The sequence below is a fragment of the Tauraco erythrolophus genome, chromosome 1 (assembly GCF_009769465.1).
Source record: "Tauraco erythrolophus isolate bTauEry1 chromosome 1, bTauEry1.pri, whole genome shotgun sequence".
Classification (NCBI taxonomy): Eukaryota; Metazoa; Chordata; class Aves; order Musophagiformes; family Musophagidae; genus Tauraco; species Tauraco erythrolophus.
In genome coordinates, this window is record NC_141465.1 from 117,911,308 (window position 1) to 118,199,665 (window position 288,358).

The 288,358-nt window shown below is 44.0% G+C and overlaps 1 protein-coding gene across 1 annotated transcript; it reads right to left on the reverse strand.

Moving 5' to 3' along the window:
• Nucleotides 1-221,451: 221,451 nt before the first annotated feature.
• Nucleotides 221,452-221,928, reverse strand: C1H11orf87 (chromosome 1 C11orf87 homolog). The gene has a single exon (XM_009981819.2). The coding sequence runs from the start codon at nucleotides 221,926-221,928 to the stop codon at nucleotides 221,452-221,454; it is 477 nt and encodes a 158-aa protein (XP_009980121.2).
• Nucleotides 221,929-288,358: the final 66,430 nt, after the last annotated feature.

Below are 288,358 nucleotides of genomic sequence, written 5' to 3' on the forward strand. Positions count from 1 at the left end.
TCCGTGGCAATTGTGCAATTTACTCACCGGGTTACTCCATTTCGCTTGCATTTGGCACTCGGTAAGAAAGCGCGAACCCAGCCGCAGCCGTGCGCTATTGCCGGGGAGCGGCATTGCTGCTGGGGGTCCCGGGCGGGAGCAGGGCCCCTTCTGCAGCGGTGCTTGCAGCAGGGCAGGTCTCACGGCTGGGTGCTGGGGTGGGGTGGGGGTCTCTGGCCAAAGGGGCGGCAGGGCGGGTCCTCCTGCGGCCCCGAACGGTGTCCTCAGCGGCGGGTCTGAGGGCAGGAGGGCGCCTCGCAGAAAATGCAGGTTTGGCGTCTAACAGGGTTTTGGTTTTTTTTTTCAGCTTTTAGGACGGCACCGTCTAGTGGGCTCTGTCGGTATTACCGACCGCCCGAGGAGCGCCCGGCCCAGCGCTTCCTTCCTCACAGCCGGTGGGGAGGCGGTCGGCAGCGCTGCGGCCCCGCTGGTAACCCGCCGCCGGCCCCGGGGTGCTGCCGTCCGGCCCCGGGGGCTTCGTGGCCTCAAACCCAGCTAATGGGCTCGGTGCAAGCTCTGTTCTCCACCCTGCTGCAGGGCTTGCTGCTCCCTGTGTGCTATATCCTCAGGGAAAGGGTGGGAATTTTAGTCCATCATTCAAACTGGCATGGAGCAATATTAATAATTCTCCAGCAATATTAGTAATTCTCCCCAGTCGTGTGGTTTGTTTGTTTTTTTTTTTTTTTCCCCACTTTGTTGCAGAGAAGAGGAGAGGGGAGGGGAGGGGAAGGGAGAGGGGAAACCGGAATTGCTGAGATATACCAACGTGGATGTTGCCGATGGAGGGAGGGAGAGTGATGATATCCAGAGGCCCATGCAGTGCCCCTGTGCCTGCAGAGGTGTTAGGTGAGATGTGGAATCGTAATTTCAGGGTCAGAGGACAGAAGAGACAAGATTACTCACTGGAAAAATCAAAGTCTGGAAGCCCTGAGCCACCTGATGTTATTTTGAGGTTGTCTCTGCTCTGAGTGGACACTGGAACTACATGACCAGCAGAAGTCTATTGCAGTCTAAATTATTCTGTGATTCTACAATTTTGCTCTATGTCTGCATTTTAAAACAACAAAATTCTTCGCTGATGTATGTGTTTTGCTAATCATATTACTGGCATTAAACTTGTAAAACTGACCAGTTACTTGTCTAAAGTACTGACACATCTGTCTGCAGGACTCGCACTTTTCAAATGTTACTGGGGTCATCTTACCTCATTGGAATTGCCGGATGTTTTCTGACAACTTTGGAAAAGAAAAGGCTACACTGCAGGATCTGGCTGTCACGTTAAGGCTTCGCTCATTGATTATATTCTTGAAACTGTATTTGAAGAAGTAAAGAAGCCTATTTGCTGATCACAAAACTGACCCTACACAGGGGAGAAATAAAATGTTTCAGATTTGAGGGAGAAGGACACAATGGACGTTTCCCGACTGCAGAGTTCATAGCAGCAGTGCTATTCCACACAAGCAGGGAGAAGATCTACAGCTCTCCAGAAAGGCAGCAAGTTCATGTTCCGGGAACACTTAAAATGAGTAACAGTCGAATTTCCAAATAAAAACTTCAAGGTCAGTTAGTGCCTTCTGTTAGCACCGCAGCATGTAGAGGAAAGTCTTAGTTAACTTATTAAATTGGTTGGACTTGAGAGCACAAAGTGCGGGTGACATTGTTTGTCTCTCCTCCCCTCTGGAGAGGTGATCCTGCCAATGATTTTGTCCCCTAGCAGGGGTTCAGGGTCACACATGTTTTTCTGAGGGTGCAGTGGCCAAACAGCTGTCAGTGCAAGCAGATTTGAGCAAATGGCAATAGAGCTGGACTGTGTTGTTGCACAGGTCAGGATGCCCGGCTCAGACCTGCTATTCTCCCCTGTGCCCACAGTGGATATGGGGTTTACTGCTTCCCCCTCGTTTCACAGGCATGATTTGGAATAGCTGTATACGCTTACGTTTATAGAGAGATCAGAAAAAGGCACTGTTGTGCTTATTCTGCATAATCGAGATGTACGAGGCGGGGAGAGGGAAAAGAAAGCCCGAGAGGCAGACCACGTCTGCAGCTGTCTGCAGCACTACACAGCCATGGCCCTCCCTGCTCCCTGAAAGCACCTTTGCCCTTCACTAGTTTCCGCATTATAAATGCTTAGGAAGAAAAGGATGAGCTTTGTGGAGATTGATGTGATGTGGGGCACGGCAGAGGCCCAGACATGAGACCACACTATAAGCATCAAGGTAGGACCACATCAGACCCCTCAGCCCTGCCGGCTCTGTGCCATCACTGACAGCCAGCTTTTCCTTGGGGTGACATGTCTCCTCCCCTGCGTGCCCCCCAGGGCAGAGCAGCCCCTCAAGAAGGGTGTTGGGGAAGGAGCTGGTGCAAGATGGCAGCCAGTACCCGGTTCCCGGTGCCAGCGGCAGTGACGGCCCCACTGCTGCACAGGCCACAGTCCCACATCCTCTGTGTGCTGCTGAACTGAAAGCTTGAGAAGAAACAACATTACTGAATGAAAAAAAAAGAAAACCCCTCAGAAGCAATATAAAGAAAAGGATTTGCACTCCCACATGCCTTCTAATATAACCATGAAGCTGAGCAATTTTGCATATTTATACCCTTATTCTCCAGGCACCTGCTGAATATTCATTACTGTAACGTCTCTTGTGCCTTTCTGTCTGTTCATAAGCGGCTCAATGCGAGTGATTTGAGCGTTCGCTGCTGTAAACTGAAGCCAATAGTTACTGAAAGAAAGTGCTTATTCCATGCAAGTCCCCCCCATCTTCCGCAGGAAAGGTGATTAAGGGACAACTGTAACTCAGCGGCTCTAGAATATGATAATGGTGCCCTGCCTTTGGGAATGAGCCATAATTAATTACCTGCCTTGGAGCGATTCGATTGTTGCTGGTGAGTTTCAGACAGGCCAGCTCGCAGGTGCAGCTCTCCGTTTCCTTGTGAGAGGGGAAGCATCTGCCCAGTCGAACGCGGCATTTCACAGCGGGGAGTCCTGGGCCTCGGCTGGCCCATAAGGTGTCAGCGAGTGCTCTGCAAGTTAAGAGCAAGGACTTCACATATTTGCATGTAGGCAAGGAAAGAAATCAAATAAGTGAATATAAAAAATAGTAAATACTCAAAGCTGAAGGTGGTGAGTTTTTTTCATTTTTCATTGAAAGTGAGAACTGCACAGAATAGTCAGTGTTTTTTCCCCAAAAGTTGGCCTTGATGGAAAAATAAGTTTGTGCTCACTCCTTTGCTCGGGCTTCACAGTTTTGTGAGCATGCACCATTAAGTCCCTCTCAGATCATAGAATCATAGAATGGTTTGTGTTGGAAGGGACCTTAAAGATCATCTAGTTCCAACTCCCCTGCCGTAGACAGGGACACCTTCCACTAGGCAGGGTTGCTCAAAGCCTCATCCAGCCTGTCCTTGAACACCTCCAGGGATGGAGCATCCACAGCTTCTCTGGGCAACCCGTTCCAGTGCTTTGCCACCCTCAGAGTAAAAAATTTCTTCCTTATATCTAATCGAAATCTGCCCTCTTTCAGTTTAAAGCCATTGCCCCTGGTCCTATCACTACATGCACTTTAAAAAGTCCCTCTCTAGCTTTCTTGTAGGCCCCCTTTAGGTACTGGAAGGCTGCTAGAAGGTCTCCCTGGAATCTTGTCCCTGAGATCTGTGGGATGAGGGATGCTGATGAAGACACCCAGACTGTGGAAAGTGTGCTTTGACTGAAAACTGAGGTGGGTACCTGCCCTGAGTTCCCACTGATTCCCAGGGAGACAGCACCTGAATCCTAGAGCTGAGCTGGCCATGGGCGCACCTCCCTGCTCTGGTTCCTGCCAGCATAGCTCTCACGGCACGCTTATCCTGATCACTCCTTCAGAGCTGTGACCTGCATTAGAGTGGGCTCTATAATCAGAAAAATTCTTCTCCATCCATCTTGGCCAAACTTCTGTCTTCTCAGAATGTGTTTGGCTTTTCTTTTGGGGTCATTGTACTGGGGTTGCTTGTGCTCTGTTTTTGCACAGGATGATGAGAGGAGCAGATGATTGGTGCAGGAGACAAGGCCAATGGATGCACACCGCGACTGTGACTGTTCTTGGCTGTCTATTCAGACAGACTGTTCACAGTTTCTTGGCTTAATTTCCTCAGGCAGTGAGGTTTATGGGATCATGTCATTGCTCTCTCACTCTGTTCTTCTGCCCCTAGTAACTTTTGGAACAAGTTTCAATTACTCTGGACACAAAGGTAGAGTATCAAATAATGAAATAATTAAAAATGTCAGCATGTGTTCAGTGAAAATAGCTGGAGAAGCGTCTTTTCTTCCGGAGGGAAAAAACAAGGAGGTCCTGCCTTATCAGTCACTGGAGAACCCAGCCTGGGTGGCTGGGATTGAGAGGGAAATGCTGAATACTGGGACACACTGGTTCTGCCGCTCACATAGACATTGAGTCAGTTCAGTAATGGGGAGAAATGACCCAGAGCACCTGCGGTCACTCACCAGTGGGGCCCTGATCTGAGCACTGAGCCCTGGTCTCTGCTGCAGGTTGCGGACAGGTGCTTTGGGCAGGAGGAAGGTCTGGTCCCACTGCTTGAATAGAGATGGTCAATGCCTGGGCCAGCAGTGCCTTCAGACTTTGTGGGGGAGACCGCTGGGCCCTCACATGGTGGCCAGATGGTGCAGTCTTGGCCCAGTCATCCCACAGCAGATGTGGTTTGTGGTGGTGTCACAGTGCACGGGTTGGCTGTACCCATTTTTCTTAGAAGGGGGACGGAGGCAAGTGGTGGTAGAGTGTCTTTCTGTGCTCCAGAGGGGATCGTGCAGTGGGATGTGCTGTTGCAGAAAGAGAAACAACGCACCAAGCTGGTAGTACTGCCACTGTATTCGGAAAAATAGGATAGGCTTTAAATATGATGTTCACCTTCTTTTTCCCCAAGCCGGGCGCAGAACTGAGCCAGATGGGTGCAGTCGGTATTGACAAGGGCACTCGCTTTCTAAGAAGGAGTTTTGTTCATCTATCCGTCTGCTTAGTATCCACGCAACAGTGAAATGGAGCAGCTTTTGCATATTTATACCCTTGTTCAGCCTGCAGCACTATGAGAACCAAATGACACGATCACAGGGAAATTTGCCTGCTTAGAAACACGCCAGCAACCGTAGTGGAATAAGTATGAAACGAATGTTATCATTTAATTATTTTTAATCAGTAGTAGAGCTTGGCGAATTCCGCAAAGAAGTATTCATCAGTGTTAGCTCAAACAAAAATTGTGCTTTTGCTTTGGTATTCACTCGCCTTTTTAATGGTGTTCTGAGAATGTGCACACAAAGGATTTGTGCTCAGCTGAGTGCAAGAGCGGGGCAGAGAGGCCATTCAGAAGGGAGAGTGGCCTTGTGATTAAAGTGCCATCACTCAGGAGATCAGGGACAGGTACCTAGCGCTGTTGCAAACTTTCTTTGTGACCTTGAGCAAGTCATTTCAGGGAAGAATTTTGGAGCATGTACTGGATCAGGCTCTCGGTCATCAGTTGGAATTTGGGTGCTGGATCCTACATTGTGCCTTTGAAAAATTTTGCCCTATATATATCTAAATAGCTTCAATTCCCGTTGTGTATAATTTGGATAATTACATTTCCTTCTTGTCATCTGTAATTTGTCTTGTCTACTTACACCGTAGACTGTTGCAGGCAGGGGTTGTCTCTACCTGTGTGCTTCTGGGGCTCACAGAGCAACTCTGAGACCTCTGGAGCCACCGTTGCGGAAATCTATTTGCACAGAGTGAAAAACCTTACCAAGGTTCCTGAAATGGCCATTTTCAAACTGCTTTGATTTTCTTCCAGCCATGTGTCGTTCTGGGCAGGGAGCAGAGAGCACGGGAGTGTGTCCTGCCAGGTCCTTGTGATCCCTGTTGACTTCTCCCAGGCTGCGATGTCTCGAGTACCACCCCCAGGGTCTGCATCCACCAAGGCTAGAAGGTCTGAAATCCTGGAGGACAAGAAGATCAAAGCACCCAGCACTGGATTTTTTTACCCCACTTAGATACAAGCAGCGGCTCATACACCATATTGAAGAGGAAAATACAAGACCAGCTCTAAGACAGGATGGCCTTTGGCAGGGTGAGAGTGACTGTGCGCAGCTCACCGACAGCGCAGAGATGGCCGGGGATAGTTTGGGGCTTTTTAGCCATTCCCAGGAAGCAAGAGATAAAATTACTTCTGTGGATAGTTCCCAGACACAGGAAAGGGCTGTTGTAACCTGCCGAAATACTGGCTACTGGCCACTGTTGTGTAAATGAACATCATGGCTAACTGGATAGTGTCTTGCTTTCATGCTGCAGCAGGGTACGTATAGCACACCTTTGTATATGCCCAAGACATATACCCATATACATATTCAAAAGAGGTTATGTCGGACAGACATTGTGTTAGAGGCAGAAATGACACATTTTTTTGAAACTTCTGTATTCTCAAAAAAAGTTCCCGAATTACTCCCAATTCAAACAAAATCTGTAATCTCTCCTTTTCTCTGCAGGTTCAAAGGCCAGCGCAAGTCAAGGCTGAATTGAGGTGTAAGGGTTTCCCCCAGCAACACACTCTCAAGACCAGATCTACTGTGCCATGAAGGACAGGGGACCTGGGCTTCAACGAGAATGACCTCAGCCCAACTGTCTCTCCCGCCAGCTGCTGTTACCATCCCTCCGTCTCACCCTGTTTGGGCAGTGTTTGGCAGACGTGAAGAGGGGCTGCAAGCAGGACATACACAGCTCCACACCTTTCCACGTTGGGGTTTTGCCCCTAACCTTTGAGCTGGTAGTGATGACGTGTCAACACCCTACATCTGCATGCAGTGTCACCTGTGTCCTTGCCTGGCTCTGCTCTGCAGATGCCTCACAGCTTCTTCTGATGAGTGCACAATGGCCCCAGCAGCTGGAGTGGCAGTTCTGCAACCACAAAGACTGCGTCAGAACTGAGGATCGGGGCCTCAGGTGCAGATGGTTGGCCCTGGCCAGGGATGAGGAGGTGACAGGTGGGGTTGTGAACAAAAGTTGCAGCTCCCATCAGCGTGGCCTGATACCATTTGATTGTGGATACCATCACCACCTGGTATCATTTGATCGTGGATACCATCTCCACGTGTGGTATCAGGGTTTGGTACCAGGCCGAACCTCCCCTCGCACTTCTGCCTAATGGGCTGCAGCCGCTGGCAGGGATAAAGGTCTCCGCAGGAGACAGCCTTGCTCCACTCCCTTGTCCGTGCAAGGTGTGATGCTGCTCTGTACCCATCCCTGGAGCTGTGCTGTTGGGTTGTGCTCTCCGCAGGCAGCCGGTGGTACGAGCGGGTGCTGCGATGTTTGAGGAGCTGCAACACAGTGGACAACAGTGCTGAAAGTTGCATCAGCTGTTTGGCGGGTGTTTACAAAACCTGACAGTGTTTCTCCACCTGACAGTGCAACCTTAGTGCCAGCAGTGCGAAGACATCGGCTGTGAATCTTCCTCTCTGGTTTGAACATACACAAACCAAAGTGTACATATCGCAAAGCATTATACCACGTAACAACTTCAGGCATATAAAAGCAGGTTTCACTGATGTTTAATACTTGCTCTTCAGTGACAGCAGTGTTCACAGTTGTGTATTTTCTAGCAGATATATCAAATATATTTGTCTCACCTTGTTATAATCTGTGCAAATATCAGTAATCTATACAAACTCCAGTAGCTTGTAATGACAGGGGATGGCACCAGAACTGATCATCCATAGAGTGTTATTCTACTGTAAGTTAATTCATGTAGCAAAGCAAACATCTTATTCTAATTTATTAGCTAATATTCCAGCCAACAGGCACTATTTCTCTGTGATCTTCTGATTGCTTTTGTTCTTTATTTGCTTGATATCCATCAGTTCTGTCTTTTTTCACTAATAAGCAAATTTTCTTTATATTTGGCATAAATAAGCAACCAGTAACACCAGGGTGACATTCTAGTGCAACAGAACAACAGCTACTGAAATCCTTGTGTTTTCTAGGAATAGTCAGTCTTACTGCAGAGATCTTTTAACATTGCTCCTTAATGCTTTGTTGCAGCTTGGATGGAAAAAGACTTTTAATGGCTAGGGTGTGCAATACTATTAAAAATTAGTGTCCTTACCTTTCTTTCTTTCCCTGTAAAAGAGATGTTAATTTAAAACTGATTAAAGATCAAGTTTATCAGTTACCAATTAAGTTTTTCAGTCAGCCATCTGCATTTGAACCATTATGTAAATTGCCTTGGCCAAACCCCTGTTACTAGACAGGTATAAATTTCCTCCAATAGTTATCTGCACAATCTGAGATTGTTCCTTCTGTCCCAATTCAATCATGGTCTTTTATTATTTATTGCTCACCTGTCCTACACTCTTTCCATACTCACACGCTTGCTCGACAGGACTTACTGGACTCAACAGTAATATCAGTAAGTTGAGCTGCTTCCCTTTGTGTTCTCATCCTATGGTGGGCCACCCTGTAACACAACCCAACAAAACCCATTGAGATGGTTACTATGTTTTTGAGCACATTTTCCGAAAGCTTGAGCTAAGATTGATGAAATCTCTTCTTCCAAGGTGGATTTACTCTTTGTTATGGTATTTCTGTGTGCTGCACTCTAGGGCTGACAATTCCCATGATTACAACCGGATCTTGACCTTTCCTGGAAAGCCCCAGTGAGGTTTCACTGAAGCACTGGCACACAGCCTGCTCTCCTGCATTGCACTCTTTGTAGTTTTGGGGCTTTCCAAGTCCCCTGCCTTCGTTTTCTTTTTTCTTATTTCGTTTTTCTTTTTTCTTTTTTTTTTTTTAACTTGCAACATAGCTGGATGTCTATCTTTTGATTTATTTTTTTTCTTTTTATAATTCATTCTATTTGAATATGTAGCTATTAATACTTAATATTTTTAGTTGATACTCACAGGGTACTTAATTATCAATGCACTATGTCTGAAGTGTATTATTTCTTGGACAGTCATTGCCATGTGAGAAGATCAATGTACGGCAGGGACACAACATACACCATTAGAGTGACTGGAATTTTTTCATCCCACTCTTTTCCTGTGCTGCTGGCCATCTTTCCTAAGGTTTCCTTTAATGTTCAGTTTGCACTGTCCACTGAATCAGAGCTTTGGGAATGTCCTTCTATGTGAAATCATTGCTTGACTCCTAAAACCTTGTTCCATTTTGGAGCAGCTGCTCTATCTCTGTGTCTGTGTACTCCACGGCTCTCAGGGCTGCAGCCTTTGCTAGTGCATCCTCTTGTTACCTCAGTCCCCTCTTTCTGTCTGATTTTTTGTGTGCTTTCACATGCATTACCTGTTTATCACCATTTCTTTTCCTTAGGGTTTGTGCCACTTGTTCCCAGAGGGCAACATGTAGCTTGCCATCTCCTGAATATTACCCTTTGTTTTCCCATGTTGGTGGCCAGGCAGCAATAGCTTGGCAAATCTATGAAAATAGCAAGTAGTTTGTCTCAGTCCTCAGTTTATAGTATTTTTTTAGCAGCCCAAGTTTCAGCTACTTGAGCTGAATGGAGGAGTACTTTCATTATTGTGTATGTTTTTGTGCTTATCCAGATACCTGCAAATCCTCTTTCAGGTTCCCCACATTTACAGTAACTGGGTCCATCAGTAAACATTATTAGCCATTTGTCTTCCCTCCGTTTTTTTTATGTCTGAGTCTGGAAATTTGCTTCCTGATATTTTTGTGTTCAGATCCTCATATTTGGTAGAGCTGCAAAAACCTTTCCTCTTCCCAGTTTTTGCCTCCAACTTGTTAAGGCTGTGTACGCAGCACTAGCTGTGGTTTGTACCCACCATTCTGAGCTTTTCCAGAGCTGTGTGTTTGCCAGGTCTGTGCCAGGGTGACTTCCCCATGTGCCCCATCCCGTGTTCCTGGTGCGTGACATAATGGATAATGGTTTAGCAACTTCATCCACCAGTTCCCTCAGGACCTGCGAATGCACCTCATCAGGTCCCATGGACTTGTCCACGTTCAGTTTCCTTAGATGGTCTCGAACCTGATCTTCTCCTACAGTGGGCAGTTCTTCATTCTTCCAGTCCCTGCCTTTGCCTTCTGTGTCTTGGGCTGTGCAGCTGGAGCTCTTGCCAGTGAAAACTGAGGCCAAAAAGTTATTGAGTACCTCAAACTTCTCCATATCCTGGGTAACCAGGTCTCCTGTTTCCTTCCAGAGAGGGCCCACATTTTCCCTAGTTCTCTTTTTATCACTGACATACCTATAGAAGTTTTTCTGGTTGCCCTTGATGTCCCTGGCCAGATTTAACTCTACCAGGGCTTTAGCTTTCCTAACATGATCTCTGGTTGCTCGGACAATCTGTATTCTTCCCAGGCTACCTGTCCTTGCTTCCACCCTCTCTAGGCTTCCTTTTTGTGTTTGACTTGGTCCAGGAGCTCCTTGTTCATCCATGCAGGCCTCCTGGTGCTCCTACCTGACTTTCTCTTTGTTGGGATGCACCACTCCTGAGCTTGGAGGAGGTGATCCTTGAATATTAACCAGCTTTCTTGAGCCCCTCTTCTCTCCAGGGCTTCATCCCATCATATTCTACCAAGCAGATCCCTGAGGAGGTCGAAGTCTGCTCTCCTGGAATCCAACGTAGTGAGCTTGCTGTGCACCCTCCTTGCCTCCCTAAGAGTCTTGAACTCCACCATTTCATGGTCACTACAGCCAAGGCTGCCCTTGAGCATCACGTTCCCCACCAGCCCTTCTTTGTTGGTGAGAGCAAGGTCCAGCATAGCACCTCTCCTGGTTGGTTCCTCTACCACTTGGAGAAGGAAGTTATCATCCATGCATTCCACGAACCTTCTGGATTGCTTCTGCCCTGCTGTGTTGTCCTTCCAACAGATATCGGGATGGTTAAATTCCCACATGAGTGGGAATGTGGGCTTGTGAACTATGAAATCATGCCTAGCTCTAGTTGCTGGTTGCCCCTGTAAAGTATGGATGGGTCTGGGAAGCAGCAGTTGGAGGTTTTGCAGAGGTGGGTATCCCTACTGTGCAGAATCAGATCTGTGTGGGTCAGGCTTTACTGCTTGTTCCTTGTCCAGCTCTTGTGGATGAGTTAATTTGGGTTGTTGTTCCAAAAAGACACTAACAGCTGCCCCTCTGCCAGCATTTATGTTTTCTCCTTCAGTCTTCAGCCCCCTGACCTGCTGAAATTCCTTCTTCCATCTCTGTCTCCGATACTCCAGCAAATTCACTGGCCTTTGCCTCAACTTAGAAATACTGGCTTTTCTCCATTAACCTTGTTTCCTATGGAGCAAACAATTAGTGGCAAATGTTACTGGTTGGACTGTTTCACAGACCCTCTTCTTTCTCTTTATATTTTCTATCTATCTGTGCCTGCTAAAATTGTTCTGCCTGAATGACTTTCCTCTTAAGCTAGCGCTGAGTCAAATGCTGTTGATTTACAGGTTCAGTAATTGCCCTAGTAGCTGGTACCAATCCATCCATCACTGCAGGTTTAATTTTGAACATCAGCATTAGGCTGCTGTCTTTGTCCTTCCTACATGAAATCTGATCTTGTATTCAGCACCTGCTTTCTTGATTTAAAAAACCCCTCTGGTACTTCCTCAGCTTTCTCTTCTTCCAAACCAAGCAGCCGCACCACGGTTAGGGAGAGGAGCAGTGTCTTAGCAGTCCTCTCCAGTGGGCCATGGCATTCTCCCCCAGCTTCTTCTTCTGGTGCTGCTGACACTGGGATGAGGTTGGACAGGGCAGCAGTGGGGTTATGGTCACTCACAGCTGTTCCTGGGGTTCCTGCGAGTCCCACCACTTCTGCATAGCAGTATCCATGCAGGGTCCTAGCAGCTGTCATACAGCTCTGCCTTGTTCCAGGCTCCGATTCAGGTCTGGCTCACGTCCGCTCCCGCATCCCTTGATCAGCAGCTGTGTGGTAGCCATGACCGCGGGTGTGAGGAAGGTCAGGGATCCAGCGCTTTGCCAAGGAGAGGTCAGAGGAGAGTGGAGTAACCTCCGGCTCCACATGAGCGGGCCTGGGATCAGACCACCTAGCTCCTCCCAGCCCAGGGGTCAATATCTGCCCCCCAGGAATCCCTCTCGGAGGGCTGCAGCCACAGCCTGCTGCTGCACGGCTCTTCTGAAGACTCAGTGGTCCTCTGGCAAACCAAAGCATCAGATCCACAATGCTGAGTCTCTTTTACTGTTGTCCTCGTGGGTGCTCATTGCCGATCTGGATCCTGATCCCAAGTTTCTGCTGTATTAGCTCTTGCAAGGTGTCGTCGTGTCCTGCCTAGGCTCGTTCCCCATGATGCAGACCGCAGGCTCTGCTGCAGAGGCACACGCGTTTCTGCCTCAGTTCCTTCTATCTCTTCTGTTAAATCCATCTTTCCCTTTTCTAGTTGTGCAATTTTCTCTCCAAGCCTTCCCTTTACCACTTTTAGCAGACTAGTAAACGTAGCTGCAACTTTCCACAAAACCCGTAGCCAGCAACTTCAGGAAGTGTTGACTCCAGTGCTCTCCTGGCAGGCTGTCAATGCTCTTCCTGCCTCCCCCGAGTCACTTTTGCCCATGTGGTTCACCAGCTGCCACGGCTGGGCTCATGCTGCATGACTCAGATCCTAAACTTTGCTGTGGATGGGGGAGTCTGTCTTTCCCCCTGTGAGTGGTCTTGTTTCTGTCTGGGTTGTGCTGCTCAGTACAGGAGACCCAGTGACATCTGAGCCTCCGCCTGGGCTCACGCTGTTTGGGCACCCTTCAGCATGTGCAAGGAGGTGCTGCAAGCAGGACGCACACAGCTCTGAAGAACAAAGCTAGCATTTGCTAGGTAATGCAGGATAGCTGTGGTTAAGGAGCTCCCCAGCTGAGCACAGGGAGCTCACCACCCTGGTACAGCAGCCCAGCCTTTGCTGGCCGCGCAGGCACCACCTCCGAGGGAGAAGAGCTGGTCTCTGCAGCCCCAGGGCACATCCCCAACGGTGCTGAGTCGCCCTATTTGACCTCCCTGTTTGCATCTTGAGGGTTTGTTTTTTCTCATGAACCTGTGAGCTGGTAGTGATGCCATCTCAATCACCCTACCTCTGCCTCTGGTGTCCCCTCATGTCCTTGCCTGGCTCTGCTCAACAGGTGTCTCATGGCTCCTCCTGACGACTGTGTAATGTTCACAGCAGCCTAGGCCACAGCCATGAGGGTTGTATCAGAGCTGGGCTTTAGGGCCTCAGGTGCAGGAGGTTGGCCCTGGAGGGATGAGGACATGACAACTGGGATTGCAGATGGAGGTTTACATCCCCAGCTGCTGCTGGAGACAGTGCAGCAGCTGCAGGTCAGGGACCACTGGTGATCCCCTGCTCAGCTCATGTGACCAAATGGGCACTGGTGGTACCAGGTCTCCCGGAACACAATGTCTCCTTCCTGATTCCAGCAACTGTAGTTTTGGATGAGTGCTGTGATCCACCGTACAAGCTGTAACACACCAAGCAGAGACCTGCAATGATGAGCACTAGGAATGTCATTAAGATTTTTCATTCCTGCACAGAACAAAAAGGTTTCTTCTGAGCAGAGGAACTGGCAGTAATTGGGGTGTATCAGCAGGATGTTCGAGCAGCAGTGATGATGGGAGTGCAGTAAGTAACAGGGCTGAGTTGCAGTGGTGCAGAGAGAACTGTAAGTTGTGTGTTTTGTCTGTATATATAGGCTGGCACATTGCTTTTGTAGCCACTAATCAAGCCCATCTATATGATTTACTTTCTCCTCCTACTGTCTCTCTTTATTAAGTTAAATCAATCATCCCACTACTCTGTGATTTATGGCTTTATGTTTTGCTGGGTATTTGTCACAAAGCGATAAGCGGAAGTTTTGATGTATTAGTTAAACCAAACTTGTCTGCCTAGGGTGAGACTGGAAGAATTTAGTTTCCTCTTGGGTAAATTTGGACAGATGATATAAATTTCCATCCTTCCCTCTTCTTTGTCCTCCTCCTCAACCCGCACCTGGCTGCAAAGAAAGGCCTTGAAATAGATGGCGGCCAAGGCTCAGCCATTTCCCAATCTGAAGCCCGTCCTTTCACAGCTTGACCTGCTCCCTTCAATACCTGTGGCACTTCAGGGCTCTGTGGCAGCTCTGCATGAAGCCATGAATGGATGGATGGATGAAGGTGAAGAACTCAGCACCCTCCCAAGTTGCCCTGGTGGCCTCCAAAAGCTGAGTGTGGCTCGCATCGGCTATGACCAACTGAGCGTTCAATGACCCCGAGGATGGAGGTTCCATCAGCTAGCTGTCTGGGCAACATTACGTGTTATGGTCAGTCTTTGTCTTCACCAAGATTCATCCAAGGAAAATCTGACCAATAAGGGAGACCTTGTGCTGGGAGAGAATGGAAAAGGAGTTTCACATTCAAGTTGAGGGGGAAAATGTCTGGTCAAATAACCAGGCTGGGGAGCACTGCAATCCAAGCATGCTGGCCTACCCACTACCTCATGGGCTCTCCACTCCAAACTTGGACATAGAGTTTTATTTTTGTGTTGGAAGAAAAGGCAGAGGGGCAGGTGTGTCCCTACCATGGCACTGTTCCCTCTTTCAGAAACAGAGACATCATCTGTCCCCATCACATCCCTTTAACTGTGCTGAGCAGCTCTTCTCACCTCTGATCTCTCCGCTATGCCATGAGGTATGTGTGGCCACAGGCCCTTAGAAGCCCCATGTGAAGGGTTTACACCTCCCTAGAGCTATTGAAAGCCCTTTTTTTCCTGAGGGAAGGTCCACCGTGCGCCTGAATTGCTGCCTCTCTTTGTCTCCTGTTCTTCCCAAGAGAGGAAAGCAGCTACTTTCCAAGTCTCCTCCTTTGGATTGGAGGCTTGAGAGATAGCAGACTGAGATGGTAACGAGGTTTATTAATTAAGCAAAACACACCTCTAAAAACCTCATAATACCTTAACTACCTTATAAACGCACCACTTTCTAGTAGCATAATTCACAATTATGTCACTGTGAGTTATATGGAGTGACAGTTGTATTGCTTATTACTAGTATTAGTACTGATACAAAATCATATTACTACAAAGCAATCTTATAAATCAAGCAGTTATTAAGCTGCGATTCTGCTGCCTTTCTTCCTGCATTTAGTATTAAGGTACCAAGTCTATCCTTCCTTACAAGTTTACACATCTTTCCTGCACCCTCTCATACCAAGTCTTGTGGGCCAACCTGTGGAAGGATACCTGAGAATCAACAGACATGTGAACAATCCAACCTTTCCTGGGAGCACGTGCCTGGATGCAGAAAGGGAATTCGACACCATGATGATGTTGCTTCCGGGATGCAACCAATCATACTCAGGGGTGGGCTATTGTTTGTATTGTAACCAATCATAGATTGCCAAGTCTCATTTAGAAAGCTATAAAGCACGCTGAGTGTATGCAAATAAAGGTTCACTTGTTTGATCACATTGATCGTGTCAGGTGTCCTCACTCATCTCCCGCAATTGGCGCCCGAACAGGGACCCTCAGAATCCTCACAGCAAAGTTGTAAGACTTGGTGAGGAAGAGGGTGGAAGGCCGACCGAATGATCCGCTGCCCCGGCGGAATGAGCAGTGACCTGCCCAGTCACTGAGTGGAAAAAGGTGCACCTGTTTAGTCGCTGGATCGACGCTGGAATCTCGCCTAGAAGAGGTGAGCGGTCGGGGAGACAGATGGGGTTGGATAAGCAACAAGAGGCTGTCCTAAATCTGCTCCAACACATGCTCTCTGTGAGAGGACTTAAATATGAATCCTCGTCTCTTAAAGGGCTGTTAATGTGGGCATGGAACAAAGAATTAATCCCCTCAGTAGGAGTCGTTTTTGAACTCGCTACGTGGGAAGCCATAGGCAGAGAGCTATGGGATGATATCAGTTCGGGGGGAGCGAGCGCGAAGGAGGCGAATAAGTATGCTACCCTGTGGAAGTTAATTAAAGAAACGTTGCATACCATGGAAGTCGAACGAACTGTCGCTGCTGCTGCTTTTGCTCCCTTTACCCCCTCTCCTATTGATTCTTTACCAAACACTTCCTCTATCTTTTCTACGCGAATTTCTGTACCTGTAACACCACCATTACCTTCTGCTATCAAAGTAGAAACTGCGAATTCAGGGACCACGTGCTTAGAACTGCGCCGAAATGGCGGCAGCCAAAATGGCGACAGCATGCGCCAAGATGGCGGCAGCACGTGGGCAGACAAAGGGGACTCGGAAGAGAAGGCGGAAGAACTACAAAGGGGCGGGGGAACAGGCGGACGGTCCTGCCGGCCTAAGTCCCGCCTCTACCCTGACCTCCCACCACCCCGCCGAGAGCTCCACCCAGTGGAGGAACCTTTGTCCGCACCGATTTCTTTCGGAGAACAACAGAAAAAGGAACTATCTGAAGAAGTCTTGCAGCAAGTTATGGACAAATTATCGGAATTAAAAACGACAGATGCCAACGAGAAGAAAAATCTCCATAATACACCTAATCCTTTGGCTACGTCGTTATCACCGCCAGTGCCGACTGCTCCACCACCCTTTGCGCCACCGGATGAAGAAGAAAGAAGCAGAAGATGGAAGGGAGTTATTCGTGAAGCCTTAATCGAAGGAAATTTTCTACCATCTGCCTTTCCCATTATCACAGACCATGGGGGAAATAGAAAATGGGAACCTTTTGACTGGAAAATTTTAGAAAAGGCGCGTTCTGCGGTATCGCAATATGGGCTTCAATCCAGTTATACTCAACAACTGTTGCAATTTATTTTCACAGCAGATGTGCTGATACCACATGATTCTCAACAAGTTGCCAATATTCTTTTGTCCCCTTCTCAGCAGCTTTTGTTTTCCAGGGCCTGGCAACAACTATGTGAACGTGAAGCTGCACGACCTCGGCAGCAGGGAGATCCTCTATATGGCGTTCAAGCACAAATGCTGATGGGTCAAGGTCCTTTTTCAAATACGGCATTACAGCAAGGGTTTCTGGGAGAAGTATTGCAGTTGTCACAACAATTAGCTTATCAAGCAATGATTTCAATTAGAGAACCGGGAAAAGTATATTCTTTTGCAAATACTAAACAAGGCCCCCAGGAAAGTTTTCCTTCCTTTATTGATCGTTTACATCAGGCTGTTCGAAGTCATCCCGATTTGGATGAGACAATGAAGGAACAAGTCTTTAAAATGTTTGCCTTTGAGAATGCTAATGATAAAGCAAAAAGGGTTTTGAGCACATTGCCTAGAGATGCCGAAGTGGCAGATATGTTAGAAGTTATGGAACGCACCACCGGTCCTGCATCTTTAGTTGCTGCTGTGGTATATAGTGCTGTTCGTCCTCTATTAGAACAAAAAGGGGGAGGAGCTAAGCAAAAGAAATGCTTTAATTGTGGGAAATCAGGCCATTACAGAACTCAATGTAAACAGCCACAACAACAGCAGCAATATAGTAGCAAGAAATGGTGCAAAAATTGCAAAAGGGATAATCATAATACCAATGAGTGCCGGAAGCAGGGAAACTGGAAACCGAGCGCGCCAGCCCCGCGCGCGATGATAGTAAAGGTTCACTTGTTTGATCACATTGATCGTGTCAGGTGTCCTCACTCATCTCCCGCACCAACCTGGTGGAGACAACAGTGTGTTCTCGGAGGGAGGTTCCCTCTAGCATCCCTGGTAGTGTTGGGTCCACAGCTCAGCTTTGGAATCTGCACTCCGTCTGTCAGAAGCTTCCCACCCTTCTTTGTTCTCCACCTGATTTTATACTTTATTGCTCATTTTTTTCCTTTTCATGAATTGACATTTTTGCCTCCCTTGCACCTTTTTTTTGCCTTTCGAACTCCTCCCAAGTAAACAAACCCTAATTATTCATTGGTCTCAACTCTGAGGGATGGAAATGTTCAGCTGATTTCCCATTCAGAACAAGCAAAGCGCTTTGCTTACTAGCATATCTCTGAACTGCTCTACACTTGCATTCATCTTCAGCTCATTTTTTACATACTCAGACAACTGGCGCTCTGGGTCCTCACCAGTCATGGCCAGGAACTTGGCAGCCGCTTTCAAGGTGATATGCATTTGGGAAATAGCATTCACTGGTCACGCTTCTTTTATCGTCCATTTCAGCTGGTCCACACTTAGTAATTCCTATCAGCAGGAGAAATATAGCCAGGCTGCGACTCTGACACGTGAGGTTGAGTCTTGCAAGTGTGTCTGTACGGCAAAGCGACTGTATAACCTTTGGCATCAGGTCTGCACTCTTATCAGAGGGAGAGTTAGAGATACCTGGGCAACATCCAGGGTTTACGTGGGAAAGATGCAGACTCTACAAGGATATGGGTTCCCCAGCCTAGTGGCAAGCAGGAACGTTATAGTTGATCCACCATGCCAGTGCATGGCATGCTGTGGTCACTGTATCTCCTTGGTTTAGACACTTATACAGATGAGTCCATCTGAGTGAGTTGTCTAGATTCCCTTTAGAGCCAGAAAAGAAATTGGCTCCTTGTGAGGCTCCAACAATCTGACTGATTTTACACATCCCGTAGGTGCCATATTCTCTGTTGAGCTCTCTGTCCCCCAAAGTGGCTTATTAATAAGCATTACAAAGCAGAAGAAATCTTGGATGAAACCAAAGGAAGGTAAGCTCTTTTTGTACCATTGAGGTCGAGGGAGGTGATTCTGCCCCTCTACTCTGCTCTCGTGAGACCCCACCTGCAGTACTGTGTTCAGCTCTGGAGTCCCCAGCACAAGAAGGACATGGAGCTGCTGGAACGGGTCCAGAGGAGGGCCACGAAGATGATCTGAGGGCTGGAGCACCTCTCCTATGAAGACAGGTTGAGAGATTTGGGACTGTTCAGCCTGGAGACCTGATGGGACCTGATGAGGAGACCTGAAGCTGGGACCTGATGAGGTACATCCACGGATCCTGAGGAAACTGGCAGATGAAGTTGCTAAGCCGCTCTCCATTATATTTCAGAAGTCATGGCAGTCTGGTGAAGTTCCCACTGACTGGAAAAGGGGAAATATAGCCCCCATCTTTAAAAAGGGGAGAAAAGGCTGAAAGCCAACGTTGAAAGCCAACGGAATCCTGGCATGTATCAAAAACAGTGTGGCCAGCAGAGGCAGGGAAGTGATTGTCCCCCTATACTCAGCACTGGTGAGGCCACACCTTGAGTACTGTGTCCAGTTTTGGGCCCCTCACTTCAAGAAGGACGTTGAGGTGCTGGAGCGGGTTCAGAGAAGGGCAACAAAACTAGTGAAGGGTTTAGAGAACTTGTCCTATGAGGAGTGGCTGAGGGAGCTGGGACTGTTTAGTCTGGAGAAGAGGAGGCTCAGGGGGGACCTTATTGCTCTCTACAATTACCTGAAAGGAAATTGTAGGGAGATGGGGATCAGTCTCTTCTCCCATGTTATGAATGACAGGACGAGAGGGAATGGCCTCAAGTTGTGCTGGAGGAAATTTAGGTTAGATATCAGGAAAAAATTCTTTACAGAGAGGGTTGCGAAGTATTGGAACAGGCTGCCCAGGGGGGTGGTGGAGTCCCCATCCCTGGAGGTGTTTAAAAACTGTGTAGATTTGGTGTTGAGCAATATGGGTTAGGGACCCTGACAGTGCAGGGTGAACGGTTGGACTTGATGATCTTGAAGGTCTCTTCCAACCAGACGATTCTATGATTCTATGATTCTATGATTCTATGATTCTATGATTCTATGAAAAGAAGACCCAGGGAACTACAGGCCAGTCAGTCTCACCTCTGTTCCTGGCAAGATCATGGAGCAGATCCTCCTGGTGACTATGCTAAGGCACATGGAAAATAAGGAGGTGATTGATGACAGCCAACATGGCTTCACTAAGGGCAAATCCTGCCTGACTAATTTGGTGGCCTTCTATGATGGGGTTACAGCATTGATGGATACTGGAAGAGCAACTGACATCATCTACCTGGACTTGTCCAAAGCATTTGATACTGTCCCACACAACATCCTTGTCTCTAAACTGGAGAGACATGATTTTGATGGATGGACCACTTGGAGGATAAGGACTTGGCTGGATGGTTAAACTCAAAGAGTTGTGGTCAACAGTTCAATGTCCAAGTGGAGGCCAGTGACGAGTGGTGTTCCTCAGGGGTCAGTACTGGGACCAGTGCTATTTAACATCTTTGTTGGTGACATGGACAGTGGGATTGAGCGCACCCTCAGCAAGTTTGCTGATGACACCAAGCTGTGTGGTGTTGTGGACATGCTGGAGGGAAGGGATGCCATCCAGAGGGACCTTGACAGGCTGTAGAGGTGGGATGCGAGAACCTCATGAAGTTCAACAAGGCCAAGTGCAAGATCCTGCACGTGGGTTGGGGCAATCTCCAGCACAAGTACAGACTGGGCAGAGAATGGATTGAGAGCAGCCCTGAGGAAAAGGACTTGGGAGTGCTGGTTAATGAGAAGCTCAACATGAGCCGGCAATGTGCACTGGCAGCCCAGAAAGCCAACCGTATCCTGGGCTGCATCCAAAGAAGCATGGCCAGCAAGTCAAGGGAAGTGATTCTGCCCCTCTACTCTGCTCTCGTGAGACCCCGCCTAGAATACTGTGTTCAGCTCTGGAGTCCCCAACACAAGAAGGACACGGAGCTACTGGAACGAGTCCAGAGGAGGGCCACAAAGATGATCCGAGGGCTGAAGCAGCTGTGCTATGAAGACAGGCTGAGAGAGTTGGGGCTGTTCAGCCTGGAGAAGAGAAGGCTCCAGGGTCATCTCATTGCAGCCTTCCAGTACTTAAAAGGGGCCTACAGGAAAGCTGGAGAGGGACTTTTTACAATAGTATATAGTGATAGGACAAGGGGCAATTGCTTTAAACTGAAAGAGGGGAGATTTAAATTAGACATAAGGAAGAAATTCTTCACTCTGAGAGTGGCGAGGCACTGGAACAGGTTGCCTAGAGAAGTTGTGACTGCCCCATCCCTGGAAGTGTTCAAGGCCAGATTGGATGAGGCTTTGAGCAACCTGGTGTAGTGGAGGGTGTTCCTGCCCATGGCATGGGGTTTGGAACTAGATGATCTTTGAGGTCCCTTCCAACCCAAACCATTCTATGATTCCATGATTCCAGTACCTAAAGGGAGCCTACAAGAAAGCTGGAGAGAGACTGCCAGAAACTTCCCATGGAGGTTGGAAAGGTTATACTTCCCTGTCTACTCCAAATCAGTTGATGCAGAATTTGGTTGCTGACACACACAGATGCCTGCATCGATTGGCCTCACACAGTTGCCTCCGGTGCCCTTAGGCATCTTTAATGGCACTGGGAGCTCATTTTTGGACAACCAGGTGTCTGATTAAGGGTGAGCTGAATCATGTTCCTGACTCCACTTACTCCACTATAAAGGTGCCAGGCTAAAAGAGAGACTGATACAACAGTGAAATTTATATTCCAGAAGAAAAATTCCATCCACTGTGTCCAGCATGATTTAGTTAAAACTTCAGAGACGCAAAAGCAGAGATTCCCTATTCATACCTGCCAACACAGAAGCCAGAAGAGCACTCACTATAAACCAGATATCCATGTGTGTCCTACACACATATTTTGTTAGGTCGTTGAGACTCTGAAAATTTACATTAAGCTCAAGTTTCTTCTGCAGCTCATCAATCATCTTGGCAGCGTTTACCGATGTAGACAGGGTCAGGTAGTTTTTAATCTTCTCCACTGCAGCATCTACCCAGGCAGCTTTTCCATTCCCTTTCCCTTCGCTTATCTCCGTAATTTTAAACTCCTTTGTGACTTGACTCTCATTTGCTAACTGCTTCTCAGAATGGCTCTGCACAGTCCCAAGGGTGATGGAAAAGTCTTTGAGGGTTGGACAGGTACTCTGAAAGTCAGCAATAGCTGGCTTATAAATGTTTTCTTGCACATCTTCTATCAAGAGAATTTTGTCCTCAGGGATTATGGCCTTGATTTGCCCTGCTTCTTGCTTCCACGGTCTCAAAAAATAATTGCTTTCCTCTGAGATATGATTTTTTTTTCATCATGTCACTGTATTTAGCAAGAGGGTGCAATTTAGGAATTCTCTTCTCCATTCACAGAAAATGTGGTTACAGACATCTGATCCTCAAAACTTCCTCTTTTTCTGAAACTTTTCTGCACTTCTATCTGCTAAGCAAGATGGAAACAAAAAAATTAGTGCATTTCACCAGCTGGAAAGACACTTACCCTCTAAGCATGGAAATATTCTGAACCTGACTGCAACACCAAAGAGGGGTGTGGGGGTGTGTGTATGAGTCTGTGTGTGTAGGGGGGGTTGTTTGTGACAAAGTTCTTGAGGAAAAACTGAATCCAAGATCAACATCAAAACAAATGGTGGACAAAATCAATTGCTCCATGATGAGGAAGGGAACCTTTAAACCATGGCCTTGAAACTCTAGTAGCATCTGTACTGTTAGAAAACAACTTGGCACTAAAGTAGAGGTTGAGGAGACTTATCCCACCATTTGGCCCACCCCAGCTGGAGAATCACTTCTGTTGATTCTTGCACCTAATCCAAGAATGTCAATGCTGGGACGTGTATATTCCACTGCCCAGCAGGAAGAGCTCACTGCATGAGTGTTCCCAACCAATACACATTTCTGCTCCCTTTTGCTAACTCCGTCCTTCTCTGTTAGGTCCCAGATCTTGCCTGAAATTTTGTCCTGTCTGAAATGCACTTTCCCCCTAAGAACATTTGTCAAAGTAGGTAATCCAACTTTATGTGTCTCTTAGAAAAATAAAATACCTGGAATTGTTTAATCTTCCCTCATGAGTCAGATTTTCCCACTGTTCTGAACTCCTTCCATATATAAACCCCTACCAGAATTTCCCATTCCTTTTTTCCTTAAAGAGCTCCCTGCTTACTCTCTCCTCCCAGATACTGCTTGCCACTAACTAGACAGTCATGCAGCACCATTTCCTGGAGGATTTGCTACCAGCTTTTTATTTTAGGAGACAGCTCCCCATTCAATAAGCACACAGGCAATCTCATCCTCTCAAATAGAATGGGATGGTATCTCTTATCACATCTGCTATGCTTCTGCATAGACGTAGAAATGAACATCTCTACTTCTGCTCTTCCAATTGCTCTTATTCCTCCCTTCTGACTTTTGGCACTGTTGCTATGCAGCTGGAGACAGAGGAGTCCGAGGAAAGAAACAAACAACAAAAAAAAACATGCCCAGACCTCAGGTATAAAGGATTTTTGAGAAAATCACTTGGCGAGAGATAGAAGAGCTACTGGAAACATAACCACTGGCATTAAAAAAAGCATGCTTGAATTTGCACAAAGACTGTGTCACTTGATCTACAAGCAGCAGTACCAACACAAAGCCATTCCGAGGTGATCACCGCCAAAGTCTAAAACGCTCTGAGACACATGGATGAAGTTTGTTATTGCAGAAGAGTTTGAAAGAAATGCCTTCCAGATTTTTGTGAAATACAGGCGGATTTTGAAACTGGCGTGTGACCTTGAAGGTTATTCTGTAACCAGTGTAAATAGCAACAGGAAAACAAAAACTAAAAACACTAAGCTGTGGTGTGGTTGACATGCCTAACAGATGGCATGCCGTTCAGAGACACCTGGACAAGCTTGAGAAGTGGGCCCATGTGAATCTCGTGATGTTCAACAAGGCCAAGTGTGAATTCCTGCACCTGACTTTGGGCAACCCCTGGTATCGATACAGGCTGGGGGATGAAGGATTGAGAGCAGCCCTGTGGAGAAGGACTTGAGGGTACTGGTGGAGAAAAAGCTGGACATGAGCCAGCAATGTGCACTTGCAGCCCAGAAAGACAGTTGCATCCTAGGCCTCATCAAAAGAAGCATGGCCAGCAGGTCGAGGGAGGTGATTCTCCACCTCTTTTTGCTCTGGAGTACCACATCCAGCTCTAGAGTCCTCAGAACAAGAAAGAGCTGTTGGAGCAGGTCCAGAGGAGGACCACAAAGATGATTCAAGGGCTGGAGCACCTCTCTTATGAAGACAGGCTGAGAGAGTTGGGGCTGTTCAGCCTGGAGAAGAGAAAGCTCTGGGGGGACCTTCTAGCAGCCTTCCAGTACCTAAAGGGGGCCTACAAGAAAGCTGGAGGGGGACTTTTTACAAGGGCATGTAGTGCTAGGACAAGGGGCAATGGCTTTAAAATGAAAGAGGGGAGATTTTGTTTAGATTTAATGAAACATATTCTTCCCTGTGAGGGTGGTGAGACACTGGAATAGGTTGCCCAGAGAAACTGTGGCTGCCCCATCCCAGGAAACATTCAAGATCAGGTTGGATGGGGCTCTGAGCAACCTGATATAGTGGAAGATGTCCCTGCTGATTGCAGGGGCTTGGACTAGATGACCTTTAAAGGTCTCTTCTGACACAAACCATTCTATGATTCTAACAACACAAATACAATTCTACAAATAAATCACAATAACACTGCAATATTTTAATTGCTATACATTGTACAGAAGAAGAATATTGTTTTCTGTCCTTCATGGTGCTAACAGGGCTTAAAAATATTGCCTGTATTTAAATTTTACATTTTCTGCTGTTGCGTTTTTTTCTCTTGCAGAGAATTTTTGGTTTACTTTGTATTTTAGATACTTTTCCAACAGATATGTATTTTATTTGCCCTATTGCATAGGAAAACACACCACATGGAACTACTGTTTTGAGAAATGAATTTGGAAACTGTGAACTTACTGCAGATGCACTATCTATTCTTAAACTGCACTTCATGTTGCAAGATGACAGACAGTATGTTGCAGGAGATGTCTCCTGAGAAAACTCGATGCCTCAAAAAGCAGAAGAAATTGGAAAATTGGGAAAGCAGGATTTTTGCTTTTTCATTGATCTTATTTTGAAGCTTGTGCTCTGATTTTTCTGTAAAATAGATGAAAACTAGTGATAGAGCAGTGCTTTCAAAAGAAGCAGTTTCCCCACTGCATTTCTTTTCAACATACATCCTGAAGAGGAGTTAGCATCTTCACAGCACCCTGCCTTCAAGCCATGAATAGCAAGGGGACATGTTACAGCCACCTTTGAGGACAGCACAGATTTGGCTGTTTTCCAGTTAAGTGGCCAACACCAGCATATGAGAAAAACGTTGCTTTTTTCCCAGTTGATGTAAACCAGCACTTTTCAATTGTTTCAGGTACATGAAAAAACAAATTTATCTTTAGAGAACCCTGGCCTAGCTTTGGTTATAATCCTCCTTCACACAGGAGACAAACTTCAATTGCTTCACAATTAGCAATTCTGTTATTTATTTATTTATTTTTCATTTTCAGAGTGTAATTTTTTTTAATATCCTTCGTTTAAAAAATGAAATACTTCCCATGAATGTTCAACAAAACACCATTTCAATTGGAAAAAGAAACTGAGATCATAGAATCATAGAACAGTTTGGGTTAGAAGGGACCTTAAATATCGTCAAGTTCCAGCCCCCCCGTCATGGGCAGGGAAACCTTCCATTACACCAGATTGCTCAAAGCCTCATCCAGCCTGGCCTTAAACACTTCCAGGGATGGGGCATCCACAACTTCTCTGGGCAATCTGTTCCAGTGCCTCACCACCCTCAGGGTGAATAATTTCTTCCTTCGATCTAATTTATATCTCCCCTCTTTCAGTTTAAAGCCATTGCCCCTTGTCCTATTACTACACGCCCTTGTAAAAGTCCCTCATACCCTTGCTGTGTCTTAGTCCCATAGATCCCTTCATGGCCCAGGGTCCTCAGCCACTCCCTTGCTCAATGGATGCTCTAGATCCCAGCCATGACCTACTGTCCTTGCACATTGAGTTGAAATCCAGAGCTCCATGCCTCAGCACAGTGGAGCAGCACAGGTGCCACATGCCCGAGGCCACCAGCAAAGCTGCCACCAAGACAGCAGTAGGCTCTGGGGTCTCTCAGGGGCAGTTCTCAGGCTGCTGTGGGGAGCCCTGATCTTCAGCCTCCCCTACACATCCCTTGAGGTCCTGACTGACAGCCCTGGACAGGCTCAGCAAGTGACTCGGCTCATCCTCACCCACGGTGGGTGGTACTGATACAAAATGTTATGTAATATATGATGAGCACGGAAAGTACTTAAAGCTTATGTGACCTGAGACGTTGAATAGAGAATAGCTTGGCTTAATGATTTCTTACCTGTTTTCTTACCAGCCAGAGACTGTGACTGGATGTGAGACCACAGAACAAAAGAGAGGTGAAATTGATTAATTTGGGGCCTGTTGAAGCCAATCTCGTGGATAGAAACAAGGCCAATTGAGCAAATGTGAAAACTGCACGGTGAAGAAGACTACGAGCCTTCCTCCTAAAGATCCCAATAGACGACCACCAGATGGCAGTGTGCATGAGATGAAAGGAGGGTCGGATGGTAATGAGTTCTTGGAATTAATCTCCATAAGCAACACCTATTCTTAGAATTAATTGTAATAATCCAGCCTGTACTAATGATTATGTATGATTATGCGTAATAAATAATTGCCTGTTTCACGGCACAGTGTGTAAGCTTGTGGTGGAGAGATCCCCCTTGCACCCGGCGCCGCAGTAAATATACCTGCTTTATAACTCTCCAGGAGTTGTAGAGTTTGTTTCTGTGCATCAACACGGTGCCTGGGATGCTCCACAGGGGACCCAGGTGTCTGTTGAAATTAGACCTTTATGGCATTGTGTTTGGTCATGTGAAGCTACAACTCTGAATTCAGAAAATTCAACTTTACCTCCTGCTGAAAAGACAAAAGATGCAATGTTTGTCCAGACCTTGCCTCCCTACCCACAGTGCATGTCCCAGTCATTGCAGTACAAGGTTTACTTCATTCCCTCTTCCACAACTCAGAAAGAAATAAAAGAAACTACGTGAATACCTGAAAGGGAATAACCGGCAAAGAAAACATGAGGCATTCGTAAATTCAGCGGAGCGTAACAGCAGCTGGACCTCGTCTGTGCAGGAGGAGCACCCTACCCGTAGAAAGCATGTTCAGAGCACGAGGAAGAACAGTGGGATAAAAGCTCAGCATGGCAATGAGGCTGCCGTCCCTTGTGACTAGAGAGAGGCTGGCACACCAATGAACCAAGGAGCGATGCGCAAACAGCACCAGGACAACCGCGGTCTGTGGGAAAGCATTGACCATCCAACGCTTGCTCCCCGTCACACAATAACAGAGATGTTGAACTGTCGAACAGTCGCTGGTGAACATTTTCCCTCTTGCAGCCTTATCCATCCCCTCTGCACAGGCAATCTGCCACAGTGCCCGGCTCGGCTTGTACTTCGCCCCAGAGCGCTGACAGCTCGGATGGGGTGGTCTCTGTGCCGTGCTCCTCAGGCTTCGCCCCCAGCCTGGGGGGCTCCTCTGCACTTCTGAGCTTTGTGCCTGTGTGTGGGGTGGCTGGTGCCCAGCCCTGAGCCCATAGGTGGTGAAAGGCACATGCAGAGCTGGATGGTGAGACCCACGCCTGGTCCCGGGACTCCCAGGTGCCTTCTGGCACAACAACCACCACTTCTCATATCTTCTGCCAGATGGGACCTGCTGTACCTGCCAGCCAAACTCAGAGAAAAGGCATTTCTAGGCTCTTTGGGAAAAGCACACAGGAGCTGCCAGTCTGTCACTGAAAATAGCTTATACAAAACAGAGTTGAAAAACTGCCAGTATTGGCTGTTTTTCCATATTTGCTACTTTATACAGCTGCAAGGGTGAGAAGGGAAAAGCACTGAGCTTGAAGCAAAACCAGAGTATTATAATGTTCTCTTTGAACCTATGTCTGCATTACTCTTTTGAAGCTCTTGCTTGGTTTACGTTTTAGCGTTTACATTCTTCTGAAGTTGATATTTTAAGTTTCATTCTTTTCCTTTTCCTTTTTTTTCTTTTTTTTTGTTTTTTTTAAGTCAACCAGCCAGCTCATCAAAAGAAGACACTGGAAAAATAAAATTCCCCTGTAGAGTTTTCAGTGTTCGAAGCCCAAAATCCTGCTGAGAACCACAGAAATCAGCATTACGATACATCATTTTAAACAAGCTCTTTGCATCAAGGGATTCTGCAAACAGAGTAGCAGATATTACAAGGATATATTTTGCCTGTTTCCTTATCAAAAAGCAAAGATAAAGCCTGGTTCTGTAACATAAACTACACTGCTTAGGAGATCATTGTCTCTGTTAACTTTAAATTGACATTTCCTTTGTCACATTAGTGTTATTTGGTCATTGTACCAAATTGTAAGAATAGGAAAATGTTCCAAGTTATCATGTTAAAATCCGTATCGCTGTTCCAAGCAGCATGTATGGTAGCCTATGAGCATATCAGCTGAATGACCTATCATTTTTATGTCATTTTTATTTACTCAAATCATTTTTGCCTAAGTAATCCTTTTGCGTGCATGTATGTGGCAAGGGTCAGGTAGGAGTAGCTCTTCTGCTGAGGTTTTCAAGTAGCAAAGTTATTTAGTCCTGGTGATGGGCTAAAGTAAGTACTTATTAAAAGTCTGAGCCCCTTGAGCTAAAAGAGATTATGTGACTTGATACCTTATCTCCCAATCTTGTTAGGAGCTGCCACTTTATCTCACCACCAAAAGCAATACCGTGGGGAATGATTTATGTGGCAATGGATACAGATTAGCTGACTGAAATAGCACAGTTTCTTGAAATGGGGTCTCGGTAGGTGTCAGCCCTTAAAACGTTTTCAGCTCTGCAGAAGTACAAGTAGAAGAAACCAAGCGCTTGAGAGGCCCATATCATTCCATGTAAGTGAATGAACTGTAGATAGGATGATATATGCAGCAGCTAGTTCTTTACCAAGAAAAGATTAAAGTGATTTTGCTTGTTAGAAAAATATCCCTCCTGAAGACACAGCATTTCTGTAAAGTTATAATGCTTGAGCTTGCTTAGGAGGATTGGTTTTGGGTAGTCCCCAAGTGCAAGCTTTAAGCTGTAAAGTAATACTACTATAATGTCGAAAAGTGCTGAAGCCGGTGTGGTGTATGTGAGAGACATGGTTAACCTGTGAAATTCAGATACTGTGGTGCAGAAGGAAAAACTAGATCAGGAAAAGCTTGAAAAAAATGAATGTGTAAAGGCGAAAATGTATGTGTAGAAAGTATATATATGTTTTGATGTTTCCAAATCTTAGCTTGCCACTGCAATTAGCATCTTACTTTGCTATGCCATGTCAGAAAGCTACAGAGTACTGGCATGCCATGACAGGTCAAGAGCTAAAGTTAGTCTTGTGGCTATGTTTCATCCCTTGACGGAGGGCAGCGGCTTTGACTTAGTAATGAAGAGTTGTTAACTCATGTCTGTGTTCACTTTCTGGAGTGTGAACATAGGACCTCCCAAAGGAAAATTTGAGAGAGTATGGCAGGACAGAAAGAACACAAAGTATCTTGTTTAATCTTCCTGTAAAGTTTACTCTCTGCTCTCTTGAATATCCCAGCTCTTGCCCCATGCACTGCAGGCGTCTTAAATATTCCCTATTCTCACCAGTTGGGCACTTGGTCTAGAAAACACAATTCTCAGGCTTCTCTTACTCCCACCAGTCTTTTGAGAGGGTTGAGGAGTCACTACAGCCAACTGCTCGGCTTCCTTCCCTTTCCCTTCACTGTTGGTGATTTCAGTCAAAGTTTCACACTTAAATATCATTGAGGATCTGGTACCAAATCCCCATATGCATCTTGAAAATGAGTACAAGACACTGGAATGTGAAGCAGGATAAACCTTCATTTTCCTCATAAAAAATCAAATCCATCTTTATTCGATGTAAGTGTAGACTTCAAAACCACCATGCTTTAAATCATGACTTTGCATTTCCAGAAAATCTGATGTTTCTGTTTTTCTTCCTGAAGCAGTTGATTTTGTTCCTCCTTGCCCTCATTCTCCACCCCCCCCCCGCCTTTTTTTTTTGTTTTTCTTATTTTATCTAATCTCACCTTATTTCAGAGAGCCTCAGTCCTGTTACGTTTTCTGGGGAGGCAGTGTTCTGGTGTAGTGATGCTGCCTAAAGTCTATATCAAAGTGTAAGCAAACCCAAACATTTGCATCTGAGATGTACGAGGCTCCTGATTTGGGACTATTTTAATCACAGTGCTGCTTTCACAATTATTTTACTAAACCGTTAAGAGACAGAAAGAATCGTTAGGAATGATCCTCAGGAATCTGGAAAAAAATCCACCCTAAAACATTTTGCAAGGCACAACATTTGTTTTAAATAAAAGAAAATCCTGCCATGGCAATACTGTGATTAAAATGCCATGAAAACGCTTTAATAAACATGAGAAACGTCGTAGGTATCTCTTGCTTTAATGACTGCTGATTAATTACCGTATGGAGCTTATGCTGAATGTTATTTGGACAAATTAGGAGTTCTGCCTCGGGCCATCACACAGTACTCCTGGTGCTGCACAAAACGGATGTGTTGGAAACAATGACAGAATCCGATTCAAAGCGCTGACAGCAGCCAAAGCAACTGCAGTCGCTTGCTCTGAAAATTGTCCCAGGGGCTTCATCTGCAGGAGGAAATTACAGTTTTGCAATTGCCCCCCAGCACAGCTGTACCAGCGGCTGGTGTGCGAGTTACGTGGTAGGACACGTTTTAATTCCAGAGCTTCTGGCCTCCTCTGGGTAAGGTTAGAGGATGGAGCTAAACACCCCTGTATCTGATTCGTGGCACCTTGCTTTTGAGAGACTGGCAGCAGGTGCAGGTAACGCAGCAGTGCGTACAGCCATGGGCACTAAGGCACCTCCCAAGCAGCGCAGGAGCTCAGAGACACGTAGGCACTGCTTCTGAAAGATCTTACTCTGTTTTTATAGCTTGTTCTGAAGCTTATTTAACTGTCCGTATTTTCTCTCCTATTTCTTCACTGACATCACGCTTTACAACATTACCTAGAGTCTTGCAAAGTATTCAGAATGGAATCAACAAAATTTGTATGCCAAATTTCGGGATTCATCTGATAAATTGTGTGTGGAACTTCTTTGCGCTTACAGAGACCCATGAGCTATGCTTGGTCTATAGCCATGCAGATTTTTTCTCAATGCCATAAAACTTACAGGAGTCTCAGGTTCCAAATCCGTAAACCATTTTTTAGCCCTGTGAATGCCAACACAAGCTCTTCTGTTTTTTACCAGGCAGTTATAATGAGCAATAACCTTTAATCTTATTTCCAACGGGTGGAGTTCAAACTGTATTTCTGTTCTCCCAAGTGTTTCAGCAAAGGTTATTGCCTTAGTGTCGCATGCTCCCCTGGCTGCATCTCGTCAGCAATCTTTCTTGAGAAACAAGCTCTTAACTCCTTCGTGTGACTAAAGTATCTATTAAATCATTTTTGCTTATTAAGAATAGATCAGGAGAACAGTGAAACTCTTTTTCCCCTCTGTTACGATCTGAATTATTTTGTCTCTGCATGTACCACTGACCAATGTGCCTTTTCCTTCCCTTAGGCTGTTTTTGATGTAGTCTCTGTGATGATCTTTTTCTGATGGCAAAAGGCAATACCTTTTCAAAGAGCAGGTCACTCTGAGGGCACACAAGCTATGTTTATGTTGTTATACTTGGGCACATTTTCCTTTTGTCATTGGGATTTACAGCACAGTTAATATTTCTCCATGTCTAATCTTCAGTGACTGCCCAAATCTACTTTCCTTACACTGCTTTTCTCTGAAGAAGAGAGTGAATGGTTACTGCTTGTGCTGCCCAGCTCAGGTCCTTCCAGATGGTGTGAATCAGAGCAACGCAGCTGGTCCATGGGTAGTTCAAGACCTGCTCACATTGTTTTTAGTCATGCTCACATACCAATAACGAATCTGACTGTTGTTAGATACTGCACTTTCTATATGCTAACAGAGACTCCTCCACCCAGCAAATTGCTCACTCTCCAGATAGTATCACTTCTACCACAACTGGACAGGTGACATGACTTACCCTGCTATGGCAACCTCCCAGCCCATGGTGACTTTCTCCTGCGAGGCATGAAATGCTCCTGACTCTGACCCATCCAGGGTTCACTAAACCCCTAGTGCCATTGAGTAGACAATGGTGCATCCCCTTTAGTGATTTCACCCAATGGTTTCAGATTGGGCAAGCAGAACATTTTGTTAGCCCAAAGGCTTAGTGAGTTTTTCTGCAGGGAGGCAGTAGGCTGCACAGGTACAGATAGCACCGTCTCCTTCCTGTAGGTTGCTGGGAACAAGCGAGCACTTGCTGACAAAGGATGGCGAGCAACTTCTCAGTTGTTCAATAAGGACCAAGGCTTTCCTCATGAAGATTTCAGAAGTTTCATACAGGCATCTTGTTCAAATGTCATCAACACTTCAGTAAGCATTGCTGAAAGCACCTCTTCTGTCTGTGCCTCAATCTGATATACTGTCACAGGACAGCAGGATAAGAACCTCTTTCTGACAAGAAACCACTACAGGCCAGCCCACGTCTCTTGTGCCTGTGACACCTGATCACTCGATTAATTTAATTTGTCTTTGTGAAGGCTATTTATCACTTAGACAAAGTTGTCCTCAGATTACAGGTGTACTCCTGTAACTTGCTGTTAACTACTTGTTTGGGAGTGTTTACCCTCACTAATGCCTGTTTTCACAGCTATAGAGTCATTAAAGGCTTTGACTGTTGCTACCATAAGCTTTATACTAAAACCCAGACGTTTAACAAGTTAACAAATAAAAAAGTACTGAGCAATCCAGGTGTGTTGGTTTTAGCTGAGACAGAGTTGAATTTCTTCATAGAAGCTTGTATGGTGCTATGTTTTGGATTTGTGACAAAAACAGTGTCGATAACCGTGGTGGGTTGAAACTGGCTGGATGCCAGATACCCACCAAAGCTGCTCTATCACTCCTCTCCTCAGCAGGGCAAGGGAGAAAGAACAATGAAAGGCTTGTGGGTCAAGATAAGGGCAAGGGGAGATCACTCACTAATTACTGTCACAGGCAAAATAGACTTGACTTAGGTAAATTAGTTTAATTTAATACCAATCAAATCAGAGTAGGATAATGACAGATAAAACCAAATCTTAAAAACACCTTCCTCCACCCCTCCCTTCTTCCCAGGCTCAACTTCACTCCTGAGTTCGCTGCCTCCTCCCCAACAGCAGTGCAGGGGAACAGGGAATGGGGTTGGGGTCAGTTTATCACATGTTGTTGCTGCCTTCCTTCCTCCTCAGCGCAAGGACTCTTCATACTATTCCCCTGCTCCAGCATGGGGTCCTCCTATGAGAGACAGTCTTCATGAGCTTCTTCAACACGAGTCCTTCCCATGGGCTACAGTTCTTCATAAACTGCTCCAGCCTGGGTCCCTCACAGGTCCACAAGTCCTGCCAGGAGCCTGCTCCAGCGTGGGCTTCCCATGGGGTCACAGCCTCCTTCAGGCATCCAGCTGCTCCAGCTGTTCCATGGGCTGCAAGTGGATCTCTGCTCCACTGTTATCCTTCATGGGCTGCAGGGACACAGCCTGCCTCACTGTGGTCTTCACCATGGGCTGCAGGGGAATTTCTGCTCTGACGCCTGGAGTACCTCCTCCCCCTCCTTCTTCACTGACCTTGGTATCTGCAGAGTTGTTCCTCTCACATATTCTCACTCCTCTCTTCTGACTGCTGCTGCTGTTGTGTCAGTTTTTTTTATCCCTGTCTTTATTATGTTATCCCAGAGGCGCTACCACCGTCGCTGATGGGCCAGCGGCACGTTCGTCTTGGAGTGGGCTGGCATTGGCTCTGTCAGACATGGGGGAAACTTCTAGCAGCCTCTTACAGCTGTAGGCCCTTCACTACCAAAACCTTGCCACGCAAACCCAATACATAAATTAAACTAATTTCCCCAAATCGAGTCTGTTTTGCCTGTGACAGGAATTGGTGAGTGATCTCCCTGTCCTTATCTCAAACCATGAGCCTTTCGTTATATTTTCTCTTTTCTGTCCAGCTGAGGAGGGGAGTGATAAAGCAGCTTTGGTGGGCACCTGGTGTCCAGCCAGGGTCAACCCACCACACTCCTTTTTGGTGCCCAACACAGGGCATGTGGAATTCAAGACAAGGATAATAATTGGAAAGGTAACAGGTAAAACATTGGCTGAATGAGAGCAGAATGATTGTGGGGAATTTTTCTGTTGTAATTGTGGTGAAGGGAAGAGGGGTGAATTGTGTGTAAATTGTCTACTTTCGTTTGGTGTTGTGATAACATTTTGATTTTGGTGAGGAATTCTTCCTTGTTGACGTGAGTGAAGTTTGTGAAGTTTGTGAAGATTGTGTAATGAATGTGGATTTTAGTGATAATTCTTAAATATGTGATTCACAGAGACGAGAGATGAGATATATTTGGTTTGCATGGCAAGATTTTGGTAGCAGGGGGCTACAGGGGTGGCTTCTGTGAAAAGCTGCTAGAAGCTTCCCCTACATCAGACAGAGCCAATGCCAGCCAGCTCCAAGATGGACCTGCCGCTGGCCAATGCCAAGCAAATCAGTGATGATGGTAGCACCTCTGTGACAACATAGTTAAGAAGGGGGAAAAAAACAACCCAGCAATTGCAGTCAGAAGAGAGAAGTGAGAATATGTGAGAGGAACGGCTCTGCATACACCAAAGTCAGTGAAGAAGGAGATGGAGGAGGCGGTCCTGGTGCCAAAGCAGAGATTCCCCTGCAGCCTGTGGTGAAGACCATGGTGAGGCAAACTGTGTCCCTGCAGACCATGGAAGTTAACCGTGGAGGAGATGTCTACCTGCAGCCCGTGCAGGACTCCATGTCGGAGCAACTGCAAGCCTGAAGGAGGCTGTGACCCTGTTGGAAGCCCATACTGGAGCAGGCTCCTGGCAGGACTTGCGGACCCATGGAGAGAGGAGCCCACGCTGGAACAGGTTTGCTGGCAGGACTTGTGACCCTATGGGGTACTCAGGCTGGAGCAGTTCATGAAGAACTGTAGCCCATGGGAAGGACTCACGTTGGAGAAGTTCATGGAGGACTGTCTCCCATGGGAAGGACCCCACGCTGGAGCAGAGGAAGAGTGTCAAGAGTCCTCCCCTTGAGGAGGAAGGAGCAGTAGAGACAGCATGTGATAAACTGACTACAACCCCCATACCCCTTCCCCCTGTGCCACTGTTGGGGAAGAGGTAGAGCGTTGAAGAAGGGAGGGGTGGGTGAAGGTTTCTTTAATATTTGATTTTATTTGTCATTATCCTACTCTGATTTGATTGGTAATAAATCAAACTAGTTTCCCCAAGTCAAGTCTGTTTGCCTGTGACAGTAATTAGTGAGTGATGTCTCCCCGTCCTTATCTCAACGTACGAGTCTTTCATTACATTTTCTCTCCTCTTCCCTGCTGAGGAGGGGAGTGATAGAGCGGCTTTGGTGGGCACCTGGCGTCCAGCCAGAGTCAACTCACCACAATTTGTTACCAATCGAATTGGTACTACAGAAAGATGAAGCAGCCATGACAATTGTTTTATTCCAAGTACTCAGAGATACCAATGTACTGTTGGCTCAGCACACTGAATGGGCAGGGCTGATTGCTGATCTGGCCTCTGCACGTTTATGAACATAAAGAAACTGGAATCTCTGTCTGTAGCTGTCAACAACCCTCTGAGTCTAATGTACAATCACTTTAGCTTTTTGCAGCACAGATGGACGTAGACCTGGTGGCTACTGCCAAAGAGAATTTCTGACTCTGCTGGAGGATGCTTGGAAGACGTAAATGATCATACAGCAACATCTGCTGCCATGTTGCAGGCCCTTGTGTGGCCCATCCAGAGCCACAGTGACACAGAGCTTTCCATAAAGCTGTAGATTTTCTGGACTGTGGTTGTACCGTAGCACACAGCAGGGAAATAAATGTTCTGTGCTTTGGATTGGCATGGAACAGCAGACGACAACTGTTCCAGACAGTAGGTTAAGATTAGCAATGAATGGCTCACAGCTGAAGTTTGTACCTTTTCAACCAACACAGGCTGGCAAGTAGTAGCTTCCTCAGCATTATTATTGGTGTGAGCCTTCCCAAGGGCATCCACCATGGTGTGTGGCTGTGTGGCCAGCATCACCATCTCTGGGTGGGGGATAAACATTCAGCCAAACTTTTCTTAAGCACTGGGAAGGAGGCTGACTTCAGCAGTACTTGATTCCTGAGAGATATGCTTCAGTGAAGGTGACTTTGGTGACTTCAGAATCTGTCCTGAAATGGCTTAAAACCAGCACTTGACCTACATAAAAATATGCTAATCTGGGCAATATCTTTAGGGTTCTAATTGTATTCAGATTTTATTTGTTTTTTTTAACTATAAAGCTCTCCAAAACATTAAAATATATGTAAATCTCTTGCTTTACATGTGCATCCGCCAGTTTAGGTCAGCAAATGTTTTCCTCCAAAACTCCTCTTCCATGTGTCACAAGGGAATAGAGACCTCTATAGCTGTGAGGAACCGCGAAAAAAGATCAATGTTTTCAATATCCTACTTTTCTACAACATTTCCATAGTCTATAGTGTTTATGCTTTAATATTTGTTCATTGCCACTTTGTAATCTTGTGTTTATCCCGTTAAAGGCCATGCCTTTCACTTCTCAGAGGGAGCTACTACTGTTTAGTGTTGTTTTTTGGTGAGATTTATTCAGGTAGTCAGTGACCTCTCCTGTACCCCCTATTGATTGTCTGGAATGGCTCAGCCTGACAAGGTGAAAATAGCGACGGTGTTTTATTGTTTCTAGCACTTGTTTATTTCCCCGGTTATGCAATGCACTTACAGATTGTCTGGCTGATTGATTTATTGCTGCTTTGTCCTGCTGCCGGCATCCTTCTGGGCAGCAGGACTGGAAAATGACTTTCTGCAACTGAGAGCTTCTGCCAGTGTCTGCACATTAACAAACTGTAAGGCGTTTTGTTTTAGTCAAAACCATCCCTTGTAAGCCACGGCTGTCCATTTGCCCAGGGTTTGTGATCGCAAAGCTAGGCTTATACATGCCATCAGACTGCCAGCTGGCAGCGCGGTGGGTCACTGCTGAGACAGGCTGGTGTCAAAAGCAAGATAAATGGAACAGGGAAAATGCATTGTAAAACATAGTAAAAGAGACGCTCTAGCTTCTGTCACCGCTATGTAACAACCTCTCAAAGAGCAAAGTGAACAGAGGACAAAAACATGTCTTCCTCCAGCAACGCTTGTTTCTGGGATTATTCTGCAGAGGCCCAGGAGAAAGATCTCACCTCGCTGGACAGAGTGGGAATCTATGGCCAGAGTGTGACTGCAAAGTGTGAATGAACGAGTGAGGCCTTATGTTGCCCTGGAGATCCAAGGATAAACCAGTTACGATGATCCATACGCCACAGTATGGTTTTTCACCTCTGCAGATAACTTGGGACAGCTGTCCCACATGAGCAGCATGAATCCTTCGACAAGAGGTGAGTGAAGGTGAGGTCTGAGCTGTCACGGGGCAATGGGCCCGTCAAACACTGCTGTACGGCATGGTCTTCTGCAGTGCCTGGAGCTCAGGAGAAATTGATGGCCACTGGAAGAGCAGAGACCCCTATGGAACAAAGGAAAAGGAAAGTGAGGAATAGTTAGATTTGGGATCTGAGGAGTGGGCAGTACTAAGCTTAGAGATGCTCATGTTCCTCTCTTAGTTCAGATGTCTTTTCTCATGCTTTTAGGCAAGAAGTTATCAACTAATCACTCAAGAAAGAATTAACTTTCTTCTAGTGATTCAGTCACCGTGATACTCTGAAACATATGTTCATGCACTGACTCACATCTCTTATCTGTCTCATATCAATAAACAGTAATGATGCAAAGCTCTGGATAGCGTGCATGGAGGTACCATGTTATTCCTCTTGGCTGAAACTATATATGAAGGCAATTAACCACAGTGGGGTAACATTGCATCTGGGATGACTGATCCCCAAAATCATTCTTAAAGAGATATATGATACCATCCCCTTAACGGTTTGGACCAGGAGCCTTGAAACACTCCAGGGAAAAGTTTCCTCTGCCTCTTAGCTCTAATCAGGAAAAGAGAAGAACGCCTCAGAGGAAGAATTGTATTCTACTGGAGGTGCCTGGTTCCATCAGAGAAAGTTGAAGTCATGGTGTCTGTGGAAGAAGCTGGTTTATGATCACAGTTCAACCAGTGAAATCCAAGAAAGGACAATCCAAGTACAGGAGTTCTGAAAAATGAAGAAGAAACCTACTGGTATGATTTTGTGGGTCACAGGAATGTTATAGCTTCTTGATCAAAAGGAAGAGGCCCAAGAAGGAGCTAGAGGTGCAAATTATTTAGCAAAATTAGTGACAAACGGACAATCTGTATCTAGAAGACCTGGAAGCACAGCAGAATGTTCAAGTGGAGGAAAGGGAGCTTCTGTCTGGACAGGTGAACACAGTGGATGGCTCAATCTGTCAGAACCGAGGAAGTAATATGAAAGAACTAAGAAAAAGGGGATGAGGAGATCTTCAGAAGGTGGAAATGGTATTACAAACCACCCTAGTTTGGAGCTGCAGTTCCACTGAATTTCAGGTGGATCTCTACCTTTGCCACTGCTCAGGTATTTTCTCATGCTCTCCTATATACATCACTTCTTAGCAGGGATGTATAATAGATTTCCTCTGTGGTTCTATTTCAGCAGCTTTGGTTTCCAGTGCTGGTGACAGTGTTCTTGTCTCCTTTCTCTGATGGATGAAATGCAAAGCGATTGCACCAAAATCAGACAAAGTACCCCTGGGAAAGGACGCAGTCCTTCAATGCTGTCTTTGACACTTCTTCCCTAAGACATCAGTGTACTCATCCCTGTGAGAGTGGCTTTACAGTTGTCTTTCAAGGTCAAAACTACGCTGAGGCAGGAAACGCCTCCCTGGATAGAAATCTGAAGCCCAACTAACTTCCGAGGCTCAACACGATCTGAGGAACACGTCCCACGGGGGCAGCTCGGTTCTACTCAGAGACAAGTGAATAGCAACCTGCACAATGCTCCCAACATCAGAAAGGAGACAGACTTCTTGAGTAGCTACCAAAACTAGATATAATCCATCTAAGATAGGAATATGTGCTGTGCTGGGGCAGGTTCATGTGTTGGAGGACTGGACCGTTTTGGACCATTGTCGATATCATCCACACCTGATTTGGTGGCAAGCTGGTTATCACTAGACCATCTTTCTCTTCCCTTTCTAATATAGATGCTCTTTTTATTTCACAGCCTGACTTAGACTCTACCCACTAACAGTTTTTGTATAAAGAGGTCATAACATGTTTTTCGCATCAATTTTTTTGCAACCGGTATTTGTACTGTTACACTTTGTATCTGCAGCCTCACAGTCCCTCTGCTCAGGGAACTGAAAGCTCCCAGAAGAGTGAAATATGCTGCTTGCACTTCTAACAGAATGAAGCTAGGACTCTCACGCTGCGTCGCCAAGGTGATGCTCTCCATTTTCCTTCAACCTTAATCCGTAACAGTGCATGCGCTGCAGGTTATGAAAGTGTTCACAGAGCTGGATTTAAGGATAAAGTCATCAAAATGGACATAACTTTTATATCAGAAGTCCTGAATGTATTTCCTGTGGGCTTCTGAACTTTTAACCTTTCCTGTCAATATGAGTCCTAAAATCCATTCTGCACACATGGGAACACCAGCTGATGTCCTCCACAGTCACTTTCCTTACACCTAGGAAAGCATCAGAGAAACGATGAGCCTAATCTAGTTGGATTAGATGACCTCTAAGGTCCCTTCCAGCCTATGCCATTCTATGATTCTATGATTTTGATGAAGAAATGTGGGTGAAAGTAGGCTGGAAAAGACTCCTGTTTAAAGCACATCACTGGCTGATACATGGGAAAAGTGGTCACTGAAGTGTATGTAGAGGACACTATGTTCTTTTGAAAGATTTTAGCCCATCTGAAAGACACATCAGTTTCTTGGAATGGGACCTAACGATTCATTTTTTGGCCATGTACAGACTCTTAACGCCTCACAGGTTCTGCCTGAGATGCCCAGTTGCTTCCTTCCTCACCGTGTTGTCTGCATCTCTCACACTGGCAGCATCACTGGATGGCCTCTTCCTCATTGCTGGGCACCGAAGGTCACAATGTGATGAGTCCATCAGCTATTTGGAAATGGGAAGACCTAGGGAGAGAGGCTACAGTGTTCGGCCAAGGACTGTGCCTGGTGGCAGGGACCTGCATACAGAGGACCCCTGAGACAAGACATAGAATCATAGAATCATAGAATCCTCAACATGGAGACTTTTACATGGGACCAGGAACATGTGTGGATTCATCACATGTCACCATGTTTCTGTGCGTAGTGGACGTTCTCCAGCCAGGCATCCCAATGCATAAAGTTTCACACTGAGAGGAGAATAACTTGAGAAATCTCCAGTTACTATAGATGCTAAATACCCACATGCTCACCCATACGCATTTTCATGCCAAATGGTCTCACTCACAGTCTGAAATTCAAAAACACCCTCATCTCCTGGTTCTTCCCTGCACCTCGGTCTTCAGACAGTACATGGTCACGGCAGGTCTGGCGGTGCAGCCGCGGCTGCAGAATATGCACCAGAGGCGAGTCGCCTGTGACTCTCCAAGCGTGCTCCTTTGCAGTGCCACTTCCAGGCTGTCAACACTGGGTGGCACCAACAATATAAAGAATCAGCGCGACGTCTCTAGCTTTTCCTCGTTCAAAGGGCGCTGTGATCCTGGGAGAGGTGAGGTGCTATCAGTTCACTTGTTTGTAGTCCTGATGCAGTGAATGTAAGAAAAACATTCTTCTAGCAAGAGACCTCAGGTAATGGTAGGATTAGGAGCAGGTGAGGATATAAGATAGGAAGAACTGTCTGTAAAGTTTGATTACTTCCACTATGGAACTATTTCAGCTTAAAAAACCACCACCTGTGATTAAAGATTTTTTTATCTTGTTGTCAGCAATAAACCTCTCCTCAGGCACGGAAAAAAAAGAGACAGAAAAGCAGTGGAGAGGTAGGGCCAGTCCCAGGCTCTGTGCCAGTCTTGTCCATGTCTCGGAGATCACTGGAGCCAGGAGTGGCCCTTGCAGCTCTCCTGCGCTCTCCATCTTCAGTAACATCGCCCTGTGCATTGGCCAGCAGAGCAGGACCTGAGCTGGAGGCAGAGCCCCTCTACCAGTAAGCTGTTCTTTCTCACCTCTCATCCAACGTGGGATGCTGATGGCATCCCTTTAGCAGATAAGGCCAAGTTCTTCAGGAATAATACTCTGCATGCAATTTTTTGGGGGGAGAGCTTAGAGACAGAAGTTTCTAGATGCCGAACTGGAGGAATGCCATGTCCTCGTTATCCCCTTTTTGTTACTGGCTATGATAAATTCCAAGAGTGCAGCAACACAGAGCAGAAAGTTGTAGAGGAGCCGCCATCTTATGGAGTACTTGGTATGCCTTACTTAACATCTGCCATTTGTGACTGATGCCACTGAATGCAGTTATCCAATAAGATGCCAAACTGTCAGCATTCCATTAAAATATGCTGCAGGGAGTAGTTCAGTAAACTACTTAGCATGCCAAATGCGTAGTATGTGCCAACATATTTATCGTATAATGTTCTTAAGAGCTGCAAGCCTCTGTTCATTGGGAGTAATCAATTCCATTTTCATACGCAGTGGACCTTGAACCCTGCTCTGCACTCACATTGCAACAATTTAATTTTTTCAAGGGACCATCAGAATAAGTAGAGGCAGTACTTCTACCAGGAGCTTTGGCAGTAAGCTTTATTGATATTCTGGGCTAAAAAAGCCCCACAGATCTCGGCACACTGTGGGAAGGATCTGAAAATACATAATAAAAGCACGATTAGTACAGCATGCAACAAGGTGAGGATTATATGCTGCTGAACAGAAATAAAGTCTTGACAATGTAAAAGCAACAAAGTCAAATAAAGTAATTCAGCAACAAGAGTATTAAGCTCAGCCTTATTGCAATATGAACTAAAAGGCAGTTGCGGTTTTAGTGGAGCTGAAAGAATCTATCTCGCTGACTAGTAATTAACAGTTCAAGGAGACCTTCAGTCCCCTGTTCAACTTTTGGATTGCCTCATTAGACACTGTCAGGCTCTGGGACATGCAAATCCCGTGTGTCAAAAGCACTGGTTTTCATGCAGTGAAAGGTTTTGGTGACCTTTCTCATCTCTTGTATCTCTTCTTCCCTTTCTGACTACCCCAAGGTGCTTACAGAGACTCTGTTCCCAGTCGATAACTGGGAGATTCCCAGCAGCAATCTCACAGCTGAAACAGGGTCTCTCCTCTGATATTGAAAGCTGGAGAGCACTTCTTAAGGCAGGACTCATGTATGCGTTCAGAAACCCTCCGCAAACTCTCCCCCGGGAAGCCTGGCTCCTGAACCTTGGGGTTTTCATTTTTACTTGGTATAAGGTGCTGCCAAACCGTTGTAGTCAAACCCCAAGGCCAGCAAAGGGGCATCAGCATGTTCCCGAGCCTTGTGCCCCCAACTCTTCCTATCCCTGGCAGTGGGCTCTGGTGCCTTGTTGCCCACATCTCTTGCTAGGGCAGATAGGAAATATCTGTGATATCACATGTCTCTTTAAATCCTAAAATGCCACTCTGGCTCTATAGCAACACTAACAGGCATCATCTGGTTTGTTTTTTTTTTATAGCTGGGAGGCTCACGGAGGCCCTACTGCAGTGTTTTGCAGCTACGGTTAAACAATTCAAACCTAGAAATGAGTCTGAGGTGAAATCTCATCTGTTACACCTCTGCTCCCAGACCATGCTCCTGGGAGCTTTATTTCAGATCTCAGTGAGATCCATAGAGAGCTTTACAACCTTGAATTTCAGACCGCATATTAGGATCCCAAAAGAGGATGCGGAAACCCAGCTCTATGCTTCAAAAATCAATAAAACAGGACATGCAGAACACAGCGACGCACCAAGACTTGCAGAGACTGTGTATACATGCAAACATCCTCATAAAATCAGGCAAGGGTTTTTCCCCAAAATGGGTGTCTCCTCAGGATGAGCTTGCTGAAGGGGAAGGTGTGGGAGGAGTAGAAGGAAAGAAGGGAGAAAGCACAGGAATAAATTCAATTTAAGTGTGCACAGAAGGAGCAAGGAAGCCCATAAACATATCCAGAGTGATAAAAGGCGACTGAAACAAGGGGCTTTTAAAGATGTGAAACCCACCTGCTCTGTCAAGCAGAGCTGCAGATGAATAAAGACTTACGATCCGGGTGAAGCAGTTTGCTGCGTGCTTGTCCCCGCCGGCACTGCTGGCTGTTCCCCTGAGGCAGATGGGCTTGTTTGCTGCTGTAGAAAAACATCGTGGCCTGGAGAGCTACCTGGAAAGCAGCTGCTGTGCTGCTGCACAGCCCTGGTGTATACGGAATGAAAGGTGCTCTTTAATTACGGACAGGGCTCAGAACGACCAGGCTGCCCGCACCAGGCCAGGTGCTCACAGACGTTACTGCTTTGCCCGTGTTTACAACATCCAAGCCCAAATCGCAGGTGTTTATTGTGGCCTTTCTCCCTCTCCTGACCCTGTGTTTGGGATGCGCCGGCCTGGCCCTGCAGCTGGAGGATGCGGGTCGGTGGAACCTTGCAGGGCAGCAAGGACCACGGCCCCTTCCCCAGCCGAAGGTGCAAGCTCAGACCTCCATAGTTCGAGGGAGAATATTTGAGCGGTCAGCTCATATTACAGTGTTAATCACAGCAGAAACATAATGAATAAATATTTCTCCTTCTGCATTATGTAAATCATTTTCTGGGGCTGTGTCAGCTCTTCTGCAAGCGAGAGCTTGTTCTAATCACTCAGGAGAGGATCTGACTGACACAGAGGCAGATCTGCTGAATATAGGAGTGCGTAGTCTGATAGAGTTGCTTTGCAGAGCAAAGTTTTCAGGCTTTTTCTTTTATTTCCACTTGCTATTTTGTTTCATACTTTCAATACAGCAACATGACAAAGAGTCAATGCCTGGAGAAGGAAAGGCTGCATTAGACTAATAATATATTTGAAGGGCTGTGCTTACATCACACATATTACAGGACCACAGCAAGACTTTGGTCATACACTTCCCAGACAGTTTTTAACAGGGGAATTGATGCTTGGCAGTTACATTTAACTGGTAAATTTTTGCTGTTAATCATAGAGCCTATTAGGGCAATAGCTTGCTTATAATCATGCTGCTTACTGGTGTACCTAGGACACTGTGTAAGACACAGCTCCCATGTCTTTAGTACAGTACTACATTCCTCCTCTCCTCTCCTCTCCTCTCCTCTCCTCTCCTCTCCTCTCCTCTCCTCTCCTCTCCTCTCCTCTCCTCTCCTCTCCTCTCCTCTCCTCTCCTCTCCTCTCCTCTCCTCTCCTCTCCTCTCCTCTCCTCTCCTCTCCTCTCCTCTCCTCTCCTCTCCTCGAAAGGCATCCAAAGACTGCTGATACACTCTCCTCTCTTTTTAAACTGCTTTCCCCATTAGCAATGGCTCCAGTTGCCAATGAGCTTTAGTGCAGTAAGAAGGGAAGAGCAATCATGGTGCAGCAGGGAATGTCTCCACTTTTTGGTTCACACTTGCAGAAGCATTGGTCCCACAAGAGAAAACAGGGTCTAGCAACTTATTTGAGCTTGTCACCTACAGCTTCTGATGGGCAGAACTTGAAAATGTATAAACATTCTGGCAAAAAAAGAAGAAAGGGGCCAAGTTTTTGCAGTGAGGTTTTGTGGCATGCCCCTCTCCCGCTGCTTTTTTAATTAGTTTTGCTTCTACTCAGCAAGGAAAGTAATGAGAGCCCCTTTCTTTCTGTTTGGTTTTCTGTTTTGTTTTTGTTTGCGTGTTTTGTTTTGTTTTTTTTTTTTTTTTTTCCCCCCAGATTGTGCCTATTGTCAGTGCAGAATACAATTTGTTATGCTCTTTTCTTCTTCTTCTTCTTCTTCTTCTTCTTCTTCTTCTTCTTCTTCTTCTTCTTCTTCTTCTTCTTCTTCTTCTTCTTCTTCTTCTTCTTCTTCTTCTTCTTCTTTTTTGTAGCTCTTACCAGTTTCACAGGCTCTGATTTTTTTTTTTCCAGTGGGTCAGCTACACTTTTCATGGCCTGAGGAAGACAGACATGAGAGAAAAACACAACTGGCCCCAGTGGGGCTGGCAGTGGCATGTAGTGGGAAACAGTTTCTGAAACTTTGTGGCTCCTCTGCTCCAGCCAGCCAGCCCTGCATGATATTTGTTCACAACCTAGCAATGTTTCAATGGCTTGCACTGAATTTATTTACTGGCAGGTGTACTAGGGAGGCAGATATGGCATTTATCAGGTGCCAGCTAGCAAACTCTGCTACCCTTGCCAGTAAATTGAAGAGCCACTGCTGTATTGGGAAAAATATATTATATACAGAGCACCTATTAATAGTCTTATCTCTGTCTACAGTGAATCGGTGTGAAATGCTCAGGCTTCTACCCAAACTGCAAATTCAAAATGCTGTTCAGGTTGAGCAGACTACAGGGCAGAAAACCAGTTTCATGCAAGCTCCTAATGCAATGTAACTCTGCAACTATCCATGCTGAAGCTCCAGGTGATAAAGATTGCTCCTGAACACATCTATCAGGCTCTGCGCTATCCGACATTGCCGTCCTTGTCTGAGCAATAGCTGTTCCCTTTTCATTGGTTTTCTCCCCTGTATCACAGGTTGGAGGATATGGCTATTCCCCAGGAGGTGGGTTTTGCCATCCTACACACAGACGCTGCCTGTGCCCTTCTCTGACCCAAACCTCCTTCCTACTTGCTTTGTATTCCAGTTCAATCACCAGTGTCAGTGGCACCAAATGCTGTCTAGCCATCCATCACCAGACTTTCAGGGCGTCTATTCTGATATGATTCATTTGAGCCATCTATGTTTACTACTGATCTTCTCTTACTGCAGGCTAAAGTAACCCTAGCTTGTAAGGTCTCTGTTCTTTTCGAAGCTGGCTTTACTATCCTTGCATTTTCTGCTGTAGCTGCTTGCTTGCTTGCTTCTTAGCACTTCACAGGGTGTTGTCCCTCTCCATGTCTTCTGAAAAAAGCCATTCATCCTGGAAAATGTTTATTGAGGATTCATATGCAGTCAATCACTCTTGTGCTCTCAGCTTCTGAAAGTCTACTTTGGAATATAGCTCATCTCTTAACCAGGCTGAAGAGGTTCTTCTCCCCTAAGTTCTTGCTCTCCTGCCACCAAAAAAAGGGAATTTGCATCTTTAGAAGAACAGGGACAGGATGTGCTTTTTCAGCCCTGTGCTTTTTAGTATTAAGCTAAACAAATTCCACCTGGTTTCCTCACAGACCATCCAGACACTGCCAGGTGCACAACGTTCTCGAATGGGTTTGTGCACCCTTGCAGGATACCCATTCTTCAAGGTTGGTTCCTTTTTTCCCCTCAGATACAGTAGGAGATTTCCGGTACAAAACAGCTCTAATTCATGCTCCTAAACAGTTACAGCAAGGGATGGACAAGCATACATCATCTTCGATTTGTTAGGAAAAACTTTTGATTATTTTTTTTCTTAAAACAGGACAGAATAGCCAAAGGCCAGTACATTCTGTTGTATTCAGGGTTAAATCACTCAAACACTGGTTTGATTTAGCTACTGACAACTGACTTACAAATGTGGCCGAATGTCAACAAGCAGGAATTTTTTTATGGGGCATTTATATTCTGTATGGAGAGAGTTTGGGAAAAAAAATCTTGTTAACCAGTGATCCCAAATATTTCAATAACTATGTGATTTGTTTTGGTTATTGATGGCTAGGTTGTCCCCTCTCTGCAAAGCAGAATCACTGCTGTGGCATTTTTATCCACCCAGAAGCAGAGGGAACATGAGCTTCCTTTGTCTCCAACGCACTGAAAGCAGCTGCATTTTACCTTTTAGAGAAGAGGTGCGAACTGCAACAAGAGAACTGAAAGGGAAGGAGCTGGGAATAAAAGGCAAGTACCTCTTGGGAGAAAAGGCAGAGGGAATACACAAAAAACTTCTGCTTGGATGCTCTGATGCTCCTCTCCGCAGCAGTGTCCTTCCCAATCCCAGCACACCACATGTGCTCACACTGCTTTCCTCACTGACAATTTCATTCAGGCCCTCAAATGAGCCAGAAGAGGCAGCGTGGGTTGAACAGCAACCAGACTGCTTGGTAAGTCTTGGTTCTGCCATTAACTCACTGCTCATCTCTTACCTGCTTCCTTTCCCACTTTTGTCATCTTTGTTTCTAGGATAGTGCCTAGGGTCCAGATGCTTGTGTAGGCATCTGTAATTCACATCCTTAAGATTGTCACTGCAAGGTACAGTTTTTCGCACAATACAGCCATGCACCTGGACGCTCGACCTTTCATGTCAGCACTGTGCCCAGCCACCACCCTTGCACACTAAGTCTTCACAGGGAACTTGAGAGGCCATGTTGTCCATCCTCCCACCCCAGCCAAATTGTTCTTCAACATCTTGGACTACGTATGTGCAGACCATAACGTAGGGGTAAGTTGATCTGGATCGGATCCAACGGATGCTGCCTCCTGAAAGTGGTAAACAATAATAACGACAGTACGGTCCACGTGCCAGGGTTAAATGAACAGAAGAGAATATTTGATTTATGTTACAGTCGTAGGTCAAGTTGTGGATTTAGGTATATAGACTTTGGCACTCTTTGAATGCCTTGGTTGTGGAAACCAAGAGCACAGCAGCTACCCCTAATTCAGCTACTGCAACTTCAATCTCTTAAAAAGGAAAAAAAATATTAAAAAAAAAAAAAAGGAAAAATTGTAGCTTGAATATGACACAGCATTTAGAGGTTTTCTTTCCCATTTCAGTTGATTAAGTGGCCTCTGTTAAAAACCTCTTGATAAGACAATGATAGCTATTAGCAACTCATGAGAATCTGTGGTTGGTAAATAGAATTACAACTCTGAGAAGAAATACCGCAGATACGATACAGCCTGTAAGTGGCATGGCAGTAGAAGTAGGTTAAAATACTGTGTTATTTTAGCTGGTGAATTCCTAGAAGATGATCAGGGAAGCTGTCACAGCCTGATTGAGGTCATCACTGAGTGATACCTGCAGAAAGACAGTAATATATGTAAAGCCTTAAAGTCTGTAAGCAACTTTCTTGCATTTAATATGCTCTGACCTGAGCTCCAGCCATGCCCCGTTCAGGGTAGGCAGAGCGTGCCCTCTGTGTAAGACCAGAGTCCCAGCTTGGAAGGATTCCCCTTGTCTTCCACGGATGATGACCTTCATTCAAAAGGCGCTAAGCAAACATCAATCTCCCCTTACTCTAATGCCTGCTCCCTCGCATGCTAAAATTCTCTTTTGGCTGGTTCAGTTGGCGATGAGAGCACGTCCTCCAGGTGACAGTATCTGTAGCACACACACAGCCCCCTCCATCTCGAGAATGCTCAAATCAACCCAAGTGCCAGAGCTGCTCTTTAAAATATTAAATACACAAATTTTTTACAAATAGTATTTTAGCTGTGAATAATAACCTGGTAGTGCCTGGGAGAGGCAGCCAATTTACATCCTTCCTTTCCATATGAGCTGTTTTGCTGTGACTTCCAGATGCCAAATAAATTATTAATCAAGTCTGGAAAATACACTGGAGCCTTCCTTCCTGGGAGGAAGGGTGATGCTAATCACCAGATGGATTTGGCATGTAAGTCACATTGCCACTAAATAACTGATCGACATCTTTCATGACCATTTTATTGTGCTCAGAGTTCACCTGTCTAACTTGGAATATGTTGCAAGTGTGCACTATTTCCTCCTTTTTCAGTGCCGCTGCTGGTGATGCACATTTGCCCTGGCCTGGGCGCAGTGACATGTGTGGACACAATCTATAGGCAGGGGGCAGAACTGCACAGTGGGCTGGTGGGGCGTTAGAAAGCACAGGAGAAAAATCCTGTGGATATTTTTGGGTTGGATTTTTTTCCATTTGAGTGATCAATGACTGTGTTTGACATCTCAAACCAAAGGATGCAGTTTGTGAACACCCCTGCATTGACTTCAGGACAAGGTTGTAGGGAAAATGAGCATTTTCTGGTGTTTTCATTACTTTTTCCCTGCTTACTTTTGTAGTGTTGCATGCACTTGATCAATGTATTTCCTTCTTAGCACAGGGCAGAGAACTCAGAATAGGAGACAACACAGGATAGACACATCAGTTGGACTGTTAACGTATGCCCTGAGTTAGCTGAGGGGTCTTGTTTTCAAAAGTGAACTCCTAGAGCCTCATCTTATAAGCAAATCTACCAGGAAAGGCTGAAAACAGTAGTCAACCACTGCCAGTCACTGACTGTTACCACTGACAGTGGTCAACCACTAGTCAACTAACTGATCTTGTAAAAGTCTCTCCCAGCACAATGACCATTTGCACGCCTTGCTTTCCAGCTAGATCATAATACAAAAAAAACCCCACCATTGTTGTGTCTCAGCCACTTTCGGATTTTGGGCCATATCTTGTGCCTAAACATATCCACTCAAAACCTGATTGACCCATAGCTGTGGTGCAGAGTGCTCACATCTCCATGATCCTGGTCTCCACCCAGAAAGCACAGGCCTTTAGAGCACAGCTGAGGGAACTGATGGTAAGTACTGCTAAACACAAACTGGCTTTTAGTGGTCTCCAGAAACATGAACCTGGCATTCCTCTGCTGCTAGTCCATTGGCCAAGGAGGCAAAGGCTATGACAGCTGTGCGCACATGACTCTTCTGTTGTACAGATCCAGAGAGAGGAAGAAACCAAATGTTTTCCCTGCTGATTCTGCTGCTGCTTTCTTCTAAAACACATTTAATCCTTTGAGTGTCTGATTCTACCCTGAGTGTTTTATATCAATAGGAACACATTACTGCAACCAGAATGTACGTCAGACAACCCACAAATACATTCACACACAACATGCCCTGAGATGCATAATACTATTTCTTCACTCTTCTGTACGTCCCCAGCTCCCAATGTGTCAGAATCACCTCTTGGCACCCTGCTTAGTGATAATAAATCAGGCTCAGCTGCTATGATCCAGAGCCAGTGAGCATTCTTGGTACGTACCTTGCTGCCAACTCATCCTTTATTAATCCAAGGGTTCACATGCGTGTATGTGTTCGTAGTGCCTCATTTCCTAATAAAATGAGCTATTAGGAAGTCAGACAGATTAAATCCCAGCAAAACAATGCCGATTAATTTTCCTGCCCCTTTTTGCAATTGGAGCATGGTATCCATCCAGAGAGACCTTGACAGACTTGAGGGTTAGGACTGTACGAACCTCATGAAGTTCAACAAGGCCAAGTGCATCTGAGTCTGGGCAATTCCAAACACAAGCACAGGCTGGGCAGAGAATGGGTTGAGAGCAGCTCTGAGCAGAAAGGTTTGAGGGTTTTGGTTGATGAGAAGCTCAACATGAGCTGGCAATGTGCGCGTGCAGCCCAGAAAGCAAACCGTATCCTGGGCTGCATCCAAAGAAGCGTGGCCAGCAGGTCGAGGGATGTGATTCTGCCCCTCTACTCTGCTCTCGTGAGACCGCATCTGGAATGCTGCATTCAGCTCTGGAGTCCCCAACATAAGAAGGACATGGAGTTGTTGGAGTGAGTCCAGAGGAGGGCCACGGAGATGATCCAAGGGCTGGAGCACCTCTTCTCTGAAGACAGGCTGAGAGAGTTGGGGCTGTTCAGCCTGGAGAAGAGAAGGCTCCAGGGAGACCTTCTAGCAGTCTTCCAATACCTAAAGGGGGCCTACAAGACTGGAGAGGGACTTTTTACAAGGGTGTAATGGCTTAAGCTCAAAGAGGGTAGATTTCAATTAGATCTAAGGAAGAAATTCTTCACTCTGAAGGTGATGAGGCACTGGAACAGGTTACCCAGAGAAATTGTAGATGCCCCATCACTGGGGATGTTCAAGGCCAGATTGGATGAGGCTTTGAGCAACCTGAGGTAGTGGAAGGTGTCCCTGCCCATGGCAGGGGGTTGGAACTAGATGATCTTTGAGGTCTCTTCCAACCCAAACCATTCTGTAATTCTACGATTCTATGATTCTATAGTGCATCTTTCTTCAGTGTGACCATTACCTCATTGTATTAGATAGTGTTTAAAAGCAAGTAGGAAAAGCCTCTGTCCCAAATAACAACCTATGCATAAATTAAGAGACAACACATGGTAGAGTGAAACGCAGTATCAAACTGTTAGGAAGGGGTCTTGGTGCACAGCTGCCTGCTCGTTTCTGTGGTGTAACAGCAAAAGAGACATTTGTACGATTTATTGCTTACAGCATAAATGTAAATAGTTAGTGATGATGAAAGAACCCCAGAGATCTTGTAAAATAAATCACACTGAAAAAGACCCTCCATGAAGACCATAAGTTGGCAAAAGCTTATGCCATGTATTCTGATCCCTTTCTTTAAACAGAAAAATGTCTTCCTAATTAATGACTGATGGTATTAATATAATGAAAGACCTTTATATCTTCAAATTCAATTCTGCCAAGAAAGCTTTGATACATAGGAGCATATATCCAGACCAACACATACTTTTACAGTGAGTGAAGACACCAAATCTCTCTCTCGTGCAAGAGTGTCTGTGGGTTTAATCATTGCTGTCAGGAGGTTGCCAAGCAGTCAGAGTCAGTTCCTAGTGATGGAAGAAATATTAGAAACAAGGCAACATAAGTTACTAGACGACAAATGTGAATCGAAAGTTTAGGTTTTCCCTTTATCTTTCTCTTCGTTTTTTTCTTTCACACACTTTATTTCAGGGAAGTGAGAAAGAGAAGATTTCATCAGCCAAACAGAAGACATCTCTGGTGCTCGCAAAGACACTATGGGTCACAGCAGCTGGTGGGCCATTCCTTCTGGATGTGCAAGGGGAGATGGACACGGGGAAGGCTCATCATCCTGTATTTGTGTCTGCTGTGCACTGTGTTCACTATGGGCATGTTATCATGTTCTATATAATCCTCAATGATCTTTCAAGAGATACTGTCCTTTATCATAGAAGACATAAAGGACATCCATTGTTCATGTGATCAGAAACACAAAAACATAATTCAAAATGGATGATGAGATCTATTTGTGAAATTAATTTTAGCATGTAATTCCAATTTTTATTTTGTATAGGTGATTAATTTGCCTATGTTACGTGGTATACAGGTATGATAAACAATGGGTTCTCTCTCTTGCAATATTATTTTCTGATCATGATATTTTCTAAGAAGTTTAGAGATTGGCATATATGACTTATAAGAATGTTTCCAGAGATAGACAGAGGGAGACACTTCCTGAACAGAAACTTCTTGGTCATTTCTATTTCATGGAATATGATACCTCAAAAAACCTGATTTTTAAAAAAATAATAAAAAAGAAAGAGACAAATTGAAGATTTTAGGCATCTCAAAGGCCTTGGAAGTGAGTCTAAAGAACAGGACTTGATGTGAGCTTGAAGAGGCTCTGGTTGCGTGCTGACCTTGCAGACAAACAAGCAAGGTAAAAGTTGCAAGGTGCAAGACTGACATTTTGTTATGACAACTTTTATTTAGTTTGGTATAAAACAATTCTAGGAAATATTCTGATAAATAGCAGCATAATAGTGAGCAAATACTTTCTGTAATTCCTCATACAAACAAAGAATAGCAGTCTTGTAGAAGCTGGAAAGAAAATACATGACAGCATTTTTCAGAACTGCTGATTTTGGAAGACTTTAACTACAAATGCAGCATGTAGGGATGAATTTAGTAGGATGACTATAGGGGTCTTAAACCTCACCTACTACCTTCCTCTTCCTCTCTCCACTAGCACCATGTGCCTGCTTGAGTTTGCTCCAGACCAGGGCACATGGGCAGCCCTCCTGCCTTTTGATGGCTCTCAGTGCATGTGATAAATGGGCTTTGGCCCTTTGAAGTAGATGGAAAAACTCATTTCAAGGTGATTTGGACTGAATCCCTTGTCTATCTTTGCAATAGAGTTCTCCTTGAAGAGGCTCACAAGGAAATGGTATCTGTCATTGCCTCTCAGCTCTTACCTGCCTGTTGAACCAAATTCCAATAATGCATAGATGTGCACGCTTGGAAGCCTCCATATGCAAGTTTTACAAGGAAACGCAGTCCTGTCTCCTCCACAAACTTGCCTACTTGCCTACTTGCCTACAGGTTTTGAGCAGAATTGATTCAAATCTAAGCTGAAGGCTCTCCCTGTGCCTGTTAATCACCTTTCCTCACGCAGTGTTTTTGCAGCTGCCACCACATACCCTCCTTGGGCACCAAGCCACCATTTCGCACCTCCCAAAGTTGTGCTGTAATCACTAGCGCTGATTTTTTATCCTAGCTAGTAGGACAAATCTTCTAGGGCAGCTCTAAATGATAACTAACTTACATAATTATCCTGATATTTCACTGCACTCTCAGTCAGTTGAATACTGATTTACATTATAATGATACTTTAGTAATATTCAGATAAATCAACTTTCTGCCCAAGATATAATTTATATCATTTCATAGACAATAAAATCAGAAGGAGCTGTTGTGATCATTTATTCTGACCCCTGCAAAAGGTTCTGGGTCAAGACCTGAGCCCTGAACGAACTACAGCGTATTTTGTACAAAACCATCCTGTGTTTGCCATGATGGATAACTTATGCAAACCTTGGGAAGCTGCTCCAATGTTACTCAGGAGAGTGGTTAAGATCAGATGGTTTTGTGTGAAAAAAATCTTTTTGAATTTGTAATTATGATGTAATTTGAAACATCTGTAAAAGGAAAGATAAAAGGGAAGCATTCACATGCATGGGGAGTAGTGTATAAAGAATGCAGGTTTCCTTTTATATCCCTGTTACTGTGTTTGATCCTCTCCAGCTTCTATAATTGCCCTCCATGTGATTATCTTCATCACAATACAATGCTTTTCAAGCCAGTGCAGACTCAAATGGTATTGTAATACAGTGGCCGCTTTGTCTCCGGTAGATCTGTGGTAAATTTGTGGTCAGCAGCAGTGCTGTTTGGTAAATAATATAAACCCACAACAGGTTTGCTCAAAGCAGGAGAAGCCTCAGGGTGACTGAGGAGTAAGAAACAGCTCTAAACGAGCAATTCAAATGGAGGATGCGCTTAAATAATTAACTTCCTTTGGATAGGATTTTCCTCATGTAGTGGCAGAAAGGAGAAACAATTAGCAACAGAAACGCTCTTTCTTGCCTGAGCTGTCCCTGACTGTATGAAGTAATGGGCTTTATTCCAGGAGGGGAACAGCACACGGACTATCCTCACTGCTGAAGAAGACTTTCCTTTACAAAGGAGGAGGAAAGAGGAGGTAAAGGAGCCATTGGCTCCTTGCGCGGGAGGGTGTGGGGTGAGTTGGGCTGTCTCCCTAAGGCTTACTATTTCTCCTTGGTGCAGAGGTCAAAGCGGCAGTGAAGTGTGAGGCTGTGCCCAGCGGGACCACTGCAGACAGGAGGAACCCATGCAAAGAGGTATTGCCACCGAGGACACGGTACCACCATGGCACCTTCACCACCTGTGAGGTGATGCCTGCCTGTGCCAGCCATGGTGCTCAGCCTCGGCTGCACCATTTCCAGACCATCCAGGGGTGATTGATGTCTTCCAGGAGCTGGGCTGGGGTAGAGGCCAGGGGTCTTTCAGACAGAGCAATAAAATAAATGGAAATGAAAAGGCAGGGAGAAGTAGGTGGATGTCTCAGCTGCAATGTGAAAAAGCTTCACAAAACTTACCCAGAGCAACCAACAACAGCAGGCAGCAGTGGCAGCCTCCAGTGCCGACCTGTCTACCTCATCGGTCGCGATGCACATGGGAGTTAGTCACGCGTCTGCTGCGGGAGGCCACGTACATTAGACAGTGTTCACTTATGCAAATAGGAGATATCCATCCCCATTAAATACAAATTCTGTGAAACCATAGGATGTCATCCAAAAACAGGATAAGCCCAAATACTGTCTTTTGAATTGTCTTCTGCTTGATTTGAAACTGGGGGAGGGGCAGCAGGCTGTGCAGCAAATGCCTTTTGCTGCAGAGACCTACAGAAAAACCATTGCATGACCCATTTATACAAATCCAAGCACATGGCAATACCCAGCATTTTCTCTTAACACTGTTAAACAAGAAACTGTTTTGACCATTTACCAGGTTCCACTTCAAAAAATAATCCTCATTCTTATAAATGCCAAGCTGAGGACTATTAATATCTTCAGTTTACTCTTACTATCTAACTCGATTTCATCCTTATCATTTGCTTTTGGGGATTTGCTCAAAAAAAAAATCAGGAAAAGAACAAAATATATTAAGGCACATGGCTGGGAATAAGGCTAAGAAAACATAATAAAAAGTATTGATGAGAAATGCAGACCACAGATACGAGTTTGCAGCCAAATGCCTAGCAGTATATAACGGAATGGTAGCCCTGGCTGCTTTAACTCCGCGTTTACAGCCGTCATTACAGAACAGCAAACACACGTGCAGACACACACAACACACACACACTCACATACACACACACGCGCGCCACAAAATCACGCTCTGACAATCAGCCCAGTCTGAACGAACTGGAGCTAAAGGGAGGTGGGAAATCCAAGAGAACAGAAACCGTAGGAACCGACTGAGCTTGCCAGATCTTGATGGTGCCTTTCTGGTCATAACTTACATGGTTATGACTGAATCCTTCCCCATTGAGGAAGAGGAGAAGCAGGACCAGGGTCTAAAGACCCAGAAAGGCTGGCACATGTCGCTGTGGGCAAGGAAGGGATGATGAGTGGCTCAGATCTGGGGAGGAGGAAGGCAGCAGGGAGAGAAGGTAGGTCTCTATGCCAAGGAGGAGAGATAGAGGAAATGGAGGAGACAGAGGTGTCTGGTGTGACCCCAGGAAGTCATTCACTCCTTTTTGCCCAGCAAAGAAAAGCAGAGGTCAGCAGTCAGCAAACAGGCAAAACACAGAGTTTTGTGGCACAGGGACTAGTGACCCATGGACACGGTAGGATGGGGTAGGACAGGCTGCAGGATTTCACTGCAACGGGTGGTGCAGGCGAGCCACACAGCTCCTCCCTTGACAGAATTGTGGGAATGCTCACAAAGCCCAGTCTTGGCAGAGAGGCTCAGTTAAAAACAGCTGTTAAGACTGAAATGTGAGGGCATACAGCATGTGGGAGCAGAATACCCAAAACTGCCTTCACTTGACCAAAACTGAGCATGTTGAAGAAGACAGCAGCAACTAGCTGAACTGAACGGTGACTAGAGAATTAGAGAAAGACTTCTAAACAATGAAGGAGTCAGCTTAAGAAGGCTTATGAGTGAAGTGTAACAATTTCTAACAACACGGAGAACCCTTGGAGTGGGAACTGAAGCAGTTAGAAGTTGGCGTGGCACTGCCAGAAGTACCACTGGCATCCCCACTTCTGCTGAGGTTGGGCAGAGCAGCCAGCCCGTTGGACACCATGAGGAGTCGGCATTCAGCTAGTGTTGTGGGGTCACAAAGGGGGAGTCCTGTTCAACTAATTTGATATCCTTCTATGACAAGGTCACCTGCCTAGTGGATGAAGGGAAGGTGGTGGATGTAGTTTTTCTGGATTTTAGTAAGACTTTTGATACTGTTCCTCACAGCACCCTTCTGGGCAAGCTGTCCAACTCTGGGATGAGCGGGTTTACAGTGCGCTGTGTGAAGAACTGGCTGAAGGGTAGAGCTCAAAGGATTGTAGAGAATGGGGCTACGTCTGGCTGGCGACTAGTCACTAATCGTGTTCCTCAGGCTTCAATTCTAGGGCCAGTTCTATTCAATGTATTTATCAACCATCTAGATGCACAAGTTGAATGCATCATTAGCAACTCCGCTGATGATACCGAACTGGGAGGTGCTCTTGACTCTCTTCAGTGACAGAAGGCCTTGCGATAGATTGGAGCATTGGGCTACGATTAATGGGACAAAAATTAACAAGTCAAAATGCGGGATTATTCACCTAGGATGGAGTAATGCTGGGTGCAAATAAAAATTGGGAGAGGAGTGGCTGGAGAGCAGCCCTGCAGAGAGGGATCCGGGGGTGCTGGGCAGCAGCAGGCTCGATATGGGTCAGCAGTGTGTCCTGGCTGCCAAGGGGTCAAACCCCATGCTGGGTGCATCAAACACAGCATAACCAGCCGGTCAAAAGAAGAGATTATCCCGCTGTATTCAGCCTTGGTGGGGCCTCACCTTGAATACTGTGAGCAGTTCTGGGCCCCACAATTTAAGAATGATGTGAAGGTCCTCGGATGTGTCCAGAGGAGGGCAACAAAGCCAGTGAAAAGGATGGAAGGAATGTCCTGTAAGGAGCAGCTAAGGACTTTGGGCTTGTCTAGTTTGGAGGAAAGGAGGCTGAGGGGTGACCTCATGGCTTTCAACAGCTTCCTGAGGAGGGGGAGTGGAGAAGGAGGTGCTGAGCTCTTCTCCCTGGTACCCAGTGATAGGATATGTGGGAATGGTTCAAAGCTGTGCAAGGGGAAGTTTAGACTGGGCATCAGAAAACATTTCTCTACCAAGAGAGTGGTCAAACACTGAAACAGGCTTCCTAGAGAGGTGATCGATGCCCCAAGCCTATCAGTGTTTAAGAGACATTTGGACAATGACCTTAACAACATTCTTTAACGTTTGGTCAGCCCTGAATTGGGCAGGCAGTTGGACCAGATGATTGCTGTAGCTCTCTTCCAGCTGAAACAGCCTATTCTATTCTGCTCTAGTGGGGTGACAGCATGGGGTGCCACAGTGGAGACGGACACCTGGAGTGCCCGTGTGTGAGCCGGGGGGCCCTTTGTCACTGGCGTGTGCCCGGGGAACACCCATACCTGGGAGGAGGGGTGCAGACTTGGGGACCCCCTGCTGCCAGAGGAGGGGCGAGTGCCAGTGGCCCCCGTGGCCCCTGAGGAGGCGGTGTGGGATTAGGGCTTTGGGGGATGAGTTATGAAGGCTATTTTGAAATTTGTAGGTGTTTATTAACATTTCATAGGCATCTAGTGTTGTGGTTTGTCTGTCATATTACCGATATCGATCCTGCATGTACAGTTCACTGATTGCCAGTTAATTATATGGCATTAAAAAAATCTAAAAAGTGCTTTGATCCTGATTGGATTTAAACCACTTGAGCTGAGCAGTTTTCTCCCTGTGACAGAGGATCGAGGAGCTCTTATGGAAGAAAGAAGGCGCTGAGCACGGGCAGCAAAGCTGGGCTCCTCAAGCCACAGGCAACCCATGGGCAGTGTGAGGGCAGATCCCAGGCTGCGAGAGAGACAGAGCCATCATAGCTCACCGGGGCTGGATGGGACAAGCCACAGGCCTGCAACTCCCTCCCAGGGACCACTCTGGGAGTCCCCAAGGAGGAGCGTGGGGTGGACCTCTCAGCTCTTGCACACATGCAGATATTTGTGTCTCAAATCCACAGCTTGCAACACACACTCAATCTGTGCCACAGCAGGACGGACAGCCATGCTGGGGGAAATATTTCTTTCACTGTGTGTGCTGTGTTGTGGCCTCGCGAAGAGAAATATTGACCATTGCAACTCCCCTCATCCAGGTGAGCTCTGCTCCTTGTCCTGTGATGGGTAGATGTGGGTGAGAAGACATTTGCTTTGCATGATCTAGATGGTGGTCCGTTCAGGTCAGCCAGGGAGTTTTATCTCCTCCTTGGGCCCATATGTAGCCCTCTAATCCAGATTGCAACCCTAGTAAGGCTAATTCCCTTCCCATGAAGGAAGAGGTACCTGTAATATGCTCAAACTGGCTTCATGGTAGGTTTTAGTCAGAGCATGAAGGAAGCTTGCAGACATGCACTGAAGTATGCAGAATTTCAATGAAATAAAAAGAGGGATGCCCTGCCAGGGGTTGTGCTTGCAGCCTCCTTTGCAGACGTTTACCACCAAAGGCATCGCTAGACAAGTTGTCTCCTTTCTTTGGCCAAAATGAGTGAATGTGATGAGCAATTCTGCCCACACTGTGTCTGAGAGGAGCGTTTCAGTAAACTCTGCCTTGTGCTGGCAGGACATGACCTGAGGGCCCACTGGGGAGATGACATTGCTCGTTCTGTGCATCTTCTGCAAGCATCTGCAGAGATTGCTCTGAAGTGAGCAGTCCTTTAGAAAGGAGGTAAGAAACACATTTCCCCCTGTTTCTGCAGGTTCCCTGAGCCCTCGGGCTGGGAGCATGGTGCAGCGGGCAAACAAGGTGCTGCTGGCTGTAGAGTCCTCGTGCACTGTGCTGACGGCAAGGGCACGGACAGTGAAACAGCAGAGCAGCCACCAACAGCTCTTTGAAAACTTGCTGTGTCTGTGAGGAAAAACTCAAAGGAATTTGTGTCCTTCGAGTGTTTTCTGCTTGTTTTATTTTAGTCTATCACAGCTTGAAAGGCAAAGTCCGTGCTCTGGTTTGCAACTGATGAAGGACTGGCTTCGCTTTTCCCTTGGGACAAATCTCTTGTCGGGGCAGAACAGCTAAGCTACGCCCCGTTACAGAGGACCTGGCTGGCTGCACTGTCTCCACAGCCTCATAACTCACACTTCACCTTGCTTTTGTCCTACAGCTTTATTTCTGCAGAGCACTTACATGCAGATTACAAACTGACATTTTTAAGACTACATGTCAAACCCATGCCTGTGCGTCTCTGAATGAGAACACTGCTTCTCCCCACCCCCACTGACCTGAACCAGTGCTCGGCATTAGAAACGATGGGAGTATCCCAAGCAGCCCGTGCAAACCAGGAGTTGAGGAAGGGAGAGTGACAGACAAAAGCCTAAGAGCAGCCACATGCAGAAGGGCATAATGGAAATGTTTGTGACAGTTGGATAATGAATAACAAAGCCTTTGGAAAAAACATTTTTACAAGTCGGATGGTGAAAATGGCCTCAGCAATATTTTCCCGTCAGATAAATCACTCTGTGCCCTGGGGTGAGTAGCAGTTACGCTCACTTCTCACCACGCCAAGGAAGATGGCGTAAGGAGGATGCCCTGCTCACTGGGCGAGGAGCAGGGGAGCCGAACGAGCTACAGATTGCTGAGATGAGGTCAATATCACTTGTTACAGACAGACTTTGAAAAGTAAATTGTAAATGATCAGGGGGAGCAATAAAAACCACATGTAACTCCTGCAGGTTGGTGTTCCTGTCCACAAACATGGCTTAGCTTCTGCAAGCCTGACGCCTGTGGTGTTGAACAGACGCTTTCACCTAGGGATGATTACATGGAGATAGAGAAGGCTTTTGGGCAGTTGTTGTCTATCACACACTTCAGAGAGAGCAGGGGAAACACAGAAACTGTTAGCTGCGCATTAAGGACTTTTTCTGCTACGACAGTTCCATCTCAGTTGTAAGGATTGTGGGAAATATATAAAAAGGTTCGTTAGCAAACAGAAAACCCTGCAGGATAGATCACCAGTAGCCCTGACTAAATGCAGTCAGTCCCTCATGAGAGATGCTATGGACTCTCCTGTAGCTCCCTGGTCTCCTGCAGTGTGGGAGGACTCCCATGGACACGCAGGGCTCAGTGTGGTGTTGGGACCACTGAGGCCATATACCCATGGGTTTTATGGGATCAACAGTTGATATCCACAAAGCAGGAGTGAATGTCTGTGTCTGATCTGGTCTCCATACAGCAAATAGAAAGAAACACAGCCCACAGGGCTTCAATTTGTCCTATCCGTACCTTTCAGAAAGGGTAAAATGAGGCCCCATGCTCTCCGATTTCTCTCATCAGATAAGAACCCCACTGAGCTCCAAAGAGAGCTCCTGGGGTGCAGTCGCCTGCCCTGTAGACATACAGGCTTAGGGAAAATGAATCTTTTCCTCCTGACTTGCCTTCCTTTAGCTGTGAGAGGAAGCAGGACTCAGTGTAACTGTCAGTATGTCACCTTGTACAAGATACTGTGAAGAAGCATCTACCCAAAGCTCCTGATGCCTGGACAGGCAAGACGAAGAGGAGAAGCAGTGCCAGGACTTGTCCACAGAGCCGGCCTGTGGTCGGCTGGCACTAGGAGTTTCAGGTCAGTGCCCTCTTGATCAGGTCCTGTACTCTACCCCATAAGGTACATGTGACTCTCAGGCCTTTTCTCACACTTCAGTAGGTATGGACAGGGCATGCAATGTTGCACGTACCTTCCTGGATGCAAGCGTGTGAAGCCCACAACTCCCAGATACTTCCACCTGGGACTGCAGAGTGCAGCCCTGTCCTAAAGCTTCCTTCATTGTGGGGGATGGGCAATGAAGAATTCAGCTTTAATACCAATAACTGCAAATGGTCTAAAATTAAGCCCTGAGCTTATAAAATTATCTGAATAAATACAATTTATCAGAGACCACAAGCTTCCAGTACTTCCACAACAGATTTGGAAGAGGACTGCCCCTCTCCTGCCTGATGCCTTCCCAGAAGCAAGAAAAGCACAGCTCAGCTGCAGACACCAAGCAGAAGCTGCTGCTCCCCATCCGTCCCTGTGGAGTGACAAGCTGAGCCACCTCAGACACGATCTGCCTCTGAAGAAAGTATATTTATTTAAATATTATTCAGGATTTGATTCAGTTGTCTATGCCCAGGCATCTGATACCGTTTTGGGGGTTTGTACAGAAAAATCTTTGGGTCCCATACACTAAATGAAATGGAGGAGCCATGCACACTGTGTGTTGCACGTCAATGTCCACTCACCTGGATCATACAAGACAGCTGCAGCATCTCCACCTTGGGCCAACACCTGCATCTGTGCCTGTTCTTCCTTATGGGTAGTCCTCTAGAAATCCCTGGGGACAGGGAGGAGGAGTGAGGGGGAAGAGGGAGATAATAATAGTTGAATAATTTGTTCAATGAGATTCATGGAATTTTGGGACTAATACATTCTATGAATAATGTTTTCATTATTTTCCCTACTCCAGTGCTAACAGAAGATATGAATAATGATTGAAGGAAACACTTGAATTACATGACAATGCTATGAACTTTGGAAGCATATATTACATGAAGCGAGGGAACTGTAGTTCTGCCCCTCATCAGTTAGATGTAGACATTCTAAAAAATGGTGAAATATGTATTTGACACTTTGGCCTTTCCTCACAGGAAGTTTGCACTCAGATTACCTGGCAATAAGAATCAATCAATAACTCCCATGCTGTTTTTCTCCCAGAAAATTGCTAACAATTGCTTTCTCTCAGTACTTCAGAAATTACATCCCTAGAGATGGCAGATCTCTCATCTTTATGGTCCCTTCTCACCATGGAGTGGCACGTCCTTGTGTCTGGGGATAAAATCATTCCTTGAGACACTGCAACCTACCGCTGCCTTGTAGCAGCACGTGCTGACAGCCTCGATGTTGCGGCAGCTCTCTCTGCAGCAGTTGCAGATGGATCACAGGGGGGTGCCAGCAAGGCTTTTCCTCTATCTCATCCCCCTCAACATCTCTTCATCATTGGAGGTGCCTGATGGATGTGGTCTCTTGACACAAGGGCAAAGGGAGGATTAACTGGTCCCTGTGAAGTTTGGCCATGAAATCCAAGCTGCAGTCAGATGAGCTTCTACAGGGTTTCTACCCTTGACAGGTAGAGCCACTGACTTGAGCTCATGGTAGATAAGGGTCTGTTTCGAGTCTGCTTGCAGAAGTGCTTCCTAATAAAATCAGAACAATCTAAGACTCTATTACTTGGGTAGATTTTAGTCCTAAATGAATCATCATGTCCACTTATCTTTGGCTTAACAGAGGAGCTGGAGAGTCAATGGAGGCTTCTCATACAGCCTAAGAAGTTGTGGTTGAACAATAACATGTCTATTGTATCACCAGTCAGAGCACACTTAATGACTCCAAACATGAAACCAACTGCATCTCCTGCTATACCATGAATAAGATTAATTTCTGAAACTAAAAGATGACATGAACTCCTGGTATCAGTTCACTGACATCAACACCCAACACTCTTTGACATCTGTGGTGAAGGATCACACTAAACTAAAAGAAAAACAGCCAGTAATTTCCACCCTCCAAAATTCATAATCTAACTGATAACTGAGCTTGCTGCAAGGGACTGACTGTCATTTATCAGCTAAATGTTGAATTCATCAGTTCCTGGAGGGCCTCCACTCAGTCAGAAATGAACATGGTTCATACACAAATTTAATTCTAACTTTGAAAGTAGAGAGAATTTAACAGAATATTAGAAAGTGATGAATAAATTATAATGGCATTAATGAGACTGATGCTTATATCTAAAGGGAAAAGTCCCAGAGGGTTCCAAAGTTACTAATAACTTATTAATTTTGGGGTTGATAGTAGATAACAAATTAAACACGCTAAATATGAGTATGCACTGTGATTTCTGCTGCAGAAGACAAAGTCTTTTGGCATATTACACTATGAAGTATCATTTCTAAAGCCACAGAAGTAATTATTCTTTTTTAAATGCCTTTAGGAAAGACTGCAGGTGGATAGCTGTATGCACTCCGAAGCACTTGACTACAGGAGGATATTGATAAACCAGAATAAATTTGAGAGATTCCAACTATGAGTAAAGAAAATGATAAAAAGGCTCTGATAAAAAGAGTAGGGGACAAATCCTCTTCAGGAAGATGGAAAGTACTAGATACGAACAGAAAAGAAAGCTGATGGGAAATTATATGACACTCAGAAGAAAAAGAAGTGCAGAAACAAGTTGAATAAAAGTCACTGGAAAAAAAGACTTCTTTACCAAATAAATGTGCAAAATTATCATCATCGTCACTTCTTACATGAAGTACAAAACACAAGGTGACAAATCAGAACGAAGCTCCCAAAGAGCCAGAACATTTTAAGAATCTGTATGTCTTAAATGTATTAAGTAAGTCGTGTCCTGAGGTTTCCTGCCTTTGCTTCTTGACTTAAGACTGTAACTGGCAAATATTTACCTAAGCAAGTATCTTCATGTCCGTGAGGTTTCCAACTCAGTTCAGCAGCTTTGGTGCACATGAATGACCCGATTGATCTGCTCAGGTGTGACACAGTCACTTTGCACTTCACTGCCAGTGTACTGACAAAGTCAGCCCTGTTTCAGCATCACTCCGGCATGACCATCCTAATGTCAACATGATCACACAGAGCAACAGAACTGGGATAAATTCACATGTATCGTGTATTTTCTGAGAGGCTGTTGCTGCAGAAAGACATATGTGTACAAAAGAGACAATAGTGAAGGAAACGGAGCACAGATGGTCACCGACCTCCTGCCTAACTGAAACAAGAGGTAGTAAATAAAGTTAGAGGACGTGGAGGCCAGGCTAGGCAGCACACCGTGAGCTGCCTTGTGCAGCACACCATGACAATACAGGGGTTAAAACCAAAACCACAGCTGTAACCTGCCTTTATCCTTCTAAACCCCTGAGTGTGCTGCGGGCCTTTTGAGTTTGGCAAGGGTTTGAGCCATCATAATAAAAAAAGGTCCTTGGAAAAAGAGTATGTCATATTTTACGTTCACAGAAAGAATGAAAACATTAAATAACAGCTGAATGACAGGAGTTGTTCCTTCCAGAGCTCTTGACATGGTACTGGGAACTCTGTCCTCAATTGACGGAGGTGATGAGATCTTTTTTAGTTAATATCTAATGGATGTACTGAAAAAAAGGAAAGCCTCAAAGTAGCTAAATGAGATGAATTTCTGGGAAGCTCTCTAATATTTGCCTTAAGTGACGATTTGCTGTCACTTGAATGTGGCAGTATAGCTTGAAAGAAAGTGTTGGGGAGCATTGTGAAAGATTCATAGTGACCTGAGTCCAAGCCATGTCCTCAGGAACATTTCCCATGAATATCCAGCTCCTGGGTGGGGACAGGGGGAATCTGGCTTTGTGGAACCTGCTTGACGCAGACAGCACATGCACAGGGGACATTTGCATGGCCACGAGGGACAGGTATTCCCCTTACCTGTTCCCAGCAGCCCACCCGAGTGTCTTTGGGGTTGTTCATTTTCCCCAACAGCCCTTCTGCCCTTTGTCAGACAATGTTTCTGTTTGGGCTTTGTCCTTAAATAGTGTGAAAAAAGTGGAGCTACGGAAAAGAAACAGTCAAAGTTTATCCACATCCCAAGATCACGGTCATGGCAATGGCAGGATGGTCTGCCTGAAAAAACTGACAGATTGGTTCAGAGGCTACACTGGGCAATGTTCTGTCTCATAAGAAGACCAGTATAAAGTCACAAGATCACAGGACAGCACAGACTGGAAGGGACCTCAGGAGGTCTCTGCTCCAACCTCCTGCTCACAGCAGGCTGAGGTCTGAGGTCAGACCAGGCTGCTCAGGGCTTCATCCAGCGGGGGCTTGGAAACCTTCAGAGACAACACAACCTGCACATCTGTCTGTCTGTCCTCATGGGGAAAAAATTTGTCCTTATATCCAGGCTGAACCTCTTCTGTTTCAGCTTCTCCTTTTTGTTTCTCGCCCTCCCTCCCTGCCTGACTGTGAAAAGCTGTCGTGGTTCAGCCCAGCCGGCAGCTGAGGCAACACGAGGGCACTTGCTCACTCCTCCCCATCAGTCAGGGGGAGAGGAGAGAAATGTAACAAAAGGGCTGAGGGTCGAGATAAGAACAAGGAGAGATCACCTACCAACCATGGCCCTGGGCAAAATGGACTCGGTTTGAGAAAAAATCAATTTAATTCATAGATTTCATTTCATAGATTTCATAGATTTCTAGGTTGGAAAAGACCTTAGAGATCATCGAGTCCAACCATCCCTAATCCCCATTAAACCATATCCTCAAGTAGCTCATCCACCCTATTCTTAAACACATCCAGGGATGGGGACTCAACCACCTCCCTGGGCAGCCTATTCCAGTGGCTGACAACCCTTTCAGAGAAGAAATACTTCCTAACATCCAACCTGAATCTCCCCTGACTAAGCTTATGCCCATTTCCTCTTGTTCTATCACCCGTCACTAATGTAAAGAGCCCTTCCCCTACCTCCCCACCATCTTTTCTCAAGTATTTATAGGCCGTAATCAGGTCTCCCCTCAGCCTCCTCTTTTCCAGGCTAAACAGCCCCAACTCCCTCAGCCGCTCCTCATAAGTTTTATTTTCCAGCCCCTTGACCAGTTTGGTCGCCCTTCTTTGGACTCGCTCCAGGAGCTCAATATCTCTCTTAAAGCGAGGGGCCCAAAACTGGACACAATATTCCAGGTGCGGCCTCACCAGTGCCGAGTACAGGGGCAGGATCACTTCCCTGCTCCTGCTGGTCACACTATTCTTGATACACAATTCATTATCAGTTACTCGAGAGGCTTCTTCCCCAGAGTCACGGCTTCTTAGGGAGCTGCCACCCGCTCCAGCGTGGGGTTCTCCATGGGATTCAGATGCCTCTCAGCCTCATCATCAGTCTCCAGCAGCCTACGGAGACCATTCTCTATGACCTCCTTCAGGCACAGGCATCTCTGCTCCAGCGTGAGGTCCTCTCCCATGGGCTGCAGGTGGATTTCTGCTCCACCGTTTCTCTCATGGGCATCTCACCACAGGCTGCAGGGGAATCTCCGCTCTGGCACACCTCCTCCCACTCCATCTTCACTGACCTTGGTGTCTGTGTGGCCATTTCTTTCAGATCTCAGTCCTCTCTTCGCTGCAGCTGTGCCAGGCCCGACTGGCCTGACGAACCTCAGCAGTCCCGGCAGGATGAGCTCCTCCCAGCAGGTGCCCCAGGAGTGGGATGCTTTGGAGCTCTCCAAGCTGCACCACTGCGGCCATCTCCAGTGGGTAGTCACCAGCCTGGCAGGCCAGGTGCCAGCCCCTCACCTGCTCCCTCTCTCCAGTGTAGGTCTAGACCCTGATTCAGTCTCCTTCGTCCCCGTCTTAAGTAGGGAATTTGCAGAGGTGCTGGTTGGCTCAGCCCGGGCCAGAGGGGATGAGGGATCTGACCTGGACAGAGGCAGTCTGATCAGTTTTGGAGCCCGGGAAGCTTCTTGCATCTGCTTACAGGGGCCATTTACACAGCCCCTCCCGTGCTACCAAAACCCCACCACATAAATTCAGCACAAAAGCCCATCTCTGTCTTTTCAGCGACCTCTCCATAAGCACTGGGGGCTGCTGTTACGTGTCCTTGAAGATGTCTCCACTCCAGGCTGAACAAGCCCAGGTTCCCCATCATCTCGGGGGCCTCATTTTATCAATGTCTGTTTTTCTACTGGGGAAACAAAACTGGATGCAGTATCTAAATGTGGTCTAATGAGTGCTGAATAGAGGGAAATAATGACTTCTCCATTTATGTCCCTGTTCATACTGCCCAGGCTGTCGTTGGCCATCATTGCTGCTGGGACTTGCTGCTGGCCCATGTCTGCTTGCTGCCCACCAGGACCTCCAGGGCCTTTCCCACAGAGCTGCTCCTTGTACGGTCTCAAGCCTGTGTTGCTGCAAAGAGTCCTTCCATCCAGGTGAAGGACTTTGCATTAGTCATTGCTGAATTTCATGACGTTCCTGTCAGCCCATTCCTCCAGATCCCTTGGGATGGCAGCCCTATCCTTGAATGTATCTAGTGGCGGCTCAATTTAATGTCATTGTGAACCTGATGACCAAGCACTCTCTTGCCTCCTCCCACTCACTGGTAAAGATTTTGAACAGGTCTCTGGAACAGGTCCTAGGACAGACTGCTATGGTGTTCCTCTTGTTACCAATCTCCAGGTAAAGATGAGTTATTACCCATTACCCTCTAAACTCAACCAGCCATCCAGATTATAAACCACCTGACTCTTTCCCATCCATACCATAGCATCCTACCTTAGATACAAGAATATGATGGAAAAGAACCTTGAATGCCTTGCTAGACTCAATTAAAATGACATTTACTGCTCTCCCCACGTCCTGAAACGCAGTCATTTTATCATAGGAGGCAATCAAGTTGACGAGGCATGACTGACCCTTAGTAAATCCATGTTAACTTTTACCAGTCACTTTCTTCTCATTCCTGCAGCCAGAAACATGCTCTAAGAGGACTCACTCCATGACCTTTCCAGGGATCAAAGAGAACCTCACCTGCTTGTAGCTTCCTGAGTTGTCCTCTGACCTTTATTGAAGGTGTGGTTTTGAAGTTGTTTCAGAAGCAGATAAAAAGGAAGACCTTATTTAGGCCTCTCAAGCTAGACATGAGGTTAAAAATAATTGCCCAAATTATCATTAGTCATCATTACACCCAGATATGTCTGATGCCCATTCAACAGTGCTTGAAAGTTTACTCAGTTTTGACCACAATATTACGATACAGCAGTTAATTCCAGCTTATGTGAAAGAGCGTTTTCTCTTCCATCTCTATCGGATGTTGTGAGAGAAGATGAGAGTGTTTGATATACCACCATGTAGAACTCCCTGTGTAAAATCTGATAATCTGGGAAATCAGAGCAAAGAAATGTTTGTCTGTTTGATGCAAGCCCCTATTTTTAAAGTGATGATTAGGCAGTTCTTAAGCAGCAATTGCAGCCTCAGCTTTCTAACATCTTCTTTGTGGGTAGATTTATTATAGTCTTTTAATCACACACAGAGAACATCAAAAGGTTTACAGAAGTTCATGAGTCTCCATGCCCAAACTGCAAGGCAGCTGGGACTAATTTAAAACTTCACACTGAAAAAACAAAATGCAAATGTCAAGTGCAGCTCCTCATACGCTTCGAGGGAAAAAAAAATCAAATAAAATCATGCAATTTCTCCTGGAATGAATTATTTTGGAATTCCTGGAGAACATATGGAATTATAAATAGGTCCATGCACAAACCCAAATGACAGAAATTTGATTGACATTACAGGACTGGTCAGGATGCTATAAGCACTGCAAGTGAAATACCATCCCTTTTACAGATCAATCAGCCACATAATGGAACATCTATACGTTCTGCAGAAGCCAAAGAGAGATGAAGGCCTTCACCATATCTCAGGATGCAGACTCTGAATGACAGCTGGCAGCTGCACACTAATGACTGCTTTATTAAATGGCCATTGTTAGACGCAAAATGCATGCCTCTCAACTGAGACCACTGGTGGGTGTAGATAAAAGATTGGAATGAAGATGATTAAACTTAGAAAAGGTGCTATATTGGTGTCACTGTAAAAATTACAATAGCAGTTATCTTATCTGAAGCTAATAATAACTTATTAGCCTCCTGAACAAATCTAAGCTAGAGGTTAATACTACAGTATATTTCTTGTAATCATTTTTGTATTAATTAGTTCCAGCCTGCAAATTGCTTGGAAAAAATGACTATCAGTTTCATCTCTTTGCTCCCATCTAACTGAACATGAGTTCAGAGAGTTGTTTTATAGTCTATTTTAGCTACTTTAGGTAAGATCTGAGTGATAAAATCAGGCTTTACCTACATCTTCACCAAACAGCAATAAGATTTTTGTACTCAAAAGCCTCTGTGGTTAATTTAAGAAATAGCCTTTTGGAAATTATCAAATACTGCTTCTAGTCACGCTATAAGCTATTCTATGGCTCTACTATGCTGCTACTTATTCATATTTATCTCTATTCTATCCCATACTTTTATAAGTATTACTTTTCAGTGGAATGCATAAAAATCAGTTTGAGATAATTTTTCTTTTTTTAAGTGAATAAGAATTTCTGGGTTAAAATTGAAAAAGCATTATGATCCTATCCTCATCCAGTCAGTTTTTTCCAGTGCTCTGGGAACCAAAAATACACTCATGTCAGATGAAAAAAAAAATCTACCGAAGAGTTAGTTTGTCCTATAAAAATGAAACAAGCCCTCTACCATGTTATTATTTTGTCTTGTGTAGCAGGCTGTTATTTTCTGAAATAATATTCACCTGTGAGACAGGAGGGAATTCCTTCCACTTGCTTTCTCCCTTAAAATGCTAGCTGCCTAGACTAAGCCATATAGCAGTCCCAGAAGGAACTTTTGCTCCAAACTCCAGAACATTTTGCCGTTTAGACAGGTTTCTCTCTCTTCTCTGACTGCTGGAAACCCTATTCAACTCACTTGAACTGACTGCTTTACTTTTAGACAACTTGAATTGCATTTGTGAGGATGTAAGATGTTCTGCTTACACCCAGGCAGCTTAGTTCATAAAAGGAGTAAAGCGTCATTAATAGAATGTGAAAATGACACAGCAATGATTTTCTATGGCTGACATCTTACGAATGCTTCTGAAGGTGCATCACTTAACCCCTGGGAACAGTTCTACTTGTGTCAGGAGAACTAATCCCGTGAGCAGAGGTACAAGTGTAAGTGCATGCAGGGTTATATGGGCTATGCCTAGTAAACAGTGGGCAATTTTATTTGCATTTGCCTTTTCTATAAGAAGAGACCTTAGCATGAGAATATTGCTTTAAACTCTAAAACTCAATTTTATTGTATAAAGACCAAGCAATTCAAGTTGGAGAAGACGAACAGAAGGTTGTGCTTTATACACAAGGTATTCTCTTCCACTTAACCAAATGAAACAGAGTATGTCACCATATGATTAATAGCTAAACGTAATACGGTGCTGAATAAATAGCCACTGTAAATATAGCTATCTTCACAGCAGAGGAAGCCTTAGCACAAATAACAGCAGGCCAGCTGACAGCCAGAGAGATTACAGTATATCATTTTCAGACACGTCTCAGTCGGAGCGGCTGTGGTCAGCAAGAAACCATTTCTAAAATGTTTATCTGGACCTCGAATTTAATTTGTTGACTGCTGCCAGATTTACTGGTCAGGCTTTAATGGTCCATCTATTTTAATGGCCTCTTAATGAACACCACAGATTGTAATTCGGAAGGCCACTAGGAACAGAGAAGCAGGTCAGTATAGGCAGCAATGGTTTGATGTAGACAGCAGTGGTGGGAAAGGGGTATCTCAGTTACATGTAAAACATCACTATTCTCTTTCCATATTGTCTGAGGATACAACAAGTATAAAACCAAAATACCTCTTTATAGCTGCCTGCAGCGGCAATATTTAGCCCCTCCATGCCTAGATCCAAAATAAAACTTCCTCCATAGTTATAGGTTGGCCAGGAAAATACATACTGAAAAAATGAGTTACATACCACTGTCTTAAAACTATAGATCACAGAAGTGAGCAAATTCAAGCTTGTCTGTTCAGACTGCTCTATTTCCCATCCCTGCAGGTGGGATACCTCTGGCCAGCTCCTCTGAAGTTAAGCACATCATTTACACCAGTCTCCAGGCTTTGTCCTGATCCAGTTCCTTCCTCAGAAGAAATCTTACTGCCTATCTTCAACACTTCTCTTCAGGTTTTCCCCAATGGCCTGGTAGGTAAGACTCCCAGATGCTTGAACCTCTTTGGCTTTTGAAGACAATTTAGAAAACGTGGACGTGTAAACCTGGTGCACAGCTTCTCTACGCTAGTCTGACAGCAAAGAAGTAAAGGTAAAACCAAGTGTATGGCAGTTTTAGACTTCTCACCATGTAGACAACTATGTCGATGTAACAGATGTTATTCCTGTACGAGAAGATCACCTTTATAGCACTAAAATTTGTCCACAGGGGCAATAGAGTATAATTACAAATGACAAATAGTTACAGCATTGTAAAAGCCATACGCCTTTTTTTCCTATGTGCGTATTGGTTTTCATGTTCAAGAAAGATAAACTCAGCCTGGCCCAAGTCCAGGTTATACACCTAGGAGAAGTGGGGAATGGAGAAACGATCATAGAAGAGATGACAGGAAAGATTTGGCTTGTTTAACCCAGGAAAGGCTGAGAAGAAAAAGTTTCGATTTCTGTGTAACATCAGGGGGTAGACGTCTACCAAGAGAAAAGCTGCAGGGCAGTGCTAGCAGAAGAACAAATGGGGATAGCCATGAATAGATTTCAGCAGAAAATTAAACCTTCTACACCTGTGAGAATGATGTCCTGGCAACAGCTTTTCAACAGGAACAATGTGAGCAAAAAGAATTTACTTTTAAGATGTAATTCAGTACTTCTAAGAAGAGAATTCTATAATGTGGTGGCCTGTGATATCAAGGGACAGAGCCTGATGAGTCCAAAAGTCCCTTCCCTTCCCATGTTTTCCATAGTGAACATGTCGTGATGCTGGTTTGACCATGCATAAAGGCTACAGGCTCTGCTTTTCATGCATCTCTTGTGCTTCTTAGACAGAGCCTGGTTACGTGACACAGAGAACAGGGATGGTGAGTCCTCCAGAAGCAAGATGTCTCTTGGAAAGCTGGAGAAACTGCTAAGTTATTTTTTAATTAAAAACATGTTTCCCAAGCATCCCTGATTTTGAAAGCTGATACATGCTGAAATTAAATTGAGCAGTTCTACACTTATGTGAATAATGTTCAGGTGGAGACAGAAGCGAAGACAGAGTCCTTTCGGGGAGTTGGTGAATCAGAAACACCACACAGACTTAGAACAAGCAAGCCATTTTTGAGGACACCAATAGAAAAAACTAAAAGGTTCATAAAACTCCTTAATATTCTCATCTCAGTTTGCAAAATTCTGGGGTTCACCACATTAGAAAGCTCATGAGAACAAGCTCTCCTTGGGATCCTACCTCCCTTGGATTGCCACTGTTAGATGGGGTAGAAACAGTAGACAAAAACTGCTATTGTTATTAGTTTTTTTGGCACTTCATTTTCTAATGGTGACCAGAACTCAAAAACCTAGAGGTGGATAAAGCTGGGAAAGATTTTGAAAACAGGGAAAACGTTCTAATTACTAATTAAATTACTAATTTAATTACTAAAAATTACTAATTAAAACTAAGAGAATTCTTATTTTCTCTGAAAGGCTTCACACCTTCCTAACGCAATCCTCTCTTCCATAGGAATTTCAAGGAAGTCTGCAAATACAAATGAATGAGCCAATAACCAGGATAAAACGTTGAGACTTGACAGTAGCTACTCAGAAGTTTACTCCCGTCAGTGTTTCCCGTGGCGGTGTGTGGCAGGCTCCCACGCTGCCGATGTGGCCCTGGGAGCTGGGTTTGAGGCACCACCTCCAAAAGCTACTCCGATCCAGCCCTTGGGGCTGCTCTCACAGCTGAATCGAACCCTGAAGCTTTTGAAGCTCTCAGTTTACAAAACAAACTCGAGTAAACGTTTAATCCATCCAAAAACATAGCAGCTGCTTAACAAACCTAAGAGGAACTGGAGCTCCTCTTCCTGCAGCTCTGCAGCTTGGCGCTCGCTAGCCCAAAGCCCTTCTCCCGTGGCTTGTAAGTGGAAGTGACAGTCCCTCATGACCTAGAGGACAGCCAGCTGCTCCTCCCAGTCACAGAGGAGGTGAAGAGTGTCCTTCTGAATATAAGGGCTTCAGAAACGTCAAAGCTGTTGAGACTCAGGGTTTTATTTATGAGACACCAGTGAATTGGAGACCTGGAGGCTTCAGCTGGAGGTGGGAATTGGGGGTGAGATGGGAATGCTGCTCCTCTCCAAACAGCTGCTGCTAGCCTGAGAGTGGACCAAGAGCTGGGCTCAGCATGGGGCTGCAGACTTTCCACGTTGTTTCCGACCGGGGTTAGGGTCACCATCTGATACAGCCAGGGGAAATCTTTAAGCTCTCAGCAGGGCAGATGTAGTCCTGTTTGGTTGGATCCTGCGCTCTGTGCTTTGCTTACTTCCTTCCAGGTGTCCCAATCCCTTTGCAGCTGCACCACTGGGCCAGCTTGGTCTGATGAGGTAGCCTGAGGTCCTTCCAAGAGAGTCTCAGGGCTATGAAACTCTGACAAAGAGGTTTTTCACAGGGCCACAGCTCTGACACATACTGAAGTTCACGACACCTCTATTCAGAAGGCAGAATATAAACATAGTGTGTTTTCACATACATGACCTCTGTTTACTTTCTCTCTCTTACATGTACGCTTTCATTTAAACTGTTGCTGATTTCTGCTAGATCTGATCTCAGAGATGTGCTTCTTTAGTGCTTCTCTGTGATCCCTGGGCTTGTTGTTGGTGCTTTTTATTTTTATAGATCTTCATCATCAGTGAAGGAAGTGGTTTTTAAGAATATATATATATATATTTACTTTCTCAGATGCTTTACAGTCTGCAGGCATACTGTAATCTACTGCCTCCGTGGTTTGCAGGACCTGTTCCTCCTGCAATGTTCACAGACATCTGGTCATAGACCCAACCATTTGAAACACAAACTGCATCTGCTATCATGTCCCACATAAACTCTAGCATCAAGTCTTATAATACTTTTGATGGCATTTATAAGCATTTAATGCAGTGTACAGGTTGAATTTTTTTGGGTTTCTTTTAACCTTGGACAACTTGGAGGGTGGGCTTACCCACAACTATTTCTTCACTTCAAAGTGGTCTTAGAAAATTGAATAAAGCTTTAAAAAAGTTAATTTTGTCTCTGCAATGTAATAAAGTACATCTATAAAAAGGACATTATAACAATATAAATAAAGAAAGCTATGACCAGGTGTAAAGGATGACAAACAGAAATAACAGACTGCATATTGCAGAGCATCAGTCAAATTACGTACGATTGTACATAACGGGCCCATCTCTAACATGAGAAATAACAATGGTTCAAAGATAGCAGGTAGCTTCATTCATAGAATCATAGAATCATAGAATGGTTAGGGCTGGAAGGGACCTTCAAAGGTCATCTAGTCCAACCCCCCCTGCAAGGAACAGGGATATCTCCAACTAGATCAGGTTGCTCAGGGCCTTGTCCAACCTGGCCTTGAACGTCTCCAGGGATGGAGCATCCACCACCTCTCTGGGCAACCTGCTCCAGTGTTCTACCACTCTCATGGTAAAAAATTTTTTCCTAATATCCAACCTGAACCTACCTCCCTATATTTTAAAACCGTTACCCCTTGTCCTATCATAACTGGCCCTCCTGAACAGCCTCTCCCCATCTTTCCTGTAGGCCCCCTTGAGGTACTGGAAGACCGCTATAAGGTCACCCCGGAGCCTCCTCTTCTCCAGGCTGAACAGCCCCAACTCTTTCAGCCTGTCCTCATAGGAAAGGTGCTCCAGCCCTCTTATCATCTTCGTGGCCCTCCTCTGGACCCTCTCCAACTGGTCCATGTCCTTCTTATGTTGGGGACTCCAGAACTGGACGCAGTACTCCAAGTGAGGTCTCACAAGGGCAGAGTAGAGGGGGAGAATCACCTCCCTCGACCTGCTGGCCACGCTCCTCTTGATGCAGCCCAGGACGCGGTTGGCCTTCTGGGCCGCAAGAGCACATTGCCGGCTCATATTGAGCTTCTCGTCCACCAGTACTCCCAAGTCCTTCTCCTCAGGGCTGCTCTCGATCCATTCACCACCCAGTCTGTATTTATGCCTGGGATTGCCACGACCCAGATGTAGGACCTTGCATTTGGCCTGGTTAAACTTCATGAGGTTGGTACGGGCCCACCTCTCCAGCCTGTCGAGGTCCCTCTGGATGGCATCCCTCCCTTCCAGCGTGTCGATGGCACCACACAGCTTGGTGTCATCGGCGAACTTGCTGAGGGTGCACTCCATGCCACTGTCCACGTCACCGACAAAGATGTTGAAGAGGGCCGGGCCCAACACGGACCCCTGAGGGACGCCACTCGTGACCGGTCTCCACTTGGACATTGAGCCGTTGACCACTACTCTCTGAGTGCGGCCATTGAGCCAATTCCTTATCCACCGAGTGGTCCATCCATCAAACCCATGCCTCTCTAGTTTAGAGAGAAGAATGTCGTGCGGGACAGTGTCAAAAGCTTTGCACAAGTCCAGGTAGATGACATCCGTTGGTCGACCCTTGTCCACCGATGTTGTCACCCCATCGTAAAAGGCCACCAAGTTGGTCAGGCACGATCTGCCTTTGGTGAAGCCATGTTGGCTGTCACCCACCACCTCCTTGCTCTCCATGTGCCTTAGCATGGTTCCCAGGAGAATCTGCTCCATGACCTTGCCAGGCACAGAGGTGAGGCTGACCGGTCTGTAGTTGTATCATTCCCTAGAATGATAACATAATTTTAAGAAAGGTTCAATTTTCCCTTTAAATTCAACACAAATCTGCTACAGTAATCCTTCCATTTATCCAGGGTCTACTCCCCACTGATAAGAAACTCAGATAACTTTTCCTGTAAAGTGCAGCTCTCTTAAGAAACATGAGAGAGACATAGCTGAAGCTTTGATTCTGTCTGTAACTCTGCATGACATTTATCTGAAAGAACAGCTCTCATCAGGTACCCTATTCATTTGGGGTCTCTAAATTTTGAATCCTGGGAGACCAGAAAGAAATAGATTTTCCGGTTTGTTTACTTTGAATCTTTGGTGGCATTTTTTTTAATGACTGTCACTGTTCCACAGTAGCTTGGTTCGCTTTTGCAGCTTTTGTATGTGAGGAAGAAAAAACATTTTAAAAAGAGCTGTACATAACTCCAAAGTCATAACCAGCAGAAAGGGAAGAGCAATAGCTTTTAATTTATTTTTTGAAAAAGCTTGGATTTCAAGTTGACAGCATCTCTTTAAAATAATAAGACCAAATAAGAGGAGGAAAAAAAGCAAATACACCAGGAGAAAGTTAGGATGGCACTGATAACAATTAACTCACAATTATTAATTCCCCTGATACACATTGTCATAATGATAATTATGATTAACTCATTTTGTTTTATTGTGGAGGCTGTTAACATTTGATTTCCTGGGCTTTTCCTTGGAATTTACATTAATTACTGTCCACCTCCTGTCTAGTTTTCCTACTGAAACTTTAGAAAAATTATCAGTCTTTAATGCGCTCGACAAGTCTTTTCCAATTGACATTCAACCTAATCGACATTGAGATACTTTCACCGCCTGTCTGCCCCATCATCACACCTCTCAAAATATGAGTTTTACTGGAAGAAGCTTATTCCTCCCTTTTTTTAGCTTGACTTGCAGACATATGTTTTTCATTTGCAAACTCCAGTAACTGACTTATTTTCCAGCCCAGATGCTTACCATTGCATATAGCTCCACTCACTCTTATATTTCATGGAGTCTAGCATCCGAGCTACTGATTCCTATTTGTTTCCTGGTCCTTTCTGCTGAGAGTCATTTGCTGCCACCTCGTCCACCCGTATCTGCTAGATCCCCTAGTCCCTTACACAAGTAACCTTCCTCATCAAGTTTTCCTAATAAAGCAAATTAAGACTGCTCAGATGGACATCTAGACCATTGTTGCAAATTACGGGTAATCTGCATAATCGAGATATAGGAAGAAGAGGTCTAAACTTGTCATTATTAATTTCATACAATAGGTAAACCAGTTTTCTTCTCAAGGTCTAGAAAAGGCTACCTCTTATGAAGCTCGTACCCATCCCAGCCTACACTTGTTCTTGACAACCAATAGCATGTGGGAATTTCCATATTTATCTAGAAATGTTACAGGAGAAATCCCCTTGGAGCCCTCATATTGCTAAATCGGACAGAGCCTAGGAAAGCTTCAGTGATCCCTGTTACGCTGACCTGAGACTTTTGAAGCGTGTTGAATCTATTTCAGGGAATTTTTATACCGTAGTTTTAAAAAACCCATGTATATCTTCCAGAGGCTGAAGGAAACCCACAATTCATGTGGTGTCCCACTGGATCCATGATTTTGCCAAAATCTAGCTCAAATTTTGGAAGGATCTGTGATCGGAAGGAACACCTCTTGTTCTCAGTGAATGCTGTGTATATGCTGTACTCAATCCAGCTATTCTACACATTCTGAGACCTGTGTTCATACCCATAACTAATACAACTACCTCTTCTGTAGGCTGTACATCTGCACGGTTGAATGCTCCTGGGAAATTCTGTTCCTGACTCCCATGGCACCGTAGCATTCCTAACACAGCAGGCTGTGTGCATGCACTGCTGGGGGCACAGAAGCAGCTGCTGATAAAGTTGCCAAATATCTTCCATTACAAGAATTGTTCTTCAGTTGCTTATAAAATTTAGACTTTACTGCATGTTCATATAGGGCTACGAGGAGAAGGCCTCCACTTCTCAGGAGAACAAACAGCATCATTAGCGAAAGCTGCTTGCGTAGGGAGTCCAAATGCTTCCGATGAAGCCTTTGTCCTCCTCCAGCAAGTGCTGGATTAAGCTGTCTCAGCCTTTGGGCTGTGGCGTGGCTGATGTGAGGGCTCCACTGCAGCTTGGCTCCACTGCAGCTTAGCTCCACAAGAACCCTGGTGATGGCAGTGCTGGGCACCATGCTGCCCTGACCCCTGGGAGGCAAAGGCAAATTACTCCATGGAATTCCTCTTAGGAAGGCTGGCTTGACCTGAAGGCCTTCCCATCAGTGTAGCTGTGGCTTGAGAGCCTGTCCTGTGTGATGAAGTAACAGAGCAGATAGTAGCTGAGCAGACAGCAGCTGAGCTGCAAACTGCATTGGGTCTGCCGATTTTGGGAGCTGTAGAACCTCAAGTTTGCAGAGTAGAAGAGAGCGGAGTTGTGGGCCAGGTACCATGTACCCATTTGGCCCCACTGTTGGACAGTCAAACCGAGTCAGCCTGGGAGCTGCCAAAGGGTTCTTCAGAGCCAATGTGCCAGCAGAGCTCTTTTGCAGGCACAATGCATTTATTTTACTTGCTTAATTAGATTTTCCTTGTTCTCTACTGGCAGATCAACTGCCCGTGTCTTCAGTGTCCTTCTACAAACAGGCCCATCAGTCACTCCAGGATTAAATCTAGGAAGCCAGTGATAATACAAGCACAGCACATAAATACATTTGCATACCACATAGTGATTTTAGCAGAAAGCAAGTTCCTCCAGGCCTCATGTAGATGGAAAGGGTAACTATTGGTGCAATAATAATGCAGCAGTATTTGCAGAAGCTTTAGCATCTCATTGCTACTTCAACATTGGACACAGATCCACAAACCACTTTGCAACTATTTGTAATCACAGAGTCCCTTTCATCTGCTTGTACCCAGAAGAAAAAAAGTGGAAAAAAAGACCTTTTTTTGCCAGTATCATATCTCCGAGATTTCAGGTTTCCTCCCTCACAGTGTCCCTGAAGTGCTTTGGGATGCTGTAGTGTTCCTGAGCTTTCAGAAGGGAAGCAAAGGTCCAAGCCAGCCATTTCCAGGCTTTGATTCATTCAGTTCATTTTATTTGGCTTGACATAAGCCTGTGCCTATATTTAGGGACTCTCTCATTCAGGGTTCCCAAAGCATTCTGCAAATATTCAGACATTCTCAGGAGGCACTGCCTTCTGCTGCATAACAGCGGAGGGAGACGGAGAGGCAGGGACACAGCAGAGAGAGACAGGAGTATGAGGCATATTCCTGGACATCCATTTGACTGCTTTAACCATTCAAACCCCACTTCTGAAATGCAGCTGTAGATCTGCGCTGTTGGGGAGCGACTTGGGAGCTGGAATAGCTGAGAACAAGATGGAGGCCAACGAGATTGTAGTGAGTCTGTCCCTGTTCTGGTACAGGATGGGACATTGTGGAAATGCGGGTCTGATACAAACAAGGATATTTCTTCAGCCCCTTCTTCTAGATTTTCCCTGACATAGTTCCAGTTCCAGGAAATCTGAACTTTCAGGAAGCACAACTCATAGAGGAAACTCAGCAGGACTGAGACTAAATCCTCATCTCCAAAAAGGGTGGTGTCATCAGGACAAATGTCCCCTTTTCTGAAGACTTTCATTGCACTGAGACCCTCATCTGGGATACCAAAGACAAACCAAAGTGCTGACTTTGTCTTTGCGGCACAAGCAAGCAACAAGCAGGTCAGATGTCCATTCTCCAGAGCTGTTGAACCCCTGGTTCGCTACTCAGGGAAGTGAGAGAAGCACTGGGATGCCGAGATGCTGCTGAAGGAGTTGTGCTGGAAGGCACTCTGACCTTTCTCAAAATAATTAAAAGAAATTGTGAGAAATATTCCTCTAAGGTATGGGGATAATAACTGCCTATAGGATGCCAAGAAGGGGCTGAAAATACAGGTCAGGTGGGGTGTTGCTGGCAACGGGGGATTCTCAGGTTGGTTTGAAAGAGAGAAACTGAGATTATTCATCAAACATTAAGAACTTTGGGGAACGGGAGCGGAGATAACTAAATTGTGTTATCTGGAGAAATTCAGAAAAGAAGGGGAAAAGGGGAGGTGAAATGTAAATATAAGATGAATGTGCAGAAAAGGCTTTCTCTCTGGCGAATTGGAGCGAAGAAATTTGCTAATACCTTCCTGTGTGCAGTTTATCTGTTTTTCTTGTTATTTTTCCTGATAATAAAAATGTTCCAGATGGATGTGGTTAACCAAATCCCTTGAGGAGAAAAGTTTTCATTTCCTTCCTTTGCTTCTCTTCACCTTTATCAGCACTGAGGAAGAGATGGGACCAAACTGAATTCACAGAATCATTCATCATCAGCCCAGGAGAAGTCAAACCCCTGTGCAAAGGTTTTCACTGGTAGAAAGATAAATATGTGCTATATACCAATGGGAACCCATTGCCAGGATTTCCTGCATATCAGTTTCCCTGCCTGACATTTTATGTTGCAAATGTGGCGATAGGTAGAATGGTGTCCTCATGGTGCAGTATGATATCAACGTGCCATAAATAGCAGCAAGGCAATGTCTGAAGGTAGTAGGAGATATTGGATATCACCCAGTCAGTGCATATAAGAAGAACTGAAATAGGCTGGTTCTGCTCCCACAGATATGAATATGGATTGGTCAACTTAAATTCCCAGGAAAGTTCACCTGAATTTACTTCTGAATGGAGCAGCATAAACCCCTGCATGCAGAACTATACCTGCCTTTGGTGCTACAATTTAGTTCACTCCCAAAGGAGCAGTGGATCAAAAGCTCTCATTGAAGACAGATTGTCAACTCCATTTAAGACTAACATAGATCTTCATTTCCTGCTCCTGGAGCTGTTGCACCCGGGAGTGGCTGGGCAGAAGGTGGCCTTTTGCATCCCATGCTTGTCGTTTCCTCTGGTCCTGGGGTGAAAGGACAGATCTTGGGTTTGGACAATTTTGCCCATGTGCTGTGTTTCCTGTAGAGCAGCTTGAGTTACACAAAGAATAGGTTTTAGGGAAACTCAAATGTGTTCCCTGGTGATCATGTATCCAGAGCTTGCTTTGATGCTGGCAAGGACAGGATGCTCCCCCAACTTGGGCATCTGGAAGCAGAGATGGGTCCCCTGGTTCCAACATTTAGCACTGAAAAGCTACTATGGGGCTGTTCTGCCTGTTGCTGTCCAGGTTGAAAAGTCCCAAGCACATGATGAGGCTGGAAGGAGGGAGATCAGTGTGAAATGTGAAGATTTCTCAATTTTTTGTAGTCATTTTTATGAACATAAATATAATTGTTTAGCTGCCTAGATGACTGAGGCATTGATATTTGTTGGAGTATTCATTCATACTGCATTAAATTTAGCACCTGTTTATTGATTTTTGTTAGTATGTGTTTTGTTTGCAGGAAATCATGACAGCCACTGAATCAATCTGATCTTTACCAGTGGCAGTATGTTCATGCAGCTCTTCATACTGGGATGAGCTTCAGCAACATCATGGATTTTGCTCTCTGAAATGACACTCCACTTGCTCTCTGAGACCGAACACCGGCCCACTAATGTGAAATCACTTGTGCCTCAGCTGCTTCATTAATCACATGGATGTTCTGATATTTTGTATTTCTGATCAACCCCCTACCTGCCATATCAATACCTGATTAATTGATTCTGTTTATAGACCCAATGAATGCTTTGTAAGAATACTGATAAACTTTGCACTTATAAAGTAAAATTACATCATCTATACCTAATAAAAAGATAAAATCTAGAGCCTCAGCACTAGAAACAGCCAGAACACTGATCACTTCATTTCACCCTGTTATCTTTGTGCTGAATCTGATAATTTGTGTTTTACTTAGGGAAACTTCGGAAGGGCATTTGGACGCATCAGGAGATGCAGAACCAATAAATTTCTTCAGTAGTTAGCTTCAATAGTTTATAACCTCCCTAAAACATATTTGTGCCTTATTTCTCATTTAAATTTGTCTAGCCTTGCTTTGAATCATCATTTCTTGTTATGCCTTTGTCCAGAATTATAAAGTAAATTAAACACTTCCATTCCTAGTTAATTTTCCTTTCGAGGTCACCTTGAACTTTCCTTTGCTGAGCTAAAGTGATGGTGCTCTTTATATCTCCCAAGGAATTCTACTTCCTCCAATCTCTGCATTTTTAGGGTATTTTTGCACTCTCAGCAACTTTTTATGATTCTTTTAATATAAGTATACCAGATCTGCACATTACCCTAGGCCTAGTCTAGCCAATTATGTGCATAAAGGTAAAAGCCACCTTTTCACCCTTAATCATTACTTCCCTCTTTACACTGCCAAGAATTTCATTGACCCTTTCTATCACAAAATGCTGAGCAGTTCATGCATTCTGTCTTCCCTGAATGTTTTCTGCAGTTACTTTCCAGGACCTGCAAACCTATCTGGATGTTAAAACAAATACTTTTTTGGCCAATGCAAATATTGCGGATTATGCACATATACACATGCCACACATGCCACCTGCGCACATATTAGGTCTTTGAATTCTTCCAGGTAAACATACGTTTAGGCATGTCAGTCCACAGCCAGCATAGGAATGGACAGATATGACCAACGCAATGACTATTTTGTGGCTACAGAGATAACAGGTCGTCTTGGTTTCAAAAAAGCCTAAGGAATTTGTATGGACTCAACCATTCGGAAACCCGAGCCATAGAATCATAGAATCATAGAATGGTTAGGGTTGGAAGGGACCTCAAAGATCATCTAGTTCCAACCCCCCTGCCATGGGCAGGGAAACCCTCCACTACACCAGCTTGCCCAAAGCCTCATCCAACTTGGCCATGAACACTTCCAGGGATGGGGCATCTACAACTTCTCTGGGCAATCTGTTCCAGTACCTCACCACCCTCACAGTGAAAAATTTCTTCCTTACATCTAATCTAAATCTGCCCTCTTTCAGTTTAAAGCCATTGCCTGTTGTCCTATCACTACTTGCCCTTGTAAAAAGTCCCTCTCCAGCTTTCCTGTAGGCCCCCTTTAAGTACTGGAAAGCTGCTATAAGATCACCCCGGAGCCTTCTCTTTTCCAGGCTGAACAGCCACAACTCTTTCAGCCTGTCTTCATAGAAGAGGTGCTCCAGCCCTTGGATCATCTTCGTGGCCCTTCTCTGGACCCACTCCAGTAGCTCCATGTCCTTCTTGTGCTGGGGACTCCAGAGCTTCGAAAGTTCTGCTGCATTTATGCAGAAAACATACCTGGATACATTCAGGTTTTCATATAATCATCTGAGGAAGAAAGAACAGCCACTGCTGCATAACAAAGGGCTTATGTTGCAGACTCTGCAGCCTGCCCCATCCTCTGCATGGGTAGCTCCCAAGCTGCTGCGGTACAGGCTAGCTGGGGGAAGGCGACCCTCCAGTCCTTCAGCTAAGCTTCCTGCACTTCAGAGAGGAATGAGGGATTTGCTAATCCAAAATCTAATGTTTTGTCCTGGGAATTTGGTACTTGCTTGTACAGGGAGAGACCTGAGGTCCAGTCTGTGCTCTGAGAGCAATACACACAGTAGAAGACTGGAGGAGATTCGTTAAAATGCTAAACTGCTTCTTGGAGCAGGACCAGGAATCCTAACACAAAGCAAAGAGCTTACCCCAAACTGATCCCTGGACTGTGCTTAGATTAATTTATGACAACAAAGTTCCTGCTCTGTGCAGTAACCACTTCAATTTAAATGAGTAACAATAAAAAATTGATGAAATGTAGCTTTGTCTAGGGTGGAATTATTTACCATAAACTTTGATTAAATTTTCATAAGGTCCTAATTGATTTTGGCACATACATTTCATTCTGTCTACAGGACTTTGTCTAGTAAGCTATTACATGAACTCTAGAACATTTCTTCTGGTAACATTTCAGTTACACACCTCTTCTCCACTGTAGTCCTACCTTTCCCAAACAAATGATTTATCTCCAATCTAGCAGTAGCCTCACAAACTTTTTCGTCTGTGCGCTGGGTGGTAGTTAATTACAACCTGTAGCAAGGGCCTGCTGAATTACACCAACCAAGAAATACGTTTGCTGGGACTTTCCACTAGTGCAGCTACATTGGTGTACTGAAGATATACACTCAAAAAACCCCACAGGCCTCCTAACTGCTCTGTGCTAGTGATTAGACAAGATTAACGTTCTGCTGGAGCTGTGTCAGCACAAACTTGAATGTGGAAAAATTGAGCAGAGAGATGATACTTTGTGGTGAACAAGTTTTCAATCAATGATTCAAAATTATAGCACGTTATCTTCCCTCAGCTAAAATTGCAGAGGGCTGCAGATAAAACGTTGACTGTATTTTCCATATTTGACTGGAGAGTACATATTTTTCTGCACTGAAAGCTCAGAATTATCAGTAAAGAATAGCCTTATTCATATCACTTTCGTATCACACACTGAAAAGTTTAAAAAAAGTAAATTCCAAGTAATTTTTTTATCTCCAGCAATGGGCAAGGGACACAGTTTGCCTCTTTGTTCATTGCTACTGTTCCTGGGTGGTGAGAGGGATGAGCAGTGCAGAGAGGAGTGGTTGTGATTATCAGCAGGCAACACGCCTGCCTGTGCCTGGGTGTGGAATGGATGGAATCAGAGTCAGGTCCCCAGACTTTCCCCCCATAATCCATCACATCTACATCTCTTCTCTCAAAGCCTGGTCTCAATGCCATCATGTTCCTAAACTGTCCTGGCTTCTTGCCATCCTTTCTCCAGACAACGAAGCCCTCAGCTACTGTAGGGCAGAGGACACGATGGAACAGGCTGCCCCATTTTCAGGGAAGATCATATGGAGGCAGTGATGAGGCCCCTGCAACCCTGCCCCATGTCCAGGGGATCCCTCACCAGGCAGCAGGGTGAAGGCGTGGGTAACATGGCAAACAAGGGTACTCAGAATAATTATTTTCTAAGACAAGAGATCAAACTTTGCCAAACTGTGTGGATAAGCATCATCTCATGATATTCTAGGACAGAACGGTGGCTTGTTGCAAACCTCTGGAGAGTAGCGGGGATACCCCCAATCTTTACAATGGTTTGTTGAGTCCTCTCCTACATCATCTCTCCTACATCACAGCAAAGGCTGCCATTTTGCTGCAACTAGACACTCCGTACAATAAGGTAATGAGCTGCTATTAATGACAGCTGCTTGCACAAACGTTGAAATCAGGTGCACAAAAACAACTAACAGCGTAGCCTTTGCACTCCCCAGAGCACAGCAAACAGGAGGAGCCAACAGCAGCAAGAGTCTGTGCAGCTGCTTCTGGGCTTTGCTTCGAGATCCTCCCAGTCTTATGGGCTCCTTGGAAACTCCTGAGAACTCTTCGAGTGAGTGTGGGGTTTCTCAGCTGCTGCTGTTGGGTAAGGGTGGCCAGGCAGACTTTTGCACATAGCAAACTCTAGCTATTCCTCATATTCAGGTGCTCTGGTCTCCAGCTGACTGCCATGAGGGAGTATAAACCCCCTGTTCAACAAGTGCAAGAGACCTAGATAGCTGCCAGGTCCAGTGCATGCTGAAGTGAAGCAGCTCAAAGATGAAGTAATTTTTCATAGAATCATAGAATCGTTTAGGTTGGAAGAAACCTTGAAGATTATCTAGCCCAACCATTAACATAACACAGCCAGCTCCACCACTAAGCCATGTTCCTAAGCCCCACATCTACATGTCTTTTAAATATCCCAGGGATGGTTGTCGGGGAAGTTTCCTGGCTGCTATATGGGAAGCACCTGTGCCTTGTTGAGACAGGTGCTGTGAGTCACGGTGGTCAGCTGGAGACCACGTGACCTATGGGAGGTTTAAAGGTGGGGCACTCCCAAGAGGGAGTGGGGCATTTCCCTCCTAGAGTGTGGAGTGGTAGCAGCCCCCGGAGAGTGGTGTTTTGTAGCTCTCTGCTAGAAGTCTTTGATTGTGGTATAGACCTTTGGAGTGAAACAAACCTTCTGATATACGAGGGGAATCACAACGGCCTTCTGGGTTGTGATTCCCAAAGACGAGATACCAGCGGTCCATGACAGATGGTGACTTAACCACTTCCCTGGGCAGCCTGTTCCAATGCTTGACAACACTTTTAGTGATTTAGTTATTCTTCCTAACACTCAATTTAAACCTCTACTGGTGCAACTTAAGGCCATTTCCTCTTGTTCTATCACTTGTTACTTAGGAGAAGAGACTGACACTCACCTCGTTACAACTTCCTTTCAAGTAGTTGTAGAGAGTGATAAGGTCTCCCCTGTGCCTCGTTTTCTCCAGGCTAGACAACCCCAGTTCCCTCAGCCACTCCTCGTAAGACTTGTGCTCCAGACCTTTCACCAGTTTCGTTGCCCTTCTCTGGACACCTTGATAGGGGGATAGGTATAGATAGGCATAAGACCATATAAAACTATATTAGCTATTATTTGTATGGATAGGTATAAGAATAGGCATAAGACTACATTAGACTCCGTGAAATACATAGCTCTGTGAAATAGCTCTGTGAAATGTTAGAAGTTATCAAATACTAATCCCTGCTTTGAAATACTAACTACCCAAAAAGAAGGCCGGTAAGAGAGACAAAATAAATGCTAGTAAGGTTGTAACTCATGACCCATAGGGAGAAAGAAAAGACAAAGGGGAGAGATAAGGACTAACAAGAACTAACATTTGTCTTCAAACAATAACAAGTAGGAGACAACCAGATGTCCGCTCAAGGACAGGCCAGGCTGGGAACCGGTTTGGCTCTGCAAGCTCAGCCAAAACAGGAATTCTAGGGAAGAAGTGAAAAACACACAGTGAGGAAGACCTGTGGCCTTCATCCCAAAGACCCCTGCCCACGACCATCAGGAGGCGTGTCAAGGAGGAACCTGAGGCGGGGGCTATGGAAATGATCTCCTGGGAGAGACTGCCCTTTTGGGGAGGGGGTTATGAGTATGTCTGTATAAATACAAGAAAAACTGCTACGGCGGGTGTGCACATTTGTGGTGGAGCTATCCCCCGTGCACCCAGTGCTGCAATAAACATACCTACTTTACAACTTTCCCAGTTGTGGAGTCTGTTTCCGCATGTCAACCTCAAGGTCTTTCTTGCAATGAGGAGTCCAAAACTGAACACAGTACTCGAGGTGCAGCCTCACCAGTGCTGAGTACAGGGGCACAATCACTTCCCTGGTCCTGCTGGCCACACTGTTGCTGATAAAAGCCAGAATGCTATTGGACTTCTGGGCCACCCAGGCACACTGACAGCTCGTATTCATCCAGCTGTCAACCAACACCCCCAGGTCCTTTTCTGCCAGGTGGCTTTCCAGCCACTCTTCCCCAAGCCTGTAGTGTTGCATGGGGTTGTTCTGACCCAAGTGCAGAACCTGGCACTTGGCCTTGTTGAACCTCATACCTCAGGCTATCAATCCAGCCTGTCCAGATCCTTTTGAAGAGCCTTTCTACCCTCAAGCAGATCAATGCTCCTACCCACCTTGGTGTTGCCTGTAAACTTACTGAGGTTGCACTCGATCCCCTCATCCAGATCATTGATAAAGATATTAAACACAACTGGCCCCAGTACTGAGCCCTGGGGAATACCACTTGTGACCGTCTCACCAACTGGATTTAACTCCATTCACCACAACTCTTTGGGCCCGGCTGTCCAGCCAGTTTTTTACCCAGAGAAGAGCATGCCTGTCCAAGCCATGAGCTGCCAGTTTCTCCAGGAGAATGCTGTGGGAAATGGTGTCAAAAGCTTTACTAAAGTCTAGGCAGACAACATCCACGGCCTTTCCCTCATCCACTAAGTGGGTCACCTTGTCATAGGAGGAGATCAGGTCAGTCAAGCGGGACCTGCTTTTCACAAAGCGGTGTTGACTGGGCCTAATCACCTGGTTGTCCTGTGTGTGCCACATGATGGCACTGAGGATGATCTGCTCCATAACCTCTCCCAGCACCGAGCTCAGACTGATAGGCGTGTAGATCCCCAGATCCTCCTTCCGGCCCTTCTTGAAGATTTGCGTCACATTCGCTGACTTCTAGTTTTTGTAGAAAGGTGCATGGGAAGAGGCTGGAAACTCTGCTGAGGGCTTAATACACATGCTCAGCAGCAGTAGTGACACATCACAAAACATAATTCCCAATATCAACTGGAGCAGCACAGCTGGATCCTTGTCTCAGGCTGAGCTCCAGAGCACTACACAGGTCTGTCCTGGGACTAGTTCTGTCTCATACCTTTACCAGTGCTCTGGAGGAGGTGACAGAGGGCTTACTCATCAGTTTTCCAGATGACATCCAATTGGGGAAATCTATTGTTATGTTCAAGGACAGGGCTGCCATTCAGGTAGACCTAGACTGGCTGGAGGAACAGGCCAACAGGGACCTCATGAAACTTGACCAGGACAAATACAGAGTCCTGCACCTGGAATGGAAAGACCCTTTGCAACAACATGAGCTGTTCTGGTGGGCAGTAAACAGGACATGGGCCAGCAGTGAGTCCTGACAGTAACAACGGCCAACGACTGAACAAACATGGTCAGAGATAGAGATCAAGGGGAGTTTTTATCTCCCTCTACTCAGAACTCATTAAAACACAGCTAAATACTGCGAACAGTTTTGTCCCCACCTGGTAGAAAAAGGACATTGATAAACTGAAGTGAGTTCAGAGGAGACGATGGAGCTGGAGCACCTGCTCTGTGAGGAGAAGCTAGGGGAGCTGGGCTTGTTCAGCCTGGAGCAAAGATGGCTTCAAGGACCTAGCAGCAGCCCCCAGTGCCTATGGGAAGGTCATTGAGGAGACCAAGATGGGCTCTCCAAAGTGGGGCTAGACAGGAAGGAAGACGCAAAGGACATAAGTTGAAACACAAGAGTCTCAGCCTGGATATACGGAGATTCTTTTTCTTCAGGAGGACAATCAGACAGAGGTGAAGGCGTCCCAGAGAGGTTATGCAGTCTCTGGCTTTGGAGGTTTCCAAGGCTGGACTGGATGAAGCTCTGACCAGCCTTGTCTGACCTCAGAGCTGACCTGCTTTGAGAAGGAGGTTGGAGCAGAGACCTCTGAGGTCCCTCTCAGTCTGTGTTATTCTGTGATTCTCTTAGCAGCCTACCGCATCCACATCTTTGGATAACACTGGCCTACTCTTACTAGCTATGGCCAGCAGTGATGACAATTTAACCAATACAGCTTACAAGTAGTCCCACATAGACATAAAGGGATAAGAAAGGTGAAGCAGATGAGAATCCCAGGTAAAGTATGTTATCCTCGCTACCTTGAACCTGTAGATGCGAAAGGAGAGGGGCAACAAGAAGCTCAATGTATATATCGAGCTGTGGTAGTGTAACACCACTAACACTGGATATTAGGGAGAAAAATTCTCAGGCAGGCTGGTCAAACGCTGGACCAGGTTGTCCAGAGAAGTTGTGGAGCCTCCACCATTGAAGATACTCATAATGTGGCTGTATATGCTCCAATCTAACTTTGAAGATGCCTAACTTAATCTGGCATTACTCTGTAAAAAAAGCTCTGTAAAAGCTGCCTTTACTCTGACGAGGTGTTAGGCTAGAAGGCCTCCTGAAACCCTGGACAACAAAAAACACAAGAACAGAAACCTCCCAAGGGAGCTGAGATCCAGTCAGGAGAGGTGATGCCAGGAGAGCACTGAGGAGGTTCAACTGCAGGCTGATGAGCATGGAAAGTTTTTACAAGTCCCCTGACAGTCTTTTGCATCTTCTCTGTTGGTTCTTCTCCCCTATAGAGAGCAGTGCTTCACCTCATCAAGGGAAGAGAAGGAGCCTGGGGCTGAGCACATTAACAACCTCTTTACTCACGAGTCCAGCATGTGAAAATGAGGTCTTAGGATGAGAAAAATAGGTCTTTGGACATATTCACACAAGGTGAAAACATGGAGTTTCTTCCTTAAGAATTGTCCTTTCTGGACACGTTTGATACTATTCATTTTGTCTCCAGTGGCCAGGCATCAGCTGAAGACATGATTTCCATGACACGTATCAGACAGGAGAGTCTCATCTAGCTCAGCTGTGACTCAACTTTTCCAGCTGATGTGGCTGAATGCAATGCACAGGAGTTCAGCAGTACATCCATCTTCCATCTGCCTGGAAAAAGGCCTGATAACCATGGGATCTCCCCGCTTGATGTTGACCCTTGCTCAAATGATTTTAGAGCACTGCAAGAGACTGCAGCTAAAAAATGCTTGCTGCATATTTTGTGTGGATACAGAGACGACTGAAATATTATCAAGATTAGCAGAGGCCGATGTTCCTGAAGGGAGAACTGATGATAGCCCAGGTCACCTAAGGGAAAGGATGGTGCTGGAGGGTATGAGGATGGAGATGTCACACACTCCCCCACTCCCTCTTTGCAAGCAGCCTTGCTGGAAAGGCTGGAAGCAGCTACAAAATCTTAAAGCCTTTTCACAATTTGGCTTTGTGGGAAATAGCCCCTGACACTCGTCTCAGCTGTCTCCAGCTGACGCCAAGCAGAGGGAGGCACTGCTCTCCAGCTTTGTGGTCAGGGAACGGAAGCTGTCGTCCTCAGCGTCTCCACCACCCTCAGGTACGTTTTTGACCAGGCAGCTTCAGGGAGCAGGTCATGACCACTACCTGGAGCCTTGTTGTGCCTTCACTAATGTCAAAAAGGCTTTTGATACAGCCATAAATTATAAATAAAACCCATAAATAAACAGCCTGTGACAGAAATGAAGCATTTTAACTGATGTGTGGGCATCTAATTTTTGTTTCTGAAGATTATCTGCCTTTGAACATTTGCTACAGTTCCACTTTTCATCCCACTTGGGCAGGAATGTTTACAAACATTAAAAAATATCTCACGGGTTTTTTTTGGAGTCTAGCCATCATAAGTTCAGATAAACATCCCTGCTACAGGACACAATGCCTTGTGTCCCTGCAGAGAACTGCTCTGAAAAAGCAAAGTGAAACCTAACCTCTGAGGATGCCATGCCTTGGACCCCCAAGTTCACTGACTGCCATTAGAGACAAATGAAGGTTTTGCCATGTGAGAGGGGTTGAGTTCTTGTCTCTGAGGCTCAGGATGTTTCCTCCTCATAGGGACAGACCCCATTTCTCTGTGATGCTTGTACTGCAATATGCTGATGGCAGTGGCCTTCTTTGGGATTTATTACAGCTCTGGATGGCGCAAGGGAAGCTAAATAATAATGACAGATCTGTGCCCCCAGGGAGCATCCAGAGTAAGAAAAGCACACTAAAAGAGATGGCAAGACACAGAAGTCGTCGGAAGAAGAATGAGACATCCAGAGAAGAAGATACTTCTGTACAGCTTTACACTCACTGTCTCTGCCCCTTGTCGCTGTCAGAATAGGAGACAGCGTCTCTGATGACAAGTGGGTAGGAGCCAAAGTGACATAGCCCTAAGCCAGAGGTCTGAGCTCCTGCTACTGGGGCACGTTGCAACATGCAGACGTGTCAGTATTCCTGATGGAGGAGCAGGCAGAGCGGTGTCACGGGTGGCCGAGTGTCTGTTGCCACAGCGCTTCGGTGTGACAGATGAGCAATGGATCTAATTATATCACTGGAAGAAGAGAGCCATCTTGCACTCTCCCGTGATCTACGCTACTCGTTGCAGAGCTGCTGTGTAGTACAAGGTGCAGTGGAGCATTAGCTGCTCTACAGCGCTGCAATACATCATGCACCTGCTCGTTCCATGGCCACCCTAATGTATGGCACTGCCTTTGCTTGCCGGTCCATCACTTGAAACAGGGACAGGGGGTGTAAAAAGCCTCAGTCAGATAACTGCATTGAGAGTATAAGTTTCACACATCTCATACAGAAAGAAATGAACTGTATCAAGGGCTTATATTCACTTCCCCTTGACCGCTCAGCAGCTACTCATAAAAGAGCATGAAAGAGCAATTCCAGCTGACCGCATGTCCTAATGAACTTACGTTCCCATAATCATTCTGTTTCATCTCGATTATAACCAGACCAGAGCACGTGGTGCAACCAGAGAGGGAGAACAGCAGCAGGAAAAAAGAGGTATAGCTGTACAGTTGGTACCTATTGATGTATGGGCCTGATGCTATAACATATAAGTGCCTGAGTTGAAAGGGTGCTGCAGACCATCACCCTGACTGCCTGGACCTGCATTAAGGAGGTGGTGTATCAGGGCCCACACGTGGTTGTGCATCTCCGAGAGGTACGCTCCACGTTCCTTCTCTGTGGTGCACCTCACCCCTTTCCTGCAGGTACCAGAGCTGCTATGCACAATTTTACAAATTGTCCATTTGTAGGCTTTTTGATGTAAAGAAGTGACAAAAGTGAGAAAAGGGGGCCCTTCTGAAGCTTTAAGTGCTTGCAAGAACTAAAGAGAGAGCAACTAAGATAGCAACAGTTGACAGTACTCAACTCCTATGGAAATCCTCTACTGCTACTATCGCATCATCCCCCAGATCAGTCCTCTTCCAAAGGCTGAATTAATACCATGGTCTAGCATATTAGCATATAAGAGGTTGCAGTAAAAACCTAAATCTACCACTTTAATTTTGTTTGTATAAATCTGATGCTGGCAATTCATAAAACACAATACACAGTCGAGTGATGGGCATGCAGAAGTATGCACTCTTCTAGTTTTCGTTGTGGATGAAAAATCTGCAAATGAAATTGAATTATCCAACATAGTCTGCTAACCACACTACCCTTGGGCTGCAAAGGCATTTCAGTTTTTGCAAATTTACAGTCTTTTCTTTTTAAAGAATAACTATATAGAATAGACAGAAAAACAAGTTATATTGGTGATTCTCATTAAAAAGTGGGTTTAAGTACTATGTTTTAAGGAAACTATCTAAAGAAATTAAAATACAGATTTTTACTGATGACTTCTCTAGCTTAGCTGACAGATTCCCTGCAACTTCAGTAGTGTATCTGCATACTCTAGAGCTTATGGTACTGCATTGTCAGCCAACGTATAATGACCTTCTGACCTGAATGACTTCTATTTTTCCATCTGAGTTCCCCAAGAGTAACCCTGCCATTTGGTGCTGGCTGTAGTCATATCATACCAGAGGTGTGAGAAGGAGCAACTGTGTAAAGAGATGGATGCAGCTGCAAATATAAATGCCAGCCTCTGGTATGGAGGAGTGCCTAGGGTGCTGGGAAGGAGTCTGACATCCCTAGATGTGGTAGGCACTGCAAGGTTATACAACATTCAAAGCAAATCAATATAGTCACCCATTATCATGTTGCTGGGTCCAAGACAGCAAGCAACTCATCACTGCAGACTTCTCAAGGGTACTGGCTATTCTGCTGTTTGGGCTCCCTATATAAGTATATTTTCATATGTCAGCTGTCTCACCAAGGCAGAATAAAGATGTAAATAGCCTACTTATGGAGTGGAGAAGATATCTGTCATAGGTCACATTTTCTTGTTTCCCTGATTTCACACTGATGCTACTCTGTTCCTCTTCAGCTGCTGGTAACTGTTTTTAGAAGGCTGAAGCCCTTAGGCTGTTGGTGTAATCAGGAAGGAATGATGTCTCACTAGTGATTTTTATTGCTGTGGTGGATAATTACTACCTGCAGCATCTCCTGAAGTCTGCTGGCTTTTTGTGCCTTGCAGAATTTCCGAAGAAATGGCTTGGGAAAAGTTTTAGAGATGGGACTCCAGGCGAAGTTGAATGTACAAATAGGATTCAAAAGTCTTCAACTTCTTCCGGTACCTAAAGGGGCCTACAAGAAAGCTGGAGAAGGACTTTTTACAAGGGCGTGTAGTGATAGGACAAGGGGCAACGGCTTTAAACTGAAAGAGGGTAGATTTTGATTAGATATAAGGAAGAATTATTTTACAATGAGGGTGGTGAAACACTGGATCAGGTTGCCTAGAGGAGTTGTGGATGCCCCATCCCTGGAAGTGTTCAAGGCCAGGTTGGATGAGGCTTTGAGCAACGTGATCTAGTGGAAGGTGTTCCTGCCCCTGGTAGGAGGGGTTGGAACTAAATGATCTTTGAGGTTCCTTGCAACCCAAACCATTCTATGATTCTATGATTATATATTTTATGTATTGTGACAATCCTCAAATTCTTAATCTTAGGCTAATAGAGCTCCTTATGTGCCAGGTATCTCACAAATGCAGAACAAACCCAGATGCTCTTCCTTGATAGATATGCCACCCAGGCATGTAGATTTTGCTTCTTCATTCTTGCATCACTTTAATTAAGAGTTTTAAGGAACAAGTAAAGGATACATCTTTCAAATTGTTGCACAGACTGGAATTGTGCTCAAGTAACCAGTGCAAATGCAGTGGTACTTATATACCTCAGTGGACAACTGCCTTAGTTTAAAGCTATTAACTTCTAACAGACTTTCTCTGAGTTACACCTGCTACAGATCTTGCCCCATCTCTTGAAATGTATCTAGTTTGTGCACGATGGTTGGGATTTAAAAGAAGCCCATGCATATTAGTTTCCAAAATCTCATTACATTTTAATAAGATTTCTACTTCTAACAGACTAAGGTCTCTCAAAAAACTCAGCTTGAATTCCCAGTTTGCACGCTGCTACCACTAAATTAACTCTGTGGCAATTCCTTCCAGAAAGTTCAGTGTTAATTTTTATTTTTTTTCAGCGGCTCCTCTCCTGCATTTCAGTGGTTTAGGACTTTCTTCTTACCTGGCTTGTTTTTGTGCTTTATGTTTTTTTTTATCATCCTTGTTAAGGATATCTCCGAATATAGAGTGACACTCATACCTGACACCATGAACAGGAAAATTGATGAGTCACAGCAGCTCCAATTTCCCACCTGCATCAGCGATGAAGAAATAACCTGCTAGGAATAACCGTGCACTTTATACTCATCTTCCCCCACTCCCATCTCTCTGAGTTACAGAATTTTTTCTAAACTGTACACTTACAAAGCAAACCAAAAAAAAAGCTTCAAATTTTAAATAATAAAAAGACAATCAAGGCATGCTGTCCATCACCGATTGCCAGAGCTGTCCCTCCATCTGGTCTTTTCCAGTCAGCCTGAATCCTATTTCCCTTTGATCGCCAACACGTTTCCTTGGTGGGATGCAGTCATGAGATGGAGGAGGATGCTGCAAAGTCCTGCGGGGTTGTCGCATCTCACAAGTCCTACATGGAACGGTACTACCTATACCTCCTTTACATTCCCCTTACATCCCTGCCTGGCTGCCAGGGAAGCTGTTGCCAAATGTTCTGAGCTGACAAACTGTGGTCAGCCTGTAATGTATTTCTCATGGGCTCTCCAGCACTTCTAAAAGCCCAATGCAGGTGTGGGCAGCTGCTGTTCCTGGGGAGCACCAGGGTTTCTGGTGGCCTCTCAACACTGGGTTCATTGGTACTTTTCAGACATTAATCCCTGGGAGATACAGGGGGGGAAATTTCAGTTGGAGTGGCTCCCATTGCTCAAGGGGATCAAGGTCGGACTTCACAGCGCATACGATGGCAGATCTGCCCATGAAGCAAATTGTACCTGTGAGGATTTATCTGGTGTAAAAATCCTCTCTAAGTGCACAGCCAACACCAGTCTCTTCCAGGGAATCTCTCTTCCCCGTAAAAGAAAGTTGTCTTTAGCAGTTATTTGTGTCTAATGATGAGAGCACCTTTGCATGTATTCCTGCTTTTTAATAATACCAGAAAATATGTTGGCAGCCCAGGTGCTGTACTGCTTGCAGCACCTTTGACGCACAGATGTATGCTTCCTGTGCTCATTCTGAAATATTTCGGAGACCTTATCACCGCAGGAGAAGCTGGTTTCCTCAGAAACACTCTGCTAAGCATTTCTCGCCGGGATCTTGTCAATGCTTCAAGTTATGACCCTTGGCTCGGGGCTCTGCTCAGCATCAGGGACAACAGCTCTCTTGTTATTTCACTTCTTTTGCACTAAGTGCCTTGCAAGGTGGAGGGGAGCAATCCAGAGCACTTGTCCTTGCATGGACTGCAAGGGACAGCTTTGGAGGGCCTTGCAACCTGGTCCCAGGGGGTGTCTCCCATGCACATTAACTTTCACACCCCGCGCTGGGGCTGGGCACTGTTCCAGCTGTGTACACGAGGTCATCTGGGTGAGCTTCACCATCAGAGGCACATGGTTTGTGTCATTTCAGTCACTTTCTTCGTTTATTGCCACAAGTATATTGCCAAGATATCGAATCCATGGTGTTACAGAGGGCTCCGTGTGTCCAGAACACCTTCTAGGCTCATGGACAGACCCTGAGCCCTGCTAAAGCCTAAGGGCTGGCATGGCAGTAGTGTCCTTCTTTTGCTTCTTGAGCCCATATACACAGGGCATGAAGGCACTGGTCCAGGCTGGGGCTGTCCCATGGGGGCTGACTGGTGAGGGCTGAGGTGGCCTTCTGCACCCCCAGGCGAGCAGGGTGGTGGGGTCAGCCACCATCCTCTGGGCAGTCAGCCACAAACCCTCCTGCTTTGCCCACTCAATCCAGGGAAATGCAGATGTTGGCTCCAGGCCACACTCTGTCCCGCCACTGAACCAATTATTGCACAGCTCTATGCAAGCAGATTAAATTAATATTTTCCCCATCTAGGAAATGGCAGTCCTTGAAGGTGCGGAGGTGGACCAAGAGGGTAAGTGACTTGCTCACAAGGACTCAGCCATCCTGTCCCCCCATCCCACCTTGTCCCTACAAGGCTGGTGGAAAGCCTGCAGTCCCAGGCTGGGAGGCACGGGACAATCAGCTCCAGGGAAGCCACCAGCCATCTTATAATGACACAAAAAAGAACCAAGCTCTCAATAATCTTCAGATTAAGGACAGAAGTAGGGCCTCACACTTCCAGCTGACTGCTTTTGAACAGTTGGCAGCCTGACCAGCTCTCACGGCCGAGAAGAGACTCAGAATGACAAATTCTGCTTAAAGTCATCTTCAGCACGTACTAAACAGAGTCAAAATGGTCATGGATGACCATCCTCATATTTGAAGCAAGGAGAGCTCTAAGTGTCACTTCGGTGCAGAGCTGTTAGAAACCACAATAGTTTCTGTGCCTGTGAGTGTGTTGAGCTGCAGTGTGTTCTCAGCAGTGTTCCTGCTCTTTTGCACTTACTGTGGCATCTCCATCCGGGGAGCAACCAAGAGAAGACTCTCCAGTTACATGTGTTAAAATGCTCTTTGCGTTTCTGCACATGTGTTCAGGCCTGCAGTGGGGATAATAAAAAATGAATAGAAAATTAAGATGGTTGTGTGTGTTTCATTAAAAACAAACAGCAGGCCGTAACGACCAGCTCTCACATGCAGATTTAGCTTGGATATATGGAGTTGAAAGGCTAACCTAGGAGTAACAAGTAAAATCTACTACACTTTGCTTGATTTTTCATCCTAGCTGGATATGCTTCTGAAAATGATGACTTTAAAAAAACCCACAAATTTAATATGCTTCATCTGTCCAGATAATGTTCTCTGCATTCATTAGGCTAATAATCCTAAACCCCTGAGATTGTGCATAGAACTTGCTAGAAACTCTGAGTTATTTTGTTTATGTGAAATTTGGGGGGGGGGGGGGGGGGAGCGAAACAATACGTAAGATATAAAAAAGAAAAATAATATGGTGCTGACTTCTAATTTTAAAATGTTAAAGGATAATATTTAGGAGAAAATATAGGGTTTTTTTTTTCCTCTGCAGATAATCTCTCTGAGCCAGAAGCTGTTGATCAGCTCCTGCAAACCTTCATGGCTGTGGTCATGAGAGAACTGTATTACAGCCAGGCTTTTTTGAGCGTGATCTGTAACTCTGCCATCATCTCTAGCTCTCTGCTTTCCTCTTTGTGGTTTTCCTGTCACCTTGCTTTAAAGCATAAGCTCTAGTTTGGAGTTGTTTGAGTACTGTCAGACATTGTGCCCAAAGGAAAATGTCTTACTTTTTTAGCTTTTATTTCAAGAAGCTGTATTCTTTTAAGTTCATCCTTTTTACCATCAGCCTTGGTTGCAGCCAGCTGATTGTCAACAGTTTCCTACTGCACTGATTCATCTCTCAGTGTCTTTTCGTTTTTCCATCAAAAAGTGTTTATAAGTAAAAAATGTTGACCAGCTCTATCATGCTCTCTGAAACATTAAAAGAACAATGGATATGAAGTCTTATAACGAGCTGTCACGTCTTCCCCTTTTTCAGTGGGTTTCTTTGACCATAGCCAAGCTCACTGATTAGAATGCAGGATTTTTACTGTTAGATAAATATAGAAAAAATCCGTATGCCTGCTGTGACAAGCAATTACAGTGAGAAAAAGACTGAAAGAAAGAATGAGAAGAAATATTAAGGATATTAAATGTAGCTGTCTTTGGAAGAAACCAAAGGAGTGCTCTTTTAAGCTGAGTCAATACTCCCTCTTCACTGTGTTTGGCTCACCTTACAGAAAGGCCTTGGGGTGCACAAACAGGATTCCTTCTGGATGAAACAGAACCAGGAGATATTCCCCATGAATTCACCTGTGTCTCTGATGGGTGTTCATCCTTGGGGCCAGACTGGATCTAGTCTGAGGGAAACTGCCTTGAAATGTGGGCAACATGGGTGCTGCTGCTCAGCACCAACCCTTCTTCTGCACAGACTCACTTCAAGGCATTGCACTGCTTCCTAATGCAGGCATAGCCTGTCACTAAAGAAAGGTCACAGAGTACTCCCTGAATCCAGTCAACACTGAAATGTTCATAACTTAGACACCTTCAGAAACCACACCAGTGAAGTTTTCCTTTCTATTCTATTCTATTCTATTCTATTCTATTCTATTCTATTCTATTCTATTCTATTCTATTCTATTCTAATGTCTCTCCTCTCCTCTCCTCTCCTCTCCTCTCCTCTCCTCTCCTCTCCTCCCCTCTCCTCTCCTCTTCCCTCCTATTCTATTCCATTCTGTCCTGTCCTGTTCTGTCCTGTTCTATTATACAGTGGTCCATCATCATCACCACCAAATTGGTGTCTTCCAGTAGCGTGTTAAACAATATAGGTAACATTTCTCAACATTTACACAAAGGATAATCAAGACCTTATTGTTTCCAGTCTCTCTAAAACTGAACAAGAGGCTGTAATAATGAAATTCTCTTATTGATTCAACTGATCAAAATGTATTTGCATTAGTAGCACAGGAAAATTGGGGCACATTATAACAAAACAACTGATTGGTAATGTAACGTTCAGAATATGAATACATTATCCTTTCATGCATTTAATATTTCCATTAATCACTAACTTGGTGCCATCTTCGATTTTACTGAATAGCCTTCGAGCTAGGAAGCTTCAAGCTCTTTAAATCTACTCTTATATTTACAGACCCTCTTAGACTGCCTGACAATATGAACCTTTAATTTTAAATCAGACTGAAAATCAGTGTGAGATAATGCTTACACTGGTATTTTTCTTCCCTTCTTCTCTTAGGGCATTGCTTATTATTTGATTCCTTAGCAGAGGAATCAGAAGGGACTTGGCAAATGTAGAACTGCAGCCTTTTCTCTCTGCAATGTATGTGGCTGCTATTATCCTAAGTCACTAATATGTCATTGTTTCAAGGCTTGGCTCGGTTGCCTCATAAAGATTTCTCATACAGGGAGCTTTATACTTCTCCAGACAGCAAACCCTGAAGACGAAGTGGAACCAGCTGCTTCTCTGTCCCCCACTTTCCCAGACTTCAGCTGCTATGTACTACTGAAAGGAGACAATTTATTTTCTTTCCACAGTACCTGATCTCCAAGGAGACATACTTCTAACAAACAAGATAAAAATAATATGAGGCAATGTGATACTCTTAGTCCCACATTTTGAAATTAGGCATATTTGTGCTGTTGGAAGAACAGCTGTTGACATCAGGTCAGCCAGACATACGCAGCATATAAAATGTGGTGTGCAATCAACAGGTATCAATAGGGTTAATAGGGCTGCAAATGCAAATATGTAGCCCTCTAAGAACCAGAGTGTTATGATTGTGCAAATCATGCTGAAGGTGATTAGAGTTGAAGGTCCTCTGCATTTTTCAAAGGACCTTCATTTAGCTTAGGATCATATCTTTTTTGCTAAGGTAAATCATCCCTCTTTTCTTTTCTTGGGAACGTCTTTGGTTTTGTCACAGGTTTCCTTCATCCTCACCTTAATCCCTTGAAGACAGATTTGCACATTCCCCTAAATCAATGAGGAGGATTAGGAAAAAGAATGACAGATCAGATCACGTGTCAAAAATCTGTTTAATAGTCACTACTATAAAATGCACCTATAGCTTTTTGGCTGATGCTTCATAACCATTTTTTTTCAAGATTGCAATCTATTTTGTGAAAGCAGCAATGACATATTATATCTTGAAATCCCGCTTACGTATTCACAGACACAGTGAGATGCCAAATTATATCAGCCCATTGAGTTAATAACTAACATAAGGGCCTGCTGACATTGTGGAAATGCATTGTAAATTCCTTCAATATCAGAAAGATCAAGAGTAAACACAGCTCTAACCCTAGGAAATTGCTGAAAACTCTGTGAAAACAAATTGATTTTGTCTCTGCTCTGGAAATGGGTCCCCAGTGCATCCATTAGAGCAGAAGCAAGCCCCATCAAAGAAGCACTAAATGCCACAAAGAGCAATCCGTGATGTCCAGTCCAGCTTCCTCTGGTACCTGTCACCACAGGCAATTATGATCAAAGTAGCAAATTTCTCTCAGATTATACACAGCATGGGATAAGATCCTGTATTTGTACAGCTTTACTTGTTTGGAGATGTGTCCCTGGGGCATAACAGAAGCCTATGCATTAGATTATTTTCCTTTGTTTCTATGTTTACATAATAATCGTCATATGTAAGGAACCCAGATTAAGAATATTTTTACACTTTCTGGAAAATTACCAATGTTATCAAATAAACATGAGATGCTTGGCTTTGGTAATAGCAGAGACCAATTTTCTGCTTCTATAAATGCCCCAAGTGGAAAACGTGGGAAATAGCTGCACTATTTTGTGAAATAAATGACCCCCTGTGGCTTCCTGTTTAATGCCATGCTTTCTGTTTGACCACAGGAATTAATTTCTTTCTAGAGACGCAAGAAACAGGGAAAGACAGGTCAGTAGTTTAGACTGATACAGGCACACTGAGGAAAAGGGGCTGTGGTGGGTTGATCCTGGCTGGACCTTGGGTGCCCACCAAAGCTGTTCTATCACTACTCTCCTCAGCTGGACAGGGGAGAGAAAATATAATGAAAAGCTCGTGGGTCAAGATGAGGACAGGGAAAGATCATTCACTAATTACTGTCACGGGCAAAACAGACTTGACGGGGAAAAAATAATTTACTTTATTAACAATCAAATCAGAGTAGGATAATGACAAATAAAACTACCTTCCCCCCACCTTCCCTTCTTCCCAGGCTCAACTTTACTCCCCATTTCTCTACCTCCTCCCCTAGTGGTGCAGGGGGACAGGAAATGGGGGTTGCAGGTCAGTTCATCACACATCATCTCTGCCACTCCTTTCTCCTCAGAGGGAGGACTCCTGACACTTCCTCTGCTCCAGCATGGAGTTCCTCCCACAGGAGACAGTCCTCCATGAACTTCTCTGACATGAGTCCTTCCCATGGGCTGTAATTCTTCACAAACTGCTGCAGAGCATCCCTGGAAAAACCACACAGCTCAGGGAAAGTTCATCCAATGGGTTCTGCGGTCATCAATGTGGAGATGTTGTTGTTCTTACAGAGGCTGCTTTGTTACATGGAAAGTCCATGGAAAGTCACCAGGATTTCAGACAGACACAGCCAGGAGCATGACTGGCTCCTCTCAAACGCCTCTGCAAGTGTCTCAGATTGTGCATTGCTGAATATTGCTGACCCTTCTCATGCACACCATCAGCAACTCTCCCCACACCCATGAAATACACAGTTTACATTGTCTCTTTGCATCCATGAACCGATCTAGTGTCCAGCTTCAGTGGGTTGAGGCAAATGTCAGAGAGAAAAATCTTACCTAATCTCCACAGAAATCTGTGTTGTCGCCAGCGTCTTATTAGTCATGGAGCTGTGGTCTACAAAGGTGAATTACGCCACCCAAAGGGTGCAGCTGCTTGAACAGGTCGTGAATAGGGAAATATCCATATGGGACATTGGAGAGCACTGTGTTACGATATTCTGTTTCTCTGATACGAAAAGCTTTATTTTTGCTTTCTGCAGGGATCACTGAGCTCCTGCCAGTCTTCTCGTGTCTGTGCTCAAAATTCTTAACTGTTTTCACTACGCTCAGGCAGAATTTGCTACCAATTGTCAAAGCAAAAAGTGCATGTAGAGGTCAAGGCAACCCCCAACGTTATCTTGTCTTCTGGTGGGAAGCACCATAGCTTCTACCCATGAGAAATTCAATGTACCTCTCTATTCTCCTCAGTATGTGACAATAATGCAAATTGAGACTTAATGGTCAAAAACAGAGAAGAAAACTTTTTTGCTGTTGTAGACAGTCCGTTTCTTTTATATCACCTACAAATGGGCAAAAATATGTCATTTGTGCTCCCTTATGTCGTTCAGACAAGACCTAGAAGAACATCTTTTTTTCTCCTGTTGCTTGTTTTTATCTTAGTAATATGAAAAATGTCAAGCTGAGAATGCCCTTGCTTGTTTGAAAACATTGAAGTTCTCAGGGGTAAACCAGCACTGCTTGCCTGACTTGCATTTCTCACAGTTTGTCTTTCTCATGTTCAATCAGACTGTGATCCCAACCCCACAATGAGCTGCTGTGCTGGGTTTATGTGGTGGGGTTTTGGTAGTGGGGGAGGGGATGCAGGAATAGCCCCTGTAAGGAGCTGCAAGAAGTTTCTCCCGGCTCCAAAACTGCTCGGACTGATCTCTGACCAGGGCTGAGTCAATGAGCACCTCTGTGAATGTCATATTTAAGAAGGGGAAAAAGGAATCCGAGCCAGGAGGGACCTGTGGTGAAGACAGGGGGAAGTCAGGGACTGGCTGTACCTCCCCTGACCTCCCACTCAGGCAACTGTCTGTGCTGGGACACCGCCACTCAACTGGAGATGGCTGAGGCAGCGTGGCTTGGAGAGTTCTGAAGCACCTCTGGGGCATCCACTGGGCAAAGTTCATCCTACCAGGACTGTCAGGTTCGTCGGGCTGGTTGGGCCCAGTGCAGCTGCAGTGGACAGAGGACTGAGATCGGAGAGAAACAGCAATGCAGACACCAGGTCAGTGAAGATGGGGCATGAGGAGGTGTGCTGGAGCTGAGGATCCCCTGCAGCCTGTAGTGAGATGGCAGCAGCCCCCCTGAAGCCATGAGAGAAACGGTGGAGCAGAGACCCACCTGCAGCCTGTGGGAGAGGACCCCACGCTGCAGCAGAGATGCCTGTACCTGAAGGAGTTTGTAGAGGACTGTCTTCCATGGGAAAGACCCCTACGTTGCTGGAGACTGACAATGGAGCAGAGATGCATCTGCAGTCCATCGGAAGGGACTCCACACCAGAGCGCGTGACTGCATCCAAGAAGCCGTGACTTTGTGGGAAAAGCCTGCGCTGGAGCAGTCTGATGGGTAAGGATTGCATCCTGTGGGAAGGACTTATGCTGAAGAAGTTTGTGGACTATTTTTCCTGTGAGGAGGGGCCCCATGAAGCAGGAGAAGAGTGTGTGGAGTCCTCCCCCTTTAAGGAAGAAGCGGCAGAAACAATGTGTGACAAACTGACCTGCAACCCCCCCATTCCCCGTCCCAGTGTGATGCTGGATGAGGAGGTAGGGCTGGGAAGAAGGAAGGGGCAGGGGAAGGTGTTTTTAAGATCGGGCATTGTTATCCTCTCGGAATGAATCATTAATGAATTAAATTGATTTGTCCCCAAGCTGAGTCCATTTTGCCCGGGGCCATGTTTGGTGGGTGATCCCTCCCTGTTCTTATCTCGACCTTCAGGCCTTTTGTTACATTTTTCCCCACCCCACTGGCGAGGGGGAGAGGAGTGAGTGACCTCATGATAGCTTAGCTACCGGGTGGCTAAACCATGACAGCTGCCCATGAGCAGATGTCTGCTCCCATATGCAATTCAGGTGGGGAAAGAGCCCAGGCGTTGTCTGCATCCTAGCATTTCCCAGCAGATTTGGTGGATTCCTGTTTCCTGGACTAGAAGAAAGCAATGACACAGTGACTGGCAATACATTTGGTGTATCTTATCTACAAATATTCACCAGTTCTGTAACAGAGCATTCAAACAAGTAGCTTTTCCAGGAATTAATCCCAGAGCCTACACTCATCTTTGGAGTGTATCAGCTTCCAGGAGTGGCTCTGGTCAGAGCAAATAAAAGACCTCCAAGAGTGTAATATTGGCATCTAATGATTTCAGTCTTGACAATATACATGTAATTTTGCGTTGCCTGTCAGAGAAGATATTGAAGGTGCAACAACTCTGAATGCATCCAAAAATGAAGCAATCTATTGTATGATGCCAACCCATCACCACCTGGCATTTCAAACTTGAGTGAGAGGAAATGCTGAGTCATTAACAAAGACTTCTTCCCTCAGTATAGTTAATGATTCCAATTAAAATGGATGTCAAAAAAGGTAAAACAAAAGACTGTCTCAAATAGAAGTAATAAAAATTAATTTCTGTCTGAATCAGGTTTAAGTTCATGGAATATTGTTTGTGATAAATTCTGTTTTGTTTCCAGCCATCTATGGAGTCATTCAAAAAGTGTAGGGCAAACAAATTTCAATTTGTCACTTGAGCAGAAAATAAAAAGTTTTAAACAAAGAAAAAAATCTCTTTAGCTTCCCACACATGAGAGATAAACAAAACAGGGTGCAATATCTACTTTTATCTAACACCTCTTTGGCTATGTCAACGCTGATGGGCACAGGCTTCCATGTCCTGGATTCCCTCAAGCACCACATCAGCAAATGCAGACCCACAGCTGCAGTGGGGTGGGCAGGCAGCTGGACCAACAAGGTGTCAATCTCAGCCCACTCTTTTCTGTTACTAGCTCTAGGTGAGCAGTTACGAAGCTATGCTACACAACTGGTAATAACGACTTTTCAGTCTGCATCAGGTGCTCACCATCTGGTCTCTTGCCTTTGTGAGGTCCATAATTCAGAAGAAGATATTAAAAACAACAGCTTTGTGGAGAAGGGAACTGTGGCCAAAATTTAGTGAAACAGTTCTGAGCATGCCTAAATTGAAATGCACAGCTTATCTCACCACACTTCAGGAAAGCATGAGCTTACTCCCTTGACTGAGTTATACTTTTGTGCTCAGCAGGCAAAATCGGAGTGTGTTGTGCTCCAGAAGCTTATGCTGAAGAAGGACAATAATGTGGCTTAAAGAAACATAATTTTGATACAATTAAAAGAAGTGGCAAGACAGTCTTCTTGCTGTGTGCACTTCAATCTGTTAAGGTTTAAGGAAAAGAAGACCACCTGTTTCCAGGGTGAAGTTTTACTGAAATTCTCCTCCAATATTTTGACACCTTGTTTTTTTCATTTCTCTTGTCCTTTAAAAAAACCCACATCTCTGTGTGCTGAAGCAAGTTAGCAGCAAACTTCTTATGGCTTTTGGCAGCTTGTATTCCAGATGGTCTGGACAAAACCATACGATATTATATAAAAGATCCAATTCCACAAGTCAATGCATGGAGAACATTTCAGGTGATGACATTAAGTTGTTTACCAGGGCATGTGTAGTGTCTCCCCAGGCTGATGTCATCAAACGCTAAACTCTTGGTGGTTTTAATCTGCATTCATCAACTTTACTGTTATACTTAAAGTAGCTGTCTTGCTCTCTGAATACATGCTGCTAACCAGATGGCCTCAGAAAACACAACCATGTGAAGTCTGATCCCACTTAATTCTTAATCTCTTCATGCGTTGCACTTTCCTGATTTTGCATCAAAAAAGAGGCATAATCTAGTAGTGGGAGAGTGGGTGTTGATTCAGTCCACAATTCTATCCTTGATGTATATGATGGAGACAAGACAATGGCGTATCTCTAATACATGGCTTAAAAAACTTGTTTGAAAGGGAATTCAACTGTAGCAAATGATATTGCAAAGTATAACAACGTTTTCTGTGTCATCACCTCTCCTATGAAGACAGGCTGAGAGAGTTGGGGCTGTTCAGCCTGGAGAAGAGAAGGCTCCGGGGTGATCTTATTGCAGCCTTCCAGTACCTAAAGGGCCCTACGAGAAAGCTGGAGAGGGACTTTTACAAGGGTATGTAGTGATAAGACAAGGGGTAATGGCTTTAAACTGAAAGAGGGCAGATTTAAACTAGATATAAGGAAGAAATTTTTTATGTTGAGGGTGGTGAGGCACTGGAACAGGTTGCCCAGAGAAGTTGTGGATGCCCCATCCCTGGAGGTGTTCAAGGCCAGGTTGGATGAGGCTTTGAGCAACCTGATCTAGTGGAAGGTGTTCCTGCCCCTGGCAGGGGAGTTGGACCTAGATAATATTGAAGGTGCCTTCCAACCCAAACCATTCTATGATTCTATGATTATATAGTGTGAGAATCCATGATGGAGGCTTCTGAGGATCAGAGGACATAAAAGCATTGTTTGGCTTTTAATATAGAAGGCTGCAATATGATCCTTTTAAAAGGACATCTACATTGTTAAAGCCACCAAGTTGTCATGTCCTTGGCAGAAGAAAACAATTACTTTTCTTATCTTCCTTTTCTGAGCAATGTCCCATAGCTGGGTAGGGAGGAATTATGAAAATGATCCTGTGTGGCTTTCCTCCCTTCAGTGCCCACGCACCTCTTTATACTAAGAACTAATTTTAAAAGACACAATTTTATTAAATACTTAGAGCACAAACCCAATGTCAGGCCAGGGTACTGCCTGGTCTCAGGACTGAGAGCATCCCTTCGTTGGTAGGAACCATGAGATTCATCATTCTGCAGTGAGACGGGCCACACACTTGCCTGTAATTTGTCAAAAAGCCTTGACAGATAAATGCATAGTTAGAGGTGATGGCAAGCAGTAATTAGAAATTCTGCCCTACCTCCCTTCATCATTGTGTAGCATCTAAATCAAGGAGGCACCTTCTGGAGGTTTGCAGGTGGATGATGTCACCTACAGAGATGAAGCCAATCAAGCTTAGAAAATACTTCTAGGGTTTGGGTTTTTTCCCACCTTGGAGATCCTGGGAAATATTTAAAAATGAAAATGTGACTTGACAACTTGCAGAGGGAATAGGACCTGTTTAGTTTTTTAATCCTGCTGATCTGTGGTGTGCGCAGTGATTCATGCTCAGGCTTAGAAGTGTCAAGAGCTCTTCCACAGATTTCTTTGCTCCTGCAGTGAACAAACTTGCAATGCAATGAGCACCCAGCACACCATTTTCCTGTCCTACTTTAAAAAACTGGAATCAGGGACAATGTTGATCATGTCCCTACAAGATTTGTTGTGGAGTAACATCATTTGCACCAGTGAAGTTACTCCTGATTTATGCCAGAAAATGTGATTATAGAATGAGGTCCTTTTGCATTAACTTAGTATCCTTCCCATTTGGGCACCAGTTCTGCCAGTGATGTTTTACCCATTCTGGGTTAGATGTGCAATCATCAACTGTCCCATCAGTGCCATAGCAAGCAGCTTGGGTGGAAATCCAATCTCTCCCACATGGGCTGTGCTGGAAACTGCTGATATGAACTCTTGGAGTTCAGCTCACCACCTATTTGTAAGGGAATGCTGTGATGCAGGATCATATCATGCAGCCACTGGAAACGGCTGTCCCCAAGGAACCTGCGCTCCTACAGTTTGTCATCAGAGCATGGCATTTAGAAGGAGCGACTCACACATGTATTTCCTTTAGTCTCATCCATGTATTCAGTCATTCTTTAGGATTTCTTTGTGAAGGGCCATGTTTGTCTTGGGAGACAAGGTTGACTTTTGGACGTGCTGTAATCATGGAGCATCTGCACCTCACAACCACTTTGTCAAACATCTTCCTGCTTTTATAGCACAAACATCAGAACGCGAGGGCTGCCCGCTTCCCCAGTGGGGAAGGCGAGGACACTTGTGAGCGTTTGACATCTCAGTCTAATCCGATCTACATAAGGACACCTCATCGCCTGTCATGGGGCAGTGAATTCACCAGAGATCCTCCTGCAGGAGTACAGGGCTGTGCCTTTTATGGTGGGAACTGTGGGTGAGCAACCTCAGAGAAGGAACATCCAGCATGAGTCTCAAGTGCAGAGCTGAAGGATGGTCCTTTCTCAGACTTGTGTGGGTTGCACCAGAGTAGCTCTGTAGGGAATTAGGAAAGGTGATTGCAAAGTGAGTCCACTGGAAATCCTTTCTACCTCATTGCCACCCACTAAAAATGACTGAGCCATATGTACAGAGGCCAGTGAAAGGACAGCCACAGCCCTTAGCAACTTTCTACCCAGCCCTTTCCTTCTCTTACTGGCTCTGACCCTCTCCTTGACCTTATCAAATGTGTCTGGCTTTAGGCAGCTCTCCCTCTACTAATAAATTAGATGAGTCAGGGACCAAGCTCTGGCCCAGAGGCCAGCTGGCACAGCATGGCTCATGTCCCTGCAGCTGACCTCTCCTACCACCACCTGTGGTGACCACATCCGAACTGTTTACCCAGAGCCCTTACTGGTCCATGCTAACCCTAGGCTATGCCCACGATCAGACCACCCCAGGGAACATGAGACAGCTCAGCAGTACGGTTGGCTGTGAGCTGGGGCTGAGATCCATCTCCTGGCCCTGCTAGCCTGTAAGGAGCACCGAAGGAGGAAAGAAATGGAGCCCTGGAGACAAGGTGCTGCCCTGCTGCTGTTCCCCCACCAGGTCTTGTTCTAGCTGCCTGGGACTAGTTTTGGTGGAGCACCAAGGATGTGGGAGAACAGTGAGGAGCCCCTTGCTCCTTCCCCACCAGCCAGTGGGGTGGTGGTAGAGGGCTGGCTGAGGGTAGTTAAGTCTGTACACGGATGGACCCACGGAGGACTCTGCCTCTATCCTGAGCCAGGCTGGCTGGTGCCAGGGGTGCAGGAGTGAGTTGTGTCACACATCATGGGAGAAGAAAGGGAGAGGGAAGTGGGGAGGGAGACCAGGGAGCATCATGCTCTGCTGACACTCAGGCAGGGAGAAGGCAGCTGCAGAAGACACTCACAGCCATATGCCCAGCCCTACCTTACACCTCTGCTGCTAACCCTCCCAGTCTCAGCTTGTTCCCACAGAGTCCCCATTAATAGCCCGAGGGAAGCAGAAAGAGAGGAGTCACTATGGCTGCACAGCACAGGACCACAGATCAGCCTAGCCACTACACATGAAACACCCTCTTTGCTATAGCTCAGTCTCAACTCTTACTCTTCTAACAGCCAGTGAGGACCTGGACTTACACAGTCAAAATATACAGTGGTGCCCATCCACACCATCATTTCTGGCATGCTTGTTGTAATGGAAGTGTTTCATCTACCACCACTCTGCTGTTTATTGATTGCCCATGACCATGGAAGACTGAGCAATTGCAGTTGTCTTTGGAAATAGTGATTCAACTATCTGGTTGGGTTTTTTTCAACAGAGCAAGGAAAAGTGTAGGTCGCAAGGACACTGGTTACCTGAGATGTGTCAGTCAATCACCGCAGCCAGCAGCAAACTGCGGAGTGACTTCCACTGCCTCGATGGATTGCACATAAAAACACAGTGTACAGGGAAACACTTTGGATTCCAGGTGGTTTTCATTGTCTGTGTTTTTGTAAATATAAATGATGTTCAGTACTGAATCAAAGTAGATTTTCAGGGGGTTTAGCCAAAATGGAAATGCTCTGCTAACACTACCAACCTACATTTATTCAGCTAACAAACACTGTTCCTGAAAAAACTGTCAGATATGACTGTCATCTGAATCAAAGTAAATAAAGAGGCTGCCAAATTTGCCTTGAAAATCCCAATAATTGCCCATGTATCCTTTATTTATGTCAGGTGATGGGCAAAGTAGGGAAAATGAGAAACAGCAACGGAGAGACACTAAGATAAGAAAAATTATAATTAATGTCAGTGCTGAATTATAGGAGATTTGAAGGAAAATAACATATTTTAATTTACAGGATGATTTGATCTTCATACTGTTACAAAGAAGCTCTCACCTGCTACTAATATTCTTCTACATTTCAAAGATTATTAGTTATATGAAAGGATAAAAGAAAATGTATGAATCAGATGACTTAAATGCAGTTCCACAACAAATAGGAGGGAACAGAGGGATTTTAATGAGCAAGGGAGCTTTGATCAGTGTGTGGTGAGGATTTCTGAAACACAGCAGCATGTCTGCTGACAGCACACGCCAGCAGATGCAAGGCTGCCAGGAGCAAGTGCCAGACCACCATGGTCTTCAGCTCCACTTGGGGAGCTTATTTTTCCCAGCACATGGCATTTCTTACACATCCTTGCCCAGGGACACATTGAAAAAGTCAAGCCCAGGCTATTTCTCGTAGGACAATACAAACAACAGAGATGGATGGCACAATAACAACAACAAATGCGTGGGACTTCTGAGTTCTCTGCACTTTTTAGTGATAACTGCTCTTGGAACCTGGGAGAGTGTGGTTTGTAAGAGGCAACTTGGTGCTTCTGCAGTGATTCTGTCTTGTGGGGATTGGCTGAGGGAGGTAGAGGTCCTGAGGAGTTGATGGGGATGAGCGCATAAGGCTGGTAACCTCCTCAGCTGATGCTGTCACCTCTGGAAAAAGAATACATATAGAAAATGAATAAATGATGAATCTGCAAATCACTCCCAGTGGTGGACTCGAGAAAATGGGCATTTTCTAGCTGGTGCCATATAGTTATTCCTAGTACTTCTGATATCAGTTGTGGTGTCTCAGGTACCACAGGGCAACTCCAAGTGTTGGCTTTCTGGCACAACTCTTGTCTCTGCTTACTCCAAACTGAGTATAGCAGAACCCAGATAATTTCTACAGCTGTTTGGTTTTTTGTTGTTAATCAAATATCTGCCTGATAATCCTGCCCTGGTGTCTTGACCTAGAAAACAAAGCATTTGGTCTTCAGTAGGGGTGGGAAAGGGGACTGCTGGCAAACAGATCCAAGCAGGCTCTGGGAACACTCCTCCAGCTCTGGGCTCCTGCGGCGTTCACTGCTGTTAAACTCTACTCTCAGGGTCGCTCAGGTGACTCAGGCCTGGGCTTCCTAAGGCTTGTCTAATAACGAGAGTTACTTTATTTGTCGCTGATTAAAAAAAAAAAAAACACCAAGCAAAAAAAAAGACTATGTTTCTAAAAGGAGGGAAATCCTGGTTCTTCAGCCACCAGCAACCAGAGGACAAGTCACTGCACAGTTATACAGTGCTTTGCTTATAATGGCTTTCTGTCAACTCCTCAAAGTGTTTGAATGAATTTCTTAACATCCTCCTTCTTTCCAACATATTCCAAATTTCTCTTTGTGGAGAGAAATAATAGCACTGAAGTGGAGGAGCTTCTTGTGAAGCACTGAGATGCCTGAATCAACAAAAGATTGGAGAAAAGTACCTGAAGGACTGCAAGAAGGAGCCATTGCAGCATACAATTGATTATCCAGAGTCTGAGGAAACCACAGCTCTGAAGAACAAAGCAATGTCTGGATCTGGTAAAACAACGCACAGAGCTCATAAAGATTTTCCTCACTTCAGTCCAAGTACATTGTGCTATTCAAGGAGGTTCCCATTAGCTGCTTTTTGCCTGCTCTGATGTCTTAGAAATGTTATTGTTAATACAAATGCCCTCACTGGCTGAGGAGCAAGGTATTTGTCGTTCTCTTCTCAACAAGGGCTGCTCCTGTTACTTTTCAAAGAAGTGTCTTCAGTGCAAGACTAGAATCCCTGCTGAGTTAAGTGTGCCTGGTCATCAGCTGCACATCAGAGCTGTCAGTGGGCACTATTTCAGCTAACAATTCTGCAGATACTTACTGAGAGGAAGGGCGATTGTCCAGGCTGCTCCATTGATAGCATGAACCCTTCACAGCATTGATCCACAAACCAGAACAGACTACTTTCATTATGCAGTGATGATCTGCACTGGTAACTGCCTTCCTTAATATGAAGGACTGACTTACCCTCTAGAGGTGTCCACCTTTCTCCACTGACTGCAGAAGAGTTCAGCAAGACTAGCTTTGACCCAATGTTTAGATAGCTGAAGTTCAGTGAAATGAATTTTCACCCTCAGTGACTGTTGGGTAATTCCACTCAAAAACTTTCCACCATACTTCACCAAAGCATTTCATTCAGAAGACGTTTATGAGCTAAAAAACTGGTTTTACTTGTTCACATTGTGCTGGTAGACAATTAACTCTATTGCTTTTCTGCATTACTTCAGTCACTATTGTCCCACTTCAAGTTTACCTCTGTTATCACATTAATGTCATAGCTGGATGACATAGAGTCATTTCAATAAGCTTGGAGGTTTAGCAAACACAAGCAATGACTGTCCCCAGCTTTGCCAGGAAGCTGGTGAGCACTTGGTGAGTTGGAGCTGGGCTAGCAGAAATACTGAGACTTGCTTTAGTATGCAAGGAAATGTCAGAAGGTCAGAGATCAGCTAATGGACATTAGATACAATAGAAGCTTGTTTGGGGCTGTATATTCTCCTCTGGGCGTTTGACATTTGCTGATACTGCATCCTTCACTAAACTGACCTGGAGCAGGTAGGAGAAGGAGTAGCACCTTCTTGCTCAGATCTGTTTAATACTGTTCTTGAGGGAAAGGAAGATTTGCTATGCCTCCTTCAACCCTTACCAATTATTTTCTTGTGTCAAAACTTCCTCAAATCACTTTAGCCTGTAAAAGTGGCAAGAATGGGCTTGATGATAAGTGTGATAAGTGTGGCCAGCAGGTCAAGGGAAGTGATTCTGCCCCTCTACTCAGCTCTCATGAGACCCCACCTAGAATACTGTATTCCGCTCTGGAGTCCCCAACACAAGAAGGACATGGAGCTGCTGGAGCGAGTCCAGAGAAGGGCCACAAAGATGATCCAAGGGCTGGAGCACCTCTGCTATGAAGACAGGCTGAGAGAGTTGGGGCTGTTCAGCCTGGAGAAGAGAAGGCTCCGGGGTGATCTTATAGCAGCTTTCCAGTACCTAAAGGGGGCCTACAGGAAAGCTGGAGAGGGACTTTTTACAAGGGCGTGTAGTGATAGGACAAGGGGCAATGGATTTAAACTGAAAGAGGGCAGATTTCAATTAGATATAAGGAAGAAATTTTTTACATTGAGGGTGGTGAGGCACTGGAACAGGTTGCCCAGAGAAGTTGTGGATGCCCCGTTCCTGGAAGTGTTCAAGGCCAGGTTGGATGAGGCTTTGGGCAACCTGGTGTAGTGGAGGATTTCTCTGCCCATGGCAGGGGGGTTGGAACTAGGTGATCTTTAAGGTCCCTTCCAACCCTAACCATTCTATGATTCTATGAGTAAATTCAACCTCTGCAGCACAGAGACAGAAGGAGGTTCCTGGTGATTCACCGAGAGCAACTTGCCACCCAGCTCCACAGAATATTTGGGCAATTTCTTTCTCCCTGGAACAGTTGTGCTTCTTGTCCACCTGAAATAAATTATACAAATAGCTCCACAGAGCAACTCCATTGCTTTTGGAATAGACAAGACTGCACTAAGTAATAACAGATACTGTTACAGAAATGTCCTGGGCTGAGAAAATGTTCTTTCCGTGCTTTGCTAAGCTTCCTTGCCAACAATCTCCTTCAAAATGTAAAGCCAAGCATTGAGCTGTTCTATCCACAGACTGAGCTGGCCAAATCCCCCATGGGTGTAAATCATCTGAGCTCAGCTCTGCTGGAATAATTGGAACTCTACTGATTTACATCTGCCGAGGACCATTGGCAGTATACACGTGGGGAAGGAAGCTGAACACATTTACAGCTGTACAAATACATACGTAAATACAAACCTTCCTTCCCTGATTCTTCATGGGTACGAGTCTGACTGTTTAAATGACAGAAGAGTAAATAGATTTTATGTATAACAAAATAAACAACATATGAAGTAACATGAGTCAACAGCTAGCTTAACTGATTTGAGAGGTTAGATGTCATTAGGGAGGGGTTTAGTCAGAAGAGTCTTCTGTTTAAATGGATGTTAAATGAATTTCTGCTTCCAGGTTGTGAGGCTTTTGAGTAACACTAGTGTCAGGCTCTTCTAGAATGTATTTTAAAATAATAGGCATTAAACCTAATAAATAATTTCTGGATCAGCAGATGATTGCTAAATACTCATCGTGGTCAACCCATGCTACTATCAGGACTGGAACCCAAAAGTTCAAGCACTTGCCCATACTGCAATGATGGGAACATCATGGGACCACGGGCTTCACGGTAGGGGACCCAGTAGGGGAGGTTTAAGAAGTTACTAACCTCCAAACTCCTACTATTCCCTCCATCCTTGCCTTCTTTCTCCCCCATAGCTGGACACAACTGCTTTCCCATATCAGGTGTGCGACCTTCCCGTCTGTTCAAGCAGAGTTAGCTCTTAAAGCTTAAATCACTGAGGGATCATCTCAAGACCCACTAACTGGGTCACAGATGGTAGGATGAAAGAGATAAGAGAAATTTTTAAATGACTACACTTACAAAAGCCTGTCAGACTGTGGCTGTGTATATTAGCATCGCAGAGTACAGTATAATTGAATTTTTAGACAGCAAGATTCATTTGTACCCCCTGTGTCCATCAAGCAAACTCATTTAAATACTTCTCGCTCTCCTTACCCAAAACATTTCCTTGCAATGGAAAGCTTCAACTGAAGACACTTCATCTTGCCTGTTCACATTGTCCCTGTACACTGAAGAAATACAAATTTCCATAGATTCAAAGGTGACACTTTAACTAATAAAAGATCTTTTTCAGCCTCACAGAAATGAAGTGCGTGCTTTGAAACCGTGCTGATTTTCTCACTCTCCTGGAAAAGTGCCCCCTTTGGAAATGCCGTATTATACCAATAACATGATGTATATCAGAGCAATTTCTTGAACTTTCTGATGATTTCAGTATGTCTGGCAATTTAATATAATCAGGGTAGACATAGCGAGCACTGGATCTTCTACATAACAAATGTCTGGTTGAAGTCTGAGCTGGAAACTTGCACAGGTTTGCACGAACCTCAGATTCATCTGAGTCTGAGCAGCCTCTTAATGACACCTGGCACTCTGCGAGGGTTCTCGTGGCACTCCAGACTTACGTCTCTGCTGCTAAACACAGAGCGAGGGCCCAATCCTGGGACTGGAAGACAGGTGACATGAGGCATCCTGCACCCAGCTGCTGGCCTGTCTACAGCAGAGTTGTCTTAACAAGAGCTGCTGAGAACATGTGCTCTGGTTTTATGTGGTGGGGTTTTTGTAGTGAGGGAGAAGTGGCTTCCCCAGCTCCAAAACTGGTCGGGCTCACCTCTGGCCAGGGCCGAGCCCATCAGCACCTCTGCAAATGCCATATTTAAGAAGGGGACAAAGGAACTCAGGACAGGTGGAACCTGCAGTGATGAGAGGGGGAAGGTGGAGCAGGGCTGCCCACCCCTCCCCCAGCCTCCCAGGCAGGCAGTTGCCTGTGCTGGGCTGCCACCACTCAACTAGAGATGGCTGTGGTGGCACAGCTTGGAGAGCTCCGAAGTACTCCACTCCTGGGGCACCTGCTGGGCAGAGTTCATCCTACCAGGACTGACGAGGTTTGTTGGGCCAGTTGGGCCAACACAGCTGCAGCAGAGAGAGGACTGAGATCTGAGAGAAATGGCCATGTAGACACCAGGTCAGCGAAGATGGAGCGGGAGGAGGTGTGCCGGAGCTGAGGTTCCTCTGCAGCCCATGGTGAGACGGCAGCAGCCCCCCTGCAGCCATGAGAGACACGGTGGAGCAGAGACCCACCTGCAGCCTGTGGGAGAGGGCCCCGCGCTGGAGCAGAGATGCCTGTGCCCAGAGGAGTTTGTAGAGGACTGTCTCCCGTAGGAAAGGACTCCCCACGCAACCGGAGACTGACTGTGGAACAGAGATGTATCTACAGTCCGCGGGAAGGGTTCCCACGCTGGAGCAAGTAACTGCACCCTAAGAAGCTGTGACTCTGCGAAAAGCCTGCACTGGAGCAGTCTGATGGGTAAGGATTTCAACCTGTGGGAAGGACTTACGTTGGAGAAGTTCATAGAGAACTCTTTCCTGTGGGAAGGGGCCCCACGTTGCAGCACGGGAAGACTGTGAGGAGTCCTCCCTCTTTAAGGAAGGAGCAGCAGAAACAACGTGTGACAAACTGACCTGCAACCTCCATTCCCCGTCTCCATGTGCCACTGAGGGTGAGGAAGCAGATCTGGGAAGAAGGGAGGAGTGAAGGGGAAGGTGTTTTTAAGATCTGGCTTTGTTTCTAGTTACCCTCTCTGAATGAAGTGTTAATTAATTAAATTGATTTGTCCCCAAGAGGAGTCTGTTTTGCCCAGGGACATGGTTGGTGGGTGATCCCTCCCTATTCTACTCTTGATCCTCAAGCCTTTTGTTATATCTTTCTCCTCTCCATCTTACTGGCAGTGGGGAGGAGTGAGTGAGTGGCCATGTGGTACCTTAACTGCCAGTTGGGCTAAAACATGACAGCATGGAGGACAGAGCCAGGGAAAGAATTACCAGCTAAGCAGTGTGGTCGGTGCCTAGGGCTCAAGCTGACCTCCTGGATTCCCTTTGCTTGTCAATTCAGCATTGATAGGACCAGTCTGAAGTCAGGCTGGGCTGTGAAGGATTGGGTCCCCCAGTCCACCTGCACAAGTCTGGTGGCCTCATGTGGAAACTGGTCCCTGCACTCTCCCCTAGAGCTCCCAATGCTCTTGTCCTCCCATTAGAGTGGCAGTAACCCATCCATAAACCGTGCATGGGAAACAGGATCTCAACAGCCAGCACAAGTGGCAGCCCCACATGGGGCTGGTGGAGAGCCATGAGAGGCAGCAGGCACTGCTCCGGAGAGAAAGAGAGAAAAATACTGCTGTTATGATAATGCTCTGGGAATTAGTTACTGTTGACTTATTTATCAGTCTAATTAATTTATTGTCTTTAAAAAACCTGTTGCCTATTAGCCATTTAATTGATGTTTGTGAGTAAGAAGAGTTGCTCCTCAGTGCAATAAAGCTTTCCCAGGTTTCTGGCTTGGGTTTTGAGAGCGGGTTTTGTAGTAATCTGCTTGAATTTGAACCTGCCCTTTGTCTCTACCTCTTGAAAGCAGACAGGAGACTGGACTTCTCAGTGAGTTGTTACCCTTTCACCATCCATTCTAACCCTGTGAGCAAAATCTGATCTCAGCCAAAAGCCACGGGGCTAATGTCACGCATCCCAGAGCTAGGTCATTCCACCAGGTCCCACCTGGTCCCATCTTACCTCCCAGTATCTTCCTCAGGGAGATAAGGAGCAGCTCAGAGCTGATAGGTGGCAGTGAACTACCATCATTCCTCCCTCGACAGATAATTGCTCTGCTTGGAGGAATCTCTTATGGCTCAGTCACCCAGGGCTCTTCTCACCTCCTCAGTCGCTTCACTTCTGATCCCCATAAACACAACTTCTTCAGACAATGCCCCAGTCCTGCATTTCCACTCAATCTCTTCAATTCTTCCCATATACCCTGCCATACTGGTTCCTGCCTTGAGCGGGAACTTACTCTTTTAGCTTTGGCTCACAAGGGAATATCAACTGGTCCTTCACTTTGAATCAGTGCAAGGAGGAAGTTTAGCCCATCAGCCCTTCAACAAGACCTTCAAATAACTGTTGCCAATGTCTGGCGATCCAGATCCATGAGAAATTTGGATGTGTGCCAGTGCTTCAAAGCTAATTAAAATCTCTCAGGTACGTGACCAGCATGTCCTGCTCACATAATCAAAGACTCAGTGATGGCTGGATGGGGGATTGATGAGGGATATACTTGCAGGGACCTGGAAATTTAATGGTGAATTCAGCCTTTCCCTCTCTGTTGTAACACACTGGGAGAGTCCTGTGGCCAGAGATCAGAGATACTGGATGACCACAAACTCATGACAGTCCTATGCTCATCACCAGCTCATCACCAATTTCCTGCCATTCTTGGATCTCCCAGCACACCTGTATATGTGGTCACTCCATGCATACATTTTTTCCCAAATATAATTCAGGTTAAGGAAAAGCTCAACTGGGGTTTTCTATGGTTACTCACCTATGTAAGGTGATTTTGACAAAATCTCCCAGGTTCCCACTGACTTTCTTCCAGTAGGGTTCGTTTTGAATGTGGAAGAGAAAAATATAGCCTTCATCAACCAGTTGAGAGTCTGTCCCTATTGCAGTAGGTCTCTGCCCATGGCTCTGCCATTCACTACATATCTGTGCTGCTTCACGCCAGTGCTATTCAGCAGTCCATACCTTCATTGTTTTCTAACTCTACAGATGCTTTGTAGCACTGCATACTGCCTTGCTAAAGATAAATTGTGTTTCCATTTTGTTTTTGTTTCACCAAAAGGTTTTCGTGCACATAGCACATAAATTAAACATTATTAATGCTATTACTAAGATTGCATGTTCCAGTTCTCAGGCTTATTTTAATGATGCACATTATGAAAAAGCCATGTTGGCATAACAATGAAAAATACGCTGCTCTCCATGGCGTTTCATTTTATAGATCAGCAAGAGAAGTTTATGATGATGATTAATTTCATGATAAGATCATGTCACTTATTGCCTGCCATAAATGAAATGTCATATGCAGTCACCTATTCTACATTCTTGTATTCATTCTTATTACTGTCCTTAAACAAATGACTATGACCGAGATACCCTGCAGACAACAGGACTGTCTTTGCTTTTGTCCTTTAACACCTGCCAAATCTAGGCAGCCCAGGCTAAGACTTGACCTTAAACGAATATAAATTCTTGTTTGTCTGTCCATTATACTCATTCTTTTAATGTATGAAACTGTACGTATCTGGGGGCTTTGTGCACACAGCCTATTCCTTCTTATCAGCTTCATTTCATAATGCCTCCTAGTTGCACAGCTCTCAATTTAATCTAGACATTTTCTTTCCAGTTGATTTACTAAGGTTTCAATTCTGCACACAGATGATTGAATAAAGTAACATAAATCTCCCAATGATTAGAAAATGTGATCATTTATTACATGGACAATCAGTTTATTTAAAAACATAATTAGTTCGTACCTCAGGAAACCTCTCCCCAGTTGTGATAAACTATAAATAATTACTGGCTCTCCTTCGGTGAAATTAAAAGCCACACAATGTTGCTACGAGGAATGTGTGATTTGTTGGAGAAAAGGGGTTCTGTTTTCACTCTGTATTTTCAGCAGATCGATTTTTCTTTCTTCTCATCCCTTGAGAGGGAGAGAGAAATAGAACAGATAGATTTTAGGGGAGATTGACAAAGATAGCATAATACAGCCAGAATTACCCGTGATTGTGGGAATCTATTTCACAGTCCTCCTGCTAATCAAATGAAAGACAAAATCTTCAGTGATGATAGGAGGTGTTAATGGGTCTGCCAGAAGCAGATTGGCCAGATTTCCTGATCCTGCAAGCTGCATCCTAAAAGCTTTCCTGGCCAAGAGCCACAAGACATATCACACACTTCGAAAAGCTGGTGCAGGAGGAACAGTTTGCAGGTGGGAGCTGACAATGTCTCCTTAGAAGGAGAAGAGTTTTTTGGGTGTTGATAGATACGTGCTCCTGGGTTGCAGGGGGACTCAGCAATGTAGGACTCAGGACTCTCTGATGGCTCACACCTCCCAGCATACTCTAAAAGCCAGGGATCTGCATAGAATCCTAGAACAGTTTGGGTTGGAAGGGACATTTAAAGGTCATCTAGTCCAACCTCCCTGCAATAACCAGGGACATCTTCAACTAGATCAGATTGCTCAAAGCCCCATTCATCCTGACCTTGAATATTCCCAGGGATGGGGCATCTACCACCTCTCTGGGCAACCTGTTGTTGTTAAAGATGCATGGCAGCATCTTATAGACAGGCGCACCTCTGCTATCAGCCATGCAATGCAGCCCTGGCATACAGGTTGCACTTGAATGGCATGATGCCCAAATATAGGTCAAGAACACAGGCTGGCAACTGCGTTGTACGGGCTACTGTCTGAACTGAATATCATTGCCCCTTTTCTCACAGGTCTGCATGGCTAATAGAGGTGTATGAATGGATTTGTGTAGTCTGATCTCTTTTGGGATAAATTCAATATCAGTTAGCTGGAACAACAGTTACAGATGCTTGTTCTGTCACCTGCCTTGTCCACATCCTTCCCTATGTGAGAACTTGCTGCTCTGGAAGGGTGTTCTCACAGTCTGTCACAAAGATGCCATCTCCTTAGCTTTCTACTGCGGTTCACTCGGTTGTAAAATAGGAGTAACAATTAACTTACTTGACAAGGACTTCTGGGGCATTCACGCATTCAAGCTTTCCAGGATCCTTACCAAACATTAATGTCAGGCATCATTTTTCACACAAATTGTTTTGAGTCATATCTCTAATTCTCGGGGAGTCCATGCTTTGTCTTGCTGCAGTGCCAATGACAATGAAATTCACTTTCCAGTCACATAATAAATATGCAGGTTCTGAATTTAATAACCAATTTATCTATACACAAATAATAAGCTTCTCTTGATGGTCACCCACTTGTTGGAAGTTACCGTTAGAGCTAGACTATATGTGGCAGATGAACAGCACAGGCAGTATATTTACACTGGTGAAGACACTATTTGTTTGTATTTGTTTCTGGCATCTCCATTCAGCTCTGAAATACTGTGGATTCTCTTACCAGCAGAGTAATTTCCCTATCAAAAATAATCAGTCATTCACTGCAATCTGCTCTCACCCTTAGCATTTATTCTATTCTTAATTACCATGCTGTCAGCTTTGTCCTTCTAGGATAAATTGCGTTGTCTGACAATATACTTATAAAACATTGAGATGTTAAACTCCTGATAAACAAAGTCATGTGTGCAGCAAGAAGAAAGTGATGAGTAAGAGAGGGGAGGGAAGAGCCCAGACTAGTAAGCTCTCAAACCTTCCAGCTGTCTCTAGGATCTAATGGTCAGTGCTTGCCCAGCAGGGAGTGAGGAGGAGGAAGGGAGAAGAGTGAGATGAGGCACAGTAAAGAACACTTGTTCAGTCAATGCAAAGTATTTAAGACCAGAGGTCAGGTTCACTCGAATCAACTAAAAGGCTTTTCTGGAAAGCCAAAAGCTTGGATTAAGCTCTTGGTTTGAGAGAAAATCAGGTTTTTATCAGCTCCTACAGCTGGTCTGATTCAGGAACAAGAAGGTCAAGTGGCTTTCCGGAGATGACATGGTGATGGAGTGCCTCATTTCATTTTAAACCTAGAACTATTCTGGTTGTCATATCTATCTACCTACCTAGACATTTATAAAACATCCATCATTTTGGTATCTCAGCACTTACATAGTCACTTAAGCAGACAACCCTCTGAAAATCTGTTCTCCACCACAGCCTCATACTTGCTGACTGGAGAGGGAGCTATTCTTTTTCATCCTTCTCCTTCTGTCTCCAAGGAACTGAAAGCAAACTTTTTTTTTCCCTATTGCTATAGAGAAGAGAATCACACTCTCCTGGCCTGTTAACTACTAGTTCCCTAGCTGTGCCAGACAAACATTGTTAATAAAAATATGTCTTATAATTTAAAAATAAATTGCTTTGCTAAATAGAAATGCTAAATAGAAGCAGAGCACCTCTCTCTTTTTGCTAATAGATTTGGTATCTCTTGTTTCTTATTTGCTATTTGTCCCTGGATGGAGTCAGTAAAATAAATGAACACATACTTATTCTGTTCAAATATGTTCCTTATTTGCAGTCACCTCCAATAACGTTTTATATGTCTCCTACTCCCAGCTGTTATGTCTCAAACCTGTATCATCAGCTTTGGCAAGGAAAGAATATCGTGTTTAGTCTTTGGCAATATCTAACTTTATAACCTGACATAACCTTTGCTCATGCTTATTCTGTTGGAGGGCAATGCATATTTCAAAAAACTTGTTAGAAATCAACATGCAAAAAGGGTTATGAAAAAACACATAATAAATAAACTAAAGAAGACTTCATGTGAAACTCAAATAGCTCAGAGAAGAACTACCCTGAGAAGAAAATTGTATGGTGGAGGTGGGATTCAGGAGGGATTTTTCTTCTAAAATATGACAACCCACCTACAATCATTCACCACCTTATTATTAAAAAAGATAATAGAGATAACACACAGAAGATGTGTTGCGTAGTCGTTTGATTGCAGTCATATCAAGAACCAAAAATAGATTACTGCCCTTTAGGTTTGTTGTATGTTTTAGTAAACTACATGCTCTGAATGTGACTAAGTGGGTTGCCTTTTAATTAATTCTATTTTTTTCTATATTTTTTACATCTCTTTTCTTCTGCTTGAATATCTTGACTTTGTCCTGGATATACCTAAGGGATCTAATTTATGTAAACTACCCAATTATCCTTCCACTGCAGTCTGTCCCACTTGCAATTTATAAATGAATCTGAATCCAAGAGAGGGTGTGTAATTATATGAATAATCAGAAAACGAAAATTAAGAAAATCCACAATATTTCTTTGATTATTTTCACATCCTAGAAAGTTAATTTTCCTACAAGCAAAGCCTTACAAAACTATAAATCTATCCTTGCTTGTCCCACTTCAGCCACACATTGATTTCAAAGACACCCATCACAGACTGAAGGGCACCAGCAGCCTGTTCAAGCTTATGCCTGATAAGGTCCATAAATGAGGTCTCTCTGGCAACAAGTGGGGCATCATGCCATGCAGCTTTAAAATGTAGAGAAGTGAAAAGACAGGCATCATAACTGGAATGACAGGATATCTATATTGCTAATGTCAGAAAAAGGGACACTGAAGAGCAAAGAAATTTTTAGATCATGAAAGGCTTAAAACATTAGGTTGGGCTGTCTTAGGACATGTTTCGATCACCCAGTCACAGGTGATGAGAAAAAAAAATAAGTTCTTTGTGTACATCTAGAAGAAGACACTGTTCTGGTGACTCGTGCTCCAGTGCTGCTAGACCTTCCTAATCCTCTCATGTCCTCAACATTCAATGCCAATGATGCTTGAATAATCAGTCTCTCAGAAGTTCCTGGTCAGGCAACTGCTGTGCAAAACAAAGGCTGCCTTGTAAGGCTCAACCTGAGATCTGTGGGTTGTACTCTGTCTCCGACAGACAAGAAGCTTTAGAGTAAGTCATCAAGATATTGCAGTAGTCAGGTATCAGATAATCTGTTTCTCCTCCTCTTCTTCTCCTCATTTGAGGTGTACAAGAGCTGATAATCAGCTCTGAAGCATGTGGTTTAATGTTCCCTCCAGAATGTGGATATTTAATTATGGTAATTCTGACACCCACAAAAACATCCTGGTTAGTTCTTGGTCTCAACAACCCATGCAATGGTAAGTTTAAATGACAGGTTAAGAAGTTGACAAGAAGTTCCATAGCTGACTTATTGATTCTGTGAATAAGCATTTCCTTTAAGTGATCTTGAGTATCCCATCTTTTAATTTTATTGAAAGTGCCTGTTTTCCAACCTATTCTCTCTATAACATTAATGATCCCATTATACATTACTTTTTTCTTTTTGACCTCTTCTTTACCTTCTTCATAAGGACTTCAGGAATTGGCTGGATGGTCACACTCAAAGAGTTGTGGTCAACGGTTCAATGTCCACGTGGAGGCCTGTGACGAGTGGTGTTCCTCAGGGGTCAGTACTGGAGCCAGTGCTATTTAACATCTTTGTTGGAGACATGAACAGTGGCATTGAGTGCACCCTCAGCAAGTTTGCAGATGACACCAAGTTGTGTGGTGTTGTGGACACGCTGGAGGGAAGGGATGCCATCCAGAGGGACCTTGACAGGCTGGAGAGGTGGGCCTGTGAGAACCTCATGAAGTTCAACCAGGTCAAGTGCAAGGTCCTGCACGTGGGTCAGGGCAATCCCAAGCACAAGCACAGGCTGAGCGGAGAATGGATTGAGAGCAGCCCTGAGGAAAAGGACTTGGGAGTGCTGGTGGATGAGAAGCTCAACATGAGCCGGCAATGTGTGCTGGCAGCCCAGAAAGCCAACCGTATCCTGGGCTGTATCAAAATAAGTGTGGCCAGCAGGTTGAGGGAGGTGATTCTGCCCCTCTACTCTGCTCTCGTGAGACCCCACCTGGAATACTGTGTTCAGCTCTGGAGTCCCCAACACAAGAAGGACATGGAGCTACTGGAGCGGGTCCAGAGGAGGGCCACGAAGATGATCCAAGGGCTGGAGCACCTCTGCTATGAAGACAAGCTGAGAGAGTTGGGGCTGTTCAGCCTGGAGAAGAGAAGGCTCTGGGGTGATCTTATAGCACCGATCTTATAGCAGCTTTCCAGTACCTGAAGGGGGCCTACAGGAAAGCTGGAGAGGGACTTTTTACAAGGGTGTGTAGTGATAGGACAAGGGGCAATGGATTCAAACTGAAAGAGGGGAGATTTTGATTAGATATAAGGAAGAAATTTTTTACATTGAGAGTGGTGAGGCACTGGAACAGGTTGCCCAGAGCAGTTGTGGATGCCCCATCCCTGGAAGTGTTCAAGGCCAGGCTGGATGAGGCTTTGGGCAACCTGGTGTAGTGGAGGATTTCTCTGCCCATGGCAGGGGAGTTGGAACTAGATGATCTTTAAGGTCCCTTCCAACCCTAATCATTCTATGATTCTATGATTCTATGATTCAAGTGTCCTCATAAATTGTTCAGATGGTTTATTTTCAGGCTATTGACTATTCATTAAGTATTCACCTCTACTCAGAGGTTCTCACCTTTATAAGTTTTCAAGGTGATGCCCAACTTGGGTGCAACACCTAAGAAGAGGTTGACTGCCGTGTAAACCAAATCCTGTCACCTGCAGGATAGGTGACCAAAAAGGTGCATAAAGGACCATGCTGTAAACCTATCATTTAAACCTAACATTGCATAGATTGTTTTGGTGACCTTCAGTCATGTGATAAGTGAGTGGATGGCTTCAGCTTCTGATAGCTAAAAGCCCATGGTTGGTGGCTTCACAGAATATTTTTATGTTGACAAAAACGATATGCCAAAAATCCATGAAACTATGCAGATTCACAAACAGATTTCCAAATATATGATGAAAATACAGGGTGGATTAAAAAAAAGACAAATGCATGTCAGACTGAACTGAGCTTTTTTTCATTATGATATCCAGGTATTGAGGAGAGCTACATCCTATTTGAGGACTTATTTTCACTCTTTTGAGGTTGGCAGGTTTTTTTACAACTCTAAATCGTAGATTCATCAGTACTAAAAATATTTTCACTTCTCTCCGATTTATAGTTATCATGACACGCATCACACTAGCCTTCTGACAACACCAAGGAACGTTTCAGGGCTCTCCTGTTACAGCATTCCCTGTGCACCACTAAAACTGCTTCCTTCCCCATGGTGCCTCTTTGCGGAATGGGAAGGGCACTGCTGAGCCCTTGCTCCAGACTTGCCTGCCCCTCAGCCATCCAGCCTGAAAGCGTGGCATCAGCAGTGCCCAGGAAACCCCTCTAGAACCGATGAGACATCCCATGCCCCAGCACACCCAGCAGGTTGGTTCAGGGCCTGCGGATGCTGTTGTCCTGCAGCTGAAAGGCTGCTGGCCGTAGGGAAGAGGCAGGGAAATGGTTAGGAGAAGCAGCATGATGTTCACAGAAGGACCACACTGTCGAGGCTGGGTACACTCAGCCATGGAGCTCCCTTGGCTGAGCTTGGTGAGGAGGCAGCAAAGGCAGCAGTAACAGGGCAACAATTACGACTCAGACAGCAGCAGACAGCTCTGTTAGAATTTACAAAGACACTCCTGGCTCTTACTCTCATCCTGCATGTTGTAGTTTTATCTTTTTTTTCCCAGGTTGCTGTGTATGCCCTGAGTATCTATATAGTCATGGATATACTCATGAATATGCTCATGAATCATATATATAAATGTTCAATGCTACATCACACTGTATAGATGCATAACTGGAAGATGTGACACCCAACACAAGCATTTATGTGTTCTGCTGCTTATTTTGCTGTTCATACAGGTTTATTTTTCTCTCTATCAAGTTCAAAGTATGCTACTGGAATAGCCCAGAAAAGAAGAGACGTCACTAAATATATGTTTTGTGCAGCTTTGTGAGTATCTAATTTCTCTCTGCCTCAGTACATGCTAGTTAAGCCAAACAAAGACCTACTGTACCTTGACAGCAGGACCATCTGGAGTTCATTCTTGTAATTATTTTTCAAAAACACTCAGTCCTCCTCTGGCAAATAGGTATTTTAGGGTATCACAGGGCATGTTCATTCATTTATTGTGAAGCAAATGTTGAGTTTCACGTCATTCTGAAAGAGATATTTTCGTCACCATAAGTAATCAATCCTGATATAGAAAAAGTGAGAACGTGTGCGTGAGAGCATGTGTGTGTGTGTGTGTGATATAGATACGTAATTGCATGGCTGCCCACCTGCAAGCTGAGAATTACAGATGACTGTCAGGGAAGATTGACTTTTCATCCTAATAGCTCAGAGAGTGTCTTTTTAATTGCAACTGTTTTGCCAATTCTTTGCAGGAATTGCATCTGGTAAAGGGAATTAAAGGCATTCAGATTGTGAAAGGAATTGCAGTGCAAATGCATTAGCATCAAGACTTATTTGCATCTAGATACATATTCTGATTGCATATTTTATAGGTGAGCAGAGAACACAGTGCTGTGGTTTTTATGGGGATGCACAGTGAACTGATATTGCGCAGGCAGAATTTGGAAATTGATGTACCAGATGCAATCATATACTTTTCTGGCTGACACTTAGGAAATGTGGGCTTGCTGGGTCTGATTTTCAAAAGTAACTAAGCAACTTAGAAGTCCATGATCAGAAGGGCATTAAAAACCAGATTTGCAAAGGAACTGAGAAAGCTAATGAGATTTACAAAGCCTGGAGATGAGTTAGGAGCCCAGTTCATTGTTGCTTTTCAATGTCTTGCCAAATTGTCCATTTAGTTATCTCCTGTAGCTGACTATCTCTGCATTTAGATGCATGAATATCTTTGAAAATCTGGCCCTACACATAGAAAACATCATCAGGACTTCCCTACATTGGAATAAGAAAAGAGTTACTTTGTCCTTAGGAGCTTTTGATAATTACCTGTCCTCTGTCATCCTTATTTACGAGTTCATGAAGGATTACCTCTAGTGACTGTACAGGTGGGATTAATTTTACTTGCTGTTAAATGTTTCCACTGTAGGTTTCATCAGTGGGGTTATTCCCTACTCTATAGAAAGTAAAAAGCACTAGCAGGACATGGTTTATTTGACCTGTATTAGATACCTACTTAAACATGAGGTGAATCATGCTTAGAGGTGTGTCTTTCTCTCCAGTTCTCTATCAACAAAATCAAGAGAAACAGTTCAGATGTAGATGTCTAGATTAAAGGTACAACATCAGGAGATGCACAAGCAGCAGATCCAGGGAAATTATTATTATTCCCCTCTATCTGGCAATGGGGAAGTCACTTGGAATATTGAGTCCAGTTCAAGAGGGATGAAGAGAAACTGGAGAAGGATTGACTAGCATAGGAATAAGATTTCCAGAGGCATGGCAAAAATCTCAATTCTTGGAGGTGTTCAAGACTTGGTTAGACAGAGATCTGGCCAATTTGACCTTGGTGAAGAGTTAGTCCCACTTTGTTACGGTTTAGCCCAGCCAGTGGCTAAACCAACATGTGGCCACTCACTCACTCCTCCCCCCCACTGGAGAGGTGAAGAGGAGAAAAATGCAACAAAAGGCCTGAAGGTTGAGATAAAAACAGGGAGGGATCACTCACCAACCATGGCCACAGGTAAAACAGGCTTGGCTTGAGGACAAATCAATTTAATTCATTAATAGTTCATTCAGAGAGGATAACAAGAAACAAAACCTAGATATTAAAAACACCTTCTCCCTCAACCCTACCCTTTTCCAGGCTCTACCTCCTCCCTCCAGGAGTGCAGGGGAACAGGGAATAGGGGAGTTGCACATCAGTTCGTCACATGCTATTTCTGCTGCTCCTTCCTTTAAGGGGCAAGACTCCTCACGCTCTTCTCCTGCTCCAACATGGGGCCCCTCCTCACGGGAAAGAAGTCCATGAACTTCTCTGACGTAAGTCCTTCCCACAGTATGCAATTCTTATCCATCAGATTGCTCCAGCATGGGCTTTTCCCATGGAGTCACGTCTTCTGAGGGTGCAGCCTCATGCTTCAGCGTGGAGTCCCTTCTCAAGGTCTGCAGATGCATCTCTGCTCCACTGTGAGTATCCAGCAGTGTGGGGGGTCCTTCGCATGAAGACAGTCCTCTATGACCTCCTTTGGGCGCAGGCATCTCTGCTCCAGCGTGGGGTTCTCCACAGGCTCTGGGTGGATCTCTGCTCCACCATGAATCTCCACGGGCAGCGGGGGGGCCACCTGCCATCTCATCATGGGCTACAGGGGAATCTCAGCTCCAGCACACCTCCTCCCACCCCATCTTCACTGACCTTGGTGTCTGTTCCTTTGTCCCCTTCTTAAATATGGCATTTGCAGAGGTGTTGATTGGCTCGGCCCTGGCCAGAGGTGAGTCCGATGAGTTTTGGAGCTGCACTATAATCCTACCCTATGTCAGTCTGAACAACTGCCTGAATTAGGTGGTGTTTGCAACTTTTCTCAAATGCTTACACCAATTTTGTCCCCAGGTCTTTATTCGCTCTTGACAATTCACACTTGATCATTTGCATTTTCAAATTCCCTTGCACCCAGAGGAATATTCTTCTTTCAACCCAACGATGATTGGAGACTGGTGTGAAGAAACTAAACAGAAATTCCCACAAGAAATTGATACTAGGTTTTGTCTCTTGCATTGACCAATTCAGGGGAGGCTCTTACTTTAGAGACATTTTGGCCCATTCCCACCAGAACTTTATAAACCCCACTGGCACCTTTCTTTATCCTTCTATTTTAACTTTAGTTTGCAGTGGTAGCATAATGCAATGGGAACTCTTTCTGTGCTCAGCTGGAGCTGTCGCACGGAAACCTGTTAAAACATGTAACAACTTTCCATAGATTTTTTTTTAACTAACACTGAGAGACAGAAAGTAGCTCTTGCCTATTCACACACTTGTACGATAGAGCTCTGTAGGGATTTTGCTGGCTGTCCCAAGCTTGCGGAGTTGGGCATGTGTCAGCTTGGACTGAGTGCGATAAGTAATGTGTAGGAGAAAGCTTAAAAGGTCATTTACAAGGTAATGAGAATTTTTTTCTGCTTTCTGAAGTACAATAGCTAAATATTTTGATCTCATTAGTATTGACTTGATAATGAACAAACTGCATCATTCTTGTTTTGCATTACATTGCTTTCTCAAACCTCCCTTGTGTTATACACATGCATTCACACATAAAAGCTCACTATGACATTTTATGTTGATATTCCCACTAGTCAAAATGCATTAGAACTGCCACCAGAGAAATGTGAAAACCAGATTCCTTTTTCAACTGATCAAGACCCAGAAATGAAATGTCTTCAAACACTGGGGATATATTTGCAAGCATTCAGCTTGTAAGCTTTGTTATAGACATTTAGATAATATAAAACTCTGAAACCATTCTCTTCACTATTATGAGTAGCAATGCAAAGTCTGACTTCTTTTAAGTCAGTAATTGAAATGAGGTGTGTTTGTGGAGGCTTGATAGAAATGTGACACAGAAAAGACGAACAACTAAAATGGAAGCTTCCTCAGATCCTAAATATTTCATTTCTGCTCATGAAGATAGCTTTAGTGCTCATCATTTAAAGTTATTCCATCTCTGAGGTTATGGTAATTTTGAAAGTGCAGGAGCTCAGCAGCTTTCTGCTCATGTTTTAAAAAAAAAGTACCTTTGTGAAAGAGAAGGCCGAAGCTACAACAACCCCTATAGCAAAGGCCGGGTAGAGAACAGTGGATGGAGTGAAAGCACATGAGAGGGGAAAGACTAAGCAGGAAAGGCAATACCACTGTTTTACAGTTCTTCCTCTCCTTGACTCTATTTTCCACAATTTTAGTAATTCACTTGAACTAAAGAAATAGGAAGCTCAGAAATGGATTGACTGGGAATCTCCAGGGTATATAGTCCCATTACAGTGAATGCTGCTTTGTGCAGAGGTCTCGTAGTCACATGTGAGAGCAGAAGGCAAGCAGCCTTCCCTTCCACAACTCCCACCAGTCTCCATATCCTTACTTGAGCCATGCTTTGGGGAAATACGAGTGAATACTTATGGTTTTATATACTTTGTGGACATATGAAAGGCTACAATGTCTCACAGAGTGGCAAAAAAAGTAAGGACCGTTGAATATGGTCCACAAACCACTGCAGAATGACATAGTTTGAGGGACGAGTTCATAACCCAAATATCTTGAGACTCCAACTACAAGTGGAAACACAAGCAAGTTTCCAAAAGGCCATTTGAAGCTTGTTTCAACTAAAATACGGAGAGTGGAATAAATCTTTCTCACCCTGCCACTCTGTCTCTCTGGTGAAAAGATTTACTGAGTCTCAGGGCAGTTAATTTGTCATCCAAAGTCCCTGACTACTTTAATTGTACAGGCTGAATTGTGATCAGCGGACCCACAGTTTTGGATCACCATGTTGACAAGGAAAAACACTGTTTACCAAGCTGAAGATTCCGACGTAATCTGCCATTTCAGTTTATGTAGAAAACCAGAGCCATGCTACTTCATTATCGATAATATTTTTTTTTTGTTGCTGTGTTGTTACTGTTTACAGCACAGTAGCATGAACGAGACAGAGATCCCAGTATGGCTGGGAAAACACCTTCTAAGAGGCAGGACTCCCAATCTGGTATCTGGATAAAGATCCAGGTATATGTGGCACAATAAAATACTGGGTGCAGTTTTTAGCTATGGTACCAGAAGCATTCTTGCATCTCTAGTGTTGGAACAAACTAACCCTGATGAGAGCAGAGGTCTATTCTCTGGTGAAGGTGGCCACAGACCCCAGCTGTGCTGTTTCCCAATCCTACCATGGTCCTCCAGAGCCAGTGCAAATGATTCACTCATCATGCATCTGGGGAGCAAGGCAAGTGTAAATCCTGGCTCCACTGAAACCACTGCCAGGTTGAAAGAGGGATTTTTATTTGACATCAGTACATGAAGACTTACACACCGTCTAATTTTCAAACAGTGCTGGTTGCAAGTTAGAACTCAGCCCTGCTGCAAACAGAGACAAGTCACACAGACAAAATGGAAATCAGTGAAGTTGTATACATCTGCACCAGTTCTGAATTTTGCTTTTGGATTTTCCCAGTTCCAAAAAAAAATAACGACTAGAGAGTTTGTGAATTTTATCTTCCGTGAGGCAGATACCAAAATGTAGCATGAATTAATCCATAAAGCAATCATACCTTTACTGCTGTAAAACACTATACGCAAGTGTGTGTATGTGAGAGCATGTACCTCTACCAGTTAGATGCTTATGTTTAGCAGCCTGGCAGCTGGAAAAATCAATTTGTATGAAATGACCACCTCATATCTTCTAAATTTATGGAAGTTCTGGGACTGAAGATTCACATTGATTTTTTAATACTATTTTAGGTTTTATTCCTAGGAATTGATTGCAGCAGTCATTTAGTACTATATATCAGTAAAGTTGAGTAAAAGTGACACAAGCAGTTCTTCTTCAACATAAATTAGCTCTAATATTTCTCCTTGATTAAGTATGACAGATATACAGTTTTACTGTTTGCCATCATGCAAGGGAGAAATCTACTAGAGGCTTTATGAATTACAAGAAATGAGAAAATGCCATTAATTCCTGGACTCCAGGATGACTAATACACGAAGTTCTGCACAGAATCAAATGAAATGATGAAAAGTTGCATTTCGTATAAGTCTGGTCATGGTGTCATAGTAGAAAAATGGGCACTGCAACATGCTGTGGTACCCTGCAGTGCACATGGACAGCATGGAGGTCAGCAATGAGCATACTTGTCCTGTATCAAGGATATCTCCTGAATTTATACTCTCAAACTCCAGATATTTACAGGGGACACTAAAACTGAAGAAATGTCAGGTACTCTGAATGAGCCAGAAGAACATCATAGATTTCATAGATTTCTAGGTTGGAAAAGACCTTAGAGATCATCCAGTCCAACCGTCCCTAATCTCCCATTAAACCATATCCTTAAGTAGTTCATCCACCCTTTTCTTCAACACATCCAGGGAGATTAGGCTGATTATGAAATCTATGAAATCTATGAAAACTATGTGCACCATTATAGACAACAGATATTTAGTCAATAGCAGAGCCCAGAGAATGATTCAGTCATCCTCTAGAAAGAAGAGATGTAATGGTTGCCTACACATAGGTATTGAGCATCTTCTTAGGCACTGGGGAGTATCCATCTGACCTTCAGCTGCCACTCTGGAAGGCAAGGCCTCCCTAATGTCCTGTGTCTTATCTGCAGATCTGTGCAGACATCTTGGATAACCTAGGGTATCACAAGTGGCATTAGCCACTACTGTTTAAGTAAATGAATCCCACGCTTAGATGTCTAGGGCGAACTGAACGACGTGCTGTACAGGATGATAACGAATATCTGAGAATGATGTCAATCATTTAACTTTCTCTTGATCTTTTGAGATCTCAAGTTTAAATACTGTCACAAAAGGGGACGCATCATCCACTGCTTAGGCTTCATTTATCCATTCTGGCTCCTCTGGCTTCATGTTGCCCTTGTGCACACATAATTCTTCCCAGGCTGAAGTAAAATAGGAACATTTAATGGCTTCAATTAGGATAGATGAAATCATTGGCAAGTGGCTGACCACCTTTGAGTAAGCATAGTAGAAAGCTGCTGCCCGCCCTGTTAGGACTGGTACTTGTGTTTAGCAGAGATGTCATTAACCATTTGAACAGCTTCCTAAAGAGGCGGTGATCCACTATCATTTCTGACACCTTTATGTACAGGCTGAAGCGACCTTTTTTCTTAAAATTGTACCTAGCTCAACAAAACATGAAGGTCTTGATGCAGGAATTATGAGGTGGCATTCAGTGTGTCATGCAGGAGGTCAGACTACATAATCATAATGGCTCCATCTGACCTTAACAGTCTCTGAAATCTATGGGCAGCTCATGGGTAAGAATCAGGTTAAAATATACAGATGACTGCAAGCAGAAGTTACTCTCTGACCTTCAGCTCTGTGTGAGCCATGCATCAGAGTTATGGCAAAATTCATCACAGTACAAGACTAAAAGACTCGGGTGGGACAAGACAGCACGTCTTGATTAAACCAGCAGAAAAGCCATAAAGTGCCTGCTGCCCTCTATAACAGAAACTGTTTTTTTTTCTTTCTTTCTTTAGCCCAGGTCTGCTAGTAAATATATCACAGCAGATGCAAAAACTATTTCCCTCTTTCTTAGTTCTTGTTTCATTACAGGTGAGAAACTGGGAGCACTGGAATCCAATACTATCTGCCTAGAGGCAGCACTTTACTCAGGTACTGATCGAAATGTCACCTCACATCAGCTCACATATCAACCTCAGCTGAAAGAAAACTCCCTCACTGAGAAGCTGTTCACACATTTCCCCAAGTATTCAAGTTTTATCTTTCCTGAGAAAGTTTTTAGTGGTGCGAAATGCATTGTATTCAGAAGAGTCCGTCTATGAAATGACACCGATATGCCAGACTTGTTTCCACATAACCCAATCCTCCTCCTTGTCATTATTTCCATTAATCTTGTTACAGTCCCTAAGAGCCCAGTGATGAATCAGGAGCTCACAGTGCCAGGTGCTGTACAAACACAGGATGTAAAGGTACCTCCAAGGCACTCAGGACTGGCAACAAGAGTCAATGTAGGTGTCCTGGTTTCAGCTGGGACAGAGTTAGTTCTTCTTTTTAGCAGCTGGAAGAGCTCCGTGTTTTGGTTTTAGTCTGAGATTTGTTATGAGAAGGATGCTGATAGTGCACTGATGTTTATAGCTGGCACTGAGGCCTCAAGGACTTTTCAGCTTCCCATGTTATGCCAGAGCGCAGGAGCACAACAAGATAGGGGGGAGCATGGCCAGGACAAATGGTCCACAACTCTCCTTATGATTTGTACTTAGACTTAGGACTGAGGGCCAAACTGGCCAGTGGAGTATTCCATATCACGCACCATCATGTCCAGTATAAAAATGAGGGTCAGCTGGAAAGAAGGGCCTTTGCTCTTCTGGGGCTCTCACTCTTGGACTTTTGGAGTGCTCTTGCTCTCGTTCTCTTTTAAGGCCTCTTGCTCATCCAGGATTGCGGTGTCAGGACTTACCTGTTTTGAGATTGTTAGTCAGGGATGGGATGGGTTTTGGTCACTGGCGGTGAACAATTACACTGTGCATCACTCGTTTGTATATATCATTATCATTGTACATATGCATATATTCATATATTAGTAGTAGTAGCATTAAATTGTTCTTATCTCAACCCATGAGTCTCTTTCCTTTTTCCCCTTTAATTCTATTCCCCATCCCCTGGGGGTGGGGGAGGGTGAGTGAGTGGCTGTGCAGTGTTTAGTTGCTGGCTGGGCTAAACCACAACAGTAGGATGCAAAAAACCATTGGTAAATAGGAAGAAAAATTGATCATGGCTGTGGCTGGGTGACTGGAGCACATCAGAAACCAGTGTGAAGTTATTGTGGACCTAACGGAAAAGACAAGATTAGGAAGGCGTAAGAGCAGGATGCTAGAGGCATACTACTTCATTACAGCATCACTGCCCCCAAACGCAAAGGACAGCAGGGATGAATGTATGAAAACACATACTTGAAAGGTATCCACATGAGGAAAGGATGCTTGCAGCAGGGGAGAGTCTGGTGGTAACTGAGATGGGATGCAGAACTGATCTTTCAATGCAAGGGTGAAAGTAGTTCATTAAAGAAGATGAAAAGAAGGTAGGTAAGCTGGGTTTGCTGTAGTCTGTGAAGGATTTAAAAAGAGAATGCCATGATCAATGATAGGAAAATTATGTCTCTTTTAACTCCATGGTGACTGGGTGCTGGCAGGGCAAGACAGTATTTAGCAGATCACAGAACAATGATGGAGAAAAAAGATGGAAATTTCCCAAAGGAGAGTTTCAGTTATCCAGAAACCTTCACACAACTAAATGAAATGTTGCTGCATCCAAACATTGGTTATTTTCCATTAATCTGTTCCTAAATCCTGGCACTTCTGTTTCTTCTATTTATAGTCACGCTGAGAGTACAAAACAGGCACACACAAATACATCTTGAGCAGCCCCGTGTCACGGGCTCAGGCTGAACCCTCACCTGTTACTCTGCCCCATAAGTTTTGCAAGGTGGAGAGGTTCTGCCTGAAACAACATTGTTCTTCATCCCTCTCCTGCTGTGAAGTATCCTGTCCCTTCCCAGAGAGGTGAATCACAGTGAAGAGCATAGCTGTGAGCAAAAATGTGCTAAGGGCTGGGCTAATTCTTTGCCATGGCTGAGAGGATCTCCAAAGGCAGAGCGTGCCTCTGCCTCCCAAAGCTGTCTCAGAGCAATTAAAGATCTGACCTGTTGCTCTCACCTTGTGCATTTTCATACACTTCTCTTGGGATTAAAGCTTTCGCATTCAGCATAGCTTCTTACTGTCTCTTCCGTTGCTCCCTGGTTTGCTCCTTGTTTTATTTTAGATTCTTACCAATGGATTTTGACTTTCTCAAGTTTATTTTGTTATAGCATAATATCTTTTTTTTTTTCTGGGCTGCCTTCCAAACACTACTTGTTGAAATTGGCTCCTAAATTTTAATTAAAGGAACCTTTTGTTTGGCCCATAAATTAAAATGTTCTGAGTTCTTTTTTCTGTCCACTTCAAGGCATTGAGCCAAATATGAAATACTGAAAACTACCCAGACATATCCTTCTCTCTTTCCTCTGTGCTTGAGTTCTTCCCCCAAGAGACAGAGCTACTGCCAGTAATGTCTCCACCACAGTCCTGTGACCTCCTGTTGGAAATACTCTCTCCAGAATGACTGACCTCAGGTTAGGACAGTCACATCACTGAGAGCACATCAGCATGTTAACTGAGTGACAACCTGGGCTTTGCTGTCTTGCTCTTGAACTCCTGGACAGAAAGACAGGAGTGAATGTGCACTGTCATGCACATTTATTGGTTGAGTTGAAGTTGTGTTAAATATTTGGTCCAACTCACAAGGGATTAGACATTAGGATAAATCAGCTTCCTGATATTTGAAAACTTTGTGAGCACTACAATTTGAAAGAAAAAAGAGACAAATAATCATAGAATCATAGAATCGTTAGGGCTGGAAGGGACCTTCAAAGGTCATCTAGTCCAACCCCCCTGCAAGGAACAGGGATATCTCCAGCTAGATCAGGTTGCTCAGGGCCTCATCCAACCGGGCCTTGAACGTCTCCAGGGATGGAGCATCCACCACCTCTCTGGGCAACCTGTTCCAGTGTTCTACAACTCTTATGGTAAAAAATTTTTTCCTAATATCCAACCTGAATCTACCTCCCTCTATTTTAAAACCATTACCCCTTGTCCTATCACAACTGGCCCTCCTGAACAGCCTCTCCCCATCTTTCTTGTAGGCCCCCTTGAGGTACTGGAAGACCGCTATAAGGTCACCCCGGAGCCTCCTCTTCTCCAGGCTGAACAGCCCCAACTCTTTCAGCCTGTCCTCATAGGAAAGGTGCTCCAGCCCTCTTATCATCTTCGTGGCCCTCCTCTGGACCCTCTCCAACTGGTACATGTCCTTCTTATGTTGGGGGCTCCAGAACTGGACGCAATACTCCAAGTGAGGTCTCACGAGGGCAGAGTAGAGGGGGAGAATCACTTCCCTCGACCTGCTGGCCACGTTCCTCTTGATGCAGCCCAAGATGCAGTTGGCCTTCTGGGCCGCAAGAGCACATTGCCGGCTCATATTGAGCTTCTCGTCCACCAGTACTCCCAAGTCCTTCTCCTCAGGGCTGCTCTCGATCCATTCTCCGCCCAGTCTGTATTTGTGCCTGGGATTGCCACGACCCAGATGTAGGACCTTGCACTTGGCCTGGTTAAACTTCATCAGGTTGGTACGGGCCCACCTCTCCAGCCTGTCGAGGTCCCTCTGGATGGCATCCCTCCCTTCCAGCGTGTCGACGGCACCACACAGCTTGGTGTCATCGGCGAACTTGCTGAGGGTGCACTCCATGCCACTGTCCACGTCACCGACAAAGATGTTGAAGAGGCCCAGGCCCAACACGGACCCCTGAGGGATGCCACTCGTGACCGGTCTCCACTTGGCCATCGAGCCGTTGACCACTACTCTCTGAGTGCGGCCATTGAGCCAATTGCTTATCCACCGAGTGGTCCATCCATCAAACCCATGCCTCTCTAGTTTAGAGAGAAGAATGTCGTGCGGGACAGTGTCAAAAGCTTTGCACAAGTCCAGGTAGATGACATCCGTTGGTCGACCCTTGTCCACCGATGCTGTCACCCCATCGTAAAAGGCCACCAAGTTGGTCAGGCACGATCTGCCTTTGGTGAAGCCATGTTGGCTGTCACCCACCACCTCCTTGCTCTCCATGTGCCTTCGCATGGTTCCCAGGAGAATCTGCTCCATGACCTTGCCAGGCACATAGGTGAGGCTGACCAGCCTGTAGTTGCCCGGGTCCTCCTTGTTCCCCTTTTTAAAGATGGGGGTTATGTTCCCTCTCTTCCAGTCATCGGGGACCTCGCCAGACCGCCACGACTTCTCAAATACAATGGCCAGTGGCTTGGCAGCTTCATCCGCCAGTTCCTTCAGGACCCGCGGATGGATCTCATCAGGTCCCATGGACTTGTGCACCTTCAAGTTCCTCAGATGTTCCCGAACCTGCTCTTCAAGTACAGCGGGCGGTGGTTCATCCTCACAGTCCCTGCTAGTTCTTTCCACAGCTTGGGTGGAAATAATAGCAACAAGAACACCTTCCTTCCTCTTTACATCATTTTTTGTTGGGCATCTTTAACTGTATGAAAGAGACTCTGCAAGGAGGATATAAACAGCTAAAAGACAGAAGTGCATCTACACACAGGATAGCTGTGGTTAAGGAGTTCCCCAGCTGAGCACAGGGAGCTCACCACCCCTGTACAGCAGCCCAGCCTTTGCTGGCTGCGCAGGCACCACCTTGGAGGGAGAAGTGTTGGCCTCTGCATCCCCAGGGTGCATCATCAAAGGTGCTGAGTTGCCTTCTTTGACCTCCCTGTTTGTTTCTCAAAGGTTTTACATCTTCCCACGATGGGGTTTTTCTCATGAACCCTTGAGCTAGTAGTGATGCCATCTACCTCTGCCTGTGGTGTCCTCTGGTGTCCTTGCCTGGCTCTGCTCTACAGATGTCTCACGGCTCTTCCTGATGACTGTGCAATGCCTGCAGCAGCCTGAGCTGTGGCTATGCAACTATGAGGGCTGTATCAGGTGCTGAGATTTGGGGATCTGAGGTGCAGGTCGTGGGCCCTGGGCCAGGAGGGTGTGAAGGTGACAGCTGAGGTTACAGACATAGTTTTACATCCCCAGTTTTGCAAACTGTATTCACAGCAATAAATCCAAAGACAAAGAAGCGAACATGGTAGTGCGTGGCTGAATCAAAGTGTGGATCTTCCATATGAAAGAGCAATACTTACTATTTATTTTAGCAAATAGCAGTTTACATCCTGACATAAGGAGGTTAATAGAATCTGCTAACAGACAAAATTTTGAGCATACTCAACCCACATTTTCATGACACCCAAGCCATTATCCCTTCTCCTTGCTCCCTGTCTTCTCCAGTTTTAAAGTTCTGTTATTTAATATAGGATGTCAGATTCCCTACTGGCACTGTAAACTTCAGTGACACTGCAATGAAAAGCAGTCTGACCCAGTTTATAGAGTATGAACATGGTTTGGCTGTCAACACCAACTGAGCAAATTTTAATGCTTTATGGGATGAGCCACAACACAGACCAGGGAAGGACTTGAAGAGGAGGAGAGGGATGGTTATAGTGAACAGCTCGTAATTGTCACAGTGTTGGGCTGTGTGTGGTCCCACCAGGTTTATCTGTGTGCTTCAGTGAAGAAGCACAACTGACTCCCAAAGGTATGACTGAGATACGATTGTCTCTGGAGCTTCACCTCCAAGTCACGAAGGCTGAGATGCCACTTGACTCGCTGCAAGAACTGCATCTTCTTCCAACTCCATGGAAACAGATCCACATAAGGTAGGGTTTAAAACTTTTGGAAAACCTGAGTGCCTTTGGTCCCACTAGACTTGTTGGAGTGACAATGATGAAGGTACCTATTGAGATCAAGACAATGTGGCACAATGTGATTTTAATTTTTGAGGAGCTTCAGAAAACACAACATAATAAATTACATACCTAAGTTGTGTCTACCGAATTAGGCCAGGTCCTTGCAGCAAACAGTATGTGACCAGATGAAGTGTCACAATGCCCCTACAGAACAGGAGTGAAATAAAGCTGTGCATTTTAAATTTGGGTATTTCCATGATTTGCAGCTTCCTGTTTTTTCCGTATCTTTATAACATTCCTCCTGAGATGTGCAGTGCTGGGGAGCCCGTCAGCACTACCATTCACGCTGACTCCATCTGGTACAAGGGCCTGTGAGACAGAGGCAGAGTCTTCAGGACCACAAGGATTAGTGACACCCAGGGCTCAGGCAGAGGAGTCCTCTTTCTGAGTGCTCCGATGTGGGAATGGAAAGATCTGTGGGTGCACTTCTCATACCGTATGTCTCGTCTTCACATTCAGCTGTAGCTGCCCAAGACCTGAAGAGGCAGGAAGCCTTTTTTCAATCTTGGAGAAGTAAATGTGCCAGGAGCGCTACGGCTATTCTAAAGCTGTTCACCAAGTTTCAGTGACGTCCATGAACAGGGATGAGTCACACCTAACTACAAACCAGACCTGGCAATTAATTTACTCGTTATCAATCTGTGTGTGACATTATAACTCAGCACACTGGAAATGCTACCTCACAAGAAAGTTTTAAGCCTATCAGTCATTGGTCCATCTAAAGGTCAGCAGGTGTTAATTGAACTTCACCCAGTGTTCTCCTCTGTGCAGTATTATCCTAGCCCAGGGTAAAGAAACTACCAATCCACAAGTCTCAATGGCAGATATTTGCTTCAGTTTTCACAAGAATTGTACAGCTATTTCTACATCCCTTTATGAGGAATGCTTTCTTTCCTCCAGGAGATTCTTCCCTACCAGGCTCTGCATAGGACTTGGTGAAACCAAAAGAAACAAAGGGGAGCAAAAGCACAGAGTTTATATGAGTGCAGTACTTTCCATTGAAAGGAATAATTTGAATTGCTGTAAAATAAAATGAGTGTAATAAAACACTGTGACAGTGTATATGCAACGTCTACCTGGACTTATCCAAAGCATTTGATACTGTTCCACATGACATTCTTGTCTCTAAACTGGAGAGACATGGATCTGATGGATGGACCAATCAGTGGATAAGGAATTGGCTGGATGGTCTCACTCAAAGAGTTGTGGTCAACAGTTCTGTGTCCACGTGGAGGCCAGTGATGAGTGGTGTTCCTCAGGGGTCAGTACTGGAGCCAGTGCTATTTAACATCTTTGTCAGCGACATGGACAGTGGGATTGAGTGCACCCTCAGCAAGTTTGCAGATGACACCAAGTTGTGTGGTGTTGTGGACACGCTGGAGGGAAGGGATGCCATCCAGAGGGACCTTGACAGGCTGGAGAGATGGGCCTGTGAGAACATCATGAAGTTCAACAAGATCAAGTGCAAGGTCCTGCATATGGGTCAGGGCAATCCCAAGCACAAGCACAGGCTGGGCAGAGAATGAATTGAGAACAGCCCTGAGGAAAAGAACTTGGGAATGCTGGTGGATGAGAAGCTCAACATGAGCCGGCAATGTGTGCTGGCAGCCCAGAAAGCCAACCATATCCTGGGCTGCATCCAAAGGAGCGTGGCCAGCAGGTCGAGGGAAGTGATTATGCCCCTCTACTCTGCTCTTGTGAGACCCCACCTGGAATACTGCATTCAGCTCTGGAGTCCCCAGCACAAGAAGGACATGGAGCTGCTGGAGCGAGTCCAGAGGAGGGCCACAAAGATGATCCGAGGGCTGAAGCAGCTGTGCTATGAAGACAGGCTGAGAGAGTTGGGGCTGTTCAGCCTGGAGAAGAGAAGGCTCCAGGGAGACCGTCTAGCAGTCTTCTAGTACCTGAAGGGGCCTACAGGAAAGTTGGAGAGGGACATTTTACAAGGGCACGTAATGATAGGATGAGGGACAATGGCTTTAAACTGAAAAAGCGTAGATTTAGATTAGATATAAGGAAAAATTTTTTTATGTTGAGGGTGGTGAGGCACTGGAACAGGTTGCCCAGAGAAGTTGTGGATGCCCCATCCCTGGAAGTGTTCAAGGCCAGGTTGGATGAGGCTTTGAGCAACCTGGTGTAGTGGAGGGTGTCCCTGCCCATGGCAGGGGAGTTGGAACTAGATGATCTTTGAGGTCCCTTCCAACCCAAATCATTCTGTGATTCTATGATACACACACACATTGTTGTGGTTTAGCCCAGTTGGCAGCTAAGCTACCATGACCGCTCACTCGCTCCTCCCTCCTACCCCGTACATGGTGGGGTATAGAGGAGAAAAATGTGACAAAAGACCTAAAGGTCAAGATAAGAACAGGAAGGGAGTACCCACCAGTCACGGCCCCGGGCAAAATGTACTCAGCTTGGGTACAAAACAATTTAATTTGTTAATGATTCATTCAGAGAGGATAATGAAAAACAAAGCCAGATCTTAAAAAGCACCTTCCCTCCCACCCCTCCCTTCTTCCTGGCTCTACCTCCTCCCCCAGCAGCACATGGGGACAGGGAATGAGGGAGCTGCAGGTCAGTTCATCACATGTTGTTTCTACCCCTCCTTTCTTAAAGGGGGATGACTTCTCACACTCTTCCCCTGCTCCAACATGGAGTTCCTTCCTACAGGAGACAGCTCTCCATAGACTTCTCCAACATGACTCCTTCCCACAGGATGAAATCCTTACCCATCAGATTGCTCCAGCACGGGCTTTACCCACATAGTCACAGCTTCTTAGGGTGCAGCCACCTGCTCTGGTGTGGAGTCCCTTCCCACTGCAGATGCATCTCTGCTCCACCGTCAGTCTCCAGCAGTGTGGGGGATCTTTCCTACAGAGACAATTCTCTACGACCTCCCTTAGGCACAGGCATCTCTGCTCCAGCGTGGTCTTCTCCATGGGCTGCGGGTGGATCTCTGCTCCACTGTTAATCTCCATGGGCAGCAGGGGGGCCGCTGCCTTCTCACCACAGGCTGCAGGGGAATCTCAGCTCTGGCACACCTCCTCCCACTCCATCTTCACTGATCTTGGTGTCTGCATAGCCATTTCTCTCAGATCTCAGTCCTCTCTCTGTCGCAGGCACACCAGGCCCAACCAGCCCGACGAACCTTGGAAGTCTTAGCAAGATGAACTCTGCCCAGTGGGAACCCCAGGAGCTCTCCAAACTGCGCCACCGTGGCCATCTCTGGTCGAGTGTTGATGGCCCAGCATAGGCAGCCACCTGCCAGGGAGGCCAGGGGAGGTGGGGCCAGCACTCTGCCTCTCCCCTCTCTTCACTGCAGGTTCCATCTGTCTTGAGTTCCTTTGTTCCCTTCTCAAATATGTCATTCACAGAGGCGCTCATTGGGTCAGTCCTGGTCAGAGACCCGTATGACTGGTTTTGGAGATGGGGAAACTTCTCCCAGCTCCTTACAGGGGCTATCCCTTCAGCCCCTCCCCTGCAACCAAAAGCCCACCACATAAACCCAGCACACACATACATATATGGACACATATAGAATCATAGAGGTTGGAAGAGACCTTTGGAGTTTGCCTAATCCAAACCCTCTGCTCACAGCATGGTCACCTTGAGCAGGTTGCTCAGGAGATTGTCCATCCTGGTCTCCAAGGATGGAGACTCCACCAAATCTCTGGACGACCGGTTCATGTGTTTAATCACCAGTTCATGTGTTTAATCACCCTCACAAGAAAAAAAATATGTTTAAATGGAATTTCTTGTATTTCAGTTTGTGTCTACTGCCTCTTGACCTGTGACTGGGCACCACTGAAAAATCTGGCTCTTTCTTTACTGCCTTCCATCAGATATTTATGCATATTGACAAGACCCACCTGAGCTTTTTCTTCTCTAGACTGAAGAGCTCTAGCTCTCTCAGACTCTGTGCACATTAATTTTAATAATTAAAATTAATTAATTTTTGTGGCGCGTCGCTGAACTCGCTCCAGTATGTCCTAGTTTTATGTCATCTGCAAATTCGCTGAGGTTGTGCTTTGTCCCATTGTACAGGTTATTAATGAGGATGTTAAACAATGTTGGCCCCAGTATTGGCCCCTGGGGTACACCACTAGTTACTGGACTTACTTACTAGTCCAGCTGGACTTCATGCTGCTGATTGCAACTCCCTGAACCCAGCAGTTCAGACAGTTTTCAGTGTCCTTCGCTGTTCATTTATCTAGCCCGCGCTTCATCAGTTTGTCAATGAGGATATTATGAGAGAGAGTGTCAAAAGTCTTGCTAAAGTAAAAATAAACAACAACCACTGCTCTCTCCTTATCCCCTGAGCAAGTCATGTCCCTGTAGGAGGTGATCAAGCCAGTCAAGCCTGATTTCCCCTTTGTAAATCCATGCTGACTCCAAATCACCTTCTTGTCCTTGAGAGAGAGAGAGATAAACACACATTTATACACATACACACACATATAAATACACATATATATTATAGCAATTCAGATAACTCCACGCATATACATGATCCAAATAATCTGGAAGTGCCTAGGCCTTAGGCATCCTTGCAGAAAATTCTTGAAGAAAATTTGCTTACTCTAAAACGTAAGTTAAAAAACACCAACAAAACAAACCAGCCAACGAGGTGTTAGCACAAGGAAAAAAAATGGGCAAGTCAATGAGTCTAGATTAATGTAAAGTATGCCAGCATCCAGAATAGTACATTCTTGCTGTCCCATTCAAAGGAGACACCACATGTGAACCATGGGCTGGACTCAAAGGCTAGTGCCAGTAGAAGGATCCAGACACAGGAGATGCTAGTTCTCCAGGACAGGTTTTACTTCAATATTATTGGCAACAGCTTTGCAGAAGCAGCATCCTGGACCAAACAGGCTTCCAGTCTGAGCTGCTATTTGCCATGTTATTAGTCTTTTCTTGGAGAGTATTAGCCTTGGTTTCAAGATAATGATTTCTCTAGATGGTACTAGCAGATGATAACAGCCTGCCTTTCTCATGGTACAAATTGCACAGTGGTTAATATTTGTGCATCTCTCTGAAAACTGAAAGTGCAAAATAGACCTAGATTTAATGCCCTGGAGTTCAAAAAGAAGATGCTTTCATTCTTATTGTTCCAGTTCCCCAAACACTTGAAACGCTCCTTCGCTCTTTAGATTTCACAGACTTAGTGATTTCCCCAGGATTTTCTGTTGGCATCTATCTCCAGATGCTCTCTGAGGTCTGAGCACACCAAGAGCACCTGGGCTGGACCCTCTGCTCAGCTACACATCTGCTGTTCTGGCATTCGATCCGCTTCTTTTACTGAAACCCCACTGTTTCCTTATTTCCAAACTGCACATAAAATGTCTTCCGACTTAGTTATCCTTCTGCCTTTCTTTACTGACCATACAAGGACATGTAGGCTTAAAAGTTTCATGCCTGTCATTTGTTGTTATTAGTATCAGAACAGGCTCTGTAATCCAGGAGTGTCCAGCTCACTATTCTAGTCTGACCATAAACCAAAAAATTAAATCAGATTGCCAGTCTGGTGATGAGGGAGGTCCAAGATCGAGCTAGGAAGTCTATCTGTGGATAACCACCAGGTCCAGGGATGGCCAGGCACCTCCCTGGGGACAGGGATGGGCTAAGGCCAGACTAGAAGATGGGTGTGTGGAGCGGCAAGACTTGGTGGAGCCCACGGCCAGGCAGGGCACAACTGTGGGAGATGGAGACCCTCTGGAGCAGGGACTGATGTCTCTGATGAGCTGACATGGGGTCCTGGGCCCTAGACAGGGTTGAGGGAGCCATGGGGAGGGGATCAGGGCCATCAAGACCTACTCAGGACCCTGACATACACTTGTCTAGAAAATCCTGCTGTGCTCTGGTTTTGCTTTCGAAAATACTGTGATAATAATTTTATGGAAATAACTTTAATTAAGTCAATTAGGGAAAATTAGAGGAGTACCTTAAATGGCAGGAGAAAATTATTTACCTTACTCTACTGCCTGAGGACTCCTAAATGCACAAGGAAGCCAATATGTTTAAATGCAGCTGACGGTGTTTGCAACAAGTGGAGACATGAAGAATGCTGATGAGTGCATAGATCATTTCATTTCCATTCAGTTATTCCAAGTGAAAGGGATGCTGCGAGTGAGCAATCTCTATTTTACAGACTTAGATCTTACCCTTATCAAATACTGGCAGAGAAACACACAGCCTTTTACCAGCCGCCCAATCTGCCTGAGTTTGCAGGAGTGGAGCAGAACTCCGCTCAGTAATGGCACTATGGGGCTGTAAAAACCTGCTTGCACCTGGGAAAAGCACTTAAGAGGCAGGTTTTGCATCAAGACAGGTCGATTTGCTTGGTTTTTGCTCTGAGTTAAAGCTGTGTCAAGGCCATGTCAAGGTGAAGTTTTGGCAGTAATAACTCAACTGCCTATGCCCTTTATTAAAAGCAAAAATGTGGAAATGGGAACTAGCACTCCAATCTGGCCTCAAGGAACTCAGCATGAAAAAGGTATGTTGCCAAACTAGCCCCTGTCTTGAAAACTTACAAAAGCTCAAGCTGTTCTTTATGTCGATAAACTTTTTAGAGCTGGACCCAGGATGTCTGAAACACTGTAAATAAGAAATTTGAAAATAATTCAAGTGGTCAAGAGGTAAAGATGCTTTCTGCTTCCATCCTATCACTCTGTACATGAATTATCAGGGATGGTGATGGATCCGTGTTTCTGGAGCATCACGTGGCAGGACTACATTTCTAATGAGAAGAGTGAGGGGCTCCTTCCTTTCCTTTTCCCACCTACATTTGCATCTCATCTGTTAGATTGTCAGTGGGAAATAACTCGGAAAAGTTCTGTTTTCTCTAAGCGGAAGCAGGTCATTCTGGTAGTGATCAGGTTTGAAAGGAGTATCACTTCCAGAGCACAGAGACAACTGATGGTGGTAGGAGGAGGAAAAATGTGTCTATAAACACAAAAGTATAGGTATTTGTGTGCCATACAATAAAGCAAGTAAATAAAATTTGTTATTGCAGTATATAAAAAATGAAGGTTTGAATCACTATTAGAGCTGATGCACATTCCTTTAAGTCATTTTTGTTTCAAGAAGATACCAATCATGACTGTGTGCTCTAGTTACTGAATGTAAGAGAGCAAAATAAAACAGTTCCCTGCAGTCTCTGAAACACATAGGAACAAATACATAAAAGGTGTATTTAGCTATGGCAATGCTTCTCAAGGTGGGGATAGATGGATCTCATCTGAATACAGTATAAAGAATCTGGATATCCCAATCTAGCTTTACAGGACTCAAGGAACCCCCAAAATTTTGGTGATAATCCAAGCGTTGTTTGGGATATACATATGGAAGACAAGAGCTGAAGGAACACTGTTTTGAACGAGACATGGGCAGGAGTCCGTAGCCCATATCCTCAAAGATCTTTTTATGTTCTGAAAATCTCTTTTGTATCTCACTGGAGTTTTCAAAATCACTGCTCTTCTAAACCCGTAGGCAGCAAAGGTTTGGAGAAGGTTCACACAGACAGGCCTGAACCCTGACAATGCTCCAGAGCTCTGTCCTTGGGGGTTTTCAAGATGCAACTAGATGAAGCCCTGGGCAGCTTAGTCTGACCTCAAGCTGACACTGCTGTGAGCACTAGTTTGGACCAGAGACCTCCTGAGCTCCCTTCCAACCTGAAGTACTCTGTGATTCTGCGGTTCTATGACCATGGCTACATGGGACATGGGAGGCTTGAGCATCTGAGTGTCTGATTATACTGCAGTATGTTCAGTAGTACAGACTAAATACTACAGCCTCTTCTTGGGGTTCGTACGCTCCAGGTCCCTAACTATCTTGGTAATCCTGTTATGGACCCTCCCAAATTTCTCCCCAGCCATCTTGAAGTGGGGTGCCCAGAACTGGACACAGGTGCAGCCTCAGCAGTGCTAAATAAATAGAAAGGAATGATAAACTGTCACAGTCTACTGACCATGATCCTCTTAATGCAGCTTAGTTTGCCTGATTAGTGCTGTTGGCTCATACTCAATTTGTTATTCAACATAACCCCCAGTCCATTTCAGTAGGAGAACAACTCAGCCAGTGCTCAGCCCGTACTGATACGTGGGGTTATTTTGCCCACCAGTAATATTTCACACTTCTGCTAAATTTTGTAAAGTTTTTCTTGGACTAATCATCAAGTCTTTTCTGGACTGAACCTCTGCCATTCAGCACATCAATCACATACCTAATTCAGTGTCATCTGCAAATTTGCTAAGGGTGAAATTTTTTCATTGTCCAGCTTATACTGATATTATTAGATGATGTTATGTTATCATTCAGATTTCTGATGAAGTTATTGATCAATATGGGCTTTGGTAACAGTACCCCAGCTACTCCACTTTTTACTGGCTCCCAAAAGGACATTGACCAACTGTTTACCACTTTTTTTGCAGAAGTCTAACCAAGGTTACACTTTGTGCTGGGACATGCTCATACCAAATGTGAGAGCTGGAATGGGGGGACAGAGAATCTACATTTCATAATGGACCTCAGCAGTGTACCAGGTTAAAGTTACCACCTTTCTGTGTCCAGGGAGGTGCTTACAAGCTCCAGCCTGGATTGGTCATGTTTGGATTGCTCAAGTACAGACACTGAGAAAGAGGTTTCTCTTTGTCACAGTAAGTGAAAACCAACTAAATGACCAAAGCAAAATGCAGTAATAAATTGTAAGGGATCCAGCTTAGGTGCCCGGAGTGCTCCAACAACAGGGCTGGAGCACTGTTTATTTTAATTTAACATCTTTGACTACAGTCAAAGTGTAGGTAGGCAGTGTAGGTAGGAAATACCTTAATCATACGTGTAAAGAAGACTGAACTGGGAGGTTATACAGCCATATTCATAAATATATAGAGGCAACGTAGTAAGTATTCTAGCAGGATTTCAAGGAGGTTAGGAATACAAATAGGAATTCAGGTGAGATTCAGTCTGGAAAAAAAACAAGCTAAACACAGCAAACCCGAGCTAAATAAAAACATAGCAGTTACTGGAGGCTCAGTATCTAATAAAAGATAACAGATGGCCTGAGAGTATTTGGGTGACCTCAGGACAGTTGGATGGATTAGCTGACCATCTAAAGTCTCTCCTACCTGTATATTGCTGTGATCTTTTTTTCTCCTCACTTTATTTCTTCTTCCTGCCTCCTTTCCTCTCCAGCTGCTTTCTGTTGAAAAAAAAAAAAAAAAAAAAAAGGAAGAATTATGTCTTAGCCAGCTAACACTGCACCTTTTGCAAAACTGTTGTGAGGCTGAGGAAGCTAAAAGCAGTGGCTAAGCAGTTCAACACTTGACATTAACATGAGGTACAAGTAAAGCAGGGTGCAGAACCTGTATTTCTCCAACCGCAAGATTATAAAGAAACAGCATGAGAAAAGAAAGCTGTCTTATGTCATGACTATCTTCTCTGCCCTTTTGCGCATGTTTGCCTTCTTTTGTCTCAAAAGAAGCAGGATATTACAGCAAAATCAGCCCACTTCAGTTAGCCTTTGGACTTTTCTCCAAAAAGTCTGGTAATTTCTAGCCTTAGTGCTGTCAAAAAGACTGTCAAATAAGGACATTTTTTCTTACAAAAACTTCCTTGAGCTGAAGGTAAAAAAGGAACACTTTGAATAAAAGAGCTACATAAAGCATCGATGGAATTAATCTCTTTTCTATATCTTTAATAAAATACTTACTGTACTTCAGTGATGTTTGAGGACTGAGCTTCCTGTACTCAAACCCCAAGCTTTGTTTCCCTGTTTAAGGCAGTATAATGATGGGGCTATGTTTGTACCTTGGCCTCTTCATTCCGTTAAATACAAAGCTCACTCGATCCCTGCAGGTAGCTTCTTATACATGCAAAAATATCTGCTACCAGGCAAGGGGGACAAAAAAAAGGGAGAAGGAATTTTTGACCTTTTGATAAAGATAAAAAAGCATCCAGGAGGCTTAAGTGAGATGCATTTGGCCATGAAAGAAGATCCAGTTTCACAGCTGCGAGGAGAAATTGTGAAGAGAAGATGCTACAAAACAGCAGGCAGTTGCCAATGCCGTCAGGCTTGAAACAAGCACCGACACGGTGATACCAGGATGCTCCATCAGTCTGACCATGCCTGTCTCCCTCTGTCCATGTCTGTCTGTCCCCTCACCAGTGAAGCAAAGCACTCACCTGCTCCCACCCCAGCTACAGCCTGACCCTCATGGCATGGTCAGGACAGCAGGTTTGGGTGGCTGTACTGATCCAGCTGCCATCAACAAACATGGACCGGACCGGCACATCTGCCAGACAGCACCCATTGTGGGATTTGCACATCTTGTCATCCTTTTCATAGAATCATAGAATCATTTTTGTTGACAGGGACCTTTAAAGTTCATGTAGTCCAACTCTCGTTGCAATGAACAGGGACATCTTCAACTGGATCAAGTTGCTCAAAGTACCAATCAACCTGACCCTCCCTGGTTCTTGTTCCTCCTTTCACCACTCCCTTCCCAGACCCCAGCCTCCCCTCAGTTACACAACTTGCTTCTGAAGCCCTTTCCCACCTCAGTATCAGTTCTGCCACATCCATACCCAAACTTAGCATTTTTGACTCATTTACCTGGATAATCTTGGCCTTGCATGACATTGTTGACATCGTCACCTACTGGCACTGCTGTTGGTTTCTCCCAGGTCTACTCCCTAAAGGGCCCCAATAGCCCCCGCAATGACCTGCAGAGTTTGGGTGTTTCTCACATACTCACTCTTTGCTGCTTACGTGGCCTGGACATCCCTGTTGGCACTGTCACTGCTGTCACCTTCTCACTCTGATTTTGGCTGAGTCTAGCAGTTTGTCCTCTCACATCCAGGAGCTGCAATTTATGTCTAAGCATGATTCTGCATACTACTGCTTGTGCTTAATGACTTCTCTTTCCCTGCATGAATGTCAGGGGCTAGCGACCGGAAAGCAAATCTCCTGTAGAATTGTGCTTAGGGGGCAACCGTGGAAGTCTGGACAGAGAAAATGAAGGGACTAGGGACAACCTCGGAGAAGAAAAGGGTTAAATGTAAGGACTTGTCCTTCAGGGACTGAATGAAAAGCTTTCCCCTGGGTACACATTGCCTGAAGACTGGGTATTTTTAACTTAACCTTCACAAATAGGCAAATAGGCTCAAGGGGTTCAGTGAAAAATTGTTTTGCTTTCTTTTCCCACTCTTTACAGCTTGGATTAAATATCTTGCAGATTTGCAGGCATCAAAACTAATAATTATTCACAACGCTAAGAGGATAACTTATGCCTAAAGATTTTAGGAGGTTTTAGTAATATTAATAAATTGAAACTTTTGAAACTGGCTTTATATCCAGAACATACGAGATTTATGAAGTTAATTATGGTTGTGTCTGCATTTTACATTGGAAAGAACCCAAGTAGAGAGGCTGCAAATGACATATGAGAGGTCTCTGAAAAGAGTGGTGTTCCTGCAGGGAGGGACAGCACCTAGGCTCTGGCTCCAGTCCCCATCCTCTCTTGTAGGACCAGCCTTTCCCCTCAGTTATGCCACACATTTAGTTTCTCCCTATTGATGAAGCAACGCTTTTGCTCGGTCACCTAGACACGGTCTTGGGATGCTCAGCTGCTGTCCCTCACTTCCTCCTATAGACCATACGTAGTCTGGCACCTGCAGATCTGGGCAAAGAGCTGGCAGACAATTCCCTTGGCTCAGAGCACACTCGTACATGTGATGAAAAAAAGGAAGGACAGAGTGGCTGTTGGGAAAAATGAGAGTTGGGGGTATGTGGCACCCCAGAACATTTCATTATTTGGTACGTAGCTATTTGCCTGACAGGTATCATGTTTTTGTTTGGAAAAGGAACCAGTAGGAGCAGGCTTTATTAAATGGTGACCAGGAGCCCGCTCCCTTTCTTGGGAGTTCACAAGGTTTATCCTCATCCAGGAACCATGCATGGGACTATGCAGTGGCAGCACAACTCATCTTCCAAGAATGAGAGGTCTCACGGTCTTATCCTGTGTCTGGTACATGTAGATTCAGCCATGTGACTGCCAGAAGATCATGGTGTGCAGCTCTTGAAAAACATTGTGTAGACCACCAACTTGGACAACGTGGATGTAGCTGAAATCAGCTAGGCTCAGCTAGAGGGTTCCCCTTCAGCTCATTTCTGCAACCACTCTCATTTTATGTGCCTTTGTTTTTTAATATGATGGATGCCAATGACTCCACTGGAAGTCCTGACTCTTCAGCCATTAAAAGCTACAGCAGACAATGTGCTAGAGACTAAATCTGGACAAATGCAATGTGTGCACAAGTAAATTTATTAGTGAATGGCTGTGACTAAAAAAATCAAGACAAATGAATTTGCAAAATGTTTTTTCCTCAGGTATTCCAAACGTAATAGTCTTATGATTAAGTCTGAAAGTTCTCCAGACAGAATAGTAAAAAAAAGGGAACAAAGGAAATCTAAAATGAAATTAAACATTTTACTGAGGGAAAGATAAGTAATTTGGTTAAACTGAAGTTGTAATTGGCCTGCTTTGGTTTTTAATTTCAGCAGGGAAAGAAATTAAGAAGACACTTGGATTTGACTCAAAACACAGGTAAATAAATATGAGTTTGAATAATACACTGTATGAGAAAATACATCACGGAGGACCAACTCTGCAGCATGAGTCTGGCCAGAAAGTGGTGCTCGGACCGTGAACTGGGCCTAGGCTAGAGACCAGACATGCACCCTACTTTCACAGGTCAATCAACCTTTTAACTGAAGTATATCCAGGAGTACCAAATCTTAATACAGACCATGGGAAGAGCTAATTTTAATGATTTAATTACTCACCCACTGTAGGAGTCCATAATATATCCCTCAGTGTCCCACAAGACTATTGTCTTTCAGAAACCCTGTTAGTGGGATTTTCTAAAAACATTTGCAAAGAATGGAGAATAAAAAGCAAGAATAAAAAAGCACTTTGCAATGTATCAGAAAGAGGTTTTTGTCAAGCTGAAAGTATATTCATATCCTTAAATACTTTTGCAATTATCAGATTGCTATAATACATAATACTCAGCTGAATTACTCAGTTTAATTACTACTTTTATGTTTAAATTTAGTTCTGTGTCCATAAAATATTGTGAGGACTTCGATTGTATTTAATATCCTCACACCGATGCTCTGCGGGTACACTGAGCAATGCTCACGTGAAGCAGTGCTGGGTTACACTTTCCAACTGCTACTATGTTTCATGCAAAGGAAATGAGACTACTTTTTTAATTTAATCTCATTCGTATTTAATTAAAGTCTTAAGAATTGTTTTGGTTTTGAAAAATTTCTTAAATAGAGGTTTTCAGGTAAATCATTCAGTATGAATTTGAATTCCGGACAAGATATTCTAGGCTATGAATAAATTTGTAAGCGCTGGCAGGACCAGCATGTTAAAGAGCGGGGTGACAGGAATGACAAAAGAATTCCTTATTTCTTCCCTGGAAGTGCTGTAAAAGGAAGGAATTTGTGGTTGTCCTCTGGATATCTTTGCTGTTCATCTTGTGTGCATGCGGAGGAAGGCTAAATGGGAGAAGACTTTATGCTGCTTGTTTCTCTTTCTTACTTTTTCCTTTGCATTATTCCTGACTAATTTTCCTTCCTTCTGACTAGTTAAATAAGAATATTTGATCTAGGAACCCAGTGGACGACACTGTGGTATTGAGAAGCTTTACAGAAATGACTCCTGGCTGCAGATATCTCTAAATTTGGAGCATTCAACTTGAGAGACTTAGAGCAGCAAGATTTGTAGAGTACTCCAGCTCGGAGAATCTGATTCATTATCACATTTTAAAAGCACCCCAACGGATTGGCTAGCCACTCTGGAGATAGTGTCTGGGTGTCAAATACCTCAGCAGATGTTTTCACACTGCAATAACCGATCAATCAAGAAGTCTGCTTTCAAAAACTCCTGATCTGCAGGTTGAAACTTCTGGAGAAATAAACACAGAGGATCAGTGGGTAAACTCACGGGGAAGGGAAGAGCGGAGGAGAAGGACAAGATATTTTTCATCAAAAATATTTCACAAAATGGAAACCAAAGGTATGATGTGTTTCTCTTCAAATGGAGGAGCAGTGACACACAGAGAGGTAGAAATGTGCAAAGTGGATTACAAAACCAGACTCAGTAGGCTAAGTAAGAGATGCAAACTTTAAAGTCACTGACAAGTAGAGCCAGGCCTGGAAGAATTAAACACAGATAGATCCCTGCTTTAGAGACAGAATTTGGCTTCCAGAGCAATGCTTACATCCATTGTGAATGGAAAAAGCATCCTATTCATCCTAGATCTGACGAAGTGGAAAGAATTTCAAATCAGGACTTGAACTCCAGGACATGTTCTGCATATCAGATCTGCACCTCATGCATATTCCACTCGGTCCCTGGTGCTTCCAGCAGAGGTTTTGTTGTTAATAACCCTTCTCAAACTGCTCTCTGTGCTTTTGCAGTCTTTGTCTTCATTATTATTTGCTTTTCATCTCACTTGATAATACATTAATGCTCTTTAAGTCCATCAGGAGTCTTGTATACTCAGACTCGTAAAATCACAGAATGGTTTAGATTGGAAGAGACCTTAAAGATCATCTAGTTCCAATCCCCCTGCCATGGGCAGGGACACCTTCCACTACTTCAGGTTGCTCAAAGCCTCATCCAGCCTGGCCTTGAACACTTCCAGGGATGGGGCATCTACAACTCCTCTGGGCAACCTGCTCCAGTGCCTCACCACTCTCAATGTAAAAATTTCTTCCTTATATCTAATCGAAATCTGCCCTCTTTCAGTTTAAAGCCATTACCCCTTGTTCTGTCACTACATATCCTTGTAAAAAATCTCTCGCCAGCTTTTCTGTAGGCCCCCTTTAGGTACTGGAATGCTGCAATAAGATCACCCGGAGCCTTCTCTTCTCCAGGCTGAAGAGCCCCAACTCTCTCAGCCTGTCTTCATAGCAGAGGTGCTCCAGCCCTCAGATCATCTTTGTGGCCCTCTGGACTCGTTCCAGCAGCTCCATGTCCTTCTTGTGTTGGAGACTCCAGAGCTGAATGCAGTATTCCAGGTGGGGTCTCATGAGAGCAGAGTAGAGGGACAGAATCACTCCCCTCGACCTGCTGGCCACCCTTCTTTTGATGCAGCCCAGGATACGGTTGGCTTTCTGGGCTGCCAGTGCAGATTGCCGTCTCACGTTGAGCTTTCCATCCACCAGCACTCCCAAGTCCTTTTCCTCAGGGCTGCTCTCAATCCATTCGCTGCCCAGCCTGTACTTGTGCTTGGGATTGCCCTGACCCACGTGCAGGACCTTGCACTTGGCCTTGTTGAACTTCACGAGGTTTGTACAGGCCCACCTCTCCAGCCTGTCAAGATCCCTCTGGATGGCACCCCTTCCCTCCAGTGTATTGATCACACCACACAGCTTGGTGTCATCTGCAAACTTGCTGAGGGTGCACTCGATCTCACTGTCCGTGTCGCCGACAAAGATGTTAAACAGTGTTAAACCCTATACTGACCCCTGAGGAACACCACTTGTCACTGATCTCCACTTGGACACGAAGCCATTGACCACAACTCTTTGAGTGCGACCATCCAGGGCTGCCATCCAGAGGGCCCTTGACAGGTCCATGTTAGGCATGGGTAAGATATGCTGTTTTGGCTGCAGGTATCTGGAAAGGGTACTGCTCTCAGCTAATCTCAAACTGCTCATCTGCTCTTTTCCATGGAGGTTACAATAACCTTACACCAGCATAACTGCATGTACAATTACTTCCTCTGCTCATCCTGTAAGAAGGATGTGTTCTATAAACCTGCACAGCAGTGTTTAAGGTAAATCAGGTTCTTTCGACAGAAATCATTGCAACAGCAGTGAAACAAGATGATGCCACTGGATCTGAAGAAACAGCAACCCTCTGTTTGGGAGGCTGTGGAAGGCAATCAGGGGCAGCAGAGGGTAGGCTTGAAAGCTCACGTCTTCCACCCTCTTTGACTTGCAACTGCTCCTTATATTTGACAGACCACTGCATGTCCGGTATTTTTAAATATATTTATCTTGTTTCTTTATTTGCCTGAGTAAAAGTAAAAGTAAAAAAGATAAAATACTTATTTTCTCTTTTTTTTTGTCTATGTTTTAGACCATAAGATTTTTAAGAGAAAAAACTTTTTAGTTTGGCCTTGAAGAAGTCTTCATGCAGTGCCACTCAAAACAGTACCAGGAGCTGTAGGCAATGGTATAGTACAAATAATAAACACTATGACCATCTTGAAAATTTATTACTTGCAGTGAAGCATTCCTCAACACTCTAAGAGTTTAATTCAGTTTTAAGAGAGTTTCTATATAGCATGTTCCAACTAGCAGAATTAGAAATGGAAAATTCTGTGGAAAGGACCTGCTGAGCACCAACTCTATTTAAAGTAGAACAATCACATAAGGGAGATTCACTTTACAGTACTCTTTAACTTTGACAAATTGTTTGGTGCCTGAAGAGCTTCCACAGCATGAAAAACTTGCATTGCAGCTCAGCAGTTAGGTTTACCCCCCTGCACACCATCAAAGTCTTGTTATCTTGCGAAGCAAGGGTCAGAATTGGAAAACAAACAGAATAAAAGAGGTTTATTAAATAGTGAACCTCTTTGGAGACAAAACCAGAAAGCTCATTCTAAACTTAATGTCATCCACTTAGAAAACATTATGAATAAATAATGTGCCAGCATTGGCTTCCCAGGAAGTTCACTCAGTTACAAACATAATCCCTTCAAATTCCCATTTGTGGGTGGGTTTTTTTTTAATGTTATTATTATCTAAGCTTGGAAATAGTACATTTCGTATTCTTCTGACACCATGTTTAGAGTTAATTCTTTGAGAATCTTCTTAAGTTATAGGAGCACATTCTGAGAAAGCATTGCCAACCACAACAACAATAAATATGAAATCCCTTCAATCCTAGGATGCATTCAATTTTTCTTCAAACTAATTTATATTTCAAACTATGTTCATGCATCTGTTTTCTTTTAGTGTCACTCTTGCCATTTGCTTGTTTATGATATCCTATTTCACCACCTTGCTATATATCTTAGCTTTAGTTTTGTACTAGGCCTATGACTTTATTGGGTTAACGGTTTGTTGAGCACCATGCTCCAATGATAACATTAAGATATTTGCAAACACTAACATAAAAACTTGTAAAAACATACTTAATGGCTAGCTATGACCTCTAAAACATGTTTTGTATTAATTCACCAGTGCTGAATACCTTCAAGATTTCTAACCCTTTCTCAGTGTAATTGAATTTGACCAACGCACTCAAAATTTCTACAAAGAAACTTTCCACGCATATTCTCAATGCATACACAATGCACAGAGTGTGGCCAAATAAACCCCATTTCTTTGGGAAACCAAACCAAAAAGCTGTATTTTCTTCAACATTTAAGCATTTGGAGAAAAGGTTTGGGTTTTTTCCATTTAAAAAGTTTGTTGTTTTTCTCATTTTTTTAATTCCAAATTTTTGCAGAAAACAAGCAAATGAGCTCCCAGTAGTTGTTCTGTGCTGTTGCAGTGTGAGCATACACAGACTTGGTGCCTGAAATGGTTTCTAGACCACATTTCCAGAGGGTTTGTTTAATGATCACAGTCAGAATTGATTGCCTTCATTTAAACAACATATAATAAATTATATGCAATACAAATTAAATGCTACATCAGTAGGAACGGTTTCTACTCTCTCAACATGCAAGTCCTTGTAAACACAGTGGGGAGTGCACAGTTGACATGACTGGATAAATTGCATTTCCAACACCATTGGGATCTACTGACAGGAGACGGCTCGCACCATTCTCCCCACAAAAAGGCCACAACATCCAAGCATTCAGAGTGATCTTAACTGCCTTTTCATGACTATGTTGGGCCATGAAACTCTCCTGGATCAGCAAGGGGCATATGCAAGCTTACCTAGTGGTGATCTCCTGCTGGACTGACATGGAAAGTGCTTTTACTTGCCTGCCCATCGTTTGGTGAAATTCGAGGGATAGACTGGATACCAATACATTCCCAGCACAGGGAAGAAAAATTATAGCCTGCTGTGTCTTGCAGAGCCTCCGCACAGCCTCTGGAGAGCTCTTTCACTTGCATTGGTGATTGCAGGATTTTATTCTTATCCTAGTTTCAGCTGGGACAGAGTTAGTGCTTCTTTTTAGCAGCTGGAAGAGCTCTGTGTTTTGGTTGTAGTCTGGAATTCGTTATGAGAAGAATGCTGACAGCGCACTGATGTTTATAGTTGGCACTGAGGCCTCAAGGACTTTTCAGCTTTTCATGTTTTGCCAGTGTGCAGGAGCACAACAGGCAGGGGGAGCATGGTTGGGACAGAGGGCCCACAACTCCCCTTATGATTTGAACTTAGGATTGAGGGCCGAATTGGCCAATGAAGTATTCCATATCATGCAATGTCATGCCCAGTACAAAAATGAGGGTTGACTGGAAAGAAGGGCTTTTCCACTTCTGGAGTCTCTCACACTCGGACTCTTGGAGTTCTTGCAGACTGTTTTGAACCAGGAGTCAAGATAAGGGAAGAGAGGTATCTTTAGATGTTGGGAGTGAGCTATCTCCATTGTCAACACTTCAAGCCACAAACACAGCACAAGACAAGATTTAATTCTATAGTAGGTGTGTCCAGCAGTGTCCATGAGTCCATGGCTTGGTTGTATCATCATATTAAAATACTTATCCTGCTACCAGGAAGGATATTTGCCGAGAACATATGAGAAAAGATTTTACTGACCATAGCTCCCAGAGATGTACAGAACAGTTAGTCTCTGAGTCTCAGAAAGAGTAAATCCTTTAATCCTGCTGATGGTCATCTTCCTCTTTTCCATGATTGGTTTTGGGTGAACACTCAGACAGTCTAGTATATACGATCCACACTCACACTGTTTATAGCCACGTTCTTCTCTTAGCAGCTGTTGTGATCCAGGCCGTTTGCCAATGTTGGGCCACGGGAGCATGCCCACGCTGCTGGCCCTGGCTTCTGGTCAGTCCTTCTGAGCGCAGGATGACTAGAAATTGGAGTCTGCCAAGCAGCATGAGTGGACCCAGTGTAGCGTCACTGGTGATAATGACAGTCAAAGTAATAAATGAAACTATTAATTGCTTCTTTTCCCAAACCATAATCTTAAACCCAACACTAACCAAAGCCATGGACCACAGAAGTAGGTGTCAAATGCATGGAATATAGATATATGTAAAGACTAGACATGAACAGCAATATTTTTTACACTGAATTTTTCAATGATGTGTTTATATTGTTGTTAGGCCTATTTCTAACCTTTGCTCATACTCTGTCCAGCCCAGTTTGTTTCCATTTCAGCTCATAAAGAGAGTCTTCAGCCCTGAGACAAATTTGATTGCTGAAATGTGGAGAAATACACTGAAAAAAAAAAACAACAACCAGTCTACTGATTCTGGACAAACTAATTCCTTCCCAACAATCTGATACATACCGATTCAAAGCCTACCCACCTCCTTGAAAGACAGTCTGGTTAGTGAAGGGCAACAGGACATATTATGAGATGAACAGATGACTTTCACATTTCTAGCCATGTTATCACTCCTATCAATATGCAAACCCAGGGTAGGGACTAAGGCTTTTGCTTAGTCCTCGTTTATGCACTTACATGATAGAAGAGAAGGTCAAGGGTCTTTGAATGATGATTTGTTGTCACAGTTTAACATAGGTTCATTTCTAGATGCCAAGAGGCTAAAAATATGCCAGATGTATACCAAGTAAGAATGTTCTCATAGAATCGTAGAATCATAGAATCATAGAATGGTTGCCCTGACCCATGTGCAGGACCTTGCACTTGGCCTTGTTGAACTTCATGAGGTTCTCACAGGCCCACCTCTTCAGCCTGTCAAGGTCCCTCTGGATGGCATCCCTTCCCTCCAGCGTGTCATCAGCAAACTTGTTGAGGGTGTGCTCAATGTCACTGTCCATGTCACTGACAAAAATGTTAAACAGCATCAGCCCCATGTGCATTTAATGTGCATTTCTAAAAAAGTTTTGTCCTTTCAGGTTGCAGAACAGAAACATGGGTTTAGTGATCATTTCCCTGCTAACCCTAGCTGCTCTGATAACGTCACTTGTGGCACATCTTACATTCTGAGTCTTCAGAGGGACTTTGTGGCCCATAAATTCTTGGTTCTTTGCCATGTGTCCCCCAACTTTTCCATCTTCTCTCCTGTTAAAGTTTCTTGGCTTTTTTCCTCGCTCACTGAGCACTACTCCTTATATTAAAAGTGCTTGCAGCTGCTCTTTTCATGTTTGTGTTCCCATTCTTCACTGGTCTGCTGCAGTCTCCTCTGTGCTGCCAGTATGTAGGTCAGCATTGCTTTTGCTCAAGCCGCTGTTAGCAAGCAATCTGTGCCTAAGCGTAAGTTGTGCTGATGAACTGGTTGTCTCTTTTGCCAAAAATTATTCCCCTTCTTATTAATTCTTCTTTTAACATTCTGTATATGCAATGTTCAGCGAAACTGTGATCTGCAGTAATAAAAGCTTCAGCTGTTTGCCCTTGTTCTTGGCACCTCCTAGCAAATTTGGCCTTTTCATGTATTATATTTCGCTTGTCTGTGACATCGACTTCAAAAGTATCTTTCTGCTTTTTTTTAATCTTTATTTTTTTTTCTTTCTCCAGTGTAAGACACAGGCAAGCAACAGCAACAGGAATAACCAGGGCAAATACCAAAGCATCTATGTGATATTGTTATACCTTTCTGAACAAACTCCTGAAATTTTCATCTCCAGAAGTACCTAAGTCGCCAAAATTAGAATTCTTTAACAGGGCCATTTGCTATTCAGATTTCACTGTATATATTCACCCTGTTTTGTGATCCACATCAAAAAGAGAGTCTTTGTGCCCTAACTGGTTAAGTCTAGGAGTTTCTGGAGCAGACTGGTCATCTCTGTCCTGTATATTGCCAAGATTAATAACCATCCCACAAACCTTCGTACAAATACAGAACAGGATGCTCTACACTCAGTCTCTATCTACATCACAGAGACCAAATCATGTTTTGCTATGCTCTATAAAAAACAACCATATCAAAAACAAACCTTCAGACACTGCTTACTGCAGATTCTGAGGCCTTCTTTTGCTGCTTATCCTCTTCAGATGCTGTGACCATGAGGCTTTATAAGCAAGGCCGTTCTTGCAAACAGGGGTCAAGGAACCCGCCAACAGAGACAAAGGTAGACATCATGGAGGTAATACTGCTACAACATTTGAAGAACACAGAGGAAATGCTCAAGTCTGATGGTGGATGCTCCATCCCTGAGACGTTCAAGGCCCGGTTGGATGAGGCCCTGAGCAACCTGATCTAGTTGGAGATATCCCTGTTCCTTGCAGGGGGGTTGGACTAGATGACCTTTGAAGGTCCCTTCCAGCCCTAACGATTCTATGATTCTATGATTCTATAATTTCCACGCTTGCAGAGCAAGACTTGGAACACTCTATAGGGTGGTTCTCTTTCAAGAACCCATAACAGTGGAGAAGAAGTCATCATCACTTTGTAGACTCTCACCAGCCAGCTGGCAAAGAGTTTGGAGCTAGGCAGATTGGATGAATGGGGTGGCTGGGGAGATCCCCAATGCCATCCTGCAGAGCATCAAACTTTGCACAGAAGACCATACAAGAGGTTGGTTTTGCATCTTGGACTTCACAGAAAATGTACCTCTATTAATTGTTACTGTTTCTCCTCCTTTTGTAGGACAACGCCAACTTACATCAATTGAAAGGCTTTCCATTCATTCATAACACAGGTCAGCGTAGAACACTCTCGGGTGGCATGAATAGCTACATTCACATTATTCACAAAGCCAATGTCTTCTTCGTCATCAGAGTTTTCTGACATGGAGATGCCAGCAGAAGTGCAGATGTCAACCTGTGGCAGACTCTCGTGACACTATGTGCCTCCAGATAGTGAAATGGCTGGTTGTCAGTTCTCTAATAGCCAACAGCAGTGTGCTGCTGGGATGTCTCTCCCTGAAGCAAAGCCCTAGATCACCTCCATGCAAGGGCTGTGGTCTGCCTGAGGCCTCAGCCTGAATTCCTCAATGCTTGCAAGACTGTTCTTTTTTCTTACTCTTTCCCTCTCCCCTCAAAGTTGCCAAAGGGAAATCAACAGAATGATGTCTCACTAGTGATTTTTATTGCCGTGGTGGATAATTACTACTTGCAGCATCTCCAGAAGTCTACTGGCTTTTTGTGCCTCACAGAATTTCTGAAAAAAAATGGCTTGGGAAAAGTTTTAGAGATGGGACTCCAGGCAAAGTTGAATGTACAAATAGGATTCAAAAGTCTTCATCTTCTTCAGTACCTAAAGGGGTCTACAAGAAAGCAGGAGAGAGACTTTTTACAAAGATGTGTAGTGATAGGACAAGGGGAAATGGCTTTAAACTGAAAGAGGGCATATTTTGATTAGATATAAGGAAGAAATTTTTACATTGAGAGTGGTGAGGCACTGGAACAGGTTGCCCAGAGGAGTTGTGGATGCCCCATCCCTGGCAGTGTTCAAGGCCAGATTGGATGAGGCTTTGAGCAACCTGAGTTAGTGGAAGGTGTCCCTGCCCATGGCAGGGGGGTTGGAACTAGATGATCTTTAAGGTCCTTTCCAATCCAATCCATTCTATGATTCTATGATTCTATGAAGTCATTGGCACCCTCCTCAGTTGTACTACCTACAGATGACACAACATACAGTGAATCAGACTTTCATGCTGAGGCTTTCCTGCAAGAGAACCACGTATTTTCCTGGGATTGAAATGATAGGTATGTATAATAGACAGTTAGGAAAGCAGTTTTGAAGGCAACACATCAAATTGTTAGAGATGACAATTGGGGGATTGACTAACCTTCTCACTCTATCCTCCATTCCCACAGGATTTTTTTTTCTTTTTCCTGAATCTTTCATTTACCATTTCCTTTGGTCCATTTGTTGGCTGTTTGAGATGCTCTCTCATCTCCATTCCCTAGGAGACATAAGCTCACCTCTGATATCACATAAACCTGAGCACCTTGGAGACAATCTTAAACTGCAGAAATTGTTTAAGTGGTCCACTCCTCCCCCACAGGATCCCATATATCTGTCCTAGCAACTATAATGGTCTCTGTACAGCCTCCACACCCTCCACTTCTACTGCATGGAGTACAAGATAAAGGAGAAAGAAGGATTTAGCAGCCCCTAAGTTTGAGTCACTCTTTCACCAAGAGATGCAGGGCTTGTGACCAACACAAGTTCTCAAGGCCTGTGTCCATCTCAAGGTCTCTGAAAGCACTGGATCCTAGGAACAAGATCTGCCTGGCTGACAGATGACTGTAAGAGAAAATGTTTGTATTTCCTCCTCACACTGTACTAGATCAGCAGAAGAACATTCTTCTCTCTGTTTAAAAGAGCATGTGTTGTTAAGTCTGACATAGGGTCTCGGTCACACCTGCCTTGCCTCGGCAAACCGCTGCTCTGTTTGCCTGAGAAGTGTCTGTGATTTGATATTACCAGCTCAGTTCTTCTGCAAAAGCAGAAAAGCAAATGCATTTACCAGGGACAGTAACAAACCTTTCCGGGTTGGGCAGCAGGAGACTGTTGTGGCAGGGGACATCTGCATCATCTCAGAAACAAAGCTCGATGAACCCGCATGTGGCAACACCTCGTGTGTCTGAATCTCAGGGAATAAAGCTCTTCTTAGCTCCTGCCAACAGCTGCAGCACAACGTTCCCCTTCTCCAACACCCTGGTAGCCTGAATTGGGTGTAGATGAATACGTGTACGATCAGCTCTTTGATGGATTAATTCAGGACTTTGCAAGGGTTCATCTCTCCTGAATACTGAAACTTTGGTGTTACCACTTCGTACACCTACAGCACGTTCAAAACAATGACAGATTAGCCATACCAACCCCCTGGATCCAGAAAAAAACAACAAAACCTTTATAGGTCAGTAGTTCAATATTGGACTGAACTTTGCAGCTCCCTTTCTTAGGAGGAAGGCAAGAAGTGCATGGAGCACTGCAGAGCTTCCAGAAGTGGTGCTCCAGCACAGAACAGCCCCCAGACCCAGCTTCTGAAACAAAAGCTGCTGGTTCCAGTGTCTGCCCAGGAGCCTGAAGGAAAACCCTGCTGAGGAGGGACACAACAGCTGAAAGATAAAGCAGTAATGAGCCGAGAGATGATGGTGTGGTAACAGGTGGTTGCTCCTAATGATCTGTCTGTGTGGCATGGTTAGTGTGCTCATCCACAATAGTTGTGGTAGATGGCAAAGAGACTTTGACAGCTCTCTGAAATCAGGCCCCTGCTGATACGCTCCCCTTTCACCAACACCTTTTGCCTTTTCTCCGTCTTGCAAGAAAACTTGGGGTATAAAAACCCCAAGCATCGCTATAGGCTCGGGGAAGAGTGGCTGGAGAGCTGCCTGGCAGAGAAGGACCTGAGGGTGTTGGTTGACTACAGGCTTGATATGAGCCAGCAGTGTGCCCAGGTGGCCAAAAAGGCCAATGGGATACTGGCGTGTATCAAGAATAGTGTGACCAGCACGAACAGGGAAGTGATCCTGCCCCTGTACTCGGCACTGGTGAGGCCGCACCTGGAATATTGTGTCCAGTTTTGGGCCCCTCGCTTTAAGAGAGATATTGAGCTCCTGGAGCGAGTCCAAAGAAGGGCGACTAAACTGGTCAAGGGGCTGGAAAATAAAACTTATGGGGAGCGGCTGAGGGAGTTGGGGCTGTTTAGCCTGGAGAAGAGGAGGCTGAGGGGAGACCTGATTACAGCCTACAAATACTTGAGAAGGGATGGTGGGGAGGTGGGGGAAGGGCTCTTTACATTAGTGTTGGGTGATAGAACAAGAGGGAAATGGGTATAAGCTTAGTCAGGGGAGATTCAGGTTGGATGTTAGAAAGTATTTCTTCTCTGAAAGGGTTGTCAGCCACTGGAATAGGCTGCCCAGGGAGGTGGTTGAGTCCCCATCCCTGGATGTGTTTAAGAATAGGGTGGATGATCTACTTAGGGATATGGTTTAATGGGGATTAGGGACGGTTTGACTCGAAGATCTCTAAGGTCTTTTCCAACCTAGAAATCTATGAATCTATGAATGAATGAATCTATGAATGAAAACTGTTGATTGCAGCTGCAAGAGACAGTCACCTAAATGTTCATTGTATCATATAGGTTTTCCATGGCTTCACACTACAGTAGTATTTTTTACTACTGTGAGCATTGCTATTTTTAGCTATATTTTAACTACTAAGCAATGAGGAAACTGAAGAAAGCTCTTCTGTTTCTTTTTGTGGGAAGAAAATGTGGTCCATTTTATTAGAACTACAGGCAAAGGAAGTGGATTGTGACTGTCGTGTAAGAACTCCTCATAATATTCAGCTGTGTGGCATCTTTCAGTCAAGTGTCAGAGGCATTAAGAAATTAAGCCTTATGACATACCTATAACAGGATTTATTTTTTTTCAGAATGTTTTTATGTGCTGCTTGCACTTCTGGAGTTTTATAAAGGTGATATCATCATAATTTTTATGGTAAATAACATCAGCAATCACCAATATCAGAAACACACTAAATCAAAACTGACTTAGCTAAAAATGGGATTTGCCCACAGGATATGTAATTTCAAGACATCAACCTTGACTGAAGAGGATTGCCTTGTTTTTTCTGCCAAAATCTTCAGACTCACAGTATTTTGCACAACCTTGTGCTTGGTGAGAATATGTATAGCACTCCATCAGCCATTCTGTCTTTACTTTCTATTCATTTTTCATATTGCCTATATGAAGCTGGTAGTAACTTCTGCGTTCCTTGCAGTGATCAGAAGCAACAATCAGTCACAGACAGAGCATCACATTCTGTGTTTCACTGTTGGGAACAAGGGGACAGCCCAAACAGCATGAATATAGGAAAATAATTAAGTGATGGGTTTGTGTCTGTCCTTCTTCTGTGTCTTTTGTCTACAGTATAGCACTCAGGGTGATTTCCATGTACATTTAGCATAAACAATAGAATAGGCTGTTTCTTCTGATATCACAAAATTCAAAGAGATAAGGCTGGAACTCTGCATTTGAGTGCCTAACATTAAATAAACATTAACTCTGAATAAATAGTTGATACTTCAGAAAATGAGGCCACCTACTTAAGTGCTAAGTGTGGATACACGTCTCTTTCTATAAACAGCCAGGCTTGAAAACTTTAATCCCAGTGTGTAAATCCTCAGAAAAATTAAACTGGATGGTGAATCTGTGCTCCACTGTTACAACAACAAGGGCAACTGAAAACCCTGACAGAGATTTGCCATGGGGCAAATATGAGATGCGTCTTCAGGAGGAAGTCAAAATTTTCCAAGATTGCCTAAGCTCATCTCTAGGTTTCAACTGGAAGGATGTGTAAAAATCTAAAGCTTCAAGTTAAATCTTTTCTAAAAATGTAGTTTTTGATCAAGCAAAACAATTTATTTTGATCAAATTAAAAATGGATCATTTCAATTTTGACCCTTGTATGTGCATAAAATAGAATACGATAACAATAATTTTAAGCTATTTGGAAATCAGGTAATTATATTGAAAACAACCTGTTCCTGTAGAGAATTTTCACTTTATTGAGTAAGCAATTTCCAAAGGAAAATATCTATCGAAAATTTTTTGACCAGAACTACATGGGAACCAACATCAAGCAGGAAACTGAAGCCCTCGTACCCAAAAGCATGTGAAGACTGGTATATCTTCCACTGTGCTACTGAGTGGACACACTCTAAACTGTAGTCATGATCCAGCAACACACCAACAAGGACTTTCACCCTGCTGTTGTGGTCGAATGCAATTAGAAGTAGTCCAGATACAGTAGGATGTTCTTACTTCTGCTACTTAAAACCAAGCACAAAAATAGCTTTTGGAGTGAAGCTATAAATTGAAAGTGAAAATAGTTGTATAGTTCTGAAATTAATTATTACAAAACTTTTAGTGAAACATAACTCCGAGTACATTTTAATTGGATTCTAATGTTTTCTTTTTTAAGGTGACAGCTGGAGTCCCATCTGGCCTCATTTCTCACAACGCAATCTATTTTGTATTATAATACTTCCAGTATGGTTATTACAATTGTTGATTGTAAAAACCAATAAAGTTTCAGCCTGGACAATTTCATCTGGCTTTCAAATAAAGCTGACTCAACTTTCAGTATGTTGTTCCTCGGCACATTGAAAATTATGCAGCACTGAAAGGAACAACAAATAGCCAGAGATAAATATATCATTGCTTGGTGTTTGAGTGTATCCCTTAAAAACAGTTGGTTCAAATGCATAAAGCATTAAAAATAGAGAGAAAACACATTGAAATCCACTATAGGTTTTCTTTAAGGTAAAGATCCAGATTCACTGCTTATGCCCTTATTTTCCACAAGGAATCACTGTATTTGGATCATTAGAAAGACAAAGTATTGAACACAGAAATATTGAACACATTACCTGTTCTAGCAGCATGCCCTCAGCCCTGCACGCTAGCACCCAAAGCAATTCCCCCCACCATAGGCAGGGTAGTAAGGTTATTTACAACCTCTGAGAGATGGGGATTTGCAGCAACTCGTCAACCTCAGGCAATCATCGGTCCAAAGGACAGAAGGAGGTTTAATGCCCTGGAAGTTATTTCCTCTCTATGTTTAATCTACAAATGCTGCATAGCTGTTTCTACGGCACCCTGAATTACAGGGACACAAAGCCACGTCCATGAAAACTTAGGCCTAGCTGGATGGACAAATTATATTTAACAGGAGTGTTATTTATGTGAGAGCTCTTGGGCTGGGGTAGGTAACACTGATGACAGACTAAAGACACGAAGGGGCCGAAGTGATCTGGCCCAGTCAGGACACGCAGGTAATGATATCTGTAAAACCCATCTCAAGCATCACTTGCAAGCTGGAGTAGTTCCCAATACAAAACATGTACACATGTCAAGTCTTGCCATTTTGACCACAGTGAAACTCTGTGAAGCCCATGACACAGAGTCTTTTTGCTGTTTTCATTATTGAGACACAGAAAACAATATTTCAAAGTGCAGCTGAGCTACATATTCATGTTCTGTATCTAGAAGATGAAGGCTAAAGAAAAAGAAGAATGTTTGACTGTTTTCTCAATGCACCTCTGAAACCATCTCCTATGCTAGGTGGACGGGGAAAATCAGAAAGTAAAGCTACAGGTAGCAGAAATCCCACTAAGGAACTTCCACTTGTGTTTCACTGGGGCTGCATCTTTCCAGTGATGCTGCAGCTGGTGCTTAGGGAAAGGGAGACAGTGCCAGCCCCTCTGTGGTGTAACTGGAGGTCAGGATCGATCCAGCTCCCTGTGATCCAACATTGCCAGTTATTTATTGCCCACTTCAGCAGCAAATGAGTCCATGGATACATGGTGTTCACATAAGCTTTGTTTCACACAGTATTTGCAAGGGACTGGCTGCAGAGTTGAATGCTGAAGCTTAACCTGTGGGTTGTGCTTTAATAGGATTGCAGATGGGTGAGAACTAAAGTGAGTTGTTTTCTTCATCCCTTTGATGGCTTCATTTGACAGAATAGAAATGGGACTCTCCATACCAAACCGATGTCCACATAATTACATACCCAAATATTATTGTTTCCACATCACTTATCTTCAACCATGATGGCATGAATCTAAAAAATGCCAACTTAGTGTTTAGTTTTATTGATTTTCTTGCACAAGGTGACTCAGTTTGGGGTTAAGTTTGTGTTTTTACAGGTTTCATATGTTCAAAGTTTTGTGGTTTATTTTTTTATTTTATTTTTAGAAATAAGTCTCTTTCCACTTAGGAATAAAAAGACATTCAGCGAATAGGCCAACCAGTCAAAGCAGGCAGAAGAAAGAAAAGATTTTCCAACTCATGGGATTCTCCTTTCATCTATAGCAGCTTCACATCTGTGTTATTGTTTTGATTTCAGTGATTGAAATGAAAGATTGCTATGAAAGAAGCAGTGTTCAAAAGCCAGGTGACCAGTGTTTTCAATCAGAGGAACTAGAACTGGAGCCTAGAGTGCAAATATTAATGGTGATCTGTTTGCAGAGCAGCTACAGACCCAGATAGGGTCTCAATGAACCATCAAACAGAATCAGTATATTTAACAAATATATGCTGCGTTCAGCTCTGTGACCCCCAACATAAGCAGGACGTGGAGCTGCTGGAGTGGGTCCAGAGGAGGATCACGAAGATGATCCAAGGGCTGGAGCATCTCTGCCATGAAGACAGGCTGAGAGAGTTGGAGTTTTTCAGTCTGGAGAAGAAAAGGCTCTGGAGAGACCTTCTAGCAGCCTTTCAGTCCCTAAAGGGAGCCTACAGGAAAGCTGAAGAGGGACATTTTGCAAGGGCATGTAATGATAGGACAAGGGGCAATGGCTTTAAACTGAAATAGGGTAGATTTAGATTAGATCTGAGGAAGAAATTCTTCCCTCTGAGGGTGGTGAGGCACTGGAAGAGGTTGCCCAGAGAAGTTGTGGACACTCTATCCCTGGAAGAGTTCAAGGCCAAGGTTGGATGAGGCTTTGAGCAACCTGGTGTAGTGGAAGGTGTCCCTGCCCATGGCAGGGGGGTTGGAACTAGATGATCTGTAAGGTCTCTTCCAACCTAAACAATTCTATGATTCTATGATTCTATTTACAGACAAAGTTCTTGCACTGAGTCAAGAGGTTAAAGGACAGATTCAGGCTGGTATAAAGTGTTGTAGTATAGTGCTTTCAGTAAATACTTGAGTTTCTGAGCAAATAATCCACTGTTAAGTACTGCCTGGCTGCAGTCCTCACCACAGGGGCTAATACGCTCTAGCCTGTAATTACTGAACACTGCCTTTTCCGTTTGGAAGTATTCAGCTGGAGAGGAAAACATTTAATCATGCTTAGTATCCTGTTGGTTAGGTTATCATGAGTGGGCACACGGTGCAATCTGGCAGACAGTGCTTTGCCTTTCCAGGCAACTGCCTGTGCTTCGTATAGAAGGTCCAGTAACAAAATACATGTGAGTTTAGCTTCACCAGGAGCTGCTCTCCTATGTAAAGGGTGCTGGTGTTTCCAGGATCCAGAACATACTGTCTTTCTCTTTCCTGGCATCAATAGGTAGGTGATTTGAAGCCAACAGAAATATTTTGCATGACACCAGATGAGGAGGGAATGGATCTCACGAACACAACATAGGAGCCCTTTTGTGTCAGATTTGAAGGACCGCACAGCCCAGTGTCATGTCTGTGACAGTGACCAGTGGCAAAGAAAGGATGTAAAAATAAGGTTGATACAGAGTGACATGACTTTGGTCTGACCCTCTTGAGCCAAGACTTGCTAATAGCATAGAATAGAATTTCAGTTATTTCAAAGAAAGTTTTTCCTCTATTATTCAGAATAAAAATTAAATTCAGATCTTATACCTGTACATTTGTAGATGACTGATTTCTTTCCACTTGGTAAAGTACCTGAAGGGGAAAGGGAAAATAGGCTAGCTATACTTTTTTGTTGTCATCTAATTAAGCTCTGTAAACATTGATTTTTTGTTCCCCCCTTTTCATTACCGTTCTGTGTCGTTATTAACTACCAGCTTTGGATGTGGGACTTTTCAACAGCGGATTCGGATTCCTTACAGTAATCAGAGATTTAGCTGCTCACATAGCTGGTCTTGAATTCAAATTAGAGATGTGTTTTTTTTCTGGTTTTGGGATCTGATCAGAATTCAGATCAGTACCAGAAGATAATCAGGTCTCTGGATACTTTCCCATGGATCACAACCTGGGTGATAAGCCAGATAGCCCACTGGAAAACTTTATAGGTGACCCTTAGGGTCAAATGGCAGAAAAGCAGCTTATCAGCAAACCTGGGAATAGCACTGGGAACCAGCATCACCTTCCTGAGAGAGGGTCTTTGAATCTAACCCCGTGAATCTTCTCCTGTGGCAATTAAAACACCAGGAAGAGACAGAGGGATTCCTCCTTTACCATGTTACTCAGCAGAGTTTATTTCTTCTGTTGCCAATTTAGCTGGCAGCTTTCACTTTTAGTTCAACCGGGAGCATAATAAACTCAGAGACTCCATATGTAAAAAGCAACATTTGCTTTTTGCTTTTTGTTAGAATGATTTGTTTTTCTCTGCTTCTTCTCTCTTTTCAGTGCCTTTCTCCTACTTACTTTATCAGTGATTATTTACAGACTGTGCAGCAATGACCGCTCACCTGCAATCAGACATTTGGGCTCCTTTATGCTAAGTTTTTGGTTATAAAACCCAAAAAAATCTTCTCCCCAAAAACCTGCATCTTTGCTTTACAATCTTCATTCTGCAGCCCCTTTGGAGGGCCAGGGACTATCTCTAGGGGGTCCAGGAAAGGAGCTAAGAAAAGACAGTCTACCATCAGCTCACACAAAGGTCCTCACATTTCCCAGGATATTGTTAAGTTGTCCACAAATCAAAAAAGTTGAAATTACAGGTTTACTCTACAGCAGTGTGATAGGGAAGGTTAAGAAGAAAGAAAAATGACATAAGGCTCTCCGACACTCTGTGATGATGAACAGTCACATGTACCGGAGCACAAAGGAATCGCCACTGTCAAGTGGGTGAAATCAATGCCCAAGCTCATGGAGACGATCTTCCTCCCGTTCACCAGTCAGTCAGATGCTGAAGAAGCCAGGGTCACTGGTTTTTTAGACCTTCTCCCTTGGGAGAAGTTAACAACACCATGGGGTCCTGCCACCAGTGTTTTCGCTAAGCCTCTGCCATGCCAGAGAGCAGAACTTTGTTCTCGGCCCTAACGCACTGTGGACATAATCAAGTCTTAGAGCATCAGTGCAGTAAGTTGCTCTTTTTTCCCCCTTCAGTTCTCCCTCCCTTGGTTCCTATATTTCTTTCCTCCTGCTAGTTCATCCATCATATTTCCCCTGCCTCCTGCTGGCAGATAATTTGTCTCCTGCACTTTCACAGACAGTTCAAATAGGTCTTAGTACTAAAGGCAATGATTTATAAAAGCAAGTCTTCAATTTTTTATCAAAAATGCAAATTAGCCAATATTTTAAAGCTGCTCAATAAACTAACGGTGCAACACGATTTGGCATGTTTCAGAGAAAACTTGAAATTGCTGCAGTGAATTATTGTATTCACGTATTATGATTCATAACATTTCTCTAAGGTATGAACAGTGTATAGACCTTCAGAAAAAAAGAGAGAGGAATGGGGAAAAGGAAAGGAGAGCTATTTTCTCTTTTTCAAATGGCATGCTATAGTCCAGCTTTTACTAACTTGCCACATTTCTGTGACTGAATACTATGGAGCTCTTGATTGCTTCACAAAGGTGTAATGATTTTCATAAGCCATTGCTGCTATCTGTTATATGCAAAATTTGCAATGCACTAAGATTATAAAACAGAAACGGGCCATGGCTTTGAGTCTGTGAACTATAAAAAATCTTGGTAAATCACTCCTCAGAGCTTAAGACATGTTTTCTTCCTGTGCTGTTTTTTCTGTAAATTCTTTGTTATCCTCTCCATCAAAAGTTAAACAAAGAAACAAGGATAAGACAGAATTAAAACTTGGAAGCAAACAAGTTCCAATTTAGAATCATAGAATCATAGAATGGTTAGGGCTGGAAGGGACCTTCAAAGGTCATCTAGTCCAACCCCCTGCAAAGAACAGAGATATCTCCAACTAGATCAGGTTGCTCAGGGCCTCATCCAACCTGGCCTTGAACGTCTCCAGGGATGGAGCATCCACCACCTCTCTGGGCAACCTGTTCCAGTGTTCTACAACTCTCATGGTAAAAAATTTTTTCCTAATATCCAACCTGAATCTACCTCCCTCTATTTTAAAACCATTACCCCTTGTCCTATCACAACAGGCCCTCCTGAACAGCCTCTCCCCATCTTTCTTGTAGGCCCCCTTGAGGTACTGGAAGACCGCTATAAGGTCACCCCGGAGCCTCCTCTTCTCCAGGCTGAAGAGCCCCAACTCTTTCAGCCTGTCCTCATAGGAAAGGTGCTCCAGCCCTCTTATCATCTTCATGGCCCTCCTCTGGACCCTCTCCAACTGGTCCATGTCCTTCTTATGTTGGGGGCTCCAGAACTGGACGCAGTACTCCAGGTGAGGTCTCACGAGGGCAGAGTAGAGGGGGAGAATCACCTCTCTCGACCTGCTGGCCACGCTCCTCTTGATGCAGCCCAGGATGCGGTTGGCCTTCTGGGCCGCAAGAGCACATTGCCGGCTCATATTGAGCTTCTCGTCCACCAGTACTCCCAAGTCCTTCTCCTCAGGGCTGCTCTCGATCCATTCACCACCCAGTCTGTATTTGTGCCTGGGATTTATTACAATACCCAGGCTATACTGTTCAAGAATAATTTTAAAATCCCAGGAAATTATTACTAAAATTGTAGAAACCTTTTAAACAAAACATTTGCAAACTTGTTGTTGACTGATTCTTCCTTCCAAATGCAGAGCAGAACATTCAAATACAATCGTTGCTATCAGTTTCCTTGCACTTAAAAAAAAAAAATACCAGGAGGTTTCTGATTGCCAGAGGGATGAATTAGTCATTTGCAGTAGAAAAAGGAATAAAGAAGTCTTTAAATTACTAAATAAATGAATGTCATCGTGTAACTTGTTTGATAGAATGAGAGAATTTAACAACATCCAATAGCTTAAAGATTTATATTTCACATTTACCGTGGAGAAATAATAACACTTTTATGTTTCAGTTTGTAGCTACAATACTCACAGTACATCTGATTTTGTTTTCCTTTGCAATAAAAACAAAAAGGAAGGAATGTTCTTGTGACTTGACATTTCTGGAGTCATAGACATGCTATGTGCCTGCATGAGTGGTATGGCACTTGACCAGGAATTCTGCTTCTCACTTGGTGGCAAAACTTTTCTTGGAGATTGAAAGTAGTATATGATGATCTCAGAAGTGCAAAGGACAACCTGTAAATTCCATTGCATTATATTCAGAGGACTTGTTTTTGTGACATCGAGGAGATTTCCATAATGCTTTTATGCAATCATATTTTTCTGTAGCTTTATTTCCCTGTGCTGGCTCCCTACAAGTGGATGAAGCTCACCTGAGCTTTTCTATATGGGCTGACTTCAGAGATAATTCTAAGCCATATCAAGAAATGAGGCTGTTTCCATTCCCAGCTACAAATATCTCACCTAAACAAGTTCCAAAATCTAATGTCAAAACAAAATGTAAATCTATATATGCTAAAAAATTAGCTTAGCCTTTTGCTGTGGAGTTAACTCACCCATTACTCTGGGCTTTGCTGACTTTGTGGTTGATAATGATGGGAGTAGAAACATCTTCAGGGATTGTGGAAATCTCTGTTTTGTTTTTAAGCTGAAAGAGAGGAGAAAAGGTTCCACTGCTCTAGGAAATGCTGGCTATCTGAGAGTCATTGATAGAAAGGTATCAGGAAAGAAGCATCTTTAAAAGAGAATCCCTAAGTCTGGCTCAAATCACCTCATTTTCATCTGTGGCTCCATCCTCCAGGAAACTGATCCTAAGGCTGTGCTTTCCCCTTCTAGCTCTTTCCAAAGCACACTTCTTGCTTCAGTGAGAAAGCAGTCTGAGAAGCTATCCCAGCACAGATTTTACTAAAGAATCTTCATATCGTCTGAGAGGTTTGTATTGGAGGGTACTGCTTAGAAAGGAGACACTGAATAAAACCACTGTAACACCTTGGGTCATATTTGGAAGCAGCTGTGAAATTTCTTCTTGGATAGATATTCACAAATTGTCATAGTGCACCAATAAAGATGTGTGGAAGCAATTGCCTAGATCAGATTTCATCTTGTGTTCCTTTCAATATTCCTATATTTATTCGTAATTGTCAGGGAGGTTCCTCATGCTTTCTATGTTCTGCCATAAAGACAGGAAACCTCATTCAACCCTGTTTGCAGACTCAATTACCTGACATGACATGAATGGTCATTCATGAAACATAATTGAATTTATTCTGTTTCTTATATTATTTCTCAGAAACAGCTGTTGCTATAGAAAGAAATGCAATATCATTAGCTCTGTACAGATTACTTTGGAGGCAAACACAACATTGGAGCAAAGAAGAGTTCTGAGGTCTGTTGGAGACTCATTTTGAAAGCAATGAATGTTCTACATCTGTCTACATACTTGGATTTAATCCCCCCAAGAAATTACTTGAAGCCAAATTTTTCAAGGTGTTTAACACCTTAAACTCAGAGAGAAGTTCTTAGTGTAATATGTTTGATTCCAATATACAGATTTCATGTCCTACAGGTTTGCAGTGATACTAAAAAAGACCTACATGCTCTTGAAAATGCACAGGGTGCCTGTCAGTAGCTCTGGGTCCCTAAGCACCTTGGAGAATTTATGCCTCATGTATCATTATTGAGCAGTCATAGAAAGAGTTGATAGTTTCTATTAAATCTCCCTAAACAGATGTTTGCATGAAAGATCTTGCCATCCAAAAAGGCACTAACTGGCAAGCCAACAGGCATAGGACTGATGATTGGATTGGGATCAGAGACGAGTAACACTAGGGATGAATTCTGCTTCTGGCCATTCGGTACTAAGCTTCACAGATCACAGCATTTCTGCAATGAGAATTACTGAAGATGAAAAAAAAGCTACTTGAAAATTATTTGCCTAATTTCACATTTCTCTGGAAAAAAAATAAAATCTTTTCTGATCTTTTGAAATATTTTAGACTAAAGAAACATTTTGGAGAAAAAGAAAGGGTCAAAGCAAGGCTTCAGCTTTATTCAATCACAGAAAGAGCAAGAGGTTTAATACTGCCTGGATATTTCTAGTCTCATTTCCACTGCTGCATGTTGGTGTGACGCCTGCACTCGATAAATAATAAATTATGCTACTGCTGCTTGTGAGTGACCTGGCTTCCCTGTCCTGCAGCAAGACCTTTGCCATGGTCTGCTTATGGGGAAAAGCATACACAGATCAAAGACTCCTTCAAGCTACTCCAGAGGACTGACTCATCAGCAGTGTGGGTCTGCCAGGATTTGGATTCTGACGGGCAGCTCTCTGTCACTCTTCTGCCATTGCATGTAGGTGCCTCTTGGTTGTTGTAGAATTCACTGAACAGCATCTACTCTGGTCAGTCTCCTGCGCCTGTTCCTGGTATTCGCAACACACCTGCTCCCAAAGTGTGTAAACGCCCAGTACAGCTGGAGAAGATGTGGCAGTGAGGAGGAACTGCTGCATCGTGCTCTTCTCCACAGCTCTCCACAGAGTTTGCACCTTGGAGGAGCAGGAGCTGAAGGGGCGGTACAGATCACACTGGTGTTTCCCTTTAACTGGAGCGAGCGGTAGAATAGGGAAATAACAATGCAGAAGGAGGTTTCATTAACAGTCTCCCAAGCAGTTGCTCTAGCCAAGAAAGAAAACAACAACTTGACAAGAAACTTAACGGGTGCCAGCTTCTGTGATCAAAGGTTGATAATCAGCACCTTGGGACTCAATTCCAGTAAATTTGAGATACTGTCTATATAACGAAAAAAGAAGAAGGAAAAAAAAGATCAGGACAGATTCCTGCTTCTAACGCAAGACGGTCTCAGTACCACAGCCCCTACAAGAAAATCTGCCTTCGAACGGTAAATTTTGCAGTGCTCTCATCTGACTGTACACAGCTGCAGCCAGCATTGGTGTGATTTGAGGGGTGCACAAACAGTATTGCTCTTTGCAAGGATCTAATTCAAAGAATTAATTATGAGATAAGGAAAAGTGGAGAGAGGAAGAGACAACGGAGAAGGGGGAAGGGACAAGATCTTTGACTTTGTATCTTTGATTTTGTATCCTTGACCTTAGGCCTCCAGTCTTCAGTGAAGACCTGGTCCAGCCTCTGTAACCTTGCTGCCTCAAAGCTGTCTACTTTGGAGGTGGTGTGTCACTGCCCACTGCTTCATTCTGCACTCAGTTTAGCCCACACTTCTTTTTGATTCACCTGCTTGCAATCAGCTTGAGCAACCCGAGCAGCTGAATTCAGAAACAAATACTAATTATAAAAAGTAGGCATCTCCCTCCAAGTCTTTTCATACTCTGCTTTCAACAGAGGAGTGCTACCTTTGGGCTGTGGTTTCTAGTCCTGATGGACTTTCCTCCCAAGTTTGCTCCTTCCCTTTTGGAATTCATTGCAGCCACAAGTTCCACAGCTGAATTAGGTATCGTGTAAAAAACACACCATTTTTGTTTGAATGGTCTTTTCTTTGCTTGTTTGCTGCCTGAGCAATATTATTGTCAGCTTGCTAGATCTTGCATTATGCGTTAAGACTTCTAGGGAGGTCCACTGAGATGAAAGCTACACGAGGAATGAAGGCTAGAGCCCTCTTTCTGTTGCCAGTGGTTTCTTCCCATCTAATAATGACCTTTTCATTTAGACTGAGGAGTTGAAAGGTCATAGAAAGTTGCGGTAATGGAAAAACACCAGGAATGGAAATTTCAATTTATGGATTAAAATTAAGAACAAAGTAAAACACTATCAAAAGTGCAAATGCTGATTTACAAAGCCAATCCTCGTAATGGTACTGGGAATCACCGTCTGACCTTTTTTTGCTCTTTTTACAATCTCCACATTAAGCAGAATTTCTGCAGCCCTAATTCCTGTAATTGTTTTCACTTAGTCCAGGAAAAGAAGACAGGTGAGAACTGAATCTATGAGAAAGGGATAACCTTTAAACATCTGTTATCGGTAGTAGGTATACACTGACTCATTAAATTATGAAAAGACAGAGATGGTACAGTTCTGAAAATAGTATTGTATTTATGAACAGCTCTGGGAGTTCATGACGTGATTAAATCTTGCAATTAAAGTTTCTAATGCAAACCTGCTGTTACGAATGGTTGAGCAATGCATATATGCCAAAGCACAGCTACTGGTTTCTCCCATGACATTTGACACAGAGATTTCCATTTTAAACATGTGATTTGTTATTTAAAGACAAAGCATGGAGGCTTATCTATTATTATTGAATTTGACAGTTTGTCACAGTTTTAAGATAAATGAGGAAAAAAATACACAAACAAAACTAAATGTAAATGAAACAGTCAAGCAGTGCTTAAGGGCTACAAGTTGCCAAATCTGCCCCCATCATTATCAGTGTTTGCAAGTATCTAAAGTATTTGAACAAAGAGAAGCATGAGAAATTGACTAGAGAAGGCATATGAAGAAATGGGAAGACATTAAGCAAACAAGACTTTAGAAAGAAAATCGGGAAAAGATTCCTAATGAGGAAATTTTCCCAGCTGAAGAATAATTTCCCAGAGGCATGTCTGTAATCTTTCTTGTTCCAACGATTTGAAAGTGAACTTGAAATACAGGCAGTTTTCTATAAGGACCTAATTGGTCTTTTACACTATATTTCTATTATTCTGTATTATTGTTTCCCTTATCTTATGCTCCACAATTACTGCCTATAGCCAGACAGAAATCAACCTAGCAAAAGAGAAAGAATCCAGATGCAAGAATAAGCCATTAGCTCGTTCCTTAATGTTTTGTCTCCTCTACAGTGTATTTATTTTTAATAGTTTAGTGACAGAAGCCCAGCGGCTGGAATTCTCCATCTTTCACGAGTTAAGAATTGTGCATTCAGTTAGAAGCTGAGAAACTCCCAAGAGGACGACAGGAACACGCTTCACCTCAGCTTAAACAGACTGTTCCCAGGCAGTGTGTCCTTCTGTTTGCAGTGGGACACAGCAGATCACAGCTCAGGTCCCTGCCCTCATAATCCCTAACCTTCACCGCGTTTGGATTAACATGCACCTGAGATCCCATCAGAAGCACAACTATGGGTCCCACTGTGAAAATCCTCAGGCTTGAAGTAGGGGAGGATCTGAGATGGCTTCTTGCTCATGGAAATCCTGCAGCCTTTGTGGTCCAGAAGATCCACTACCCTAGACCACCGAAGATATATACACCACCCCTGCTCACATCATCTCCTGCTTCTTGCCCTGGGGTGAATGGAGAGAGGTGCAATGCCGCTCTCAGCACCCAAAGGCTGGTGTGGGCCATATCCAGAGGTGTGCGGGCAGCCACAGTGCGCAGGAGGGGGCTGCTGGACCCCAGTGACAAGACCCCAGTGGGGGCTCACACCTGGGAGACCCCTACTGCCGGGATTTCCTGGGGGTGTCTGGGCAGGGGGCAGTGGGAATGGGCTCTGCTGGGAGTCCATGGGGGGCATCCAGGGTCTGGCACAGAGAGAGAGAAGGCAGGATGGAGAAAGGGTCCTGGACCACCTGTGGGAGGGTTTGACAAGGTAGGGGCACACAGGGCAGGGAGGAGGCTGCACAGAGGTCTTCTGTAGCAGAGATTGAGGCTGCCCTAGTGACTACCCGGTCTCTGGTAGCACAGGGACTTGATTGACCCCTGCATCCAGCCATGGACAGCAGAGCTATGCAGCTGGCACTACATCTTGTCCCAAGTGCCCAGCATCCCATGGCTGTACTTGAAGGGGAAGATAACTAACTCCACTCCACTCCACTCCACCCTCAGATAGGCAAGCTGCTTGCAAGGGAGCACCATTTGTATGATTCGCCCTCACCCTAAAAGCAAACCAACTCCCTCCCTCCACCTCCCTCTCGTCTGCATTCCATAGCTCCCTTTACCTACTCCTCCTGCACGGAAGCCTGCAGGCTCCTAACAAACCGCGTTGGGCACCAGAACCAACACCTGGACTTGTTGTATTGCTCTCTTGAACGCCTACCATCAATCATCCTTAACTGTAACCTAGAGCTGCTGTTTCCAGGACGTCTAACAGCATAAGAAGGTAAGTGTAGTTGTATTGAGTGAGATCAACACATTTAGCCTAGCAGCTCATCTTGGATGTAACTACTGATAAGCACATAAAAAGGTATTTTCCCAGAATAATTTCCTAATGTGTCCAATGGTCTTTCCAGAGAGTTATTTTCTCAGCCAGAGAGGACTTCATATATTTAATAAGCCTCAATAACCTTTTCTACCTAGAACGTGCCTAAGCCCTTTCTGACTGTATGTAAACCCGTATCCATATTCTTGCCTCCCACCCAATGACAAGGAGTTCTACAGAAAACTAATACATCTCCTTTTATATCCAGACAGTTTTATCGACCTCTGACATATCTCAAACATGTCATTTCTAGATGTCACATCGCCTCTTGGCACTTCTCTGGCTCATGTAATGACTGCCCAAGCCTACTCACCGTGAAGATGGCTGCAGGCCCCTTCCTTCTTGTTTTTTTTCTCTGGACTCTGTCTCATCATACTGCCTCCTGTGTCAAAACAAAGCTCCAACATGAAGGGACCACCTTATAGCCATCCCCATGCTCAAAACGTGGGGTAAGCAGATCAGAGGTGGGGGACAGAGACCAGATGTGCCTTCCTCTACTCCTGCTACATGTTCTGCCAGAGGAAATGAGTTTCCTCCTTACCTGGCAGCTTCATCCAGCCTACTCTGAGAGTAGACCCAGAAGTAACTTTGGCTCTAATTGTCCTCCTGTTTGTAACGAGCTTTCAGCAAGAAACACCAATACCGTCTGCCAGCACCACAAACACATCCCTTCACACCCAGCACGCTCAGCAGCACCTATGAGCTGTCAGGGTAGCACCACACACCCCATCACAACCTGCTCTGCCTCTTCGGACCCACAAAGAGGGTATGAACACTTACCCCTCCACACACAAGTGAGAGGGATTTGCCTTTCTGTGCTGTGACTACATATTTACCCAACACTTTACATACACAAACAGCCCACGAGCACAGATGGCGCATGATTCACTCCAGGGCCCTGATCACCACCTGCTGCTAGATTTGGGCTGGGCCCACAGCACCAGGAAATTACTGCAGGCAGTGGTGTAATTCAGTAATGATTTTGCAGCCAAAGGCTCCAGCTGCCCTTCCTTGAGTGGCAGCCTGGAACTAGGAGATTGGCACAGGCTGGTAGGACCACAAACATCTCCTTACCTCTGGCAACACCAAGAGTGGAGGAAAAAAATTCACAATGTGAAGGGCTGCAACATGGACTGCTGCAGCTGTCCCTCAGCCCTCCTGGTGCCTGTGGTCCTGCTGGCACTTGGTACATCCCACTGGATCCAGGGCCAGTCTGGCAGAAGCAGCCAGGTCACCAGCCGGGTTAGTGGCCCTTCTGCATCTGGAAATGCTGAACGCAATTCATGCCTGGACACAGGCAGCTTCGTGATTTACCTGTACCACAGGTTGAGATTTGTGTCTTGGCGTGCAGATGCTTTTCACTGTCACTATTAATAACTTTAGGAGAAGGTTGCTTTCTTTAAGCACCTATAAAATACTGCAAATCACAAGTCAGCCTTTCAAATGCAATGCCTGGACTATCACAGATAAGATTTTATGATTATGCTGTCATGGACATCCAGTGAGATGCATTTAAAGGTGCCTATGAGTGGGATGTTGTCACGGCACTGACTTTTAAGAACAAACTCTAGGCAGCATATGTGGTGCACATAAATACTTCTCTTTTGGTGACATATGGCCCCATGGCCTTCTAGGGAATTTTCAAGCACAGCATTTGGCTTAGTTCTGCAGCCCCTCACCCAAAGGCAGTCAAATAGCACTTCAGGTGGAGCGAGACCCTTGGCCACTCCAAGGGTAACCATATCCTTCAGCTCTGTGCTGCCTAGACAGTAAAAACCTCTTCATCCACCAAGGTAGAGCACAGATTTAAGGATGACCAGGCATTTCCCTTCATACAGACTGGCACAGTACTTCAGCCTTCTTTATTTGTTCACAACACCAGAATAATTACATGCACAAACAAAACAGCCGGGAACTGCAGTGGACGTCACTGACCTAAGAGCAACCAGCATATGGACGGTACTGGGGGACGCATTCTGCTAGATTAGTGTGCCAGCATGGCGCTGTAAAAAAACTTCCCTGGTATTTTTTGTGTTTGTAAATAATTACAATATTTAGCACAGATGGTGTTTACACGGCTGCCTAAAACACTGAGTATTACTGTAGTTTCAAATTTAAAACAATTGTGACAAATACTAGCAATTTCAAGATAGCTATCTCTAGATACTAAATCAGAGCCAAACTCTATGAAGTATTAACTCAAATAAATCTGTATGGAACTTCTTTTCAATAGGATTTTAAGGTAGTCAGCAGTTTACAGGATCACCCCTTTTTGTACTTGCATAAGACTAAAATTATTTACTACTGAAGTCAGTGGTTCTTATTCCATGGACACCAATGGGATCAGAATTGTGCCTGTAGTGTTATATAAATAGTTAAACTCCACAATCCACAGTACTATTTAGCCTTTAATTAAAATTTCTGCAACAAGCTGGGAGGCAAAAATATTTGTTATTTCTGAACTGTGAGCAGAGGAGAAATGTTTACAGGACAAATTTTCTTAAATGTTGATTTACAGACTGTAGGAATACTGAATCGATTTTAACATAAGCTTTTCATACGTGTATTGCCATTAAGAAAACCCAAACAGTTTTTCATCTCGTTTGACTGACTTAACACGTTCCAGAAATAATGAATACAGTTATGTCTGTGCACATAAAATAAACAGTGCATGCAGAATAGCTATGTGATGTGAGCCTTGTTGTTTATTAAAGGAAACATTTGCTTATCTTTGTAAAAAACTTAAGAAAACAAAAAGTTATTTCACTCTATAAAAAGCACGTGTAATAAAAATCATTGACGTGCAAGACAAAAGATTTATTCCAAAGTAGTTTCACATTTTTGAAGCAGTCAGTAAAAATATACATTTCGGCTGTAGATTAATGACATTTAAAAAGACATGTTCACAGCGCTTATTAAGCAATAAAAGCACAGGCTATTTGTGGCAAAGCAACTGCTGATTTTCAGCTGATCACAGCTGAACCAGGAGCAGAACCAGGCTTTCTACTTGTTAGAGGCAAAACCCCTGATGCTTTAAGCAGGTAGTCTCGGACGTCTCAGGGCATAGATCGCAGATGACTGGGTTGGAAATGACTTCAGGAGGTAATCCTCCAGTTCCAAGAAAATGAATGCTAACTATGGATTACAACAGATATGAATTGTCAAGAATTTGACTTAAAAAAAGAGGAGCAATAGTAGCTAATGAAGGAGAATATTTCACACAGCCAAGTTTCTGCAGCACCCTGGCATGAATCAAGCACTTCTAGGTTGTCCAGGAGAAAACCTACCTTCTTGTAAAGACTAGCATCCAGCTCAATGACCTGACTCATGCTTTCGCCAGCCACAAGAAGTTTAGAGATGCACCGCACAAGTTGACCCCTCATATATGTGTGTTGCTGTCCCTGACCAGGACGACACCAGCAGCTGGATGTTGTTCACAAAGCAGCTGCTGCTGAGGCCATATTGCTTGCAGCTAAACCATCAACCATTTCATTTCCAACAACTAGCTGTCAGGACATAGAAAGACATGGCCACTAAAGGGAAATAGAATCATAGAATTGTTTTGGTTGGAAAAGACCTTTAAGATCATCAAATCCAAGCTTAAAACCTAATACAGCCAACTCCACCACTAAACCATGTCTCTAAGCACCACAACTATAAGTTTTTTAAATACTTCCAGGGATGGTGACTCAACCACTTCCCTGGGAAGCCTCTTCCAATGCTTGACAACGCTTTAAGTGATGAAATTTTTCCTAATATCCAATCTAAACCTCCCTGGTGCAACTTGAGGCCATTTCCTCTTGTCCTATCACTTGTTACTTGGGAGAAGAGACCGACACCCACCTCCCTACAACCTCCTTTCAGGTAGTTGTAGAAAGCAATAAAGTCTCCCCTCAGCCTCCTTTTCTCCACGCTAAACAACCCCAGTTCCCTCAGCCACTTCTCATTAGACTTGTGCTCTAGATCCTTCACCAGCTTTGTTGCTCTTCTATGGACACACTCCAGCACCTCCAGCAAGGTCTTTCTTGTAGTGAGGGGCCCAAAACTGAACACAGTACTTGAGGTGCAGCCTCAGCAGTGCTGAGTACAGGGGGATGATCACTTCCCTAGTCCTGCTGGCCACACTAATGCTGATACAAGTCAGGATGCTATTTGCCTTCTTGGCCACATGGGCATATTGCTGGCTCATATTCAGCTGGCTATTGACCAATACCTCCAGGTCCTCTTCTGCCAGGCAGCTTTTCAGACACTCTTCCCCAAGCCTGTAGCTTTGCATGGGGTTGTTGTGACCCAAGTGTAGGGCTCAAGACTTGGCCTTGTTGAACCTCGCACAATTGGCCCATTGATCCCGCCTGTCCAGATCCCTCTGAAGAGCCTTCCTTTCCTCAAGCAGATCAACATTGCCACCCAACTTGATGTCGTTTGAAAATTTACCGAGGGTGCACTCAATCCCCTCGTCCAGATCATTCATAAAGACATTAAGCAGAACTGGCCCCAGTACTGAGCCTTGGGGAACACCACTGGTGACTCGCTGCCAACTGGATTTAACTCCATTCACTGCAACTCTTTGGGACTTGCAAACTTCTACTAACTCCTAAATAACAGAAGCATGTTGTAGGCATTTGTGTAAAAACACATGCAACCCCCATCATTTAGTTTTCCATTTTGGGGACTTCATTTTTTGTTCGTTTCCTGCCTCCATTGAAGTCTTCTGGAAACCAGAAAAAATGCATACATAACCATAGCCTGTATGCAATGCTCTATATGTAATGTGAGCATCTTCTCTGCAAAAAATGAGCGAACAGCCAGAGACTGAAACAAGCTGAGCTCCTTCTGGGCCAGGCACTACCATTCTGCATCTCAGGCGTTTTGCCAACTGAAACCAGAAGCCAATGATCAGCACTGTCCAGAAAGGGGAAAGGATTTTCTTCAAGCCACTGCACCTCTTTTCTGTCATGCTTGGGCTTATTGCAGGCTAAGAAAAATGCTCCAGGGATGACCTTCACTTGCACTCAGCTGCTTTGCAAAATAGACTAGACTGTTTGAATTCAACTAGCTGTGGTTATCCAGAGCTCAATAAAGTGCAAGGAACTGAAAAAAAAACTCAGAAAAATATGCAATTATAATCTACAATTAAAGAGTGAACTCTAGACATAGAAATAAGAAAGGAGAAATTGAGACATTTATTCACTTTAAGGAGATACTCTGAAGGCAGCAGTTGTTCATCTGAAGACACTAAGGCCAGAATCTCTTTTAATTCCTAAAGAGGTTAAATAAGGAACTTGAATGCCTGAATATCAATTGAGCAATTTGTATGTGGTCACTCACGAAGTCACTGATGCCACCAGGTCAGTCTGGTGGGGAGCCCAGTGTTTGAAAAGGTCATTAAATGCTGTTTGGGAGGGACAAGGCTTTCTGACCCAAGAGGTCCTGTGCCTCTCTTCTTCATGAGGCTTCGTTATGTTTTCCACCACATTTAGTTTTCTCCTACTCTATATCTTTTCCTTAAGACACACAGTACACATCAAGATGGAGACAATTCTGGAGTGCCAGAAAGCTTCTTCAGAAAGATACAGCATCCATTGCTGCCTATGCTAATTGCTACTCCAAGGCACCCTTTCCAGATCTGTAAAAGAGGTGAACCGATCCCAAGACAATACTGAGCATTTCACAGTCTCATGTGGTAATGGAGTAATAAGAGAATAGCTGCTGGTTTAAAACAGAAATTCATAGCTTTGTAGGGTCAGTGTTATTTTATGGGACTTTTCATGTCTGGAACAATTTAATGACAGCTACAGTATTGTCATATTTATTCCCTATCATTTCCAAGTTCATTGTCAATTACCTCATCTTTTCACACCAGCAGTGTTTGACATGTACATGAGAAAAAAGAGTGCAGGGGTAGCTGGGGCCCTTGAGGTGCATTTAGAGCCTGAGGACAGTTCTACTATAACTATATGGTTGGAGTTATTCAGCTTCATAGAGTAAAAGTATCTCTGATATGCAACCATGATCTGCAGCCACACTTCTGGATAGCGGTGTAAACATACTGCAGCCATCATCCTGATCATTTATATTAATAAGTGAAAAAATAGACTTTGAGAGCAAAGGGAGAATGAACACACAGAGCAATTACTTTTTTGATACATGGTCCTGTTTCTCGCTGAATTAACTTCACCACTCCATAAGCTTTGCAGTACTGCCAGATGTATAAAGTGACCTCAGCAATAGCAAAGACATTTTAATTTCTGTTGAATTACTGTAATTTCTTGAGCTCACTTTGCAGACAGTGTTTTGAGGCAAACAAACTACACCTTTGCAAAAACTTGTCTAGTCAAGTTGGGAAGGTGAAAAGCATAATCTCGGGAGTTTCTTCCATCCCTGCATCCCCTCCTCTCTGGGAAGGCTGTATGTCGATCCCTACCATGTCTCAGCATGTGTATCCTGGTACAATGTTTTTGACAGATAAGGATACCAAGGTGGATTTTAGGGAAGAAAGTTTAAAAACCACCCATGATCCTGTGAGTCCAGTGACATGTTTCAGCTCTGATCCAAGTATGTGGCTAATCCCAGTGATGTCTCTGGAAGTCACTATGTATGGGTAGCTGTGATACACAGATCACAGTGGTCCTGCATTTAACAGGCATCCTAATAGCAATGCATGAGTTAAAATTTTTAGTGGTCAAAGCCTCAGGGTTTCAGGCCAATGTTCAGAGCGATTCCTCAGCAAATGCTCAGCATTAATCATGCACATCATTCATGTTTATAAATTAATCAGTTAAAGCTGAACTTCAAATTAAATTCAGACCTTGAAACAGAGCTAAAATAATGGAGAAGTGGGGTAAAGAGAAGAAAACGAATGTGTTGATATTATTCTCCTGATCATATAAAAAAAAAAAAAAAAAAGACTTGGGATCTTTTTGCTGTTCATTTTGTCCCCGAAATGTAGTTCTCAAGGATGGATCACGTTGACATATTTTCCCAGCAGTATCACATGACAGTTGCTAGCAGGGAAAGCGAAAAAAAAAACTAAAAGGAATTGCAATATGTTTGAGACTGGACTTACAAGAGGAGTTGACTTGCCCAGACTGCTGATATCCAGCCGTTCAGAGCTGCTGACTGCAAACTCCCCATTAGCCACAGTCCCTTGTGTTGTTACAGACTCCCCTGCTGAGAATAGCAACTGTTATTTATCTTTGCTGAGTTAGCTTGTACATTAAGAAGGGAACAGATCAGCTATGGTTAACTAATGAAGTCAGGATTTGCCCTAACTTAGCAGATAAAAATTACATTAACATGATTTCACAAAAAAAATCTTTCCATGGAGAATTGGCTTTTAAGATGGCTCATTTGTTACAGCTTAGTGTAGCGTCAGCTGCACATATAGCATAGCATTTTGGATTGCATCACCCCTGCACAGCAAGCGTAGCCTGAGGCTGCCGTAACTACTAGGCATGACCAGCTATTCACTGCCTGGGATCCATCACTTCAGTGGAGAATGTAAGATATGTTCTGCTGGCATGAAAACGGCACCATCACCTTCACTACAATCAAGGTTGAGTTGACTGTCCTCTGAGAAAACCCTGCTTTAGTATTCATGGTAATTTAGAGTCACATCAGGCTACCATGGTCATTGTCAGCCTAGCCAGGTGTTTCATAGGTCATTTTCCCAAAGTGAAATGGCTTAAAATTGAAAAGAAAAAAGTCCAAGGTTGCCAAAATGAGTTGTCTGAATTGGGATGTAGCCCTGACATCAACAGTAATTAATAGGAGTATGTGCCACTGGTGGAAATTAGGCTTTTCCATGTTTCTGCTCTGGGATTGTACCAGACATTATCAGCAGGCCACCCACTGCTGAAAGTGGGATTAATTCTCTACTACAGAAAAGGCCTTAGGGAGTCTTTCTCTAATTTCAGTTACTCTCACTGAAATGAAAGCCCACTGTTCCTTATTCTGTCTACAGACAGAACATAAAAGACAATACTTTGTCTTCTTCTCTGCAACTGTATTTTCCATACTTGAAGACTGTTGTCATATCACCTCCTTGCCTTTTTTTCTCTGGAATTAAGAATCACAATTCCTTCATCTATTTCTCTTAGGTGACATCATTCAGAACTCTTTCGCAATTTCTCCACATCTTCCTCAAAATACAGAGCCTCAAAATTCATGTTCATTCTGAATAGAAGGATTATTTCCAGACATTCATTTTTATGTCCCAATCTGATGCTTCGGGTTTTTTTGTCATAGTCTAAAAATATTGACTCGTGGTCATCTTATAAACAATTGCAAATCCCTCGTCCCTTTCTGTGGAAACAGTACTTTAACATGTTTCCCTCATTTGGTTTTATGCAGCAGATTAGTCCTTTCTGAAAACAGAACCTCCGTCTATTTTAGGAATTTTTCTCCCGTTTATCCATATAATCCCGAATTCCATTCCCAACCTCCATGTGCTTTCACATTTCCACATATCCTTGTCATCTGAGAATTTAATAAGCGCATTCTCCTCTTCCTCTTCCCATCACTATTTTACATAGATCTAGAACCCAGGACCAGCACCCTCAGAGTCTCCAAAGATAGTGCTTCCATCTTGACAGTAAACCATTGTTAGCTACAGTTTGAGTGCAATTTGCTGTAGCTCAACCCTCACTATAGCTGTTCTCATTGATACAACCTGAGGGCAAGGCACCTGGGGAAAGATTCATGAAATAAACTTCTCATTTTTGTGAATCTCCATGGCCACATTATCTTTTTTTAAGGAGTTAACACCGCACACTATCCAAATCAATAGACCCTACTAAAGAGTTGTATTTTCACACAGTGTATAGCATTATTCTGGCCATTTCCTTGTTGGTTTTAGCCATATTGACTCCCATATTAATAGACTGACTTGAGCACAAGGCCTTCTGTTTCTTAAATGAAAGTAAGGTCTACAGGACAGAGCTGTGACAAAGAATATCTCATTGCTGACAAGCTCATTTTTTCAAACAACATTTAAATCTGTTGCATATGTGACATCAATAATAAGTCTTGACATTCCCTCCCCTGAGTAGTACTCACAGAACATATAAATATATATAGTCGAAATTATAACATCTGCAATATGTTTGACTCAGTATTATACCCAGAATAAAGACAACCTCTGTGACAGAAAGTGTATAACCTAAACAACAGGTGGTAGACAGGATGCACTGAGAAATGTCAAATGAGAATAAGGAGATGTTTTTCTCCTCACATTGTTATCAAAATCACCTCACACTCCCATTTGCTACCTTCTCAGATACTGCTGTGAACATAGGATACTGCCCTAAATCCAAGTGTCACCTAGGTGTCTAGGTTTCTACTGTCTGCAAATCTAGTTTTGGCTCTCTATGACTGAAATACTAGAAACGGGCTTTGGGGAGCAAACCTGCTCCCATATGAGTCATTCCCTGGCAGGGAAACTGGAGGACAAGTTTAAGGAAACCAAAATGATCTTTAGGCTGAGTGTGGCTTCCAGCCTACAATGAGGAGAAATGTCCTTGACCATTTCCCAAGACGGGCTTCTCACCAAACAAATGCCATCATTTTTATTGCTAACACTTTAGTGCATTAAACAAAAATCATCAATTTTTTTTGGCCAAGATCTGATGAATTTCCCTTAGTCTGCTGGGGTCATTTTCCATCCATTGCTTCTTTAAGAAATTAAAGAGTCATCTGCTTTGCCACACTGCCTGTGGCACTCCAGCTGAACTGCAAGCTTGTTTATGCTACGTACTTTTAAAATAAACTTGGCAGATGAAATAGTGGGTTCTTCCAACACACACCTGTCTCGTGTCTCCTGAGCTGTGGCACACCGTTTGTAGGTAAATGACTGTCTAAGAAAATGATCCCACTCAAAACATGGCATTTCATCAACTTTGTCTTGAATAGGGTCAAATTTTTCACTGGTATTTCAAAAAGCCTATGTGGGAAAATGACATTTTTCCTGTTTCAAAAACCAAACAGACTAAAAAGACTTTTATGAGATGGTTTTTAATTTGTCATTCATAGTCACAAACTCTGCTGCATTTGGCCAGAGGCTGCTCTCCCATGCCAGGTGGCCATAAATGCTAGCTAGAATTAAGAAAAGTAATGCAGGAACTTTGTTAGGCCTCGATTCATCACTTTGCTACCTATTTAATACCAGGCAATTTTCAGCAGAGTTCTATGAGAATCTGCCAGGAGTTAGTGATGGGTAATATTAATACTGCAAAGTGAAAACCAGGACTTGCAAAATTAATCAGTAATTCATTCAAGTGTTGATAGAGCAGGAGGGAACCATCAGAATTTTAATAATAAGCCTAAATTTCAAAGACATCCCATTGCCATAACACTAACGCAAGCAGTGATTTTCCAGGTCTCTCTGGCTTATTACAGTTCCACCAGCTGACGACCAGGAGAGAATTTGGCATGGCTGGCTACAGCTATGCTGGATATTCCTACCGATGCCTGTGCTGTGCCATAGGCACACTCCAAAGAACCTGAGCCAGGCCAGAAGGGCAACCCAGCCCTAGTCACAGCTGAAAATCAGAGACAGTATCCCAGCACAGCACAGCTGCGCAGGCATCGTTCAGCTTTTGCAGCATACTCAGCAAGAGGGGCTCCGAGTGTCACCGTTTAACCCGGCCACACAGCCCATCGCTCACCCTCCCCCACCCCCAGAGAATGGGGAAGAGAATTACAGGGAAAAGGAAAGAAGACTCACAGGTTAAGATAAGAATGATTTAATACTAATGCTAATACTAATACTAATATTAATACTAATACTAATACTAATAATAAATTAAAAGTAATAATGATAAAATAAGAATATATGAGAAAATATATAGAGATAATAACATATACAAAAAAATGACGCAGAGTGTAATTGCTCACCACCCAGTGACCAACGCCTGTCCTGTCCCAGCAAGTGATCCTGAAACAGATAAGTCCCAACACCGCAATCCCGGACAAGTGAGAGGCCCAAAAAGAGAGTGAGAGAGAGAGACATCTCCAAAAGACCGAGAGTCTGAGAGAGCCCTCGGAAGAGGAAGAGCAAGAGTTTCTTCTCGGTCAACCCTCATCTATACACTGGGCAAGATGTTGCATGATATGGAATACTCTATTGGCCGATTTAGCCCTCAATCCTAAATGAAAGTTCAAATTGTAAGTGGAGTTGCGGGTCCTTTGTCCCAACCATGCTTCTCCCCAGCCCCTTGTGCTCCTGCACACTGGGAAAATATGAGAAGCTGAAAGGTCTTTGATGTCTCAGTACCAACTACAAACATCAGTGTGCCATCAACATTCTTCTCATAGCGAATCCCAGACTAAAACCAAAACACAGAGCTCTTCTAGCTGCTAAAAAGAAGAACTAACTCTGTCCCAGTCAAAACCAGGACACCTGGACATCACTGCGTGGCCCCACAGATGTTGTGCATCTGCTTTACTCAGATTATTACCGACCAATTATTTTCTAACAGCTCAGTCCTAGGATTTGGTGTGTGACCTTGGGATACTCTTCTCTAAGGGGATTTTTTTCTAACAGAAACCAGTTCATCTGAATCAGTTTTGTAACAAGTCTCATTCTCATTTTCAGAAGATCTTGTGTTATAAAGGCCTTACTGTATGTATTATATGGACTGTGATAACACGCAGAAGTCCTAAAAGGGATGTAAAGTTAGAGCTTTGCTTAGTAAACAAAAACTTTACCCATAGCATGGAACCAGTATGAAATAACCTGGTCTTTTTCTTCTGGAACTGTTTCAAGCCAGTCTCCACAGCAGCCAACGTAGTGATGGGGAATGACCCTTCTTCACTCACTGCGTCAATTTACAGTCACCATTTCTGTTGCTTTGTTATTTTCCCCTTAGCTGTTTGTCTTTTCCAGCCCTTTAGTTCACTCATGTGAAAGTACTGGGGCAGCCATTCTGAAAGAGAAACGAAAAGCTGTAATCAAAATGAGTGGGATGCAATTTATCTATCACACAGATTGTCATCAGTCTTTTTGTGCAAAGATTACATAAAAAAAGAGCTCGTACTGATACACACGGGATTCCCAACTTCAAGACAATAATGATTATTGGGTTTTGACCTTATAGCTAGCAATTCAAAAGATGCAAGAATGTGCACAATTTGGATTTCCATTCTCCTGCTGAGAGAAAAAAAAAAAGTTCTCTTCATTTCGTTTCCAACATACTCCCTGCCCTGCATGTGAAGAGCAAGCCTGAAAATGTAAAAATGTTCCGTTTGCTTGATTTTAAAAGTTTGGTGTTAGAAAAAGCTTGCCAACAGAAGTTTTTCCTCTCCAAGCATTTTAGATGAGCATCACTTGTGACGCTTGAAAGTAGTGCTTGGAAAGTTTTATAAGCCATATAAAAGATTGGCTCCTAGTGCTGCAGAATGAGACTATTTCAGCTTTCTGAAGGACCACACATGCTGGTGTTTGACCTTCCTGAAACAAATTACTATCTACATCCCTTGATGCCACCTTCGATAAAAGATAGTTCAGCTGTGTAGAGAGGTCCTTGATGTCAACAGAGGTGGCTGACTGGCTTTTCCATATGCCTCTAATTTGCAGTTTTCTCCCCTCTTCGCATCTGAAAAATGCAAGTGAGTGACAGGAATGCTTACAAGCAAAAGTGTGGCTCACATATACACACACATGCACATTTACGCGCATATATATCTATGTAGATATGTATATACATTTACAAATTTATTGTCAGAGGTTGCTGAATGTGCTGGGTTTATGTGGTGAGGTTTTGGTAGCAGGAGAGGGGCTGCAGAGATAGCCCCTGTAAGGAGCTGCCAGAAGTTTCCCCAACTCCAAAACCCGCTGGCCCAGTCTCTGGGCAGGGCTGAGCCAATCAGCACCTCTGCGAATGCCATATTTAAGAAGGAGACAAAGGAACCTGAGCCAGGAGGGTCTTGCAGTGAAGAGAGGGGAGAGGTGGGGGGCTGTCCCCCACACCCCAGCCTGGCCATGACAGCGCAGCTTGGAGAGCTCCGAAGTGCCCCGCTCCCAGGGAGCCTGCTGGGCAGAGTTCATCCTGCCGGGACCAATGAGGTTTGTCACGTCAGTCAGGCCGGTGCAGCTGCAGCAGAGAGAGGACTGAGATCTGAGAGAAACAGCTATGCAGATACCAGGTCAGTGAAGATGGAGCAGGAGGAGGTGTGTCGGAGCTGAGGTTCCCCTGCAGCCCGTGATGAGACGGCAGCGGCCCCCCTGCAGCCATGAGAGAAACGATGGAGCAGAGATTCACCTGCAGCCCATGGAGAACCCCACGCTGGAGCAGAGATGCCTGTGCCCGGAGGAATTTGTAGAGGACTGTCTCTGTGGGAAGGACCGCCACACTGCTGGAGACTGATGGTGGAGCAGAGATGCATCTGCAGTATTTAGGAAGGGACTCCACACCAGAGCAGGTGGCTGCCCCTAAGAAGCCACATCTCTGTAGGAAAAGCCTGCACTGGAGTAATCCAATGGGTAAGGATCGCATCCTGCGGGAAGAATTCACATTGAAGAAATTCATGGAGAACTGTCTCCTGTGGGACAAGAACCTCAGATTGGAGCAGGGGAAGAGTGTAAGGAGTCCTCTCCCTTTAAGGAAGGAGCAGCAGAAACAGCGTGTGATGAACTGACCTGCCACCACCGTTCCCTGTCGCCCTGTGCTGCTGGGGGAGGACGTAGAGCCGGGAAGAAGGGAGAGATGGGGAGGAAGATGTTTTTAAGATCTGGCTTTGTTTTTTGTTATCCTCTGTGAAGTAACTGATAATGAATTAAATTGAAATTGTGAGTCTGTTTTGCCCGGGGCCATGGTTGGTGGGTCATCCCTCCCTGTTCTTATCTTGACCCTCAGGCCTTTTGTTAAGTTTTTCTCCTCTCCACCCCACTGACGGGGAGGAGTGAGCAAGAAGCCATGAAGTAGCTTAGCTGCCAGCTGGGCTACACCATGACACTGAATCAGTAGCTCAATGGAGGTGCGGCTGCTGCAGCTCAGTGACCCCAAGTCCAGCCAGTAGTGAGGCAGAGTGTGTATTCCCCTAGGCACACACACATGTATACAATACATATGCATATATGTAGCACTAGCCACATAGAACAACAGAGACACACTCAGAAACAACAGTCTTATACTGTTGCCTTCTCTGGCTGCTCAGGGCGAAGGCCTGTTAGTGGGAAAAACGTATAAATACATATGATGGGGATGCCTCCAGCAGCTGGACTCAGGCACTCAGTCTGCCCAGTAGCTGCGCCTAGATCCCAGTCTCTCCAGCTCCTGGCACCTGGACATATGAGCCCCTGAGGCTGCAGTCCCACTCCAACTGCTGGTACAGATCTCCTTGCAAAGACACACACACACACTAACACACACACAGAGAATGTGGATCTTTCCTGTAACTGGGCTTAGACACACAATATTGAGTAGCTGGCCCCAGATCCTCACTCTCCGCATTGCCTCCTGCACAGAGACCAACACACGTGCAAAGGGGTGTCTCAATCTACTCAGCCCCCCATGGCCTCTTAGGTGGTTGGCCTGGACCCCCTGGTCCCTCCAGTGGCCAACTCTTCATGCTCTCTCACTCCCAGGGACACATGCCCCTGGCTCCCAGATCACATCACCTGCTCACCAGCTAGTCCAGCTTGCTACTCACCAGCAACCCCACACAGACATACGTACTCTCACTCACTCCCATTGTTGGCACCACAGACACACGGACACTCTGTTCCATGGTCCGACTGATGGCTGGCAGTGAGACCTCCATATACACCCATGTGTACAGAATACACAGTCCCTTAGTGAAGAAATTAGTTAGAAATTGAGATTAATGAGAAGTCAGATCAGGCTGTGCTGACCAGGTGCAGGGCCCGACCAGACAAGTGTGCTGACCAGCCACCGTTCACACATAAGCAGCTCCTTTTATCCTCTTTCCTTTATATTTTTGCTCATTCATTCGTCCCCAGACTGCCTTGGTCCTTCCCATTCTCACCTTGGGTTCCTCCCCTGAATATCCCATATGTTTATATATATATATATATATATATATGAATATCCCATATATATATACGAATATCCCATATTTTGGGATGGTCTTGGACCATCTTGGAATATTCTTCCCCAGCATCCCACATTGTCTCATACCCACCTCATAGGCAGTGAGCCCCTCAGACTGAAGGCTGCTCTGGAGACTCTCACCTCTTGGATGTCCCCCAGTCCCTGGGGCTGAGGGTCCCCTGTGGCAGCCCGGGGTGGCTAGGGAGATGCTTATGTCTCTCAGTGAGTTACTGGGACTCGCTCTCTGCCGTTGTGCCCAGTGACACTCTAACATAGTACATATCTATAGGTTTATCTGGTCTTCTTATAGGCTGCTGCCTCCAGTCAGACCACATGCAGTACAGGAAGAGGAGTCAAGATCTTTCTAGTATCAGGACAGTTGAGTAAAATTTGTAGTGAGGGAAGTCACAACACTCTGATTCTGCTCCCCTATCAGGAGCTTACCTATACCAAATCCCTCATTTTAAGAGTTTTCAAGTAGTTCTGTGCTAGCCAAGAAACCTAAGCAATGGGAAGCTTACCTTCGCTTTTCTTCACTTACCTTCGTGACATGCTTACCTTCTTTTTTTAAAATAAACTTTTCATGTTAATTAACAAAGTGACCTTGGCTAGGATGCTTTGTCACTCCGTGATTCTCTTCTCCCTTTTGTACAATTAGGACAATAAACCAATGCGCCCACGTGGGTATTGTGAAGCTTAATTAACTGGTGTATGCAGGACTCTCTGAGGTTCACTGTAAGCACAGACAATAAATGTTAGGATGAATATTACACAATAACCTGACACAGTGTCTTAAGTGAGCAATTTTATAAGAAACCCACCAGATTTTCCAATGCACTGAAATAAGTTTTGCAGCAGTGCCTTCACATTCAGTGTTCAGTGGCCAGAAGCATAAAAGAGGAGAGCAATTTGCAGCCCCAGGTTAATTGCTCAATTCAATAGAATCATTTACGGTGATGATCTTAAGGGTCTTTTCCAACCTAAATGAGTCTCTGATTTGCAGAACACAGGTTTCACCCAGTTAAATGCCTAAATGTATTCCCACCTATATCCATCTAAATCTTCACAGTCTTCTCAGCACTGCCATTAGAACAGCAGGTACAAACTGTCCCTAAAATCTGCTCAAAATGGAGCATCAAGCAGTCTCGGAGGTTTTTTGAACATCGTTTCTTCTATGAATCTGGTCAAGATTCATCTGGTGATCTAGGCATATTTGCCAGATTTCCATATCAGGAGTATCCATACCACAGCTTCTGTCAATGCATTTTGGTTTCAGGTTCTAATATCGTGCAAAGCTTGGGTGAAGCTCAGAAAGTGCAGATGTTAGGAAGGAAATTAAAGGCAATATCTACACCACCCAAAGAAAGACAAAACTGTAGAATGCCACACAGTAACAGGAGAAGTTGATTGTGTGAAACTTCCATACTTTAAAACAAGTTTGTTTTGTAGTTTATACAATATTTTAATTGACTTTGCCATAAGCATCCAAAAGCATCTCAGCTGTGTAGCTGAATAACTTCCCTGCTTATGACAGAAAATCATACTAACCAAGCCATGAAGTGCTGCTTTTCAATGTAAGACATAGCAGATGCCGGGTTTCCAAGTGATGCCACGGTCCTTAGAAGCCAGGTGATGCACAGTTAATTTTTAGACAGTTACCAGGCAACAGTTGGGACTAACAGAAGGCCACGAACAACTCCTTGATTTTCTTTCCTGAATCTGAGCTGCTGGATTTATATTTCAACTATTTTTCCACCAGAGGTCTTAGCCATGGAAAAAAAGATCATACAGTATATTGGCTGGATGAGATAAGTGATTTTCCTGAGCAGGTCTAAGTATTCAATAAATCTATTCCTTTCTAAATATAATATAAAATTGCTCTTTCAACTTTTCATGTGCGTAGATCTAAGAAATACTACCTGCAAGAAAGACATTGAACAAAAATCTCACAGCCATTCTGTGGTATTGCAAAGAATATGAGCCTGTGATTTTGCTTTTTGTTTAGATTTTCTTTTATCTGTCATTTTTGTTTTGACATGTTTCCCAAACTCCTGTTACCAACCATTCTGATCATTGCCATTAAATTATGAATGATGGTTTAATGAACAATGGAACATTCAGCTACGCTACAGTTTTTTCTATTTCTCCCCCTTGCTTTCACCAACAAACTGACTGAGCTTGATATGCTTACAAAAGAGAGAAAATGGCATGTTTGCCTGCAATAAGAAGGATCTGAACTTAGATCAAGATGTACTTTTCTCTATTATTATTCTATGGTAATGTCAGTTTGTCATACTGTCTTTTACATGCCAATAATCACTCTACCTTCACGTTCCAAGTCACCCAAAGTCTGGGCTCAACACAGAGGAAGAAAAAATTAAATAGGAACAAATGGAGGTTCCCTTTCATTTTTAGCATTTCATTTAAAAAGAAATGTTATTTCATGTAATCTAATCACTTTTGTACTTCTAGTATATGATCATCATCACAATACCTCTCTCACAGCATAGTTAACAGCTGCAGCTCCTCACCTGCTGAGATTTCTACATCCACCAGTGTGATCACATCTCTAAGAGGAACTGAATTAAAACATTACCACAAAAAATGTGAGCCTGGTGTTTCAAATGTAAGACATATGAAAATCCATATCATTTTTCCCCTGTGAGGAAAATGGAAGGTAGGGACAAGGAAGGGCTCTAATTTCCCTGCTTCACATACTGTATATTACTGCACTGTAATGTGTCGTTTTCTGCAGGCCATTAGGAACCTGAGTTTATATTTACTATTATTTATGACTGTTACTGCACTAGCTTCTACATAGAAGTTACACTGTTCAATTACAGACCCATTGTGCTCAGCACTCCAGGAACACACAAAAAAAACCCAGATTGTAAACTTGGCGGTCAGGTCACTGCAAAGGAGTTTGAGAGCCTGCACCTACCTCTCAGAGGTTCTTTTCAGTATTTGTGACATTAGTATCATTGTAAAGTATAACTTGCCACACGATGAGTGGGATGCTTGAAAAGCTGAAGTGATACAATACACAGGAATTTGATGCTTTGCTATGTGTCTTATTCAAAGCTAAGCCGTGATGATACATCTTACTCCACATTTCTGTAGCATGTGGCATTTCACAAACATTGATCAACTATGCCTGACATTTCCCTTGTATAGGGAAGTGTTAGTAACCCCCCAATGTGTGTGACAAAACTGAAACATGCTGTGGTCAAGGACAATATTTTCACACTTGGAAGCTGACACCCATATTGTGTCTATGGAGCTGATTGTGAGTCCCTGAAGATCCAGCTCTGGCTTTCTAACTGATTTGAGCTGACCTAAGGCTGGGCTGCTATCTAAAGGGATATTTCTAGCCCCTGCTCTCTGACCCCAGCCACGTTCCCTCCCTTGTGCCAGGGCAAGGTGTTGTGTGGATGCACAGTGGGTCAGATCAGGGAACTGATCTAGCTGAAAACCCAGAAAAAACAACTGAGCAAATGACTCAGTCACATCAAATGGACCATGAAACTGCACCCTCAGGCTCAGCACCTCTGCACTGTGCTTTGGAAGAGCTGTGCTTGAGGTAGCTGGGGGAGAGAGGATTGAAAGAAGTCTTGGCTGGCTGTGCTGTGCCTGTTCCATGCAGGCTCGTGAAGCAAAAGTCTGACTGTGCACGGAGGGCTTGGTCTCTGCCCTGCTAGAGCAGCCCAGAGCTCCCCTGCAGGCTGCACTGGAGCATGCCCTTGGGAACAAGCACCCGCTCACGCTTGACTGACCGCACCAGTAGGAGGAACACTGGTAGCGCGCTGAAGTCGGGGAGAGGTTTGGGGGTTAGTGGCCTTGTGTCTTGGATGGAATGGTGAAGACTTCCTTTTGCCACACCCTGTCCTCCCTTCTCAAATAATCTCATATTTCCCGTCACTCACCACCTTCCTTTCTCTTGTACAAGATAACCTCCTTTGCCAGAAATGTACTCATTCCTTCTTCCCCAGACCCTCAAGCTCCTATGCCTGGAGTTACTTAGTATTATCCAGCTTCAGGTCACAGTGGCTGAAAGCCAAACTCAGTCAAGACAAACCCAGAGCACATCCCAAATCTTTCTCTCTCTATTGACTTGAACGTGCTCAAACCACTTGACAGTTGGCAAGGGATATGAAAAGCAATAAGAAATGCTTCTATAGGTATGTAGGGGACAAAAGGAAGTCCAAAGAGAATGTAGGCCCCCTCCGGAAGGATACCGGTGCTCTGGTTACCCGGGACATAGAGAAGGCTGAGGTACTCAATGAATTTTTTGCCTCAGTCTTCACTGATAAAGCCTCTTGTCTTACCACCCAAGCTGTGGAAAGAACTAGCAGGGACTGTGAGGATGAACCACCGCCCACTGTACTTGAAGAGCAGGTTCGGGAACATCTGAGGAACTTGAAGGTGCACAAGTCCATGGGACCTGATGAGATCCACCCGCGGGTCCTGAAGGAACTGGCGGATGAAGTTGCCAAGCCACTGGCCATTGTATTTGAGAAGTCGTGGCGGTCTGACGAGGTCCCCGATGACTGGAAGAGAGGGAACGTAACCCCCATTTTTAAAAAGGGGAACAAGGAGGACCCGGGCAACTACAGGCCGGTCAGCCTCACCTCTGTGCCTGGCAAGGTCATGGAGCAGATTCTCCTGGGAACCATGCTAAGGCACATGGAGAGCAAGGAGGTGGTGGGTGACAGCCAACATGGCTTCACCAAAGGCAGATTGTGCCCGACCAACTTGGTGGCCTTTTACGATGGGGTGACAGCATCGGTGGACAAGGGTCGACCAACGGATGTCATCTACCTGGACTTGTGCAAAGCTTTTGACACTGTCCCGCACGACATTCTTCTCTCTAAACTAGAGAGGCATGGGTTTGATGGATGGACCACTCGGTGGATAAGGAATTGGCTCAATGGCCGCACTCAGAGAGTAGTGGTCAACGGCTCGATTCCAAGTGGAGACCGGTCACGAGTGGCATCCCTCAGGGGTCCGTGTTGGGCCCGGCCCTCTTCAACATCTTTGTTGGTGACGTGGACAGTGGCATGGAGTGCACCCTCAGCAAGTTCGCCGATGACACCAAGCTGTGTGGTGCCGTCGACACGCTGGAAGGGAGGGATGCCATCCAGAGGGACCTCGACAGGCTGGAGAGGTGGGCCCGTACCAACCTCATGAAGTTTAACCAGGCCAAGTGCAAGGTCCTACATCTGGGTCGTGGCAATCCCAGGCACAAATACAGACTGGGCGGAGAATGGATCGAGAGCAGCCCTGAGGAGAAGGACTTGGGAGTACTGGTGGACGAGAAGCTCAATATGAGCCGGCAATGTGCTCTTGCGGCCCAGAAGGCCAACCGCATCCTGGGCTGCATCAAGAGGAACGTGGCCAGCAGGTCGAGGGAGGTGATTCTCCCCCTCTACTCTGCCCTCGTGAGACCTCACTTGGAGTATTGCGTCCAGTTCTGCAGTCCCCAACATAAGAAGGACATGGACCAGTTGGAGAGGGTCCAGAGGAGGGCCACGAAGATGATAAGAGGGCTGGAGCACCTTTCCTATGAGGACAGGCTGAAAGAGTTGGGGCTCTTCAGCCTGGAGAAGAGGAGGCTCCGGGGTGACCTTATAGCGGTCTTCCAGTACCTCAAGGGGGCCTACAAGAAAGATGGGGAGAGGCTGTTCAGGAGGGCCTGTTGTGATAGGACAAGGGGTAATGGTTTTAAAATAGAGGGAGGTAGATTCAGGTTGGATATTAGGAAAAAATTTTTTACCATGAGAGTTGTAGAACACTGGAACAGGTTGCCCAGAGAGGTGGTGGATGCTCCATCCCTGGAGACGTTCAAGGCCAGGTTGGACAAGGCCCTGAGCAACCTGATCTAGTTGGAGATATCCCTGTTCCTTGCAGGGGGGTTGGACTAGATGACCTTTGAAGGTCCCTTCCAGCCCTAACAATTCTATGATTCTATGACTGTAACTAAATGATCAGCTAAGATCCGAGGGGCTCCTTCAGTCCACCCCTGTAAGTCCCAAAGAAAGATGACAACTAAAAGAAAACCTTGTTTAAAAAAATTGCTTTGTCCTATTAAAGCAGATTTCATTTAATTGAAAACAATACAAGTTTCTTTTTTTTCAATACTTTAACCAAAATGTTCCCCTTTGGCTATGTTTATCATTGAAACACAGCCATTTTATGAAACAAAAAGACAACACTGGGTCTGGTTTACAGCCAATATGCTGAAGGCTTCAGGAACAGTTTTATCATCATTTAAATCAGTCGACAATGCTGAACATTTTAAGAAAACAAAGAGGAAACCATACAGGATCCTTGAAGTAGATGAGTGCTCCTATCAGTTCACAAATTTTTTAATGGCCAAGTGGATCTGAACTGGTTGGCTGTGTTCTTTTGTGTTCCCACTAGGGAAGGACAAAATCTTCAGGGGAAAAAAAAGGTTTAATCAATATTAATTTTTTTTCTCTTTTACTTGTAAAGAATTACAATGAATATGTTTCATGTCTATTGGTCATTTACATTGTGTTATGATAAGCAACTGCTACTTTTTGGGAGGGGTTATCTGTCACTTTACTGTGCAGAGATCTAAAGCACCCTTCTTATGACAGGGCCCAAACTCATTTCACCTAAACTGTGACATTTACCTAAGCTGTCTCCAGTCTGAGGCTAAATTGTCCTTCTGATGGTTATCTCCTTCCATTGACTACAGACAAAACTTAGGTCAAAAGCAATCCAGACATATCACTACAGCATTTCCTTAGGGAGGAGGCACTAATATCTGTGGGTACTCTCTTTAGGCATGGTGCTATTGTTTTTATGTGCTTGTATTAGGTAGACTAGATCTTGCAACTTGATGATAAAAAGGTAAAGTCTGAGTCGAGGAAGTCATAGAATCATAGAATCATGGAATGGTTAGGGTTGGAAGGGACCTCAAAGATCATCTAGTTCCAACACTCCTGCCATGGGCAAAGAAACCCTCCACTACACCAGGTTGCCCAAAGCCTCATCCACCTCTGGCATTGCCCTTTAAAAGAATATATATCTAACATGCAATCACCTGAAATCTGTGCAGCCTTAGTCTAAATGGCTGTGGAGACCTCAGGTCTTCCTCCCAAATATGAGACTCCGCTCCTTACTATCTACAAGGGTGCGATGATGCCACCAGTTTTCCTTCCCCTCCAAAGCTATGCAAAATCTACACCTCTTTTCAGGTGGTTCAGACTTCAGATATTCAGGAACTGAAATGAGAAATAATTTTTAAACCCCTCCAGGCCAGCAGGAAGCTGCACTGACCCCAGAAATACAATAGGAAAGTCTTACAGCTGTGTTGACCAGCTCTGACAAGAACCTGTAACACTTTAGTTCTCAAATTGGTTTCAGCTCCCCAGGGACATTTCTGTCAAAGCTGAATGCCACTTGCAAATAGGAACTATTGCGTTGTCCTTGAAAAGGCACATAAAAATACACTTCAAAATTTTATGAAGCCCTGCAGTTTACTCATCTTAATTATTGAAGAATTTATACATGATATTAGAGTGACCTCATTCTGGTACAGCAGGAGAGGAGAGTACAGGCTTGATGAGCTGACAATATTTATTTCAGGCCTATTTTCTGTTGTTCCATGTTATTTTCCTCTATCCCATATAGAAAATCCATGCATACAGAATAGATCAATGAACACTTGTCCTCATTACAGTTGTCCTTTTAAAACAGTTTTTTTTTTAAATGCCTGAAACAAGTTCCTTTGTTTACCACTCAGATTTTAAATTTGGCAGTTACACTGCCATAATCTTACAGCTTGTCTTCATAAATATGCTTATTTTATGACCATCCATGGCAGTATCTGCATTAACATCATACTGAAATGCAGTGATTCAAGTTCTTGTTCCCTTAGCATTAGTTTTCCTGTAAAACTGATCTAAAAATCACCTTGGATATGTGTTTCTTCCATTAGCAGCCCGCAATTCAAAAAAAGAAGATAATACAAAGTATTTGAATTTTAAACTGTTTAATTTAATAGAAAAGCATGATATTTCTTATTAATATTCTGTATGCCTAACTGCTCTAATAAGCAATCTGAAGCACTGCATGGGCAGTTAGGAAGAAAAAGCCTCAGTATGTCGGATACTTTGAAATGAGCAGATTATTCTGGCATGCTCAAATTTTACATGATGCACTTAAGAGTTCTTTTGTAAGAAGCTTTCTGCATAGTGTTCAGTGAAACAGAAAAATTGTCGTCAAAATTAGAGTAAAATAGTAGTATTTAGCATTACATAAGAAACTATTATTATTGCATCAGCTTCTGATCTTAATTAGAATGTGTTTGTGAGAACAAGCTTGTTGGCCATTTACTCCTCCCACCTCCATCTCTTCCCATTCCTGTCTCCATTGTGACTACCTTCACCTCTCTCCCTTCAGGGGCATGATTTAATGGTGGGAGAGTTGCCACATGGCCAAAGCTTGTCTGGGGACTCCAGCATGCAATGCAGACACAACTCAAGGAATAAAGTTGAAGTTTCACCTGTGAAAAGAATGACAAGTTCTCTGAAACTAGAATTATACCGTTTTTCTTATCTTTGCCCCAGTCAGAAGTTGCTGTGAACCACCAAGTGAAGTAGCAAGGAACAAAGGAAACAGTAAGAGAGATGTACCAGCTTTTTCTCCAGAGGTAACCAAGGTTTTTACAGCATTGACACATACTAGAACAACCATATAGACTTTACACTTCCCTCAAGGAGCTATTCTGCACATCTAGGATCAACACAGTGTCCTGCCTGCTACCCTGGAGGGACGTAGCCAATCTTAGGCCAGTGACGTGTCTTTCATCAAGTGCTGAAATATTACATGGGTATTAGGTTGGCCATGGAAAAAGCTGAAGCTCCAACCTCAACAATCCATCAACCTGGTTTGGGAAGGAAGCAGGAGAAGGTAGACATGATCCTCATCTATCTCTTTTCAAAGCACTCCAGTAACTGCACCGTCTTTCTCAGGCTCTTGAAGTAGGCACTGTACTTTCGTCATGACTGCCTGGTCTGTCTTTGTAAGACTGGACAGATGGCAAAGATGGAAAAGGAGTACCAGGCTGCCCAAATCGTGCCTTTTTAATTGGATTCAATGAAACATTTCCCTCTTAGTCCCTCTTAATGTGGGATTAGATGGTGTAGGTTTCCCCTAACATCTCCCCTAGGGAATGCACTGAACCGTCCTAGTTGAGTTGGGGTTATCTAGCAAGATATTTAGTTCACAAACCCAGTAGGTTGAGGCATCCTTCTGTACCTGCTCAGTTTGCACTCCTTACACGTAGATTTCACCTCACAGGCATTCAGCTGACAAAGGAGATATATCAGGTCCATATCCTTTTGTAAATTAAAGAACCTGAATTCATATTTCTGGATGAGGGTAAAAAAGAAGAATATGAGCCTGGTTTATTGAGTCCCAACCTCTGCAATCCCAGATAACCACACAGTTTTATCCAGGTCAAAAGGGCGTGCCAAATTCCTCCCCATGCCACAGGCCACAGGGTACGCTCTGTCACCTTAAATCAACCATAAGCTGCAGTGACAGCAAGTATATCACCAGTGATCTAGAATAATGAAAAAAGAAAAACAACCCACCTTGAAAAATGGTTAAATAAAATTGCCAGCCAGGCTTTAACAGCTATGCAGAATAGGGCAAGGACAACTCTGACAATCTGGTGGTTCCACCTAAAGAAAAAATCTTCTCTAACCCCAGTCTGGTAAACAGTTTATTCAGGAGTGCAGGACACAGCAAACCTAAAGTATGCCACAGGAGGTCAGTTCCCCTTGGTCTTAAATCCTGTTTGTAGCTATCATCAGTGTCAAATGTATTAGAGAGAGACAAAAAAGCCAAAAAAAAAAAAGTCAAATATTCATCGAAGGAGAAACTTGGTGGTCCTTATAGAGAGCAGATAAGTATCAGAAGCCTTAACATGGATTAATACAGCAGTAACGTATCACAAACAAAAAGCCCATAAGGCTAGTTTCAGATCCTCTGGACAACTCATGAACCACTATATCAAAAGAATACCTCCAACAACCTCTTCCAAACCTGATATCTTCCCTCATTTTTTACTTAATATCTGCCTTACAGGAGCTATACTAATACCTGTCATCTCCACCTGACGTTTCCAACAGACATTTCATAAGGGACACTCTACTCAATGCTTCACTTCCATACAGGTAGACAAAGTCCTCTGCCATCTACCTATCTAACACAATCCATTATCTCTCAGAAGAAGTAACACTAAAAATTACAAGACTGAGGAAGAATTTGAACTCAGCTCTCCAACATCTGAAGATTCTCTTCCAATACCCAAGGTTGATGGATCTTTTCCAATATCCCTCCAACATCCAAGGAGAAGTTTATACTTGTGGGTCCCAGGAAAAGACAGTCACCAGCCTCTGAAGTCCCTAAGGATTCCTACTTGGGTTAAATACTTGATTTTACCTGGCTTTAAACCCTTCTTAGTATTCACAGCTAGATAGTTTGGGAAATCTCCTCCAGCCCAATAGCTTTTACAGCACTCATTCTTATGTATCTCACAGTTCTGTCAGATGACCAATGCAAAAATATGCCGAGTACAACTGTACCAGAGCTCAAGGGCTCAATGGCACTAGTCCTCTGCAGATGATTCAATATCATGTCAATAGTGGGTGCAGACGACTTGTTGGTAGGAGAATCTGAGATATAAATGAGAAATCTGTAAGCCCAAAACTGGCCTTAAGCAGAAGACTTGAACTTTTTCTTCACCCAAACAAATGGATGTCCTTGGATGATGCCAGATGTGCTGGCAGCTGGTGTCCGCAGAGCAGCTACAAGCTGCGGCAGCCGAGCGAACTGACTTGAGATTTCAGTCTCCTGAGCTGTGAATGTATCACCTGCCTTCAGTTCACACTAAAACGTACAGTGTTTTTTACATTAATTAAGTGATTTACAGACCAATGTCACCATTACTCTGTGTCTTGGAGGGCAACATAACACGTGCTTCTCCATCCAAGTACAGAGAGTTTTGCCACTGCTGGCAACTCTGCAGCAGAAACAGACAGCTTGTAAGCTGTGTCATTTATGAGCAGTGACAGAAATTGAGGTCACTCTCATTATAGAAAGGAACCTTTAAAAGAGCACATCACTGTCCCATGGACAATGACATTTACAAATGTTTTGCTGTTTTCAGTGAGCAAAAAATATCACCTGTAGTGGTAATATTGTGGTGGAAATACGATGCTGCTGGGAAAGCAAAATCCAGGACAATACAACCTCATCTATGAGTTTCATGCTCAATAAATCCACTGGAAATTAAACTCAGCTGACAACATTTCAACAAGTATTCTAATTCCCTTATAATCAAACACATTAACAACCCACCATATTCATTTTCAATGGCTTCAGCTTCCCAGCCTAGCATATTGGAACAATTCAACACATCTGGGACTAAATTAATGTCACAAGCAATTCCATACGCTTAGAATGATCTTCTCGCTTTGCTTTACTTAGAAGACAGTCCTCAGAGCAAACAGTTGGTATTAAAATACCCCCCACTTGTATAAGTCACCCTTGGAACTGAAATGAGCTGTTATTAATTAGTGGCATATCCTCCATGTTTATACAGCACCATTTGTGTGCCTGGTACATGTGAACAAAGTCATTACCCCAAGGAGCTTATAGTTTAAATTATACAGATAGCTAACCACATCATTATGAACTTGTTATAGATTTGAATCTAAAAAGGAGGCAGAGCAAGACAAAACCATGGGGAGTGAATACATCTGTTTTGCAAGGGAATCGAAGCTAGGATATGAGGTTATGCAAGGATATAAGCCACTCTTTTAATAAGTGTATCCACTGTAATATAGAATTGGGTGGGAGTGGAAAGGGTTTTCACTAGATCAAAAGCTGGGGAGATGTTTAAAGCAAGATCCAATAAAAGACCTGGACACTGCAACTTTTGAGTCTTGCCTCTTGCTGTATTAATTGGGCTACATCCAACAAAGGATTTATGCGGCTGAAGTAGGCAATAGTCCCAGAGGCATATCTAAATTCCCACACCTCATTGCTGGTTAACCCTGGACATGCGTTAAGAATCAAGTCGATGTGTTATGTTTATGTTTCCCAAGTGCCCAGAGTTTGCTGCTCCTTCTGCCCATAGCCATGAGATATTACCAGTGGCTCATCAGGAAAAGCAAAGACTGGAAGAAGTTTCCAATCCATTTTTTTCTTTTGTTCTTCGTTTCATAACTTCCTTTCCACTTATCACCACACCCTCACTGTACCAAGGCTTTGAGTCTTTTAGTAACTTCTTTCTTTCCTCCAGCATGCTTTAGCTCTTTCAATCTGACCTGCACCACTCGGGAGTTAGGAAGCAATTTCTGCATCCATCCATGACGTTACCTCATGGAGCAAAAATGCAGCAAAAAAAAATAATGTCTTTGTTCAGACTACTGAATTTAGTTCTCATGAATCTATATGTACTAACGGGTCCACTTTTATAGGACAGGTGGCCACTTTCTTCCAGTATGATGTTGGGTAGTACCTTTTTCTCTCTGTACAACAAATGTCATTCAAAGGAAGAACAGAGGCTCCTTGGGCCCAGACAACCGTGGTAACAACTTTCCATAAAAACTCCAAGCCTAGCTGTATACATATACATCCTGCGGCTCTGGGAGATTTCCAAGAGCACACAGGGAGTGCCACTAGAGGACTTGTAGAGGGCTACTATCCTGTTCCTACCCATGTAAAGTTTGGTCTTTGATCTATAGAAAGGTTGTTTGTGAATCCTACAGTATTTTCAGCTTATGACCAACCTCAATTATAGTTAAAAACTCTTGAGTTAATTCAGTGATATTCTCCTTCCCCAAATTGCCACCTTTACACATTTTTTAACCTTTCAGTTCATCTCTTGAAATGAAGCGTGTAGGAGAGGAGACTGGAGTATTGTTTGAGGCAGCCTTTACCATGATGCACCTAACAGCGTTTGTCAAGAGTATTGAAAGTCCATCAGTTGAATGTGTTGTGCAGGAGTGAAGGTGTGCTATGAGAAAGCAAAGAGAAACCCTCGCCTCTGGGGAATGCTGGCCTCGTAACAAAAATACATGTGACATAAAAATGTGGAAATATTTTTTTTTTAAATTGGCAGTTCCTGTGCAGTTTTCTGCAAAAAAATATATTGTCCTTTACACAAAGTCTATTTTATGGTGAAAAATGTATTTTGTGGATCAATGGATTGAAGGCTAAAGGAAAGTGATATAATCATCTTGACAGATCTCCTGTAGAAATTCATCTGAGGGACATAATTAACCAAAAATCTTTGCATCAACCTTGTAACATCTTTAGAAGCTATGACATTTTAGAATAACATGTGGATTTAAACAGTTCAAATGATAAGAATCTACCGTAGCCCAATTCATTACCTCTACTATAAAAAATATTCTCCATACTATACAGCATCAGCTTCCACACTTCGTGTCACATCAGGGTATTTTATTCTATTCTAACCAATTACTCCCCATGAAAAACATCTTTCCCATGTAGGACTGTACTCAAACCACCTTTCAGCTTTTTCTTGGATAAGTAGAACAGATTGGGTTTTTTGGGTTCTGACTAGAAGGCACGTTTCCTGCACTATCCTGTGGCTGTTTTCTGAATTATTTATCAATTAAAAGAAAAATGCTAGCTTCCTTTAGTACATTGCATGTTTCTATCTGGATAACCTAGGAAATATTCATTGATAAGCATGAATGCTATTCTCTTTCTCTTAAGACAAACTAAAATAAAGATTATTTCTCAGCTTAGGCCCGAAGAGAATTATTTTTATGCCACTCATTTATACTCCTATAAACAAACAGAAGTTTCAATAACTGATGATTCTTTTTTGAGGACACAGATGAAAGTAGCTAGAAAGGAACAAATAACTACAAACTTTTCTGAAAACCTCATTAACTTGAAAGTTAAATCTTGGGCTTCAAGACGAGTCATCAGACCCAAATCTGCATGTCAGAATTTTTATATATATGTATACTAATGGTGTACATACCTACACATATATATATACCATACACATCTATTTTTATATATATGTATTTATATAAATGCAAAAAGTTGTGGATTATATGTGGCCTCTGTCTTTGTATGCAGCCCTCTAAAGAACTCTCACCTGTGGCCATCTTTGAAAGAACAAGACTGTTGAATTTTTTCCAGCTGCACCAAGACCAACATAAGTGTCTCGGCTCTCAGGAGGGTCAGTTCAAGTTCAAAATTGCCAGCCCACACCCAGTCAACCTGGAGAACTCTTAACTTCTGCATTATGCTTTCTGCCCAGGCCTTCAAAGTGGCTGTGGATGGACCTCTGCCTGGTCACCAAGACCAAGGTGACTTTGTCTCAGGGTGAGGAAGGAGGGGACATTTATTTGGAACAAAGGCCTAGAGCCTGACGGTTTTATTTTGCAAAATTCTTTAAATCCATGTGTCCTAGTTTTAGCTGGGACAGTGTTAGCTCTTCTTTTTAGCAGCTAGAAGAGCTCCATGTTTTGGTTTTACTCAGAGGCTCACTCTGAGAAGAATGCTGATAACAAGTTGATGTTTGTGGTTGGACATGAAACTCCCAAGGACTTTTCAGTGTGCCGGAGTGCAGAAGCACGGCGGGATAAGGGGGGAGCATAGTTGGGACAAGGGGGACACGATTCCCCTTGTGATTTGTGGTGGAACTTAAGACTGAGGGCCAAACTGGCCAATTAGCATTCCATATCATGCAGCGTCATGCCCAGTATAAAAGTGAGGGTCAGCCAGACAGAAGGGCTTTTGCACTTTGGCTCTTTCGACGCTTTTGCTCTTTTGCGCTTCTGCGCTTTCGCTCTATTGCCTTTTTTTTTTTTCTCCTCTCTCTCCCAGTACTCCCACTCTCGGAGTACTCTCTCTCTCTCTCTGCCCCTCTCTATTTCGGGGCCTCGCGTTCATCCGGGATTGCAGCTTCGGGACGAGACGGGCTGCGGATAAGAGGGGGTGGTGAGCATCTACCCTGTGTATTAAATCATCTGTATCAAATTATTCTTACCTCAACCCACGGGTTTCCCGTTTCTTCTTTAATTCTCTCCCTCATTCCTGGGGCTGGGGGAGGGGGAGTGACCGGCTGTGTGTGGGATTCGGCCTAACCCACAACACCATGAATAAAACTTGTAATTGCTGACACTACAACCACTGCACTGTTGTCGTGGGTTAGGCCGATCCGGCAACTAAACCCCACGCAGCTCTCCCACCCCAGTAAAATGGAGAGGAGAAAAATGTAATAAAAGAGCTGAGGATCGAGACAGGACCAGAAGAGCACCCACCAACCACGGTCCTGGGCAAAAGAGGCTGTTTTCTTAAAGCAAAACTATTTATTAACAGCTACCTAGAAAGAGAAAAGCACACAAACAGTTACTTGAGAGGATTACAGGAAAACAAGACCAGGTCTTAAAACAACACCACTCCCCCCTGCTTTTGCCTCTTCTTCCCGGCTCTACCTCCTTCCCCCAGCAGCGCAGGGGGGCAGGGAATGGCGGAGTGCAGGTCAGTTCATTCCAAGTTGTTACTGCCGCTTCTCTTAAAGGAAAAGGAGTCCTTACACCATTGTCCCTTGCTCCAGTGGATCCCCTACTCACGGCAAAAGCGTGAGATCCTACCCGCTGGGGGGCAAATCCTTACCCCATCGGATTGCCGCAAGTGCAGGCTTTACCAGTCCTGGACTTTTAAGGAGCTGTAGCCACTCACTCTGGCGTGGGTCGTCATACAGACTTTAAATGCGCCCCGGCGTGGGTCGTCATATCGACCTTAAATGCATCTCCGTACAGACTTAGATGCGTAAATGCAAAATGCGTAAATGCAAAATGCGTAAATGCGCCTCGACCTGTGCCCATGATTCACAATAATCTCAGGCTCGGGAATCTCCTTTAACAAAGCACCTCCCCATCGGCGGGGGTCATCCCACGGACTCTAGGTGCGTACCGTGCTCAGGCTCTGGCATCTCTTCTCGACGTGGGTCATCCACGGGCTGCGAGTGGGTCTCTGCTTGCTCCACCGAGGGCTGGTTGCAAAGGGGCCGCTTGCAAGGGGGACTCAGCCGCGGCACACGTTGTTCCGTTCCATCTGCTCTGACCTCTTATCTGTGTGGCCGTTTCTCTTAGATTTCAGTCCTTTCTGGGTGAACTCGGCCCGGTGGGTGCCCCGGGAGCCGGGCACTCCCCAAGTTCCCCAAGCGCCTCCGCCGCCGCCATCCTTGACAGGGCGGGCACCGGCACGGAGCGGGCACCGGCACGGAGCGGGCACCAGCCCGGCCGGGAGCCGGGAGCGAGGGGTCGTGCCCCCCTCCCGGCTCCTTGCTCCTGGGCAAAGGCACCCCTTTCCGGTTCCTTTGTCCGACGTAAATAGGGCAATTCGCAGAGGCGCCGATTGGCTTAAGCCCCGAGGGGGATGGGAGTCCGGTGTGATGGGCAGCTTCTGCCACCCGGACCTCCCCCCCACTTCAAACCATAACAACTGTTCATAGGAGGAAGGATAAGACTACTCCTCGACAAAGTGAAATTGTAACTTTAGGAGGTTATATTACTACATTTTATTTGTTTCTCCTCTACAGTTAGAGATCCCTGTATCTTTAGCCTAAAAAGTGTCATAAAATAACAGACTTAATTCTAATTTTAAGAAATCTAATAAGACAATTCTATATTCTTAAGTCTTCTTTGGAAAATAGATTTGTATAATCTACAGACAAAATAGTTTTCAGATACTTAACTGTAAAAAGTGATTTGAACTCGCAAATATGGCAGGCCTGCTGCACACTAGACTCTAAAAACTCTGAGATATGCATCAGGAATATTTCTGATATGTAATCCAAATCCCATCAGAATAGACATAAACTTCCCATTAATTTCAGTAGGGTTTCAGTCCAGCCCTTGATTCGTACAACACTGTGTCAAGTCAAAAAAAAACCAAAACCAGACTGTTTTGCTGCTAGTGAGGGGTTCAGCACAAGATTATTTTTTCTGAAGAGACGTTGGAGTAAGGGGGAAACAACAAAGGGACAGAAGGGTAAATTTATTAAAATAGTTCATTTTGTGAGGCAAAATTCCACAGTGACCACAAACATCTCATTTATTTCAACTGACACCTCCCAAGCAGGTACATAGTTGCATATATAACACTTTCCCATATATTTCCCCAAGGACACAGTTTTGTTTACACTCCCAGTGCTGTGAATTTATAACAGCTGAGGCATTGTTTGGGTTATTACATGTAATAGGAACTGTATTTTCACAGATGGCTTATCTTCTTTGCCAGATGTCTGTTTTTAACTGTGTCCTAATAACTACTGCATATGCTAACTTCATCCTGTATATTAAAAAATATTGCCTTGAAGGGACAAATTCTTTATTTTTAGGTTACTTTCGTAATCACTGAAATGACTTATGAAAGTATGAACTGGATTCACCAGCACTTGCAAGTTGGAAATCAGCTACGACTCACTCTTTAAAAAATGAAGGCTTCTGTGCCACTGGACCTGCCAGGCAGGAAACACAAATTACTGGATTAAAATCCTGTTTGTGATAGACTGTGGATAATTTCATAGCTACATGCCTCTAGATCCCCTTTTAGTCTTAGAAATCTATGATTCACCTTCTGAACAAGTTTCACACAACCATCACAATTATCAAACAAACCCCTAATATCTTACTTCAAAAGATTACAGTCTGGAAAACCAAAGGAAACAGACAATGCCTGGGGGTTGAAGAAAAAAAGCATATAAACAGCACAGATGGGCTTCAGAGATATTGTTGAGCATCATTGCCAAATCCAAACATTTCAAAACTATGAGTCAGGAACCAGAAAAGTCTTGAAATTTACTTACAATTCGTAAGATGTGAAAAATAACTTATTTCAGTAATACCTGCGTTATTATGCAGGCACGTTTGCTCCCCAACTGCCTGTCAGTTGTCCTCCCCCAATAGTTCTTGCATCCATTGGCTAATTTAGGCTACGTTTGACGGAAGAGTAGAGAGCTGAATGGTGTTGACTCCTTACAAGATCTATGGGTGGCTGGGTTAGAGGTGAAGCCCATGCTGGTGGCTGCACAGGGAGGAAGGCCGGGATAGCATCATAGAATGGCTTGGATTGGAAGGGACCTCAAAGATCATCTAGTTTCAACCCCCCTGCCATGGGCAGGGAAACCCTCCACTACACCAGGTTGCCCAAAGCCTCATCCAACCTGGCCTTGAACACTTCCAGGGATGGGGCATCCACAACTTCGCTGGGCAACCTGGTCCATTGTCTCACCACCCTCAGAGTAAAGAATTTCTTCCTTACGTCTAATCGAAATCACCCCTTTTCCAGTTTATAACTGGGAAAACTGGGACCTTGTCTGCACTGATCAATTCATACCACGTGCAAGCAAACTAGGTCAGGAGTGGAAGCTGCGGACATTTATGGGGGAACACACGGAGCAGAGGGATATCTGGGGAAACATGTGGGAGCTCATTCAAAAGGTAAATGGAGACAAGCAGGCTAATGCAGCTGGACACCACGGAGTGGGAAGCAGGATGTGGGCATTGTGACAATGGGGTGTTGACAGTACCTAAAAGCCAGGGGCAGCTCCACAGCCACAACAGGCTGTCTATATTTTAATCCCAGACATTCATGACAGGGATATTAAGAAAATGTGACTCACAAGCCCTTCCTCTCAAAACTGTGCTGAAGGGTTTCGTGCCCCTGCATCCTTCCCCTTGCTGCTGGATGCTACCCCATTGCCCTCCCAGTGGTTATCGCTCCCTGTGACTCACTAGCTCATTCGCTATCCATCCATGCAGTGTACCATAACTTGCTTCAGAGCAAAATAAGTTAGTGAAGACCTAACACTGAATTCAGGTGCAGTGGTCGGGAAGAGTGCTGGCAGCGGATAGGAGACAAGAAGGTGAATGGAAACCTCCTCAGGCTGAGCAGTTACCCAGGCCAAGATACTCTAAAGTAAATCCTGGATATTTTTTTTATCAAATCACCAGTGCTAACCCAGTAAGACCTATGTGTTTCCAAAAACTGTTTTGTTCCATGCCTTGCATGATGAGAGGTGAGCGTTTTCTCTCTGTTTTCCTGTTGACAGCTATTGCCTCTGCAAGTTCACTGCCTCCATTGGTCTGAAGGAGCTGAATGAGGACTGCACGCTCAAGGAATCCAAATTCCTCCTCCTGGCCCCTCGCTGTGACAACTGGTGCACATCAGTGGAGAGGAAGCATGACTCTCTGCTGGTGAAGTCCCCAGGCTGTGAACAAATACAGATTTGTCATCCTGGTGCCTTTCAGAAGCACAGCTTTCTCACACGGATTACGGTGTCATGTTGCTCACTTTATTTCGACATTTTCTGAGATTCTGCTTTCCAGATCATTAGAAGAAATCTTCTGAAAGGAAATAGAAAAAGCCTAATTGGAGCATAGTGATCTCAAGAATTTCTCTGGAAGCTGTAATATCTGAAGTTTTCATTTCTTTGCACCCAGATCCGATACCAAGAATTGTGTGGTACTGTTATGTTTTATCATTTGCAAACGTACTGGCCTGAGGAATCGGCACCTATCCCTGCAGCATGGCTACAGTGCTACACAAACAGCAACACTAATATCCATCTGTCACATTTCAGCTACCTTTTCCACTCCTCCACTAGGTTCATCATCATCCCTTTACCCCAGGAGGAACTGACTGTAGAGAAGCTCTGTCAGATAGGTAATGGCCCATATAGTCAGCTCAGTTCTAGAGGTATATAAATCCAGAATAACTCAAGTGGTGAGCAGAGATGTTTTGAACTTGCTTCACTGTAGATGGGTGAAAAGTCATGGCTATCTCGGGGTTTATGTGTTTCTTGGTTTCTGTTCAAATACAATCATTGTTTACAGATTTTTGAGGTGACCCTATATGACCATCTGGACAGTTGTCCTCCGTTTACACATCACCATCGCCAGATTGAACAAGCTCTAACACATGTGCTGGAAGTGAAGCAGCTGTTGCTTCGCCCGTGCTATTGCTGAGGTCTGTCAAAAGGATGGTTTAATAGAAACTGTATTTCTATAATGAAAACAAATAGACTTTAAGCAGTTCAGCTGGAGTTCATAGAGAAGCAGAGGCTTGCTGACTGGTTTTTCTAACTGAGCAGCAAAGTAAAAGCATATGTCTAATAGCATTCAAGACTAAAAGAACGGATTGTGATAATCTGATTTAAAAGAAGTAAATGTGGACTGGGTGGTCAACCATTACTAGACATTCAGCTGACCTTGCCTGTCTCACAGGTTTTACATATATATTTGCATATTAATACCCATTTTATCACCATATAATCTCAGTTATTTAGTCTCCCCTCTGTAGCAACTGATGTTTTTCCTTACAGTGGTGTGGTGTTCTTGATATGAAAGAACAACAATTTCTCAGCAGTTTCAGCACGTGGTCTAGGGCTGGCATCTGAATCAGGAAGTCATATTGTTCCAGACTGTTTCAAGTCTAACACTTCTCAAAAGCTTCTGCCTTGTCACAGAGATTTTGTTACTATATCAACATGGTTGGGCTATGGGGAAATGTGTGACAATGGTGGATCAAGACGAGGGAAAAGTCCTACCGTATCTTTGCAGAAATCAAACCAACTGATCACTTAAAGAGAGACATTTTCTAATGTCAGAGAGAGGCTGAGGTTACACATTGGAAGAGAGAAACAAGTCTGGCCAACACAGCCCATCCTATGGAAAGGCTAACCAGACAGGCTCTCTAGTGGGGAGTCGGATTCAGGGACGATAGCAGGACACACCAAAAGCTAAAGAAAAGCGAGCATGAGCGTGTCACATGTAGGCAACCCCCAAGTGATCCTCCGCTGTCCTCTACAGGAGCTGGGTATGGACTGTGAGTCAAAAGACAAGAGAAATCCATATGCCCTAGAAATATTAACTGCAGAAATTAAGAGCCTGACGACACTGGCGAGGGGTAGACAGCCCGCAGGGAGTGACATGTGGCATCATCTTGGTCATAGTCCAGGCCCCACTGAACTCAGGGAGGTTTTGCCATGAGTTTTGTTAGCAATGGGTTTACTCTCAAGAATTGTCTTTTTCTATATTCTTACTACCTTAGTCAGCACTCTGCTCAAAACCACACAGGCTGTTTTCTGCACTGAAAAAAAAAGTGTAACGAGTGATGAAATGGTAAAATAAATATTAGTTGTCTTGGCTCTCCTTCGTAATACGTATCCCACTTCAACTTGAAAATTAAATTGAGCCTCTCGGTGTGACTGTTCAAGCATCTTGCCCAGACATCCATCTCCCAGCTGTGCAGTGTAGCACCTGGACCTTGCTGCCAAATGTAAGTGCTTGAATAATCTAAGCCAGGCGATCAGCATAAAGACTCTTTTAATTTGTATTATGGTATCAGTATTTTTTTAATATACCTGATGCTTAATTTATTCCTTTCAGGGCTGTATATTTGCAGGTTCCATGTGTTTGTTTAATAGAGAAGTTATGTATTGCTTACTACATAAATAGATTGGAAGCTGAGCGCCTCACAACGTGAGAGTGACAGAGCCAGGAATAAACTGTAAAGGCAATCGCTTACAATCATGAATTCATCCTCCAGCACATGCTGCTTTTATTGTATTACAGAGCTAATATTTTCTCCTTCTAACCTTCTATACTTATCCCTTATTTGCAGCACTCATAATCCCCTAGGATACTTGATTATTTTTAGATTGTAAGGTGTTTGAAAAGTTTTACCCTGTACTTTTGTCATTGACTGTGTAGTAAGCAAAGATAAAACCATAAAAGAAAGGCAATCTACCTGTTATATGTGAAGTCTTTCAGAAGATTTTAGGAAAATTTTTGCTTGATTGAAGGGGGTCAGAGAAACAGAGGACAAAGAATTACTGTGAAACCGACGCACCTACATGATTTTGTTCTGCTTTACAACGTGAAATCTTTTCCTGTTTGTATATGTGTATTTTGCAGTGCTTGTTTCAAATTCTTTGTCCTCTTTAGAGAAGTAAAATAATGAACAGATTCTATTGCTCCATTTCAAGGAAGAAAACAACAAAGAAAAGCCAACTGGAACACCGGATTTTATAAATAAAGGCAATTTTCACTGACAGTGTTCTGATTCAAATATTTATTTATTTTTTAACTCATACAAAATCGATGCTTGTGGAGGTATTGGGTTAAAACGGCTGGAAAATGAATTCTTCTAGTCATCCACAGAGAACATACAGTACCAATGAAGCAATGAAAACTTCTTCGATTTGAATAAGAAATACGTTACATATAATTTACAGAAATGAGATCTAGTGTCATATAGAAAATGACGTTTTAGAGCAATGGTATCAGGAAGGAGATCGATACTTGTCTCTGCTGTGGCTGGAATGGGTCACCCAGGTCCATCTGGTGGATGGGGAGGCTTCACTTCCACATCTCCAAACAGGAAAGCTAACTATCACCATCACCAGGCATTTCACCTGCTTGCTTGTCAGACAGTCACCTCTCCTCAAGGCTCAAACACCACCCAGTTTTGGCAAGTTTGTAACACACTTTCTACACTATTGACTTTGGCTGGATTCAGACCAGAGACCTACATGTAAAAGACTAAAACCAGAAGGAGGGTCTGTTCTACTAGAAATTTTTTTAAGCGATCACAATGAAAACTTGGCTTCAGAGAAAAAAAGTTAGGTACCAGAAAGAGATGAGAAAGTCAGTCCTCGATAAAAGTAGTTCTAATTTTTAACATAAATGAAAGTGTTATTAAAGGTTTGTATATGAGTCATGTCAGCTTCTATATAGATGAGAAATGTAATGAAATAGTATCCAAGTCATTATAAATTTTGCTATTTACACGAAAGAGGAAAAAGAATGTTTCCTACTTCATTTTTCGTGTTTCCCTTCATATCTCACATACTTGTTAAAATGCAGGGTTTCAAGTACCCATAGAAAAAATACAAACATGCAGAGAGAATAACCACTAGAAAGAAAAAAAAAACAAGTCGTGTAACTGGATTTAAAATAATTCAGTTCTGTCTAAAGAGTCAAATCACTTTCTTTTTCCTCCCTACATAAAAGTTGCACTCGTAACAATTGAAGAAGAAAAGCACAGTTTCTTCATAACACTGGACATAGCTTTCCAGAAACAAGATAGCAACTACTCAGAAATGCTATGGAAAACGTTAATCACAGAGTAACTTGCTATTTACATTAAAGATAGTAGTCTTTAAAATTAACTAAAATAAATTTAAAAAAAAAAGTTTTTAGCCTTAAGGACAGTTTTGTCTATAATGTGGAGTCTCCATTCTTCGCTTTTTGTCCAGCATTTCTTTCTAGATACATATCTCTATATACAGATATATATCTGAGAGAGATGTATCCAAAGCTAAAACATGTCTGGATGGAGAGCCCGCAAATTTCATCTGAGACCACATCTGCAGTAGACAAATCCCCGCAGAAAAAAATGCTGGAATGACACAGTCTAATGAAATGACATTCCCTGTCCATGATCCACATAGGATCCACGTAGAAACCTAAATGCCTCAGTCTGTCAAAGTGGAGCCGACAGCAGCAGCACAGGTTCCCCGGTGCAGCCAGGCTGAAGCATCTCAGCCCTCGTGGGATGCAGCGGTTTCCATCCCTGCGGAGGCTGCCAGGACGGGCGCAGAGCAGGGCAGCAGCGATGTGGAGAGCTGTCACCCTCTGTGTGGGCTACAGATGGGATTCAAGTCCCTTGGAAGTCAGTGGAAGTCACTCCTGTTGATGCCAGCGGGAGCTGGACAAAGCCCCGGGGCAGCAGCAGGCTCCAAGGATGGGAACGCAGGACGAGGCATCACTGATGCCCTGATCCAGCCCCAGCGGTGCCACCGCATCACCAGCGGGCTCTCAGTTCTCACTGGGATCTACAAAACAAGTCACTGCTGTCACGCTTCTTCCACGGGACGATGGCTGGACCAGGCAGGAACTGTTGAGCACTGCAGTGCTTCTTATTCTTACACATGCAGGATGCCGGTGGGCAACCAGCTCCAATTCGGAACCAGGAAGATCCAGCCAGAGGATGAGCCCCGTAACAGAGGGAAGGCTGGCTGTGCTCCCAGCTGCCAGCAATTGGCTGCCCGGTTTCCACCATATCTTGCCGAAACCAGTGCAAATTCACAGGAAAAAGCATGTCCACATCGAGAAGGTACAAATCCTTCCTTACGTACGAGAATGGTACAAGCGTTTACCCGGCATCTCTATCAAATATCGTAGAAAAGGTTACACAAAAATATTTAAATATATGGATACAGATACATAGATATTACACTTGCATAAAATATGTATATTCAAAACCCTTTGGGCAGTTTCACAGTTAGCTGAAAATGTATGCCTTAGAAATACGAACAATTTCCTACACTTTTCTAGTTTAAGTAGGAGGGGGGAGGGGAAAGAAGCATCGGCCTTATTAATACTGAATGCTAAGTGCAGAAGTTTAGCTGTAGCTGTAGGGTTTTGAAGCAATTGATTTGACAGAACCTCCAAGCATAAACTCCGTTTCAAAAATCCACATCTATTCCCTAGGTTGCTTATTGTTTCATGAAAGTGAAAACCTACGTGTCCTGCTTGTATCAACTATATCTCCTGAGACCGTTCAATTAAACCTCGTAAGCTTGCAATAATTCAAGACAGAATTGTGTATTGGGAGTACGCATGAACCTTATTGCACTATTTCTGTGTGATAACAGGAACTTACAACTTCTTGTATCTCGTATAATTTAACTTTAGAAATGCAGAACCTTAAATGACACCACAAGAAGCTCACAGTTCTGGGAAAATTAAAGTCAGTATGAAATTTTACTTATAGACCACATAATTTACACAGATTTACAGAAATACAGAGATATTAAAATATTAAATCAAAGCTAATTAACAGAGGATAGAGTTTTACATAACATATTTCAACTCTAATTACATTTTTGCAACTACTTTTAGTGTCATGAGATTATATAAGTAATATATATACCTATATATCCATAATATATAAAGATATATATATCTATCTCTCCATCCTTCTTTTTTTCTTCAAAAATGGGGCAATTTTATAACCGCAATGAGATGTGACAAGCAGTACACTTCTGGGGAATTATTGCATGCCTTGAGTGCATAAGGCAGAAGGAAGAGTATCTGACTTCAGACACTAAAGAAGTGGAATCATCAACCAGAAATGCACTGGAGTGATTTGGAACATCTTATTGCTTTTATAAAACTCAAAATTATACAGTTGGGTTTGTTTTGTTTGTTGTTTTTTTTTTAAAAGGCACAAAATAAAGGGGAAAGTAATATCTCTCTATTTAGTGGAGATCAACGATCAGGAAGCTCCATTACTGTTCACTGAACACTCTTCATTGTCCTAAATCTATTCCCTGTGGTGCAATACTGTGCTGCAGTTGCATAAGGAGGTTAAACACAAAAGTTCATGCATCCTTTATTAGGGGAAACAAAACAAAGCCAATTTCCTTGCCCAGCGACACTGAAGTAGCCACTAGCATCCGATCGCACCGGTGGCAAGAGTCAGCCATCACTCCCATCAAACCGCAACGTGCAAAACACCGTTGGGCTGCAGGTACGTTTGTTTGCCACACTAACCTCGGCTGGTGGGGCCGCTCCTTGAGCTGGACGATACGGAACTCGCCTAAAACGCCGGAGGCACGGATCCAAACTCAACAGTGGTTTCCCGTCAGACCAGGCGAGATTGGAAAGGGGTAAAACCAGGTAACAGGAACGCTGCCCTGAAACCTCTGCATTTCGGTGCTATCAGAGGATCACAGAGTGCTTCTGCAACCCTCTCTCCTCATTTTAAATTTGTTACCAGCACTCACTCTGGCTTAGGGCCCCAGACCTCCCGGCGTGCGTGCCTGGGATTTTTCCAGCCTAACAGCCACCCTGGGAGGCAGAGTGCAGCAGAGAAGGAATAACTGGATACAAAATATTAAAAACTGTGGACTATTACTATCTCCTCAGATCACTCTGGATGCCAGGATAGAAAGAAAAAGAAGAAAACAGAAATCCCTCAGGATGGCTTTTTTCTTTGCTGTATTTTTCAGGCGTTACTATGCACAGTAGAGGGCTACCTCTGCTATGATACCACACAAGATGCTTCAAAGTTTGGATACGGCACTCTGTTAAGGCACCTTCAAGTAACGGACATCGATTTAATTGCTCAGCAAAGCCGCATTTTCTGTACCCGACGCTGCCTCCTCCAACACACACACGACTCACAGCCACTCACACCTGCCATCCACAGACAAAAAAAACCCTCCTGGTACTTGCTAGGGAGAAACTACACCAGCCGCTTCTGAAATAAATATTTGCCAGGGTTTAAGGGTGGACATTTTTCACAACTGCGTGGTTTGTTTCCCAAAAGGGGAAAGGGGACGAAAATGAAGTGCTGTCTGTCCCTAACTGCCTACTAGATTAGGAGGGTTAAAAATATAGATCAGCCTAAAAAAGTAGAAGCCAGCTCTGTACTGCTGCAGAATTCCTTGCTGGGAGGCGAAGCTGTAAAGGCAGGCGTTGGGCACAGGGTGCCTGGTGCAGAACTGGATTTGCTTTGGGACCAAGAGGAGGTACAAGGACACCCTCTCCTGGGAGAGGACGGGCGAGTCACTGCACCTCACCTTACCCTGCCACGCTGGACTGCACCAGGCCTGGGTTTCAGGGTTCATGTCAAGGGGATGAGGGGTGAGGGGGGCATTTGAAGATGAGAGGGGCTGAGGGGAGAGGAAAGCTCAGGCATGGCTCTGTGCGGACAGCTGGCTCCATCCCCCCAGACGGTGGGACGCTCAGCACTGCAGCTGAGGAGCACGGGGCCATGGGGCCGTGGGGCCATGGGGCGCTTGCAGTTAAGCCCTACTAGGGGTGGCTGTTTCTACACAAAACAATATCCAGTCCTGGAAAGGAATGAGAGGGGTGGGACAGGGGCATAGGTCCTAGCACAAAAGGAGAGACCACAGTGGGCTGTCACCCTGCTCCAAGGGGACAGGGGGTCCCAAGGCACCCGCTAGACCTGCCTCTCCCCCCGCGCCACTCACTTGTGCCCCAACCCACGCCATGCAATCGGGACACAGGCTGCAGTGGGAATCCCAGGAGAGCGGGATTGTCCCGGTCCTCGGGGTAATGATGTCCAGGGAAAAGGGCCCCCCCCCACCCCTGACCCTCTCCTGCAGGTGGACGACTTGATATTTGGTAGCTGTGTACAGCTCCTTCTCCAGTAAAAAGACGCATCCTTTCCTCGCACAGTCAATGAGAAACGCAATGTGATCTGTCATGCGCTTGGATCGTGGGCTTGTTCGTTCATTTGAATTAGCAATGTCTTCTTCTTCTTCGGGGACTAGAATAATCACTCAGGTATTTACAAACACCAACCAGCGCCTTCGTGAGGTCTCCCCCAAAACCATCATGACAAAATTACCGTCTGCAAGAGCCCCGCACCAGCTGTGTCCAAACAAGCCCGTGCCTGCTGGGAGCTCGGGGCTGCTAAGGGAGAGGGGCGCTGGATCTCCGAGTCCTGGGGGGGTCTTCCCAGCCGGCTGTCTCTTCCTTGGGGTGCCTCTCCCTGCACCCCCATCCCAGGGTGTTGGCTGCCGCGATTGCTGCTGCGGGTGCAGTGGTCCCGTTCATACTCCTCCTGAGCCTTTTGCATTTTCCGCTTCTTCATCTTCCTCTTGTGGATGTGGAAGGTGGTGAGGGAGAGGAGGATCAGGCAGAAGATGAGGGTGACCAGGACGATTAAAACCAGGGTGGACGAGAAGGACTGGAAGAGTTGACCCACTTGCGTGATGCAGGTGCTGCTGGTGTTTAAGGTGGCAGACGTCCTGTTCAGGAGACAAGGTGGCAGGGACAGCCTCAACTCCTTGGAAAGCTTGGCACTCATTGAGGAGGCTTCGGAAGACGAGGATCTTCCTCCCCTCTCTGAAGACGCCTGAATTTCGACCAGCGCCGGGCTGCCGGCGGGAGCTCGCTGGAAACGCCCGGGATGCCGCCGCCTCAGCCTCACGCCGGCTCCGAAGTGACAGAGCAGCCTGCGAAGGGAGCCGGACACATCAGCGCTCCGAGGCACCCACCCTGCGCGGCTCCCCCCGCCCCAGAACACCGCGCCGCCGGCTGCGGCAGCCTCCACCCTGCGCCCCGGCCACGGCAGCGCTCCGAGCGGCCCCGGCTCCCGACCGGGGGCGGCCGAGGGGTGGCGGGACGGGGCATTGCGCCGCCGCGACGACTTCGCAAATTACTCGGCGTCCCGGGCAGCACCGCCCGGCCGCTCACCTCAACTAGTTGCCGCGGGGAGGGGAGGGAGCGGCGGCCCGGCTGCCGGACCCCCGCACCCCGGCGGGGACGGGCTGCCGAAGCCGGGCGGGGACCTGCCCCGCGGTGCCGGTGCCCGCCCCGGAGCCCCTTACCTGCGCTGGCGGAGGCGGCGGAGGCAGCGGGGGAGCGCCCGGGCGCCGCGGGCGCTGGGGGCTGCGGCAGCGCGGAGTGAGCGCGCAGAGCGGAGCCGCCGCCGCTTCGGGGAGCGCCGCCCGCAGCCTATAGCCGCCCCGGCCGGTGACGTCAGGCGCCGCGGCCGGGCCCGCTCGCCGCCGCCGCCCCGCACGGCCCCGCGGCGGCGGAGGGAGCGGCGGGGGCGGCCCCCGCCCGGGCCTCGCAGGCACCGGCGCCCCCCGGGGACCCGCCGCCTGCCCGCAGCCCCGGCGCCTCCCGCGCTGCCGCCAGCGCCGCCGGCCCCGCGCGTTGCCCCTGCCCGCACGGCGGTCCGGCACCCCCCTTCCTCCCCTGCCCGCCTCGCACCCCCCGCCATGCTCTTTGCGTCCCCAGGCGCTGAGACCGGCCCATATCCCCTTTCCCAAAAATACCCCCAACACACTGGCCCTCCCCATGCGCCACAGCCAGCCCCTTCCTCCGCGTCCCCATCCGCACAGACACTCCACGGCTGGAGCACCCACACCTGGTCGCCCACAGCTACCCCCAGCGCCTTCACCCTTCTCCAGTTAACATTTGCATCGGTACCAGGCCCCGAGTGCCGGGTTCCCCCGTATGCCACCCAAATCCCCCGCGGCCATCAGAGCGCCCGTCTCCCCTCGCAGCCAGCCCACCCGTCCGTTCCTCGTGAGACCGATGTGACTCTGGGGGAGCTAAGAAATGCCGGGGACCCTTGTACCAAATTTTAACAGGTATCACGTGCACAGGGAGTATTTGTAGAAATTTGCCTTAGCAAGGCTGAGTGTATCGCAGGTGTTTTTTGCAAGAACAAACTGACATGAACTGCCCATTAATACATTAAAGCTAAAAATCAAACCATTTATGAACATAGAGAATTTATGATTTAAAACATACTTATGGTAGAGACAACGGGGCAAAAATAATAATTACCTTTAAGATGGAGCTCCTCACATTTCCAGAAGGAGCGAAGTGATGTGGTTGATTATGGTAACATGGGACAAGACCTGATGGCCTGGGATTCCTCCAGTCCTGTGCTATGTGCTCTGGGCTAACCCTGGACGCTGGCAGCAGAGTTACTGTAAAGCCCTAACGTGAGTAACGGGACTTCAAAGAAAACCAGAAAGTGTCAGTCTTTTGTGGTGTCCTGAAGCCACCTGAAAAGCCTGCAGGAAAATCTGTGCAAGATGAGCTCTGACATGAGTTAGGAAAGTCTTCAGTCAAGAACAAAAAGCTGTTAGATCTGTTGACCCTGATAGCCAAGAGCCTGTCTCAGAGGTGGGTAGGAGCTGGCGACCTGTGCGTTTAAGCACTTTTGTTTCAAGACAGATTTCTTCTGTACTGCTTTTGTCTCTGATAAACACTCCGCAGCTTGTGAAATTTGGCCAGTCACTATTAACTCTACTGTTGTCCTGGAGAAAGACACCACAGGGGATGAACTATGGTTAACACAGTTGGGATAGTCCCAACCATCTGCAAAGGGACTGCAACCTAAGGCTTCCTCTAAAACCAGCTCCCCTGCACCTTCTCAGCCCGGCATTCGTTGCACACGTTCACACCCCCTCTTGCACACCCACCACATCTCCATATCCTTGCAGACGTTATGCCTGCGGCCCTTTCTTCATCCGCACCCTTCTCCCAACGTGCACACGCGAGGTCCGCGTTAGTGTGTGCTCTACGCTCTCTGCTCGCTGCCTTGGGGCAGGAACAATCACCCCCGGGTGAAGCAGCAAAGTGACCTTCAGGCCAGACCTCCTTTCCTCCAACTATTCTCTGCAAAGCAGCAGCTGGGCGCGGGGCTGGTGGGGACCACTCATCCTGGCCAGAATTGCTGGAGGACACCTCTGATCCCACTCAGGAGCAACCAAGGGTGGAGTATAAACCAGTAGCACTGAGCTCCCTGACCAGGCTCTGCTGAATCCTTTAACCTAAACTAAAAGTGAGATAAGGATACCACTGAATCCCAAAAAGCACAGTGAGTTTGTGAAGTTGTAGAAGCTGATCTGAGACTGCCGTTCAGAAGTGACCAGATGATTAGAAATATTTCTTTTTTTTTCAGAAAAAAAACCCATAAGAATGGCCTTTTGCACAGGAAACAGCACTGGCAGCTGTAATAACAGATATGAAGATATTTTAGGGTGTTAGCTCTATTTATGGCAGAAATAACCAAATTGTGGATGGAATAAACTTCAAAGCCAAAGAATTTACTAACTCATGATGTGGTTATTGCAGAAGTTAATAGATAGGACTACTTAGTCATTGTACTGGAATGTTTGGCTATCTCTTCAGGTTTTACTTCTCGGAAGATGCAACACAGAGTTACTGAAAGTTAAATTGCCTTAAAAAAAAATAAAATCCCTTGTATATTATTTTCATCTGCTGTCTTCTGGCATCTGATCATTTGGCTTCCTCGTGTCCCAACCTGCTTCTTCCTGTCTTTCCTGCCCCTGTCGCAACTCAGCCACCTTCGCACCTTCACCCAGACCAGGAGGCTGAGATGCCCAGAATGATTCATGTAAGTTTTACTTTTTACTTTCAAAATACTCTTCACATTATTCCTTGCTTTTAGGTTTAGCAAATACTGTGAATGTGTCTTGTGTATTGGTATGATAATTATTCCAAGTGTAAGGTTTTTCCTAAACTCTAGGGAGTGAAAGATGGGTCCAGGAAGTGGAGAAGGGCAGAGACCTCAGCAAACGTTTAACTCTTTCCCTACTCTCTCAGCCTCTTTTCTGTCTGTGTTCATGTAAAATTTTGGAATATTTCTGCTTCAGCTAAAAGAAATGAAAAGCAGAGGTAGTTCTTGCTCTTGCTGGCAACTAATTTTACAATTTTTCGTGACAAAGACAGTCAGAAGAGAAGCATTGTAGAGAAGAGTGGAAATAACTGTGCTGTAATTATATATGCCTTGGCATCCTGGTTTATACTGGCTGCCAGACAACCAAAGTATATGGTTTCAAATACCTATGGTCAGAATACAGGGAGTTTCAGAAATCAGGGGAAAAAATCTGTATTGGTATGGATCAGTAACTGTGCATTATTCCTTTGCTCTAGTTAACTGATATAATTAGATTTGAATATAAAAATTAAAAAAAAAAAAAGAATATATCTCTGATAGATAATGCGATCATGAAAAACTCTTCCTTTATTTAGCATGAAAATAAAAGTCATGGTATCTTCAAGAGTGCCCTCTTTCAAGAAGAAATTGCTCATTAGTTTTAGTGACTTGCCCCATAGTATGCATGCAGTATGACATTTACAGAGGTTAGGTTTCTTGCTCAAGTAGGATTGGCCTCTGTGCAATAGAGGATGTTTTATTAAGGGGATAGTTTTTGTATTTTACAACAATGTATGTACTCATTGCAACCTTGATAACTCCCAAATTTCTCTGGATTCACGTTGTTAAGAAGCAGACAGCATACATATTTGCAAATCCCCCAAATGGACTTTCGTACATGGATATTTTTTAAATCTGTTAATTAGAGAAGTTATTCCCTCAGATGCTAATTCCTCAAACCCTGTCTTACATGGCCCTTTTTTTGCCAAGGCAGTTGCCTAATGAGATAACCTATATGAGCAAAGATTGTTCATGTAAGTAAAGGTTTGATGCTTCAGGCCCTTGGCTATTAATGACCCTTCTTGAAAAAAAATTTGTTGTCCACCCCCATTTAAATTTAGCAGTTGATTGCATATAGAATAATGCATGATCCCTTTTGCACCAAGATTGATGTCGTCATTTGCCAGACAGACCAGGTACTCGATGAATGCCAATGACCCTCCTATTAATTTGCAGTCTTCCCACGGCATTAAGGCCATCTGCATAGAAGTCTTTTAGGACTCTACGTACTCCCACTGCTATAGGTGAAGCCCAGTGATTTAAACATGCTCTGAAACCCTGGCACTGTAAATAGAGTGAATTTTAAAGACAAAATAAAATAGATTTGTATTTCATATGCACTGGTAGGTCAGCTAAGATCCTCCGCAAATAAACATTTGTCTTGCAAAGTTACTGTAAGTATGCTTGAGAGATTTTGATTGGAAATAACTTGACTGTGGCTGACAATGCTGCTTCCCAGGCTGCCCAGCTCACAAGCAGGTACTTTTTCTTTCTTTCGTTCCCCAACACCTTCTAGAAGGGGGTAGTCTGGGTGATGTGAGCTCACCTTTACTTCATTCTCAGGAGATGATTCCTTATGTAGCTTAAGGACAATTTTACGTGTTCAACTTCTATTCTTACTTTAGAAGAGAATTCTTTTATTGTTCTGGTAAAAGAGAAACCTACCACATGGGATGGTGAGGAGAAAAAAAAAAAAGAATGCGTGTGATGCAGACTACGGAAGGTTGCTAAGCTTTTGCTGAATTCAACAGGGTGCTAAATGGCACCAGAAGTTGAATATGGGTCCAGACTATGAAGAAATAAATAGACAACATTGGGCATGCCTGACTGAGTACACAGATCTTCCTTCAGTTTAATTACAACAACAGAATTTGAAAGCTGCAATATGCAAACATCTACTAATGAGTAGCAGATCTGGGTAAAATTAATACAAAGGGAGGAAAGAAGGGCAGGATTGTATCTGTAACTGTATGTTAAAAATGCTATTTATTTTTTCATTACACAATACATTTCAGAAAGGCAGAATCAGAATAATGACCTTTCAGATTTAATCTTTTTGCTCATCTTAATAGTTTACAGAGTTTTCAGACAATTCAGAGGAGCGGACTTTAGTTATGTTTTTTAAACAGAGAACACGGCTAGTGGCTGGCGAAACAGAAACTGACTGTACCAGGGGATATCACTGAGAGAGAAAATAATAGAAACTTTTATTGCTTAGTTAGACTGGAGAGAGGTTTAAGCATAATGATCCACAATTTAAATCTGATTTCATCTTAACAGCCTCTCACCTGCTTCCCCTAGCATGGTTTTAATGCATTTCAGAGCTAATTCGACATATCATTCACTCCAGCTTTTAATACAGGATAAAGCACTTGTTCAGTCAAATTCCATATGCGACAGGGTCAGATCTAGCCCCAGAGGATGATGGGTTTGTGCAGCCTCAAGGCTTCATCCACATCGCGTGATCCAGGGCACCTTTCTGTCCCACCAGCGGGTGATAGGGGGGAAACTTCCAACGGAGGCAAAGAAACAACCACACCTTCCATAGGTTGTACCATGGGCTGGGAAGAGAGTGGTCTTGACAGATGCTCGTACGATCCATCTGGATATTTAGACAAACTGGAAGAGCAACGAGGTGAAAGGGACACATAGGATAACGGTCCGGTGGCTGGCGTCTGCAGGCAGGAGGCTGGTAAAGAAAAGACTTGAAATTGGGTCTTTCATCTCCAGGCAGCGTGCAGCTCAGCCTGAGACAGGAGATATTCTTGCTCATTCCACACACATAACAACCCTCCTGCTCCCCGTAACGTCCTGGCTTTGTTCCAGGGAGGAAATCTAAGAAAGCTGGGAAAGTGTAATGGATGACAAAGCCATTTACCTTTAGCTCTACCAGAAAAAAATCCATGCTCAGTCAACTCCAGGCTCACTGTGCTGTTCATCAGCGAAGTACATAGCTCAAATTTTGCCCAGGGCCCTTTATAGTCCTATATTTTTATCAACTGCTGCGTGAAGAAGGAAGTTAGTAGCACTCATTATTCTGTTCCGCTCTTATCTCCTGGGCCCTAAGCACCCAAGAGACCCCTGGTTCTACCCTCATGTTCTCACTATAGAGATACGAAAAGAAATTCTGATATCAACTGCTGGAAATACCTTTTTCTCATGTTGTTGCATATCTGAAAGCCTTTGTGGACAGCTCTGTTCTTTCAACTTGTCTGCCACCCTGCCTGTAGCCAGAATGGCAATAAGTGACCGTCTTGTGTAGCGCTCCTCTCACAGAAATTTGAATTCATTTTAGAAATTTTGCTTAATCATAAAACTATTTTTTACTAGATTTGTACCACTGCAACTTTTTTCTTTGAAGGCTGTAATTTGGAGGAGGGAGGAAGGAATATTACTTTTTAATTACAGTATCACCCCCAAACTCCTTCAGTGCAAAATTCCTATATGGTCACATTTTCTAAACTAGGATCAGAAATGTGAAGGTCTTATTCTGCAAGGTGCTGTGCCCTGTAGTTAAACTGAATCCAGGACACAAGCATCTGCTGGTAGGAAAGGTAAAACTAAATGTGCCACTGATTGCTTGTTGGATTGGATCAAGCACCTTTCAGCAACAGCCCATTGCAGGCATTTCTTCCCTCTTTCCCAGAAACCCACATGGAAAATGGAGCTGCCCTGGCTGTAAAAAGGATGGTCCCTTCCATGGCAAGAGGTCTCCATCTTATGAATGATGATGTGACCAGATTTTAAAAGAGAAAAGGCTCTGAGAGACAAATGAGCTCATGGTTTTCACTTCGTTACTGCTGGCATTTACTTGATACCATGTAGGGTGTGCTTGTGAATAATCCATTTGTACAAAAATAACATCATTTGTCTTAGGAGTGCCTATTTTCCCAGTGATATCAGCAAGAAAGCAGTTGTTTATTTGTTCTCGTTTTAAACTTGCTTCACCACAGTGTATTAGACTCTACTGGAGAACCATGTAATCTCTTATTACTGAACTCTTTGTTTTTCTCTCTCTGTCTCCTTCTGCTAAGTTTTGTTATGCTTTTTGCCACGTCATGCCTGAGATTAGACTGAAAACATTTTGGGGAAGCAATCGAATTATCTGATTTTTATCAGGAGATGCTCTGAGAGAACATAAAGCTCTCTCCAAAATAAAATAAAAACAACTACAGCAACAGCTGGAAATAAGGAGAAAATATCAATGCAATAAACATTCAACAAGAGTGACCAGTTTTTTTAAAGCCCTACAAGAACATATTTGGATGGGGCAATGTTCTTGCATGATAGCGGGAGGCTTTTTAGCTATTTTGCCCATACTCAAAGAAAGTATTGATACCATAACTTTTCTCCGTGTACTTAGATAAGACGTGCCTGTAGCATACAGAACTGGGGGGAATCCTACATACAGCCATTCTTTCCTGCTGGCACTGCTTCCTACTTCTTCTAACCTTCATGGCTCAGAAGTAAAAATTAGATCTCTAAATCATTGCTACAATACAAATATTTTTGCTTGTCTGGAGAGCCCAGGAATATAGTTTAGCTAACCCACCTCTCAACACCTTTGTGGGTCACACTAGAGTAGCATCAATGTGAAAAAGAGAGCTTTGAAAAACAAAGGGAAGACTGAGTCTACAAAACAGAAAACAAAAGAAGAGGCAAAATTGAGCATGAGAATGCATTTCATAGAGTAAGGAAGAGCAGGTGGAACATAGGAGATACAGTGTAGAGGTGACAACTGTAAATAGCTGTTATTTGGGTAGCAACACACAACAGTGAGAAGAGAGATTACAAGAAATTGGAATTACACAACTGAAAATTATACAACATAAAAACATCCTTTGTCATTTCAGTCACAGGTCTATAAGGACCTAATACTAAATGCAGTTTCAGCTGCTCTGGCTAGAGAGATATGTAATAATCCTTATGAGAATGCATATTTAAAAATTCTTTAAATTGTGATAGCATGAAAAAAATGTGAAATGCTATAGTATTTCTCATATATTTAGATTTATATATCACCTGCCACTTTCAGTCCTGTGAAGTCCTTTCCAGCCTGTCATATTTACTGCACAAGTTTGAGAAGGAGTTGGACATTTACCACCAAATGTGTGTTAAAGTATGTCATAAACTCTCAGGGGCAGGTACTAGGAGAACATTAGGAGATCTCTTCCTAATGAGGGGAAATCTAGAAACACAGCTGAGAGAGAATAAGAAGATGTATTGCATTTAGTCTTTTCTACAAAAAGGAGAATAGAGAGGGAAAGGAAAGAGAACAAACACAAAGAAGGGAAGGAAAGAGAGAAGGAAGGGAAGGAAGGAAGGAGGGAGGGAGGGAAGGAGGGAAGGAAGGAAGGAAGGAAGGAAGGAAGGAAGGAAGGAAGGAAGGAAGGAAGGAAGGAAGGAAGGAAGGAAGGAAGGAAGGAAGGAAGGAAGGAAGGAAGGAAGGAAGGAAGGAAGGAAGGAGGAAGGGAGGGAGGGAGGGAGGAAGGAAGGGAGTACCCTGTCACTTATCTAATAAAGTGGTTAAGAGACCTGGAGGTCTGGTTTACAAGCAAATAGATAGGTCATTGAAAGAGAATGAATTAAAGATCAGCCTGTAAAGTGCCAACATGGCACAGAACAAATGTTGTGAATTGCAACCTTGTTAGTACAGAAAACTAATGAGACAAATTGCACAACTAGGATTTTTCTTCACATTTGTCAGACGTATACAGGTTATGTATATGACTGCTGTATCCACAAATCATAACATTGAGAAATCACCTTGAAAGTGGTCTTTTTTGTTGAAACCAACATTTTTTGTTTTGTAATTGAGGCAACTAGAAAATAAGAAAGGGGACTTTTTACTTTTATTTGGGGGATCTATTCCCTTGGGAAGATAGGCTTTAAGGAAACATGGATTTTTACAATGATTCACCAAGAACTGAGTTTTGCATCGGTAGGCATGCAGACCAGGCTAAGGATAGGATTTTTACAGTGTAGTTAAAGGAGTGACAAAAGTATCCAGAAACTTGTTATTTAGAAGAAGAAGGAGGAAAAAGAGAAAGAGAAGGAGAAGAGGAGGAAAAGGGGAATCTGCTATTTCTAAAAATGATTGGAATATCACAATTTGGTTTCGCAGAAAGCAATAAGTATTTCAGCGTGACTACTCTCAAGTCTTTTATGTGCGTTTGTATAGCATTGATATATAAACATGAGATATTAATGATTGACAAGGAAATTATTTAAAATCATTGAACAAAATGTTAACTCTAAAGTTAGTAGAGCTTCATTCTATCCACAAGTTTAGGGTTTAACAAATGGAAAGGTGTGTGGACCTTTCAAGTCTAGCTGGGAATGGAACGCTGTGGAAAAGGAGTAAGTGACTGAATGACATGACAGGGATGAACAATATGTTTAAAATTAGGATGTCTCCCTAATTGCAACAGCAATTTGGCAGGAGGATGAGGGCCGCTGTTCATCAGAAAAGCTGGAAGGATGTGCTTATGGTAACACTTGGCATAGATACCTACCAAATATTTCTGCAGCCCTAAAAGGATGGGCCACATGGCTGTCAAAGCAAAGGGCTTGGCTCTGTAAAGGGTTCAGCTTCTTAATTTTCAGATACTTAACCCCTTGAACAGAACTGCAGCAGACGGCATTAACTGCTCGTGCCCTTTGTACAATGATTAGGAAAACAAAGTGTCCCAAAAAGGCTAAAGAAGCCAAGCACACCATATAGGAAATTTACCAAGAAATAGCTTTAGACTGACTGTTTATGGACTCACCCTGAATGTAAAATCTGGGTTCTGATCCATGTTCAAAAGACCATTTATGTGTTATATGTTAAATAGTTCTTAGATGAAAAATACACAAAAAGTCCGAGAGGACTGGACTAAAACGAATGTGACACTCTGCTCCTGCTTGAATGCCCTGTTTAGGAGACCAACAGTTGAGGGAAGAGGGGATGGAGATTAGAATTTAGTTTGCAGGGTGCTAGAATCCATCTGGCTTGTGATGTTAAATGTCCTTTGCTAGAAGTAGCCTTGACTGGAGTCCTATACAATCACGATGTCTTACTGAGTGTCTTACGGCTCTTTATAGGAGGACCATGCGTTCAGTTCTCAGGGCATCTTCAGTTTCTCATAGAACTGTACCTTCTGGTCTTCTGAGTAACCGCTCACAACAATTTTTAATTTTTATTCTACTATTTCTTATGGCATGTGATGACAGAGAAACAAAGGAATGAGATGCTGCTAGTGGGATGTTTTGAAGATGAGTGACCTATTTTTGAGCCAATGAAGTGATTAAATTGCCTTTCCAGATTAAAAAGTCCTGGAAAAGGAGAAAATGAGGTTAACAGTCTAGTTCATGAAGGTATCATTGTGTTTCAATTGAACACATTTGTGTGTTTCATATCAGCCAAAATTTGTTCTGGTTTTAAAAAAAAAGTAGCATTAATTTGACAAGTGGCTTTAACTTAATTTAGTCATCACATATGGTATTTTCACATTAAAAAAAGACTAATTAATAACAGCTGTCATTTAAAACCCAGCTACTTTCTAAAGTACATTTCTGCACAGACTTCAATAATGATATTTACTATGACTAGATTAGGACACAATCTAAATACCTGAATACTTCATTGCTTGATAGACTAAGCTTCCTTTGAGCCATTCCAGTCTATCATGTAAATTGTATCATATTAAACAAAATGTATTGTTACTTATTTAATTGGAAGATGACAGCATCTCTTATTAGCTCCTTAAAGCCAGACTGACAGCTGAAAAATATTAGTATGAAAGCTATACAAACAAAAATCTTGCAAATCAAAAGAATCCTGCTTATTTGCTGAGATTTTACGCTGAATGCAATCTGCATCACTTCAACCCCCAAATAACAATTGTGTTAGTGAGTAATTAAAGCAAGGGACAAAATCAGGACTACAGTATTCTATTCCCAATTCAGCTACTGACTCATAATGTGATTTTGCTCATCTACCACCTATAAAATGGAAACTGTGATAATGATAATGACAGGGATAATAATACCTACATAAAAGAAGTGCTAAGAGTCTTAATGTTTGGAGAGAGCTTTGTGATAGAGCTGCTATATAAACACAAAGTATAATTAACAAGGGACTACAAGCCTGCAAAATTTGTACCCCTTCTTTGGGCTTTTAAAATTAAAGACAGGTGAACTCTGTCTATCTGAGAGACCGCAGCTCCTCTGTTTTAAGAGCTTATTTGGGAAATCATTATGTTTCACAGTTGCAAGTACATTGTATTGGATGCAGGCTTTTAGGAAGACCTAACTATTTGCCAGTCATTAACATGAGAAACTTTAAAGGCAGTTCAAAATAATCTCATCACTGTGACTACTGGCTACAGCTTGTCTTCTTGTATTCTCTTTGTAGATATGTGTAACAATGCATTTATGTGAAAGGCAAGAGAGCATGAGCATGTGAACAAGGAGAAGAGGTTGAGTGCTTTAGTGAAAGCTGAGTTCCTAAGGCATGTGTAACTCAGACATTTCTTTATACTATAAATCTACCCTGCCAAAGTCTCTGAAAATGGTCAAATATAACCTCAATGATCATTTTCCTGACCAGTTCAGATGTCTACACTGAGCACAGTAACACTCTTCTGTTTGTTGAAAGCCTTTGAAAAGAATGGATTGCATTAGAACAGAAATCTAGTAAAAATGTGGGAAGATACTTTGGAAAAGTGAAGTCTCCCTTGCTGAAAGGCCAATGAAACAGTAGCTTTGGAAAGATGATAATGTAAGCATCCAAAGTTAGAATAATAGAATGGTTTGGATTGGAAGGGACCTTAAAGATCATTTAGTTCCAACTCCCCTGCCATGGGCAGGGACACCTTCCACTAGATCAGGTTGCAAAACAAAAAAGGAACAAAAAGCAAATATACAGATTACAAAACTTTGGAGACCACAGCACAATATTGCTCTGCAAAATGAGTCAAAGGCATCTGCAAAGGTACACTGGTCTCTTTCTTTTATATAATCAACTAGATTTTTTTAAACAAATTAAATCAGCTAAAAAGAAAGAATAGCCTGTAAGTAATCTTTGTGTGCAAACAAATGATTAGTGCAGAGGAGCAGTAAAAACATCTGCTATTAATAGCTTGTTTTGTAGTAAAAATCAGACAGGACTAGATTTGTGTAAAACTGGCAGACTACAGGGACGTGAAGAGTGAAATGATATTAAAAACATTTGTGTAAGCATACATTGTTCTGAAAGGTTTTTCAGTGCATGATATTACAAATCCATTTCTGTTTTCCTCAAGAACATGGCAAACTCTGAGACCATCATGGAATGGAAAATGTTTTAAGTCAAGGCCATAATAAGAAAACTACTTGATTCTTCCAAGCTAATTAGTAATTATGTTACGGTGTTAAAAGTCCCCATCAAGTCAATGTCACGATACTGAAACACTAAAGAAGAATCATACTCTACAAGAACAATTCAATTGGAGAACCACTGAGGTAAAGCAATTTGATTAAGGTCACAGAAATGGTCAGTGGCAGAAGAAGAGCAGCCCCTGGAATGCAGCATCCTTGTTGTAAATACAGAGTATAAAGAGCAGTCCCCACGAAAGTGTATCTCCATGCCCTTATTTAATGTTTCAGAGGTGGAGAACAGCTAGCTAGTGACAGGGAATTGACACGTAGGGTCCCAGGAGAGGGAAGAAATAACAGGATGGGCAGCAAGCACAGCACTCGGTGTTGCAAGCTTTCTCCTTGCTGAAAGATTTCATTTTGTGACAGAGAGAGTCAGAAAAAAAAGCTCACATTTGTGTAGAAGAGAACACACATAGATTGCTGCAGCTTTCCTCTTTTAAAAGAAATTGAATAAATCCAAATGCTATTGGGCAATGACCATGTGTCACTGAATGACGAAGATCAGGAAGAAATGTATTTTATGGAGACATTGATCTGTAGCTGCCTGTTGTAGTCTTTCCTGAACATCTGTATGAGCTGCTCAGTGCTAGTATTAGCAACAGGCTAGGTATTGCATGGATGAGGGTTGTTTTTCTGTTCTTAATGGAGCAGAAAGTACTGCATGTCTCTGATTTGTTAGTGACATTACTGGGGAGCAGGATCTTGGGAGGGCTTTCTGAGGACAGCAAGTGGGATAAAGCCAGATAGAACTGATGTAAAACATGAAATGTAAAAAGACAAAACTTTAGCAAATGGAAAAGAGAGATTTGTGATAGTGTCCTAAACACAATGTTTGCCAGGATTTTTGCCCGTTTATCAGTGAGGACTATGGGAACACGTGAGGACCCCTGATCCACAGTATTAAGAGCAGCAATTCCTGTGTTTGGACCTGAGATAAGAGTTCACATCATTCGCTCCTCAAAGTGCCTTTGCTTTTTTGTTTTTCTGCATTAAAATCACTTTGATGGGTATTTCTTGTAACAACTAGGAAATCATTCCTCTGCTTCCAGAAACACAGAGAAGGGTTGCAATGAAGGCTACAGACACTGCTGTTAGGCCACGTCCGATGATTGTTTCATGCTGTATTGATCTTGGCACTGCTCCTCTCATCTCAGAAAATGGCAAGTTTCCTTTTTTTTCAGCCTCACTGCCATGACCCTCCTTGTCTGAGAAAAGCTGAGTAGGAGGCACAGAAGTATCAGTGTTGATGGAGCATGTTCGTTTGTCAGGATGGCTGGGCAGCAGTCAAATGAGCATAGTCAATATTTTATGGAAAAAGCCTTACACAAGATTCACTGTCCCTTCCTTCTATCCAGGCTGGTGCTCTCCTTTTACCTTATCACAGCTAAGTCATTTTGCTTTTCTTGCTTCAAGTCTCATTCACTTTCCTCCCAGTGTATTCAGCAGACAAATGGCCTGACTGTTCCCATCCTCCTTTTCAGTGCCACTGCCAAGTCTCCCTGGGAGTTTCCAGGTCCTGTGCCTGAGCCCAAATCCCTGCGGTGTGAATGGAATTGCTGTGTAGGCTGGATGTGTCATGTGCCAATCACTGGAGCTCATACATGCTCCAGTGATAATCTCTCCACTCTGAAAATTTTGTATCTGAAGCCTTGGATACACTTCAGATTTGTTGAGCTCTAAAGGAATAAAGTCTGTGATTTCAAGACTGTAGTCAGATTAAATTATGCTGGGGCAGATAATTCATGCAGATAGCATATATACACTCAAGGGAGTGTTAACTGTTTTTCCAACTGAACAATGCATACATGGTATTTTATATATGGTCTGGTGTAGTTTAAAATGTCCTAAAATGCTGATATCCAGGAGAAAGCATTGAAAGCATTAGCTACATAATTTCAGATTCCCATCGTGGCTAGCTGAAATGCTTTCTTAGCCTCTCATCAGGTGTCGATGCCAGCTGCCTGGGGGGCTGCCGAGCCTCCAGAGCAGTGCTGCTCTTCCACTTTTAATTACCATTGCCACTACGGAAAAGCCGTTTGGCATATTTCTGCAGAAGTGACTAAGGACTCCAAGGATGTTCACTCACCTGTCCTTCAACTCTAACAACTTCCTTTATTTTCTGAAAACAAAGTTATTTATCTTCTTTTTAGCTCTTTGCAAATGGATCCTGATGATCTACTTATGTTCGGGCCTTCTTCCCTCAGTGTATTTACTGAGTGACCCCTCTGGTTTCCAAGCCACTTCTCTGCAACAAGATCAAGATTTTAAATGAGCAAACGAGCACCGTTCACCTCACCACATCCTGGTTTCTCCATCTTTGCTTTGCACTGCCTGCCCATCCCTCATATCCTAAACATAAGGCAGATTTCTCAGCATCTTCAACTTACTTCCTTTACGGATGGTATTTCTCAGGTTGTCAGTTCCACATCATCTCCAAATCCGCACATCTTGTTCTACATTTCCCGCTGTAAGATAACTGCTATGTCCTATATATAGCAGAAACAGAACAGGCTCAATATATTCCCACTTGTCACTCTTATCTCACTGTCTCTACCCCTCTGTCCCATTTACCATCTCTGGGTTCTGTTAACAAACCAACTGAGCATTTCATCATTGTTCATTTGTTAACCTTACAGATTACTCTCTCAGTGGGCATCGAAAGCTATCCAAAAGTCCCTGTGAAGGATGCCTACACATTCACCCTGTTCCATTCTCTCTTTCGCCACCTGGGAGAGATTAATCAAGATGGCTAAGTCTGAACTTCTTTTTTCTGCCTGTGCTGAGCATCTCTAACTCATCTGTGTCTGTCCAAGTGTTCACTGTTTGTCCTTCACCAGTTTTGCCAAGTCTTGGAATGAAAGCCAGAAAAAGGGTCTGTAGTTACCACTTCTTTTGATCTTTTTTTGATTTGAGAAGCCAAAGTAGATATCTCTGTTCTCTAAGTGCGGTAGGCTCAATCTTCAGCTGGCATCAGATCGATAGAGCTGCACTGCTTTTTTAGCCCAGCAAAAGTTTTCTGTGTCTTCGGCTTCTAGTACACCTATCGCTGCATAATCTGAGATCTGTGAACAGCTCACAGCACTTTGACAAGGTACCACTTGTTACTGACCGTACACATGCTCTTTGCTAAGCTGGAAACCAACATGCAGCAGCTTTGGTTCTGTGAAGGTGATTTAAGCTAGCGCATTTTTTTGTCTTATAGACAGGGCTAAGAGCATGCACGCACACACTTAAGACTCAGCAGATGAACAGTAGTTTATTAAGTGGTAGGACCCAATCACATTCAATTAGTGCCTTTATTTCATAAGCAAAGTACTCTGTCTCTTCTATTTCCACTGGGAAATTTAAGTCCTGTACCAAAGTGCCCTCTTGGAGCTTTGGTTGGCTCTGACTGGGTTTTGAATCTTTCAGTCTTCATAGATTTTAACCCTGCAGGCTTCTTGAAGCACCTGTTGCAGACAGCATGAATCCTTTATTTTGGTTTTAATATGCTATTCTGATACAGCTTTTGTAGTAAAACTTTTTACCTTTGAGTACTGGAAGATACAAATGAACACTCTGAAGCGCCAAGATCTATGCCTGACCATGATGCAGAGGCGACAGGGACATGGCAGGAGCCTTAGCTTCCTTCTGTCTGCAAATGTCAGAAATTCCACAGGTGATTGTCTGTAATCTAATTACAAAACGCATTCACTGTGTGTCAATTAATGCATGCACTTAGATTATGGGTTTTTTCATATTGTAGATAAGGTCTTGTTTTTTCTCCCAGAAAATGTTAGGAGTGCTCCAGATAATACAGGACCCTTTCTTCTCCGCACCTGATCCTCCCAAGTGCAGGCTGAAGGAGACTGCTTGGGAAACATACATGATACATTTCAGATGTCCACAGAATATACTGTAAACAGGATCTTCTTCATGATGGGAATGGAAGTCAGACCATACCCCACAGGCAGAGTGAGAGAGAGATGCTTTTTTAGCCTCTCCAAGTCTCACCTTACTGGAGAGCAACTTGGTTTCAGGCATCTCAGCATGAGACCCAGCCGCTCAGAGCAGAGCCAGGGCACCGTCTCTAGCTACACCAGAGGGACAAATGGTTGAACAACTGCCAGCTCAGCTCAGGCTAGAATTCCCAGGAATTTTCATCTATTGACCATTTACTATATACCAGGCTACAGGATTTTCACCTGCCTTGTTCGGGGAGCAGCATTAACTCTCCTGGTAATGCTCCAGCCCACTTTCTGATAGTCATTTTACCTGAAACATGTTTTATCCTTGTTCTAGTCACTGGCCTGTATTAGATTTCAGAGGTTTGATGAGATTTACTGGGAAACATAATCCTGTCAAGAGAGCATGCTGCCTGTTATTTTTCCCTAAAGAATTTTTGGGGTCTCCCCCTACACTTGTTCACATGTGATCTCAAGTTATCTTGCATTTCTCCAAAGCAACTTCTGGAGGCTCTTCCTCTGCTCACAGTCCTCTAGCTGTTTTCTTAATTGGTCAAATCAGTGTTCATATTTGTGAAGCCTGAAATGCTTTTACCACCTTTGTTTCCACTTCTGAAGATAATTTGGAATTTACTTCCAAAGTTCATTTTATAAGTTGCTGTTATACACTCATCTTAAGATATATCCTGTTTTATGCACTGTTGTTTATAACCTCCTTGGAAGCTTAAGCCTCAATATATTTGTTGACCAAAATGCATTTCTTCCTGATTATAAAATACATATTGTTGTACTATGCTAGCATTGCTTACATCTGTTGGACTCTAAGCAACTTAGCAAGATTAAAGGAGGAATTAGATTTTTATTTGCACAAGAAGTATATCCAGGGCTATAACAGTTAACGCTAACAACATTAGCGGGGGGGATGTTAAATGTCATGTCTTAAAACAATCTAGCTTTCAGAGATTAGAATAATAGCAAATGTGTGGGCTATATGATCTGCCTACTGCATAGTTCATAATGCTTACGTCTGAATCACCTCATACCGCCGACTGCAGGAGGCTGATGATAGATCTGATCCCTGTTCCCAGCTTTTGTCAGGATGCAGCTACCTCTTTAGAGAAAGTAGTACATGCAAAAACACAGAAGCAGTGCAACCAACTTCTGCTCTCGTTGCACTTGGTCCCTTATCCTGCAGTACAATCCACTTAGCTGCAAGTCTGCTGACACAAATGGGCCAGAAAAAAACTCCCAAGCAGACTGTCAGTCTGAGCTAGGGTCTGCATATGACTTTATTTCTTCCTGTGAGGTTATTTTGCAAGGATGCTTGTGGTTAATATGCCCTACGGTAGCAAAGAGAGTTTATTTCTGATTTGGGAGGAGACCTTTGAACTGCCAATTGATAATGCAAAGGAAATGCTAGAGCCAGTTAGTTAACTTGCTTTGACCTTGGTTTCAACACAGATAAAAATATCTGGGTCTGATCAGCCAAAAACTACACAGCCTGAACTCGGATTCTGCTTTGATCTTCCTTTGATCATACATTTACCAGGAAAAATGTACTCGACTTGTATTTAGGGTTTGACTGCAGAACAAAGAAATAGACACGATGAACCTGAGGTGGCCAACACATTGTATTGATTCAACTTAACAAGCAGCTCAATTCAGATAAATATATATAGATATATACATATGTATAAATGGAAATAAATACATGCAATTTGAAAGATCATGGACACCGAAAAAAAAGGATATTTTCTAATATTTCTGAAAGTCAAGGTTCTAGTGTGCCTTGGTTCAGTCAGTGATATATTTAGCAACATTGTTGCACTGGGTACTTTCCTTAGCTGTACACCCTGTCCTTCCCACATCAGGGTACAACTAAGCAAGATGTAAATCCACTTCTGAATGATTAGATTTTAAAAAGTGAAGTAAAGCCATCACTTCTCCATCCGACTTAAAGACATTGTTAAGTGTGGCTTCTAACTCTGAGATTATCAGTGAGCTCAGTTGTGGCTAACTGCATTTTTTGCTATTACAGTTCTTATTTTGTGGGACACTGGAAGGAAAAAATAATTTAGTAACAGCAGTAGGTTTTCCTAGTTGGATGGTGAGGTAAATAAGAAGCTGTGGTTCAGACAATAGGTCTGTCATGTCTAGAACCCACAAACTCAAAACAAAACAATATATTCACAGATACAGAACCTCAACAAAACCAAAGCCCTTGCCTTTTCCCAGCTGCAGCTTGCACAGACGTGGACATCTGTGCAAAGCTTTGCTCAGCACCACCAAGTAAAAGCAACAACAAAACCAATGGCTAAGTTACTTACGCTGAAAGTTATTTTGGGGAATAAATCAAGTTTTCCAAAGTAAACCTTGTTTTTGCACATGAGTACTTAAATGAGTCCACAGCATCCCAATTAGGATTCTAGGACATGTAGCTCTGGATGAACCTGCTCACCAGCCTTCTAGTATTTCTCTTAGGAGAGGAGAAAGGTGTTGCTCTAAATACGTTGAAACGTGCTAGTCCCAATGTAATGGTTTGATGTGGAGGGGGGGGTGGTTCTGGTGGCAGGAGAGGGATTTTGCTCCCTGCGACCTCCCTGGTTTTGGATCCGGGTTAGGCTTAGTTCTGGCCACCGGATCAGACTGCCATCCCCCTCGGGGTTGAGCCAATAGGGCGCCTCTGCGAATTGCCCTATTTAAGTCAGGACAAGGGAACCGGAAAAGGTGCTTCGCCCAGGATCGACCAGAGAAGGGAGTAGGGCACTGCCCCCGCTCCCTGGCTCCCGGCCGGGCAGCTGCCTGCGTCGGGCCGGCGCCGCCCACGGAGAATGGCGGCGGCGGAGCCAGCTGGGGAACTCGGGGGCACCCCACTCCCAGGGTGCCCACTGGGCTGAGTTCACCTGGAGAGGACTGAGATCTGAGAGAAACAGCTGCATCGACAGCAGGTCAGTGAGGATGGAGCGGGAGGAGGTGTGCCGGAGCCGAGTTTCCCCTGCGGCTGATGGTGAGATAGCAGGCTGCCCCCCTGCAACCAGGACGGCCTCGGTGGAGCAGCGACCCACTCGCAGCCCGTGGGGAGAAGATGCCTGAGCCCGAGGATGGTCGTGTTGGGGGCACGGCAAGGCAGAAAGGCATCTGGAGTCTTCGTGACGACCCACGCCGGAGCGAGTGGCTACAGCTCCCTAAGTACCCGAGACTGTGGTAAAGCCCACACCGGAGCAATCTGTGGGGAAGGATTGTTTCCAGTGGGCTGGACTCACGTTGGAGAAATTTGTGGATTTTTTCCTCGTGGGTAGGGGATCCATTGGAGCAGGGGAAAAGGGTGTAAGGACTCCTTCTCCTTTAAGAAAGAAGCAGCAGTAACAGCACGGAATGAACTGACCTGCACTCCCCCAGTCCCTGCCCCCTGTGCTGCTGGGGGGAGGAGGTAGAGCCGGGAGGAAAAGGAAGGTGGGGGCGGGGAAGGTGTCGGTTTTAAGATCTGGTTTTGTTTCTTTCTGTCCTCTCAAGTAATCGGTTTTTATTTCCCTTTGTCCTTCTAAGTAATCATTAATAAACTGTTTTGCTTTGAGAAAAGCGCTGCCTGTTTTGCCCAGGACCATGGTTGGTGGGTGCTCCCTCTGTTCTTGCCTCAACCCTCAGTCCTTTTGTGTTTTTTTTTCCCTCTCCTCTCTACTTTATTGGAGAAGGAGAGACTGTGTGAGTTTTAGTTGCTGGATCAGCCTAAAACCACGACACCCAATCAGCCCAGGGGGTCAACTGTTCCTCTTAGCCACCTTCACCTCCCTACCTCAAGGCACCCTTACTTTGCTTTCTAAATGGCTGGGCTAAGATCTTACACTGAACATGAGGTTGTATTTGCTGATGTCTGGTAGTGGCCAAAGGTACTGCGTAACTAAAAAATCAGTTGTATCTCTCATGTGGTAGTAAGATTCAAAGTAAGGTCAGGAGCATTGCTTAATTTACCTTTCGAACTTGGGCACCGCTGCAGAATGCGTCAGGAAGAAATTATGAGGCAATTCTAGTAGTGTTTAAACTAAGCATACCATGATCATTTATATCTTCATCCTCTGCTATAGGCACATAGGCATAAGACATCCGTGCTCTGGTAGCACATCTCTTGGGGACCTTTGGCACTTCAGCTGACAAAAATCTATTGATCATGACAAACTGAAACCAAAGACACTAAGAAAACAAATATATGGTACCACTCATTCTTCCTGGATTCTCTGAAAGCTTCTATAAGATTCATTATAAGTCATTTTGCAAAGTCTTGATATTTAGAAGCAGCAGTGATGGCTACACCGCACCACATCTCCTGCATTGTCGTGTGGCTGGAATCACACACCACATGTGGAGGTGCTAAAGAGGAGAAGGAGACAACTTCTCCCTTATCAGCCTTTTTTCTCCCAACACTGAACAGAAAAGCAAATGTGGCACTGTCTCAGCATTCATAAAAGGAAGAAGAAAGATCTTAGTAATTACAATGCTTTACATTTAGCTTCCAACCCTGACAAAAACAATAGAAAAAGTCTTAAGAAATAGTCACTTCATTTGCAGAGCATAATGCAATGATGAGCAATAAGAGGCAGGATTTATAAAGAATAGAGCTTGCTTGACAAAGCTAACACTTTTTTATGGAATTACTGAATTAATGGATGAATGGAACAGAATAAATGTAATACTCTTGGATTTAAGCCATTTTTTTTAAACAATTGGTCTGATCATCCTCTCCCTCAAAGCCAGGCAGCTACACTGACACAAAACTGGAGAACATGAGAATAGAAGGTTACTTCCTACGTTTCACAAAAACATCTTTAAAAAGCTCAACTAAACCTGCTTGTGCAAAAACATATCTTACTTGATCTGAAGTCTGGAATGAAGGACCAAAACGAAGCTAATAAACACATGGCAGAATATCAGTTTTTAGCGAGGACAGGTAAATATTTAAGGATGAGTCAGGTTTTGCCTTATTTAATACTTCCAGTAATGAGCTAGAAAGAGGAGTAAACAACGTATTAATGAAATACACAGTGATTCTAAATTGAGATGAGACAAGAGAAACAGGGAGGCCAGAGATACAGGACAGAGGGATTAGAGTAATTAGTAACACAGGCCAAAAATAACAAAACAAGAATCACCTTGGAAAAACACAGTGAAGAACATCAGCACAAGAGAAAGGAAAATTAGTGTGGAAGATGGTTTCTATAAGAAAGATGTTGTTGGATGACAGAAGCTTGATAAGGACTAAGAGTACAGAACCCAGCAAGTTACTTTCAAGCTTCTAAGAAATATGGTGGTAGAAAAGGTGGATGTAGTTTGTATGTGTATGTGCAAAGATGCAGCAAGAAAGCAGCAGGAATCACCCTCTGCAAGACTGAGATGCAATGTGTGGGGGATATTGCTTCATTTCTAGTGAGATTTTCACAGATCACAGGGGAGTTCAAAGAACCACAGCACAAATGAGAGCACTAGAGGAGCTGGTGCCCAAGAAGTGATTAAATTAGAAATGCATAGGGCGAGCAGTGACCACGAACGTGACACAAACGTTGAAAAGGTGCAATCAGCAAGCAAGAAAAGAATGGAAACAGCAGCAGGAATAGGAACAATAAGTCATCAAGAAAAAGTTTGCAAAAGGGACCGAGGAGACTTTATCTCTGGACCAACCTCACGATTGGTCTGATAGACATAACAGCTACACAGCTTGGACTTGGCTAGAGATCCATGTCAGTCTCGAGTTACTGAATTTTCCTATTTCTCTCACTCTTTTGGTTGTGCCTCGGACTCAGTTCTTAGTGTCCTGGCTCTTCCTCTTCTTGCACTGTCCTTGTTCCCAACTAGCTCTCCTGGTTTTGAACCAAGTGTGCATATTCTTTGTTTGAGATACTACCCTATAATGTGGAGGTCAAATCTCACTCCCACCAAGACCTGTTTCCACAGGACCTACTCCCCTCCTAGCAACACAGTACTTACAACAATTTCTGCACCAGAATTATTTCAAGCTAGCAAGAGAATTTTCCGGATATTTCTCTTATAGACCTCATTGAGATTCTCTCCAAATCCATTTCCAGCATGAAAGAAGATGCAGAATTTGCAGGTAAAGTGGTGTTCTTAATGAAATAAGGAATGAGAGTCTGGTGAAAAAAAATGGATGAAATCTCAGAATGATATTAAAATCTGTCAGAGAATGTGCTGGGGAAAAAGGGAAATTATCTCTAAAGAGGAAGCCTATGAAGTGTTTGGCACAAGTCAGTAAACATAAGGGCTGGCACACTAGAAAAAGGGACTAAAGCGTCTAGATGAAGCCAAGGTCAAAATAGACATGGTGAATTTTCTAAAGGGTTAGGACTAACACTGGCGGGGCATGTTAAGAAAGATGAAGAAATTGCGTTTTCTTCATCCTGATCAGTATCCTATCTTACTCCTTTTCTCTTGAGAGACAGCCTTTATGATCATAGTACACTCCAAGGGTCAGATATTTCATCTGCTGCAGAAAACCCAAGAAGCTTCCCTCAAACATTTTCTCACTGGAAATAGCTCTCTACATTCACAATCTTCCTTTTATAGAATGAATTTTAATGAGTATCTTTTTTTTTCTTTTGTTCCCCCCAATCGCTTCAGTTTTATTGTGGCTTTGCCTTTGTTTTCATTTTCATGTTCTTTCCATTCTACTGCATTATGGATTCTCATTTTACTTGCTGAAAGTTAGAGCTACTGTACATATATTTAGAATAGATGGGGGTGTATGTGGATACAGATATTAATAGATACATGAGCATCACATAGCTCTCATTACTGTTCCAATATTATCAATTTTATTCATCATATGTCAAGTTCTACAATTCTCACCTTCACTAACTTTAGATGGCTCTTTGCACATGGTCTGTTAAAAACTGACATACAAATGACCAGTATTTCTGTATTCAGGATACTTTTTGATTATGTTTATTGGCTCAAATGTGATACAAAGAACCTGGTAATAAAAGAATCACAAACTAATGTGACTGAAGTTTGCCTTGAAGAGGGAATTCTACGATAACTAAAACAGTATCAGTCCAAAGCTGTTTTATCACACTTATACAATGGGCAAAGACATTAGCATGGACAATCTGAAAAAAAAGTCACATCCTGCTAATCAGAGAGAATTCATGTTCATTTTCATTCTGCAGCATTTGTCCTTACTTGTACATCTTAAGACCAAGAAAAAAATGGTCTACTGTCATCCAGTACTCACAGCATTTGAATACTTTGTTCTGTATGAATGACTGATGTCCATAAAATTAGCACAAATTGTATTTTAAAACTTCATTTTACATGAAAACACTGAACAAAACACAACATGCTGCCATAATAAGCAGAAACTAATGTTTCCAGAATTCAACTCCATAGGTAACAAGAAGTTAAAAAGCAGGAGTAAATTCCCTTTTTGATATCATTAAAAATCTCAGAGCCAGATACCATGTTTCATTTTGGTCTCTATGCACTGCATTGTCAGATCCCTTTTCTATGGTATTATAATCATTCATCCATTAATATGTCTCCTCCCTTTCTGAACCTCACACCAGATGAAATCGGCCCCTGGGGAGCATCTTCAGAAAAGGGGATATGGTGGACGGATAGAGCAAAGAGGCTTCCCCCTACCACCACCACAAACAGTCACAAAGCGAGGGAGGGATCAGCAGGTTTTAACCCATATGCTCCAGCACCAGCATATACATACCCTCGCTGTGCGGGATGTGATCACAGCCGTGTATCGTCCCCGTTAAGATCCAGGCTGCATACCTCTGATTGTCATGGAGACTGTTTCAAAGTCTTGCTGTGCTTCGGCAGCAGCAGCAGCAAAGAGGGCAACAGTACTTGGTCTTAAATGGCTGAAAAGAAAGCAACAAAGCACAGTGGAAAAGGGAAGGAGCTGTGACTGCAAGGGATATGAGTACAGCAAGGCACACTTCAAACTTATTGTGGAGGGTTAGAGGTAGAAGTTAGAGCAACCTTCCAGCTACTCTGATACATTTATGCCCTTGTATTCTTGCATAGTTTCAAATAGTTGTGCCTTTGAGATAAACACAGGAAGAGCATTTTCAAGGATAATACATTCCTCCTTCCCCTTTTTCCCCCCAAACTGAGATGCTGGGGTGTTTTAGATTAAACGTGTTAATTAGGAAACTATTTAGTTTACGATGTCTTGTCTGTTTTTTCATTCCTGTGGGCACTGTAAACATACAGAGTATTGGAGCAAGTGATGTACAAGGACTTGGAACAAGAGACAAGCAGAGACCCAGATAAGTGGAAGGTGTTAATAGTGCTGTTTTTTCACAGGACCTGAGGCAAAAAACAAGTAAGCGATTTGCAGAAGAGTGAGGAGACAGTTTTGTGTCAAATAGCTATTCTCGAGTCAGTTCAATTCTCTCAAGAAATGGGAGGAAAATGCAGAACTGAGCAGCATAAAATACAAATTAGTACAAAACAACTAGTTTCAATCACATCTCAGAAAAAGGAGTCATCAGATGAAACTTTCACTGTAAGTGTAGCTAATAAAATAGTTAGAAGTATAAACCTCTGAAAAAATTGGTCGTTGACCTGCCTGTCAAGATTTATGCTCGTATTACCACAAAAATCACAGCACCTCTCCAAGGACTGAGCAAAACCATTATGAGTGATACCAAGGTTGTGATCTGATTTAGTACTTTGAAAACGTGAAGGACACCATCACTCTCGAAATGGAAATAAAGGTTACAATGAAATCAGAGAAATAGCAGAGCAAAAGATGCTTCCACAAGCTTCTTCCACGGCATTTAGAGCAAACGTGCTGTAGGAAGGAGATCCACTGTGCATCAGACCAATACACAGGAAAATCATGCTCAGAGTAAAAATGACGTATTTTCCTTTGAAACTGAAGAGGGAGAGTTTGATGAGCACATATATAATCTGATGGTAACAAGCAAAGCAGGTCTTAAAACTCGTGGGAATACCCCAGGCAAACTTCTGCACCATGATAACTTCACTGCATGATCTTAAAGTTACAAAGATACACCTCTTTGAGAGGAGAAGATTACTGTAACAGATTCTTTCTCAAGGAAGACTTGGAGGAACTGAAACGCGTGATAAACCAAAAATTGCTAATGTCTGCTGAAAGAAAAATCTAGCAGAAATTATGAGAGAGTGACAACATGGTGAAGTTTCTAAGAAAAATGTTATGGTCAAGGCAGCCTGCACAAAGCCAACAACTTCCAGGCGCTACCCATGACCTGGAAAAATAGTTGTCTGTGGGTAAAGCAAAAGGAAAAAAAATCAGGGAAAATTAGTTTGGGTGCTGTTTATGAGTCTAGGAGTCGTATGAGTGTATGAGCCATATGGGACGTCTGTGTGAGCCTCTGAGCCTGGGATGCTGAAACAGCCTGGAGAGACATGACTGTTTGTGCTCCCGGTGGCCACCAGAAGCAGCCGGACACCACCCACGCCAGCACAAGCACTAGGTGACACTGTGCTGTGCCTGTGCTTGCGTGCAATGCTTGATTCAGCTGAGAGAGAAAACTCCTTCTAATGAACAGAGGGTTCGTGGTCAGGTCTGCTGCCTCGAGCAGAAATGCTCCGGTTGGTATCTGCAGACTTCTGCTGTTTGCAGGACAAGTGTGCTTTATTTGCACATGGATAGAGAAAAATTAGGTAAGAAGCAGTTCTGGGATGCTGGACTTTGCACTCTCCGTTTGCCTTTCTCTGTGCGAGGCCAAGCAGCTGGAAGCAGGTTGTCACGTTGGAAAATTCAAAAGCTTGTTTATTTAACGCTTTGCTGTGTGGGTTTCCATCCCTGGGAGCGCTGCCTTTGAAGGCACTGCGGATCACGGAACTCAGAAAGAAACACTTCATGTGAGAGAGTCAGATTTTCTATGTGAGATATTTCATTTAATTCTCAGACACGTTTCACTTTGTGGGCCTCTTCCTAAGAGGCCATTGTCTACATATAACAGATCACAAATCCCTCTAGTTTCTCTCATATCTACAAGATGCCCAGTAAAACAAACAGCACTTTAATTTTTAACAGTCAAATCATTGTGCTACAAACTGCACAGCAAATTGCCTTTATTATGCGCAATTTTTTTTTCATCCAGCCAATTACCAGGCTTCACGTAGAGAAAATCAGCAGCAGTATAATTCCCTCTGTCTCTCGTGGACAGAATTATACTGTTACACATGTCAAAGACCTGTGTGGTGGATGCTGCCCAGGAATGGTGTGAAGCTTTCGATGCTTGCACCTTTATCTGTCCCCAAACTTTTTGACCCAAGCACAGAGGCTGCAGCAGTTTTGGTCTCATACATCCCTGCAGCTTGTCAGGCAGACGATACATCTTCCACGTGGGAGAGGAGAGAGCTTGTTGCAACTTTCATTAATATAAAATAAAAGCTGCTTTAAGACCAAAAATATAAATTTTATTCTCTCTATTCCTGAAACATAACTGCTGAGACAGAAAGTGACTGTGTTAATAAACATTTTTGGCGTATCTAATGCCATGGCAATAAAGTTGTTATTCCTGGGACAGGCTCACAAGGCTCGACAGCCCAACAAATGTTCTCCTCATGCAAACCTGTACCTCACATCTGCTCCTAGGACAGCTACAGTAGATACATGACCTAGGAAAAATCAGTACTGATCTCTGTCTACATCTGCATATGTCCCACAGTACCATTAGGACCTCAGGAGCATCATTACCAGCATTTGATTCCAAGATCAGTCTGTGAAATAAAATCTCTGAAGGACAACACAAAAAAGCTGCGAGAGCCCAAGCAAGCCCACACGGAGCAGAAACCGTCAGTGAGATAGTGAAAAAGACAACATAATGCTGATCAAAATGAGATTTGTATGTGAGTAATGTTAGAAACTTCTTGTCACTGATCAAGTATACGAAATACTGAGGGTTTTATGAGTTTTGCCTTGAATTCGTCTGGGAAAATCAGTCATCAAGAAAATCGGTTTTCTTATGCATTAAAACCCTACTTTTACAGGCACAGCAAAGCTCAAGCCTCACTTGGCTCTGAGATTTCCTCAGACAAGGATAATATATGTCCCTCCCTCAGTCAAATTCTCTAAGGAAAAAAAAATCTTTTATTTATCCAAAAAGTGAGCAGTTTTGAGCAAGGTCTCCTCAGGTGTTTACACAGCCTGGAGGTGCCCTCTGCAGTCTGTGCCAGCCAGGGCTGCCCAGTCTTTATATACTTTTATGCATATGGCTAAATGCACGCACGTTCCAGGAAAGAGAGATGACTGAATCAAGTGACAGGGACGTAGAAGGAGATGCATTAATCATCAGCCTGGAGAGATACACAGACCATTGTTCCCAGAAATGGAAAAGCTTTTAGAAGCTTTTCTGTGCTGAAGGAAACAGTAATTACATTCCTACCTCCAGCACAGTTTGGGAAGGGACTGATTCTCCATGGTATTTTCTTGAGGTAACATGACAAAAGCAAATAAACTTGAAGAATCCTGGTTTTCCTCTTCAGCATGCGCCGCACACTCTGGCTGCTCAGAACTCGGCACAACTCCTTTCAAAACCAATGGAAGGTCTACTGATTGACTTGGGAAGGGCAAGGATCAGCATTTTGTTTCCATAAAACATCCATAGCAGGTAAATATCACTGTCCATGCTGAACAGAATGGGAGATGAGCAAGGCAGAGGCTGGTGTAATCCCACTGCAGTCAGCATAGCTGGAGAAGGATAGAAAAACCCTTTTGAGCCTGGCCAAGCTGGGGACTGGGGAGCAGTGCTGGGGACCAACCCTCCCTCTCAGTTCAGCCAGACTGTCTCTAGCACTTTCACTTTCTTGACCGGTGCCACTGGGTTTGCACCGTTCCTGCTCGGCTCTAACATTGATAGATGGTCGCTCAGTTTGGATGAGCAGGTCGTGGCTCACTGGCAAAAGCCAGACTTTCCTTCCCTAGGCTGCACAGCAAATTCTCAAAAGTAAAACTGAAATACTGCTTTGCAAAGTCACTTTTTTTAGCCACAGTTGTTCTGGGGTTTTTTTAATCCTCAGAGCATTTCACCTCTCTAACCCTCACAGTATTTTAAAAAAACAGTGCTTATGTGATTTCACTGCACACACTGACTCTATCTTGTTCCCTCAAATACATAGATGTATGATGAAACACAGCAGCTGTTAAAATGTTATGCGCTATTAGCAGTACTGGAAGCTTGTTTTCTATCATATTTCAAATCAGCTGAGATACAGGACAGGAGAGAGTCCTAGGTTGTTAACAGCCTGGCTGCAACACCAGGAAAAAAAATGTTATGATTACTTCAGGCAGACTTTTTTTATTTGGTTTTGCAGTTCTGACCATCGGTGAAAATAACACATATACTCTACAGCCTCCAGAACCTAGTGCCGTTAAATAAACCAACGGAGCGTCTTTTCATTGTATGCTACTTTCATCTCTGGTCAGCTCTAGCTCAAAAATCACATAGAAAGTGCATTGAATGACAGAAAGACAACAAAAGGATTAGAGGCAGGAAAAGGCTTTAGGACTTTTTAATTTCTCTTGGGGAGAGATTAATAGCATCAGGACTTTCTGGGGAGTGCTTCTGCTACAGGCGACACGTGGAAGGAGGCACTGCTGGTAGGCAGCCCCAGGCCATTTAGGATTTATAGCATAGGTCAACGCAAATGCTGTAAACACCAGGAAACTAATAGGTAGACAGCACAGGTCCAATGCAGCGCTGGCGTCTTGGTTTTGATTAGATTAATTCCTCCGCAGGTAGTCTGCTGTTTTGAGCTCAATTTTTCCTTCAGGTGGAAATCTGAAGAAAAGGCAAAAGAGGTGGTCACAAAGAATGAGCAGAGCACAGATCCAGAGACCGCAGCCTTCCAGGATGCTCCTTCTGTATGATCAGGCAAGGGGCCAAGTCATGGCCCAGAGCTGGAGCTCTGCTGACCACCTATGGCATCCCACTCCCCACCACGCAGCGGGTTGGAGATTCCCACCACACCTCCCAGCAGATGCTGCAAGCTGAGCTGTAGCCTGGGCCAGGGAGGTCTAAATCACACCTTTTGATGGGGGGCAAAACAGTTTAAATCAACAAACCGAATTCCCTCAATTATAGCAGACATCTACCCGAAGTATGAAGCATTTATTTTAATAATTGTTTTCATGTCATTTCAATTTGTGTTGAAACCAAAAGGAACTGGCAACACATGAGGGTGCTTTGACATGTACAATCACTAGCAGAGGTTTCTGGGGCCCAAGGGCAAGCTAGCAACCAAAACGGCTAGAGTCTCCACCATTGAGCTTGAAGTTAGCCATGGGGGCACCACGCTGCCTCAAGGCCACACTGTTTATGAGCATCTCTTGCATTTTCAGATTTGCATTTTAAACCCACCGCAAAGATAATTGATAGAGATGTGAAACGTCCACACAGCTTCCCAGCCCAAACGCCCCACCATTTCACTGAGCAACGGGGTTGGTCGGTGCCTGGGGAAGGGGCCAGATCCAGTAAAATCCAGATACAAAGAAACACCCAGGCCTTGCACATGAAAGCATTCAAATGAAAAGTTCATCATTCTTCATTTCTAAGATTTTTCCTCCCATTCCCTCTCTGGAAAAGCTCTCAGTGAACTTTGTCACTTAATTTATTTCAGTAATTGCTTTGCAGTTCATTTCCAGCATTTGCAGCTATTCATGGCGATTGTTCGCTGCTGGCTTCACAGGCGATTTTTTTTCTCTCCTGTTCTTTTTTTTTCCTCCAGTTCCACTTTGTAGTCACAGTCTAACAGCAGGATTTGTCTTCTCCAGACTCTGTCTTTGCTCCCATCTTGTTTGTTATTATTTCACACCATCACAAATCCTGCTTTTGCATCTTGCAGGCAATGAGGTTGTTATGGATAACCGGCTTCTCTGCTCCGCAGACAGAACTTCATTTAACTGCTCTTTTCTTTTTCTGTTCTGCCATGTGGATGACACGTCTATCTAGTCTCCATGACTGTGAATAAGAAAACTCTTGTTTGAACTTAGGATTACCATGGTGATAGGTTTATTATCTATCCATTTGGATGCAGGTTATCCTTCTGGCAATTTTTGGCATGCATTAGTCAGTCTGTGCTGATGTTAATTGCTGTTTTGTTGGGATGCATTTGGAAGCACAACGTCCATGGGGAAATGGGGAAATAATATCATTTCATAGCAGAAAAAAATGCAGACTGGGATCTAGTTTTTAACAAATGCATTGCAGGGTGGTCAAGTCATGGAGGCAGAAGCTCTGAGTTGAGTTGCTGGCTGTGACACACATTGTATGGACAAGATTTTTCTGTCTACACCTTAAAAACTCCATGTCAAATAGAGATGGTGCTGGCAGGGTTGTGATCTGGGTTGTTACTATTATCACACAGAAAACACCAGCATTATCACACTTCATATTACTTGATATTTTCTTTACTTATATTCTGATGGCAACAGACCAAATGCTTTTAATATCCACCTATTCAGTCAGTTGGGTTAATTTTACAAAAGGATTGGTTGATATGCTGTGACTTACCCAAAGCCAACTTCACACCAGGGATATGTAGAAGCTCTGAGCCGCATGATAGCCAGTCTGAGGCTGCAAGTAAATTGTCATCAGCTCTTCTTTGCAGCTCTTCTGCTGTGGGTCAGTGAAAATTCCCAGGTTGAAAATTCTCTGCTGTCTTGCCCTCACCACATCTTCTGCACCACTCCCATTCCCTGGTTGGTCTTAATTACCTCTGGGAAGTTCCTGGGGTGATGTGACAGCCCAGAAGCTTTGCTGTCGTGTAAACATACATATGAAAAGTCTTGATCATAAAGCAAACGTGAAAGATGCAAAGTCTTTCATCTGAGCCCCCTCTGTCACAGCAGCCTCAAGAGGTGTCAGCTTCCCCTTCAGCTGGGTGGGATGTTACTGCACCAAGTAAAATGCTGAACGCCACCTCTTTAGGTTTTTATTGTCAATGTTTTTCTTGGTCAGGCCACTGAAGCCTGAGATCTGTGCTCAATCTGTCTGGACACAAAAGCAACGCTCCAAAGAATGAGAGTACCACATTGTCCTCTTACGATCCAACGGATTTTATGTCCCTGTGGAGATGACTTATGTTTGCAAGTCCTTGTCTGATCTCAGGCGTTTCCCTCTGACTAGTGCATCTCTTCCTCTCTCCACTGCTGATAAAGTCAGCAAGTTTTCCCTCCTTTTGCCTTGGCCAGCTTCAATCACAGCCTACAAGCCTGCACTTACACTAGAACAAAAAGACATTGGGGAATGTTTTGAATCAGACAAGAATATGCCTTTCCCTAGATGTTATGAATCATCCTGAAGGTATTTATGTTTGCCGATTGCCTTCGTGCATTGTGCCCTTTGACTTAGGATGGTGGAAAGCAAAAATCCTCTGGTGTGAAACGAAAATAAATTGAAATAGTTCATGGATTTTTTTCTTTAACAAAATCTTAACAAGATCTTGCTTTTCAAAATTTTTATACAGTCTTTCCATTGTTTGATGATTGCAATTATAATATGGGGATTGATTAGTTGTAGAAAAATAATTATACACCCAATTAAAGCAAATTGAAATAGACTTAAAATGTTGGCACCCATTTCTGCTGTCCCCAACAGGAAGAATTAATTTGACCAGGATGGTTAAATTGCCAAAATGTTCGACTTTAGATAAAGAACTATGTTTCATTTTTTGGCATTGCAACAATGAATTTTAATGAAAGACTTGATTGTGGGGCAGTGCTGACTGGACAAAAAGCAACATGTGGAATTTGATTGCAAAAATCAATAGTTAAAAATAAACCAGAAATTCATAAATGCTGGGAAAGATCATTTGGCCCTGATTCAATGCGCATAGCTCAAACACTACTGCTGCTTAGATCCAGCAGGGAAAGCTGGCCCTCAGGATGAAGCAGGCTTCTCTTCAGACTCCCAGAACAGGAAAGCTTTTTATTAAAGCTGTTGGCCCCTTCCCACAGCAGTGAGTTTATGCAGGTGTGGCTCAGGGCTGGCACAAGAGATGTTCAGTGCATTATAATTTGAACAAGAAAAGGGCAGTGTGATCAAAGTAAGGAATTAAACAGAAAGAAGCCAAAGAAATGTCAGTCAGACCACGCACCAGCCAATTCCAGCTGCAAACATATCCAGACCACAGGAGTCCAGTGTCTTAAAAGTAGCCCCTCTGACCCTGTCAAAGATCTTCTCTCAGTTATGTGCCAGATCAAAAGACGTGAAAAGCACAAGGGGAAAATCCTTAACTCTTTTCCTCCTGACACTTGCCTTCAGCCATTATAGAGTCTGATTCAATCTCATCAATAATCCCTGTCACAGCACACACCAGTGTCGAGGACAGAGCATCCTGGAGGTATCTTACCCACCTGTTAGCGCACAACATCAATGCAGTGATGAGTGTTTCTGAGCTACACGAGTTATGTGACAAGTAGGATTTTAGAACTGAGATCTTTTGAAAGAAATCAGCCTGGGCTCCCATCACTGCAGTGCAATCCAGCCACTTGGCTATACTCAGAAAAACAACTTGCAATCTGACTGCTGGGCAGAAACAGCTTAAAAGAAAGCAGTGAAGTAATACACAGCGCTTGCCTGGTGCAAACACCAGCAGTGGGGGTCATGTGGAGAGCCTAAACCTGTCCTCTCCTGCACAGAATCATGAGGCAGCAGCAGCAACAGCATTTTCCCCTTCCAGCTTGCAGTCTGCCACACAAAAGAGGGATGATACCTTCGTACCAAACACCATTTACTCACATTCTTATCAGAATAAAACAATAAAGTCCCAGATGCAGCTTTCCTTTCACACCTCCAACCCTCCTCCCAAATAAATATATAAAATTTTGCACCAAGGCTCCCTTTCTCTTAAGCACCTTGGCAGATCTTGCCATACGGTCATAGGGAGAGGGACTTCTTGCAAGGGCGTGTAGTGATAAGACAAAGGGCAATGGATTTAAACTGAAAGAGGGGAGATTTAGATTAGATGTAAGGAGGAAATTCTTCACTCTGAGGGTGGTGAGGCACTGGAACAGGCTGCCCAGAGAAGTTGTGGATGCCCCATCCCTGGAAGTGTTCAAGGCCAGGTTGGATGAGGCTTTGAGCAACCTGATCTAGGGGAAAGTGTCCCTGCCTGTGACAGGGGTGTTGGAACTAGATGATCTTTAAGGTCCCTTCCAACCCAATTCATGATGATTCTATGATAGGAATATCTCTCTGTCTCACATTCTTCTTCCACTATCAGCTACAGAATCACATAATAATTCTCTACACTCCAAACTGTTTCAGTCTACCAAATTTTAAAGGACTTTCAGAGTAATGGGTGAACGGGTCCCAGTGAATTAGCTAAGCTACAGATGCATAAAGAACAACAGCGGTCATTGCTCAAAGCACCAACAAAACAGTTGTATAATCACTACTCTCTGCACTAAACTCAAATGTTGTTTCAGCTCTGGTCTATCAGCAATTAAAATAAGTGATTACAGAAATCAAAGAAGTATTCAAACCTCCAATGTATTTGGAGCCTTTGATCGATTAATTTTATTAGTTCACCACAAACACAGCAAATAACACCTGCAAATTAGACCAACTTCTGATTCCATTAACTTATTAAAGTATGCTATTAAATATCAAGGATAATATCAAAGACTTATTGAATAACTATATTTGCTGAAGGGCATCAATGTGTTAACATTAGTGTGTTATACAAAATTCATTCTGCAATATAGAAGCTTTACCTCTAAAGCCTATTATAGCTCCATCCCCTCAGGCAGAGGCTGGAGAACTGCCATTTAATTGTCAGTGCTATAAATTAAAGAAGTGCTTGAGTCAGATGTCATCCAGAGCTCACAGACCCAGCAGAGTGGGTAGGAAATGCTGACAGGGAGTATCAGCCTGGTGAGAACCTTCCCAATGGCTCTTCCAGAACTCTGAACCTAATTAATTCTGCTGATCTCTTATGTGCATCTGCATTTGCATTGTATTTAAATTAAATACGGCTACGTGCACTGAGCTTGACAAAGTCAGGATAGCTAGGAAACGAAAAGCATGAAGGAAAAACAGTGATTCTGTTTTCTTGGCTATTGTTGAGCACATTATAGGGGGAAATGTAAGCCTAATAACTTACGGAGTGCTACAATTCCCTCAAGTGTTAAGAATTATGTTACAACCCAAAGCAGAGAATCATTTCTAGGAAATACTTGAAGACATGATTGCCCAGAACATGAAAGTCAAAATCCTAATTGGCAGAAGAAGTGGAATAAATCAAACTCCCTACCAAAGGCAGAAATCATCCTGGAATGGCAGCACTGTGCCTCGTGTCTGTAGAGCACAGGTAATAGCAACAAGCTGAAGGTAGTGAGTAGAGCCCATCCATTCACCCACAGAAACCAGTACATTCATATTCAGCTACCTACTTCTATGATTTGAGATGTTTGCTTGCTCTTTTCACCAACGTCTATCAAAAAGTGGGAAAAAAAAAACACAGTCTAGTCACTGCAGTCCCAATTTTGTATTTAGAAATTACGGTCAGAGTGGCAGAGTTAAACACAGTGTTCCCATTGCAGGTGTCACCTCACCTTTCCTTTCTCACTTAAAATCTTGTCAAAACATGAACTTCCCCTCTATTTCCTAAAAAAAAAATACAGTTTTAATCTAGCAGGGTACTCAAACTGCAAGCCTATGCCCCTGGTGAGTATTGATGCCACAGTCATCTAACATGCAGTTGCTTTCATTTGTCACTTACGCGTTTCTGATGCTGGTGGCCCAGTTCACCAAGGGAGCTATGTTCCAACAAGGCTGAAGTTTCCTTCAGAGCAGGTTATTTTATGCTGAGATTGTATAGAATCATAGAATCATAGAATGGTTAGTGAGATGTGTGTATCGTCAGTGAGAGTAATTTAAGCAATTTACTGTTTCTTTCCCAATTTTATAATTGCAATTTTATTTCCAAGAGTCAAATACAAGATTTAAGAGCTTCCTTCCATTCAAGATCACCTAGGCCACTTGCAGAAAACAGCCATAAATCAACATTTTAAAAAAATCTGAATCGTTCTGATGAGCCATGACAAATGATATGGAAACACTTGAAATTCAGTGTGGCTGGGAGAGAGTTGCCTACGCTTCCTACTGGGTTTGTGGGAAATGGATGCAAAATAGAAGCTAAACATGCACAGATTATCTTGGACACAAAAATAAAAGCTATAATACATTTTAATTAAGCTGTATGGAAAAAAAAAAAGAACTAAATAATTAACTAAACTCACATAGGTGCTAAAGGCTATATATACAGAAGGACTTTGGCACTGCCACATTCATCTTTGCCATACCTAAATACAAGGCATTGGCAGTCAGGAGTGGCAAACACAGCCCTGAGCTCCCAAGCACCAATGGAGGAGGTAAAGGTGACCCCAAGGGACTCCCTTGAGCCAGCACGTGACATGTGGGATGGCTAAATCCACCAAAGGGGAATATTGCAGAAGACCAGGTCTGGTATTTCTTCTCTCCAGAGACGAGACTCTAACTTTGCTCCCTGAGTGAAGTATGTATGGGAGATCAGGTATCACAACCTACAGTCCCAAACTAGACCAAGGCAATCATGACATTCCCTATGGGAAAACAGCTGAGTGATTGGGGTGATGGAGACAGAGATCATGTCCTCTTTAGTGAGGAGAGATTCAAACCCTCAGTTTCCTTCACAGGAACAGCTCCAGCCACTGCTCTGGGATAGCCCAGATGGAACACAATGGCATTAAAGTTACCCAGAGTGCCCAAGAGCTGTTGTTCCATGCCTGGTATATCTCTGGTCGCACTGGAAAATATGCAGGTTTGCAAAAATAAAAATCAAGGATTTTTTACACAGCCAAGATTAACAACTAAGGCCAGCCTTGCTGATGGTTGCACTTTTTGATGGGCAGGGTAAGCTAGCACATGGCCAACTCTTCATTTTGCCAATCCTAGGACAAAAAAAAGACCAAAATATCTCCCAGTATTCTCATAATTTTGTAAAGCTTGCCAAGGGAGAATTTGATTTTTTGTGGCAGAACATCCTAAGTGACCTTCTCTTCACTAATGTCAGCGTATTCTTTGCTCTGATTGCTTGTTCAAAGAGTGCAATGGTATAATTAGTACAAAAAGTTAGTGAAAAATATGGGCTATTTCCAAATGTAGCAAGCTCAATAACTCAATAATTAAAACCAAGATGCAAACAAATATAGTGATAGACAAAAGGTAAAGGCTATAGATTCATTCAATAATTTAGAAACAGAAATTATATTTCTTTCAGCAAGGAAGTTGACCCAGAGAAATTAGGAAAAGATGAGGCAACCCTATCCTCCTTCATGAAAGTCTGAGAAAACTTCCAGTAGCTCAAAACATGCAAAGGTACAGAAAGCCTCATTTTTTCCATGACAACTAGAGGATATGAATCTTGGAAAATCAATGGTGCAGACAGTAAGAAAATTGAAGCTTTTGCACTGTGGTAAAGACAAAGATTCCTGCATCTCGTGAACAGAAAGGATGATGATTGCTCATAATAGAAATATTACAAATACTAGTGTAGAAACGCAGACTGTGTTAGAAATCAGTATAAAAAGATCCACACTTTCTGGCTGTATCAATCAAAGACAAAGACTAAGCACTAGGAACTAGAAGATTTTGAGAAAGCAGAGGTGCCAGGAGGATGTAGTAGATGCTGAGCAGAGCAGCATCCAGTGTGCACAGCTGGGACGAGTTTTCTAAAAGTTTAGCTGAGATCATAGAATCATAAAATCACAGAATGGTTTGGGTTGGAAGGGACCTTAAGGTTCATCTAGTTCCAACCCTCCTGCCATGGGCAGGGACACCCTACACTACACCAGGTTGCTCAAAGCCTCATCCAACCTGGCCTTGAACACTTTCAGGGATGGGGCAGCCACAACTTCTCTGGGAAACCTGTACCAGTGTCTCACCACCCTCAATGTGAAAAATTTTTTCCTTATCTCTAATCTAAATCTCCCCTCTTTCAGTTTAAAGCTATTGTCCCTGGTTCTATCACTACATGCCCTTGTAAAAAGTCCCTCTCCGGCTTTCTTGCAGGCCCCCTTTAGGTACTGGAAGGCTGCTAGAGTTTCCCTGGACCCTTCTCTTCTCCAGGTTGAACAACCCCAACTCTCTCAGCCTGTCTTCATAGGAGAGGTGCTCCAGCCCTCGGATCATCTTTGTGGCCCTCCTCTGGACCCACTCCAAAGCTCCATGTCCTTCTTATGTTGAGGGCCCCAGAGCTGAACACAGTATTCCAGATGGGGTCTCACGAGAGCAGAGTAGAGGGGCAGCATCACCTGCCTTGACCTGCTGGCCACCCTTCTTTGGATGCAGCCCAGGATACGGTTGGCTTTCTGGGTTGCAAGTGCACATTGCTGGCTCGTGTTGATATCAACTGGCACTTAGTTGTGGGCAAACAGATTTTGACTACCAAGTGCTGATCTAAGTTTTGCTGGCTGCTTTCTTGCAGGAGCTGGCAAGGATTACTCAAGCAAGCTCTGAGCTTGTGCATTGCGAAGATATGCTGTAGGATGGATCCCTTACAGTCCCCCAGTCATCAAAAGCAGGTTTCAGTAGTCTGGTCACTAGCATTTCCCATCACTGTAGGCACTGCAGGGTGTCCCAGTGGTGACAAGCTGCTGCTCCTGAAGGCTGTGGCCCTACCCTTGGCCCCACATCACACCTGCTGAGCCCATGCAAAAGTTTTGAGCACATTGAAGAAATTGACTCTAAATGGCTGGGAACCACCTCCTAAACCAACATGAACACTTTTTTGTAGGCTCTGGAGCAGCCTTGGTACCCCTGATACATTTGCCCATGGTAGGAGAGGGGCTAATGTGCTGTAAAGCCTGTCACTTGCATCTCAACTTAATCAGTCCCTCAGAGGCCGAGAGGGAGCAGGAGGAGATCTAAGGGGGGGAGATGGGCTCTGTTCTGCTGCCTCTGGCTCAAAACCAGGGCAGCTGGCACCCGAATGCAGAACGGCTTTTATAGGCATGAATGCATACATATGTCTGCAAACATGCATGCAAATGGGATTTTGCTTATAGGATGAAAGTTGTTGGGTTTCCCTTTATGGAGAAGGGTTCTCGTGCACACAAGACTATTACTCCTTGTTCGTTATTCATCATTTACCTGTTTAAAAGCTTTCAATTCTCTAGTCAGGGAATATAAACACTGTGGCTTAACAGCTCAGTTACACCATCTGAATAATAAATTGTGGAGGTTTACCAGCCATCAGCAGGTTCCTCTAAACTATCTAGCAACCACTTATAAATACCAGCCGCATTTGCAGAAATCCCTGCTGACTCAAAACTATTTTCAAATAGAAGTTGGCACATTCGTCAGATTATATATCCCAATAAATAATTTAGCTCCAGCACCTGGCAAACAACAGGAGAGAGTACTAAGAAGTCATCAGAAGGGAAAAGAACTATAAAAAACTCATTTTTTTCAAGAATCACTAGAAGTAAGATGAAGCAACAAAAGAGATATTGAGTAGCCAGAAGATATTGTTACTTGCTGAAAGGTATTTCATCAACCAGCAACAATGATTTGCAATTCTATAGCGCTTCTCGCAAAATAACCACCCCAAAGAATTTCAATGAGCTGCTTCTCTGGGCTGACCAGCAAAGAAAAATGATGAACAGCTCAGTGCTATTGTATCAATCAAAAGGAAGAGACCCAGCTGGCAGAAGCAAGTTTAATTTCTGATTGAGAGAAATGACAGAGTTGGAACCCGTATTGACATTTTTACTGTGCCTAGCTGGACAGGGTAACTAAGAGACTACACGACTAAATAAACTGTAGTCCATCCTCTACTTTTTCTCCCTTTCTTCCTCACTCATCAAAGTACAAAAGTACAAACCTGAAAGAACAAGTAAAAGTTGCTAGCTTTTGCAAGGAATTCCACCAAGGAATGGCTTTTCACTGCTGTCCTCACTAGACAGCAGCCAACATTTTCAGAATATTCCTAGGGATTGAAGGAAACCAGGCTGGAAGAGGTTTAGAGGTCATCTAGCTCATCATGATGCACGAGGCAGTATTGGCTCTATCTGTGCCAGTCTGACATACACTTGTCTGTTCTTAAAAGCCTCCAGTGATGAAGAAGACCCAGGTTCCCCGGCAGTCTACTCCAGAGCTCGGCTAGCCACACTGGTGGCAATTCTAGGCTAATGTTTAAGTTAAATCTCCCTTGTTGGAATTTAAGCCAATTACTTCATCTTTGTAATGGATATGGAGAACATTTGACTGCCTTCTGTGCAGTTCTGGTTTACATATTAGAAGATCATTGTGTCTCACTTCAGTAGCTTCTCTAATTCCTTCTGCCCAACCCGGTCCTTTCAGCCTTCTCTCCGAGTTCACAGTTTTAGGTTTTGGGTATTTTTGTACTTCTCCCTTGGCTTCTTTCCAGCTGGTCTGCCTTGAAACTTGTAGGATGGTACCTGAAAGAGAACACAATGCTGCAACAGACATTTCAATGAGGCTGAGCAAAGTTTTGCTTCATATGCTCTACAGCATTCTGTTCATATATCATAGTCGGGTGTGTGCTGTTTTGTTATAGTTTCAACAACACCACAATATTTTTACTCATATTTAAATTATGACAGAGTTAGGGCAGATTTATTTACTTATTTGTTTGTTTACTGCAAGAATGCAGCTTATCAACTTTCTTCACATTTTGCTTTTGAACATGTGATCATTCTTACCTGTTTGTGGACAGCAATTCAGATGTCTATACATCTATGTCTATACATCTATATCCGTACATCTAAGAATATAAATCCTAGCCTCCCTCTCTCAGTGTACACAGCTGATGTTAGAGAAATTTCTTATTAGATACATCTCAACAGACATCATCAGAGGAACTCTTAAAGCACAGGTTATTAGAAAAACCAAAATGTTCAGGTTATTGAGTTTGTCTGCATACATAAACCTTGCGCATAAGAGTAACTGACAAACTGTTCACTGAAAGAACTGGATGTCTGCTTAAAGAATGGGAGGTTCAGGCTGGCATGTAACTGACACCACGATACACTAGTGGGCAAGAAATGGAACAAAAAAAGTACAGAAAATATGATGGTGCAATCATGAAAACTGATGGAAGAGCGGGAATGCTCAGCTCAGTCCAGCTCAAAAATAGAAATTGGAGGGTTCCCAAGAGTTATTTGAGAAGAACTGGTAATTATTTTAAGTTTAAAAGTATTCATATTCAATCTCCATTCCCCAAAATAGTAACTTTCAGACAAGGTAAAACACAAAGTGAACACACAGAGCATTTTCCAGGGTGGTAAAGTTTTAGCTCAGTCAGCTTATTATAGAGAAAAAAGCATTTGACAATGCTTTCACACTCCCAGTTCCGTCCTGCAGTAAACGCCTTCTTTGAGATGTGTATCAGCAAATTCTCTCACGTAATCCCAGCAAACGATTCTGATCCGAATTTTTTTGCAGAGGTGCCATTACAGTCCTGGGAGCAAGCTGCCGATGCCCTCAAGTGCTGTTTGCTGTGGTAGTGCCAGGGCACTGCGGGAACGATTTGCGTCTCGTTGTTCAGAGCGTAGTGAGCGATGCAGAGTAATGAGACATGACACTGAATAAATTGATGGAATGAGATACAACAGAAAGTGTGGGACTGAGTCCTACAGAAGAGACCTCTGTGTTGGTTAATCTGAACCTTTAATTTAATTAGATTTACGTGCAATGACAGCAGGGCATGAGGCTTTAATGCACAGTCAATCTCTGAGCTACATTCTGGGAGACATAGTTCTCCCAAGATGAAACAAAACACTGCAAAAACGTCTTTTATGTAGGGCATGCTGCAAGTTCTCATACTAGGCTTTTTATTACTATTATATATACTGTTCCTAATGTGTACAGGGCCTCGCTCTGGGAAGCAGCAGAGGACAACTCTCAGTCTAGGGAGACGTGAGAACATCACCTTGATTTGTCAGAGGCACAGAAATAAAGGGCTGCATTTGATCCAACCACTACAGAGCCGAAAATAGACACTGTCATCTGGGTTCCAAAGAGCAACGAGCAATTGCAGCTGTGCATCAGCCAGCACGGCCAGGCCCTGGCTCTGCCTTGGGATAGCGGGGACGCTCGCTGCCCATGCTTGAACGGCAGGCTGCCAGCAGCTACCAAAGGCAGCCCTGCCTACGGGGCAGGCTGAAGCACTCGTCTCTGGTTTTGAACTTCAAGCCCATAGCAGGCACCAAAATCGCTCACACAGGGTGACGCGGTACCTGCCACACCTGAGCGATGGGTCAGGAACTGAAAATCTGACACCTATTCCTCGTCTCCCCTCCTTTTTCTCCCTGAACACCCAAAGATCAGGCAGCTAACCACTACTGTGAATCATATTGTAATTCTCCTTTTACTTCTATTTAAAGACAGGTTTTTAAAGATGAATGTGAATCTAAATACCGTACATTTCAGGGCACATCGAACAGACATCTCTGCCGCACTGGTGGGAACTTGGAGCAGCTCGGAGGCTGTCCCTAGCTGCAGTCACCTGGTACCTTCTGGAGCTGAACTGCAGCACGTGGAGACTGGGCAGCCATGGTACTGTGTCTCCAGAGTGATGGGTAAAAGGAGATGCAAACAAACAATACCAACTTACCACCATATCTTGTTTGCAGTAATAACAGAAATGTCCTACTTCATTGATTTTGGAACCAAAGGCAAAAAACACGCAATGACACTCTGCTGATACAGGATACAAAAAGAGTTTTCTCCTGTTTTTCTCCCCTTATAATGCTCATTTGTGGTCCAGGTCAGGCCCATATCTATTATACTACGGTGCAACATCAGTAGTGTGCTCAACCAAATTCCTCTGGAGAGCAGGTTCGTCTTCCTGCTGAGCTGACCTGGGCTGACTGGAGGGGTGGAAGAGAACTTGCCTTGTGAAGACAGTGCAGAAAAAAGGGTAAAACCCAATACTACTCAGCTAGAGATCCTGGAGCTATAAGGTGGAGGAAAAAATGAAGACGTCTTCACCACCACTTGAGAGGTGCTCACATCCAATGTATAGTTTCTTTCCATGCAATGAAAGCGAGCACAAAGCCGGGACATGAATCCTAACAGTTGTGGAGCACTTGGATTTCAGGTTTTAGTTTGGACCACTTCTTCATTTGCTCCTTACATTGCTCTGGAGACAACTGAGCTGATTCTGACAGGCTGGAATTTGGTCTTGCAGGTGTTGCATTTGATCCTTTCAGCTCATGCCATTCAAACCTCCACAGGCAAATGCCTGCTTTCCCTCCCGAGACACCTCGTATGCAAGGCTTGTACCGAAGTGCAATTCCTCTGGAGCATTTGAGCAGAACCAGTTTGCAGAAATGTGTCAGCAGGTAAGATGCACAGCTCTCGCACTCTCCTGGTGAAGCTCCTTTCTGAGCTCTGACACAGATTTTGCATGAACTGCCACACAAGAATATAACAGCCTCGATCCTGGCTCTTTCCGTCACAAAGCAGGGCAGGTGAATTGGCCTTTTAATCTTTTCTTGGTGCCTGTCTCTGCAACAATCTCGTCATTTTTCTTCTTCTTTTCTGAATTATCTTTTATTTATACATAGTTTCTGCTCTTGCAGATCACTGACCTTCATATTTGTTACTTAGCATCTCTTATTTTCATTTGTTATTCTCTGCTCAAGTTTCTAGGAGGTCTAGATCCCTTTGTAGCATTTAGTTTTTGCGTGTATTCTCTGATCTTGGTAATGTTGCAACTTTCATTATCATGCAGCTTCCTGCCTCTTCAAGATCATTAAGGAAAACATTCAATGAAATTGGATCAAATAAAATCCCATACCAGCTTCTCAATAACTTCATCCATTTGGGGTCATTAGGGCACACATGTTTATTTTCATATTATGCCATAATCTTAATAATAATAAAGGTAATTCAGACTGCTTTTCAACTGCAAAAATCCAGAACATATTGCATGAAATTATTTAAATCCAAATATACTGTGTTTATTGCTCATTTATCACTAATTTTACATCTGCTTAAAAATAAACGAGATTGTAAGACTTGTGCATTGTAAATCCAGGTTGCTGATTGTTCATAGGTCTATTATTGTCTAAATGTTTCATGAAAGTTAATTAAGTTCTCGTTTTCTGCCAGGTCTGGTTTTATCACCAAACAGAGAGATCTAATTAGCATAGAGCAAGACGGATTCAATAATTTAGGATGAATGTCATAACACATCTGGATCATCCAGGTTGTATTACCCCACCCCTCACCACTGCCTCTGAGCACATCAGTAAAAGGATCTGTTCATTTGTGTTTATATCACAAAATGCAAATATGTCAGGATACTCATTGACGCTAATGTGAGCTTGCAGCTCTGTAAAGAAGAACCACAGAATAAGCAATTGCAGAAAAAGTCCCTGCACAAGCAAGAACACTCGAGCACATGTGCAATAGGGTCATAAAAAAACAAGTACATGCTGCAAATGACAAAACAGAAAGGGGAAAAAAAAACAATTGGAAACCTAACGGCAAACAAATTTAATCAAGAGCCAACGTAGCATTATGGACCATATGGTAGAAGCCTTCATTTCAGGCAGAACTAGAAATGTTCAGGTACCTTGACATACTCTGTGTCAGTCACTCAGAGATGTTCTCCATTGCACTTCACAAGGGTCAGCTAAAGGTTTCCTTGGGCAGACTCATTCTAGAACTGAAGGCATCCGTTTCCTTTGCCCTATGTGGAAACTCCTTACCAGCCCATGGAAGCCACAGGCACCTTACCCCTTCCAGCAGCATCTCCCCAGCCCTGCTGGGGCAGGAGAAGTGGAGACAGCAGCACGGGTGGCTTACGTCCAGAGACTGGAAGCCTGGCTGGGGAGACAAAGGAGAGGGAGCATGTTGTGTTTGGAAAGTGAGAGACCCCTGTGGCCTCGCTCTTTGGTGTCACAGAAATAGCATTTTATCTTGTAATTCATGTGTTCTGTTAATACATTAATATATGCTGTTAAATATACTATATAAGTATAGATTAATGTCTTTGCTTTAAAATAGCAAAACCACTTTGAATGGCTGTGAGACTTGGCCAGACCAGACTTTTCTGTCCTTCCCCGTAAATCTCCATTCTTTGTTCTGGCCCAGACAGGAACTGGATATGAAAAGAAGACAAAAGTTCAAAGGGTGGCAGCTCTCTTGTGGAGTCAGAGGGACACCAGGAGTGAGCAAAATGGGCTTTCCACAATGTAAGGGATAGAAGGCATTAGGCAAGGATTAGATACGCATTGTGCATGCTTTATTGCCCTGAAGATACTTTTTTCTGCAAGTGTACTGATCCTAAACAACAAATACAAGGCTTTAAGGATGTTATTTGGTCACATTACTACTATTGTTGCCCTCGGTTTAAAAGAATCACATATTTGAATGCACGTTTGACCTACTGAGGTAATCGGGGGTTGATACACAGCTCTGGGATGAGCTGAGGGAGAATTGCCTGGCTCCATGGCACAAATGGAGAGAGCTGGAATAGGTGCGTCAGGCGCTGACCAGCACACGCAGTACGATGTCATGTATTTGCCTCTTGCTAGACAGATATTGCTGTTACAGGCCAGAGGTTCACTCACCTTCCCAATAAATTAAACCAAAGGGACCATGTGATGGCCTAAAGCATCTGTAGTCTCTTATCTCAGCATTAACGTCAGCAGTCCAGCTGTACAAAAAATACAGAGACGGCTCCATATCAGTAGAAGCTCTTATGTAACATTTTCACTACTGCTGGTGCTGTTCAGAGACCAAGACACTGTAAAGCACCGTAACCCAGAAAAAGAACCATGGGATGAGTACAAATCACCTGGGTCTTTGCAGTTATAGGGTCCCTAGTTATATAGAATGAAATTAGCTAAATGTTATCATCAGTAAACAAACAGTCGAAGTACCAGTGAAGAGGCCCCGGCTCACTACATCTATAAATTGCCACTCCAGAGAAATATCACAGAGTAAGCATAAAAATAACTGAGCGTTGCTCTGCTGAGCTCACTCACTCATATTGTCCCAGCACAGCAAAAAAAAAAAAAAAAAAGTTTGCACAGCCTTCAACACACTGCACAGAAACATGTCAACAATAAGTGATTTGCTTATAACTGGATCCTAGCAGCAAAATTCCAGCTCCTTGGTCGGATTTAGGCAGCAACATGTGTGTTCAAGCACAGCAAGTGTATTATGCAACAGCAAGAAAAAGGTTAAACCTTCGTTTTTTCTATTTAGATAAATTTCAAAGTGCTTTTCTATGCTGTCTCAACAAGAGGATACAAAATGGAGAGAATGTTTGCCAACTGGTTTTTCAGCATCACTTGAGTCCAGCTGAGACAGAAATAACTTGACTGTACGTTTTCCCTCTCTATTTTAGACCATCAAATTTGGTTTGTGCCTAGATGCAAAACCAAAAACCGCTGAGACAGATAAACAACTGTGTATTTTTCTCATCTGTTTCTAGGCCTAGCCTGATTTCAGAATTCTGGGGTGGTGGGATTTATTTTGTTTAAAACTACCTTAATCTCTGTAACACCTCTGGTTATTTTTGCAGGAAGATTCAGAGATCTATTGCTTATTTCTATTTTTCCCGTCTTATAAGAAAACAAGAGACTTCTTAATTATCATAAAGTGCCCTTCCAGCTCTAATGTAATGCAGACATCTCTCTCTAAGGAAAGGAGACACTTTTCCCTTTTCTCTTATCTAAATAGCCTCTGTAGCATTCGTCTTTATTGAGTACTAGCTGCTCACAGTTGACTCTCTTTTCATTTGTCTCTCTAAATTCCGGGCCGGTGTGCTCTCCATGGCTTTGTTGCCATTTCAATTGCTGAGCCCAGTGGGCGTGTTATGTCAATACAGTGATATTTGCAGTCTGCTCTATGTGCATGTGTTTTACTGAACAATTTGATACTGATTGCACAAGTTAGGCCTCTGTGCCTTATGAATGTTTTATTCTCCGTCTCCCACCAAGTGACATAACCTTTGGATTATAGAATAAACAGCTACAGTGATATTTTTGTTATACTTTTTACATTTCTTCTCTAGTTGAATAAAGAGGAGGAATGGTGCACTGACTAAAGCAGTAAGAAAAGTGGCCTTTTGGAGAAGTGCGTTCAATTCATGACTCTGCCAAACCATTCTGTGGCTTTATCTGCCCTGCCCAACAGCACGTGGTGCAGAGGTCCTTGATTTTCCAGTCCTTGATCAAGCTAATGCCTAAAACAAACCTCCACAGCTAGCCCAGAACAATGATGGTGCTCTACTCGCAGAAAATTGTTGTTGCCTCGTGCTGTGCTGAGCAGCTGAAGGTGCCAGCTGAAGTGTCCTGTGCGACCTGTCGCACTTTCTCTGAGTCAGCCCCAGGTTCATGCAGGCCCTTATTCACAAGTAAGGAAACACATTTTTACTGTGAGGATAACTGAGTACTGGCACAGGTTGCCCTGGGAGGCTGTGGAGTCTTCATCCTTGAAGATATCCAAAAGCCATCTGACATGGTCCTGGGCTACTGGCTCTAGGTGGCCCTACTTGAGCAGGGGGGTTGGACCAAATGACCTGCAGAGGACCCTTCAACCTCAACCTTCTGTGATTCAATGAGGAGTCACTAGGTATCTACTACAGGGTGAAGACAATCCCTCTCCAGACTCTATAGACTAAATATCTATCAACTATAACGGCAGCTTATATGCCCACATCTGAAGGTATGTGTTTGGATCTAAAGCTGAAATTCGTGTGTCTCAGTTCCACGTCAGTAAGATGATGACAATACACTGTCCCTTTCTGACAGAAGTGTTGTTAGAGAAAAATGTTTAGTATTGGAAGAATTGTATAGATACTACTGCTAAAGGAGTTCATGACATTTACTGTACAATGACTAATAGCTGATGAAGTCCCATCATTTCTAAGTAATTCTAAACAATCGGGGGGTCAACTTGTCAAATATACATATGCAAAACCAACATATATATGTATTTGTGTGATGTGGAACGGGTTGTTATCCTACCTGCATGATGTCATTTAGAAGGGGTCAAGAGAAACCGAATCTTACGTAAAACCAGACAAGTTGTGACTAACGTGGACAAGTCACACTTGGGCCCTTAGCCAAGACAGAATGAAGTCAATGGGAGGCTTCAAAATGCAGCTCTTTGTTTCTGGACAAATTTTTAATTTAAAATGACAACATCAGTGTGCAGCCTGCGCACTCCTGTGCCAGCACTGATATCTCCTTTTATTTGTTACATCTGACGAATGATAAGGCTTCTCCAAAGATTAATATTGCTCTGTTAATTAACTAATATATGAGCAGATGTTAACTGCTTCAGAAGTGCCAAACATTTCTGTTGTTATTCACTGCAGAGTCAGATGCTTCTGAATTTTTTTTTCAGAGCACTGAGCAGGGTTTGAAAGCTTCGGGACACAATTGTTGCTGGCTTGAACTGCAACTGCGTGGTTAAATCTCCATACCAGGCTTCAAAAAGTGCCCTCAAGGCAGGGCTGTATTCTGCCACTTTGGCACGTATGAAGAAAGGCAGCATTCACAGAGCGCTGCAGAGTGTGGCCCATAGCTAATTAACACTGCCTCATTTATCTCATCGAGCTGGGAAGAGGGACCAGTTCCTGTCATGTTTTCAAGTGATGTCCAATAGCTACAAGTCCTCAATAGGGGACTAAAGATGCAGTGTTTGAAAGGCTGTGTCTGATGTAAGCTGAAGCCCCAGAATCAAATGCCAGTTACAGAAAAATGAAAACTTGAAGCTTACTGAACAGATGAAAGGAAGAAAACTTTACAAGCATCACACTAACAAGGCTGCATTTTGTAAATTGCTGTCAGTTTGGTCTGAAAGGATTAGGGCTGAGTCCTCTCTTCAAGGGATGACAGTGCCACAGAGCTCCATTTTGTCGGATGATTTCTGAAAAAAAGCCTTTCCCTCTAATCAAGCACTGCTGTAAACAGCAGTCTCTGACCTACTGCTTCTACAGTTTGAATACAAATCTCCACATGCAGATCTGAAGTGCCATGTGAAATTTATCTAATTTCTTGTTCCTTTATATAATTTTCTGCACACACAAAAAAAAGCATACAAAAGACCAAGCAGGCAAGAACCTAGCACAAAGTGATCTATTACAGCCCCCTCGCCCCTTGACTTCTATTTGTGCTGCTGAGAGAAGAAACGTTAAACATTAATTTTGATAGGCAACCACCCAAAGTGTCCTACAAAGTTTTTAACTCTAGTGCAGAGAAGCTTTGAAATCAATGCAAGTCCTGCTGCTCTACTCCCACAGGCTTTATTCTTGCTCAATGTGATAAGCTAAGTAGCACTGGGCGTATTCAGGTTGAGACTTGCAATTAAAACCCGGGTGCTTAAAAAAGTATAGCAGTTTTAACATTGTGAGGTGAGCTGTGTCTCTTTCCAAAAACAGAGATAAAACTGGCGTTCTAACAAAACTCTTCTCTTACTTAGAGATGCTGCATCACTCTGGGGCAGTTGCACTGCTCAGACTCCAAAAGCAGTATGTGAATTCTGCCTAATGAAGCTTTCCCTTTGGAGCTTTGTAAACTGTACTGTGCAGGTTTGTACAACCCCAGTTCCTAACACAGAATTAGCTACGTGTCACTGTTGTCTCCATATCTTTGAAACACTCTTAGGATCTTCGAGAGGAAAAAATATTAAGTGTTACGAGCGTATGTCCAACATGTGATTTGTAAATCTGTAACATCAAGCAGTGCATGATCCATACAGCCTACAACAAATACATATGTGAATAAAGAACATTCCCAGGCCTAAAAACATGCTTGAGCACACCTAAATATAAGAAATTTCTATTTACTCAGGCCTTAGATGACCAACTCTTGAACATGTCACCAGGTCAGCCAACCCCCTCTGACCAAGGAAAGAAAAAGAAAAGGAAAAAAGAAATCATTTCCTGAACATTTTCAGGACAGTGTGATCAAGTCTATAATCCCTACTACTGAAAAAATAAAAACAAAACCAAAAACAAACAGACAAAAAAAATCAGATCACACTCAACCAGATGTCACTTCCAGAGACCTAAAAATCTAAGGCTGCATCTGACTCTCCTGGCTCACAAACCAGCTGCCAAATCAAATCCCAGAGGCTGGCCCAGATGCAGCACAACAAAGAACAGAAACTAACGGGGGCCCATCAATTCTCAATCAAGATTTTCCCTAATCTGCCATCAATCACAGAATATCATTGTTATTATCTCAATTGCCAATATGCTCTGGAACTCCTAAAGCTGTGTCCAGAGATTTTCAAGTGTTTTTTATCCTGCTACAATATTGAGCTGCTGCAATATACGGAAGATGAATGACCCTTTTTAGCTCCTCGTAATAACGTTTCTCTTCTGACCTATAGCCAGCAAAAGTAAGATCATGCTCAGTATAACTTTGTTTTTCCCAATTTATGAATCTGTGGTGGTTTTTAGAAATGCAGCCCAGCTGCATGTTTGAAATGTACGGTCCAGCGGTGTGCAGGAAAGCTCAGTATGACAGTGTTCAAGATCCTAAGACAGTCTCATATTTTTTTTGTGAAGTAAACCTCAAATTAATGAAATCTTGAGAGACATCTGGGCTTTCCTAAAACACGGAACATACCCCAGTCTGCCACAATGCTAGGTGAAGAGAAAGGCATTTAATAATCAAGATTTTTTGTAGTATCTTAGATCAATAAAAGTCAGCCTTTAACCTAAATTTCCAGTATTTACTTTATGTTACAGTAGAACCAAAATGTATTAGCTACTAATGAAACCCACAAGACAAGTCAATTCTTGCCCTTAAGGCATTAGAAAAGTTTCCTTTTTAAAGAAACTTTGGAATTATTACTATATAACAATTTGCTGCGTGTGAAGCTGCTGGGAATCTGCTGCTGGAGGCAGAGATCGCTGTCAGGAGCACGAGGCATTGAGTTGTGCTGGCTGCTTATTTATTTCCCAGTGGAATTTAATCTTTAAAGCTCTCTTTTGCCAAACATCTGCACAGCCAAACAACCACTTTTATATCACCTTCCCCCATTCCCTCAACAGCCAGAGCTACTTCAGCCTTGCCCTTCAAAATCTGAACAGAGCTGGAAATATTCCCTAACTGGGGCACAAAATCTCAGGTAAGCTTTATGAAAGAATAACAACAACAAAAACTCCTGATGCATGCCTGAAATAAACTGAAACAGCGTGTGTCCTGACCTCTGATTTTTTGTATATGTCCTGCTCCTGAACTTCCAATCCTAGAGAGTCAAATCCAGCTCTGATCAGACAGCCTGAGTATTAGATTAACTGACTTAAGCTCTCAGAAATAGCGCTAGCCGTGTGCCATGGAGACACAGTCAGGTTCCACCTCCTTGCCTTTTCAGCCCTTCCAGGTCACCTGGACCTTCCTTCCCAGAGCCACCTGGCTCATTCTTGCTTCAGGGACTCCCAAGCCCTTCCTCGCTGGACCCCACGCAGTGTGGCCAAGTGACCAGCATCACAGATGTATCAGCATCCTGAAATAATCACCTGAAATAATGGGGGAACATAACCCCCATTTTTAAAAAGGGGAACAAGGAGGACCCGGGCAACTACAGACCGGTCAGCCTCACCTCTGTGCCTGGCAAGGTCATGGAGCAGATTCTCCTGGGAACCATGCTAAGGCACATGGAGAGCAAGGAGGTGGTGGGTGACAGCCAACATGGCTTCACCAAAGGCAGATCGTGCCTGACCAACTTGGTGGCCTTTTACGATGGGGTGACAGCATCGGTGGACAAGAGTCGACCAATGGATGTCATCTACCTGGACTTGTGCAAAGCTTTTGACACTGTCCCGCACGACATTCTTCTCTCTAAATTAGAGAGGCATGGGTTTGATGGATGGACCACTCGGTGGATAAGGAATTGGCTCAATGGCCGCACTCAGAGAGTAGTGGTCAACGGCTCAATGTCCAAGTGGAGACCGGTCACGAGTGGCGTCCCTCAGGGGTCCGTGTTGGGCCCGGCCCTCTTCAACATCTTTGTCGGTGACGTGGACAGTGGCATGGAGTGCACCCTCAGCAAGTTCGCCGATGACACCAAGCTGTGTGGTGCCGTCGACACGCTGGAAGGGAGGGATGCCATCCAGAGGGACCTTGACAGGCTGGAGAGGTGGGCCCGTGTCAACATCATGAAGTTTAACCAGGCCAAATGCAAGGTCCTACATCTGGGTCGTGGCAATCCCAGGCATAAATACAGACTGGGTGGTGATTGGATCGAGAGCAGCCCTGAGGAGAAGGACTTGGGAGTACTGGTGGACGAGAAGCTCGATATGAGCCGGCAATGTGCTCTTGCGGCCCAGAAGGCCAACCGCGTCCTGGGCTGCATCAAGAGGAGCGTGGCCAGCAGGTCGAGGGAGGTGATTCTCCCCCTCTACTCTGCCCTCGTGAGACCTCACTTGGAGTACTGCGTCCAGTTCTGGAGTCCCCAACATAAGAAGGACATGGACCAGTTGGAGAGGGTCCAGAGGAGGGCCACGAAGATGATAAGAGGGCTGGAGCACCTTTCCTATGAGGACAGGCTGAAAGAGTTGGGGCTCTTCAGCCTGGAGAAGAGGAGGCTCCGGGGTGACCTTATAGCGGTCTTCCAGTACCTCAAGGGGGCCTACAGGAAAGATGGGGAGAGGCTGTTCAGGAGGGCCAGTTATGATAGGACAAGGGGTAATGGTTTTAAAATAGAGGGAGGTAGGTTCAGGTTGGATATTAGGAAAAAATTTTTTACTATGAGAGTGGTAGAACACTGGAACAGGTTGCCCAGAGAGGTGGTGGATGCTCCATCCCTGGAGACGTTCAAGGCTAGGTTGGACAAGGCCCTGAGCAACCTGATCTAGTTGGAGATATCCCTGTTCCTTGCAGGGGGGTTGGACTAGATGACCTTTGAAGGTCCCTTCCAGCCCTAACCATTCTATGATTCTATGATTCTATGAATCCTCTCCTACCTCTTCTGTCGTCACCCAGAGCAAATGCCCAGGAAGCACTGTTCTTGCTCTGGGGAACCATACTGCTCTCACCCAAAGCTGTCTGTTTGTGCAAAGATCTCCGCAAATGTCTCCAAGTAGATAATTAGAAATACCAGCATTTTCAGCAAAACCTTACCAAGAATTCAAAATCATTAGTTAGTTCTTCTGCAAACCTTATCCCAATCATCAGCAATCAGTCATCCCTATTAAGTTTCTATTAATAAATTAAGCAGCGCCAGGAAATGTTCCCAATTGCTGGAACTAATCACTTGGACTGTTAAATTGTTACTGTGGTTCCTGCCATGGTTTTGCTACAGATCATCCAAGAGCCTCCCAGATATTCCCTGGCAAGGCACAGGAGAGAGCAAGGCTAAGAAGTATAGTCAGCAGCTGGCCACTCTGTGCTGGAGGAATGAGAATTTAACACCATGGACACGACCACCCTCTGTTGGGAACTGTCTCAGGCATGTTTCATTTCCAAATTCAGACATAGCCCCAGGGTCTCCCAAAAAAGCCACAGAAAAGTAGATGAGATTCAAAAGTAAACATAAAAGAAGCCATTCAGGGTAAGACAAAAAAGAGTGACAATTTTGGTTGAGAGGTCCTCACCAGAAATACCAGCCCTTTCCCATGTGTTCCTAAAGGCAGTTACCACAGCTCCCACAGCATCAGACGGTGAGAAGCAGGTTCACGACTAGGATCCAAAGTATTTTACATTTAAAATCAATGTACCAAGAACCATGAACTGCATCCAGAATCAAACTGAAAGCCAGGAAGACTCAAGAGTATAAATGTTACCAAGTTCCCTGAGGAAAGCGCAGCTGAGTTGGGAAGCAGCTGCATTCCTCTCCAGGCAGAGCCCATTGCAGAGTCTGACTCTCATAAGGAACAGCCTGGATCACTGCAGCAACACTTGCATCTAAGAAAAAGGTCACAGTTTTCTAGCCAAGGACAGGTAGAAAAATGGATGAGGTCTGTTCTGTTCTACATCAAGAAGTACCCAAGGACTTATCTTGCTTACCATTTAGTGAATTTGGCTTCAAAAGAGAAACTGACTCTCAGTTGCTCCCTCACTTACATGATTTATTTCCTATTTTTGCCCACAAGCCATTTTAATTTCACCTCATTCAGGGTGAATATAAGCCTGATCACTCCTTCTCCATTAACACTACAGGCAAGCCTGGCTTGCTGCTCCATTCCTCCCCCAAGGAAGAGAGAAGAGGTATGTCTGCAAGCAGCTTGGTGTCCGGAGGTGCTCATGCTGGATGAGTTGCTCTGATGAGAAACTGTGGGCACTGGAGAGGCGTGAAAAGAGACTGCTTCAGGCTGGCTCCCCAAACGCAGCCGTGCACAGTGTTGGTGAGCTCTCAGCACTGTGCGCTACCGCGGTTGAGGGGCTTAACGAGCCAGTGGTTCTGCATCACGCCAGCAAACTCTGCAGCCATGACCTCCTCGTCATGCTGAAGTATAAGCTACAGATCATAACCCCCCTCACCTCACTAACTTAACAAGCAAAATCAAACTCTTTTTCTGCAATATTCATGATGGCACTGTGGAACTCACTGCCACAGGACATTGTGGAGGCTGAAGGATTAAGCAGGTTTAGGAAGGCTTAGACAAATTCCAGGAAGATCAGCCATTCTTGGCCATTAAGCACAGCAGTATGGATGGGACCTCTTATCCAGAAAGTCCCTAAACCATTAAGTGCTGGGATCATAGGTATTATTCTATAGCAATGATCACTCTTACGTTCTTCATTCAAGCATGCACTGTTGGGTCTTGGTGGAGACAGTGTCCTGAGCAAGATGGACTTTGTCCTGAGGCAGCATGGCTGTTGCTATGCTAACCTCTGAGATGGTCCACTGTGTACACTGAAAGAGTCTGATAGAAAGAAGGACTGAGAAAACCCACAGGGAGCACTAAGGAGAGCTGAGCATCATCCAGACATTACTGCACAAGCTGTCTCAGAAAGAGAGCAATCTCTTCCCTCTCTGACCATTTGAGAAGCACCCAGATGCCAGATCCTTTGCTAAGCAATATCAGAAACAGTCTATAGAAGCAGCCAAGAAGCAGTTTAGATCTGGTCTTCCTTTTATTGGAGCTATCTGAATGTTCTCACTCACAGGATGAAAATTGCTCTATGTTGAGAGGCAAAACGCTGCTAGCTCTACTACAAACTCAATCCACGTTCTTGCTCCAAAGAGTAACTAAATAAGGGTGTGGAAGTGTATGGGACTTGAGTTTTCTCAGTGAGATCAAACAGCTAGAAGGTGCTACATGAACGAAATGCCCTCTGATTCCACCCTACCGACTTTTAAACCTCTACAAGTGCAGTTTGCTCAACAGCCTACTCTGTTGACTTGCTTGTGTCCTCCCTGTAGGGCCCTCCGAACTCCAGCAGCCTCGTGCATGCAAGAGAGTCCTTCTGCACCCAGCTCACCCCAGCAGAAGGAAAAGGGGCAAGTGGACACTGTGACTGCCAGAGAACACAGAGGTCCTATGCTTTAGTGAAAGGACATCGTTCATACGGTTGCTTATGACAGGACAAAAATTTGAGAAATGAAGGAGTACCTTGTCACAGAAGTAAGCTTGATACAGACCAATGTCCACTGAAAAATTAAAGATGATCACCCACCTAACTACAGAACATCATTATTTATTACAGCTAATTTTGACAATTACGGCAGGGTATGTAAAGAAAAAGCCTGAAAGAAGGGATCAGGAATATCGCAGCTCCAATGAGGAATTATCCCTTTTACAGAATGGGCCCAGTTACTGTGTGTTAACACTTCAGGCTCTGGTTTGGTTTTCTGGAATTACATGCACTTAACCTCCTGTGATGCATAAACTATTGAATTGACTTCTCACTAACAAAGCATGCCAAATTCATTTTAATAGGAATATTAAAAGAGGACAGACCATGTCTACATTCAAGCTGGACAATCAGCTGCCTTCACCTAATCTCCTACCTCCAGACCATTTTCTAGTGCCCTTTTAACCCAAAAGACGTATAATAAAATATTACTCAGAATAAATTGCACTAGTGAGAAAAATACTTTCTAGTTAACTAAGCTTGCTTAACCTGCCTGACAACCGTAAGATGCACCTCGATAAGGTACCCACTGCAGTCAATTTACAACCTTTCATTGACTTCAGACAGGCCTCAGGCATAAGATAATGTTCTTGTCTTACTCGAAAAATATGGATCCGCTGGGAAGGAGAAGTGCTACAGAAAAAGCCTTGGAAAGAGAACTGAAAAAGATCCGTACAGGGCTTTATAAGATTTGAGTTTTGGGGTATTTTTTCTTACGTATAAATATTCTTTCAAGTGCATTTATCAGAATGAAAAAGCAGAATATCTGAAGGTTTTTGGCACCTTCAAATCCAAGCTGCTCACAAACAAAAACAAAGCAGAAGAAGGAAATAAACAACACAAACAGTCTTCATTGTTGCAACTTAACTTGAAAGGAGCAGAAAGTTCCTTTTCACCCGTGGTACCATCAGCATAAATAAGGTACCACAGTTAAAACAACACTGAGGATGCCTTGCTAGCTTACTAACCAGAGCAGGAATTCTGAAAATAGCCTCAGAAAGAAGCTGAATGTGGCAGACAGGCCTCCTTTGTAGTTTGGGAAAATATGAAATAATAGGGGATAAAATAATGTTAGAGGTGGCTGGAACAGGAAAGGTTATCTTCATTAGAGTTAACCATTATCCACAAGTCCAGACAAATTTACCCTATGGAGAATCCTTGAAGTCTGAATGACAAACAAATTCTTTAAAAAAATGCAACAAGATGTGAAAGAAAATTCTCTTTCTTTAGGTAACTGCTACTGGATCCCTAATCGAAAGGAAACAGGGCCAGCTGGAGGGTAATAGCAATCCTCTAAAAGGCAAGAGATAAGGAACATCTGCTAGCAGGGACCTGAGTGAAAAAAGACCTGTCTGTGAATCGACGTAAAATATTAATATTCCCATATCGAAGTTCCTCTAGACAATGCAAGAAACAAAATGCAAAGCTTGAACAAACAAGGCTTCTGCAGCAGACCTCTATTCTGTGAAATTCAAAGCCATATTTCACAGTATGACATGATTCACAGGATGCCACATCGCTATTGCACATCCCAAGAGGAATCACAACACACAACCCTGGGGAACTGTGGCAGCACCAGTCCCTGAGCACAAAGGACCAGATTTTAAGGCACTGATTTTCTGTGGGTTGCTCACTAACTTGTTTTTCTTTCCCTATGTAATTTTAATTTTACCTGTAACATGTGTACATACTATAGTTAAGTGACCAGCTCAGCAGAGAGCTCAGCGAGCCACCATTTACATACTTTCAGTTCTTGTACCACTTTTGCAGTTTTCAGAACATACTCATTCACCCTACCAGGATTTTCACAGACAGCAGCTGTATCCCCCCCAGCCTCCGTTTAGCTAAGCTAAACAAGAAAAGCTCCTACGTTTTCGGATATGATGTGTTCTTCCTTCTTCCCGTTCCCCACAAGAATCCTTCTGCAGACTTTTTCCAGTCTGAAGGCAGAGCTGCACACATGATCCCAGACACAGGCAGAACAAGCCCTGGCAAGAAATCCTACCATCTCTCTACTGGAAATCTGGGATATTATTCTCTTTTACATACCTGCAGTGCTGCTACCATCACCCTCAGATTAGTCAATACACCAAAGAGTTTCTTCTGGAAAAGAATGCCAGCCCTCAGCTCACACAGCTGCTGCCCCGGGATGCTGCACCTCTCTGCAGTGCTGCCTGGAGAAGAGAAGGCTCCAGGGACACCTTCTAGCAGCCTTCCAGTACCTAAAGGGTGCCTGTGAGAAAGCTGGAGAGGGACTTTTTACAAGGGCGTGTAGTGATAGGACAAGGGGTAATGGCTTTAAACTGAAAGAGGGGAGATTTAGATTAGAGATAAGGAAAAAATTTTTACAATGGGGGTGGTGAGAGACCGGAACAGGTTGCCTAGAGGACTTGTGGCTGCTCCATCCCTGGAAGTGTTCAAGGCCAGGTTGGATGAGGCTTTCGGCAACCTGGTGTAGTGGAGGGTGTCCCTGCCCATGGCAGGGGGGTTGGAACTAGATGATCTGTAAGGTCCCTTCCAACCTAAACCATTCTATGATTCTATGACTCGGGCAGGACATACAGCAAAACCATTCTTGCAGGAAAAATTAACACAGCCTGCATCTTAACAATGCGAAAGTCTGATTTAAATCACTCTATTCTCAATCTCTTCTACTAAGTCTGCAGTAATCCAGTATTCCTCAAAAATGAAAGCAGAAGAGTGGTAGTTAATATTCATTGTTGAGACACTTAATGGCATGATCAAGCACCTGGATAGATCCAACCAGAGAGGCTGAGCCTCTTCCATCCCTGCAGCATGGACGTGAGGCCAGATTTACTTACAGACGGGTTCAGGAAACTGCAGGCATTCAGCATCCTTCTGCAGTTTACAAAAACTGCAGATAACCTCAGTGTGATTGCTGCTGCACACGACAAAATTAATACTATTTTTCTTTTTAAATCAGAGCTCTCAGTCACAGAGCCCAGATAAAGTTTTGAACACTCCCAGCTTAATCATCTGTCCACACGCGTTCTGCGTTCTGCTCGTCATCAGAAGACAGAGGGTATTTTGCACATGAAAGTGGTTTTATGAAAACTTTTGAGTGGTAAAAAGATCTGGTAATTCAAATCTAACTTCAATTCTTCTCCTTATGTTGCTTTATAACCATAATAGTTTTCAGGCAAAGATAATAATTTGATTTGGTTTCCCATCCATCTAAGCACAAGTCTCAGGCAATGTCTGCATTATCAGAAGCAAGACAGGCAGAGCAAACCGTGACCACGTGCAGATCACACAGGGCTGGAAACCATCCCTGTCTTGCACTGGGGAGGACAGGGTCCCCCACATCACATCAGGGAACACGTGCCAGCTACAAGAGCCACAGGCTCTTCTCCAGGCTGTGTTAATTCTGAAACATTTGGACACCGACTCCTCATGATTCATCACCGAAGGGTTCAGGGCCAGGGTGATACCAGCAAGCACCTGGTTGAGGAAGAGGACGGTGATGAGAAGCAGCTTGGTCGCAGGGAGCGCAGCCCGGAGGCGGTGGGATGGGGCTGTAGAGGCAGCAGGGGAGCAGGAAGGAGCCCTGCAAGCCTCTGCCCGGGAACAGTGAGGACATTGTTGAGTTTTGCCAAGGAAATGAGCTGGTGAGTGCTGGGAGTGTTCAAACTTTTATCTGGGCTCTGTGACTGAGAGCTCTGATTTAAAAAGATAACTAGCAGAAGTTCTGAGCTGTTTCTCAGTGGTCCTATCTCTTGGAAGAGCATTTCATCAGACTGAACATCCAAACAGATGTTCCAGATGGTTTATTAGCTAAAATTGATGGCAAATGTATCCAGCTCCTGGATATCAGGCCTGTGTTATCTACCTGCAGCTAAATCTGCATTGCCAAATTTTTCTCAGTCTCTGTCTACCCCCCCCTAGGTTTGATTTGCACGCAGACCAGCTGACGTTTCTTGCATCATCTCCCAGCATGAGCTACTGAGCAATTTCAGAGATACTGACTAGATTTGCAGCCACACAGGTGAAGATTTACAGGCGTGCATGCTAGGTAAGAAGGAAGATTTGCAGCATAACGCTTCTGACAGTAGAGAACAAAGCTATGATAAAGCACCGATGTCTGGACAGTGTGCAGGCCTGCACACATAACTAAGAGCCATCCGCTTCCCAGCTCATGTGAGTCACTGCACATCCACAGCTACTCCTCAGCACTTGCCTACAAGATGCAAAAGATTTTTAACACTGCGCACGTGTCCCTCCATTTTTGCAGTGCGATGGAGAACTTAGTGCAACTCGCTGGCAGAAGTTTGAACCATCAAAGAAATGGGGAAGACTGAAGCTGGGCTGCAATGGGAATCAAGCGTTATCAGGGCAAGGTCACCACCACACCCTGGTAGGTCCAACAGGGCAAATGAACTGGAAGGGAGATGAGGCTTGATGTCACACATCCCACCGAATCCACTGCAAACGGCCTTTGCACAAGTGCTGCAGAAACCAGCTGGAGATATTGCAGATGTCCGAGGCCCTTCCCAGATCATTTGAGAGGAAATAAAAGCCGCTGTTGCTATTCCTGGGTTTGGCTGAGGGGTGACTCTGAAGGCATCGAAAGGGCAGGAAGAAACACTGAGGCCAAGCATACTCAGCTGAGGGGCTTGGTATCAAAAGCCTGGCTGCAAACTGCCTGGGACTGAGCTGCATGGGTGCGAAGCTGGGAGAGGAGAGCGGCTCTCGGGGGGGTGGTGAGCCCCAATGCCGAGCCAGCCTCAGGTGACAGAGGATATTTCATCAGCAGGTACCCAAAAGGCTGTACAGTGGACAGCACTGACACGTTAAGACATTTTATTGACATAAAAAGAAAAGTGCAGAAGTAACAGTACAGGAGGCAACCATGTGGTCAAATCAAACAGAGCAATCGTACTCATCAAACTTGTTGCTGAGAACTGTGCACCAAGGGCTATAATCAACACACCCGCTACCCAGAAACCATGAAGGAGAAGTCCTCAATGCCGCAGACTCCCTGTGCATTGCTCAGGATTCCAGCATCTGGGACTGGAGCTATTTATCTACTTATTTATTTTACAGCTCTACAAAATTGCTCTACAGTGCTTCACTTTGCCTTCTCTTTTCCCACAGATGTTTCAATAGAAATTATAGTAATTATCCATTGTGAAGAAATTAATTGGCATTAGTAATTGCGTGAAATGCAGTTGTTATCAATTTTCTGGGATTTCTGTCGTGTTCAGTCGCCCACATAGCTTGAACAGTCTGCACGTTGTCGAAGCACAGATGTATAGACTCTCCTCAAAGGATGAGTTATGAAGATGCAGTTTAGTCCATTTGACTTGGAGCTTTGGGACAGAAGTGAATTTTCTGGAGGAATATGAAAGAAGTGGTGCTAGAAAGTCCTTTCTAGAGCCAGGCAACAGTATAGAGGAATAAAAACTGTAGCTTATCCTCATAACATCCTTCTCACAGAGTAGACGTTCAACAGAGCCCCAAAATGCCACAGCCAATTTCTGTCTTCAACAAAAGCGACAGGACAAGAAGAATTTTAGCTGGAATTTTCATCCTAAAGAGTGAAAGCACTTTCCAACACACGTTTCTGGGGTTGAAATTAGAGATTTTCAGCAAGGTATCTGAAGACAGAACCTAAACCATTAGCCTCCTGTTCTGATGTGTTAAATGGGACTTAAAAGATAAGAAAGGGTCAGTTTAAAGTAAAATTAATCATGTTGTTTGGTATTTTCAAAGCAATGTCCGCAGGCCTCTCACTCAGTTCAGTCCCATCTTGACAGTGATGTTTCCGTGACTGATTTTGCTGAACTCTCTGTAATGGCTCTAAATCACAGCCAGTTTAACTACAGATGATGTTCTTACACATTTGGTTTTCTCATTCTTTCTAACTCCTGAAAATATTTTTTTAGTAATATCTTACAAATGTGAGTTGCAGAGATGAATAACTTTACTTTTAGCATTCACTTGTTCCATGAGGAGACAGAAACTGGAGTAATCCAAATGACACCTATAGAATTGAGTTCTCTGGACTGAAGGACTTCCACATCATGAAGGCATTGTATTATAGCATTTCTCTTCTAATGATTTCCAGCAGCTGTTTAAAAGAAGTTAAATTTTGCTACTTTTTTTTTTGTCCCTACCCTCTAGAAGTTTGTTAGCAAATGTGATTACTCTGATGGCTGAATAACTCCTTTTGACTTTAACTTTCCAGTAATTTATGACAAGCACAAACCCAACTGTTATTGTGTGACCATGGCCTTTTGCAATAAATAGTTCCTCTCTCTCTGTGGTGCTTACATCCCCCCTCCCTACACTGCATGTGGTTTTTAGATAGAAGTTTCAGCCCTCCAAGCAGGATTGGCGCTCTAGGTCCCTTCTCATCCCAGTGTCTCCTCTCTGTACTCTTTACAGCCTGAGTCCATCTCCTGTGAATCACACAAACACAGGCCAACTGAGGTGGGAAAGCCCTTGGAGATCCTCTAGTCCAAAGTCCTGCTCAAAGAGAATCACGTAGAGTAGGTTCCTCACAGCCATGCTTGGTTGGGTTTTGAATATCTCCAAGGATGGAGATTCCATAACCTCTCTGGGCAACCTGCTTCAGAGCTCAGTCATTCTCACAGCAAAAAAGTTTTTTCTCATGCTTAAATGGAATTTTCTGAGTTTCAGTTTGAGCCCATTGCCTCTTGTTCCATCACTACACACCACTGAGAAAAGCTTGGCTCCATCTTCTTTACTCGCCCATCAGGTATGATACACATTGATGAGATCCCCCTGAGCCTTCTCATCTTATAGAATCATAGAATCATAGAATGGTTTGGGTTGGAAGGGACCTCAAAGATCATCTAGTTCCAAACCCCTGCCATGGGCAGGGGTACCCTCCACTACACCAGGTTGCCCAAAGCCTCATCCAACCTGGCCTTGAACACTTCCAGGGATGGGGCATTTACAACTTCTCTGGACAACCTGTTCCAGTGCCTCACCACCCTGTGAGTGGTGCTTATCTTCAGGCTGAACAGCCCCAGCTCTCTCAGCCTCTCCTCATACGTCAGACTCTCCAAGCCCTTAATCATCTTTGTGGTTTTTTTTGTGGATTCACTCCCATATGTCCATGTCTCTCTTGTACTGGGGGGCTCAGAACTGGATGCAGCACTCCAGATGTGTCTCACTAAGGCTAAGCAAAGGGTAAAGATCACCTCCCTTGATCTGCTGACAACACTTTGCTGAATGCAGCCTGGGATGCCAGGGCTGGCATCAGTATTTCTAGCATTCCTCATGTAATGACATTGATATTCTCCTACCACCACAGCACGCGGCTAACCTAGTCGAACTGTCTTTTCACAGACACATCATTTTGGATACTTACAGCCACTCTCTGATCTACCAGTGCTTCCAGAACCTTTTCCTCCTCTGTCATTGAGAGCCGATAAGGTCCTAATTTGTAATAAAGGTTTTGTTATTAGTTAGCGAGTACCTGACCTTTCATTTTGTACTGTTAAATTTCAGTCCCTTTCAATTACTGCAGTCCTCAAGGTCACTCAGTTCTTTCTGAAGATGCTATGAATATTTTACATTTGCCCAATACATAACCTTTCTCTTTGGAAGTTCTCATTATCTTTTAAAGGTTTCTTTAGACAGAAAGTCTCTGAAGTCTTACATTCCTTACTCGTTTTGCTGCTCTTTTCCCAACTTTTATTACTTCTGCTTTTTGCTTCATCTTATCTGCAGTCATGCACCATAGAATCATAGAATCATAGAATCATAGAATCGTTAGGGCTGGAAGGGACCTTCAAAGGTCATCTAGTCCAACCCCCCTGCAAGGAACAGGGATACCATGGCAAAGCCCTCCATCTTCTTTTGGTATCAAGAGGAATGCTTGGCACCATCTATGCATCTATGTATGCACCCTGCAGCAGGAACAACCCGGGTAGGTAGCACAGCAAATTGCAAACTACCAGTCTAGGTCAAACCAAACTCCTTTCAATCTGGGCTGCTGAACTCGCTTAAGAAACAATCTTGTGCTTATGGTGTACTTTGAGTTCAAAACCAGGGCAGATAGCTGCTCCTTATATCTGAAATGCTAGCCAGGTTACATCAATGTAAGATGTAGTATTTAAGCCACATGTTGCATTAGCCAGAGATCTTCACTGAGCTACAAATGATGACTGAGCTTCTTCCTGAAGTCTTACAAATAAATCAGAGCCTAAAAACTGTATATACATAATGGAAAATGTTGTCTGCGATGGATATGTTCTTGCTCATGGAATTGCAGCTGTTACTCTTTTACTTCCTTTGGGAAACTCTTCAATTGATTTAGACATCAGTATGTAGGACACGTACAGGCCCAGATCAGAAAAAAAAAAAACAAACAAGCATTCTTAACACAGCTCTGCAGCTATATTATTTACCAAACTTTCAAGCCAATTCATAACCTTTAAAAATCTTAATTATTTATAATTAAGATCCTGGACTTCAGATAATATGATAAACACCATATATGCTCTTTGGGAGTGGGGCCAAATGTAGGCAGAGTTGTTACTAGCTATGCATTTTTAGGAATCAAGATGGAGGCGGCATAGCCTTGCTCTATGTTGTTTGCACGTGGAGCTTAAGGCTTTGCAGTACAGTTTTCTCTGCTTAAAGTTATTTGTAGCTCCATGGTCAACAGCCGGGAAATTGTCTTTCCTGAAGTTGGTGATAAAATACATGAATTTTTTCCTCCAGTTTTCCTTTGGTGTCTTTAGACTTTGTTTGAAAAATTGAAAAGCCCTTAGATCAAAAACACATCAGAGTATCAACAACTGAAAACATGTTTGGGTTCCAATCTGTTACCAAAAACCACGAAGTAAATCAGGACTACTAAATTAAAATAGAAAGGCATTAGTCTTGGCAGTCTTTTTTTAGGGGGAAAAAAAAAAGTGTGAAGTGAAACTTTTGCTTAGTTCTGTGACAGCTGAAGACAGACATACTTTCTGAGCACCTGGGAACTTCACAGTGTGTCCATGCTGAAAACAGCAGCTCTGCATGAAAACCCTTCATACTTTGCCTTTTAGGGTACATTTCTGATTTTTTGAGGACTCAAAGAATCAAAGTAGAAGAAAACATGGCCCTGTTCATTATTGCAGAAGGAGCCCCACACAGTCCTCTGTCAATCCAGCAGCCCGTGAGCATTAAACACTATCAGCAGTTACCGAGTTCCGGCGGGGTGGAGGCAAACGGCTGGCTGATGGCTGTTGCAGAAGCAATTAAACCTGCGAGATGTGGTGAAACAAGGAGAAGTTAAAGTCGCTCTTGTGGCGGAGTGTTCTTGTGAAGGCAGCAGTACGCAGCTTTCTCATGGAGGGAAGCGAAGAAGACGCCTTGCCTGCCAGCGCAGCCTGGGGAGGTGGAAGGAGTGTGCACAGGAGATGGAACTAGAGGTGAAGAGGCTGAAGTGAGCAGAGGAAACCAACTGAGGTAAAGGAAGGTAGGAAGGGTGCTCAGAGACCCTCCTGAACCAAGGGAAGACCTCTTTGGAAAGCCTTTGGAAAAGCCACCTTTTGGGGAAAAAAAAAAAGAAATCAAAGAAAACAAAACAAAACAAAACAAACAAAAACACACAAAAAAAACCAAACCAAAACAAAACAAAAAATTAACTTACAATTATCCAATCACCTCTGCCAACACTCACACCTGCACTGCCCCAGTGCTGGAAACCTTGCATAGTCCCATCCTCACCACTGCTGGATTATACTGAGTTTGTTTGTGGGGAGGGGAAGGGAGCAGAAGCTCAGGAGCCTGATGAAGAGCTGGCTGGCAGCTATCTGCTGGCATTGGGAGGTAAAAGTGGCAGCGCTTGCACAAGGTAACTTCAAGCTGAGCTGTGAACAGACAAAACGTACCAGACACCTCTCAGACATTGCCCACATGACACATGGAAAAATATAACTAAAAGAATCAAGTTACCACACACCATCTGATCTGGAGGAGGTGCCTTTGTGTCCATTCTCGCTCCTCAGCAAACAGAAGATATCAGAGGTTGCTTGCCACTAAAGGAGGAAAAAGGGGTCTGGCATTTACATCAACGTATCATGAGATAAAAATGTGCTTACAGGCTGCTACCATCCAGCAGCTGACACGCACAAATATAAGATCACAAATAATTTGTGGTGATCCTGTTTCTGAGATTTTTTTTCTTGGTTGCACATGTTACTGCCTAAATGATTGTCTTGCAGAGAAAAGTCTTCCTGGCCATACAGCTTCCCTACAGCAGCTAAACAAACGGCTTACTGCAAAAGGCAACAGCAGGAGTGAAATTTCAGATGTCCTATTTGAATTACAGCTACTTGCCTGAGCCAAAGAGGAGGCAGCTGTTACCAAACAAGCTGTCTGCTCTCTGCGGAGCAGCATCAAGGATTTCACAAAACAGTTTGGGAATCTTTGAATTAACATCTTAGCCAGCGGGTCAGCGATGTGGAGAGCTGCAAAAAGAAAGAACAAAAGAACCCTCAGCATTCATTTTCAGATCACAAGTTTTCACATATGTAAACTAATACTTTCATGAGTACATTTGTTCTTTCCTCTAGCAATGAATGTTTTTATGGCGAACATAAATTTTCTGTTTTAGAGAAAAACCACAACTTTTCTAAAGACCCAAGTTCCTCAGAAATGTGAAAACTATTTCTTATATGACAATACTAAATTCTTTTGAAAAAAAATGCTAGATATTTTGAGCACAGCTCCAAACAGAAACAGAAATAAAGGTCCAGTGCTACCCACCTAAGCTGCAGAACAAGCAAGTGTCTTCAAGCTACAGGCAATCACTGTCACTTAATTTTCGTGGCTGGGCCTTGAAATTTCCCAACACATACACTAGTACACATCTTCCTTATATTGACATAGAAGAAATACATCCTCCAGGAATTGTTCTCATGTGACTAGCCTACTAGTCTGACCCTTAGGGCTAGCAAAGCCCCAAAGGCAACCCAGGTTTCATGTCTCAAAACGTTATGGCTTAGAGCAACGATTACAAATTATTATGTGGCTTCAAAGAGAAATGACAGTCTAATGATAATTTATCTCAAATGAATACACATTAGAGTAAATATGCCTTCTTATCAGAGAATATTTTTGTCATATATCCAGCTACATGTGCAGAGTATCACTTCAGATTATTAGAGGCAACACACATACCTTTGACTATGCAGAAGCCAACAATCTGCAGCCTGAGATTTCTGCGCTGCAAACCCCTCCTAGAGAGGTTTTCCTCCACGGCAGAAGCTTGCGTGCAGCACCTTCACATCTTTGCTAGACTGCCTGATTGCTGTTTCGAGCCCTGGAAGGCAGGAAGGTTCCT

Bases quoted from the DNA above. Each gene is read 5' to 3' on its own strand.
- C1H11orf87 (XM_009981819.2), bottom strand. From the start codon at position 221,928: ATGAGTGCCAAGCTTTCCAAGGAGTTGAGGCTGTCCCTGCCACCTTGT.